This window comes from Danaus plexippus (genome assembly GCF_018135715.1).
Source record: "Danaus plexippus chromosome 9 unlocalized genomic scaffold, MEX_DaPlex mxdp_26, whole genome shotgun sequence".
Classification (NCBI taxonomy): Eukaryota; Metazoa; Arthropoda; class Insecta; order Lepidoptera; family Nymphalidae; genus Danaus; species Danaus plexippus.
Window position 1 is genome coordinate 4,176,474 of NW_026869848.1, and position 232,970 is coordinate 4,409,443.

Here is a 232,970-nt window from a genome sequence, read left to right on the forward strand (position 1 = left end):
TAAGTTTCTTTGGATTTATATTTTTATTTCTCTAAACACACTATTTAAATTATTGATATTTGAATTTGAAATAATAAAAAGAAAACCTTTTTAAAAAAGAAAGCAATAGAGATAAGTATACTTTAAAAGTAAATAACAAAATTTTATTTCTGCCACACTTTTAACTGACACCCAAAAGATGATTGGAACAACGTTGGCTCTTTTTTGTGGCTCTAACATGTAAGGATCATACGCAAAAAATAACGCTCAGACGATCACGACTTCATCGAAACTTTTCCACCAAACAATTTATTACATTAGGCACATGACACAATGTTCGCAAAAAATTTGTCTGTTTGTTTTTAAATATTCTGACTTTTATAATTTCTCTAAAATACTCTCCGTCGTTTTTACGTCGAAAGTTATAAACCTTGCATGTATTCATTATACTGTCGATTATACAAAAAAAAATTAAGTGTAACCATAAGTAATCAAAAGTAGGGAGCAGTTTCTATTCGAAAAATAGAATGAAGGTACATAAAATATCTCGTAATAACCAACTTGACTTGTTTAGTTGTACTATTTGCAAAAATTAACTTTGAAATTACTAAGAACTTAAACTATATTTAGAAAATAATACTTTATTACTTAGTTCGAGAAAGTTAAAGGTTGAACTAGAATTATGTCCAGAAATAATCTGATTAAGTAATAGTAACATCGCGTACATTGAAATGAAAAAGTTGAAATTAAAAATTTATTAATTAATAAGCAAAAATTTATTCCCGCACTGTTAAACTCGTATAAATAAAGAGAAGTTAACTGGTTAATAGGTAGCTAAATAACAAAATCGTAAACATTTTTGCTAGCAATTACGAAACAGTTTCTTGGTAAATTTGCATGTTTCACGTCTAAAGATCTGGCTATAAAATATAATATTCTTTGTTGCGTTAATATAAAGACATGTTTAAGTAACAGTTATCGCCAGGCATTATTAGTGCTCCGTTAGAGTCATTTTATTGTGCCATAAACTAAAACATAAATCTAAGGTAGGCATATTTTATGATAGATATTTCTCAGCTTTCCTATTATACATATTTACAAATACGTGCGATGAATACAATTATAAAGAGCCCGCTAATCTATTATAGGTCCTCCATATTGTAGTGCATTATATGAGATATTTTACCGAGTGTACATTAAGTAGAGGTATTCCGAAAATTATAAGAAATGTTTAATAAGTAAATGTGTTATTTTTATATGTATTTAGGTATCCGTGATAAATAATTGTTTTTAGAAATTGAAAAAAAAGCCTATATAAGGGAAAAGTGAAGTTGTCAGTCTCAAATATTTTCTTTGCCTAAAAAGCAAGGCCAGTTTAATGTATTTGTAGGCTCGTCTAAAATTTTGTGAAAATTGATAGCTATTTCAGTTTACTCACTTTTCGTAGTTTAAAGAATTTGATTTGGTCATAAAAGTTATGACTTGACTGACCAAATCTGAAGAAAGTGACGATGAGATAATATGAGATGGGATAAAAATATATCTTGAGTATTGTAAAATTATGTTAATCTACTTTTTGGGCTCATAATAAATATGACACATTTATCTTCTAATAAAGTAAGTCAGTTAGTTAAAAAATGTGTTAAATTTTCTATTAAGACAAAACGAAACAGACAATAAATCCATACAAGACATACATATCACAAATTTATTTTTATTCTATTTCTCAGTAAAGAAATCAAGTAATTGGACTCTTCTATTATCTGCTTCGTAATATCTTCCAAGATATGCCACTCGACACGGATTATTTAAATTAAAAGACTACTGAAATTATCTTAGATGAGTTGCTTATACTATTCGTATATAAAAGTCAACCTTGGCAATAACGATGTCAAAATGTATATGACAGGAATGTATCTTACATTTATTAAATATAATAGTGTACAATATATGTTTACTTATAATTTAATTAGGAAATGGTTTCTTTTAATATATTTGTGCGTAAACGTATGTATTAATGATTTTGTTTTAAAAGTATAAAAAGCGAGACTCTCGTATTTCTCCGACCTATAATCAAGTGTGATTTAAGGCTTCCGTAGTTTGCGTCACATTCAGTAAACATTTCTATCAAACAAAATTATTTGCAAACTAAAATTATCTGGGACTATTAAATTCCCAGTTGTTATTGATATTATATATTTAATTACGTCACAATGCATGGTAACGAAGGCATACATTAATCATGACATGTGGCATTGGGATCAAATGCATGCCTGTTTGCTATAGAGCTAAAGTTTTCAAGTTTCCAAAGGAGTGGCGAAGCGGACGGTCGTGTGCAACTGGCTCTTTCGCTCTAATAACCTAGCTTCGCCCGTGATTGTGAAGTCGGGGCCGAGAGTTCACTGGCACTCGAGACTCTACCCGGGGTCATTGCCGCCAATGGTAAGGTGCTCTACCCGTTAGAGTGACACTCTGATGTCTTATATATACTATTATTTTATTCAAGAAAAAAAATATTCGCTGTCGTTAGCCACATATTGCATAGTGTACATAGATGATATTTAAAAGATTGCAATTCTGATTACTGTTGTTTTCCTAAAAAATATTATTCACAAGATAACTTTACAAAAGGTGAAACACAAATATTTAATTAGAAGTACATATATATACATATTAATTGCATTGTTGTTCATAATAATATTAATTTTAAAAAATTGTGTAGAATAAATACATTAATTACGAATTTAAAGTTTTTCAAACTATATATAGGACATTAATTAATTAAGCAAATGGAGTAAATTAGTTCAAAGTCACACTAATTACCACAAATTAAAAACGTGTCTATAAAGATGTTTTGTGGGCGTTTGTTATTCCCAGGCTTTTTTAATAAAGAGATGGAGCAGCAATATCATCAGTTGAATATAAATAATTGAAAATAGGTTTAAATATAATAAGTACAATTCTTTAAACCTTAGCCACAGATTAAAAAATAGGTATATCGAGTGTTTTATTTATGGAAAAATTCCAATTTATTAACCTCTCTATTGTTTCTTTGACAAATTAACTAAAATAAAAACCATAAATACACTTCTATGTTTTGGAAGTGCGTTAAAGTTTATGTAACATAATTTAGTGACTATTCAATGTATAAATTATAAACAAACTTTTTAATAATAATTTCTCACACCTGTCAGGGTTGTCAGTTATGTTGAGAAGGTGAAAGTTATAAATCTTCACATTTTGATGTCTAACTTTCGAGCAATAAAAATATTACATGAACACAAAATATGCATCTCACACATATTAACAATATTAAGTTTAAATATGCATAGATACACTTTTTTTATCCTTGTTAATAATTCTTTAAAACTAAAATTCACATGTTATAAACGTTAGGAATATCTATGAATTAAATGTACTAAATGTATTAAAATTTATTTCAATATTCAAACAAGTTCTCGAGATTTAATATATGCATAAAAAAGTTTTTATAAAGTAATTAAAGTCCAAGACAAAAATAATAATGTGGCGTCTAAAAGTCCATTTACTTTTATATCAAAGCATATTAACAATAAGTTTATTCAGTAGTAATTTTTTTTGCCATAACACTTCAATGATTTATAACTTAATTGCTTAAGTGTTTAAAAGAATATTAGACTATAAAAAACTACATGTTGTCCTTCTTAGTGATAATTACACAACGAATTTACATATTTCAGAAATATTTACCAAACATGTTGGCAACATTGCGATTTCTATCCGTATCAATATGTGTGATGCAATTGATTTTGGCACAACCGACGACCATCCAAGAAACAGATCCAATAGTGTTACAGATAACAGACAACAACCAAGGAGGTCAGCTATCGCAAAAAGACTTTCAGGTAACATATTCATTCTTATATTACGAAATAATAAAAAAATATATATTATTATTATTCATTTGGTTATTACCTTACCAACAATATAAATGCAACTTCCTCACTTTGTCTTATTATAATCAAAGCTAGTACAAAAAGTATTGTATAAGATTATCCATTTTTATAATTAAATTTTAATTGAAGAGTATATAAAGTCAATACAACATGGCTATGAAAAATGGCGGGCGATAAATTATTAACAGTTGATATAATAGTTTACTGTTGGCATATAATAGTCCAAAAGCAGCATTTTTAAATATAATATAAATCAAATCCTTAAACAATTTTAATCATATCATTACATAAATAAACCCTCTTCAAAATTTTTGTTGATCAATAAAATGAGAAAATATTCAACGTTTACTTTAGAACAACATAGACGAACTTAATCGTGTTGTCTGATAAAAAATTCGTGAGCGTGTTTTTACCTGCAAAATACCCTCTTTTGTATAACCGGTCCATATTCTGAGGGTGTAAGGATAAAGTCTACGCAAACAATGAATACCATCAAATCAACACCAGATTCTGCTTGTAAGAGATCAAATTAAAATTAAGGTTTTAATGAACTTGTAATTAATGTTTATATATGTCGGCGCAACGAGATTTAAAGCCATTATAGGGGATAGTTGTTTGAAAAGTACATTACGTTAGCGGATAGAGGGTAGATGTGACATAAACAATGTCATGGCGTTAGTAATTTCTTTGACAAAATTATTTGTTCTATAGATCTTTATGTGATTTTTATTAAAGAACAGTCAATGTTAATTCGTATCGTGAATTGTAATATGTGAAGGTAAGTTATTCTGTAAGTTTTAGTAAAACAAAAACTTAAACAGTTACCATTTTGTAATCAACGTTATTCAATTATGTTTTCTATAAAATATCAAGTTATATAAAAAGTTTAGATGGTTTAATTAATTACGTTAAACTTATTTAATGATTTCTGATCATTTGAATTACTATGATTATTATTATTAAAATTAAAAGAGTAAGTGAAATGACTCCACAAAAACCATTTTATTTTCGAAAACATTGGTTAATGGTGGTGGAGTTATAATAGTGAGAGCTATCAAGGAGGAAGTTTATTAAATTACTAAGTGTTAGTTATAATTGAAAATAGAGCAGTGCGAGTAAGTGAGTGCTTTATTTGTGAAAATGGATAACCCGACTGTTGGAAATAGGATTAGTGACGGCAGCATTGCTGACGCGTGTCATATATTTTATGTTTTAATATTTTAAAATTAATCCTAAAATAATTTAACAGACGGTAATTAATTTTTATAATTGGAATTCAATTGGTAATTTTTTTTTCATGATTTCAATATACTCCTAGCAATTGTTTCTTTTGTTTTTAACAGTGAATTATTGTCCAAAAAACGTATTTCTGTCAGAAGCTGTTATTATATAGTGTAATAGAAGCAAGGTCAGTCTCAAACCAATCTTAAAATTAAAATTTGTTGAAGTAACGACGCACAATATAAAGTATAATATATTTAACCGTTATATCGTATGATTTTATTTATTTGAATGTTGTATGTAAAAAAGTGTTACCAATTAATCAATAATATTAAAATACACAGATGTTGTCTCAAATGTAATGTCAGTTTTCATACATAAAAATTAGTACAAAATCGAATCGAAAATCGAAATCGAAACGAATCAAATTTAAACATATCGTAAATTTGTTCATACTATTATATATTTCTGTGGAGAGTATAATTGTCTTGCTTTCTTTTAATCACTGTCTCTTTGTTTGTTGGCGACGCAAAACTTTTATTTAATAAATACTATGAAGTAGGTACGATATAAAATCCGTGTATTGGAAAAACATTATTACGAGTAAAAGTTTAATGAAGCCATGACAGCATCGAAAATATGTCAAATTGAAGGGAAGACAATATATTGACTTAATCTTTATCACATCTTTCATTTAATCCTACTAATGCTGGAGATTTGACGCTTCAACATCGTTCGCGCTTTAAAGTTATAAGGGAAGCAGTAGAAAAACAACCTTGTAACCAACACTCGCCGATTAGATTGTCTTAATATTCTAAAGATACCTTACATAAAGATTTAAAATCATTGGATACGATCTCTTAAAGTTGTCAAAAAGTGCCACATTATTTAAACGAGATTCAAGAGAAACGTTGCTTGGAAGTTTGTAAATAGCTCTTTTTGCCTTGAGAAGAAAATTGCATTTATTAAAATAAAACCGGAAATGGAAAATCAGTGGTTACACAAAAAGCAATTATCAAAACCCGTCACGAAGAAAAGTGTATTTGTAAGGAAAAGCCTGCTGCGTTTTTGGTGCAATTATGGAGGTTTAATGAACTTCAAAATCACTCCAGATTAAATACTATCTATGCTGAGATATAAATTGTACAGAAGAAGCGAATGTGTGATGTTGTTGAATACATATCCAAGTTGAGTTAATCACAAACGATTTCTCTTACAAGAAGACACTGCAAAACCTTTACATTCCAATTCATTTCTAATTACATTTAGTCCTTACCTCGCGCCGCCAGATTGCTATAAATTTAAATCCATGGCAAATTAATAAATAATTATTTAAAAACAAAGGTGATCATTGGAAACCGAGAATGTCTATGAGTTACCCTCGGTAAACAAATAACAAGTTGCCTAGGTATATAAAGTTTGTTGAAAAATATTTGTTCTGTACATTTTACGTGCTGCTTTGATAGTAGAAGGGTTTTATAGAATTGATTTTCCTATACTTTTTAAATATTTATTTTAACTTTATAAAATGTGCTATATGTTGTTTATTGGGAAATGGTTTTTTTTTTATATTTAATAACATAAAAGAATCAAAATCTCAAGCCCATGATTTTGTTATACAGAAAAATAATAAAAAAAATATATGTTACCTAGTTTTTCAAAAACTTAATACAAGTTGATTATGGTATAATAGTAACGGAGATATCAAACGTTATTGCTATATTTTAATGTGTTATGTTAATATTTAGACACTTTGTACTATGCGCTGGTGCAAAAGCGAATCCAGTTACTTAATTTAGAACTAGGAATGATTACCCATTGGTTAATTGCGGATGTCCATGGGCATCGGTGACCACTACCCAAGTAGGCCATCTCCTCGTTTGTCACCTCTCTCATAAAAAAACCATTGTTGTTACTTTTATATTATATTGTTACTTTTATATTACGACTTAAAATTATCTTATCTGTAAATATATTCAAATTTGAGATTAAGGTTATTTATGATAGGTACTTTAAAAAGCAACTACAGGTAAAAATTTCGAATTGTATTCAAACGTAACCCCTTATTTTGTTATGAAATGACGTCCCACCGCATTCTAAACCAACACTTGTACTCAATAATAACTTTTATCAGCAGGTAAATGTAAAAACAATAATTTTTACCGCACAAACCTTAAAATAATATCTTGTTGGATCCTTTGATAATGTATTTGGGACGCTTTATCATGTTGTGTGTATTGTTAAAACCGAGAAAAAAAACAACACAAAAGTCTGTGGGACTGTCTGGTAGACACTTGATAAAATATACGTATAGAATATAATAGAATTTACCATTTAGTTTTGTTAAGAATATTGTAGAATTTTAGTTTAGAATAAAAAAAGCAAACATTTCATGTTTATTTATTCATTATTTTAGTTCTGAAAACATTAATTTCAACTAACACGACAAAGAACTTTGAATTTGGTATTGTCTTTTCTTATTTTATATAATCAAACTGTATAGACCTACAAATTAGGAGTGTTATAGTTATACCAAATTATTTTTCATCGAACAATTGGTTCAATTTATCAGGAACCACATGAAAATTATAAAGAATAATAGTATATATATTGATTATCTAAGCATAAAGAACAGTTTAATTTATAAAATCATTGTAAATTTATGTTATTAGAAATTTTAATGACCAATTAAAATTGAAATACCATTGAGGATGTACGTTCTTACATTCTACCACCTTACTATGCTGTTCAGGCCATTTAAATGTAGTAAAAGTATGATGATGTGTTACACTTTCTGTTTCTCTTATAGAACGCACGTAATATAAGCATTGTAGGTGATGACTTTATGCTCGATGGCAAACCGCTCCGTATTGTGTCAGGATCTCTGCACTACTACAGGCTACCGGCAGAATATTGGAGAGATAGGTTACGGAAAATTAGAGCCGCCGGTTTAAACGCTGTTTCCACGTAAGGATAGAAGAATATTAAAAAACTGGAATTATGCTACGAAGGATGACCTTAAAGTAATTATTATTATCTTATTTCTAGATATGTGGAGTGGAGCAGTCATGAAGAAGAAGAAGGTGCCTATTCTTTTGAAGGTGACAAGGATATTGCCAGATTTCTAAAGATTGCCGCAGAAGAGAATTTGTATGTGCTACTTCGACCTGGGCCGTACATTTGTGCTGAAAGAGATCTAGTAAATAAATCATTTAATCTTATTTTTTTATCTAATACGTCTATCATTTTGCTAGCTTAGGACTCGATATTACATACTATATAATTTAAAGTATAATAATTGCTATTACAGGGAGGACTACCGTATTGGCTTTTGAGCAAATACCCTGATATCAAATTGCGAACTACAGACGGAAGTAAAAACCTTGTAGGATTTTGTGAGATTGTTAAAAGTTAATAAACGCTTTAATTAATAATTAATAATTGTCTCATTTTAGATTTCATAGCAGAAACCAAAAAGTGGATGGCTAAACTCTTTGAAGAAGTTAAACCTTTTCTATTAGGCAACGGAGGCCCTATCATATTGGTGCAGGTAAGAATTTTTATTATAGAAAAAGCAAGTTAAAATATTGTGCTCTAACTGTGTTAATTAATAAAAATATTGAATACTGGTAGGTAGAAAATGAGTATGGCAGTTACGGAGCTGCAAAGGAGTATATGAAGCAAATTCGGGACATAATAAAATCTCACGTAGAAGACGCAGCACTACTTTACACCACCGATGGTCCCTACAGATCATACTTCATCGACGGATCTATATCCGGTGCACTTACAACTATAGATTTCGGACCAAGTGAGCATCGTTCAATCTATAAATTAAAAATACAACTCGTTCAACCATCGTAAACTAGTATAAAACTTTTCGTACGGCATATAGTATGCGCGCATATGCACAGAAAATTCTATCACAGTTGCTTGCTATTTAAAGCATCGTACTATATTTTACAATTTGGCAGTTGCATAAGTGGATAATATGTTTTACATATATGTATATTGTTAATTCTTTTCAGCGACTAGTGTTATTAACACTTTTAAAGAGCTGAGAGCATATATGCCTGTTGGTCCTTTGATGAATTCCGAATTCTATCCTGGATGGCTAACACATTGGAGTGAACACATTCAGCAGGTGTCCACTGACCGTGTAACTTTTACTCTTCGAGACATGTTGGAAAACAAGATTAATTTAAATTTTTACGTTTTCTTTGGAGGAACTAACTTCGAATTTACATCTGGTATGTTTAGTCCTTAGCTATACATATATTTTTAATATATTGCCAATTATTAAAAAGACAATCAAAAGTTATTTAATTTTGTTGACAGGTGCTAACTATGGAAAATTTTATCAACCCGATATAACATCTTATGATTATGATGCTCCATTATCCGAAGCTGGCGATCCTACGGAGAAGTATTACGCTATACGAGACGTACTGTCCAATGTAAGGAAATCTACTTTATAACTAAGAAATATATAATACATAGATTATAAAACAAATAAGCTTAAAATTAACTTTTTCTTAAACCTACATTTAAATATAGATTTATTTTCATAGTACGATTTAGTGCCAGATGATATACCCGTTCCAGTACCATCAAAAAAAGGAGCCTATGGACGAATTGAAGTAGCAAACAAAATTAATCTGCTATCAACAGAAGGACGTTCTAGTTTAGGAATTAAATACAAAGATGTGGAAGGTGCGAAATTACCAACGTTTGAGGAATTGAAACAAAGAAGCGGTCTCATGCTTTATGAAATGACACTTAATGGAACCGGTGGAGTTTTGAATATAAAAAAACCACGAGATTTCATATTTGTTTACGTTGACAAGGTATTTATATATCATAGCTTGCTTAAATATTTGCTATAAAATATAGATTTTGAGTTAAAAAAAAATACAATGGTATGTTTAAGAAACTGCAAGGAGTTATAAGCAGAATGATGATGTTATATTCGCTCAGTATAAACTCAAAACCAGGCTCTACTTTGTCTTTGCTCGTTGAGAACCAAGGTCGTATAAATTTTGGAAACAGAATTCACGACTTCAAGGTAGGTATTGAAACCATAAATGTAGTACACTACCAATAACTACATAACTTCTTACAGTTTTTACTCTGACACTCTTTTCAGGGCATACTTGGCTCTGTGTTATTAAACAATAAAACCTTAGAAGGTCCCTGGTCTGTAACTGGTTACCCATTAGATGTTAAGAAGAGTAAATTGTTGAGTGATGACAATATCTCTGCCTTCACTGAGGATGCTTTATCAGACGGTCCCATGATGTTCGAAGGACAGTTCGTGATTCCTGAAGGAGAAGAGCCATTGGACACTTTCATTGATACAACCAATTGGGGGAAGGTAAATTTGAGTATCGTTAACAATTGACTGTTCCTATGATAAAGTTTCTAACTGTCATAATTCTTGTTGATAGGGTTACATATTCGTCAACGGATACAACTTAGGAAGATATTGGCCAAAGGTTGGACCCCAAGTTACTCTTTATGTACCAGGTGTATGGCTGAAACCAGCACCAGCGGTTAATTCAATAAAAGTAATTGAACTCCATCAAGGACCTGTTAATCCAGCCATCACCTTTATTGACTATCCCATATTAAATCGGACTGGCACTCTTAACGATTACATATGGTTAAATTAAAGTGTCTATAAGTCGTCGTAGAAAGATGCTCATGTGATTCTTATGAAAAAAAAAACAAATGTTTTTATCTAGATTCAAACGCTAAGATTTGTTAAATTGACGCAGCATTGAGAATATATTTTTATACACTGATGTAATGTTTTATTGACCCTCGAGATTTTTGACAAACACAGAAGTAAAAAAGCGTTCATAATAATTATTATTATATTAAATAATTTTTCGTATCTAATGAAAACTGTAGCAAATTGCTTACAAAAATAAACGTGCCAGAGAACAGTACATATGATTTCAATTAAGTCGTACATGGAACTTGTATTGCGAATCTGTCCTCGATTTAATATACTATGATTTAATACAGTTGTTTTATCTAGAAAAAATAAATAAATGATAGAACATTCTACTATGTTCTATAATTAATTTATTTTTTCTATTTTAAGTTATTCTGAATAGTAAAATGAATACATCCATACAATTAACTTTAATAGGCAAAATTTTTCCCAAAATGTCTTACACAACCTGAGTACCCAGCGACAGCAATTTGCCATGGGAATTTGAATTGACTTACTATAACATATTAAAAAAAGATTGGTCCCATCCACATCAATCAAACAAATCTAAACATATGTAAGCGCGCTAACTTCGTATTATACAGTCAGTTGTGGCACACACCATGAAACAAAGAGTGAGCGAGAGGGAGATATATACTTATAAAACGTTGGTAAGAGACAGAGTATGTAAACTGGTTAGAAAAATAGTCTCGTCTGATAAGATGCTATGGGTCGAGCAAGAGGCTAGCAACATGCCTGTCGTAGCCGAGCAAGCGACAGAACCGGACCGTTTGCCGTCTGAGCAAATCACCACGTGGCCGGTTTGGTTGGAGTAAAAGTTTAGTAAGTAATTCATACTTGTTTTTGTTATGTAGACCATCTATTAAACTCATTTTATTCATTATTAGACACAATTTTGAGCTTAAGTTGTCACTTATTAAACGTGATTTATACTGCGTAGTCGTTAACAAGAATCAGTAAATGTACAGAGTTCTTTTGAAGAGTCATATTCACTTGTAATCAGTTGGTGACTTAAGTGTTAATAGTTTATTTACAAATTGTAATAGATGTATCGGTTTCTTAGTTGATTTTGACTTTTGAACCGATTTACGCACACATACCCCATGAGGATCTGTTGATGTAGAGTTCCCTGGAAATTAACAATAAGGTCCATTTACCGGGAATGACATTTTTTAGTTTAGAATTATATTTTTATTTTATAAAATTGTTCACTTTTTGTTACATCGAGTAGGTCGAACAGTATTAAATATAAATTTTAATTTTGATTGAATTACTAGCTAATTAAAATTAGTTTTAAACCTCCCTTTGGTTTCTTTCTTCCGACTGTAGTTAACGTAATTACCGTATGTTTTGTTTTCGGAGCAAAGGTTGTTGACATACTTCGTCTGTTATCAAATTAATTATTAATGAGAAGCATTCATTTATATTCCGGTTCTATGGATGGCATCTGCTACAAGGGTGGTAAAGACCTCTGTGCTAGCAAATGAATTAAAAGATCATTCGTTCTTATCATTGTCTTTATTCAAAGGTCGCTGAGACAGATCCTTTAACTGCCCACACGCATGCTTACTTACTTTTTAGTATTTAATACACACAAACGTATAAAGATACAAACATAATTTTTTAACAAGATTACACTATTCTATGATTGCAACAAACTTTATATATGTACATCAGATTACAACAGACATAGACGTCATTGTTATTTGAGCAAAGTAATTCTGTATCAAGTTGTTTTAACATTAAGCGTTATTTTGTAAAAACAGTTAAATTATACACACACACACACACACACATATATATATATATATATATATATATATATTGTATACCTTTATCTAAACTGACACTCAATTGCACAATACATAAAACAATTACCGGACATAAATTATATGACTACAGAACTATGTTTTTACATACGGAATAATTAATTTTCCTGTAATATTTAATTATGTTGTACTAGGTATGAGTACATATGATATTCGCTTCAATGGCTCTTTAAATAGGTTTTTAAAATAAAGGTTTAAAACTAGGTTTTACATTTCATTCAAGTATATCTTGTAAATTATTAAAATATGAAAAATTCCTTGAAATGGTTGCTTTTGAGATTGAGGATGCGAATTTAAAAGTCTATCTAATGCAAGCCATAATTGTAATTAATAGTACTTTTATTATATATTTTGAATACGATTTCATCGACGCCTAGCAGTCTTAGACGTAGTAAAAAAAATTTTATTAATATAATTATATATTTTTTAAGGAAATGGTTGAAAGCGAGGAATTAAGTTGCTCAGTCGGAAACCCGTGCAGCCTGGTTTTGGCAGATGGCACAGTCTTTAGTGGAAGAAGTTTCGGGGCCAATGTACCCGTAGAGGGTGAAGTGGGTTAGTATATGTGACAATAACATTGAAATAAAACAATTTAATTAAATAGACCCAAACGAAGATAATAACGATTTAAACATGTGCACATTCAAACATTTCTTTTGTATTTATTAGAAACTATAACATAATTAGTATCATCAAAGCTGACTTTTATAAAACTCTTTGGAACTATTAAGAGAGAATAGATTTAAAATTTCCTTTTAGTTGCAATATTTTTTACGATTTTGTGGAATAGATTTCTAAATATTAAAAAAAATTTCATTGGTTACCCGTTAAATAGAACATGTTTTAGGATTTTAAGCGCCATTTTAGGTTCATATTCGTAATTTTTATAGGGTGTATGATTCCATTGTGTTTACCGCGATTTATAAACACAGCAACATTGTTTATTGAATTGAAAGATTGAAAAGGAGATTCACAATTCAGAAACAGACATATTATGTCTATTCGGTTTTTGCTATCGCATAATACTGTTAAAAGCTACAAATATAATGTGATTATAATTAATATTTACAATATTTTGGAATTGGTAATCAGTTTCAGAGCTTAATACATTCATAATTCGTATTTCCCTACTGCATGAAACTTATCTACATGAACTTTTAATGAATTTTCAGTATTCCAAACTGGTATGGTAGGGTATCCCGAATCATTGACAGACCCTTCCTACCACGCACAGTTGTTGGTACTTACGTACCCATTAATCGGAAACTATGGTGTCCCTGACGATAAGGATAAAGACGAGCATGGGCTGCCAAGGTCAGTTTTAAATAGATATGTTGGAATTATGCTCCTTTATTTGTTTATTAATATTTGCTTACGCTTGTCACTGCATAGCAAAGAATAAATGTCTAAAAAATCTTTCTTAATTTTTAACAGATGGTTTGAATCGAGTCGTATATGGGCTGCTGGGTTAATAGTTGGTCAAATAAGCACTCAAGCCTGCCACTGGCGTGCGAAACGATCTCTTGGTAAGTGGTTGGAGGCCAACGGTATACCTGGCCTCTGTGATATTGATACCCGAGCCCTTACATTCCGTCTCCGGGAAGGAGTAACTCTTGGGAGGATTGTACAAGGTGTTCCCCCTTTTGGACCTCTGCCACCCCTGAAGGATCCAAATTCCCGCAATTTAGTAGCAGAAGTATCTATAAAGGTAGTAATTACTGACTGTTACCGGTCTTGCTTATTTTAATTTTTTTCATGAATTTGACATTTATTAATCTCATTCATTATAATGTATATTCATACTATCAAACAAAACAATATAAGTATACGAACCATTTCATTAATATATACATATTTAATTTTCAGGAACCTAAGATATTTAATGAATCAGGAAAGTAACCATAATGGCTATTGACTGCGGTCTAAAATATAATCAAATAAGATGCTTAATAAAAAGGAACGCTAAGGTCATATTAGTGCCTTGGAATTACAAATTTGAGACAAATTCATATGACGGTCTGTTTATAAGCAACGGTCCTGGTGACCCCGAGGTTTGCAAAAAGGTTGTTGAAAATTTGAATGATGTAATCAGCAGCGAAACTATTACTAAACCAATATTTGGTATATGTCTCGGTCATCAACTGCTTGCGACTGCTGCGGGATGTAAAACCTACAAAACAAAGTAAAGATTATTGACTTCTTATTTTTTTAATGATATTCACACTAGAGTTTTGTTACAACCCATACTTACCTTTCTTAATTGAGGATCACCAACAATATAAAATTTTTGAAAATATGATCAATTCGTCTTGCCGATCATACGGGAATAACGTCATAAAATTTTGAAGTTCTCTCCTTGAAATGAAAAGTGGAAAAAATACACCCATTCAATTTGATACAATTTTCACTGATAACTATTTCCTCTATTTACAAATGTTATAATTATATTTTTTTATTTATAGATATGGAAACCGTGGACATAATTTACCGTGTACACATTCAGGTACCGGCAGATGTTTTATGACATCTCAAAATCACGGCTACGCTGTTGATGCCAATACCCTCCCTAAAAATTGGGAAATATTGTTTACCAACGAAAATGACAAAACCAATGAAGGCATAATACACAAGACACTTCCATATTTTAGTGTTCAATTTCACCCAGAGCATACAGCTGGTCCCACTGATTTAGAATGTCTTTTTGATGTGTTTATTGATACAGTCACAGCATATAAAAACAATGGAACATGTGTTGTGAAAGACTTAATTTGTGAAAAACTTAAATTTACGCCGACAATTTATGAAAGACCGAAGAAAATATTGATTCTTGGTTCTGGTGGTTTATCTATTGGGCAGGCAGGTGAATTTGATTATTCTGGATCTCAAGGTGTTAAAGCGATGCAAGAAGAAAAAATTCAAACTGTTCTTATTAATCCTAATATTGCAACAGTTCAAACATCCAAAGGTCTCGCAGATAAAGTATATTTCTTACCCATTACACCAGAATATGTAGAACAAGTTATTAAGGCCGAAAGACCAACAGGTATTTTACTCACTTTTGGTGGACAAACAGCTTTAAATTGTGGAGTGGAATTACAAAAAAACAAAGTATTTGAAAAATACAATGTAAGCGTTTTGGGAACACCGGTACAATCAATAGTCGACACGGAAGACAGAAAGATATTTGCTGAAAAAATTAATGCCATTGGAGAAAAAGTTGCACCTAGTGCTGCTGTAGCCTCTATTGAAGAAGCTTTAATGCAGCACGTCAAATCGGATATCCGGTTATGACCCGATCGGCGTTTTCGCTTGGAGGTCTTGGATCAGGATTTGCAAATGATGAAGAAGAGTTAAAAAAACTAGCTCACCATGGGTTATCACATTCCGACCAGTTAATTATTGATAAGTCCTTAAAAGGATGGAAAGAAGTTGAATACGAAGTTGTGAGGGATGCATATGATAATTGCATTACAGTATGTAATATGGAAAATGTAGACCCTTTGGGAATACATACCGGAGAGTCCATTGTTGTTGCTCCTAGTCAAACTTTATCAAACAAAGATTATTATATGTTAAGAAATACTGCTATTAAAGTAATCAGACATTTTGGGATTGTTGGTGAATGCAACATTCAATATGCACTAAATCCTAACTCTGAAGAGTTTTATATCATAGAAGTGAACGCACGATTATCTAGAAGTTCAGCTTTAGCTAGTAAAGCTACGGGTTATCCGTTAGCATATGTTGCTGCAAAGCTAGCCCTTGGAATTCCATTACCCGCAATAAAAAACTCTGTAACGGGGGTTACAACAGCATGTTTTGAACCTAGTTTAGACTACTGTGTCGTTAAAATTCCAAGATGGGATTTAGCGAAATTCAATCGAGTTAGTACAAAGATTGGAAGTTCTATGAAAAGTGTTGGTGAAGTTATGGCCATAGGAAGGAATTTTGAGGAAGCTTTCCAAAAAGCTTTAAGAATGGTCGATGAAAACGTTAATGGTTTCGATCCGTACCTTAAAAAAGTTAATGAAAATGAACTGCGAGAGCCAACAGATAAGCGAATGTTTGTTTTAGCAGCAGCTCTTAGACAAAATTACAGTGTTGAAAAATTATACGAGTTAACTAAAATAGACCGATGGTTCCTTGGAAAATTAAAAATATTATAGATTACTATCAAACACTTGAGTCCATAGATTCGGGATCAATTACTCCTGATATATTAAAAACAGCAAAACAAATGGGATTTTCGGATAAACAAATTGCTGTTGCTATTAAAAGTACAGAATTAGCAGTTCGAAAATTACGAGAAGAATTCAAGATTACTCCGTTTGTTAAACAAATAGACACAGTGGCAGCTGAATGGCCCGCATCTACCAATTATTTATATCTTACTTACAATGGTTGTACCCATGATTTAGTTTTCCCTAAAGATTTGACTATGGTACTCGGTTCCGGAGTATATAGAATAGGAAGTTCTGTTGAATTTGATTGGTGTGCTGTTGGCTGCTTAAGAGAATTGAAAAAGCAGGGCAAAAAAACAATTATGGTCAATTACAACCCTGAAACTGTCAGCACAGATTATGACATGAGTGACCGACTATATTTCGAAGAAATTTCCTTTGAAGTTGTTATGGATATATATAACATTGAACAACCTCATGGAGTAATATTATGTATGGGAGGACAGTTACCCAATAATATTGCTATGGATTTACACAGACAGCAGGCTGTTATATTAGGAACCTCCCCTGATATGGTTGATAATGCTGAAAATAGATTTAAATTTTCTCGCATGCTCGACCGTAAGGGTATTCTGCAACCAAGATGGAAAGAATTAACTAATCTTGATTCAGCAGTAAAGTTCTGTGAAGAAGTTGGATATCCATGTTTAGTTCGTCCATCATATGTTTTAAGTGGAGCTGCGATGAATGTAGCATATTCAAACCAAGATTTGGAAACGTATCTGAAATCTGCTAGTGAAGTGAGTAAAGAACATCCAGTAGTGATATCAAAATACATTTCAGACGCAAAAGAAATAGATGTTGATGCCGTTGCCGCAGATGGGGTTATTCTTTGTATGGCTGTATCAGAACACGTAGAAAATGCTGGAGTGCATTCTGGAGATGCTACATTAGTAACACCACCGCAAGACATCAATGATGAAACATTGGACAAAATCAAAGAAATAGCGAGAATTATTGCAGAGACACTTGATGTTACCGGGCCATTCAATATGCAACTTATAGCAAAGGACAATGAATTAAAGGTTATAGAGTGCAATGTGAGGGTTTCAAGATCATTCCCATTTGTTTCAAAAACATTGGATCATGATTTTGTGGCAATGGCAACAAAAGTTATCCTCGGTTTACCGGTTGAACCTGTGAATATAATGGGTGGCTGTGGAAAAGTTGGCGTCAAAGTGCCACAATTCTCATTTTCAAGATTATCAGGAGCCGATGTGACACTTGGGGTAGAAATGGCATCCACCGGTGAAGTTGCTTGTTTTGGTGAAAATCGTTATGAAGCTTATCTAAAATCTTTAATGAGTACTGGCTTTAGAATTCCCAAAAAAGCTATTTTACTTTCTGTGGGAACATTTAAGGTAGAAAAATCAAATTGTTTAATACTAGTATAATATAATAGTTTAAATAAAGAGTAATTCGAGACTTCTCTCAAAAAAAAAAATACAATATATTTTTTTATGTTTTTAGCATAAAATGGAGTTATTGCCAAGTGTTCGAATATTACAAAAATTAGGATATAAATTGTATGCCAGTATGGGTACTGGGGATTTCTATATGGAACATGGAGTTGAGGTAAGAAAATACTGAATTCAATTATTTTATTAACTACTTTTTAAAATATAATAAGAAGATAATAAGAAATAATAAGATTAGTTTAAATAAAAAAAACTAATTATCATTAATATCCCAAAAGTTTGTAATTCAATTTTGAAATTAATTATATTTTTTGTAAACATCCAAAAGATGAAGGGTCTGCTACGTACCAAAAAACTTCAATTTCTTTATTATTTATCAATTTATTATCTTAACAGATTGAAAGTGTGCAATGGACTTTTGACCACATTGGGGATCTAGAGGACGATAGATCAGATGGAGAATTAATGCATTTAGCCGATTTTATGGCTCGAAGAGAATTGGATTTAGTAATCAACTTGCCTATGAGAGGTGGAGCCCGGCGCGTCTCTTCATTTACTACACATGGCTATCGAACCCGCCGTTTGGCAGTAGACTATGCAGTTCCTTTAGTTACTGATGTGAAATGCGCTAAACTTCTAGTTCAGGTTTTTATTTTATTTAATATTTCAAGCTTTCTTATTATTTATTACATATTTTGTCATAAATTATACATTTTTAGGCAATGCTGCGGTGCAGTGGTGCGCCGCCAATGAAAACACATACAGATTGTATGACTTCTCGAAACATACTTAAACTACCAGGGTTTATCGATGTTCATGTTCATGTTCGTGAACCAGGGGCGACATACAAAGAAGATTTTAATTCCTGTACAGCAGCTGCATTGGCTGGAGGTATCACTATGATTTGCGCTATGCCAAACACAAATCCTCCGGTAATCGATCGCGTGTCATATGACTATGTTTCCACACTGGCACGTGTAAGTGCTCGTTGTGACTACGCTTTATTTGTGGGAGCTTCAACGACGAATTGTGATACAGCTGCTGAATTAGCACCTCAAGCGGCAGCATTAAAAATGTATCTCAATCAAACTTTCACTACCTTAAGGTTAGACGATATGACTGTTTGGCAACGACATCTTCAGAACTGGCCCAAAAAAATGCCTATATGTGCTCACGCTGAGCGTGAAAAGACTGGCGCAATCATCTTGATGGCGTCTCTGTTGGACAGACCAATTCATATATGTCATATCGCTAGGAAAGAAGAAATTTTGATCGTGAAAGCGGCCAAAGAAAAAGGACTTAAAGTAACTTGCGAGGTATGTCCACATCATCTATTTTTAAGTACAGATGATGTAAGTAGCATTGGTGAAGGACGTGCTGAAGTCCGTCCTGTCTTATGTAGCCCACAAGACCAAGCTGAGTTGTGGAAAAATATGGATATTATTGACGTATTTGCAACAGACCATGCTCCTCATTCCGTCGAAGAAAAGAATTCTGAAAAGCCTCCCCCGGGCTTCCCTGGTCTTGAAACTATCTTGCCTCTACTTCTAAACGCTGTTCACGAAGGACGTTTAACAATAGATGATTTAATTAATAAATTTCATAAAAATCCAAGAAGAATTTTTAATCTACCTGAACAACAAAATACATATGTTGAGGTGGACATGGATTATGAATGGGTAATTCCTCAGGCATTGGAATTCTCAAAGTCTAAATGGACCCCCTTTGCTGGGAAACGGGTCTGTGGAGCTATTCATCGCGTGACTCTACGAGGCGAAATAGCCTACGTTGAAGGCCAAGTCTTGGTACCGCCTGGATTTGGTCAAAACGTACGTGACTGGCCAGCACCAAAAAAACTTGCTCACCCCAGCATTGTATCTGAGAAACTAGAAAAAGAGACCAGTCGGCCAAACTCTTCATTAGATTTTCACAGTTCTCTGGACTTTATTAAAGTTAACGATCTAGACGTAGACCAAGCTGAAGTCTCTAAGTCAGATCAAAATAAACTGAATGTTCATTTCCACGAAGACTCCGGTTTAAGAAGTGTTTCTCCCTTAATTCCACAAACTACTACTAGACAGAGATTGGACAGTTCGTCTTACCCGTCTCATGCAGCGCCACCTAATCGTCAGAGAAGTGATTTATTTGGAAAGAGCATATTAACAGTGGACACATTCGGAAAAGAAACATTGAATGATATATTCAATTTAGCTCAATTTATGAAAACTAATGTTACAAAAGGGCGAGTATTAGATGACATTTTACGGGGTAAAGTCATGGCATCAATATTCTATGAAGTAAGTACGAGGACGAGTTGTAGTTTCGCCGCTGCTATGCAAAGACTTGGCGGATCTGTGATCCACACGGACGCAACGAGTTCCTCAGCCAAAAAGGTGAAACACTAGAGGACAGTGTGACTGTTATGGCCAGCTACGCAGACGTCGTAGTATTGCGTCATCCAGAACCCGGCGCGGTGACAGTAAGTTTTAAATTAAAATATATTTTTATGTAATGCCTAATAAAAACAAGACACATGCTTAAGGAATGCAAATCAAATTGCTAATAAAATGTTTATGGACATATATTATAATATATAGCAAATATTATACTTCTGTTAGTATTTAAAAAAAAAAATAATGTTTTTGACAAGATACATATATAAAAACGCCTAAAAACATTTCTATAAGTAATAACACTTCTTTCTTCCCCAATTAATAATTTCAGCGTGCCTCAAGACACTGTCGGAAACCAATCATAAATGCTGGGGATGGTGTAGGTGAACATCCCACTCAAGCCCTTCTGGATGTTTTTACAATTCGAGAGGAAATCGGTACCGTTAATGGCTTAACCATAACGATGGTCGGTGATTTGAAAAATGGAAGAACCGTTCACTCTCTAGCCCGACTTCTTACTCTGTATCAAGTACAACTACAATACGTAAGTCCGCCTGGACTTGGAATGCCTAAACATATAATGGATTACGTAGCATACAAAGGCATTCCTCAAAAAGTATATGAACGCTTAGAAGATGTTCTCGGCGAAACTCATGTTCTCTATATGACAAGAATTCAACGTGAACGATTTGAAAGTGAACAGGAATACGAAAAGGTAAATAAAACAAAAGCACAATAATCGGCTCAAAAACATATACTCAAAGATCATTTGGCTCTTACAACTACAGACAAAACTGAATATTGTCAATCAACTCATTCGTTAAATTGATCCTATATATTGATTTTTACAACGACGCGACGTCACCAAGGACTGTCAGCATGACGTCGGTCCATTACATTGCCCATTATATATAATCAATACCGACCATCTTTAATTAATACTTTAATCAAATTCATTACACAATCTCAAATATAAGAAGTATAAGTAAATATTTGATTACGAAATATTAAAAAAACTAACAAATATTCATCTATCTATACTCATGTCATATTATTTCACTAACGCCATTATGTAGGTTTTTCAAGTAAAGAACAAATTCAATACGATTTTCTATAAAATTTTATTACAGATGCGAGGCCTGTTGGTGGTTACACCACAACTTATGACACGAGCCAAACGCCGTATGATAGTTATGCATCCACTTCCTCGTGTCGATGAAATTTCACCAGAGTTTGATACCGATCCACGGGCAGCTTATTTCAGACAAGCGGAATACGGGATGTATGTCCGTATGGCGTTACTTTCCATGGTCGCTGGAGTTAATCCTCTCACGTAAAATATTAATGCTATATTGTCATAACTTATGTATAAACGTAATAAAAGCAAAAATTGTTACAAAATATCTTGTTGGACCCATGTTATGAAAGTTAAAATAAATATATTATCAAAATGTAGGTAGCATTTTATTTTATTATTTTTAATAATATTAACTTAAACACAATATTTAATAACCATATCAATAAACGAGATTCTAAAGTATCAATTGTTTTTAGAAAAACAGTGCAAGGGCAATTAATTATTGGGCATAAAATTGTAACATTGAAAAAATTTTACAATTTTTTAGTCTCCGTTTAAAAAAACTCTACTGTAACAGGAATATAATAAGACGTAATAATTATTAATGTAACTCTGATTTTTCGGATTCAGTTTGCGTATTATTCTTTATTTTACTTGACGTTACGAACACATTAGGCTAATTTAAATACGTACTCGCGAGACTTAGCTATCGTTATAATTTTGATTCCTCCGAACCATCATAGTCTATATATGTTTTAATATCTCTTCGAGATTTATGTTGTTCGTGGACTTCTGCAAATGTTACTGGAGTATTACTTGACCCTTCCATGGGTGACGCCAAATTTAAAATATGTTCGCATCTAGGTCGACGTTTACGGATAATATCAGATGCCATCTTTCGTTCGGCGTTGTTTTTCTCTACTATTGAAAATTTGTAACCTTCTTGATTTACTAATTTTTGTTGACAGTCGGATAACTTGTCACGAATAATATCTAAAAATTCTTTTGCAGAAAGTTCTCCAGATGCTTCTTCCATTAACAGGTAGCACAATCTTTGAGCTTGTTCCAGATATATTACTGCCTGTCTAAGAGCTTCAAACTTTTCACTCGAACGTGCCATTGCAATAAAATGAGGTATGAAAAATTCTAAAACCAATCTTCGACGTTCAAACGGTAATTTGGATGGCAATATTATCTGAAAAAAAAGAAGATTAAGACACACACATCTAATAGATATATAGCAACGGGCAGCAAAAAAACAAGCAATAACGTATTTAAATTTTTAAAACACTTACATTTTTATTAATTTCTGGTTCTGCTTTTCCTGATCCCCTTTGTTTCTTATATACATTATTAGATTGTCTTTTTTCTCTCATTTGTCTTTGTCTCTCTTTTTTCCATTGATAATGTTTGTCATGAGCTTTAGCTCTATCCCAGATATTTTTTATTTGTTCGTCTTCACTATCAGTGGTTTCATTATAAGGTGCGACAATCGGTAAATGTGGATTTAGTATACGTAAAGGATTTTTGCAGGTCAATATCTCATATAATCTTAGGCAGTTAAATTTGGGATAAAAATCTCTTTTTGTGTATTTTAATTTGTGTATCGCATTTAGAACGTGCATTACAGGGCTTTCAAGGATATCTGCTAATTTTCTTTGCAGCTTTAATAACAATGGTTTCGGTATATATTTGAACTCATTGCAACTTTCAATGAAATAATTTGGAAATCGGGACTGACCAAAGTGAGCATAAAAACTTCCTAAAAATAAACGCAATGATTCTCCAAGCCTATCTTCAGGCCACTTTGCATAATTGTCTTCGCATTGCCAAAATAGATGGTTCTTTATGTGACTTTCATTTATGCCGATTTTTGATGTACTATTTTCTAAAAAAGCCCTATATAATGTCAAAGTGAAAAGATAACATCGTGTATGGGAATGGGCTAAACAACTTTCCAAATAACGCTCTGCCGCAGGGAATATAACCTTCCATTGTACTTGTTGCTCCGGGTTTAATCCTCTCTTAGGCCTAAATCCAATAGGTACTAATAAACAACCAAAACCAACAGTTTTGTTAACCATGTATTTTGTAGGCCACTGATAACTAAAATTTGTTCTAGGATTTTGTATAATTTTTCTCTCCCTAATAATCCATCGATTAGCTGAATTTGGCCAAGCTGCTATTAGAGCTGGAAATACTTCATAACCGGTAGTTAAACCATTCTGAATTGCATTGCAGTAAATACTAGCGCCTTGTGTCATAGAATTCTTTATAGTGTCTTGTGAGAAACCTAAACCTGAACCTAAACTTAAAATGAAATTGTTAACAAAATCATCCATAAACGCAATGGAGCCGAGATAGTTATGTGTTTCGTATAGATTTCGATTTAAAGATTCCTTTGAAGCTGTATCACCTTCTTCATCATCACTCCAATCAATAGATTTCACATTAACTGATATCCAGCTTTCATCTGGTAAGACTCCCGATGCCAGTGGGTAATTAGTCCTCTTATTAAGTCCTATTTTTTTAGGTGTTGTAGATTCAGTAATAGTAGCATAACCGTAATCAGATTCAGTTTCACTAGACTCAGCCTGACGACTACTTGCGTTGGAACGATATCCAGATGTTTCAGTATCCTCTGCAGATAATATATTATCTAAGGACGTGTGACGACGATTGTTGCTAAAACTTTTGTTAACGATTTCTTTAGTTGGACCACTGTATCGTCGTGTGTTTTTTAAAATAGATTTTCTAGCTTTAATATCATATTCATCAGACTCATTTTGTTTTGAAAAAGTTACTTCCATAACACTTGAATTCCCATTCGGTAATAAGTGGCTCGTATCGTACAATTTATTTATCATCTCAACATCATTCACTGAAGTTCTTGATCTAGAATCATAAAATTCGACATCATTCTTTTGCTTACTATCAATGTTAGTGTCAGATACTTTATTCTTTGTCTTTTGTAAATTCTTTTCTCTTTTATCAGAATATGGAATATCATCAGAGGCGTTTGACTCTTTTGCCGAATCCGTGTAAATGCTATCATCAGAACTAACACGTTGTTGAATTTTGTATGCAGTTTCTTTGGAGAGACTGCTTTCTAAAATTTCTAGTTTCTTGAGTTTAACATATCCTGTAAAAAATTGATATTATTATACAACCATTATTTAATGCGGTAAAAAAATTTCTTAGTACAAAAAAACTTGCCAGATTCTTTACAGTCTTCGATACGCAGTTTATAGAAGGGAGCATCAAGAACTGCACAATAATCGGAAGTATCACCAGGTTCACTTGCCTCTACGTTATCGTAAATTATAAACAATCTTGGAGCCACCAGCGGTTCTATTTGATCTTTTTTCACTTGGAATAGAACGTGTTCTTGCACACATTCTTGGATTTTATCAGCCAAGAATACATGCTTATGGCATTGTACCATAGCTTCATCCATAGTATGTTGAGACTCGTTTATAGGATTGCTCTTGATATGACTCATTTCCCTAAACAAATAAAGGACGTATATATATAAATTGCATAAAAGAATAACTTGTAAATGTGTGAATTTCATTTCATGTAATCCTTTTAAAATTAAATTAATTTTCCTATAATATAATGTATGATATAATAAAATTGAATATTGTTTATAATAGATAAATTGCCTCGTATGTGATTTAATAAATCATAAAGAAATCACCGCTAACGGAGTGTGTGATAACAATATCTGAATAAATATGTTATTGAAATCTTATCACTACTTAGTGCTTTTATTTCCATATCATATCTAATTATCGTAATTAACAGTCCACTTTTTTTCATTTTAAAGTGTCGAGCTTTAAAGATATCCGGTGGAGCTGATTCCTTTGTTATGTTACCAGATAATTTAATATCATTATGAGAAACATTTTCAAGTTTAAGTACTATATATATAATTGTCGATGGCATAACATATTGCTTTTTCCATTATAGATTTTTGGATGTATTTACTTATTCATTTTTAAATTTAAGTGTATCTAATCTAAAAGTTAGTTTTCTATAGGGACAATAGTGACAGGTCTGACAGGCGATCTTGTTCTATCAAAGTTCGTAGGTAATTTTTATCCGTTCTAATTTTAAAAAACTTATTTCAGCAGTTGGGGTATCGTATTTACGTAGATTATTTTAGGATTTCCCCGTTGAAGTAAAAGATTTAAACAGGGAAGTCCCGCTGCCCGATAACCGATGGAGGGTATTACCAACTTTTGAACTCACGCTTTAAGAAAAAGCAAGATATTGCTTTTTTGTCCTTTATCAATTGTGAAATAAAAAGAAATCAGGTAAATTTTATTACGTTTCGCTCACGCATATCCTAGGACCCCGTGGCCAAGGGTCCCGTATGATTGACACTGCAGATACGGCGGTAGTTACACCTCTGAGTTTAGAACACGTTCTCATTCATTTCTGGGTGTCTAGTTAATGATGTTTATTCTCTGTTCCTAAAGCAATGTATGATATATTTTTGCCAAAGCTATCATGTAATTATAACATTAAGAATATATTTAATAATATATAATATTGTTGTAATCGTATCATCTTAGCTTTAATATTCACCTTTACCGTAACTTAAGGATTCAACCCTTTCTTACGAGAATACAATTTTTATCTTTATGCTTACAATTTTTGTAATTATTTTATTTATTAATCAATTACAATGCATAGACACATATTTCACTGTAAAGAGATCGTTTCGATTCTCATTAGATTTTGCAGCTAATATTATGTAAATTAATACGTTATACGCTAAACAATATTGTACTTTGAAATCTGATAACATTTTATAAATATTTTTTCAAATTTGTCGATGTTTTTATAGTCATATATAAACACAATTTAGAGTTTTTCACTATTTATAAATTTCTTTCACAAGACAGTTAATTATTCATACGAACCAAAGTAGCTTAACCGACGGTTCTGTATCAATCTCGCCTATATTCTAATTAATTCATTTATTGTATTGAATTTTTTTTTTAGATAACTCTGAATATAAAATTCTGAAATGACAATTGAAATGACACTAAGCAAGTCATAGTTCTAATATAAAAAAATATTTATTAATTAAAAAAACATTAAAACAATTATTAAAAAAAAAAACATTTAAAAAACGCATCGTTTAAATTACGATTAAGTAATTATATGATTGGATAGCACTGACATTGTGTAATTAGTTAAAAATATGTAGCTCTAATTTGTACTAATTAGGTTAAAAAAAAATATTTACATATTATATTTTATATACATATACATATATGGTTTAAGTATTATGATTATATTGAAACATAATTTGAATATTTTTCAAAAGAGCCGATATTAAATTGATATATATTTTATATATAACACAATTACTTTATATCATACTCGTAAACTTTGTAATAAACATTGATCTAATCTAATAGCAAAATTATTTGTTGTCAACCTATCACATTCTCAATGTACTGTAATTCTCATTAAGTATTATATCCGAAACGTTAGCACGTAGGTTTGTGTATATGCGTACGTGTGAAAAGTATTCTGACAAAATATACCTAATTTAATATTTTTTTATTTAATAAATGACTTTCTTCACACTAAAATGAAACTTATATCGCTGTTCAACACGAAAATGTAATAATATTTATATAAAAAGTTACACACACTCCGTACAAACAATTTCTTTTATGATTTCATCTACACTTCTTTTACTCGATTAATTAAGTTAGCTGATAAATAGTGTTATGATTACTAGTAAATACATTTACAGGAATACTTTAATGTCACTTACCGTTCATAATTTTCAAAGAACTGCACCGACAACAGGATGTTGTTTAACAAAAATGCGTCACAATCATTGTTGAGTTGATAACGCATGCGGTCGAGCGCCTCGTCGTCGTAGGAAAGGTTTTGGGATGGCGGAGGTCGTGGCATCGCACCCTGACTCGGCGGTAACAACGCCATGGTTGGGTTTATTGGAGGATTTACGACAGCAGTTCTCTTGTTCTGAGGATTCAAGTTCTTTTTCTTCTTTTCCTCCCTTCTCTGTTCCTTCCATCGCTCCCGCTCGAAAAATTTATCCGGCTCCCTCTGAACTTTCTTCGACTTTGAATTTCCCATTTATGTAACTGACTTTTAAAATGACGCGGCTTACAAAATATAACTAAACGATATACATATTAAAGTTAACTGGCTTGTTATTCAGGACAACGATAACTTTGATAGGAGAATTGAGTATCCGGTAGAAAAAACAACAGCACTACCGACGTCTAAAGTTTTCAAACTGAAGTGATGAAATATTTGCTAAATCAATTCATAATTACAATCTTATCAACGACTCAATAATGATTAATTTATTGAACGTCACCGAAGCAATTGATTTCTGCTGCAAGTTTTATGAATAAGGTGGCGTTCTCGGAATACGGAATAAGTATAACATAAAGTATGCCCGGTTTAATTTTCAGTTAGCCCTCCCCACCACTGGTTACGGTACATGAAAAGTGAGTAAAAAACTAACTACAAATGCATCGACGCATATCAATAGCATCAAATACATTTATATTTGTTACATACTGTATTATTTTGTTACTATTAACAAAAAAAATACTAAAACGTTTTGCCTTCAAGTTTCGTATGATTGAACAATCGACGAAAGAGATTGTAAAATAAAATTTCCCCGAGCAAGATTTTATGACGGAATTTTGATATTATTATTGATGTGTTATTAAGATAGCACACGGAAAATATACTTCAAAAAGGCAAATTAAAAAAATCATTACTTAAATATTGATGTGTAGTGAGCTTAAAAATAAAGTTAGTCTCATTATACATGTAAAATAGTGTATATTGAATAGCAATCAACAGTTGCAACATCTAGCTAATCGGTCATGTAACAACTTAGTCGGCTATAGCGTAATAAATAAATTAAACATAGAACGTAATCGTACATGTTTCGTAAATAGTCAATTATGATAAGATCGTATACTGAAAAGGAAATTGTGTCAAACCGACGTGTTAACGCCAAAAGTAATATATAAAAATAGTCTCAGTTTGAAATATTACTAAAACGAATGTCTGTCAATTGCTGCTTTATCTAATTTTACAAAAAAATATTAATAGAGACTGTGACATTTATTTTTTAAATCTTAGTTTTAAAATTATATAACAGTTGGTTGAACTGTTTACAGTCTAAGAACGTAATAGATACAAGTCACACACTTTCACTTCAATGATAATAGAATAAAAAAAGCTAGGATAGATAAAACAGGCGAACGTTGAATATGAGAGTTCTTTATGATTAATTGGAGGTTTGACATGGAAGTTAAAGATGTCATTAAGTATAATATTCATATAAAAATATTAAATATATTGAATCTTGTTATAAAATAAATAAAGGTAAGTTAAATAGTAACTACAAATAACTTTCCATTTTGCAAAACACCGCTATTGGTGTTATTATCTTATTTTCTATATAATAAAAATGAATATCAAATAAAAAGGAATAAGTAACATACAACAATACTAACATTTTATTTATTTTTTGCGTAACACAATGTTGTTATAAGATAAAAAATACATACAATATACACTAATAATAAGTTATAAATTCTAAAAAACATTTAGAATAAGGTCAAGTTTTTGGTACTAGATTATTATTAAAATTTAAACAACTCCAATATACACGTTGATATTTGCCTAATTTCATAAATTATATTTTTATAAGTAAGAAAAGAATTGCTTTACATTGTTAAGTTTTCTGATTATAAATATATGTACAAAATAAATGGAAAAAATGTTAACATAACTATGGTATCTGTCGTAACGCCTCCGCTGGGGGCGTACTCACACCATCTTCCGCCATATTGTTTGCAATGCTGACGTCATCCGCTTCTGGATAAGTATTTATACGACGACTTTTCATACGCTTAACATCAACCATTTTTTTATCTATCAGTCTCCTGAAAAAAAAATAACAAAAATATCTTTTACAAATTATTCACAACACGATATCGTTATTTAATTTATAGATATATGTTTTACATACTGCTGCCTCCAATCGATCAGGACTCCTAATACGAAAACAAAAATAATTGCTACAATGATGACCACTGCTACTCCCAAAATGGTGGCCACAGTGAGGGTAGGCACCTCATCGGACATCGCTGAAATGCTGGGATCCGATGTTGATAACTTATCTAAAACAATTGAAATATTTAATACATCCACTAACAATATTTAAATTACAAACATGTAATAAAATAATTGTTTTGAAAAATAAAACCAAGATATAATGATTAAGGAAAATTTTGTCGAATAGGTGTCATTTACAGTTAAATTAAACACAAAGAAGAATTAATACACTTCGTCAAAAGAATTAATAACTTAATTATTTCGGAGAGTAATTGTTCGTAATGTTGCTTTTGGGAATAGTTAATTTAAGGTATTATGAAATAAAAGAATATCTCATTACTCATAATTCCAGAATATTTAAGTATTTAAAGCTTTAATGAAGCAATGTAGCGTATTCAGGTATATGAAGGTTATAAAGATATATGTAATTTTATTTTAGTGAAAATTTCTTTAAAACTGGAAGTTTACATGGAAGCCACAGCATTAAAAAGAAAGAGCATCACATACTTATTTTTAAATGTAATATAACTTTTTTCTAACACAAAGACCAATATGTATACATTCTTACCTCCCACATTCCAATTGATGCTATTACTCTCAGTTTTTTCCATTTCGTCAAGTCTATGTTCCTTTTCACGTCAGATTATCTGAAACACAGAAATCCGTACGTTTATATTAATACTAATAAATCATTTATAATAGTTTCTAAAGCCTTACGAAACTATTTCATATTGAGCAAATTATAAGGAAGTATTAGTATATAGTGTATACCTAGATTATTATTATTATTATTATTAACGCTCATATAAAAAATATTATAAGGAAGAATATATCTTTTCAATAACCTGTGATGAATAGAATCTCATGTAAAATACGCAAATAGATATTGTATCAAAGCGCAGAGTACGTGCAACAGAAAACATTTCCAAGAACGGCAGAGATTGTGACGTATAATGCCAATTAAGATTGTTTTGATATTTTTTTACAGTATTATCATAGCCAAATTTCTATCATAGATAACAATTTAATCTGATAATCATTTTGATCTTTCAATCTTTTGATTAAAACCAGTTACTTCATGCATGCCGATATGGAATGCAATTTATTGTAGAATTAACATATTATATGTAAAATATATATCAATAATTATATATATACTATTACGCTTTCGTTCGTTCGTTATATACATAATATATTTAATATGTAATATGTTCCTAAACTTAAAATAGTTTTTTTTTAATCTTGAAGGAACTTAAAAAGGTAATATTAATATAATATTAATCAGTCAGGGTATAAATAGATATAAGGAGAAAAAAACGGGTTTTTGTACAAAAATATTAGGTAACTATCAAAAGTACATCATTAATACAATATATATATATATATATATATATATATCCATATCCAATGTCTATATATATATATATATATATATATATAGACATTGGAGTGACAATGTTGGACTATTTCAAGGATGTTTTCTATCTCCAATAACATTTAATATTGTAATCAATATGTTAGTAGATTAACTAATAAGTAAAGAAAAAACTGTGGATATCTTTTCAAAATAAATAATAATAAATAAACAGAAACCATTGCAGCCCACGCTGACGATGTCGCACTACTGACACTCTAACCCAAACTCTGTCAGGTACTATTGTATAACGTAGAAAAATTCTGTGAGTGAACCGAGATATTGAGGACAAAAACAAATAAATGTCACTGTCTGTATGTCGGAAAGCGGAATACAAGATACACCTCATACGATCCGCTATAATAGTTTGGCGGTCAATGCGCTTCTACGGTTACGGAAAATGCTGCATTTAAATTTCTTAGTCGTGAGACAGATAATACAGGTCGTACTCTATCCCTAGAACGAATAGTAGATAGTTTTTTTAAACGATCTTAACAAGGTCGATAACCAACCGATTAGTAACATCAAAAAGGCTTGGATTTTCGATAATTACCTAATATCACATTTGAATTGGCCTTTCCTCGTCTATGATTTTAATAAAACCCTATTGTCAAAATTAGATGCAAGCGTCATAAAGGTATTATTTGGGCTCGCCATACCGGCGGATTCGTCAGTTTTATTCAGGGATTGCAATAGTTTTGGGATGAATCTTAATAACCTATCGGAACTCTATAAACAACTTATCGATTCCAAGAGACATATCGTGGGGAAACCTCATATTAAGGTCATTACATCACTTCCAAAAGACAAAAATGCCCCAAAGCTAGAGTTAAGACTTTAATTCCATAAACAGTTTCTGATAGAATCTTAAAATAACAGAGTAGGGTTAGAATCAAGTAAGAAGGTCCAAGATACGTATATATTAAAGTCTTTTATCCGGCAAGACGAGAATGCTAAATATAAGATCTATGCAATGAGTTTAGAAAGGCAGAACGAATCGTTAGACACAGGAGACTTATCCCCTTAGCACTAAAATCTTGCACCTTAATTCATGATTAGTATCCAGCACTCCTTGGTCTCTTATTCCACGTGATAATGCCATAAGATCAGTAAATATGTATTTATTAGTATAAATATCTTTATAATTTAGTACTTTAAACGAAGAACTTACATTTAAGAAAATTAAACGTCAATTAAATTATAAATATAAACTACATATATAATTATTTATTATTAATAAAGTATATTATTTACATGTATACATGCACAAATATTAAAAAGCAAAATTTTCCTTTGGCAAAATTGTGTTTAATGATGTTTTATCAAGTTGGTACAATTCAAATCAGTTGTTACCTGGACTTTGTCTTTACAATGTTTATAAGGAAATATAACTTATACATAAATCAACAGATAAGAAATCAAAAATTTGTTGTTTTGTATTCTGTTTTTTTTAATACGACCTTTCATTTTTATTTTTATTGGTTAATAAATTTTTTGGTTAAAAATAGTTAGTACTTCATATGAAAGCACGAATTTTTTGGGATATTTTATTTAAAGCGATCAAATTTTAATTTCAATTGAAACTAAGTTTCCTCGAATAAGTTCCGTAAACCAGACAGTCAAAATACAATAACTTTTTCTGCTTTATCGTCAAAGGTGATTACGACCAAATAAACGTTCTTTATAACTATGATTTTTCTAACTTTTGATGATAAAACAGAAAATATTTCATTACTTTTTCTAAAACTTAACTTATTTATTTCAAAATGATGCGTATGCATTAAAAAACTGGAGTCTAACACGTGCCTTTGAAATCGAGGACTAAGCAGCAAAACTATTATACTTCTAATGTACTATCGCATGTAAACTATACTGAAATCATTATTTTCGACAGTTTAATATATGTATTAAATTATTGAGAAAATTCATCAAAATTAATCGTTCATGGTGGACGTTGTTGGAGTTCAGTTGTTAGTGATAGTAAATACATTTTTTATAGTCGAGGAAAATATTTACTATTCGAACTTAGCTATTTTTATAAGTAGCACGAAGTTTTTTCACATAATTTAATATTATTATTCAGGGCAATGTAATTAACAAATTATCATTAACTGAAATGTATTTTTAAAATAACTTTTTATTGACGAATAAAAAGAGGAATAATTTGTCCAATCCTTAGAATTACTTTGTGTTATTATTTATTTACTGTGAGCTCAAGCTATTAAACTAGATAAGAACATTTCTCACATTAGGTACAGAGAGGATAAAATATCTTTTTAGATCCAAATCGATAAAATAAATCCATTCTCAGTATTTATCGATTTAATAACCAATAATCATAACATTATACACGGTTAGAGAAATTTTAATAATAGCACAGATGAAGCATAAATTGGAATAACTTTTCCAAGAATTCAGAAAATTGTATCCAAGATCCGATTTATAGAGATAATAGTAACAATATAAAACAATGAATAAACGTCGAAAAAACTCAACAAAACTTAAGTGTATAGCAACCTGAATGTATTTCAATATTCAAGATTGTTCTATTAAAAAAATTTAATAAGTTCTTCTAATACAGTAAGTACGTGACACAATATTCAATACAATAAGATATAACACTTAACATTGTCGGAAGAGTTAATAATCTCTGAGTGTCAATTGATATTATAGTCAATGTTATTAAAACACGGTGCAAGTTGATACTGAATATGTGTGCATACGATCACGTAGTCTAACGATGATTGTTAGAGCCACTGCTCATTCCTTTGTTTGTAATCTTTTGACTTCCGACTAGTTTTTACTGAAGCTTCGATTCCGTTCCTGCTCGTTTCTTATTACAAGTATTAGCTTAGAAATATTTATATGTATACATTTTGTGGAAATCAGTAATGTAATTGAAAAAGACACAAAAATATACAAAGTAATGGTATAATTCTGTTCCGTTAACCACATCTATTATTAATAAAAATATATAATTGAAATTACAAACAGACATAAAAGAGTTTCTCTACTAACGGAATATTATTGGTAAACGAGACTCCGTCTTACGAAATTAACACAGATGCAAAACGCTGAAGAATTTTTTTAACATATCAATAAATTTTTAAATCAACTAGATGACGGAAATTAGGTGAATTCAAACATTTTTCTTGTATCATCGAAGTGTTTTATTTGTAAAGATGTGTCTTTCCTCATAAATCTCGTTATAGTTTAATTATAAAAGGTAATTTTAAGTTACAGCGAGATCCGAAATTAAATTGAATAAATATGAGAAATTAATGACTCAGAATGATTATGAAGTTTAAAAACCTTTTATAGTTTTTATCATATCTATAATAAATATCTGATAAGATTTTTGTCTATCCTATACATATATATTTTCATGATAAAATGAAGTAAACGACTTGTACGTCAAGGACCTCTAGGAGTCACTGTCTACTGGGATGTTGTTCGAGATGATACTTTCATAAAAATATCAAAGGTACAATATAATTTACAATATATTAAGTAAAAAATATATGTCTAAGCATGTTTTTAGCGAATGATAAATGTGTAACCTTTTTTAAGTAAAGGAACAATATATTTATCTGCATAAAATATTGGTATATTTTAATTATAAATTAGTAATAAATGTAACTTTGACTTCATCCTTGTTACTGTTTACATTTTAAACACGGTAAACGTAAAGAAGAATTCGTTAAAGAACCTTTAGTTGTATTGAAAACCAGGGTCATTTACAAGTAATACATGTTAATATAAGTGTTAAGTGCCTTCCTTCCTTCTCTAAATTTTTTTCATAAAAATACACACAAAAACTTGTGCATCCTCAAGCCACATTTGTTATATGTATAAATTATAACAAGTGACAACTTTTTATATACCAATATATTAGAAGAAATAGATTTTTTTTTGTTTCTTGAAGAGTCAATTCAATTCCGATAATGTTAATAATAATATGAACGTAAGGAAAATCACCAGCAAACCTTGAAACTATTGCGTTTGTTTTTTAACAACTACCAAAACCATTGTGAGAAACAGCCTTAGATTCCGCTTGTAACGAAACATTAAATTAGAAAGCCTAAAGCCGAGTAAGACGTTGAAAGATATGAAATAAATACCACATATATAACGGGGTGAGTGTACACTTTATATTTTTAATTAAGTATAATGTTTTATTTAAAAATGATTCTATTTAAATGAAACTAGTATTATTCGGATTTACTACGCGGATTTTATTATTTAAAAAACTACATAATCCCGACGTTTCGGTTACTTTGCAGCAACCGTGATCACGGTTATTATGTAGTTTTTTAAATAATAAAATCCGCGTAGTAAATCCGAATAATACTAGTTTCATTTAAATGAATACTCGCGAAAATCTTAGATCTCATTATGATTCTATTTATATGATCCAAAGAAGGGATCATTATCATTGCAGAATGTTTCTAAATTGTTTACATACACACACACACACACACATATATGTATATATATATATATATATAATATGTGTGTGTGTGTGCGTGTCTACTTATACGTACATAATATTAATATAAAATAATGAAATATACAATTCCTACAATATCCACAGACGTGCAAAACGTATTATTACACTGTTGTTTTAAATGATGTTTTGTTACATTAACGGTGAAAGAAAGATGCCATTAAAAGCGATAAAGAAACAATAAAAACCTAATTGTATTCAATTGTGCATGTGTGTATTCGACACGCGTTTTTCAAGTATATATTCACTATAAATCCGGTAATAAATTAAGTATGAACAATACTAGGTTAACCTGGCAAAGAAAATATTATGTTATTATATCTCTGTCCTCTTTTACATGTTATAAAATTGTCATAAAGTGCTATTAACACCATCCAAACTGTTTAGCTTCTAATGTTAATCTTACACTCAGACCAAGTTACAGATATCAGTTATAAATTAAATCCTTTAAAATAGTAGGTCAATAACAGACGCTGCGTGTACGTACTAGTGTAGATACTTGATGTAGATTTCTATAAGACCTCAGTCTATGCTTTCATATAATTATCCAGGTAAGTTTGACAACACATAAGCATGTATTTTTTTGTAGCTGCTTAAAAAGTATGTTTAAAATGTAACGAAGGCAGTATAATAGTTATCTTTACAACAAAAGCCTTGAATACAAAATGGAATAACGACTGATTAAATATTAATATGTTATTATTTGCACGTCAATAATTGCGAAACGTTCTGCTGTTTACGCTTTGTTATTGTTATTTGATAATACAAAAAAAAAATACGTTTTAAGTTGTCGAATTAAATGTATGAATGCGAAAAATCAATTAGTTACAACGAACAGGTATGTCGGTACGTTTCCAAGAACTTACATAAACGAGACGAACGCCTTTGGTACTGGTCAATCCTTTCACCAAAACGAACTAGTTTTAGAAACGGTATATTTTGTTTACACTAAATTTTCCACCAAATCTATGTATCACAGGTAAATATTAAATTTTTCTAAGTCGTCCGTGAGTACGCCTCTCGCAGGCGCATGCGCAGCGCACCAATGCGAGTCTCTTACTGCTGTCGTTTACCACAAGATCACCTACAGTAAGAACTAAACTCGTTAGCGTAGAGTGAACACAAATTTTTGTCAACTGACACGCATCAGCCGAACGGATAACATTTTTTGTGGGTAGACCGACAATAGAGCGATAAGGAATTCGTAACGGTACTGAGGATGTGCGTGTGCATTATATCGTAATGTCCTATGAGTCACAAAACAATGTTGGCCCGTATACGCCTCCCGTTTACTATTACGATAGATAAACCTTGATTATTATTATTTATTTAATACAATCGGTTTATAAAACTGAAATGATGCGTTGATCTATGTCTTATGTTATGTTTTTTTCGTATGATAAAAAAGGGTCGATTGGAATATAACACATGACTCATCGTTAAAATATTTAAAATTTTGTATCGAGCTGTTTAAGAGGAAGTTTTGTAATTTAAATTTTTAATGTGTATAGAAGTGGACTAATATATGTGAAGCTGTTTGCTGGGATGTCTGATATTTTCCTTCTAACAGGTTATGTATACTGCGGTAAATTACTAAACTTCGCAAAAATTCATGTTTGTGTCTCAAGCAGTGTAAAGTGTGTAGCAAAACAAAAATTAGGATTTAGATCGCTCATTATTTGTGTGCAATGTTTAAATCATTTTTTTATTTTTGTGTCAAACATTAATTGCGGTAAATATCTTTCATATTTATTTCTTATTAAATGGAAATCACAGCTCATAATTACAATAAGTTATTTCGTAAGATTAAAACAAACTGCCAGTTAAAAATCTATTGCTCACTAGTTTATGCAATATTTTATGCAAGCTAATCACAGAAAGAGATTTTAAAAGTAATGTATACAATATAAACGTAGCTAGCTACACTCAATAATTTTGTTACGTAACACCGATTCTTCACAAAGATGTTATAAAAACTTTCGATCGGGAAGTCTTACGGAGCAATGACGAAACACCAATAACCTTGTTTACATTATTTGAATGACGACAGTTTATTAATTTAAAACATAAAAAATTAAAAATTACAACAAAAATATAAATTATGTAACATGTTACAATAATTATTTAATTTTAATAACTTTGTATATTTCAATTTTAGAATTTAACGGCTTAAGATTATAACTGTTGCGCTTTTTTATTTTATTTCTTGTCAAATTTCTTTAATTAGCTGAAGTTGGGTGTTATCACAGATAACATATTTAGAGATGTTTTAATTTTTAAATCCACTATTCTATTTAGAGACGGCTCTAATAATACTCATTAACAAGGACAATTAAATGAAAGTTATGCTGAAAAATATTAAATGTACTAATAATTTCGTATTAATTAAAAAACAATTAGGTTGCAAATGATCACAAAGAATGACTCAATTAAAAAACTGGAATATCAAAGCTACTTAAATGATAAATTTCTAATTAAATAACGCTTCATGTGTTTACAAAATTTACAAATTTACTAAATTTGTTACATCATTAAACGTTGATAAGATAAAAATATGTAAAATTTTATGTGGAAAATAATTGAGACACGTTTGCTGAGAATGTAATTCTTTTAAAACAAACTGTACGGAGGTGGATGTGGAACACTTCTAGAACCTTCTTAAAACGTGGATAACTTTTAGAATATTCAAAAAAATTCTAGAACATATATAAAATAACTCGTCGTGTTTATTTAAAAGTTTCGTTATATATTCTAATCAGATTAATTATATGTAGATTAAAAACATGATCCTTCCATTTTTGATTTGCACGAGACAAGTTAAAAGGAAATCATGTGTATGTAACATTTTCAACAGCGCTCCGGAGACTAAATGTTTTCTATTCAATAAAGTTGTGATAACTTTAAGTTAAAGAAATAATAAATCTCTAGGCTCTTTATTATCACGATATTTCGGAGTCATTATAAATAGATTATAAACCGTCGTGAGATGAAGAAGATAAGAAGCTTATCTTATATTATCTTAAAAATTGTTGCCGTTATCTTTGCTATTATTTTGTATTTCCTTTAAATTAATTTTCAAAAATTCTACAATGTTCTAGCACACCATCAAATGTTTTTCCGAAATTCATTTACAATGAGCTTATTTACATTATTAGAAATATATTTTTTGTAACCAAACAATTAATGTATGTCAAATTCATGTATCATCAAAGTTTCTTAAAAGAAATCGAATGTCAAAATGTGTATGTACATTTTAAAAAGACATAGTATTTTTTTGATCTACTCTTCATTTACGAGTAGATACGCTAAATAAAAATTGAGACTGACAATTCGTAACTAATGTAATTTTTAATCGATAAATAATACTTATAAAAAGTAGTTATATAAATTTACACTGAAATGGAATAAATCTTATTAACTAGTACGCTTTACTCCGTGCCTTTTAAGGCGTCCTGGTTTCGTTAACCAATAACGGATTGGTCGAGCACTGTAGAAACTAATGATGACATAAAAAAATATCGTTTCTCCTTTAACCTAACAAAGTGGTGAATATATTTTTAGTCTTGATGAATTACAAAAGTAAAATTACGGTTAATTTAAACCTACCCAATATAAAATTATGAATTTATAAAAAACTCAATAATGAGGGAGGGGTGAGGGGGTTTATTGACACTTGTCAAATGAGATATACAGATTATAACATTTTTATTGATATACATTTTCATTAATAATTCTAGCATCAATGTCGAGCGATCATTCGTGCCAGTTACCAACAGGTACGAAAATCGGCCTCCGATGAAGGAAAATTGATACGACTATTTATATATAAAAATACTTTACCACAGACTATTCAATAAAAAAAAATGTATTGCTAAAAAATTAATAAGAGGATAATAGTAAAATTAATGAGTTCAAACTTTTTCATAGTTTAAAATAAGAACACAAGGCAAGACTAAATACAAGTAGGTACAAGTAATAAATTAAAAATATCTCAAATATTATATTGTACCATGTATAAAAATAATATGTACTATTTATAATTACTTTACAATATTCAAGAAACAATTCAAGTTGTTATAATATTTTGATATTATATTTATTTCGCTAACTCTACCTTTTTCTTAAAAGTATCTTGAGATACGCAATCTAAATAAGATTTAGTATATTCATCGATTCATGGTACTAAAAGTGAAAAACTTCGTTGCTGTCATTACTTGATTAAACAATATTCAAAGAAGTCGTTTCTTTATCGTTATCATAATTTCCTATAAATGTTTTGTCCTCAAAAGATTACTTGCTTATCTAAATTCTTAGCATACCTATTATTAATAATTATTAATAGGCTAATTGTCAATAATAAAATTATTAAAGGGGTTGAATATAAATAGTCAATTTTATTTTTTATTAATTGTATTAAAAAAAATTTAAACAAAATTCAAATTGTTTCATGTAATGACATTTAAATGACGTGGAATGAAATCTGTTCGATATTCAAATAATGAGTCCTGCGTATGCATTTATCGTATTCCTTTGTGGTATTTGTATGAAATGTAAGCGTCCACGCCGTGCACGATGCCCACAACGACGCCGATGTACTGAAAAATAAAACAATCGATTGCACATTGCTTTATCGCTTAAAACGTAATATTTTCAGGAATTATATTTCATATTGGTCATTGCCAATGTAAGTTCGTTTATCAAAATCAAAAAGCCGACTAATCTGATTCATAGTCTATTGACTGCGAAAAAGGGGAGTTGAAGAAAATTAAATAAAACCTTTATTAGCTTCCGATTGGTCCAAATTCTGATAAGGTTGGTTTGACCGTTATATAGGTTATTTTAATACAACAGTTCCTATGATAATTAGGTTAGAGACACTTGAAACAAATTTATAATATTATCGAGAAATGTTCCGCCAAAAATATTTGCTCAATTAAGAAGCAAATGATAATTTAAAAAATATATAAGCTTAATGTCGGAATTGCTTATAAAGTTGACTCATTCTTTGTGATTTTAAGCTGTCGTAACTTCAAATTAATTGCAATGAAGATTTACTAGGTCATGTCAAAAAATATAACTTACGTAGACAGCTGTCATGGCGGGATATGCAGCGTACATATTAACGAGGGCATACCGAGGATAAAGGTAGAGGTTCACTGCCACGCCCATGTACGAGGACGCAGACAGATACATGAAGCAGGCCACAGCATTGAATACCCACTCCTGTGAAGTAGGAACCTTAATAGTCTAGTTTTACAACCATGGACTTTCATATGCGGGGTTTAAGCAAACGAAAATTACTACTTGGTTGGTTTCATGTCTTTTTCATACAGATGATAATAGTTATTAACTGATTAGTTTTGCAAACATTCCATTACCGAGAATGATCAAGTTTCTTTTAAATAAGAAATCAATATGATAGCAACCAAGGTAAGTGAAAGTTGGGGCTAATTAAAATTTAATAATCCTAAAGACGCTGTGATAAAGCAACACAAAATAATGTACTTCACAATTTATAATCTGTAATCTTAGTAAGGCTATTGAGGTTATCATTATGCATACTCTATGGTAAGTCTCTGGATAAAATGTCTCAACTGTTGACACAATTAGAATCAGTATACTTAACCTAAGTTTGCATCGTGACTACAAACGGAGCGTTAAAAGTTTCTTACTCTAAAACCTTTGCACATTATAATTTATAGTGCTAATGTATGTATCTATTAAATGAGTAACGGGAAATACTTCGTATATGTTACGATGCAAACTAGTGTTTTGAATACAAAGATAAAATTAAAAATCATTTACTTATTTAAGGTTTAGTTCTTGTGTGTGCTAAATTGAAAGATCTAAGATTTACTTCACATACATATAAAAATATTCGAAACATTTTCAAGGTATTTCACTGTTTTCTTTTATAAACTCTAAAATTATGAGGCAGAGCTAAATTTTAAACAAAAACCTCATGCGATGAAAAACTTAATAAAATGGAGGACTATTAGTAATAATAAATATAATTATACAGATTGTTGTTTGGAAGAAAAATACTGTCCAAAAACAAAACAAAATGATTTGTTTTCTTTCATTGTACTTAATAATTTCGTCTTATATGTTCATAACTTCCCCTTAAATTAAAATTTACAGTCAGTATGTCTTTACCTTTCCCGTTTAAAAAAAAACCTAAAATAAAATTATATCACCCATAAAATTAATTTATATCAATAAATTATTATTTTTTATGAAACCAAATGATTTATGATATTACTTCTCCTAACAAAATACAATGTACATTTAACAAAGTATTGTTTCGTCAAGAGTACCCACCACTGGTAATTATAATTACTATTATCATTAAAATAAAGAGCTATTGTTTATCACGGGATATTTTTTAAGAAAACCTGCACTAAGTAATCGTATACACAAACAAGATATTACGATTTCGTAATGTGATATATTTGAGTAACTTACAAATACGGATTGTCGTATCAGATGTTGGGAATTCGAAGACAGGACATAGCAGGCGATAAGTAATGAGGTAGTCAGCAGGCACGCGGAGGCCGTGGTCAAAAAGCCATGGAAAGCGGAGCCCATACTGCTCGCCTCGGATAAACCGTACTTAACCAGAAGACTCTGACATAAACCACCCAACATCTGAATGATAAATAAAAAAAGTATTATTTAACGGACATATATAATTTTTACTAAATCCTAATGAAATTTCATTATTTAAAAAACAATTTCAACATCTTCTACTTGTCATTTTATTGTGTTTATTGTGTGATATGAAAATATAAGTGTATTTGATTTCAGAGTTATTTCAGCCTTCACCTAATTAAATCAATAACTCCAAGAAACTTGCAGGCAAAGGTATAGAAGCTATACGTTTAGCCACAAATCAAAATGTTTGTGGAAATCAGAACTATTAAAATTGCATAAATTTTCCAGTCGTAGTTTTCGGGTCGACATCTAACAATAACAATAATAAAAACAAAAACTTTCTCTTGTATCCTATCGAATAATTTGTTTTGGGTAAACAATACTTACAGCTTCAGCTAGTTTTATAATTCCATGCTGTGACGTCAAATATCCGAAGTTAAGACATTCACAGCACCGGCAACAACAACACTTAATTCCTCTACCGCTGTTGCCACCCGGCGCGACTCTCACTATAGTTGGTCCGCGTGTCATTGTTTACTAAACAAAACTTCAACTTCAACCAGCCAGAAATTCAAGTCCAATCTGTCGCCAGCCCTCGTTCGGACACAAAAGAATTTAGACTAAACTCACAGGAAATTCATGAGAGATCACCCATTTCACCATTTTACACATCAGCGTTAGTCACAACAATATTTTTAGATGTTTGCAATTTATCCCGTTTAAAGTTCAACGAACCACTTTAACCCAAATACCTTCGCAACAAACAATTTAACTATTAAAGAGTGTCAAAAATCCTTCAATGAATATACTAATACAATAAAGCAGAAAGTAAGTTGCTTGAATGAATTTAATATGAACTTTATGTTAATTTAGAAAGATGAACACGTCCAAACAATGTCTGGATATATTATAAATGTGTCTCGCAGACGCGTGCCCATCGCGCTTTAAATATAGAGTACCGCACAAGCGACGCGGAGGGTGTCTTCTATTTTAGGGTTAATGTTTACTTCTGAAATAACTAAGAGTTAAAATTGAAATTATTTAGTCTACTTTAAATAAAGCATATAAAGGTAGCATAATTTCGTTTAAATTAGGTTTTAATTTTTACTTAAATTATCTTATGAAAGTAAAAAATTAATTACAAAACTAAACAATCTGTGATTTTTCTTTTTTATAAGGATACAAATTGTAAAAATATTAAATAAACTAAAAATGGTAACAAGTATATAGAAACCTACCTAAAACAATAAAAATATTTACGAATAAATTTGTACTGTTTTATATTTATGACTATTACATAAGGGTGCTTACTGTTTTCAAATTGTTTTGAAATATTGATTCCTAGATAACATTATTAGTATGTATGTATTTAAATTATAAATGTTAAAATTAGTTTGAATGTTTTTTGTGATCATATAATAAATACAAAGTATACACATCTATAAACCCTGGGAATTGTACTATTCGTTGGATGTAAGCATTAGCTCTGCGATTACTTGATGGAAATGCGTAAAGATATTCTATTCTTCTTTCGATTAAACCCTTTAGAGACAAAGATTTCTAAATAACGTCACATCTCAGTCAGGGTGGAAAATATTTTATATGAGACTTGACATAATAAATGGCGGGAACCACTTGAATTTTTTAATTTATATGTCACTTTTTGTGATTACGCTTGTTTTTTTTTTTATTAGCACATCAAGGTTATCATTAGATGGAATATAAAGTATTTAATAAATAGAATAAGAACATTCATGTACATTAAAACCCGAATGGTATAATTATTAGTTTTAAAATCGATTACATCTACGAAAATATGGCACTAAAATTTGCAAATTCAATAAAATAAATAAATTTATTAATATGAGATCTACCTATGCTTTAAGATTAAAAAACTAAAAACAAAAAAAAATGTGTTTTCGAACAGCATTTTCTCAACAACAATCATTTGCAATAGGCAATAGTATATATAGGTCTTAGCAATAGTTTTGTTAATGAGTCACTATTTAAAACGATAATTGTCGATCATGAATTTGTATAAGCGTAGATATAAATTTTTGTGCTTTATTTATACATTTTACTAAATGTTTAAGGTATAAAAATAGAGTCACTATCAATAAAAAAAATCTTCTTGTTCGTATTTTTTTATTTTGAAAGTACAAAAAAGCAATTTTGTAAATATAATAGGTCTCATTCAGTATAGGTACTTAATGCTATTGTAGGTGTACATTTTTTAACAAAAATAAGTATGGACGATAACACAATGTTAATGAACAGTTGCTACAGATATTATTATTAACCAATTGTTTCACAATCAAAATGAAAATTATTGCAAATTTCAGCTTTTTTTATTTACCCTATTTCCCTAGAAAATTTTAAACATAGCACCAGTTGGGGCAACTTTTTTATCAAAGATGGCATTGATGGCAAGTAGACACGCCCATGGACACGGACATCTGCAACATAAGGGATGTTGCGGATGCATTGCCGAACTTGATTGTGGAAGACGAGAAGGAAAGGGTGGGTTAAGTGATAGGACAACCGGATCTCACACATCGCACAAAACGCAGCTATTAAAGACTACTTCACGCCGATCTTCTGTTGGAAGGTGTTACGTCCCCTGTCAAGGCAGACCATGTTCGAGTTGCAGTAACCTGACCACAGCTAGGCTCTATCACTTGCAGAATTGCTTTGATTTCTCGTTTGAGAAAAACACGAAAATCATATAAATGAATTTATTTAAAGGTGATGTCAATGGAACGAATTAATTTTGGTAAAACAAAAAACATGTCCGAGATTTGTGTATGATGGGTTACCTGTTTCATTTTTATTTTCATAATCATTCGGTGTCATAGATTTGACTTATTTATTTTAATTTAGATTTAGACTTAATTCAGTAAGATACAATTCAAAAATGATAGAAAATAAGGAAGTGGATGTTGGCTAAAAGTTTAGAATTTTGAAACTTTTGAAAGTCTAAAATGAAATTGATTCATCTCATTCAATTGATAGTCTGTTTCATTTCTTCATCAAAATTAAAATTCATAATAAAACTTGTGTTTTCTGTTATAGAATGTCTATTTATATAAAATCTATATTCCTGATAATATTGTTAGCCTAAACTAAACCCTATTTGATTATAATTTTTTTCTAGGCGGGGAAATGTGGCAGTCTTGGAGTAAACGTTATGAAAAAAATAAATGTTTTTTTTATTTTATTTTAAAATCTTCTCGAATTAATTATGTTATATCTTGCTAGTATCGCTTATTACAATTTTAATTCGCGAATAAATAATTTTTCGTTGGCATGATAACATATGTTTTTTTTTAATAGTTAATTTATTTTCTATGTGTTTTTTAATAAATGTCAAAAGAAATAAGAGAACATGTCATGTCATCCCTCAAGTGCTGCCTCTAGCGGATCTTTTAAAAATCTTTAGAAAAATCTACATGGACTGCAGCATGAGTATAATAATGACGAAAAATATAACGCTGGCTATTTATATGAATAAATAAATTAATTAAATTATTTAAAAGCAACTTTTGTTATCAATTTTATTTTAACAAAGAACTGTAAAACAAGCGTATTGTTTGCAAAAAAACATCTTAATAATAAAAGCGTCCAAATATTTAGTGGTGACAATATATTGAATGAAATAAAAGAAAATTAATTGACTTACACCAGAAAAAAATTAAATAAACATTGAATTTAGAAACAAAAGAAAATATGGTAACAAAACTGCCAGCGGCAAAAACAGTGTTTGGATGCCAAGCTCTTAAAATGTAACTTTTTGATAATTTTTATTTACATATAATAATAATAAATAGTTTTAAATATACTAAATCATACAAAAAATATACCATTGTTTGTCAAATGTTAATAATATTTTTCTACATTAATAACACGGTTAGTACACTATTACGTTACAGATGGCAGGATAATTTGATTAAAATTATACATTTATAATACTCAACGTCAGGCTTGGCAATAAAATTTCCAAAACATTTCCAAACACAATAATTAAAAGGTTACATAAAATACATGGCCTAATTATTGAGTAAATATTATTTATATCGCATCAGTTTTAACGTAAGATCCTCTTTGAATATTAAAAAATATTGTTTTTTAAAACGGTTTCCATTTGAAGGGGAGTTATTTGGAAATTGGAGTACCTCAACAAAGGGAGAGGCAAATAGTTGGATAATTTATTTATGTATTCTATATTTCAATATGCGGATAAAAAGTCTTATTGTTTTATTATTTCTTTATTATATAATATTATATATATATATATAGAAATCTCATAGAAATTTTCTTGGAGCTCTTATAAAAATAAGACACTGAGATTACTAACGTTGGTCGTCGAAAAAAATCCGCATTTATAAAGGTTTGGTTTACTTTTTTTTTTTGTAAATTAAAAAAGCTAATTCATTATAATGTTTGAAATGATATTAAGTTATTGTAAAGTATATGACTAGTGTACAATTGGAAGAAAAATTACTTTAAACAGATGAGAATATATGTTTATTGAAAAACCGAAATCTCCACTGACTCTGATGTCTCCCGCTTATAACTCCGCTAATAGAGAATTCGTATAAAAAATCAGTCTCGCCCATTACATCGGAGACTTGGACGGAGAAGTCTAGACCGATCGTTAATTTATTTAGCCAGAACTCTGTATAAACTAAATTGCGTTGAGAAAGTTACGATCTATACGACAGTCATTTGATATATCTTAGGTTACTATTACCCTTACTTTTATGAATACATAAAAATATTGTAATATCAATCGAACGGTCATACGCAACACATATTTTTTTTAACAGTCGCAATCTTTACGACAGACATATATACCGTAAATGTTTATTCTTGGTAAGATCGATAAACATTTTATTAAATGAGACGTAAAAAACTCTTCACAGAGATAACATTTATTTATAAATAAATAATATGAGATACCTTAATAAAAAAAATACAACTTCATTATTTTACGACTCTTAGACCTTTTAATGTAACTGTTAAGGAAAATAATATAATAAATAATAAACACGTTCATTTTTTATTCCTTCTCGTTGAAACGTCAAATAATTACTTATTTTTTAATTTATTAGTAACCATATAATATAAAAGTAGGCACATTTTGATTATAAATTACTATATATTTTTTTCTTTTACTAGTGTAAAAGCAAAAGCGTATAAAATTCTTAATATAAACACCTCGTAGCTCACATCGAGCCCACGTCACACGTTGAACAGTTCATTCAAGGCATTCTTAAATATAGTTTTGTATAAAACAAAGGTAGGTAATAAATAACTATCACATACATTATTTTAAGTTCAAATGCCGCGGTACGAGCGATTTGCGAGGAACGTACTCAGTAAATATAATCCAGCCATAACTAAACCCATCACCTGTAACACAAATAACATCAGAGAGAATTATTAAAATGTTTTCATAAAAATTAATAAAATGTTTTGTTTATTCATTCTGAGGTAATCGTTTCAAACTCACCGCAGCGGCTAGGTACGGTTCAAAGTCCCTCCGGTAGCTGCTCTTCTGATGATTGACCTCTATCATTAACGTGAGACCGGCTGCTAGATAGAACACGAACGCTATCCCGTGATATATAACCTCCTGGAATATTCATTGTAGTTATTTTAAACTTTAATAAATAAATAATAACATTCCCTCCTATTCTTTACTACGTAGTCGATAAGTATGTACGTGTGTATATATTTTTCAATTATATCATTTCCTAAACAAACAGTTTTATCGTCTTTTACTCATTTAAGGCATTTAATTAACTAACTGTAGTATTATAATTATATACATGATTATTATTATTAAACAAAAATCACATTATTATTTCTTCTACACGTCCGAAGTTAACTGATAGAAAATGATTCCCATCATAAGCGCGCCATATATTCGCTTGCAAGGAGGTTAAATAATTAAAACTTATATTTTTACACTTGTAACACTCACATATAAAGTTTTGGATATCATAGACGCTGTGGAAAACGACAGCAGACAGGAGAGCAACAAGCAGAATGTCCCGATAAGAAATGCAACTGATACCAGGAGATAGAACAGTTCCGGCTTCTGGCCGTTGTATCGACTGTAGCCTGGATCCAAATAGTATCCGACTACACCGACACACGCCGCGCCCAGTAGCTGTAAAGGAAAACATTATTGATTATAAGGGGTTTTCCAATAGGGACGCTTGAACTTTGACAGCTGATTGCGGCCATGTTGTTTGAGTGGCAGCTGTCAAATGCAGTGTGTTATATTCATTCCGTCCTCCCAAACCACCATGGCAGGTTACAGTGTCGAGCAGCACGTGCAAATCATAAAATTGTTTTATGAAAATGGGTCTTCAGTTCGAGCAACGTTCCGCGCACTTCGCCCGTTTTACGGTCGCGATGATCGTCCTGCCGAGTCGACTATCCGTCGATTGGTGGACAAATTCGAGTCAACCGGGTCAGTTAACAATCAGCCGGTTCCCGTGCGTCAACGTAACGCGAGATCTGCCGAGAATATCGCCGCTGTGCGCGACAGTGTCCTCGAAAACCCGCGGCAGTCAATTCCGCGTCGCGCACAGGAACTCGGCTTTTCGCAGACGACAACTTGGCGAATTTTGCGTTGTGACTTGAGCCTGCACCCGTACAAGATCCAGCTGACCCAAGAGCTCAAGGTTAATGACCATAGACAGCGCCGTGTGTTCGCTGACTGGGCATTAGAGCAGTTGGAAGTTGACGCCGATTTTGGCAAAAAAATCATCTTCAGCGACGAGGCGCATTTTTGGATGAATGGCTATGTCAACAAGCAAAATTGCCGTATTTGGGACGAGACCAATCCACACGAGGTTCACCAAGTGGCAATGCACCCGCAGAAAGTGACTGTTTGGTGCGGATTTTGGGCCGGAGGCGTGATTGGTCCGTATTTTTTCGAAAACGATAATGGTGTGGCCGTCACCGTCAATGGTGAGCGATACCGGTCGATGATAACCAACTTCTTTTGGCCTGAAATCGAGAATATGGATCTGGACAACATGTGGTTTCAACAGGACGGCGCTACGTGCCACACAGCACACGCTACGATGGAAGTTCTGCACGAGCAATTTCTGGACATGGTCATCTCGCGCGGAGGCGACGTGAACTGGCCACCGAGATCGTGCGATTTGACCCCGCTGGACTTTTTCTTGTGGGGTTTTCTTAAGTCGCAGGTCTATGCCAACAAGCCGCAAACCACCGATGCCCTCAAAGTCAACATACGCCACGCCATCGATCAAATACAGCCCGATTTGTGCGCCAGAGTCATCGAAAATTGGACCTTTCGTGTGCGCGCCACCAACCGAAGCCGTGGCGGTCATTTGAATGATGTCATATTCCATACATAATGGGGTCGATAGACCTTCCAAATAAAAAAAAAATTTCGCAAATATCTTTCCTACATGTATTTTTTTTTGCATTTCAAAGATCAAGCGCCCTTAATGGAAAACCCTTTACCAATATTATGATTGCGAAAATTTACGTGATTATCATTTATGAATATATGCACGTTACTTTCCAGTTTCCACTGATGTAGATTAGAAATCAGAATAAATTGTAATTTATATGAAAATTAATAATAGTTCCCCAAGGAACACTCGGTGATTGTTGTATATTGTACGAGATCACGTTTCGATTTCTCTGTTGCTGTTAGCAATAATGACTGTTACAGCGTCACCGCGAGGGGTGGGTAGCCTGTCAGGGCCAACCATTACCATAACCACCAAACATTATATGTGGCCCTGCAAATTGGTTACACATGTTTTTGAAGTTAATTATTATTTCATCTCTGAACCAAACTCCAAAGTTCGAAGGCAACATGGATAAAGTCGCGGGCATAAAGTAGTTATATTATAATTAATTTATTGTTGTTTTATTCCTGGTTAAATTTTAAAGAATCAGTTTGATCTGATGTCCCAATCTAAATGGCCTTTCTAATTAATGCTTACCAAAAACGTTACTTTTACTACACTTATCTTATCGATAAAGTTTATTTGTATTAAAGAAAAATTATACATCGTATTTTTTTCTATCGATTGATGTATGTGGAGACACTAGTTACTCTTTAATTCCCAGTGCATACACTAGAATATAGTATAGGCTATAATTAATCCTTAATTCTATGTAATTCCTGTAAGAGCGCTAGATAACATTTGTATTTATGTACTGTAAATTCACACGACGCAACAGGTGGCACTGCTGGTCGGTTAAGCCTTAAGGTATCAATAATATTAATCACGCAATATTAATTTCTCTAAACACAAATCCGAAGTTCACGAAAACGAAATCGCATTCAAATGTTACTCTTATTTATATGATTGCACAATTTCATTATATTATTTTATTGCTCCTCGGGGCCCTTCAAGTTGAAATTCAAGAGTATGTCCAATAATGTGACGTTAAAGCCTCCCACACTTCAACTCACGCCTTAAATGCTAATGAAGCTCTATACATATGAAAAAAAATTACTTTACTTTGTGGACAGTATGATGAATTCTAAATAAAAGTGAACCTTTACTTTTAGAAATTAAAAGAAAATACAGCATTCGTTTTGTTGTAAATATCTCCAGACGATAATCTTAAGTGCCTGTTCAATGTTACGATTAACCAGAAATAGCAAGCGAGTTGCACACGCAAGGTTTGCAGAGTCATTAAACTTCAGATTTTGGTTAAGAAACCAAAATATAAAACAAACAAAAATAAACTGCCACAATTTATGATTTAACGAGAAAAATTCATGAACCACAGAATAAATATTCATATAATTTTTTGCTTTTGAAACTGATAAGGCAGTTATATGAATAAAATGAAATAAATTATTTTTTATAGAAAATTATTCATGTAATTCTAGTTTTTCATGATACAAAGTTATTGTCGACTTTAGTATTATCCGCGTTACAACACTAGCTCTCACTTCTCAGCGTTTACGATAAAATCCAGTGTCGTAACTACGAAACTTTTCGTCGCTTGAAACGACAATGACACGCTTGCTGACATCATCGGGTCGTGTTTCAAGGAAATCGGAAGGATGTTTACATTTTATTCACATACTCTAATTGAATTTGAGTTTGTAAAGCTCATACAATAATCTATTATCGCTGTACAGAGCTTAAAATAAATGTGTGTAAGAGATGCGTCATATAATTCTCGAACAGTTCTGTCAATAGAATACTCGTACGTAATTTATTCCAAAATAAAATACAATAACCTACATAATTGTAAAAATTTTATATAAAAGTAGATTTTCTAGAGGATGAAATTTCTTTCAAATGAAGTTCAGAAATGTTTTTTTAAATTTGACATTTAAAGTGCCTAAAACAATTTTAAATTTATTAAGGAAGTACAGTTTATATGTTGAATAAAAGTAATGCAGTACAGCAAACAGAAAGTTAAATCCACTTTGTTCGTGGAGCTGTAAACCTACCTACTCTATTTATACTATTTGCCATTTAAATTTGTCAATTTTGTTATGATTGCCTCTTATAATCAACAATAGTCCCTATGATGATATTTGAACTTGACTATTTAGTTAATAATATGCAGATTCCATATTAAAGTTTATTTACCAATTCCGCGAGTTTTAATAATCCTGGCAGAGTTCCCAGATAGCCGCTGTTGACGAAAAGCGGACTTCCTGAAGAAGTGGTGGTCGTCCTCGTGATGGTCACCGTATGAGACATGTTACCAAGCTGAAATATTAATAAAAAATCACTAAACACTTTTAAATATATATATATTCTAATATATTTACATCGAAGTTAAAAGTACTGAGTTTTCACTTTCTTACGACGTAATCAAACTAACCAACATACAGAACATGATATACAACATATAGATATTATCATAACATATGTTGAGAATTTATGAATGAAAAATGCACTCGATTGTAATAATCCTTAAAGGCGAGTCATCTCCCGAAACGGCAAGCTGAGGCCGCCGGGCTGACGGCAAGGTTTATGTGCCGAGGTCGTCTACTGGCGCGAATAGTAAATAATTTAAATATAAACTTTCACACTATACAAATACATTATTTTTTTTTCAAATATTGCTTTTCGAATAATAACGAGGATTATAAATATGTTACAATTGGAATTACTCACTTTTTGCCAGCACTTTATTTAGTTTGTTTTTGGACTCTTATTTAGATTTATAAAAATCACTAATGAAAGTATTTTTATTTCATTATAAAAAAAAACATATTAAATAACACAATAATTATATTAACGTATAATACAAGGAAATTGCCTTTGTAAAATTATTTTAATAATACGACATTTTCAATAACAGCAATGTTTCAATGCATCTGTAAGAAAATTTTAAAATAAACATAAATATAATGCCAATTAACAACTTTGTCTAAATGAAGTATAAACATACAACTAGTGAATAAACTGAGTTACGATTAATAATTAATAATTAAAGTATTTACTTACATTTGTGTTATATCTGTTGAAAGTTAGCACGGGAGCGGACGGCGCGTCAACACTATAAGGCATCACCTTAGACTGCAAGAGTCGACTCGATTTAAGAATGACTCACTTGTTGTGACGCGCATGCGCATAACATACTCAGATAAAACAATATATAAACCTTTTAGTCCACGGCCTTTATAATACGGATAAAAGTCTGATAAATTCAAATGTGCTTCACAAACAAAACGAAGTTACTGAAAATAGTTCAGTGTCACCTACTTCCACATAACTTCACACCTTGCTCATAACATTTATTAATGCTACTGCATTAAATCTTCCTTTTTAAATATATTTCGTATCCGTGCAGGTATGAAAAGGGCTTGTTTGATGTCAATGAAATAAAAAGTAAACATAATAATACACAAGCGCTGATCTAATATTAATAATTAATGAATTTCATACATAATCCAAGAAAATTATTATATTGACTATTCTTCAAACACAAGTTACTATAAAAAAGTTCGTTCGTCTGGAGTCTAGACAGGTTTGTCATAAATAAGGGGAGCAGGAACGTCTTTAAAACCAAACTTTAACAAAGAAGTTATATTTTCAATAGATTGTGTGAGTTTTGTAAGAGAAAGGTTAAATAAATCCTAGCTTATTGAAAAAAAATCTCATATTTATTCTAAGAAATAAGTAACTTGACAGTTTTCCTTGTGTTTGTTTTTTATTACTTAACTGCATTTAAATATATTATTATAGGATTAATAATTAACTTAAATGAGATTGAATTTGTGTCTGAATTTATATATTTCAATAATAATTATGAGTATAAAAGATTAACAACAAATTTTCTTTTATTGAGTAGGTACATTCCCATAAAGGGGTCAATTTTGAATAGAGGAGCGCCTTTATTGTTAGTAAAAATCCCCTCGAGTCTCTTAATTATTTTTATTTAGGTGGCTTGCCCATACTGTTAGGTACCAATTAGGTTATTAATATATGACCTTATTGTATTTTCGTAGAATTTTTAGGCGTTTCAGTTGTTTTCTTTGAAAAAAAAATCTATAGCTATATACACAAATTTTGTAAGTAATAAGTTTCTTCGGAGTTATTTGGTTTCTGTTGAAATCAGTCTATAAACCGATAACCATGCTGTAATATAACCATCTTATTGCATATTAGAAAAAAAGATAACGAATAAACTTTAATTATCTTTTTTTAATGATAGTTTTAATAGAAGCCAACCCATTTTGCGAACGTACGCATTTTTCTCTGTGAATTAATATCTCTAAGAAGTGAGTTGCGACATCCACTTTTCACTCATGTATTCGTTTATTGATAACCTTAAATATCTGCCTTACCTCCAAAAATAAGATGCCAAGTAATAAACAGCTAACTGCTGCGTAATTCTCTCTTGCTTTTGTACCAAAAGTACAGATGACAACACTTCCAAAGTTCAGAACTATTTCTCGTATTACTCAAGCCCTTTTCGATTGGTCCATTTCCTTAAGTCTTAAAAACTATACAAACCTTCTAAAATATGATAAGACGTAAAGCTAAATCGATCTTGTCCTCGTGAAATGAAAAACAAGCCAATTCACAGTACTTTATTTAATCTGTATTTATTTGACAATGTACATCTATACAATCATCTTTTTATAGTTTCTTATGATTCATCTATATATAAAATATTTTTGCCCTTCTTGAGTTTTGTGGATACGTATCAAAAATGACATCATTTTCATAATCAGTCATTGCGATGTTTGGGATATCTCCGGCCTTCGAACTCAGTAACAACAAAATAAAAGTAAAAGATAATATAAAATAAAAATACAAAAAGTGTTAACGTGTTTTATTAACTCTTTACATATTAGTTGAATTAAACTATTGTGTACATAATGTAATATCCCTCATACTGTTACATAATAAAGGTAGGTACTTATTTAAGAATAACCTTATATAATCTGTATCTTAACAACAACTGACACACTGTTACCAACAATGGTCATTACTATTATAAAAAAGGTACATGTAATAATTCTAATTTGCACCGTTAACAAAATTATATAAGTATATATTGTGTCGTTTGAACGTGGAACACGTCAAAAAAACATCGAGCGAAATAAAAAACTTCACAACCAGTGACATTTTAGTGTAATTTGTTCTTTATTTAGTAATTTTTTTAAAGTTACATAGTTTAACACGATATCAGACTAGTTAATTGACAATAACGATATAAATGTTCGAATATGAAAAATGTGCCATGTGCTTATATTAATACACTCAGACAGAACCGATGAGAAACATTCAGTATATTAGAAATGATATATAAACATCAAAAATATCAGCCCACAAACATAACCCATATAACGCAATGAATATAAATCTCAGTCACACTGTAAACGGTCACAAAATAAAAAATAAATAAGTCAGAAAATAATCCCACATGAACAGGTACCACCCACTCCGAAAATCCAATATGGCCGTTAATATTAAATTCTGTTAAATATGAAATGCCTTACACTTTATATATTATATTATAATAATTTTGTCGATTCAATAATAAAAATTCGAATATAATTTTATCATTATTAGACTGTACAAAATGAATATAAAGTTTATCTATGAAATAATATTAAAAACAACAAATATTGTTCGAGAGGTGCTCCGGCGCCATACTCACGCCGTTCCCGCCGGCGCGCTGCTTCTGTGTTCCTGGTACAGGAGGTACGAACTGGCGCCGTATGCGAGCGTGTTGAATATACCGAACACCTGAAAAACAAATATAGTAAAAATATAATAAGTTTAAAAAAAAAATATTCAAAATAAGGTTAAGTTATAAGACAAAATAGAAGTTTATAAAATATATAGGAAAAAGATTTATTTATAATTTTTATATTGGCACCTTCCATATTTAAATTAATTAATATTTAAAAAAAAAACAGCAACTGCCAATGTTCTTACAATTCTTATTTTGAAATATACGACTGAACTTCGATTGTAAAAAAATAATAATAATAATCCAACGAAATACATACAGCGGCTGCGATGTTTCGTCCGAAATTGCCATAAACTGAAGTAAACATCACTATGAAGGCAATAAGATAGAAGAACGTTTCCAAACAGGTGCTGATTAATTCCTGAAACAAAAAAAAAGTGATAAATAAAACAAGGTCACAATTTATCATTGATTAATGTTAATTCGTTGTATATTTATTGAGTTAATTTATTTAAGTAGTTGAGACCAATCAACATTTAAAACATTAAAATATTTTTAATAAATAAGACTTCGTTGGTTCTTGTTGCTAGTCACATAATTGAAATTATAATGGTGATGTCATGATTGTTGAAATATATTTTCTTATAAGTTCTCGGACGTATTTAATTATGATTTAATACGTTGCCTTGAAAACCATTTTTTTTTTTTCAGTTATATAAATTTTCATTTTAAAAGACGCTCTAAGTATTGATAAATTAACAACTAGTTTTTATAAATTTAACTATTTAAGCTTTCTGTAGGCATACTATTTTAAGTTTGTAGTGTCATGCTAGCAACGCTTCGAATATAGTCTGACAAAGAGAACTTTGCATATAATACTATTCTTATTTTCTTAATTTTTCTAAACTTACAGATAGTACCCAATTGATGGGTATTTTCAGGGCTTCTCTGATGCTCAGGAAATAGACAAAACTCCAAATGAGGGTGGTGATGAAGGACGTCACTGCTACAAAGACATACCAAGCGGATGCCCACGGTGTGCCCAACGCCATACACAAAATACCCAGAAACTGAAATAAACACCAAAACCTTCAATAAATATAGAAGAATAAATAAAACAATTTATTTATTACATTCTTTAAAACTAGTAAAAATTATAGGATACAATTTTTTTATTTTCTTGTTCGTATATATTTGTGAAGTACTCTTTTTTTCATGACACATGATAATTATTTTTATTTATTAAGTATTGTTATCGAATCCTAGAAGATGCAACATCGAAACGTGTAATATTAATGTACCTTATATCGATAAATGAACGCAAAATAGATGTTTTAGTTTTTGTTGGTTACAAAATGTTTTTTTTTTTGACAAAGATTGTATGAATGAAATGAAAAAAACTCTTTACTCTATTCTCAGTCTTATTCGGTCTTTGTCTTAGACATAATAAATATATATGTGTCTTATTATGGATTTAATCCTCAACTCACTAACTAACTATATCTTACATTTATCTTATCAAGTAAAATTTATGAATAAACTGCTTTAAAACTGTCTGGCTTTAAATATCTCATATAAGTTTCACAAAACAAACAAACAAAATTACACATAATATCATTTCTATATATAATATACTGTTTGATTTAACAATACAAAGTCATTTTCGCGGTCGAAATTTCGAGAAATAACCAATTGATTTTTACAATGATCTATTATTAGTAGACATTAATTGATTGTGACAAATATTTGCATTCATGTAGGTGGTGCATATACATTTTTTATTCGCATCTTGATCTGTTAGTATTGATTGCAAAACTAATATCTTAGTTAACCTTGGACTAAAAATAAAAGGAAAACAGCAAAACAAGTACCATGTTTAGATGCAGGAAGCACATAGTGTAATAATAAATATAATGTCATAATTATAAAACCTTTTTGATTGTTTTATAACGACAGATTTATGTTTTTGTTTTTTTTTTGATGCACCAAACAAAAACTTAACAGAAGTAAGTAACAAGTAAACAATAACTCTGACTGTTATGTCGTAAAGAAATTAATGTAAACTCTGCCATATATCGTTGTATGAAAGAAACTCAATTAAGACGAGCACAAACAAGAGGTAATATAAATGCAACAGTGGGTAAATGTGTTAGGTTAGGACGTACCGCGTTGTATATTTACATGGAAGTTATTAAATACGAAGAGAATCAGTTGCTCGGTACATTTCTTATAATCGGTGTATAACAGAAATAGCTAGCGGTAATATGTTTGTACGATTAGGGCAACGGTGTCCGACGGAGCCTCCGCCCCGCCGCTCGAACCGGTTTCTTATCGCCTGCGCCAACGCCGATACGTCGGACTGGCGCAATACTAGCACACAGGTGTACCACAAGCGAATTACTAACGACCGACAAAACAATAACATATAAATCGTGACTATCGCTAACATTTTCTTATCATTGGGATACTAACGGCAAATGATTTTTACATATTTAAAAAAATTTAACTTACAATCGGATTACTTACTTTCTTCCATAAAAAAAGAGCGAAAAGTCTTCTCACTCTTCTGATACTTAAAAATAAGTGAAATTTGAGGTAACTTATAAAAAAACGAGGACAAAAATCGATGTCACTTGTGACGCCGTGTGCCGTGTGCCGGTGAAAGTGCCTACCTACCATGAATACGTATGGGAGCCGACCGGCATTCGACTTCTATCAATGGGATCACAACCATCAACGCTTTTACTCGTCCAAGTTTCGCTCTACATAACAAAAGTGGCCGGATTTCCGATTCCAGCGCCCTCTAGAATATTAATGTTGAAAGGACAATATGATATACATTTAATTTAGCAAACGAAAAGTGAGAATAGCAGATTTCGAATTCCATTATCTAGGCAATTCAAAAAAGCAATATTGAAGTACTTGTATTTTATTTACAAATAAATATAAAAATAAAGTAAAAATCAATATTCATGTGCGTCTAAGTTATCCAACAAAAGGAATAAAACCTTCGTACAACTGTGCCCTTGAATCGATTGTGGCTCTTTCAAATACGCACTAGAAAATCGATATTCTAATTAACTTTAAAACTAAATTGTATAGTAACATTTATATGGCAGATGGAATTTTAGGTTGTTATTAGAGGTTTACTATACATAGTTTTAAAAGTCATACATTTAGATGAATATTTTTACTCTGGATTAATATATAAAGTATGGAATGTATATTTTTATGATCCCGAAAGCTTTCATGCAAGATTAATTGTTTGTGATATTTTTAATACATTATATGATGTAAAAAAGATAACATCAATTGATTTTAACAAAAACAAATCTATGTTTCATATTAAAAAATATAGACACGTTCATTGGGGATATGTATATTGATTGAAACCTGTAATTTATTTATTTAACTCTTTATACCTGACCACTGCAATCATTTCCGTTTAACATATGTTAAGTGAAAACATTGCGAGTTAACATTTGGGTGACTGGGTAGTGAGTACATCGACCGACCGCGCACTACGACGCACCCGAAAAAAACATCGTCTGTTCACTAACCATACTTCCGTGCATGTAACTACGACCGAATAGAAATAATGCAATTAAAATTTTTATTATATAATAAACAATAAAATAATAGAAATTTTTCCATTTCAACACAACGCAGAAACTTGAAAACAAAAAGATCTACAATCACACTACCATCAATAATTTAATAATAGATCTAACGATTTCTATATAACGAACTGTTCAACGTATTAATGGCTAGAGAAACTGTTACTCTGACGATGGCAAATAGGGTTTTTCATGTCAACGACCGCCGTCACTATTCGCTTCCCGTTACCAAACACCTTATTCCATCCGTACGACTTCCATATAATACGTGTACACAAGAAAAATCATGTTATAAGAAACGTGATCTCAATAAGCGTGGAATATGACCCAATCTTAAAAAAATATAACCGAAAATTTAAACCCAATTTATGAGTTTGCGGGGCGCACGCTCATATCGATATGTGATGCAATACAATCAATCTACAGACATATTTTATTCGAGATCGTGTGTGTACCTAACATGAATGTACTAATTATAGAACCTTGAAATGTCTTGAAGCAATATACAACTTTAACAGCTTATAGACATTATATATTTATAAATATGAATATGTCACGGCTTGTGAAAATCGGTTATTATTTTACGAGTTTAAGAACTACAAACATGTATAGTTAAGGTAAAATTAAGTTTCTCTGTTACGTAACTTGAAGTTAAGAAATAAGTAGGCAGAAAACGAGTTAGACATTACTTAACATCGCATATATTTGGATATTGTCTTTGTTGTGGAAAATCTTTTCAACACACAACGCTCTAAAATAATCTGTTATATTAAGAAATGTCAAATCCGATCTTTTTGAGCATATTTTACTCCCTGGATTTGGATTACAAGTTAATTTTTAACTAATTTAATTTTTAATTATAGTGACGCATTAGTAATATTCACGTGTAGAATGCGATGTTGATAAAATTGTAATTGATAAAGTATAGGGAATAACCAATTATATTAAATGTATCAATAGTTATTTCATAAATATACCTGCTACAAGTTTTTCACAGGTGATAAATACAATACGTGACATTCATCAATCAAAAGTCTTTGAAATATTCTTTAATATACGAATTCATAAAAATAAAAAACCTTGTCACATTCCGTGTTTACGCTGACATTGTGAATTCATACTTATTATAAATCAATAACAAACAAGGCTATTAAAATATGAAGTGTGTGGATAAGGAATGGCAAGAAAAGTGAATGCTGAAATTTATATCATTTAAAATTAGAACCATATAAAAATAATGTTATATACGATAAAGTTCATTTGTCTATAACTTAATATATAGATATCAAATATTTAAACCTTTTTTGTCCCATATTGCTTTAATTCAAGTGTTTCGTTAAAAATACAGACTATGTTTTTGCGTGTAATTAAATAACGTGATATATAAGGGGCTCTTATCTTTAGAACTTTATTGAAATAAAAGGTTTTTGAAATAGGTGTTTTATTATAATAGGTACATGTATAAAAATAAATATATAGAAATTATTACGTCAGAAGTCAGACGTGAAAAAGTTTATTTGGAAAACAGTTGGATGTTAAACAGAACGTAATGTTGTTGATAGTAGATTTAGTATGGCTCCCTATTGTTTTCAGCATTGTGAGGTCACAAGGCATTAAACAACACCGATCTATTTTAAGATCAATAAACAATGAGAGGTATTTATGAAAAAAAAATATGTAAAAACACATTTTAAAATAGTTGGTGCTTTAACGTCATAAACGTTATTAAAACTCGGCGTCCAAATAAAGATCATCTGGAATGACTAACTTAAAAACATCGTGTCTATTAACGGGTTAGAGGTTACATCTTAATGACAATCGTGAGATGCTCCACTTCGCTATCGTTTTTATAAATTAATTTTATTTATAACTTTTTATATTGTTTCATCCGTGACCCGTTTTCTGTCTCCCAACCAGCGAGTCTATACAGGAGGGACGTCGAAAATAACCTGTTGCTATAGCGGATAGTAGGAATAAGCTGTAGTAAACGTTCATAAAAAGACGTGACATAATGGTTGGCAAACGATAAAACCAATGATACTGGCCGCTGCGTGGATTTATAGTTCGTGACTCTGTTATATTGTTTCACTTCTTATTCAATATCAAACCGAAGACGAGGAAATCGCAACAAGAAACCGAACAGGTTTCGAACATGCATCTTTACTAATAGACTAATATAATAATGCGTTTCAATTTAAGTTGTTACGAAGAAAACACAACAAAGAAATGTTAATAGCGTAACAGTTGTTTCGAAATCATCTATACGATTCGATTTCTTGGGACGTGATTAATTAATGTGTATTAGTGTGAAACAATTAAGTAAAGTGTTTATGGTGTTTTGTGAAGCAGAATTATTAATATACACGACAATATTTATCGAGAACGTAGTCGAATGTAATATTTGTTTCTGGATTCTAAGAAAATCAAATGGTGCGACTCGGCCTTATAGGTTGATGACGTCAACATTAAACCAAGGTTTCTGTTACTGAATAATTTAACGTTTATGACTTATATATGGATGTTTTGTTGAATACCCACTGTTTCATGCAATTCTTACATAAACATATATATATATATATATATATATATATATATATATATATTTTGGATTTAGAAAAAATATCATAACATAACTTCAGTTTTCACGTCATAATCTCGTGTCCAACACTTATTAATCTCAACTCGTATAACTTTTCCGGGGCATAATTGTGTCGCAAATACGCAACACAATAGGTGTGTGGTTACTTATGTCTCAACACAGGAACGCTTTCGTAACGTATGAAAACAATACTATCTATACATATCAACTTCATTAGGGATTTGGCAAAACAATGCCGTTTAAACCTATACGATTCCTAAATATTGCGAGATTGCAGTACAGGTTAAAATCTGATCCGCCGATAATGGTTGATTATTGACAGCTAATTCGGCTTATTTATACGGTAATATACATATATGTAGATAGATATCAAATGAGTGAAATGATGAGAAAAGAACAGGTTGTCACACCGGCCTCGTGACATGGCCAGAGCCTCACCGGCCGGACCAATGTGCTAACGACACAACTACTTTCATTTCGAAGTCAGCTTTCTCCCGAGACCGCTCTCGTGTAAAAGCTACGACGGCAAAATTTTAATACCGAGAAAACTTCTTCATACTTTACTTGACTAAATATAAAAAAAAACTATATTAATATTGATGAAGTTTAAATACTAATTATATATAATATATTCATATTTTGTCCTGATATGTATACTTATAAAATTATTTACGTTTGGTTGCGATAAAAGTGGTTGGATTTTTTTATGAAATACAAAATCTCATAGAATATTCGTACCTTATCGGTCAAGCTAGAGGGCAAACGGTTTTTGATTGCGTGACATTAGAAAATAAATTATTTACTCATTTCTGTGTATGGTGATGCAAACTTATATTTATAAAACAGTTTTATTATTTACTTAAGATTTAATGGAGCGATACATACTAACCAGTTAAAATATTACGATTCGTCACAAGAGAATATAAAATAAGGATTCGTTTTATTAAATAATAAATATTAATAAATAAAAAACTTAACTAGAAAAAGAAAAAAATAAGTAAAAAAAAAATAATGTTCTTTTATTTTTTATGCCCTTAAACGTCATTTCGTATAGTTGCGTTACTTTAAAGGAAAGTTATTGAAATCATTGATAAGCATGTTCCGCTGCAGTTGTAGTCGTTATCAGACAATGAAATATTTGTTGCTGTACCGTAGTAATACGAATGTAACAAAAGAAGTATACGTTTTTTATTATCAATTGAAAAAAATGTATTTTTAAATCGTGATGAATTGACGAGGTTAGATTAATACGTGAAGAGATGTAGAACACTTGACAGCAAGAACTAGCTTATTCTCGTAGACATCATAAAATTTGATTTAAATTGTCTGTTATAAATGGAACAGCCGTCTGGTACTGTTTTAGATTGGTCATAAATTAAGAAATAAATATTTAAATTACGATATACATGAAAAATTCTTTATAAACACATGTATCATATATGTCTTTGCTAAATACATCACCAGAAGAAAAGGTGAAGCGAACTTTTACATTCTCATAGAAAATATTATTAAAAATAATAAAAAAAAACTCGCATCGTATGTTTCAAATCAATAATCATGACAAGAACGAATTCGAAAACGAATGATAGTTTTAAAACTAACAATTTTCCTTAACACTGAGTCAAGTACTAAAGATACATGTAGATATAATTTAAACAACAGATTAAGACTTATCGCTAATCGCTTCAACGTTTTGGAAGACGGGCGTTCAGAGCAAGAGATAATACTTTGTAAGCAAATGTCAACTTTTCTATTAAAAATAGTACACCATTATACATGAACGCTTCAAATTATCAATCTATTTGTAATTTTATTATAAGAATTACTTATTTGGATCATTACACAAACAGAAACCAAATAAAAAATTTACTTTCAATGGCACGCAAATACATACTTTACATAATATAATAATAAAAATTTCTAACGAAATATCATTTTACCTTTCAACGTTGACAGATAAGAGATAGTGACGTCGCGGCACGTTGTGGGCTTTTTATAAAAATGATATAAACACAATCTATGACCCCAATAAGAAACATGACGAAGTCTTTGTCATGTATAAAAAAACGTATACTTGCTACAAGTGACGTCATAGTACATTAAAATTTGTAATTAACACATTAGATGTGAAATGATTACTCACAAAACAGCTGTTTCTTAAATTTTCTGTACATTTTTTTTTTTTATTTAGATTAAAGCAAGACAATAATTTATAAGGAAATAAAACAAGGTATTAAAGATTGTAATAGTTTCTATCTGGACCTGTGTGATTAAAATATCCAAGCCTCTGCCTATTTAAAATATTTCATTAGACAAAAAATAAAATGGAGCAAACCTAATTTTAAACTATCGTTTGTTATCTTTTGTAACTGAAAAACATTTCTCGTCACAACAGCTTTTTCACGTGGGCGATTACATGAGGGGAATAAGATAATGTCAAGGGTCAATGGTTTCCGACAATTATGACGGCACGAAGTTAATTGACCAGCCCATTTGATGAGGTGAAAGGTAACTTTTACAGTTAAAAGGTTAAAAATTATAAGAATTATAACTCCGTAACACGTAGCTGTAGGAACGCACTACTCGCATTTAAGGATTATTAACTCACTAATAAATATAATTAAATAAAAGGTTTTAGTAAAATATTCACTATGCATTGATTTATGGACATTGAATCTGCTTCCATAAGTTGTTATTAAAATCATTCAATTTATAAGACTGGTTTAATGACGTGAAAAAAGCATACGTTATATTTTATTTTCTTAACTTCAAACATAAAAAAATAAACTGTCCTTCAAAAATAAAACATTATTAGTTTTTTCACATTGGCAGTAAAGATCATTTTACAAGTAATATTTTTTGACTAAATACTATTTTTGTACCAGTTTAAGTTATAACGAGTATGTAAAACTTCAACATGTGACGTGAAAATTACTTAAATACCTTTTAATTGTTTATCGATTAATATAGAAACCAATAATGATCTTCGTGGTAATTAAACTAAATTCTTCATCTGAGCATATTTTTGGTTCAAAACAATCTAAATCTAATTGGATTTCAAAGATATGGAACACTTTAACATAATTAAGTTTTGTTAACATTTAAAGGTTAATCTCCCAATAGTTTCAAAATGTATTAGTTTGGTAACTGGTTATGGGAAAATTGCATATGCAACTAAATGCAAAACTGCGTTCCCATAAAATATATATATAGATTGCTACATAACATCATTTTGTAGCAATATAATTGCAATGACCAATTTAAATAATATAATATGCCTACAAAGAGTTATAGTCTATATTTTGGTTATTGTTGTTAAATAACGTGACAGATATAACGTACGTGCAACATATTAAAAAATAAATGAACCTCGCTGGGGCAACTTCGTTGTATGGATAAAATATATTACGAGTGACGTTGCTGACTCCGCGGAATAAACACCAAGCCTTGTGAACCAGAAGATTCCTGATAACACGCAAGCCATGGAATGGGATTGCTATCCTAACATATCGGGGCAATCGTGTAGCCTTAAGTATAGGTTATAAGTTTAATTATGTAATTCTTATTATAATATGTGGCAACTTTTATTCTATATATTCCTATTAATTATAAGTTCTTTAGTTTTACCTGGAACCTCTGGTTGCTACCCTATATAATTCAGAAAGTAAAAGATACAAATTACGCGGCTCTATTGACGAGCTTCGTCAGTGACATAAGATATCACAATACCTGTATATACTGTATTCATAAATTATGTACAAATGAAGATTTAATACCTCCACTTCTACTAATCTCCAGCCATCATAACGTAATATAATTCAAGGTTAAAACAAGTTTTTAGACTTTATATCATGAATCATATTATTTTTCAAGAGTTAATATCGTGGAGGTGATTCAATTTATACGTAGGTACAGAAAATACCTACGTAATTATTGCAAGGATACGATTTAAGTCAGCGAATGATATCACGGATTTGGATGCGTAGGCGACAACCACAATAGTATAATCTTGTGTAAACTGAAAATAGATCGATTTATATTTACTATCTAACACATAATAACTAAATAAAATATCCTTTAAAATAAAATATCCTTTATGTAGCCCAGAAGTCCCAAATGTTTATAAAATAAATGATCTAGGTATTCAAAAAATTTAAGTTTATTTAGAATACATATATGCTTTTAAAATCACCACAAAGTGTAAAATAATTTAAGACTGGTATGTGGTGTTATTAATTAAACAACACAATGTCATCATCCTACGTGAGAAGTTTTAAAACAAGAAACAATTATGTAGAACCTTCTTTTCGTTAAGTGCACGTCATTATAAATAAAAATAATTAAAGTAATTTGCCAGTTGATATTTATTTTTAATAGAAAATTATATTAAATAGATACTAACATTTAAAAATTTTAATATTCTTTATTTACAAAATATTCTTTTTAGAATAAAGGAAGGTCATCAAGTTATTACGACTATCGTTGAAATAGTTTCCTATTTAATAGCGTCGGTATATAATATTATATCTAATTGGTTTTATTTTCTCCAAACAAAAGCAATTCGACGCATGTAATTAAAAAGTTGAAAACTATTGACAAAATTTTGAAAGCGTCACTAAATTATATAGCCGTATAAAATAAAGTGTTAAGATACTAAATATTCTTTAAGATGCATTCAAATTACACAGTGGAGGAAAACCACATCAATAAGAACTTTAAACCGGTTAATTTATTGACTATGTGATTTAAACACATGATCAGCAGATGACGGATTACAGTGTAAATAGTCGTCTTGGCTCAGTCGGTAAAATTAGCGGTAATTAACTGTTATGTGCTTCTTACCAATTCGATGATCTTCAGTAAACCGGGCGGCGTTTTGAAATATTCTACATTGATTTTAATCCAATCCAGCGCACGTCCTTGCTGCTGCGGCGGCGCCTGCTGCTGTGCTGGTTTGTTATGATCTACTGTAACCACCGTCTCGGGAGCCATCATCCTCTAAGCTGTTTACTTTGGTTGAAAAAGAATACTCTAATAGTAGTAACACTAGCACTGACACTATAATTTATAAATCTCAATACACTAGGACGCGCAAAACATTTTCTCCCCCAGCGTTTAACGTGGTATGTTTCGTGCGACGCGCGACTGAAGAATGACGGAGAACGACTGACGAAGCAACGAGAATGGCGATTGGCGATTGGCGACTGGCGACCGTCCTCGACTCGCTCGTCGCGCTACGGGCTTGTGGTGTGCGGCTTCGACATACGCTACGGCATGCCCGTTCGCCGGGCGACGGAATGCTATACACAAATATAAATGCCCAACAAACATGACGGCGAAAAATAAATATGTACACGCCTTACCATTTAAAAAAGTAGGTTCACGATCTATCAACTATATTGCGCCAAATTGTGTAATTAACATTCCAAAATACCAGTAATTGTTCAACAAATAGATCTATATCATATATTCACAACTAATACTTCATTATAAGGAATAGATATATGTAATTGGAAAAAACATCTCATACTCATATATACCAAACAAGCATGTTCATAAATAAAATTTGATATCACCAAGGCCGAGGCGTGTACCAAGTTACTTGCCTTCAGTTATTTAGTCGTTAGAAGTTGTGCAACAAATTGTTGGAATAACAATTGCATTTACACTTACCAACAAGTATTAGCTGCAAATGTTAGAATCATAATTTAAGTTAATTATAATGAATTGCGTAATGTAATCTAAATTTTGATTTTTCCACAAAATAGTTTCTGGCCTTTTTAAGTATTTGTATACAATAGAATTGAAGAACAGTTTTGACAAAAAATTTGTTCATCAATATTACTATTGACGAAATTGCAGCAGAAACTTTATTAATATATTTCTACTTACCTTTTAAGGGCATCTTACAACAATGAAATCCCTTCATCCGTTGGGAATAAATCATCTTGGGAATCCACTCTCTTTCTGGATTTTGCTACCGCTTCCCGTGCCCGTACATGAAACACTTTTAAATATATGTATAACCAATAAAACCTTTTTCATACATATTAAACTTTCAAAACAAAACTCTCCTACCACAGACAAAATCTATTTTAAAGAAAAAAGTTAGGAAAAATGATGTTTTGCTTGAAATTAAAATTACATTGATTGTAAAAGCACTCAAGCTAGATTTAATAAATAATTAGTTTTAAGTTTTAACCCCTAAAAGCTAACTGAGTAAAAAAAATTGACAAAATAGGAATATTCACTTGCAAATTAGCATCTCTAGCGCATTTACCAAAGATGTATTTTTTCTACAGTTTTATAAAATATATATATAACTTTTAAGTAAAAAGGAAAATGAAACTAAAGAATCATTGTTATTATTCAGCAGAATTTAAAGGTAATGATGTATGTCATTAATTTACTTTATGATAACCAGAAGTTTGTATTGTCCCACTACATACGAAGCGTTTTACGTTTCTGATATACGAAGATTTATGAACGAAACACGAGCTCCGTACGAAGTTTAACGATGCAAAGAATAAAGCAGACTGCCATTTTATCAAATCTCTTTTTTTTTTAAATTTTAAGTAATTAATAAAATAAAAAATTGAAGTTATAAAAATTTAAGCAATTATTAATAACTTAATTTTTAAAACATCAATTTTCATAGTAATCATGAAGTGGGAATTCCGCGGAATATATGATGTCATAAATAAAGAATTAAATTGAATATGCCAAAGACAATCTGTAAGTAAAATACTTTTACTATTAATTTCATAGAACCTAATTTTGATAATATGAATATTAAAAATAATGACAATGCCAAAATTAATGAATGATTTACTACGCATTTTTATTACAGAATAATTATTACTACTAATTGATTGTAGGAATAATATTTATCATCCGTTTGCATTTCACCAATATTCCTTACACTAATATTCAATGCTTCCTGTTGAAAGGTAACTTTATATCATAAGCAAAAGAAAGTCTAGACATGAAATAGTATATTATTTCGCGCTTTACTTTGCTTTATTCTATACTCGGAGGAGTAATTTCCAAAATTGTATAAAATAAATGTATGCTTAAAAAGTTATAGACATGTTAACTATTAAATGAAACTAGTATTATTCGGATTTACTACGCGGATTTTATTATTTAAAAACTACATAATCCCGACGTTTCGGTTACTTTGCAGCAACCGTGATCACCTCGTCTGCCCGTGATCACTGCTGTTGCTGCAAAGTAACCGAAACGTCGGGATTATGTAGTTTTTAAATAATAAAATCCGCGTAGTAAATCCGAATAATACTAGTTTCATTTAAATGAATACTCGCGAAAATCTTAGATCTCATTATGTTAACTATTAGTATATAGTTAGCCGAGTCGCTAAGTAGTCGAGTGACAGCGCCATCTATGTACTACTATTAATATAAAATGCGAATTGCGATATTACTGCCATGTTTTCGCGGAAGACATACTGAATTTTGGGATAAACTTATTACCTATATGTTACTTTAGTTTCACTTTTAACACATCAGTTTTTAAGTCAAAAGGTCACAAGTGTTTATGAATCAAATCTCACGCGTTTATTATATTTTTCAGGATATGTATACATAATTGACTGTCTCCACGTAGTAACTTATTTTTCAGATAGTAATAAAAAGAATGTTGAAAACAACACCAGTATTGCTTTTAAAAAAATTCAGGGCTCGTTTGAGTCTGCCTCGCGCATTAAGGTTTCGCCGCCTTTAGAAAAAAAAACCGAGACTTATCATATAATAATACGTAACTTGCTAAGTTCCTAGTTTTTGAAAGTACCGTGTATAAAAACTTGCAGTTAATGAATACTGCAAGTTTTTATAACTTCATATTATCTTATAAAGATATTTAAATAAATCCTATGGTTCATAAAGAGTATTTTCTTAAAATTAGTAAACACAACTATAAAACAGTAAATTTGAATGTTATTAACTTGTTATAACTGTTACTAAAACTAAATATTCACATTTGAGTATACCTACAAAATGATTTGTTCTACAAATAATAATTATTTTCCAATATTAAGTAAGTAATGTTGGTAACTTGCAAGTTGCATCTCTATTCAGAAATAATTTTTATAAATCAAGAAGTTTAAATTTAAAACTATTGTTTATTGAAGAGAAATTGTTTTTATACCTTGTAAATATTCTCTCTAATTACATTTAAATGTTTATCAAAACCAGATTGGTCTGATTACAACTAAAAATGATTTAAGATACTAGTGGACTTGTCTTTTAATGTGTTTATGTCTACCAAATTCTATTGTACATGTCTCATCCATCTTTTGCTTATTTTAACAAACATACTCAGTTTAGAAACAACCATAAAGAGTCAAAAATAACTATTTTAGAAATTAGTATCATTCAAAATTCCATAAGCTGATGTGCAAAATCTTTAAACAAGGGTCTTGTACGCAAATATAATTTAATAGTATTAAACTCAAAGAAAAATTAATATTTATAGATTTGGTTGCATATCAATGAACAGAAGATAATTAGTGTGAAATACAGAACTTGAAATTGAAGAATAATTTCAAAAAATTTTCATAACACATAAAAATATTCCCAAACATTTCACACATACATCATAGATCATATTTTCTTTTAACACACAGACAAAGGCACAAGTGACTGAAGTGTATAAAAAGGGTTTATATATAAAGAATTTCATTAATATGAAGAAACAAATCGAATAATAATAAATAAAACAAAAAGTACATTTTCAAATGTATTGCGTAAAGTTAGAAAAAGAATCCTAAAATCTTCCCTCCAAGATGTTTTCGTCTGGCTTCTTCATGGTCCATGATACCTCCGCTGGTGGTGAGTACAAGGTATCTGAAACGACAACAGAGAGGCATAAAAAAACCATAATAATATGAAAGAGGCCTTACATTAGGTGAAACTATAAATGAGATCTAAGATTGAAATGAAACTAATATTTTTCTGATAAACTAAAATTGTGTCAGCAATAGCATTAACAATGTTTACTATAGAGCAACATCAAATGTGTTATTGCATTACAATGTAGCATAACATGTCAAATGACAACCAACAAGAACTATTGGTGATCCGCGGTAGTTATGCACAGCAGAATTAAAACAGCACAAGAATCATTTTAATATATTCAGACTAAATTTTCACTTATATTAATACTTTGAACTAAATGCAGTGTATAAGGTCAAATTTTATCTTTCATATAACTAAATTACTTAAAGAAATATACTGACAAATAAATATTTATAATTTTTGATGTATAGTTAATAAGAAAACAAAAAAAAAGTTCCTGTACAAAGTAAGTATAGTAATGTAGTTTAAAAAGATGCCATATAGAACTTAAAGGAAATCTTGACTATAATGTTCCTATAACAATAGTGGTACATATTAAAAAAGGGAAGTATTCGAATATCAACTATGTTATAAATAAAAATTAACAATATGTAAAGGTCTATTATAAAATGAAAATAAATGTATTTTAAAATTAAATATAAATACGAAAATTTCCACATAATACATAACAATTAAAAGAAAGCTTAACCTCAAAAACAAGTAATGAAAACAATAATGTATTACTATTTAAAAAAGACTTAGCTTCTAATATAAAAAGTTTAAAGAATCAAACGGACTTACCCGAACTGTCGAGATGGAAGTAAGTTGGTCCATCTCTCGATATCATTAATTGGAACATCAAATCGCGGTGAGATAACTCCACATTTGTTTAATCTGCCGGTAAGGTTAACAACGATTTTGCCAGCCCTATGATCATCCACTATTTCAAATTCACCAATATAACCGTGCTTCATCATCACTGTGAGAAACTTGACGATGACTTTAGAGCAAGGCCGGATCAGCACTTGTCTTTTGCCTCGCTTTTCAGCATTGTGAATAGATTTGAGAGCATCACTCAATACGTTCATACGCACCATGGCTGGAATAACACAAATTTTAAGTAAAATAAGATGTTTGAGGTTGTAAACCTTAGGTATACACGAGAGACTGTCAAAACACAAAACATAGGTAATAGTACCTAAATACTGAGGCAATAGCAAAAATAGAATTTTATTACATATATACTATAAACACTTTCACATAAAATTCAAGTTCTTTTTAACGAAACATAGTAAAAATCGAGATTACCTAGGATTTAAAACCCGCCTCGACAATCCGAAATGACAGGTTCACCCAAAAAGAAAGATTATATTTTTACGTCAAGCAGTTGGCTGTATTATTACAGATAATAAAACATCAACTTTAGTGCACAGATCTTATACTAAATAGTCTTTGGTTTGTTAGAAAAGTTAGAAAATTTTATATCGGTGACTACGTAATATAGAAATGTCCTTTTTGTCAAAATTTTACGTTTTATTGTCTTCGGATTCGAAATGAGTACAATAATTATACAGAAACAACTTCAAAAAAAAGAATAACATAATTCTGAACTATCTAATCTCCAATATATATATTTTTTATTTTAAAAGTATTCTTGAATACTTGTATAAATATATATTTTTTAATGAGTGAACCTTTTTTCTTTATATTTCTTTATATCGTGTTTATGTTTAACTTTTAATTTTGTTAATTAAATTTATTCTCGTACATGAAAGAAACTAATATTAATTTAAACAGAATTGATAATATTGAATTATCTCAAAAATAACATATTTAACGGCTGGATACCAGAACTATTGGCCAAAAGTTTCTCCAAAAGAACAAGTGAGTGAATGTTGAACCTTAGGAACGGAATGGTGAATGAAATTCTCTTTGTTTGTATTCGTATTCGTCAGCTCCGCACGCACGCGTTTGGCTCGCATCTTTCAAACGAGTAGTTATTGTGCAATAAAAGTTTTAAAACTTTCGAACTTAACAAAAACTTGATTACGACATCTATCTAAGTCATCTCATTGCAATTTTGGATTTGATTTTTGTTTAATACACAATTTATGTGTTGATAAAGTGAAAAACATACCATGTAACTTAATTTTATAGGGCACATAAAGTTGAGTGAACTTTCGTACCTTGTTCGTTTGGTATCCAGATAATCCCACAGGTGCCATTATAATGTTTTAAGAAACTTTATTTGACTAAAATTCAAAATGTACTTAAACATACACAACTTTTTACGCGCTACAAAAGTTTCATGTAAATTAAACAACTTTAAAACAGTCACTGGTGTCGTAATATTCTAATGCTATACTGTGGAGACTTTTAACTTGTTATGGAAGAATTGGAGCGGTTGATCAAAATGTTTTTCAATAAAACCTGTGCTGTTTTACTTATATTATTGTGTTCCATTCAAAATTCGTCACTAGCTGAACCTGGAAGTAAGTTAATTTTAGTTTTATTACTTAGTCGTAAGACGTTCACATTGTTTTCTAAGAAATGTTTTTAATTTGGGTTTGTTAGGAGTTAAACTTTTATTTCATTAATGAAACTCTTTTATAATCAATTACTTTTGTAATGTATTACTATTGCTCTATATAAATTTAGATTTATTTAACTCATGATGAATTAACAAATTTAAAACTAAATAATTTTATTAGTTAAACATTGAAATATTTATTGACATCATTTAATACTTATATTTACAAACCTCTTTTAAAAATTTCCCCTTTCTACAAATAAAGTAGTATTTACATTTTCATAACATACAAATGTACAAAAAATTTGATAATATTGATAATTTTAATAATATATTATTCAGTATATACCAGTAAGTAACAGTAGTCTTAGGAATACTTGCTAGTATTATAACTTACACAAAAACAAAACTTTTTGTTTCTTTTAATCAGTAAGAAACAGAAAAGTAATTGAAGGTAATGTCAGAGACAAAAGTCAGTAGTACGAAGCAATATTATGCTGTAATGTTCTAAGCAGTAAATATATAATGATAAGATTCTTGATAAATTAAGTGTAATTTTTAATAACAGTAAAAAGTGAAATGTTTTAAAATCATAATTTTTGTCCGTCGATATTCATTATATTTAAAATATTTACTATTGACCAAAAATCTGCAAATTTTTAATAACTATTACATATAATATTTATTTCTATTAATATATATGTTATTTATAATATGCTTCACCCTGTCCTGATACAAAATTTCCTCATGAAAAGTACATAAATTAAAAAAATTACTAAGCAAAATAATATAAAATGATTTAAATTAAATTTATCTGTATAATTATTTTTTTTTTTAAATTAATGATGCTCAAAACTATTAATTACGTATATTTTTCATAATTGCTTAAAACAATGTGTTACACTTCATTAAGCCAAGTGCCCTAATTCTGGCATAACTTCACATATAACTTGCTTGTATGCTATTCTGTCTCATAACTCAATCAAGAGACTTGACAAACTTTGCTAAGTTAGAGTGGTACTAAAATATTCAATACAAATTAACGCCGCCGTCCAAAATATGTATGGAATGTGAGCTCAGGTCGACTTCCTGGTCAATATCGTGAAAATTACAAACTGTACGTTTTATAACATTCGTATCCATTGTTAGATAAAACAAAGCGGTATTAATGAGAGTAAAAGTTCCTTTTCAATATTCAATAGGAATAAAATGTTGCAGCGGTCGAAAAAAATTAAATTTTGGTCTACGACATTAAAAAAAAAAAACGATCTGGAATTTGACAGTTGAATAATATTTTAATACGTCATTATTTGTATATTATTTACAAGAATTATACATATGTAGTAGAATATAATTTGTCCGTTCTTAAATTCAGAACACCATCTGGATAATAACGTTTTCCATATAAACGTTAGATTTAAAACAGTTCAGATAAGACGCAATCAGCAGATAATTATAGTTCGCTGTAAAACTATAATTGAAAGAACCAACGCTGCTTGTAATCGATCAAAATCGGTAAGAAACCTGTAGTAAGTTAAAACTTTATGCATAGATAAAAACAACTCAATCAAAACATTAATATGTAAAATTAAATACAAAGTCTTTTCATTAGATTTTTATCCAACCATTTCATTAAATATTTAATATTTTAGATTTTGTCAAGCCTTAAGGTTTTTATTACACAGCCGATTGCCCTGTTATCTCTTATTAAGGGGTGAATGTACCCGCTATTATAAACATATATCAACAGAATCTTTAATCCTGAAAATCGATGATTTCCGAATAAAAAGGAAATCAAGTGCAACCGAAAAACCGAAAGGATTGAAAGGTGTGATGTTTTATGAAATCCCTTTTTTAATTTAGACTAATTTGTCATGAATACTGTGATTATAATAATAAAGTTGATTTTTAAACCAATTATTCATAAATACTAGTGTGAACGAACCTATGGTATCACGAGAAATGTAGACAGTGGGGGATTTTTAATCACCTACTCTAATTATTAGGGAATAAAAAATGTTACTATTATTTAAATGTGTATTATCTAACTAGCTGTTGTTTACAGCTTTGAACGCATATTAAACCCTTGGGTTTACGTGTTATCATTCTTATGAGGTTACATCTTCATCAGATCGTGACTTGTTGAAAAAGAAACTACATCAGGACAAAGCCCTTTCGCATAAATAAATTATTAGAAAATCGGCCTCATATTGAGGTAGTAATAACGTAACAAACAAATAATCGAATAATAACATCCTCTCCTTTCAAGTCGGTTAAAAAATAGAATAAGTTATTCCTTATGACATGACTTGTCTATGATTGTGATCTGCCCATTTCTAGACATTAGCCGTAACAAATCGACAGAAACTAATAATTAAAATGCCGTTTTCGATGTACAGTATCTCAAAAAGGTCATATACGTTAGGTAAAAACTGTTAATATTTACTTACATAAAACAGTTAAATTCTATGTATTAATATAGATTTACGCGTAAAATAAAAGTCTGTTTATTAAAGACGCGGGAAACAGTTATTAAGCGTTATGCTTCCATATCAGCAAACGAAAACACAATTGTGTTTGGAAACCGTACTTAGCAGAAGTTGTCTGTGTTGAAATACCGTTTTTCGACTCTTTTCTTTCATGCATCATCAGATATCTTCATATTAACGGCAATTCGACGATAAATAACATGTAACTGTCGGTGTTTAGTTAACGATGAAAATTCGTATTAAGGCTTCAATTTTAGTTTACTGATACATCATTAATCACTGATAAGTCCTAAGCTAATTGCGTCCACTATTTCGCTCCGACTTCTAATTATATATTCAAAACAACATTTTTACATAGAATTAGGTTTACGTTTCAGCAATATATCTAAAATAACAGACATGGCAATTAAACTTATATATTATTATTTTTTATTAAAATATACATTTTAAGATACATTCATAATATACATACACTCCAATAATACTGTATTATAGTATGCAATTACGCTGATGGGGCTAATGAAATATTTTTTTATAATTTTTCAATTACATTTAAATTATATGAGGGAATAGGTCAAGTATAACTTTGTATAATATTATGCAATATTTATATTACTCAGCGAAGAATAATATACAAATGTATTGATAGTTTAAATTTTTAAGTATTTTAAATAAGTAAACCCATGAATCCGTTTCTTATAAGCATCGTGGGTAAAATCCGTACCATTCGTTAGTAAAGCGGTGCTAATCCCAATAATAAGCAAGCTTCTTTTCATTAGCGAAAAACTCGTTTCTTTTGGTCATTTAGTTTTCACCTAAATCTCACAATACAATGAGCTCCATAGAAAAATATGCAATTGTTAACCGACTTAAAAAAGGGTATTTAGACATCATTTAAAATTTTACTACGTATTTTATTTGTCATTTCAGCTCGAGAATTTACTATAAAATGTACATGCCCGTTCAGTATATAGACGTCCGTCAATACACTCACACAGATACAATAATATACAATCACACGACACGCACACATTTAACATGTTCAAGAATTAGCGAATTTATATATATTAATAATATAATATGTACTAATGAAATCTCGCACGATCGATATATCTGAAGTCATTATACAGGCCGTACACATTAAGCCCGGTAGACGGTACTAACTAAGCATGTGTGCGGCTCTTTCATTGTATTCATCCAACAATACATTTTTAATGATGTTAGAACCTATACAATACCTATTTAAAATAGAAATTGGCTTGGCATAAAAATTTATATTCAATTAACTTTGCCACGTATGTGAAAATTATTTGAATGTTTTTAACTTCGTTAATTTTGATCCGGTCATTAGGTCCCTTTAATACATGTTTATATTTAAGGTCTTTGACTTTTATGTGTTTTATGATGTACTATCAGCTACCATTATTGATGTCAAATTCGCTTTATTGGGTTTGAATTCAAATAACTAAACTAATTTTACGCGGAAAGTCAGTAAAATCGGTAAACACAAACATACGTCATACATACGTACAAAATGAATCTTTGGTAATCTTTTTATCCAGCAATCTGACGCAGAGTGCAAAATTGTAGTCTAAATTTCGTAAATAACGAATTAAATACCTTAAAATACTCTTTTTCATCTATCTTCTATACAACACAAGCATAAATATTTAGAATAAAACATTTGAAGTTAAAAACATCGATATTTCCTTTTTTCAGAAATACTTTTTTTCACATATAAATAAAATAAGTAACGTATGAATTTGCATTTATATAAAACAAAAAAAAAAACAATCTTAGTCTTATCCAGTAAAAAATATTAAATTATCTCTATGCATTTAGTCTAAATAACGGAGTAATAGGCGGAGCACGGACTCTCAAAGCTGCTTTGTTCCCAGAGGTGGGAATTACGACGTAGCGGAACCGAGTGGCATATTACAGTACCCACTTAACTCGTATAAAATACTACCAACATTGACATAATATTTACGTAATGCAAACATTAGAGTAGCATAAGTTCACAAAACACCGAGATAATTAGGACAGAACTTAAACGCGCCCTAAATCTAATATACTTAGATTATTATAGTGTGAATATTAATTTAACATTTTTTAAATCGAAGATGGTTTATTCTCATACGTAGACTACTTTGTGACTGAATAACTCGTTCAGGATCGTCGAGGACGCGAACGCGGCCCTCACTGAAATGCATTCACAAGCACGCACGCAAAAGTGCAGCAAACCTATATCAGATAAATACTAAGCAGTCTGTATTGTGCCTTAGAGGAAACTTTTATTGTTATATTTATCATTGGAAGAAACTACAACATCAGTAGATCTGCGTATAAAACTTAATATATATAAAAAAGAAATTACACTTTTGTTTGTAATTAAAATAATAAGCTAAATGATTTGTCCACCGCATAATGTAGCCTCTGAATGCAATATTTGTAATGTTCTCAAGCCAAAAAATAGTAATTTTTTCTCCAAATTATATATTTACTCGTGAATTCCTTCTGTTTTCTAAATCTAATTAAAATTCTCCGTCTTACTAATAAACATTAATCATTCTTAATTATCTGTTAAAATTTTGCCTTAAAAATCAAGCGAGCAAGCAAGCTATTCTAATACCGAATGTTAAAAAAGCATAAGCTGATGTCAACTGTGCGGGTGTGGTGGTAAACATCGTTTTAAACGCTAAGGTCTCAGAAGCTGTGAACACACTAGAGCACTAAGAAACAGCTGCATGAGCTCTCTTGTATGGAGTTATTAATATTAAAACGTGTCGGGTCGTGTAAACGGGCTGGATGCCACACAAGGAGCCATGTACACTCTTTGACTCATGAGCTATGAACGTTCGTTTCGGCAGTACTTATCGTTTATTAAGGCGCACCATGTTCTAATTAATTGATAATGTGTTGACCCTACGCGATACACTTTCTTCCGTTATGTATTTTCAATGGAACTTTTTTTCATTATATAACATTAATTACATTGAACTTAATGGACAAGCCATTGCTATATATTTATTTGCTCTGAATATGAAATTGTTACAAATCATGAATATTTCTAGGTCTGTACGCGTCTTTTGTTGTCTTGTTTGAATATTGAACGTGTCATTCAAGGGATAATTTGATCCTTGAGGTCAGGGATCACACTGGTTTCGCGTTTTATAATTCACGTGACCCAAACAAGTGTGTTCTGCTATTTTAGGTGTGATTGAATTAAAGTTGTATGACTAGTGAAGCTTGAGCTGTCTTTAACTTAATACTTAATACGTATATGAATGATATATATATTTTTTGTAATTGGTTACTAGATAAGTAATTGTATACTAAAAATAAACGCCTACCCACAGTTTCTACTCAAAAGTTTTCTTCACAAAACCATAAAATGGTAGACATTTATTTTATCAAAACAATTAAATATATATTTTAAACAATCGAATTCTGATTATTATATAATCATTAATCAATATTATAATATCATAACATCACCTACCTTACTTCATACATAATATAGTCTCAATATTAATAATTATGAAAGAGCACACAAACTGTCGATTTTTTTTATTATTAATACAATAACAACAATTTATTTATTCTGTTATTTAACAGCCGATATAATTTGTTTGTAGGAATTAGGGTATGTTCCATTGAAAAGTCCGTAAGGGAGTAAAAGGATGCACTAAATAACGTTTGTTTTTAGATTTAAAATATATTTCCTTCATAAAGTATATAATACAGAACAGGCTTTAGCTTATATGGATACAGAAAAAAGACATTACTTCGATATCAAATTGAGATGAATCTTAAAAATATGCGTCACAATAAGGCTGAGCTTGCCCTTCGGCGATACATATTTACAATTCATTCTCTACGGTACTTCGTTCGTAATACTTGGAGCAAGAGTAATCACTTGCGTATTTCTGTATGAGAAGGTAAATTTAAAAGTTTTAACAACGTGTTTCGAAAATTCTTGAATATAAAATATAAATAGGAAACGACTTCCATTATGAACTTCCTACATTACGTTGTTTATGGCAGCGACCATTTTAATATGCCGGTGTTTTGTTTTAACTATAAATTAATATTTAAAATGTTTGTAAAGCATATAATAAAGTAAGCTTTATGTACATCTATAGCCTAGTACCCAAAATAGAGTTGAAATATTCAAAGTCTACATTAAGAGATCACAAATAAATAAAATATGAATTGTATAATCAAGAATAGAATAAATAATATACTCGGAATATCAATTAACTTTAAAATATTTTAAAAGTAATGAATAAACTTAAACAAAATTTGTTTTATAGTTTGATAAATCGACTATACAAAGTAGAATATTTTCTTGAAATTAATGTTGCAACATTAAAACTGTCTGAATATATAGAGTGACCTCGTGTTTGAGAAATTGGGTTAGATTAAGTGATTGCCTTTGAAACTCCCTCACCTATTTCATTTAAATTTCTATATCCCATAGCTCTACATCATTAATATTTTATAACACATACAATGATGCGTTCCAATATCAAAACACAGTTTATAATATTACCAAACATTTATAAATATTAAAACTGCCAAAATGTATAATTAATCAACTCAATTAATTATAAATATTAATTTTTATTGGAACAATATCTATATCGGATCGGAGGAAATACATCGGTTTAACATTTAAAAAAAATTCGCAAGGAAATGAAACCTAGTGTCAACTAATAAAAAAGTCATGTTCCATTCTAACTCCTGTCGATACCAAGTGACACGAATAAAAAGAATCGATTAATTTCTATTTTTAGTGTGGTCGGTAGCGCGGCGACCGATGGGCTGGCTCGGATAAACAAAGGACATTCATTAACACGGGATACTCTGAGAGCATTTTTATGTTCTAATCTAATTATTATATTGAATAAGGACAATTAAGAGTCCCCGTTGGATTCGCTTGTTGGGAACAATGTAACGAATGTCGCTATAAGGAATTACGTGTATCGATTTTTAAGTAAGCTGGTATTGCACGCGGGCTGCTTGCGTGCAGCTCGTTGAACGCAATGGTCACATTAGGATTTGAAATATTTAAAATATTTTTTAATTTAGCTACGATTTGCTAGCGGTTTAATTTCAATGTTTGTTTAAGTTTTCTGGTAGTTTGTGTACATATTTATAACTCATTTGAATTAAAATTCACTTAGGAAAAGCAGTGCACTTTAAAAATCGTCTTATGACCATATGTCAAAAAAAATAGTCTTTATTTGGTAAAACAAGTTTTTGGTTTATATTTATAACTAGGTAACATTTGGTTGATTTCAAAACAAAATCTGGCGCTATGATTAAATAAACAATAGAAATTTTTGCATGTCTGGACTCCTTATGTAACTGTCATAAAGTGTCGGGAGAAATCTAATATTTAATAAACCTTAAAACGTAAGTTGATGTACTTAGTTTGTTAAGACTCAACCAGTCTAGTAAAACCGTCAGTCTAGTCCGTTGCTAGGAATACAGCATATTTGCAAAGGGTCAAGTACAATCTAGTACTTAAAAACTTGTCTAGACTGGTTAGCCATCCGTTTTTACAATACCTGATTAAACCTTTCTTGGTATTGTCAAGGTACGGCCAACTGTACTATGGAATATCTCGGAACTAGTCCCCGCAATAACGGTAACATCCTTGGACATTACTACTTTTTTTTATATACAGCGTGTTCATTAACTCTATATGTATGCAATAAATACTCATGATTGTCGTATGAATTACTGGTGTGAATATTCAAATAATAATAAAAAAATATCACATTCAGATAACTTAAATTAAAATGCCAAGATTATACAGCATGTTGTTAATGTATCATATAATGTTGGCTATATTCAATTGTACGGACTACAGACCGGTTGTGGCGTGCGGTCATACTGCATAACGTCGACTCAAATAGCAGCTATTAGAATTATTGTAAAATAATAATAATACAAAATTATATTCAATATAAATATGACGGCTTGGAAATATGCAAATCCATACTAAAATTAATAATTCCATTGGATCAGACGTTCTTATAAATAATGCAACTTTCTGAACATCACTCAGACAAGTACTACACAAAACTGTTATTTACCTGTGGATTTTTTAATTTAAAATAAACATTGACGGACAAACATTAAATCAGCAACTCGTTTATTCTTTATAGAACGAGCTGAATTGTCTTTTTAAAGCTGCAACGAAGCTTTTTCGCTATTATATTAGGTATTCACATTTTAATATGCCGATGAAGCGTCCGAAGGGGGATACTTAAATTCACAGTCAATTTCATGACGTCACTATTTTATACCGTTATATACACGAACAGTTTAGTTTATGATTTCGGTTGAACATCTACGAATTATAGTGATTTTGTACGGCTTCGTAAAATAGTTAAGACGGGTTTAGTAGCGGGGAAAGGTTTCCCTGTGCCTACTGTGTAAGAGCGCGGCGGGTGTGGTTGGGTTCAAGTTACTGCCAGCTGCTAAACCAGTGAACTGAGACCGACAAGTTAAAAACAACTATTGTTAACACAACCATAACTATTAAATATATTACAACCTCTCGCTATCTGAAATCGGCCGATACGTTATCTCATAAGGATTCAAAAGGATGTGAGCTTCTCGGAAATAAAAATGGCCTTTCAAGTCTCTATTAGTATGTTAGTGGTCTACCATCGGCCGAACGTGCCATAGGTGTGAGTCACGTAACGGAAACGATCTCAACTTGAGAACGTTAAGTATTGGATAAATTTTACATGACTTCTAAATAATTACCTTAAAGTTTATTGACTCTACAGTAATAATATTAATATATACATACACGTATATATGGTTTTAAATGTAATGTATTTAAACGCAAGGTTACAAGATCGCTCGCATATTTTGCTAAGCGTAGCGTAAATTTAATGATTGTCATGAATTAAACCATTTATCAGAAAACATCTGCGCACCGAGTCGTTGTTTAAATTAAACTTGGCTGAACGACTGTTTCCCTTTACAAAAACAGGAATAAAATGACATTTTTACATTAAGAAAATGTTAATAAAGTTTTCTTCATTTATTTTTTAAATATTTTATCTTTGGAGATAATTTCATGGATAAAATGTAAGAGAATATTTAATAAATAAATAAAAATTGTTTGTTTGTTATCGTTTTCTGTGGTTTCTGGTTCAGTGATCTTTTCACCGGATCTTTCTCCATGTAATATTCGCTATTTTACGAAGCCTCAAAGCGACGTCTTTGATTGAAACTTAGACAATGGAACTGAGACTTAAATACTTTAACAGTTTGTCGAGAGACTGGACTAAGACATTGGCATTCCGCCAAAGCCTCCACCGTTGTTCAGGTGACTAGCTACCTACAAATTCAATAGATATGGTAACCATATCATTCGTAAACTTCCCTTTATGATATCTATAATAAAATACAGTTAACTTCCATTTATTTAATAAATAATTAAATTAACTAAACAAACCCTGTTACCCTGAATTATTTGAACAGAATGCAATTTATTTTTATGAGACTTGTAAAGGAGTTTAACGCTGGCAAAAATAAGTGCCCGCCGGCACCGAACAATGTTACTTTAAAACACGAAAGCACGCCATGAAGAATGTATAAAAATGAAAATAATATAATACAATCAGTAGTCATTTCTTAAAATGATTTTATATTATATAAATATAAGTAGGTTACTAAATCGTTTGTCGTATGATGCATACTTATCTTATCACGCTTATCAAAGTTGATTGCTTTAACAGGTACTTTGACGGTATGCTCAAATAAATGTAATTTCATTAAAAGATTGTTTCTCTTTTGAAACGTTCTAAGAATTCAACATTGGAGAACTTTCCAATTAGTCAGCCAATGTAACTAACGTCAGGGCCGCATAAATTTTGCTTTATCTTAAAACAGGACGTTGGGTCGATATATTTTTTAATAGAAGCGGATATTTTTAACCACTCAAGTTCCGTCACTGAGAGGTGGTTAACGAAGCCCTTCAAGTGCAATATATTATTAGTTTAAGTACACCATTCACAAGTGAATGTATTTAAAATTATTACAATCTAACTTTAGCTATAGTGCTAAATAAATGTAATAGAGAAAGCCGAGAATACTTAGACGACTATAATAGATAAATAAAAAGTATATCAAACACTTCTCAAGACCTAAAAACACTATCTACCGCATGAAACAGCGATTGGAAAGACGTTTTCATTTTGTCAATCAATACAATACAAAAAAAACGAACTAAGTTTCCCGCGTCAAAGTTCCGATAAGTTCAGAAACAGTTTCATAAGACAATACCTACATCATTCACTACGTAATGTAATAAACAGACCTGGCAGAAAACGGATAGGTATCCATTAGGTATCATTAATGTGTTTTACGACCAGATTACTGAAGAGGATAACGCATTGGGACGATTTCAACTAAATCATTAGACACCCGTAGGACTATAAAAGCTTTACAGCAGAATCCGTGCGTAACATATGGGGAATTAACAATATGTAGCGACGTTAAAATGAATAGAGCAAACAGACATACGCTGTACCTAGCGTGGTGAAAATATAACCCACTTATAAAGTAATACGATTGTAAGAGCTAATACAATTAGAGTGAAATGGGAGTGCATATAACTTAGAACGGGACTGATTGTGGGCTCATGGACATGATCAATCAATTACATTACTTGTGACCATTAAAATGGTTATAAAAATGTATGAGGTATATTTGAATATAAGTTGATTACTTCAGATATAGGGCCATCTAATGTATTAAGTCCTTTGATGAGGCATTTCAATCCATTTCATAAAGGTAAGTTCACGAGGTCAACAGTAGGAATTTCTGAGTCATCATTGTTTATTCAAATCGTTTTTATCTGGACCTTGGAATCATCAAACTATAACGAATTATGTAATTATCTTTTTACAAATATAAAAATACAAAATCATCTGTACTTGAATACATTTAAATTTAAATATTTGAAACGCAACTACAAAGTTATATATTTATAATAAACAACAAAGCTTCTTTTAATCTAAGAAGTTTGTTGTCACGCTATTAAGATACATCTAATAACTGATAATATGAGATCAGTACAACAGTGTCATGGTAATATAACGTTTGATTATGTTGACATTAAATGTTACGACACTAAGGTAAACAAAGTTACAGAAATTAATAGTACATTTTGTAACATTGTAACATGTGTCTACACTATGGCGGAAGCTCGACGTACAACACATTTAAGTTGAGAAAAATCTTAATTTTAAACATTTGCATCAGTTACTTATTATTGAGGTAGCATTATTAAGGTAGTTGAACTTAAGGATGTCGAGATTAAAATTGATAAATGAAAATATTGTATAAATATTATTTGAATGAGAGGAGTAAGAAAATTTGTTGTTAACAACATTCAAATAATAAAAAAATTACGTTCCCCCCTTTATATATTTTATTTTAAATAAATATAAAAAGCCAGTAGTGAAGGACAATAAAAATTTCATACGTATAACTTACATTGCAATCTTTAGAATAGCTCTTGAGCGTGCTAACAAACGTCAAGATAAATTTGTTGAATTAATGCCACTTACTAAAGGCTCTGGTCAACGGAGCGTCTGAATTGAATGCGATGATGCTTAATTGATCGCATTTTATCCTTTTAAAACAAGCAAGATGATTCACACGCAATAATATTAGTTTTAATTAAACATGCGTCGCAATAAAAAAGTTTTTAAGTACTTTAAAAGTTAACATTGTCTGTCTGAATGCAAATACTTGTGTTCATAAAAAATAATTATCGTAGAAGACGTCGAAACTGCAAGTGTTAAGTTTAGATGTTATCTGTTTGAAAGAGTAATTTTTGTAGTTTTTTATGTCAAAATGAATTACTAACAATAATGCTCCCCTAAATAATAAATTAATTGGTAATAAAACATTTGTTTTTATAGTACAAATGCAGCCACCGAGATTCACAATGCAACCCTCGTCTTCAAACAGTATAGTAAGAGAAGGCACTACAAAAATTCTTCAGTGTTCAGCTATTGGTATTAAAAATTAAATAAATAATATGTTATTTGCTATACAAATATCAAGTTATAAATCTTTCTGCGGTTTATTTTAGGCATTCCACAGCCAATGTACAGATGGCTTAAAAATGGTGTTCCGATTGGAGATTATTCATCGGAGTTATTTTTTAAAATACACAACACTCAACGCCAGGACGCTGGAGCTTACCAGTGTATCGCTAAGAACGACGTCGGAGCGATTTTCAGTGAAAAGAACAACATTGTTGTCGCTTGTGAGTAAAACTATTTGTTTATCAATCATACTCTTAGCATGGCTACGTTATACGACACTGAATTTTTCTCTACTTCATTTTCCTCAACAGATATGGGTGTTTTTGAGAACACTTTGGAACAAGTGGTAACAGTTGAGTCAGGTAAGGCTGCGATTCTCGACTTCCCACACATCGAATCAGATCCACCTCCATCAGTTATATGGCAGGACGAGAACGGCGTGAACGGCGTGCTGAGATACGATCAGAAATATGCTATCACGGATAAACATCAACTCGTCATTCTATGCTCTTCAAAGGACGACCAAAGAGCTTATAGGTAACACAATAAACTACTATTTATCGTCTACCTCAATTTTCCGCAATATTTTAATTCATTAAATTTATAACTTTACAGAGCAAGAGCGATTAACACACAGTTAGGTAAGGTAGAAAATAGTCCGTACATTAGGCTGATAGTCGATGGAGACGACAATAAGGAAATAGCCCCAGAAATAATAATTAAACCGCAAGACACTAAGATAATTAAGGGTCAAGAATATACAAACGTTTATTGTATAGCGAATGCGCGGCCGTTGCACGAATTAGAAACATTATGGTTCAAAGACGGCGTATTGATCGATTTGGCGGGCATTACATACGACCTGAATGATCAATGGAACCGAACGTTGAGTCTCATATCGGCCAATTTGAACCACACTGGACAGTACACGTGTCAAGCTAGGTTAAAGTCCGGCGGATTCGCGACAGTAACCGCATCAGCTACGGTCACAGTCTTCGAAAAACCGGTTATGCCGACCAGCTTGAAACCGGAGACTTTCGGAGAGTTCGGGAGCTCCGTTGTGTTAGAGTGCAACGTTCAAGGCATTCCAATCCCGAGTATAACCTGGTACAAAGACGCTAGGAAAATTGCTAGCGTCGGCGCCGATGCTGCGAGCGATAACTCCGATGTAGACGACGGCGGAGGCAGATACAGGGTGGATGTAGATCGATCGCTGGTCATCAGTCACCTGAAGATGGAAGACATGGGCATATATCAATGTATAGCTAACAATGCAGCCGGCGAGTCATCAATCTACTCCTGGTTGAAAATAAAGAGTGAGTACCGTTCACACATACATATCTATGAACTTGTATGAGAAGGACCGTAGCAAAATTTATCGTGTCATTAACATGTTAACTATCGAACAGCGAATGAAAATATTCGGAAACCACGTAGTCATATGAAGTTAATAAGAATGAGGACGGCAGATAAAAAGGCAAAAACTTTCAGATTTGATACCGGCAGTAAGCAATTTATTGGTGTATTCCTGCACTGTTTTTAATATTTGTTTGTCACAGTGTTCGCTTTATTATATTTTGAAACAGAGCCACCGTCGTTACACGACCAATTACTAGAAATTGATTTTGTTTTAGATGTTTTTTATATTCACCGTCATTCTCTTCACTGGGATTTGATATTCGTCTCTTTTGTACGTCAGTTGTAATTTGCATATCTTGTTTAACACGTAGATAGTGCCCATCGTATCTTCTTACTGCATGTGAACATTATATTTTATACTTATTCGCTTGTCATGTGTAATTTGAATTAACTATTATTAATTCAGCCATATTCTTTTTCTAACATTTCAACTGTTTTATTAGAGTATAGTTCTTATTTTATAACTTTTATGCAATCTATATGTAGTCTCATTAGTATTATTCAGACACAATTCTGTATATAATACAAAGCGATCATCCTTGAACTGTGTTTAGAACGGTTGGTGAAAATTTGTATTTCGATGACTTGCATTAATATTGGGTTAAATATATGCGGGTCATTGGGTGGATTATTAACACGTTAACCATTTAAACAGCATGTTAGTAAGGGTTGGGAAAAAAAGTATATTATTTAAATGTAACAATGTTTCCATGTCAAAGTCTTTGCAAGGATGTTATCGTCAAAAACGACAAACATACATTCCGATCCGTCTCATATATTCACCATAACAATGATACTTCGAAGGTACTTGCATGACGTAATTCATTATATATGTTTATATACAACTATTAACAATTATAACTAACAGGCTTTTTTTTAAGTAAAACATTAACATAGATAAAAATTATATACACATAAATATAAAGTAGTGTGTATCGCTTGTAATAAGTGAGTGTGTGGCTTGTAGCGTCCCCGCCAATAATGCAGACAGGCCCCGCAAACCTCACAGTACTGGACGGTAAAGATGCCACCATTAGCTGCAGGGCCATCGGCGCCCCCACCCCCAACGTAACCTGGTACTTCAATGGTATGACATATCGTAATGTATTATAAGTATACAGTACAATAATGTATATACACTATTATGTATACATAATATTGAATATTTATCGTGTTTTCCACACAAAGTGGATTATCCGTAACCTAAGCGTTTCCCTGACGCGGGTTAAAACTAGACGTCATATTTCACTGAACTATATCAACAGACAGGATCATTATCCTAAGGACGTGTAGCTAAATCAAAAATGACCGCCACAAGTTAAATTACTGTGATATTTTGTGAAAATAGTTTCGGTACTTTTTGAGTTCAATTGTAACAAACATTTCACAGACACACTCATTAATTTTATTTGGATATGAATTTTTTTGTTTATATAAATTTAACCGTTAAAAGAAAATATTCTTATTATTTAAACAATGAATACAAATATTTCAAAATGGCAGAAACTTATTAAAAATTTTAAAGTACTCATAAAGATTAAAGTAAACAAAGCCGAGCTGGTTATTACGACTATAAGCGAGTTATTAAAATTTTCGGTGTAAATATCACAGATTCTCTCATAATAAATCTGTCTGGAAGACTGCAAGCTTTAGACGAGGGAGACTTGCTAATTACGAGCGTTGCCACAGCGGATAGCGGGAAATATACTTGCATACGTGCGAATGACGCCGGCAACGTTTCAGGCGAGGCGTATCTTACAGTGCTCGGTGAGATTATAATTAATGTTTGTTCAGTTGAGGGAAGTTATATTATACGTTAATATATTTTGTTGCATTCCAGTGAGAACACAAATTATCGCTCCGCCTGTGGACACGCGCGTTCTTTTAGGGCACACTGCCACGCTGCAATGCAAGGTGTCCAGCGATCCGAACGTGAAGTACAACATCGACTGGTTCCACAACAAACAGTCAGTAACAGTAACAGATCCATCAATGATATATGATCACATCTTCACGCTCATGATTTACACGCACTGTCTATTTTAATAAACAAATAAAAGTAAAAGTTAACAGCTACGTTAGAAAGCAACTGATATACATATATTATATATAAATAGTTTTAAATTTACTTTCGATGAAACTGTTGCGGGTAGTTTTCTACAGCTCCGATCTATTTGCGTTTAATTTACTCGAACAGTATGAAACGTGTATTCCGATACTAAGAATAATAGACTCGAAAAACAATGCTACATTGATAGTGCAATTTTTTTAAATATCTGTTATTCTATCTTGTTCCAAAGAACTGCAATCTGTGCTTATTTTAAATGGATTTTTTAATCTATTTATTGTCCATATAGAGGTTTTAATTATTTTTTTGTACTTTATGTTACATATTGTCTCTGATTCTCTTGTTCTGTCATCCAGACCTATGACAGCCGGTTCCCGTGTGTGGGTGTCCGTGGACGGGTCGCTGCAGGTGCAGGCGGTGCGGGCGGGGGACGCGGGGGAGTACACGTGCGTGGTGACGTCACCGGGTGGCAACCACACTCGGCGCGCGACCCTCTCCGTCATCGAGCTTCCCTTCTCACCGTCCAACGTCCGGGCGGACCGGCTCGCGAGTCCCCAGCGAGCTGTCAACGTGTCATGGACGCCCGGCTTCGACGGAAACTCACCCATACAGAAGTTCATCGTGCAGAGACGCGTCGTACCCGAATTTGGTATGAAACTTACTTGTATCTTTTAGTATACAGATTATATATAGTAGAATAGTTTTGTTACTTGAGCAATTTTTCAGGTCCCATCCCCGATCCTCTCCTGAACTGGGTGACGGAACCAATGAATGTATCGGCGAATCAACGCTGGGTGTTATTGACCAGTCTGAAGGCGGCCACTTCCTACCAGTTCAGAGTGTCGGCGGTAAACACAGTGGGCGAGGGTCCACCTTCCGATCCCACGGATGTGCTAACACTACCCCAAGAAGGTATAATAAAAAAACATAATTTATAATTGTTCTATTACTGTCGTCACACGTATTGAATAAACATCTATCGTTGGAACTAAATGTTTATATTTATTGTCATAATGTCAGATGTAACATATAGTAAAAGGATAAAAGATATTACAATACATTTCTTTTTAAAAGCAGCCAGCGACATAATATGCTGCCAAGGTATGCAGAAATGTGAAGCCGTTTGGCGTCTTATATCATATAAATTTATTCCTTATTTTTGCTTATCTAGAAATTCTAGAACCCAATAGTGTACAATGTGAAAATTCTATGTATTTTTTTAAATATCTTAATTGATGTCTGTATCTTTCTTTATGCACGATATGCCTGTATATTTTATGTGAATGTCATTATGTTTTCACATCAACCGATGGTAACATTTGTGCATCCGAACACGCCCGAAGTAGCCACAGCTTGCATGTACCTCAACTATTTGAACACTAATCATTATGAGAGGAATTAAAAATATGGTCCCTTGCAGCTCCTTCTGGACCGCCGTTAGGATTCATGGGTTCAGCTAGATCTTCATCCGAAATTATAACACAATGGCAGCCACCGCTAGAAGAACATAGGAACGGTCACATACTGGGCTACGTGATAAGATATCGACTGAAAGGCTACGAGAACAGTCCGTGGACCTACCAAAATATAACAAATGAAGCCCAAAGAAACTATCTCATACAAGATCTGATAACGTGGAAAGATTACAACGTACAGATAGCGGCGTACAACGACAAAGGTGTCGGCATGTTCTCCGACAGTTACACCATCAAGACCAAAGAGGGCGTGCCTGAGGCGCCGCCGGACAGCGTCCGATGTGACCCGTACAACTCAACCGCCATACAAGTATGGTGGACGCCGCCCAACCCGCAAAAGATTAACGGAATCAATCAAGTATGTTCATTTATTGAGAAAATTTTATTATTATTGTAAGAAATAATTCAAATAATATTTTTAATTTTAAAGGGCTACAAGATCCAAGCATGGCTTTGGGATGACTCACAGAACGACAGCGTCGAACAGAAGCTGGTTAGCGTACCGCCCAATCTTTTGGATCCCCTCACGGAGCAGACGGCTGTCATTAATGGATTAGAAAAATTCACTGAATACAATATATCAGTTCTGTGTTTCACGGAACCAGGCGATGGTCCTCGCAGTGAGTTTATCAGCGTCAGGACGAAGGAAGATAGTGAGTACATTTTTAATAGTTTTTTTGAATGCTTTACCCCCTCCCCTCCCTCCTTCCCTATTAGCAAGAAACTAGGGGATTATAACAAATCGGAAAACTAGTTTTTAATTAAGTTTTTTTTACATTCTAGTTCCGGATGAAGTAATGAATCTTCAATTCGATGACATATCAGACAGAGCAGTGAGAGTGTCCTGGTCCCCGCCGAAGAAGTCCAACGGCGTCCTAATCGGATATAAACTTAAATATCAGATTAAAGAGAACCCTGAAACTTTTAAGGAAGAAATATTACCGCCCAACGTGACTAGCGTCAGAGTGGAACATTTGCAGGTAAAAATAATACCTACAATTACTGAGTGTCCCATTAAGAATTATAAGTTCCGTCCTTTTTCGAATCGAGAGATATTGTTGCATTGTATTTGTCGGTATACTGAAGATGACATTATAAAGGAAACATTTAACTTTAAATTATCTCAATGCATCATAAAATAAAGAAATACATATGACCATTTATTTAAAATGTTACTAGAATAAAAAATAGAACATAATAATAGAAGCTGACAAATATGAGCTGCCCTTTTAATTTGCTAATATGTTTTTTTATGATGGACGAGGTCAACCAATCATATAGTACAGAATTCTTTCTGGAGAAAAAGAAGAAAAAAATCAATAAAAGAATATAGTTCCATAACATTTTAACAATATCATTAGAGGTGTACATAAAAACATGATTCAAAAATAGTTTTTATTACTAATAAGTAGGAGCGTCAGTTCATAGGATTTCATATTGATTTTATTAAATTATTCTTCAATCGTGATTGGATTTCTTCAAAGGCATAATATATGTAATAGTAAATATGTATATAGACGTCAATAGTGATTAATATAAATTGTACAATAAATAATCAAATACATAAACGGCTTTCAATAATAAGTGATAACGTGTACGTCCAGGCTAGTACACAGTACCAGTTCTGGGTGAGCGCTCTGACCGGGGTGGGCGAGGGCGGGGCGCGGGCAGCGGCGCTGCAGTCCGGTGTGGAGCCCGTGCTGCCGCGAGCACCCACCAACCTCGCCCTCTCCAACATAGAGGCGCACTCAGTTCTGCTGCAGTTCACGCCCGCCTTCGATGGAAACTCGTCAATATCACTGTGGACCGTTCAGGTACTGGCTGTATATATTATGTTATATATTCCAATCGGCCTTAAAACTATGAAATGTAATAGATTTGCATAGCTATTCTGAAGGAAATTTTTCGACCAAAAGTCCTGCAATATGTTAGCCAGTTCCGAAAATAAAAATAAGAATAATTATTTCTTAAACATTTGGTTTAAATTTATGCTGCATATTAATAACTATTCAAGTTCGATAGCAAAGTTGTAATAGTGTAAAGTAGAAGTAGGAACAAAAAAACATACACAACTTACTTAGATACAAAATAAAATCGATTTACTGAAACCAAAGACATAGACTACATTTAAAGTGCATCAATTATTTGCAGGCACAAACCGCCCGCAACTCGTCCTGGGTGACAATATATGAAGTTAACGCTCCCGATGCTCAGTCGATCCTGGTAACCGGGCTGATACCTTTCACCACCTACAGACTGCGACTCATCGCTACTAACATAGTCGGCTCCTCCCCACCTTCAGAACCCTGCAAAGAGTTCCAAACCATACAAGCACCCCCACAGCATCCGCCGAGAAACGTTACCGTTAGAGCTGTCAGCGCTAATAATTTACGCGTTAGATGGATTGTGAGTATCGGAAAATATGTGATAAATATTCAAATATAAAAATTAAATCGTTACGCTAATAATGTAAAATACCATATTTACAGCCTCTCCAACAAAGTGAATGGTATGGCAACCCCAAAGGTTATAACATCACATACAAACGCAGCGGCAGTAATGATACTCTATATAGTATTATAGACGATCACACGGCCAACTCACACGTATTATCAAATCTCGAGGAGTGGTCCGTGTACGAAATTACTATGACGGCTATTAATGAAGTTGGCACTTCTGCTGTCAGTCCTACGGCCACTGAAAGAACTAGAGAAGCAGGTGAGAGGAAGAATTACAACATAAATTAATCTTACGCTATGCTTAAATTCATATAAGAAATAAATTTGAATTAAAAAAATTTTTTGTTTTAGTGCCATCTAGCGGTCCAATAAACGTATCTGCTAATGCGACGTCATCCACCACCGTAGTGGTGGTGTGGGGTGATATACCCTTACAAGATCAAAACGGTCTCATCGAGGGATACAAGGTGTGCTACGCCGCGGTCGTGCCACCGCCGCGACCAGAACACAAGAAAGTTGAATGCCATCCGATACCATCCAATCAGACACACACTGTGACGCTGACGGAACTAAGGAAATACGTGGTGTATCAAGTACAAGTGTTGGGGTACACGAGGCTAGGAGATGGCGCGCTCAGCGACCCTCCAGTTACTGTCAGAACCTATGAAGACAGTTAGTATTTATGGCATCGAAGTCCATTATACTTATTAACCCATTACTGATGAAAAATGTTTAAAAACATTTTATTAATATCATTCTTATAAAATTGAAGAGTATTGAATATTTTAGAATCATTTGATTACGCTAATATTGGTAACATAGTTAACTATATATATACTACGTCGCATAACCGTATATACGGGCGAAATTTGCTCAGTAGGTCTGTCAGGCAACCGTAACAAAACTGTCAATTGGTAGGAGCTGTTTTGTCCTAAGTACAGGGCAAGTTAAAGTTTTAAAATAATCCTTTTATCTAATTCAAGCTCCCGGTCCACCATCGAACGTATCGTTCCCTGACGTGACGTTCACGACCGCTCGCATCATCTGGGACGTACCTGAGGATCCCAACGGGGAGATCTTAGCCTACAAAGTCACATATCATCTGAACGGCTCAACGCTTCACATGTTCTCCAAAGAGTTTTTACCATCCGACAGAACTTTTAGGTGCTTATTGAGTTTTAAGTAAAGAAAAAGTATTTATTTAATTAATTTTAAAAATATTTTTTTAGGTAATTTTACCACAACCCATAAGAAATAGGATTTTTTTTGTACCTGAATAAGCAATATCTAATTATAATAGTTTTTATAGATATAATAACAGTATTTGATATTTCAAATGTATTTATATATAATTTTTTTTATTATTTTTACTTACAATATTAATTAATACTCATGGACACATAAAAAAAATGCACTTGAAATATAATTAACGTGATTAAGGAACTCAAATATTGACGATACTAGGATAGTTGTATATAAAGGAACACTATATTAATAATATAATCACCAATCTCATGTTCAGGGCGACCGAGCTGGCCTCAGAGCAGTACTACGTGTTCTCGGTGAGAGCTCAGACGCGTGTGGGGTGGGGAGGCACGCTTCGGGCGTTAGTGTTGACGACGGCCAATCGTGCCGCGCCCGCGCCGCCCGTCACGCCCAACGTGGCGCGATCACTGCTACAGCCGCATCACATCACCTTCTCGTGGACGCCCGGCGACGATGGATACGCTCCACTAAGGTCTCATACATTATTCATTATTAACATTACTTCTATATAAAAATGTTAGGAAGAATAACAATTAAGGACAGTTCAAATGCATTTCATAATTTATTCCACTTTTATCTTCATTTATATTATCCTGTTATTGACGGATAATAAATTAATATGAAACCTCTTAAACCTTACAGATATTACACGATACAACAGAAAGAGGAGGGCAGCACGTGGCAGACTCTCCCTGAACGCGTGGATCCGTTCGCTACCTCGTACACTGTGGATGGACTGAAACCGTACACCGCCTACCAGTTCAGGATACGAGCCACCAACGACATCGGACCCAGTAGATATAGTAATGCTACAGAAACCGTTAGGACCTTGCCGGCTGGTTAGTGTGAACATGAGTAACAAAACTCTTAAACTCAAATAATCATTAACTGATTGGTATAAAAATATGCTGTAATTCATAAAGATTATATAACAATATATAATAACTGTAGACTGTACTAATACTTTTGTTACGATATTTACCATGACTTACAAGTGTGCTTAACAAATTAAGAGACTAAATATTTGTCATTCTAACTATTTTTGTTATTAAATGTTTTTTTTTTTTAGAATTAAATTTTACATAAAAATCTTTAAAACATGTTAACTAATATAAGTGCAAACGTATTATGAACGGTATCTAAAAATTCAATCACTCCTTCCATTCCAGCCCCAAGCAAAGCAGTTGAAAAGTTGGTAGTAGTTCCCATAACCCCGAGCAGCGTCCGAGTACAGTGGCGGGCGCTCGGCGAACAACACTGGAGCGGGGACACGCGCACCGGGGGCTACTCAGTGTCGTATCAGCCGCTTACTGACTTCACCTCTCTTCAACGCGCTATGAAGAGAGAAGTCCCCGGGATCAAGGTATGCGTGTCAACATATCTTGAATACATTTCAGTTGTATTGGAACTGTCTATTGATTACAAAATGAAACTGGTATAAATGAGTTATTCGTCCATGCTATTCTTATTTAACACTCTAAGCTAATATTTTCAAACCAACAGTCAGAAGAGGTGATTCTCACGGATCTAGCGGTGGATCGTAACTACGAGATCAGCGTTTGTGCGGTGAACTCTCAGGGCGCGGGACCGGTGGGCGCTCCGGCCGTGGTGTGGGTGGGGGAGGCAGTACCTACGGCGCCTCCCCAACAAGTGGAGGCCAGGGCTCTCTCCCCCACAGAAGTAGCGCTCACTTGGCATCCACCGCTGCAGGCCCAACAGAACGGAGACCTGCTCGGTTATAAGGTATAAATATAGAGATAGACATTGATAATATGAAAATTCCACTCTGAGAGTTGTTTCTATCGTATGTTTCAGTTTATGCCTACACACTATGTATGTCCCTACGTCAGAGTATAAAGAATAATGACAGAAACCCCCTTCACTAGTGTTATTTAGTGCTATCAGAGCCAAAGCTTCTGAGTTTCATAATATTTGAGTGTTTTATTTTTATGTTCTAATTACCAATTTTGTAGGAAATAACTAGTTATTAATTGTAAACCATCTGTGATGTCACACTTTTGACACAAAGCTACAGCTTAGAAATTTTCACAAGAGCTCTAGCTGTTATCTGAGGTAATATTTTATGAAAGTTACGTTTCACTCTTTAGATCTTCTACCTAATGACGGAATCTCCCGAGGAACCTGAACCAGGACGTCGTGCTGAGGAAGAAATTGAAGTAGTTCCTGCCACAGCTACGTCACACTCGCTGGTGTTCCTCGACAAGTTCACACAATACCGAATACAGGTATTCTTATAATATATTTATGTCCGGCTTTTTAATTGACACATCTATTTACATGTCTTATACTTACTTGCCTGAGTTTTACCCGGGGTGTATGTTATAAAAGTTTTCAGCTAACTTCTGTATTTCATATACACATAAGAAAGTCTTCTAAATTTGATTTAGTCCTTAAACTTCCTATATTCACTAAATTATATTTCCATTAAATCTTTTCTATAGGTTCTAGCGTTTAATCCAGCGGGTGACGGTCCTCGGTCGACTGCCATACAAGTGCGGACACACCAGGGCCTCCCTTCAGCTCCTCGTAACATAACATTCACAGACATCACAATGAACAGCCTCGTAGTGTCCTGGGAGCCGCCGCAGAGACGAAACGGACTCATACACTCGTACCTCGTCACTTACGAGACCATAGAGCAGGATGAGCGTATGTACTGGATTTATTGTTATATTTTACATTCCGTATATGTATATAAAGAACACCTACAGATGTCAATGGGTGAGCGATTCACCATGTAGTTCACATATTCTTTAAAATTAAATATAATTTAATGAAAATTTTAATTTCGGTTAAATTCATGCCATCATACCGTTTACATTTGACAATAGTTTTAAAAAGAACTCTTATGTAAAAATCGAATATTTCGCAGGTTTTAGCAAGCAGGTGAAGCAGAAGGTTAACGAGCGACGGCTGGCGGTGGGGACTCTGGAAGAGGAGGTGGAATATCGGTTCAGTGTGAAGGCGGTGACTGTTGGATCCGGGGCTGCGGCGGAGGCGCGTGTCCGGACTGGACCGCAGCCCGGCTCGCCCTCACCACCCGCGGCCCTGCGACTGAGGGCCGATGTAGCCGCTCTTACTATGAAGTGGACCAATGGAGCCTCAGGGCGAGGGCCGCTGCTGGGATACTACTTCGAAGCCAGAAAGAAAGGTTGGTGTTATTAGATAAAATTTCGCTTTATTCTTGTATCACTACAGAGAATATTAAGGTCATATAGTGTAGTCATACACATTATATAAATTAATATTTTGTTTTTGCCACATCCATGCAGCTAAGGAAACATGGCAAGCATGTAAGTGACTACGAAGTTATTTGCAAAACAGTGGATTTTTTACAATAATTCTATATTCAATATGGTAAATTATACCTATATTTTTGTTTTCAGACGACACCAGATGGGAGACTATAACGAGAACGAGTAACGGTATTCTTGAAGAGTTCACGATCTCATATCAGAGTCTGCTTCCTTCCACCGCGTACTCGTTCAGGGTGATCGCATACAACATGTACGGGATCAGCAACCCGGCGTACAGCGACAAGGTCATCGTGACACCGTCCAAGTTGTATCTAGAGTACGGGTACTTACAGTACCGGCCGTTCTATAGACGCACCTGGTTCATGGTCGCCTTAGCCGCGGCCTCCATTATCATCATCATCATGGTGATAGCGATACTATGCGTCAAAAGCAAAAGTTACAAATATAAAAGTCAGTATATTTACATGAGAGCATTAACTACTCAGAAAAATATCTCGATATCTAATTATATACACTGTCACAGAGGAAGCACAGAAGACGTTAGAGGAATCACTCGCCGGGGAGACGGACGAGCGCGGCTCGCTGGCGTTGGACATGTACCGATCGCGGCAGAATTCCGTAGCGAGTGTGGGAGCACTTGGAGGGACGCTGCGCCGCAAGCCGGTCCACGGACCAGCGCTGGGCAAGTCTCCGCCGCGGCCATCCCCCGCCTCCGTCAACTACCGCAGCGACGAGGAAAGCCTCCGCGCCTTCGACGACCACCCCGACGACTCGTCCCTCACCGAGAAGCCCTCCGAGATGAGCTCCTCGGACTCCCAGGTGATCACCATCAAAATATCCGTCGTCTGAGCCTATGCCTAACTAAACGTACTGTTTCTTTTCCCCCTTACCGTCGATCGGATCTCCGGTAAATATTTTTAATGATATCGCATCTGTTTAGTTTATCACGCTTCTTTAAAGCTAGCACTCTACGGCTTATAGGATTTATTGGTTGCATGAAGGTAAAACTTTGTTAATTGAATCCCGCTGTTGTGAGTAACTCCGCGTGTGTGATGTATATAAAAATATTTATGGTTACAATTAAACATAAATGTTTCACGTGCGCTGTCATCACGATTATTCGTACTATATGTAATATAAAACTAAATATCTTTGATATATATATTTATTCCAGTATCTTATTATCGTGGACTGTATATTTCCTTTTAAACAATGCTTTACTTACATACAACTATATCTAATAGAGTAAGTTAGTTTTTGCTCTCTTTCCCTAGTGTTTAACAGTCGCTATATTTGTTACATATCCGTAGTTTCACATAATGTTTTGATTAAATCGCTACAGTTAAAAAAATACAATCTAAGTAGATCCATCGCTTCCTTTGAAATAGAAAAAATAAATAAATTGGAAACATTAAACTTTACAACCCCGTCCCGTTTTAAGACGACCTAATTAGTAGTACACCCGATACGAGAAATCACCGGCCTGATACGTATTATTTTTACATCCAGAACTCTGAGAGCGACAACGAGAGCGTTCGATCCGAACCCATTCGTTCGTGAATCACTACGCAAACGTGAACGACACGCTGCGTCAGTCCTGGAAGAGACAGCGGCCGGTGAGGAACTACTCCAGCTACACGGACTCGGAGCCCGAGGGCAGCGCGGTCGTCAGTCTGAACGGCGGCCAGATAGTTATGAACAACATGGCGCGCTCCAGGGCTCCGCTGCCGGGATTCTCGTCGTTCGTATGACAGGAACCGATCGACGCAGCGCCCTCTACCGCTGTGCACATATAACATACAGTACACTGCCCGCTCACTCCCAATGAATTGTGTAAATATCGTAAGTCGAGTCTTAAATACCGAGCTGACCTCCAGGACGTACTCCGGTCGTCCGATGGTTCACATTCGAAATTCGAATATTGTATGGACATAATATTTTATACAATGTATAAAAATATATTTTAAATTAAAAAGTTTTATAGTGTTAATGAATAATGAGATGTAGTCTATAAGGATCGTGTATGATTGCTTTAACTAGAAGATCTCGCTGGATCGTAATAATGATATATATATAATAAATTGCGTTTTATATGACGACGGCTCTGCGAGTTTAAATGTTGAAATATTGACTACTTAAATTGTTACTGAGTAATATTACTATTATTATTCATATCATGAGATAACTTGAGAAGTAATAGCTGAATATAATTGTTAGTTGTTTAAAAGCAATAAAAACTAGCTATAATTTTTTACTGTTGTATGTTATCGATTGTAGCAATCATTCCAATTTAGGCGTTTGACTTATAAAGAGAAGATATTTATTGTGTTTGTGGATAGGACTTTAAGAAACATTCTGGCAGAGATGTACTTAATTCCCAATTCAGTGCGTGGAATACAATAAGACTACGTATTTGTCACACGAAGGAAACATTGGTTTTGTATAATAACCTATCCGGAATTTTCATCACAAAGTTGACAGACATGTGCTTTATTTTAGATTTTATCATTTGTCGATAAGAGTGTTCACTGTTTCAACTAGTACATAGCTTCATTATTGAGGTATTTTTTATTTAAGTATACTGATATTGAGAAATATTTAAATGATTTCTGTGATCCTGACTTACAATAGAAATTTTTCTGGACATGATGTCTTTCCATCTCACGGTGAATCTTGTGTTCAAATATATTTTGCTTGTTAGTTTCTGTGATTGTACACAATGAACCGAAAATAAAACTTTAAAACATTGCATCTTATGCAGAAAGTAAGAAACCTTTGAGTGAACTTAGATTTTTATCAACATTATGAGCAGAGTAAAGTATTCATATTGTCCATACTTGAGATTGTTATAATGAGTTGATTTCTTGTTAGTCCTGATCACAATCACCCTTGGTGTTTGTTGTAAACTTTTACAGCTACTTTCAGGAGTCCTTTATTGTTTAAAACTGGTATATCACTATTCAACACTTGTAATATTTTGATAATTTTTGTCAGTTGTTCCTCTAGATCCAGGACAGAACAATCTATTCTTATAAAGTAATTAAAATTTATCAGAAATAAGATAAAAATACTTATTCTTACTTGTATTTCAGATACTTTTGTATAAATATGTGACATCTCTGCATTCTAGTAACTACAATTTTGAAATAACTTAGCTTAAGGGACATACATACATAAATTTAGAATAACTTTTTAAAGCAAATCATATTTATATACATTAACTAATTACCTTGTCAAAGAAAGCACTTCGATGTCAAGTGCAAATAATTGTATCCTTAGACTTCGTACAATTTGTACAACAATTTATGAATTTAATATTTGAGCACCCTCGCTTGTTTTGGAATAGTTTACTATTAGAGTTGTATGTTTTATACAAACGCAACATTAATTGCATTTTTATCTATGTAATAGGATAATTATATTGCTTACATTCATAACAAGCATATTGTATAATTGATGCCGAACCGAACGTAAAATGAGCGTGAGCCACATAGTCAGATCAATTTTGTTCAAACAGTTATTAGTCTAATTTCATAATATTTGTGTAAGAACTTGCAAATGACTGATAGTTTTAGATAATCATTCATGAATTGGTGTAAATATTAATCCTATGGCACAATTATTTTAAAACTGTGATCTATATTTTATTTTCAATAAAATCATTAAGTTACATAATATAGCAATAAGTTGGGCAGCTATGAGTAGATTTCAATTGTATGTTGTGTAGGAATATTCCTAACATTTTAAGCACCAATGGATTGTTAAGTATTTATCTCATACGATAAGACTACATTTGAATACCACCAACTGTTGTTAAAAATTTACAGAACACTGGTGCCATTTTACTAGCAACCTAAGCTAATTTTGTATTATCCTTGTATAAATTATTTTATTACACGGTATTTTTAATTTTTTTTTCTAATATACAAAGATTAGTATTCAATTAAATTATGTTAATTGCTTTAGACGTTTTATTACAACCCTATTATATATTTTTTGCACTTGACAAAACTAAAAAATTATGTTTTCTTAGGTATGAGAAAGCTACGTTGTACTATGTTGATACTTGATAGTTTCTTGAATTAAAAAGGTAAAACGGTAGACCGTATAGAGAACTATTGATATAAAAAAAAACAAATAACAATCGAGTCATGAAAATTGAAAACATTAATGGCTTGTCAACAATCTGCTATGCATCTAATACATCTAATACGTGTAATGTTTCCTTGACATGAAAACTTGGTGTAAAGTGATTGTTGCGTGTTGATGATTCTTTTTATAAGCTATGCTATCAATAGCCTTTGTTTATTGCTAATTTAACTCATGTTTGTTTTTATAACATTAATAAAGGAAACCAATGTCAGATAATTGAGTGATCAGTCGTTCCCTTTGAAAGGTACGACGACACACATCGACCCCAATTTTATAACACCCGTCTTATTGTGTCAAGGGTTTAAAAGGAATGCCCTAACTAAATATGAAGTTACAAAATGTTATATGAAATTTCTTTAAATATTAAAAACGGTTATATTATTACAAATTTATTTCTTACATACAATAATGTTTACTTAAACTATATACTAAGTTTTAACTAGAGAACTATGTCATATCAGCTAATACAATATTTTTTTCACAAAACTATGTATATAATTTATAATATTCTTCTGCGAAGATTTTCTTTTTGTGTCAGTGTCAGCTTTAAAGTAGATTAAAAATGTAAAGCATTAATAAATATAATAAATACTTAACATGAAATTGAAGCTGACTGACTTAACTGATACTTCAACCCAAACTTAATCACAATGTATACAATTTACAAGTGTTACCAGATGGGAAATGTAACTTATTTCGTTTCGAAGTCTCTATCTTGTATGTCTTTCACTTTTTCGAACACTGGCACTACTATTATTATTATTGTGTAGATTCAAATAGCTTTTCACGAAAAAATTTTATTTTTTGCGCAAAGAATGCTTCTAAACCATCAGCACACCGATAAAACTCTGAGTCTTTTGGATTAAAATAACGACAGTTATCAAATATTTTAGTCATATCACCAATGAATTCACTTAATGTACTATAAGTTTTTTCATTCACTTTTCTTTCCACTGTTTGTAAATCTGAAAAGGGAATTTTATTTATAATCAAATCACAGCCAAGATAGATTTAATATTTCTTTCTTTATGGCCAAAGCCGCTTACCCATTGGTTCTTTTATAACTTTATAATATGTAGGAGCCTCCCTGGGATCTACCGGCTCCATAAAAGGCCAAGCATTTTTATGTAATTGTATCTGCTTCACAAGTCTTTTGAGATGCTCAAAATCTTTAGGAGTCAGTTCCTTCATATTTGCGAAATTAACAGAATTATTTTTCTGACAGTTTGGACATATGTACTCATCGATATTATCGGCCTCCGATTGCAATATACCAACACATCGACCGTGGAACCAGTCTTGACATCGGTCACAACAAATATAAAACCTGAAAAAGTAAAGCATATTAATGTTAAAAATATATCGTCATATTTGTTTATAATAAACGTTCTTTAGAATTATTAAACTAAGTGATCATTATTTTTGACATACTGAGAATTATCGTAGGGTTGACGGCAGAGACAGTATAACTCCTGAGTCTCTTCAGCCCTCCGACATTCAGTGCATACATATTCCTCCATAGTTTTACTCATCTCCTCAGTTACACCAACACAATCTCCATGGAACCAGTTACTGCAGTGCTCGCAACCGACGTAAAATCTGATCGAAATAGTTTGAAATTCGTGAATATAACAAGGGCTAATTATAATATATTTTTTATATTGACTTGACAATACAAATACATACTTAGTGTTGTCATAAGGAGTGCGACATATACACAACAGCTTCTCTTTCTTGGCGGTCTTCTTGTGCGCGCGAGGCGAGGGCCCAGCCGTCCGTCTCTTGCCGCGCACCTCTTCCTGTTTGCTACGCTCCGCACGTGTTCGCAGCGCCAACTCCGCAGATAGTTCTTTCTATCATTTTTAAGATTTATGACTTTTATAATTTCAACCAAATGTAAACAATTCAATATTATAGTAACTTGTGTGGTAATGTTAATCCTTCACCTGTATCTCGACACCCAGCTCCTTCTCGAGCAGACCTCGTTTCTTGATGATTTCCTTCTTGAGCATCTCCTTATGCTTGAACAATAGTAACAGTCTTGAATGTGTGGACGCTACGCGGCGTCTCTCGTCGACGGCTGGCGAGGGTGGCGCAGCGGGCGCGGGCGCCGTGCTAGCTGCAGGCGGAGCGGCGGGACGCGGCGCGGCGGGGCGTGGCGCGACGCGTGGCGGTGGCGTGGGCGGCGGCGGGGCGGTGATGACTTGCGGTGCCGGTGAAGGCACGACGGCGGAAGGAGGCGTGGGCGGGCGGGCGCGGGACCTTTTCCGCGGACTGGTTTCGATCCACTCGTCGTCCGTGTCATCATGCCTGGACAGGCCTCTCCTCCTGGCTGGCGGTGAGGGTGAGCGAGGCGACGCAGGCCGCACTTCCCGCTCCACGGGCGCGTCCGGCTTCATCTGCTTCTCTTGATAACGTTGAAGCTGTAGCAGCTTCTCCTCTATCTCCGGATTGAGATTTTCTTGTTTTAAGGCACTTTTTATAGCTAAAAGACACGTATAAATTATTTGACTTTGAATCTACTTTAAATATTATTTCAGAGTTAACAAGAATTAGTAACTCTTTTGTTATGGATCGATAAAGTAGTTTAAAATTAATTTCGTATCGGTAAAATTTCTCACCCTAATCTATGTAATCTTTAATTTGAAATTATGTACGTATATATGAAATATTCAAATGAACTAAATCTATCTTTTGCAGTATCTGTTGTTTGGTAGCAACTTACTTTGTTGTATGTAGTCAGGAGTGAGAATGAATTTATTACTTTGATTAACATCATTAGTTTGGTTAACGATATCAGTTTTGGTGTTATTCTGCGATATGTCCTCGGGCTTGGACGGTATAGCCTCTTTATGGCTCACGGCTTCTGCCACATGATCTTCGCCGTTCAGTAACTGTCGTTTCACTTTATCATCTGCCTTACTATCCTAAAAGGAAAAATTAATGCGTCACATAAAAATTAACAAAACCAAAAAAAAAAAGGGTTAAAGTAACAAAAATAGTAATAATAGTTTCTTTTTTGTGGGAATATATCAGTACAATATGTTACATCATAGTAAAAAGTTATGATTCTATTTACATTTATGTTGTAAAATATATCAAATTTATAATTAACGATAACGGATCATACACTTAGGTGAATAATTGCCCATACACCCCCACAAAACTTCATCGAAAACCAATAGGTAAACAAAGAGAAAATAAATTTACATAAACAATAAGAGGTCTTGATTAAATGAAAGTCAAATCTATTTTAATAATTTATTTGAGTTATTATATATTGCACTAGCCATTTATAATAAAATGCATAAACTGTTAAGTCTATTCATACATAAAACAGGTGGTGTATGAGCAATTCTTGTTACCGAATGTTATAAATCTCCATTCATATGCAGCTTAACATTATCTGATGCTAGAAAACTCAATACTATACATTCAGAACCGTCTCATTCGCTTCATCAATGTATATAGCAAAGAAGTTGAGGTCCCTTTTACAAAGAATGAACTCGAAACGCGGATATTCGTTTCGTCAAATCGTTAACTGCAAGACTTCTAGGTATTGTAATGTTCATTCATTGTAAAATCGTTGTAACAATCCATACACATACTGTGAACAATTTTTGTGTCAATAAATAATCGAGTCATAATGATCACCTTCAATCTATTAACAAAAGCTAAACAATATCAAAACATGTATAATGGGTCTGGCAACTTAATATTCATATTCAAATAATGATTTCAAACAAGAAAAATCTAAAGGATTATTATGGAATATAAAATAGTATTTTTATAACAATAAGTGATAACTAATTACATAACAAACACGATAAATTTAACTAAATTATCTACATAATAAATTCAATATTCGCATGAAGCAAAACATTTAAATAATACCATCACTGACAACACTTTCTTTTCGTCACTGTGACATCGCTTGTTACCTCAGATATCCTCAGATATAGGTATTATAAGATTATTTAATGAATTACTACTTATTATTAATAATTGAATGTATTCTTCACGTGTGTTCTTGTCAAGTAATTCGTGCTTAGATTTCTCCTAGACGATCATTTAATCGACCCCACACTAATGTCTACAGTTAAGAATGCTATATAGTAGTTTAAAAAATAATTTTGGTATGTCAATTCTTACAGATTATCTGACGTATAAAACTATGGCATACAAACTTGACATAAAAATGTACAAAGTTCAATTAGAAGGAAATTTTATTTATTTATATCTAAATACATGGCATTACTATATCGTATACCCTATAGATACGAATTTACATGAAGTCTTTGGTTATAATAGTCAACTATGCCTATTTTAAAAAATATTAGAATATTACCAGTCTTATCCATAATAGTAATATATATTCATCAATGTAACAGGCTACGAGGAACAAAAACCTCTTTAATGAATTATGTTTTGCAACCATCTGAACGTTTGATCCAAGTATTACTATTAGGAATATAAGAAATATATATTGGATATATAGTTTGGTTATTACATAACTAATGTACGACACTACAGCTACGAGCTAGATGCTGATTGAAGAAGTCTATGCATTATTATGAACGACATAAAGTTTCGTGCAACTTTCTGCAGTTAATAATAAAATGTCATATTTATTAACGCCAAGAATCTATTCCTTTATCATTAAATGTGAAACCACAATAATGGAGTTCAATCAACATTATCATAATAATTACAATGTTCTTATAAATTTCGACTATAACATTAGCTAGACATACATACATTGACGAAGATGTCGAGAGCCTAACCAGAACACGTTGACCTTACTATGTATTTCCAAGTAATAATGACTTCAAATATATAATGGGCAATAAATTTACTACTAATGGAAACATATGCTATACGTATGATGGTTTCTCATTTCACTCAACAAAAATAATCAACGAATGTTCGTGTGAATTACAGTAATATAGCAAATATGTTTATTTAATGCATACACTGGAATTTATAATAATATTATTTTATTTGACAGAGTATCTGGATGTGAGCACAACTGCCATGTGCGGCTGATATTGTACAGAAGCATTGTGCATGATAGGTGGATCCCCTAATAGTAATATATTACCTGCGCGGGGGGGAGGGCGGCGGGGGCCACGACGGGCGCCAGCGGGGGCGGAGCGCTCGGCGTCGGCTGCACCACCAGGTACATCTTACGAGGACCCAACATACCTTGATTACCCGTCGACTCTTGGGCTGTAAAGAAATAATAACGGAATTAAAAGATTTCAATCTTTAATCATTAAAAACCTTAAGGTAGTTATAAAACTTTTAAATTACCTTTGAGAAGTTGTTGTTTTACTTGGTGTTGTACAAGATCCAGTTGCTGCGGTGTCAGGGAATATCCGTGGAGACCGTGCAAAACGATACTAGGACCGGTACTTGTCTGCATGACCTAAAATTAAAATAAGGATCACGTGTACTCTCCACTACACTATTAAACTATCTAGGTAAAATTACTCCAGAGTGTAATTAATGGATAAACAGCTAAAACAGGGTTTTAATGTGAGGAAGGAACAAAAGAAAACCCTTCTAAATTGTTGCATGCAAAAATGATTATTAATTACCCGTGCGGTGACAGTTTTAATGACAGTTCCCGGTGGTTGTCCCGCCAGTAGTCGCTTCTCCATGATCTGGTCTTCCATGAGAGGCTGCGATGGAGGCGCAGCGGGGGCTGGGGGAGGGCGCACCACCGGCGCGGGGGTTGTCACCGGCGTCGCCGTCGGCGAGGGCGCGGGAGCCGCCACTACACTAGTCGTTATGCCCGTCCCTGGACTCTGACCGATGTGAGCTACTATTTGTCCCTGGTCGACGCCGGTGAGACGAACCAATACTTGTTGTCCGTTAACTGTAGCGAGTTGTATCTTGCCAGCGGCTATCTGTTGTACGAGCGCCGGGTTATTGACGACGATCTGTTGAGTGGTGGCGCGAGGGCGTGGGGTGAGGGCACGGGGTGCGGGCGGGCGAGGAGGGGGGGCCGGTCGCTGTAGGATTTGTCCTTGCACGAGTACGGTCTGCAGCGGTGTCCTCGCTCCAGCCTGCACCACCACCTGCTGCGGTGACTGTAATACCATCTGCTGCGTAGGTTGCACCATCACCTGCTGCCCACCCTGCATCACGATGTGTCGCCCTGCTGGTAAGATAGCTTGAGGCGTAGTCTGAGTTGAATTTCTAGGTGACTGCGTGGCGCCTGTACTTTCAACGTTGGATTTATTTTGCGCGGTGGTTTTGTCCGTATTATCTGAGAACGTTTCAGTTTCTGTAGGTTTGGGACCAGCGGAAGCTGCGACGAGCTGTCCAGCTATTCCTTGCTGACCAGCCACCACAACGTGCAATTTTCCATCCGGCATCTGTATTAGTTGCTGTCCCGCTAGGAGACCTCTCACTGTGATTTTACCATCTGGTGCTCTGATGATTTGAACCTTTTGAGGGCCCTCTTTTTGCGGTGTTGCCGTCTTAGTAGCATCGGATGATAAAATGGACTTGTTCGAGTTTCCGATCTGTTGACTGATAACCCTAGTAGTCCCATCCGCACCTTTGGTCATTATTATTCTCCTTGTACCAATTACGGTTTTCTGTCCGGTTGGTGTAGATGTGTTTGTAGTTAGCAGTGAAGTCAAGGTACTTTTTCCAGATCCTTGATTTGAATTGGCTTTTGATTTGTCTGAAAAATTAATTTTATGTTATATATTAGTTGACAAATAAAATATACCATTTAACAAGGGGTGTATGAATGTTAATGTAGATTCGTATAAACAGCGATTTTCGGCAATTATTGAATGCAATAATTTCCGGTCTAATTGAATTCTTTATTAACCTTGTGACATTTCAAGTGCTCTTTTTTGTTGGTGAGCAGCTCGTTGCTCTCGCAGCTGCTGCTCCATCTTATCTTTAATATCAGACGCGTTTTGTGGCGTGGGAGCCGTACTACGTTGTGGCAATTTACCAGTTGACGTACGTGTTACTGGCGTTATCCGCTCCGTGCGCTCGCCGTACTGACGGACTTCCCATAACTCCAGTTTATCTTCATCCACCCACTCCTCAGATACCTAAAATAGAATTATAGGTAAATACTAGTTGGACTTAGAAAACGACATATGACCAAGTAAAAAAAGTGTAAAATATAATCAATCACCTGGGGTTCAGTATTTTGTGGAGATTCTGCTCGTTTCCTTTTTCTCAAACCGCTTCGTATTGAAGTCACTTCACGCACCGTCTTCGGTAATTCTAATGGAATGACAACTTTTCTCCGAAGATATTGAGTGCGTTCCGAAAATTGACCGATGTGACGATGTTTCAGTAGCTCGAGCGAAACGATTTCTGTGTCAGTCGTAAGTTGATGTTTTCCATCCGCAGTGGCTGGTTTAGCGGCCATGTCGTCCCAACGTAAGCAGGCCCACATTATACGCAGTTGTAACGCCGCACTGGCCAACCATTGTAGATTTACGGTGCGATAAAGCCAACAAGTTTTAAACAGAGGCCTAGCACAAGGGTAAGGCCATATGAGTTGATTTGGTTTTGCGCTATGACTGAAACCGGAAACAGTACTATGTCCGGCCTGTCTACATAACTTTTTTAATTCATGGTGGGGTAACACCATAATAGTTTTGGCCTTGCTCTTTGTATGAAAAGATGAACAAAGTGGGTACTTCACAGGTGTCCTCTTCTTTTTCTTTTCAACTGCAGCTGTTTGAACTCTTTTTAGATAAACCTTGCCGCAAGGATTGTCTGTTGAGTATATTCTTACAACACCCCCCTCACCTTTCTCTGTCTTTATCTTTTCCTCCTTTTTAATGCTTCTCGTTAATCCGAAGCGCCTGTTTATGGAGGCACGATATGCTGGCTTATCTAAAGATTTATTTTGTTTTACAGAACATTCGTATGAAGAATCTTTGTTCTTCTCATTAGCATTATTGGCTCTGGAAGATCTTCCACGAGTTATTTTTAATTTCGGTATGGGAGGTCGCTCTTTGCTATTTTCTTCTGGATTCTCTTTAACTTCGTTTTGTTCGTGTTCAGTCAACTCTTTCAATGGACCTATCTCAACATCAACATCTTCATTGCCGGTGCTTGTTATATCTATGTCCATTTCATTTCCTACTGCAGGAACAGCAGACTCTTCAAGAGTGCTCTCAGACTTAATATTGCACACAGAACTGTTCTCATTGCCATCTTTTTCAATCTTTAAGCTAGTATCGCTATCACTAGACTTTCTTTTTACGAAACTGTCAGTAGTTCTATTATCACATTCTTGGGCGCAAGCAACTGCTGATAATAAATCAGACAAAATATTTTCATTTGAATTTGTAGTTTTGCCAAGCAAATATTGTTCTAATATTGACATCTTATTGTCTTTTGAATTCGTGAGTAAATATGAACTGTAATGATTGGAATTGTCTTTTAACATTGAAATTAACTTATTTAAAAGCTTCCCTTTTTCGATGCAAGAAGGTGAATAACACTCGACTTTAACTTCTGCTAGAGATGTGTTGGTTTCCAATTTATTACAACTTTTTGAATAGCATTTGTAATGTCGTGTGAGATTATTTAATTGAAGATAATTTTCTTTAACTATCTCTATGGTGTTTGGTAGAGTATTTAAATTTTTCTTATTATTATGACTGCCTTCTGCTGTTCCCTCAATATCAGGTTCCTCATTTTCAATGTCAATGTTTTTGTCCTCCTCATTTTTTAAGTCTATTTCTTCCTTTTTTATATTATTCAGCAAATTGCCTAATTTTTTTTCCTCCATAAACTTGAGATAAGTGCGGCGAGCTAAAAAATCATCTAGCTTTGATTTTCTTGCTATTTTAGGATAATATCTCCTTGTGGAAGAACTTAATGCTTTTTCAACATCTATCTCCTCAAAGTCTTCAGTCTCTTTTTCTAATTTCATATTCCGCATTGATGCTGGCACTGGAAATATAAAAATAAATCAATAAACTACGAGATTTATTACGATATATTCATACAAGAGCTATGGAAATAAAACACACATTTTGTCATGACATCCTTATCTGCAGATTCGTTAGTAAGATATTCGTAGGTTTTGGGTTCAACAGCTAAAACTTTAATGATGCTTCCTTCTCTCACTCTTACTGCGATTTTAGCAGGACCATTGTACAAATTTAATTTAAAACTGGTGTGTTTTTTGAATTTCCTTGTTGCGGAATTCCATAACCACCCCCATTGACCATGAATTCTATATTCTTCGCCTTTTTGCTTCCAAACCTGTACAAAAAAGATTTCTCATGTGGCATAATAATTTGACAATTTCAATTAAATGTTAAGAAAAAGGTTACCTGATGACGAAGACCCAATGAATACTTAACAAAATTATAAGCAGTTCTATATCTCTCTTCTTCTTCATCGCGCTCTTTTTTCTCTCTTTTGTCAATTTTTTTCCGTTCTTCTCTTTCGGCAGCTGTAGTGCGAATAAGACGCACGTGACCGAGCTGTTCATGCCAAGCTGGTACCCAAACCACACTTTTAATGCATGCCTGCAATTATTTGATCATTCATTGAAATGTACATTTTTTTTTAATAATGTGAAGGTATCAATAACAATATTTTTATATCTCATTACCTGCAGGACACATAGAGCCCTGGCAAAGTCTCTTGGAGCCTGACAAAGTTGCACTGCTTGGACCCAGGGCTTTCTCAATAGTGTCCAATTTGGATGCATAAATTGCAGTACAATATTGGATTCTAATTGTAATAATGTCTGTCGTAATGTGGCCACAAGTAAGGGTTTTGTTGCTAAAAATATATTAAAGTATTAGGATAAATTATATTAAATACAAAAATCATCTATTATTTACAAGTAATATATACCATTGAGCAATCCAACCCATTTAAATTCTTGTCCAGATGAGAGTGAAAATTTATGGGAGATGTAACGCTTCTTATCCCTTTCTTCATTCCTTTGAGGTTTATTCAGTGCAAGAGGATTGCTAGTATATTGGTTAACATATGTCTTAAATGAGTTCTCATTGCCCAATTTAAAAAGATATGTTCCATTTGAAATTTGATTTGATTTCAATCTTGTCACACGTTCTGTAACTTAAGAAATATATAATCATAAATATATATAAATACAATTATGTGAAACAGGGGTGTCAGTATTATTTACAATTACACTTTGAACTTACTTTCATCACTTTTTTTTAAAGTGGGTGATTTAATTTTGGAATTGCAATGTTTTATTTTTCTTGATTCTTCATCATCATCAGAGTTTTCTTCTTTTCCAAGGTCATCACTTGTGACAGTGACCTCATTAACAATATCAGAATCCTGATCTAAAGGAACTTCTGAATCAAGTTTATCTCCTACTTTTAAATCACTACTGTTCTCATGATGTTTTTGATCTTGCTTTAACATTTTCTGCTTCATTAGGTTTCCATTTTCAACCTCTAAGTATGATTTCCTATTGCCTTTCAATTGATTTGTCAGTCTCTCTGTTATGTTCATTTGTCTCATTATTTCTTGTTGCATTTCAGAAAGCTCTCGAACTAAAGGTGCTTCCATCTCAGCAGCATCCAATACATCAAGAAGTTCTTGAAACTGATTCACAGTTGTATAATACCAAACTTCACCATTCTCAGCCTCTCTAGAATTAAATAAAGAAGTATTTTACAAAAATTGATTTTCTAAATAAATTGTTCATTTAATTAAACTTACATGAAAATTCTTCTTGCAATAAACCAGTATTTTCTTCCATGCCTATCAAAACCAAGATGTTCATGCCGACATAATAATCCCTGTGTTTCAGCATCAGATAGGCAATCAGTTACACCTGTTGTTTTGTGTTGCTTACAAAGGGCACATTGCCAATCCTCAGAAGGTACATTAACTAAAGGTGGGTCAACACATTCAAGATGAAAGACTGCTGGACAAGTTTCACAACAAAGTAGATCTCCCAAACGATGACATACTCTGCAGTGGTCATCATAACTAATACGAGCTGAAATAAATAAATCACTATATTAATATAAGACATATAAAACTGCTGTTAATGTGAAAGTTTTACTTATATGTAAATTGTTATGTAGAAAATAACATACATTTGTCAATAACTCATTCATGATATATGTTATACAATATTTGTTTTAAGTCAAGAAGTAAATTTAAAAATTAGGTTATTTGTAAAATCAATTAGGAAAAAGCAATAGAAGTATAAGCTCACATTATTCCTATGTTAAAATAAGAAATTATGATATCCTTCTTTATCATGGTCATATATCATGATCAAATGTTACTATTTCTTTTTTCTTTACTAATAACAACAATAAATAAACCATAACCTTCATTACCCTTTAAAAGATGAAAAATAGTCTTACCTTCACTTATGAGATCGTCTCTCACTGGATTCGTAATCAGAAATTGATTAGACAAAAACTGTAGCACTGCCAAACGGTTCTCTACAGATGTAAAAGGATATTCACAAGAATTTAATATTTTGGCTATGTTTTTATCAAAAGACTTATCACTTTCAACATAAATTTTCAAAACCTCCGGCCATGTCATGACATCCAGCAAAAACAAAGTAATATTTACACTGTCCTTATGATCCAATGGACCAAAATGAGTTTGCTGAGCATCCTCTTCCCTTAACAAAGCTTTAAGCAACATTATATGTACTTCTATTAGTAAATTACTCTGATCCTCACAACTCACGGCTGCACAAAGGTCTTCCAACCTGAATGGTGATAGCCTCACCAAATGTCTAAAGTGACGTAACACCTCATATATGCCTACAATTTGTAAAACTAAATTATGGGGTATTATTAAATCCTCAGATGAGGGTGGTAATTCCAGTCTAGGAATTTGCCTTTCTTGTTGCAACCAGAGGGGATCAGGACTAGGTGGTCTAAGATTATTGTTTGTTTTTCTTGGAACTCCACCTGTAGAGCTAAAACTACTGGTGGAAAAGTCACTGTCACTAGCTCCACCGTCACCAATGGAGCCTTCAGAGCTTTCACTAGCCCGGTCTTCATCAGGTTCAGATCTATCACTATAATCATCACCAAAGTCAGATCCATAATGGTATTCAGATTCATGGTAATCTGCTGCTTGAGGATTATATCCTCTTCGAGAATAAGCATTTGATAGCCCACCTCTTTTGCTCTTATGTGATTTTCCGCCTCTTTGTTTTCTTGTACTTCGACGACTTATATCACTTCCTTGAGGCGATGATGCTCTGGAGGCAGATGGAGTACTAGCGAGAGAACCGGATCCAACATTTTGTGCTTGTAAATATTTTGGTTTCTTCAATAAATGATATTGAAATTTCCTGTTCTTTTCAAAACTTCCCGATTTTGGGGGCCTCCCGCGTTTTTTCGCCCCCCTACCCGTCATCGTTATAAACAACTGTCAATTTTGTAATATTTCGCACGTGTATCTCAAACACATTATTGTTTACAAAAACAAATCAATGTATATAACAGTATTTAGGTTCATCCTAAATCTAAAGCATTCATGATCCTAGCCTTTAAAGATGCTTCATCGTAGTTAAATAGCACAACACACAAAAACTTATTTTTAGCACTAACTTTATTCAAAACGGATTAGTTCATTATTTTATAGGTAATAATTTTTGATTATTATCTAAGGAACAAGGCACCAAAACGTAATGACGCGAAATGTGAATAGGTACATGCAATTCTGAAACGCTTAATGCTTGCTTCTCATTGGTCGATTATCGGTCCGCCATGTCGTTTTTATAACTTATGGGATATTGAGTTTTCTATCAATCTTCAAACTTGACTTATCTACCACTACACAGCATTAAATTCCCTTGATAAGGAATAAAATAATTGTTGAAACTTAATCTTAAGCATACTTTACTTTCTAGTTCGTATTTATGCATAGCAATACTACACAACACTTATCACGTCTTAATCAGCCAGGCTAGGAATAGGGCAGCCATTTTTCATATCTTCTGCTGACAATTTAAAGTCAATGTTTTACTCTTTTTTATTTTTTTGTTCCTAAAACAAGACTTGATGTAAGAAAAATGTTCAAAAATGAGTTTTCTAAAAATATCAAACTTTCTTTTATTTTGTTTAGACTAAAATCGCAGTTATTATACATAAAGACTTATAAAAGATATTAATTGAAGCGGATGCTGAAAATGCATACATAACAAAATGAAATTTAAAAATTCTAAATTGTCTGACACACATATATATATATTTACATTTTTTTAATAAATATCCTTTGTAATTCTGGCTGTTAATAATACTTTTTGCCTAGTGATATTTTAATAATCAGATATTTCTTTCTATATATATATATATATATATAGATATATGTTACAATTTCTACACCAGTTGTCATGTTATGAAATTTAAAATGATTCCGTATTACTATTTTTGTTTTGTTTTTGTTTTATGTTTTGGTGACTTTTAAAGCTACTTATTAAGGAACTAATAATTTTAATTACATTTAAATATTTATAATTAGTACGTTATATAGGTATCATGATATATATTTTTGTTTTATTAAAACCAGCATGATTAATTACATATTGATCTTTACTGTAACTCTTGAATTATAACAAAACCGAATGTTACAAGTATTATAGTGAATTTTGTTTAGATTGAAATAATACATTTATATAATTATTAAACAAAAGAAGATGTTTTATCAATAATTTGATTCCTTTTTTATTTTTAAGTACTATTTTCGAATTTTTTAACAATAATTGTTAAATTTTAAAAGTTTATTATATTTAATTTAAAAATAAATAGTAACGTTAAATTAGCTAAGTCAATAACTATCCTCGAAAACATACAGAGATATGTCATTTGTCATTGATGACTACTTATTAGCGCGATTTGAAGACTTGGAAGTTGGATGTGAAGTTATTGCTGAAATCGATATCCACGTTGTAGTCTGTAGAATAGATCAATGAATTGTAGAGGTCTCAGGTGCTAAAAGTTTTTTGTTATAAGACTTTGTTGTTTAAGCCATGTATCATATGAAAAACATTGTCTCCTTTCAAGAGGAGATAGAGCTACCTAAATGCATGTATCGATTGAAGAATCCGATCGAAGTTGACGAAAACGATGAAGCCGAACTAAATATTCGGGACCAGGTTACCAAGTTTCTTAAGGTTTATTTAAGAAATTCGTTTGTTTTAATTAACACATGATTCTGGAATTGATTTTTTAACACATTTCATTGAATTGTGTATTTCGGTTGCTACTTCTGAACAATATATATTTAACCTTATTATGATTATTTAATATTATTTGCTTTTTCAAAACATTTTTATTTTCATGACTGATCATTTATATGCAACATGATAGATTTTAATTATATGAAAAAAAAATGAGGCAATTCTGATAAGAGTGATAAAACTTAACAGATTTTTTTATGTTTTAAATTTAGAAAACATTTATAAGTGAATGTTATGTTCATTGATTGATTGAAAAATTTTGTCGGAATAAATTAAAACTTAGTCTTTTATGATATATTTATATAGATTTTTTTTTTAACAATTGTTACTTTATTAATAATGAAACTATCACTTTAATTTTGGTTATTGTTAAAAGTTGTTTGGAATTTGTTCTATTTAAATCTTTTTAATATAAAAGTAATTTATAATTATTTTAGTCAGAGAAAGAATATTTTATAAAGTATGATTATCTAATACAAAGTAATATATAATTGCATTAATTAATTAATTAAAAAGAGCTTCATGTTAAAGTATAACTTGCTATTAAAAAGTAAATAATATCATAATAAAAAAAAATAGTATAGTTTAAAACAGTTTTTTCTCATACACTAATGTTCAAGACAATATGTTCAGATATTATTATTTATATGGCTCATCTTAGGGTTTGAGTGGTATTCTCACTCACTTTAGGTAAATTTTACTTAAAATTGTGATTTTATATTTTTAATTCTTAAAACAACTAGTGATTACGAGTGGTTGAATGGATTTGAAGTGTGCTTTGTGTAAGTTGTTTTTTTTTTTTATAACAATTAAGGTGAGCTCCCACTTTTATTACTATTTATATCTCCTGTTACATGGACTTTCCTTTTTATTTACAGTTTTACTTTTAATTTCCATAATCAATCGTTGTTGTAGGATTTCAGGTTGTAAAGAATAAACCTTATGTTATTTGGAGTATCTTAATAAAGTAAAACATTACCTGATCAGGTAACCTCTTAATAGCTAAGAAAGCAAGGACAAGAGCAAAAATTTGCTTATCACTTTGCTTTTCATCAATAGGAATTATAAAAAAGTTCTCCAAGAAAGTTTTTAAAAACAAGCACAGTGTATGATGACACCAAACAATCCAGTAGGAATAGGAATTTGTACAGTTTTCTTCTGAATGAGAAAAAAAAATTACTTTAATAAAGCATTTGCTGCCTACTCAAATATGGTCAAAGTGCATACAGGCAGAGGTATAACCAAAGTAAATATTTGTGAAGCTAAATGAAGACAACCCGAATTATCATGGTGGAACTGATATACAAATTTTGAACTCTAGTTAAATGTAACTATCAATGAAATAGAACCCAGCATGATGATAGATGCAGCAAATCTACCATTAGATTAATAGATTATCCGTGGACAGAGAAATACTTTGTAATGAAGAGGGGATGTCATAACACCTTGGATAACACAAGAAAACTTTTTTAATTCAAAGTCAGATTAGTTTTAAAACTCATAGAACAAAATATTTATAAATTTGACCTTATTGTAATGACAATGTAATTGTAGTGTTATGGTTTTCTTTCAAAGAGAATTGAGTCCCAGATTTGAGAATTTTTTGATGTTGCTTAACCTAGTCAATACATTAATTAGAATTGTTTGAAAAATGTTTTTTTTTTATGCTATGACGTTATTTGCACTTGAATCATGAAATATTTAACCAATGTTTAATATTTTTTTCAAAAGGACACTAGTTAAATTTTACCAGCGTCTAGAAGAACATAAAATATATATAAAAAATAATACAAACATAAAAATAATAGTTATTTTAATCTTAAATGAAATATTATTTGTAATTGTTACATTGTTTCTGTGGCAGTGTCTGCATACAGCATTTTACTTTCATGAGGTTGTCACTTAATATATATATATATATATATATATATATATATATATATATACTTTAAATGACCATAGTGTTTAGTAGCTATTATTTTATTTTGATATTATTCTTAGTTTTTATTTTGTAATAGGTTGAAATTAATTTTAAGAGAGTTGAACCCATAGATATTTAAGGTTACTGGTATGTTGTAGTGATACTAAATATTAAAACTTATTTTCAACTTTATATAGTTAAATAAGTTATTTAATTTGTTATCAGAATTTTTATTTACGTCAGACTCGTTTATTTACTTTGTAAAGTAATATCCACCCAGTACTATTTGTATACCAAAATTTATTTTAAATGAATTTCGTTATACAAATAATATTACATTTTTTGCATCTTGATTAAAATAATCATACACATGTGTGTTTTTTCTGTTTATATATTTTTTTAATGTTTATTGTAATTTGTAGAAAATGTCTAACAATGGGCTAGTTGAATTAGAAAATCGTCAAGAAAAACTCTTGACAAAATTGGATGACCTGTATGAAAGGATTAAAACTATTAGTTCTCTCTGCAAAAATAGTCAACAAGATGTGAAGACTTCGGTAAAGCCTGAAAAGGAATTCGTACGTATAATTTATTCAATGACTTGATACAAATATATTACGTATTCTTAACGTTTTCATAATCATTTATTCAGATGAACATATCCTTTATATTTTTGTATAAAGTCATCTTAATATTTTAAAATTTTTATAATTTTTATTTCTATTCCAGATAAAACCCAATGAAGTGGTGATGTTCCTTCATCCTGATAAACTGCCATGGTTTATGAATATGTTCTTAAAAACCATCAATGGTATCAATGTTTCCTGGCACATACATTCAAGTGTGCCTAGCGTTAAAATTGCTAAGGTTGAATCCTTTTTTAAGAAATTTCAAGCATTATACTCATCACAGTTAGACGGAAAAGTTAACTTTAGGCTGATATTTAAATGTGGTAAGTTTAGAAAAATATATATTTATGTTAAAGTCAATAAAAAAATTCAAGCTTATATATGCATACGTATATTTTACAATTACATGCAAAAACATATTCGTATTGATCATCTGTTTAAGAAAGTAATTACGAATGTGTAACAGATATTATTGTAGTGTCCAATTATTGGACACTAGACACTAAGGTTCATCGCAACCCGGCACCGGAACGGTGAATCCATGGAATGCTCAGGTTTCGTCTCTAGTGTCCAGTTATAGTTAAGATTCAAAAACCAAATCATCAAAATAAAATATCCACTACATCTGTTACACTCTCTTACTCTTGAACAAAATTCCAACATAAAAAAAAATAAATTAATTTGTAATGTGATGTATTAAGACCATATTTAAATTGAAAGTATTGAAGATTTTTCTTTATCATTTGATTGCAGTGAAACATTCCCATTAATACTTTAAATATATTTGTTACAGAATCAGCTGCACCTGAATTGAAGATTTCATCTCTGAGTAGTCCAATCATTGGAAGTGTCAATATTTTAAGATATCTGTGCTTAGTATTTCCTAACATAGTGAACTATGATTATGATGATTACCAGATAGATGGTTTGCTTGATATCTGTCATCAGCTTGAAATGGACTCCGTAAAAAATAAAGAAGTCTTAATAACAGAAATGTTCACAGATAAAACTGGTTTCATATACAAGAACATGTTTTCTATTGTTGATCTAGCTCTATTTAATGTAACCAAACAAATGCAGATGGGTACTAAACTGGTCCCCAAAAAATGGTATAATGATTGTGAAAAAATAATTTTGTAAATAAAATCTTTACTATGTATATTTTCTATTTTCTTTCCTTTGCTAATAATATTGTGTCCTATTAAAGCCTATGAGAACAATTTCGTTTAAATATTTAATGTTAATATTAAATTATGAAATAGTCTACTAATGACAAATTAAAATGAAGTAAGCATCTATAAAAAAGAATAAGTAGAATATCATTATGCTGTAGAGGCCTATTGTTCACCTTGGTATTTTTATTCAATAGTGATTAAGTCTTGTGTAATAAAAAGTGTTGCATAACATTAATAAATAATATAATGGAATTCCTGTATTTTTTTCAGAAACATACTTTACAATTTAAAGTTAAAATATATTTACGAAATCAAGATATGTACATGTACATATCGGATAGGATATTGTTTATTGCGTTTAAAATTTTTCAAATGTATTTTTATATTTATAAGTATTGAAATATAGATATTGATTTATCGTATATTTCAATGTTACTTGTATCATATTATATTTTGCAAAAATGCATTAATTTTCAAACCTTATATATCCTTAACATCTTACACTAAAACTCTATTAGTTAAGATAGATACATATATTTTAATTAAAAAGGTAGTGAAATATAATTTCAAGTTTCTTTTAGACATATTTAATGTTTTTTTTTATTTTAGTAAAAACAACTACTAACTCGAACTTTTAACATTTATTTAGTAGTTTGAGGCAGTAAGTGTATTCGAACGTTGATGACATTTAAAAAAAGTGAGTTTCCTAACGAGGTTATGTTTACTGGATGATTTTGTCGAGTCAGATCAGAATTTTGCGAAGTTCAGAATCATTACATACTATACACAACAAAAAGCAAGATGTTACTGACTTTAAAAACTCTTCAACAACAAACTTTTCAGATAGAAATAGACCCTCAAGAGACTGTCAAAGCGCTGAAGCTTAAAATTGAAGTGGAAAAAGGTAAAGATTATGCGGCAGACAATCAAAGACTTATTTATGCGGGTAAGATTCTTCTCGATGATAATAAACTGCATACGTATAATATAGATGAAAAGAAATTCATCGTTATCATGGTGACAAAACCGAAAACTTCCGATAATCAACAAGCGTCGTCGACCTCGGCGCCAGAAGCCGGGGAAAGTGCGTCAACTGAAAGCGGCGACGGCAAAAGTAAAGTGGTCGAAGAAAAACCAAAACCTCAGCCTGCAGCGGAACCTGAGCGTGCATCTGAACCACCAGTAACATCAAATGAGCCAGATTTTGAATCAACAGTGCAAAGCATTATGGATATGGGCTATAATAGACAACAAGTAGAACAAGCTCTCCGTGCTTCATTTAATAATCGTGAAAGAGCTGTAGAATATCTCATAACAGGAATCCCTGAAGAGCTACTTCAAGAACAGGAAGCTGAAGAAAGTGCTGATGAAGACCCCTTGGGCTTTCTTCGGGATCAACCACAGTTTCAACAAATGCGTGCAGTGATTCAACAGAATCCTAATTTACTGAATACTGTGTTGCAGCAAATTGGTCAAACAAACCCAGCTTTACTTCAAGCTATTAGTCAGCATCAACAGGCTTTTGTGAGAATGTTGAATGAGCCTGTGAACCCATCTGCAGCTGGAGCCGTAGCCGAGGAGGCAGTGCCTGACAATCCAGTGCCCCAACAGCCTCAAAATGTTATTCAAGTATCTCCTCAAGACAAAGAGGCTATTGAAAGATTAAAAGCCTTAGGTTTTCCAGAACATATGGTTATTCAAGCGTATTTTGCGTGTGAGAAAAACGAAAATCTTGCTGCAAATTTCTTGTTGTCGCAAAATTTTGATGATTAACATATGTTTTGTTTTATCCATTATGATAAATAGCAGTATATTAAGTTGTATACTGTATCTCTAACAATTATAACAACAGACAGCCTAATAGATTTAACCTTATGCTTTGTACATTTCCCTCTGGTGTATTTTTGCACATAAATTTACAAGATTTCATGATAAAACATACTACAAATTCTTCACTATATTATGCAAATAAAACAGTTGTTATTTCATTTTTAATTTCACTTTATAGTTTACAAAGAATTTGTTTCCATACTATTACGATAATAGTGAAATTCTATTTGAAGTTCCATTGATGTAGTAAATTAATAAAACCTTTATTGTAAAAGCTTTTATCAATCGAGAATTTAATGCGATGTTTTACTTTCTTTGTCATGATTTATATGAGTGTAAAATGGATATGTTTCTGATATTGATGCACAAGAATTAATTATCAATTCAAATTGGAATTATACATAAATTTTATTATTTATTAATAATAAGGGACAAACCAAAAATAACACTATTTTAGTTTTGGTTATAACAGGACCCAACAAACTGTTTCCACAAATATGTAGTGTGTTCTTTTCTACAGTCCGTAATTTTTCCTATAGCCAGTTCTGAATAGAAATTTAAGAAATTGTTTTTCTGGTCCTAAAATCAGTACTTGAATCTGGCTTAATTTAGTACTTTAATCAAACTTAATTGATTTTTTTCTTGAAATAATCCCGGAATTAAATTGCCGCCAAAATTATTCAATTTGGTTTGACCGTTCTGTTTATCTTTTCATAGCCTGTTATTTTTAGGTTTACTCAAGACATCGCTGTTTGTTGAGAAATAAAAAGCGTTCTATCAAGATGATTCGAATCCTAATTCCCAGCGTTCCCATTTTCATCTTTTACTACACTAAGGATTTTTTTTAATATTTTTATCATAACATTTCTGACTAATATTTCCTATGTAAAAAGTAGACAGCACATCCACAAACGATATTGCAGTAATGACAATTTAAAAAGCTTAAGGAACTCGAGCCATCACGCACCAGATAAATATACTTATTATGCATTATCATTGTTGTTTGTTCGGCCGAGCACCGAAAAACTGTCGTAGGTATTTCAATTTGTTGTATATATATATTTTTAATCTCAGTCCTTATCTTCGTTTTCAACTTTAGTGAAATAACAAATGATAAGAATTAATAAATTAAAATTCCACATACAACCCCTGACGGATGTTAATATCAAATGTTTTCTATTTATCTAACACGTTTGCCTACCAATAAATAATGTATGTAAAAATTTATGAAGTAACACGTTAGTATCGAAATAGCTAAAATTTGTATGCTATCAAAGATCTCTACTCGGAAAACATCGGAGTGAAATAGTTTACAACTAGTTCCGTGCGTTGAGTGAAAGTCGGAAATATGTCGCTTTTTTTCAATAAGCTATCCTCTTTCTGTGCTCCTTCTTATATATAACGGAAAACTATTTTTACCAGAGATGCTGATCTGTTAAAAAAATATTATAAATTCAATAAAATCGTTTGCACAACACTTTCTACAAATCTGTATTTGTAATGATAACCAAAAACTGTTCTTTAGTATTATTTTTTCTATCATGAAAAAAAATTTTTTTTGACAACTTGTAATTTGCTGATTAAAAAAAGAATAATGATCATATTTATTGCGTGGCGTTTAGTGAAACGTAAAATTAGGTTTAAAATAAATAAATTTCTTCCTGCTATATCAGTATAAGATTGATAAAAGCAGGATTTTTCAGTTTCTATGTAAATAACAAGTGTTTAATGACCATGAAGAACAATAAGTGATAGAAAATATACTAACGGTCGTTACTGTTAAAGGGAGTGGCAACGCCTGTCTGATTCACCTTATATTAATATTCTACTTCAGCTGTCTCTCTAGTTAAGCACATTTGAATTTAAGAATAAAATACAATTTACTCACTTATACTTCTTAGTTATTAACAAATATATAAGCACTTAAAAAAAAAACATTTTCTATCATCCTTTGATATATCTAACCTTGTTTCGGATCACCTGTTAATTTCAAGATTATCATTAGTAAAAGGTTTATTTATAAAAAAAAATTATCAGCTTTATTAGAAAAAAATTAAATTTTTTGGACGAAACTGTATTTTAACGTATTATTAATACAAAACACTAAAATTAATAAAGTTATCAGAAATCCGAATTTTATGAAATTGTTCCTTTAAGTGACTGAAATGCCACGGAATATATTACCTAAATTAAAAAAAAGTATTGATTTACCGACTCAGATATCTAAACCAATATATGAATGTTTCGAAAAAACAAAAATTAAACAATAGGTAAAGGTTGCGACACCGATCAAAAAGAATTGTCAGCTACAGGGCGGAGTATACAAATTACGATTAAGTATGTGATGCAAACATAATTTTTAAAAAATTAAGAACTATTTAGTTATAATACATATACATAAGAATAATATATACATACAATACAATAAGAATATATACAAAGAACTATTTAGTTATAATATTATGCAGGATTTCTTAAAATAAGTGTGGGGAACCCTGAAGGAGGATCTAACTTATTACATTTGAAAAGGACAAGATTATTAATATTAAAATATTTATATCGTTTCGTGGTATTTGAAGGTTATTTCTACTAAGCTTCAATTTGTAACATAAAATGATATTTTGAACTAATATGTGAAAGATTGGTGCACTTATATTTCTTGACTGTAATTAACCATATATAGCTAAGAACCAAAGCAAGGAAACATGCTTTCAAATAGAAAAAACCGCGGCGGTATCGGCTCATCAAGATGAGAGACGTCTTTTCATGTTCGTAGTTAAATAGATGTTGTCCTGTATAACCCAGCAGGATGATAAAAAAATTATATACAAATTTCGTTATTATATCCTTACTAAGTATGAGAAACCAAAAATATCAGTACCGTCAAGAACAACATCCGTCAACACCCAAATAGTGTAATTTTAAATATTTTAGAGAGATTGTTATTGAATGGTTGATATGGAACAGAAAATTCTAGGATACAGTGGAAAGAGCATGTCACATAAAAATTAATTTGTGTTTGCCAAATTCTTGATATGTTAGTATCGATTTTAGAGAAGTTGTCCTGATTTTAATTTGTAAAGCTGCTTGACTGTATCAAAAATCAATAATCTTCAATAAAGCCTAGAACAAACATTTTGATTTATATTTACATGAACATATAACTGTTATTTTGCTTAACTGTGTATCAATATGCAAAACATATTTTGCCAAAGCAAACAGAATGAAAGAAATCCTCACAAGCTGGTAAATGTAAACAAAAAATAAACACAATCATTTTACATCAAAACAGTTAATATTATTAATATTTATAAATAGCATAAGTTAACATAAAAAGCTATGTTGGTATAAACTTTATTCATTTTAAATTTAAAGGCACTTTGCACAATGTCTTACATTTAATCTTATATCACTTGCCATGGTAGACATGTTTAACATAATAAACTATTATGTCACCTCACAACAATAACGTTGAAATAAGAGAAAATAAAACATTTTAATAAAACTATTATAACACTATAATTATTATACATATCAATCATGGCAAATGAGTACTTATAAAATTCTTATCCTTAACTCTCAAAGTTTCACCCCTCCACATAAAATACATATATTTTTACATATCCATGAACCAAAGTGACGTGTGAAATACATAGTCGTATGAAAATGGTTTTAATATTTATCAACATAATTAAGTATTACATCTGTTTGATATGCAACATTGGCGTCTGTTCACAAATGCATATACTATGCGTATATATGTACAAAATAATTGAAATTTTAAAATCTATACATATTTTTTTAAAAATCTAATCTATCTATACATAATGTACATAATATTTTCATTACATCGTATATTTTTCTTTTTGTAGAGGACTGAAAAATGGTACTTTGCTAAGACTGTACATTGCAATAAAATTATTGCACAAAAAACTAAATATTAACTTTGGCTTATCCATAACAAACACCATATTATGATGTCAAGAAGACCTAAGCAAAAACTACAATAGTTATGTTTTATCATTACAATGGGTAAATTCTATCACTTCGCTCGCTTTTCCCATCACAGTATATATAAAATAGTGAAATAAAATTTTACTAGTAGAATAGTATTTCTTATCTGACAGCTTTAAAAGGAGGGTTATTTTACAGTGTTAATGAGAATAGTATAACAGAAAAATATTACAGCAAAAGTAAATTACATAATAATCTATTAGAACATGGTAATACTTTACTTTTGATATTATAATGGCACTCAGTCCAGTTTAAATACCATTAATGTATCAAACAAGAAACAACTTAAAAATATATAGTTATATACTGAAAAAAAGAAAAAAAAACTATTATCCACATGTAGAAGTCAAAAAACTGTGCAATTAGCATCCAATAAATTTTATGTTGAACATTTTTGCACATAAAGAAATTAAATTTCTGCAATGTTTTGCATGTTTGCATGTCTTGCAAGTGTTTATATATCTTAAAAAAAAACATTTAAAAACTGCTACAGCTGTAACTTTTTCTAGTCAATTTAAACACAGTAACCATACTGGTAACCCTATCAATAAACAAGAACAATCATTGTAAAAAATGTCTTATGTAACTCCAGGCTTGATTAAAATTATAATCAGTTTGAATTCAATACATAATATAAAACAACATTTGTAATTAACATTATATCTAATACATCAACTTTTAACATTAAAGAGAATGCAGAAAAGAAGAATATAAAAATACTATTTTTTTTTCATCCAGAGACTTGTAGCAGTTACTGTTAGAACCAAGTCATTTAAAACCTTTCAAAATAAATTCTCATGAGACATCACTTATATCAGTCCGCTTAGGCATTCTCTGGCCTGGACGTTCACCCAGTACTGTTAAAGTACATGTTACAAGTCATGTGTGCCTCAAGGCTTATCATTGCTTCCAGCTGGCAGCGGCACACCTGGTTAGCCGGCCGGACCTCATTCAGTTTTCTGCTGGCAATATAGTTCCTTCAGAGATTTGAGCTCCTCTATTAGAGCTTTGTTTTGATTTTCTAGTACAGCAACCCTGTTCTCAAGGCATTTAATATACTCCTTCTTCTTTCGCCGGCATTCCCTGGCGGCTTCACGATTTTTTAACAGCCTTAATTCACGTTTTCTTGTTTGGTCCTCTAATATTGGCCCTGTAAACATAGTACGATTTGCTCGTTTCTTCTAAAGGTATTAAGTATTATAGAAATGCCTTTATAGCTTTAACATTTACAATAACTACGCTTACCCGGTACATAGAATTGACCATCTTGATTAGTTGCATATTGGACTAAGGTCCCACCGCCTGTGGTGCCTGACACTGCTAACGTGTGTAATCCACTTTCAGTCTGAAGTGAACTCGCTGGAATAACTAATGATACGCAATGTTTAATAAAAGTAAAATGAATATAAATTAATCATTCACCTTAAAGTGGTACTAATAGTCAACATTTTATTAAAATTCATATGATATTGGCAACTTAGTGAAATGAACAAGGGCTGTGCTTTTATCCATTGTTTAGATGTTACGATGTTTTGATATAATCATATAGTATATAAGAGATAATTTAAAACTTGCTAGTTTTTTAATGTTAGTATAAATCTTAACGAATTAGATATACTAACAGCATTAAATAAAATATTGAGGTATAAGTATTTTCTATTTCTAAAAATAAAGTCAATAAACAATAAACTATTGTTTTTCACGTTCATTCGGAACATTTTTAAAAAATAACAATTATATTATAATAACTTCAACTTTTATACTTAATATTTAAAAGTTACAATAATTTTTCAATTGATTAATTCATACATATAAATTATGTAGACACATCCCGTTGGGTACGTAAAAATATCTTTTAACATATTAATGTGTTTTAATTTACCTACCAAAGGACTGAACCCGGTTTTATATTTACTCTAGTTATACAAGTTTTTCTCAAACTTGTTCATTATTACGAAAGAAAAAGAAATGAATTTTTACTAAAATCGCGAAATATATATATTTTTTTAATTTTAAAAATAATAACAGGCCGATAAGATTAAGAAATATGTTTCTAAATATATAATCGTCTGAATGGTACGAAGCTAACGAGTTCATAATTCATACAACATTCACACAGGCATGACGTCATCACGTGTTTTGTTAGCACACAATTACGTCATCCAGCCATCGTTCGATATAATATAAAGTTTTAAAATTCAGAAAAATGTTATAATCATCCAAATTACTGTTTACATGAAAATAGCCTTTGTATGTACCGAAGATAAAGTCAGGATACATCTATTATATTGAGTTGCATGAAATATACCATGTAAAAGACTATTGTATACCCAAGGCAAAACAAACAAATTAGACCTACTTAGCATATTATAACTAGTTGATATAAACCAATACAAATTCTAGTAGAAGGAAGTGCTGTGGATCAGAAAGAACTTAAATCTTCAATATTTCTCAGCATTGAAGATATTGTATGAAACAATGAAGTATGGAGCCACAGTTATAGTGGCAAGTAATAATGATGATTCAAACAGGTTAGTGACACATGTTGCACACAAAAACAAAGAGTGTCAGCTGCACATATAACTAACCTGGCGCAAACGATAAAGAAGGTGACAGCGACACTTCACTTTCCAATACTGCTTTAGTTCCCATGCGATTTTCTGTAATTTTTATCATGTCCTTATACTCAAGTGTACTTTGGATTTGATGTTATTTGTTAGATAATAAATTTAAACTCCTGTGACCCGCATCATGTCACATACAATGTTAATAGTAAATAAACAGTGTGGTTATAATAATGTATATTATCAGTTGTATTATTTTTAAACCAACTCTTAATATGTTATAATGGTGTATGTAACTACAAAATAAGTCAACAATGAAAATAAAGGCACATCTTGTAGTTTTTCATCAAAATAGTATGTATGTCAACATTAAAAGTAACACTTTAAGCCTAAAATCTAAATAATTAGTTCATACCAGCAATTTCGGTTCCTCCAAGGTCATTAAGTATTTTCCTATATGATGGACGTCTCGTTAACATTTCTCTGTATTTCCTCTTGGGACTCTCTTCATCACTACAACTGTCATCACTGCAAGATTGTCCTTGGGTACTTAATATTGTGTTAGGTTCCGGTTTAATCTAAAAATATGTAAACTTTGTATCTTTATCTATGTCTTCACATAATTGATGATAATTGTCACCATCAAACCTGTAATGTTTGGAGAGTTCCTTGAGTAGTATGTATGACAGAACTGGGTTTGCTGACCAATATCACATTGCCTTTTTGTAGTTGTACTGATTGTATATTGGATGCCGTTTGAATGACAGATTGTTGATTTGGTTGTATAACTGATTGGACCTGCAAAATAAAAAAATCCCATTCATTCATTCCCATTAAACAAACAATGTTTTGATGGCTTTTGTTTTTTTACACTGGACACTTTATCACTATTCACATTCACTTATATGTTATCTGTTGTGACAGACAAAACTTCATGTTAAGTTGCGAGTGTTAATAAACAAAATAAACACCTGTGCGGATGGTGCTTGACTTGGTAATGTGAGCTGCACTATACTCGTGACCACCACATGAGGGGTGGCGTTCGCTGCGGATCCTCCGCTCGCCAGGGGATCCGCTACTCCTGCTGCGCTAGAAGTTCCGTTCTCCTCCACCATTCCGTCCATGCCCACTTCACTTACCTAAAATATTCAAGGTCACTATTCTGTGTATTATTTTTACATCACATACACAATAACTTGCAATGGTTTGTTTATACTAAACCTTCGCGGTTATGAACACACGATATGCATTCTAAAAGGGAATCATCGCGTCATTGCTAGGGTATTTTCCTATTGCGTCTAATGGATCATACGCAACATATTTATCTAGATTAAGTCTTTTAAACATTTCACATGATAAAGTGATAACGCATGGAATATCCATATTTGAAAACCCAAATGTAAGCGACCGTGACAGACCGCAAGATGTCTTCAGTGCGAGCACTCACCAGTTACGTATTCCTCGTCACCGTATATGCTGCGTCCGGAGTGGGCGAACGGGACGGTACGTAGTAGCCACGTCAACTGCGAGAAGACTCGTCACTGGCGGAGACCTATGATCTTGTATGCGTCATAACAATATGGCCGAAAGGCGAAAATTGTCAGACGCATGCGCTCTTTACATTCTCTATGCAAAAAAGGACATTTGACAACAGGAAATAAAAATGTCAAAAAATCATTCTGAAATTGTGTTGAAGACTGTAAAAAGTTACAACGTTACTTCTATACATATAATATAAGACAATCCTCTGATTGAGAATATGTAAAGACTAATATACATGTCATTGATGAATATTATAGTTTTACGAGAATATCTACTGAAACATTTGAAAATTCCAAAAAACTTGTTGTATAGGTTTCTAAATGAGAAAAATAATTTAAATATCATAAAATAAAATTTGTAGATTAAAATTAAAAAAAAAAAAAACAAAATATCAAAATATTTTTCTATCGGAAGTGTACCAGTACTGACTCACTATTCTCTTTAGCCTGATAATTAGCAATTGACATTTGACAATGACTTCAAAGAGTTAATAAAATGACAAATAACTCAATAACAAGTTTTTGTTTTTTATGCCTTTATTAAATAATGGTATATCTATTGTTCTAATAGAAATAATAGGTTTCCTTTATTTCTCTTATGATATTAAACAAATGTGATAGTAAAATATATAAATGTAAAAAAATCTTCTATGTCCAAGAACGAAAACAATGTCTTCTAGTATTTATGATAAAATAATTAATAAAGAGGGCTCAAGGCCTTATAAATGTTGCGAATATGCAAGCAAAGTTTCTTTAAACCTTAATCACTTCAGACGAGATGGAAGATTCTGTGACATAGACCTTATATCCGGAAAAACAATAATTAGGGTAAGGTTTCTAAAATAAATATGACGTGAATATCCTTAATTACCTTTTTGAAAATACACTCATATTCGCAGGCCCATCGAGTTGTATTAGCAGCGAGTTGCGAGTACTTTGATGCTATGTTTAATGAAGGCTTTGAAGAAAGTCAGAAAGGTAGAGTTGTGCTGCCTACTGTACCTCCAGGAATACTTCCCATGATTATTGACTTTATTTATACTGGTAAGATTTTGATAATAAAATATGAGTATATTTAGTTTCCATTTATTCTATCACAAAATTTAATTTTTTAGGAGAGATTTCTATAGATAAAGCTAGTGTGCAGCACTTACTTATCGCAGCTGACATGTTTCAATTACGAGAATTAGTTAGAGGATGTGGAGACTTTTTGAAAAGGGAACTACATCCATCAAACGCTCTTGGTATATTTAGGTATTTATATGGTCTCATTGTAATTTTAATAACTAAAAAATTTGCATTTTATTTAAAAAAAATGTGGTAATATTAATATTGTGATTAAATAAACAGGTTTGCAGAGACACACAATTGCACTGAATTAGCTGAAGAAGCATTGGGCCATGCACAGGCCAATTGGAATCTTGTTGCAAATGGGGATGAGTTACTGGAGTTACCTCTGCAACAACTGATTACTTTATTATCATCGGAGCAGCTTGAAGTCCATAATGAAGCTCAGGTAATAAACAAAGTGGGAAATTGCATATTATATTAATGAAAATATCTTTATTTTTTCTTTTTATTTTTTTCTTTGTTATCTATATAATAAAGAAAAACAGATATACATAATATTCTTCTCATTGCTTACTATATTATGTTAATAATTTTATTGTTACTTTTGAACACATAGAGCCCACCATAGAGTTTCAGCCTCAGACAAATAGTCTTATTGAAAACAAAAATACATGACCCCAGAGCATGTCATATTTATTTGTACTATTATCTATTAAGTGAAGTTTCCTAAATATAAAATAATGTCAGCAGTTTTACAATTTAGGTTCTCCATCCTGCATTGAAATGGCTTGAACATGATCCCGCAACACGCAGAAGGCACTGTTTTGAAGTTCTCAGACATGTTAGACTGCCACTTATATCACCACAAATCTTGGATGATGTCATTAAGAATGTGCAAGATCCATCCATAGCAGTGGCTTTAAAAAACGTTAGAGTTGATATGGTAAAATGTTTTTAATTATTATCTCTGTAATAAAAATATATAAGAAGGTACCATGAAGGCGTACATTGCTGCTTAAAAAAATCTAACGAAAGTAACTTAAATTTTATGTCATGTTTCATATATCTTTTATTAGACGCAATGTAATAATAATCACAATTTGTATTAACTTGATGATTGTTTGCTTATATTTAGTACTTAATTCAGATCATTGTAAATCGTTTTGTGTCAAAAATATTATTTTTACCTATTTTTTTTTTATTTAATAAAGAGGACTTAATGTATAAATTCTAATCATATTAATGGACTTGCAAAAATTAAAGTTTAGTTCTCTACGGGTTATTTTATCTATATAGAGTATTTCGGACAGCATTTATGACTATGACTAAAAATTCAACCTGATCAACTGTTCAAGATTCGAAGCTGCTTCCTCTTGTATAGTGTGTACCACTTATTTGCTAACTAAGCTATTTTTTATATGAAATTTAACTCAAGTGTTTAGATAAATCAACACCACTCGTTATATGATATTTTATCCATACAACGATGTTGCCCCGGCGATGTTCATTTATTTTTTAATATGTTGCGCGTACGTAACATGTATAATATTGTTTGTAGAAATCAGGTCGTGGTGCTCTGGTATGTTTATCAGCTGAACCCCGTGCTCGGGCTCGTCGTATGCTGGTGGTGGCCGGCGGGTCCTGTCACGACGCGGCCCCACATCCACCACATTCAACTGACAATATACTGTCATCAGCGCTCAAGTTTGATCTCCATAAGAGGTAGCTATTGTTTGTGTTTAACAGAATTAGTCGTAAAATTAATGAGTGAATGAATGAATGAATTTAAATCACCCATTCAAATCGTGTAATGATTTTTAGGGATCACATCTATTATGTAACTAATTGACACGTAATGAAAATATGTACAAATTTATTTTTATTCTTCAAAGAAATTCTGAATAATACAAAAAAAAAAGAAAGCTATTAGAAAAAAGTGGAAATATTCTTACTTATTATCTATGAAATGGTCAAAATCTGTATAAAGTAGGATGTCGTAATTTAAAGACTAAACGTACCATAACTATTTCCTATAAAAATATCGTTGTATTATCGATGCACATCGACTCGAATTTTAATGACGTTTCTATTATTTTTAAATTTTTCTGTTAAAAGAACCTAAAGAATAAACGAATACTCACTTCATTGGACAAAACCTTTAAACATTAAATTATACAATTATAATAAAACTGGCTGACTTAATAATACAGTAAAGCACCTTTGTTTGAAGGGAGTGGGAGGAACTATCTCCTATGGGAATAGCTCGTATACAACCGGGAGTAGCGAGCCTGGGTGGAAGGGTGTACGCCGTTGGCGGAGAACAAGGCAGCCAGATATTAGCCAACGGAGAGGTGTACGATCCACAGGTTTGTTTGCAATAACAAACATAGCACTTAAATATATAATAAATATATTACAAACTTCAATAAAGGATGGCAATAGCATAAATTTGTCAATTTTATTATTTTTATTGTAATATTTCAGTTCGTTTTTAAACTAACATAATGTTGATTTTGAATTGAAATAGATGACGTAATATAAGAATTTCATCATCGTAAAGTCGATTTACCTATACAATAGATGCATCCCCGTCCTGTGACGCTAGTTATAGACATATAAAATTTCATTTACGGATTTAAATCAGGGCACGTTACCTTAATAAAATTGGTGAAGTAATTGGCACTGGCAACTTTTTTGAAGTGAAACTTCTTATGCGACCTTCAACAAGGTTGCGTTAAACGTTTTACGTTGAGGGAGAAAGAAAGAAAGATACACAAATGTAGAATGTGGGAAAGAGAATGAGAGAGTTGGTAGAGCACATGCACATGTGAGCGTTATGAAATACGTACTTGTCGGTCTATATTAATTTATTTATAATTTTCATTATTTTTTTAGTTTAATTTGATACACATATATTTTATTTTCATTTCCACATTAGGAAGTTTCACTTCCTCAGCGCGGAGGGACTCCACGCACTTATTTTTTTTTTACGGAGCCCTTGGTATTGTACGGCTCTTGTTATTCTTCATTTATAGACTTGGTGTTAAAGAAATATCTAATGTTATAAATTGAACTGTTTTGTTTTGTCTCGTTATTTTTTTTTTATATATTTCAAATATATTTCAGACTGACAAATGGTCATACATTGCATGTATGAAAGAGGCTCGCTGTGAGTTCGGTCTAACAGCTTGGAAAGGCAACTTGTACGCTTTCGGTGGCTGGGTGGGATCAGAAATGGGTGCATCCGTCGAGGTCTATGATCCCGTATCTGACGAATGGACACTCATAGACAGGATGCCTGAACCGAGATTTGGGATGGGCGTTGTTAATTTTGAAGGTATTTGAAATGTAAAATCTATGTACTATTTCGTTTATGAAATATTTTTTACTACTTTGTTTGTGATTTTATAGACAATTAACTTCCTATATTGATACTCTACTTTCTTTTTTAATCTATATTGTTTAAAAAAAAATTTACGGTATTTGTGGTTCCTTAGACATGTTTTTAATTTGTATTTGTCCAATTTAAATAACATATTGGTAACTAAGTAGCATTAAAGAAATAATGTATTTTTTATTGTTTAGGGTTAATCTATGTAGTGGGTGGTTGTACCCACACATGGCGTCACACCCGGGATCTTCTCTGCTATCATCCTGCGTCTCGCAAGTGGCGCCCCCTGGCTCCCATGCGTCACGCCCGCTCGCAGGCTGCGGCCGTTGTACTGGGGGCGCATCTTTACGTCATAGGAGGAAACGCACCGAGACGGACAGTACTATCATCAGTGGAAAGATACAGCTTCGACGACGTATGTACATACTATGTACATCTACTGATAATATTTATACGAATACATAATAATCGTTATTTTAAAAATCAACAAATTCTAACGCTTTTCCGTTTAGAATTTTAGATATAAATAAAATGGTTACTTTTGTCGCTTCAATCAATAAAAGTACTAATTCGTAGTTATTGTTTACTGTTTTATTTAAATAATAAATATTATTTTCTATTTAATGTGTAATTTGTGCTTCTGGCCATTCCAAATGGTTCCTGTATGTGATGTGCTCTGATATTTTAAAAATATTTTATAGGATTCATGGGAAGAAGTTGGTAGCCTGGTGGAGGCGAGGGCAGGGTGTGCGGCGGGCGCGGCGGACGGGCTGCTCGTGGCGGCCGGCGGGGACAGCGAGTGCGGCGGCAAGAGGGACTTCTACCGCGCCCGCACTACGCTCGCCTCCGTAGAAATATACGACCCGACACGAGATACGTGGACGTCCACGACATCTCTGCCTCATTCACGAGCTGAAGCTGGTGCCGCCTTACTCTGACGGACCACATCTCTCACTCGTACAATCACACCCTCTCACTCGCACCATCACACCCTCTCACTCGCACCATCACATCCTCTCACTCGCACAATCATAGCCTCTCACTCGCAAATAAATATCTTGTTTTTTCCTTTGTATTCGCACTTAAGGTATTTATCTTACACGTACATTTCTTCAACCAAGCACCCATTTATTACGTCCAAACGTCTTATTAATATAAATTGTACTATGAATGGTTTTGAATGTTGTGTTTGTACCGATATTGAGAGGCCAAATGTAAGATAGGGTTTATTAAGTTAAAAGATACATTGAGACTATAAAATTAATATATTTTAATTGATTTTTTTCACATCAGTAATTTAGCATTATTTTGTTGTATTGTCTTCCAGATTGTCTCATGAGAATCGTTATGATAGTTTTAGCCTAAACTCATTACTTGCAGAATTTCGAATAAATAAAAAAATCATATGAAATATATATTAAAAGGAAGACAGATACCAACGTAATAGCATTATTATATAATGTTTGTACGGAAATACATGTCACGGTATATGAATAATAAAATAAGCTAATACTTACTCACAAGATCATGTTACGGTGTATTATTTTATGTATTCTTCGACATCACTATTGGTTATCGTGAAATGATTTCTATGATGCTATATATGAACTGTAACATAATGATAACTTTATAAGCAGAACGACTGCCAGCATTTATGTATAGTGGATTAAGGTGTAGTGTATATTGCGATGCGTTTCTCATATATTTCTATATACATTTTTCGACAGCATGAAATGTGCGTTTATAGTGATAATCACTATAAAAAATTTGTCATTGAACGCAAACAACGCAGCATACGCTACATCGAAATATGTTTAGAGTATTATAACTTGTTACGGTGTGACGTAAGTATACATATGTATGTACAAAGATATAAAACAATGTTATGGTTATCCTAGTGTTTTTATTTTAAAACAGAATTAAAACTAACATGGTATTGCATAGAGAAGAAAATGCCAGTATCATCTTTAATTTGTGTGATAATGTATAATAGATTTAACAAAAAACCTTAACGAACCTTCTGTTCTATATTCAACTTCGGTTTATTCTACAAATATATTCCATTTTATTTTTATAGCTTTTAATTATAATGTTATCCCAGACCAAATCTCAATATTGTCTACTTTATTAATTTTATATAAATAGAATAAGTTAAAATGTACAAAAAAATAAATAAATAAATATTACTACATTAAAATAAATTTCAAAAACATGTTAATGTTTTGTTGTTGACGACCTTCGAGGTTATAATATTAGTTTGTTATTCGAATAGTTTTTTTTTTTCAGTCATTGTAATATTTTATTGTCAAAAATAAACATTGATCTTATGGAGTTTATTGACCAAAACTTTTATAACGTTTTGTATTACTCAAGACGACATGTGAAATAAAAAAAAAATGTGTATGTATAATTGTTATCTTTCATTGTATGCCTAATTTATATGAATGAAATATGTCATTTAAAATTTTGCTAGTTATCATTTTGGGAAGTGCTGCTGATAAATTTAAATAGTTATTTGAAGTAACTTATAAGCATAGTCCAGGGAATAAAGCCGTCTGTGGGTTAATAATGTCTTCGACCAAGTATATTCTGCCGAGTAAACCTTCGAAGAGCGAGGCCGGCCGATCAGGTCGGTGTAGCTCAGTGCCTTGTCTCTCCACCGCGCACCACTCCATGAAGCACCCAGCGCGGTGAAGATAGACAGGTTTCTGAAAAGATAGTTCTAACACAGTTAAAGAGTAAAAATAAACCGCTGACAAGACACTTCATGTCTGGGTAAATATGAAAGTTAGTTCCGATAGGACTTGTGTACTTGTGTTGTTATTGCAGTACAAAGTGCAAAGTGTTACGGCCAAAGTCAACTAAGGAGTATACTTAGAACATGATCTACAGCACGAAATATGTATGGAGTATTCGTGCTCTTGCGATACTACTGATTGTATGAACTTGGGTTCCTAATCTCTTGACAATTGAAAGTCTTCAAAAAGGCAACAGACTTTTAGGATACAACTATACGACTGTATAAGCATCCGTGGATACAAATTGAACTATAATTTATAAGAATAGAATCAAATATCCGTTATGACAAATACAAAAAGATATTTTTTTTAGCCAAATTTTATATATGTACCCAAATAATGTGTCTATACTCAATAAAATAAATACCTTTAATACTTGATACAGCTGAAGAAATGCATAAGCATTGCCACTAACACCATGACATAAACTATAGCCTTTAGCACACAATCCTCTCTGCCATATCAAATCTCCACATTGAATAGCTATTTTTAAATATCTCTCTTCTTCAAAGACCTAGAATAATAAAGGTATGTAATCATTTCGTCCTGATGAGACCTTTTATTTCTTATAATAAAAATACTGTTACCTGATAAGCCAATATGCATAAAGGTATAAAACCTGGTGCACCATGACACCACTGTACCAATCTATCACCGGAGCTACTGTGTAATGAGGAAGGGAAATTCCCACTAGGAAATTGTTGTTTCATTAACCAATCTATGGTAGGCCTAACAAAACCTCTGATGTCATGGGACTTTATGTAAGCACGAGCCTGCAATATGGTTAACATTTAACAATATTTACTGTCAATGAATAGCTACATATGTTATGGGCCAAGTGATTAATCGGGCATTATTCATCATGCCCAGTGCCTATTGGGCAGAGTTATGTAAAGTATGTTTAATATGTACTTTCAAATGAATACTTAGTTAGATTAGACAAACTTTTTTTTTGTTAACGCGATGAAAGTTTTTATATATCCGTCTAGGGGAGTCAGAGGCGGTTATGTGGGATTCAAGACCAGAGGGGCACATGCTAACCATTAAAACACCAGCGGTCACTCACTCCCCGCTTTGTGGATCAACAAGGGAATCGCGCGAGGCATACGTCCGCGACGATCCGGCGGCAGGCCGCGCACGGCCACCTCCTCCCCGAGGGCTCACTTCAAGTGACTAGGAGCGTCCCCCGCCTAGCGGGCTTGCTTAATCGCGAGAGGCTTAACCCCTTACCTTTCCCGCCCAAACACACGCGGCCAGTCGCCAACCAACCACCGCCGAGCGCAAAGCGTCCGACGGCAGACAGAGCGGAAACCGGCCATCAAGCGACCCAGACCTCCGAAGAGGCCCAAGCTTCTCATCACCGCATTCAGCGGTGAGCCCCTCCCCCCAAGACAGCCAGCGATATTAGATACCTGAGGCGGCCCCATGAACTATCCCCAGTGTTCAACCGCACCCGCCGACCTGTATCGACTTGGGGATGACCCGGCGTTACTACGCCGCCAGTGGCCGGAAACCACCAGACGAAGTATAGGGTCGAACATGGCAAGGCGGTGGATTACCGGCCTAATCCAGGGGACTGACGTGGCGTGTGGAGGCGCCCGCCGTATGTCAGCTCAGGTTAGTCCGCCGAGCCTTGTCCAACCCTCCTCTCAGGGCTGTCTCCCAGCCCGAACCAAGACCCAACAAGGAGGTCAATAAAGCCATGTTATACCGTTTAATAATTTAAGAAATGTTTTCTCCAATTTTATTTAGTTAAGAGCTGTATTTGTTTTAGTTTTTTAATTGTATATTTTAAAGATAATTTTAAGATACCTCACGTTCTTCTTTATTTTAGATTTTTCTGTGTCTAAATTTTACTGTTTCGTCTTTATTATTTTATATGTTGTACTTGTTACTTTATATGTCGGCTAAGACTCAATAAATGAAACTAGTATTTTTCGGATTTACTACGCGGATTTTATTATTTAAAAACTACATAATCCCGACGTTTCGGTTACTTTGCAGCAACCGTGATCACGGGCAGACGAGGTGTGAATGTCTGTCAGTTGGTCCTTGTTATTTATCATCTACCGCCATCGATTTCTTAATTTTCTGGCGTACCGCTCTGGATGCCGGCAGAATGCGCTCACGGTGTCTTGAGGTCCTGCGGTGTGGTTTCGGACATGGGATTTTATATTTTTAAGAACGGGGTCCCAGGTGTTTGATAGATTCCAGCCATCTTCTCTATTGAAATTGGGATGTTTTTTAATTTCAATAGCCTCGCGAATTAATCTCGGTATATACTTGTCTTCCCGAGCGAGGATTTGAGGTTTATCAAAACGAATGTAGTGGCCTGGTTTGTCCATTGTGTGTTCACACACTGCTGACTTCGACGCGCGCCTGTTTTTGATGTCTGAGATGTGTTCCTTAACCCTTGTACCGATGCTCCTCTTCGTCTGTCCAATGTATGACAAGCCACAGTCACAGTCGAGTTTGTATACACCCGCTTGTTGTAAAGGAATGTTACTCTTGATTGGTCTCAAGAATTGGCTCACTTTCTTATGTGGTTTGTAAATAGTTTTAATGGAAACCTTCTTCAAGATGTTGCCTATTCTGTCAGTAACTCCCTTCACATATGGTAGTATCGCAGGTTGTCGTTCAACTGTGGGTGGCTTCAGGTGGTTCTTGCGATGCTGGCGAGGCACGGGCAGGTTGTTGATGGTGAGAGCATGTTTTACATGCTGCAGCTCGGCCTCTAGGTGGTCAGCATCACAAAGGTGTTGGGCTCTCTGTAACAAAGATTTGCCAACGGTAGCTAACTGTATAGGGTGGTGGTGCGAGTTACCAGAGAATTAAGGAAGGGAGAGTTAAGGAAGGGAGTTACTGACAGAATAGGCAACATCTTGAAGAAGGTTTCCATTAAAACTATTTACAAACCACATAAGAAAGTGAGCCAATTCTTGAGACCAATCAAGAGTAACATTCCTTTACAACAAGCGGGTGTATACAAACTCGACTGTGACTGTGGCTTGTCATACATTGGACAGACGAAGAGGAGCATCGGTACAAGGGTTAAGGAACACATCTCAGACATCAAAAACAGGCGCGCGTCGAAGTCAGCAGTGTGTGAACACACAATGGACAAACCAGGCCACTACATTCGTTTTGATAAACCTCAAATCCTCGCTCGGGAAGACAAGTATATACCGAGATTAATTCGCGAGGCTATTGAAATTAAAAAACATCCCAATTTCAATAGAGAAGATGGCTGGAATCTATCAAACACCTGGGACCCCGTTCTTAAAAATATAAAATCCCATGTCCGAAACCACACCGCAGGACCTCAAGACACCGTGAGCGCATTCTGCCGGCATCCAGAGCGGTACGCCAGAAAATTAAGAAATCGATGGCGGTAGATGATAAATAACAAGGACCAACTGACAGACATTCACACCTCGTCTGCCCGTGATCACGGTTGCTGCAAAGTAACCGAAACGTCGGGATTATGTAGTTTTTAAATAATAAAATCCGCGTAGTAAATCCGAAAAATACTAGTTTCATTTAAATGAATACTCGCGAAAATCTTAGATCTCATTATAAGACTCAATAGTTAGAAGTTTATATGAAAAAAAAAAGACATGTCATCGTTCACATCATTTACATCCCACCATCACCCTATGCATGCGGGGACTGGAGGACCATCGTATCCAATCGCAAAGACTCTAGCCCCCCTGCATTTCATATAGTTTTATTTACCAAATATTATATACAACTTTTACAAATTCTTACCTAGTACTATACATTATAGCCATTAAGCTCGGAGGCCGTTGGTGCTTATCAGTTGGCAGACCAGTCAAATATAAGCACCGATCGCCAAAGCCATAAATCACTGTATTTAGATTAAAAAACAAAAAAAATCCTAACGTGTTTGTTTACGGCCCGGAGTAAAAATTTACCTATTAATCACATTGCCAAATCATCACATAGCCATAAAGCCCGGGCAATGTGATAAATAGGTGAGTTTAGATTGTAATTAATCACTTGGCCCAATATGGCTGGCCATTATCCATACTGCTCAGGCATTATTAATACTGCCTGCATTAATCACTTGGTCCATAACATATACACTATAAATCTTTATATGAATGCGTTCATCAAACCTGCAATAATATATACAAAATTCCGGCCATTCCATGAGCTGCTCCTAAATATACTTTGTCATGCCATTGCCACAGAAGTGGACTCTCCGATTTTGTATGCTGCGAAAACTCTTTACCCGACTTCAAGATTAAAGAAGCCACCTATATAAGTGAAAAATATTAATTATAATTCCTATACAGAATTTTCTTAAATCACTTGAACTTCACCTTTTCAATATGATCATCGGAAATAACATTTCTGCCATGGACATATTTATTAACAAACAGCAATGAATACAAATATCCTGCTTTCCCATACAGCAGTTCATCTGGTGAGTCATTTAAAAGTGATCCAAGGTTTAACAGCCTATAAACATTTGTATTTGAAAAGAATAAACCAAATTATATATATATATCTCACACAATCTATTATTAGCATTAATAATTATTACGATACTTCAAAATACCTTACTGATAGTTCCCTGTAATCAGGCAAATAATTTGGCCGTCTTGTACCTAACTTGTGTGAAATAACAGTTGCAATTGCAAGTGGACCAGCATCACCACACAAAAAACTTATCCTCCTTCCTTTTAATTTATCCAGATCTAAATAGTCCAGGGCTTTCTAAAAAAAATAAAGGTACATCTTATTGATGTCAATATATATTTCTATCGATATATAACATTCAATAATTGGATAAAATTAATAAAGATTTATATAAATAAAATTAAAAAAACCTGCAGATTATCTTGTAGAGAATCATGGTTCCCGAGACCTAACATTAAATAATATAATGCTAGTCCCGTAGAGCCGGTGTACACAGTTCCATCGCAAAATAATTCCTTTTCTAGTTTTGTTGTTAAAAACGCAAATTTTGCCGTTTTATAATTCTGTAGCTTTGCTTGAAATTTTTCTGATATCTATTATGTAAAATAATGACATATTATTAGCGGTTAAACATAAACAATACGATTATACATTAAAATATTGACTCTCACTCCATCTCTATTTTCATTGAGTAAAGGAGTTAAATTAGTTGGGGAGTAATCATCGAAATCATTTTCAAATGAGCCTTTTGTAGTCATAGTGAATGTATAAATAATTATAGCACAAAATTTTGTTAAGACTCACTACCACTTAATGTTTTTATTTTGATATTTTTAAAATGACATTTGTCAAATGTATATGTTAACCTTGATATACACTACAGTAGTTGTGTCATATGAGTATAAAAGTAATTTTGTATTGTAAGTATAGCCGATTCCTAGCTATTTCAAAATTTATATTAATAAACATAATGAGAATATATTTCTTTTTTCCCTGAATTTACCCGATATTGAAAAAGACATTTAATGTAATTAAAATTGGTTATAGAATGCTTCTTTATGGCGCTGAAGCAATAATACAGTTTTTAGATTTCTTTTTTCAATTATCAAAATTCACAAATTACTACTCCAGTGTCTAAAAATCTTCCTTTTCTCAATGTTATACAAATAATATTATACAAATATAAGTGTTCACATCATAACTCATCCCTGTTAAAAAGGTGGCTAATCCATTAGTAGGAAACACTCCGTAAAATCTTCAGATTTTGCAATTATCATGAATAGACACTTCTTGCCTTTTCTAAAAAAATGGCAGGTTAATGCACATCCTGTAAATGCTGAAAGTGCCACGCTCAACTCTAAACCCCAAAATTTCATAAAGTTAGGTCACATTAATAAACCTCATATGTTTTTCAACACCGACTTCTATAAAAACTCCCAAATCAAGCATACTGGCGAATAACTTAAGCATCGTTATTTCCTCCCGGCTGAAACTTAATAAGAGGATTGTTAAAATACTCTAGTAAATAAAAATCAGCCAGCTGTAATTCAGAAGAAAAGTCGTTAGCAAATAAGATTCAGTAGGTTATAGATGATGTTACGTTACACTTTTCAAGATTCCAGCTGACAAACTTTCTACTGAGATACAGCAAGCTGACATGAATTTTCATTCATAGAAGCTTATAAACGATCACCTCTTAAATTATTTTTAGTTGAGAGGAAATAATTGAAAATATAATTTAAAATATCATGTTCAAGCAGCCAGCTGACTTTATTTTTCTTTCAAAATTATATATACTGACGAATTTTGAAATGACTGACATATTTTTTTTTCTCCGTGCGTGGGAAACTGCCACCGCCCACTCCACTCACGAAGTCGCAGCTGCCGGTCGCGAGTAAGAAATAATTGACCGAAAATGTACTAGGCTCCTGGATTATAATTTGCAACTCTGCCTGTTGGTAAATGTAGGAACAGCTGTAAATGATTCTTCAATTGGGTTACCTAATTAGTTGGCTAACCATTTATTTGGACCGATTTGATGGCATGTCTCCCATAGAAAGTAATTTAGTCCCCTGCAGTTATCCTCTCCATGATTAATATCGTCGCAATACAGTGAGATATGGTGTCTAGTTTGTTTACACTTCTAAAGATTATTCTCCGTTATGACTCTACGAGTATAAAAAAACTGATGCTTTAAGTTCGTTTTAAAATTTATTTTTTAGAGGTTGGGTCATGAGATTTTTTCCACCCTTGAATGATTGTTTTTACGTTGACGAATATGGAAGTAAATAATTCGTTTCTTTTTAGACATATTTAGAGTTAGCCTCAAATATCTCCGAACACACCCAAGAAATTATGAAACAAAACAGTTTTTACCTCACTCTAAGCAGTCATCTTACATTAGGCAGAAAATTTAAAAAGTTTTAGTTTATAATTAAAGTTTTGTTTGCTCGTAGTATATGGAGGCTCGTAGTATCTGGAGGATTGTTGTAATTTTTTTATATTATTGTAGAAAAGGCAGATTGTTCTAAAATTTTTGTAAAATCATAATGTATGTGTTTAGCTATATGTTTACTTCAAATTTAATTTTATATTAAAAATAATAATATTTTATTGTTTGAATTTTTATTTTCCTCTGTTGAAAGATATATATTTTTATTGTATTTTATATTTTAAAATTTGTAGGCCATCAAATTTACTATAAATCAACAATGCAGATATTTCATAGAAAAAAATGCAGCTGTTTTTTGTCAGTATGACATTGTCAAATGTCTTATTACTTGAGTGAATTACAAAATATACAAAACCTAAATAATTTAGAAGCGAAAATCAAGTGTAACAATGTTAGCTTCTTTGAAATCTTTTTTTAAGTGGAATATAATTAAAAGTAACGATAGCAATAATGAATCGCCGTCATTAATACTTTTAATTTGCATTAATTTTTTTGAAGATGTATTATTTTGGAAAAAAATATGGCTCTCGCTTTTGTGTTTTTTTATATTTAATATATTATTTTTGTAAGTAATGGCCTTAAAATTGTAGATTTTTTCGAATTTCAATATTTAATGTCATATAACTTTCAGTTCCTGTGTATATCGACAGTTAAATTTGCTTCAATTTATTTTTGGATTCTCAATTTTTACAATCAGCTTGGATGCATTTGAAACGTGGTTGAAGTTTAAACATCGCACAACATGTCTGAAACGATTAGCATCTCATGAAGATGAGAAATTGGTGCCTCTTATTTCGAAAATTATAAATTTGGTACAATCGAAATTTGCAGAGTTTATTTATTTACGCGATAAAAATCATACCAAGGTAAATAAACACATTTAATTATTTTTTCTACAAGATCATACAATATCATTCATGACTTAACAATCTTTCAGGCTTTTGTGATCCTCCAATTAATACTAAGCATTGTTTTTATCATCGGAAGGTATAGCAGTGGTTACACTATAATATATTTTTTAAGCACCCTTGTGTTGTTTGCACGTAAAATTCTACCACCTATAGTGAAGGTTTATAAAAAAATACAGCATTGTGCAGGTATTGTTTTAATTTTTAAGATTAAAATTGTGTTTTATATTACAAATTCTTTTTTTTATTTAATTACATGGACCCCTTTTTTTTTCTAGAATCTGATTTTGAATTGGAGGGTCTTGTGCCAGAAGAATCTGATGCCAACTTAGATCTGCTCTCTATTGAACCAGACAGAAAATTATTACTGGATGAAAAGCAAAGCCTAGGTATAAGTATTCCTATTAATTTTAACAATGATCATGTTTTTAACTGTAACTAAGTTATAATTTTAAAACAAAGATTATAAATTTATGATGAGATAGCTGTGATTCAATTAAAAAAAATAATCTTATAACTCTGCAACATATTGATACAGTTTATTTGGTAAAAGAAACAAATCTTGTTTATACCCGGCTGTATGAAAGTATCATAATTTTTGTAATCTTTGATGGTTAATTCTATACCTTATATTTCTCTATTTCAGACTATTGGAAACCAGATGATTTGCCAATAGAAGAAGCCAGTGATAGTGATAACAGCAGTTCTGTTATAACAAATTTATCCATTGAAAAAATGCAAACTCTTGTAAAGGATGTTGAAAACACTGACTCCAGTGAAGATGAATATATACCACAAGGTAAGTTGATTTCAAGAAACAAGGAATAGAAAACTTTAGGTTTTAGGTTAGTAATATTTTTTAAATTATCTATAAAATTTCATACAATGTGTACTTTAAATAAAATGTTCAAGTCTTAATGGTTTAAGTAAAAATCTTGTCTGTTTATTGTGAACTTTACATATTTTATCTTGCTATTTAAAAATATCCAATTTCTTTTGACAAGACTTAAGTAAAGAGAAGTGATTATATATTTTTCTAATCTTTTCATCTCTACAGTCTCAACACGGATTTAATGATTTCTTTGGACAAGAGGTTTATTAAACCAAAGTAATAGAATAAGCAAAAATTAGAAAAAAAATCATTTTTAAAGCCTTTGATAGGCCATAAAAAATTTTTCATGTCTATCAATCGCAACTGTACAATGACATGACAATTTCAGAACACCAATCAGAACACTATCAATCTTCTTTAGAAGTACAGCCCATTGATACATGGAGTAGTGCAGCCTATAATGCTTTATCAAATCTTGGCGGAGCAGTTTCAAATTTAGTCTACAGCTCTCAAGATATTAATAGGAGGAAGAGGGTTTCTAGTTTTGATTCATCAGATGGCTTTGAAATGATTGATAAAAATGATTTGTAATTATTTCTGGTGGACTAGATTTATTTAAAAATAACTTGATTTTATTGACTTCTATGTATGGTTTTTTATTTTATAACTGAAATGTCATGTACTTAATCTAAACATTACAAGACATCTTATCTAATTTAGCCATAAGCTCCTGATGTTGTTTCTTTAAAGCTTTAAGACGGACAGTGTTTAATGCGTTTCTAGCAACAAGAGCTTCCAACATTGGTCGTGATATCTGAAAGAAAAGGGATTGAATTAGACACCATTAGAAAAAGCTGATGTAGTATATTTTAAAATATAAATTTTTGAAAACAAAATACTTAAAAATCCACAGGGCTTATAATATATAGTCACCTTTTCAACTATATGTCCAATAGCTATAGTTCTTACAGCTGAATTATGTTGTTTATTTAGAATATCTTCACAATCACTTCCCTCCGCTTCATTTTTATAAGATTCATCCTCTTCTTCCTTTAGAATAGCAGGTAACTGTGTCAAGATCTATGACAAATATTTTTATTGTAAATTAAAACTAAAATAATAAATTTTTAGTATATATGGCTACATTATGTTACCTCAAAATTATTTAATGTTAGAGAGTCATTGCTGTTAGTAATTTCCAGTTCAATTTCTCGTCTGCTTTGATTTGTACCTTCATTAACTGATTGGAAGCATGTGATTTGTATCTAAAAATAAATATAAAGTTGAAATAATTTGCAGCTAATGTTCAGAGAGTTAATGTAGAAGAGCTTACTGAAGGTGCCTTTGCTGTTTGATCTTGAATATACACAGCAAATATTATTCCAACAAAACTTGAGTCCATTCTTTGATACATGGATTGAGTTGCAAGATCTGTTATGGTATAAAGGTGATATATTATGTGATTTTTAAATATAATACTGTGTCATGTTTGTTTTTTGATTTTATCATTTTAAAATTTAAATATTGTAAATAATTATGTACATACTGTCATATTTAAACATTATATTTTGGTATTAGCATAAATGTTTGTTTTATTATTCCAAAATGATAATGCTGACACACAAGCTGTATGTTAATGTAAAAATACTAACCAACATGAGATGGCCAAACTGTGATATGTGGATGGGAATGGTACCAGCCAACAACTCTTAATGGCCTACCAACTGCAGCAGCTAGCTCTTCAGCTCTTAATGTTGCCTGTACTAATTGTTCTTCTGATATCTCAACTCTGTCTGGTTTTTTATCGAGACGTCTCAAAATAACAGAAGACACAATTGAAACCAATGTGTTATTATTGTGTACCTGTCAATATATATTGTTTGGTTATTATGGTTTTAACTAATATCACGATAATAATATAGGTTAATCTTATATAAAGATTGTTTACTTCTCCTATTAGTAGTCCCATAATTTCTTCTTTTTCTGTTGAAAGAGCATGTTGAACACAAATCAATGCTACATCCGTCGATAATAATACTTTATTCAACATTTTTAACTGAAACTTGAAATTGTGATGGAATAATCGTATAAACGTTTATAAAGGATGATTAAACAAAATATAAATCGTATATTTCGAGAAGTTGACGGTCAGTTTTTCTTAATACTTAGATATAGGTTTTTATGATTTGACATTTGTGAACTTGACAGTTAATCTAAATTTTGAAACATTACATTTGACATTGACATAATGTATACTGAATAGTGAATATTATACTATTATATTATTTCGCCAACGAAATCTATAAGGGAAGGCTAATATCTATAAGAGAGACAGAAAATTAGTAGAAAGTTTATTAAGTTTCCTTAAAAAAATTACATACATATAAGTTCATAAAAATATCCCAGTTGGAGTTGTTTTGTTTGATACAACATTATTCATTGATGATATACAAGACAAGTTGACAAGACAACTATGTATTATTGTGGATCACACTTTTGATTGTGTCGAAAGTGTCATCTACAAGTCAGTCATTGTCAGTACATTGACAATTATTTTAAGAAATATTTAATTGTAATCAATTGATCACTCTTCGAAATGTATTTAAAAACTACTAATATACTTGGGCAAATATGGCAATATCAAGATGATCTAGATATTTAGGAATTTGGATAAGTTCTGGCTATGTTTAATTAGAATTCAGTCTAGAAAAAATTGTATCTAACATAAATAAGCCAGAATCGAATCTGATAATTTAAAAAATAATTGAAACTTAGTTGACTCTTGGTGAAAATTTTAAAATGAACCATTAAAAAATTTAGAATCTTGTTAAAAGTATAATTTGGAGTTCAGTCTATCGATAAATGAAAAAATATATTTACATAAAATCTATTTTTGTCCTGTCTTTAGTAAAACAAAATTGCGTTAATATCGTTGTTTTCGAATGTTTGTCTCGGTGGTTAAGAAAAAGATAAGGGTGAGCTCATATAACGCCTTAATACCGTCTTTAACATTTATTTCTTATCTTTTAAAGAAAAAAATGATATGTTAATAAATATGCGACGAAAGAAATACTTAACAATTAATAACATGGAAGTGTCGTGAAATATAATCAATTCTTAAGATTAAAGATACCTTATTAGTACATTTCCATTCTGAGTCTCCCCTTCTAACCATGGTCCATAAACGGTACAGTTTCCTCAATTTAATCAATCAAATACGGAGAGACGTATCGGTATTACGGCAGTTACATAAAAGATATTTACTATTTCTAATCTCTTTTTAGGGTTAAACGAAAATATAATTATCTTATTATTCATGTAATAGCAGAATAAAATATATTCTCTATTTTTAAGTGTACGAGTAATAACCTTGAAATAAATAAAAAAGTACTAATAAATATTATTATTTGATAAATAAACTCGTATTATGCTTACTTTACAAATAAAGTTTTCTAATATGTAATTTTTATGGAATTGTTATATATTTTTTAAACAATTTCAAAGTAAAACGAAGTGAACAATAACGTCAATATCAAATTTGTATTTGGTTAAGTTTATGACTAATAGTCTTTTTCATACGTTTTTCTTTTTTATTTGTTGTACCATAATATCAGATTAAAGTTATAATAAAATAAAGATAACAATCTACAACATTGTATGTACCTACCTTTATTTAATCAATTCGGTTTGGATGACAGAATAATCATTATTCAGTATTCACTATTCACTAGTTATAGTTAGACTGACGTTGGGTGTTGTGTAATATAATCGGTACCAGTTAAAATCATATATTTTTTAAATGAAGATACACAATATTTAGAAGTTAATATCCTCTTAATATTTTTGACCGTCATTCAATAATGTAGGGATTCCACTTACATATTTGATCATTGATAAAATAGTGGCGTTATAACTTAAAATACACTCAGCCGTACACCGTCTTTTAATTTTATTTGGTTTTAAAATAATATTGAATAGAAAAATAATAATATTTACAAAGAATTGAAAAACTAAACAAAAATGTTGAATTTGCGAAGGCCGTTATTAACCAAAGGATTGAAGATATCTGCAATAAAATGTAAGAACTATGAAATTATATTTAAAATTGAAAACATACAATAATCGGAACGTATATACTGATTTGAATTTAACAATATTTTCTAAAATGATTTTTTTTGTGGTTTTTATATATATGTTTTATTGTTTTTAAAATCTATGTTTTACAATTGAAGACTGTTTATTATCTTTGTTAATAGTGAATTGTTTTTCTTATATAGAAATATATCTGTTATGCATAACTTGAATAAGTTATTAGACCTTTGTACGAATGATGAACAGGTATGCATATAATTTATTAGAATACTACTTTATTTTACATTTATGCTTTATTTTTCATTTTATTTCAAGGTTTTTGATATAGTTGTGTGATAATTTTTTAGTTCAAAGTAAGATGAATTTGATAAAAAAAAACCCAGTTAATATATTTATGTAAAAGTGTAGTGAAATATATAGGTTTCATCAAATAAAAGGAAGTTCCTATCCCGCTACATGCCTGTTATGGTTATTCCATATAAAAAATAATGTTTTAATTTTAACAACTAAAATATATCTTCCAAATCTAAACAGGGTTAAAATACTGTGATAGTTGCAAAAATTTTCTATTATTTCCATTCATTTTACCACCATTTACATTCCTTAGTATCTTTGCAATAGAAAATGTGGATAAAAGCAGAGTAGAAATGCTTTTTTTGAAAATAAAAGCCTTGAAGTTTATTTATTCATAATATAACTAAAGCACACATCTCACTTGCACTTTTAAAGAAGTGTCTGTGATATTCCTGGAAATATTAGCATAATCTATTTTTAGTATGATTTAAGACTTTCCTCAGATTCTCATAATATTTGTCACAATATTTGTCATTCACATTGTATTGATGATCTAAGTTTTCTGTAGATATATAAATTTGCTATATATATTGTTAGTAACAATGTATTTTTTCATACAATTTGAAAATTGTAGCAGTATAATAATGTTTTAAATATATTGCAAAAATTATTTGCAGTATAAACCATTCCAAATTTTAATTTTTAATAAATTGTGATAGGAGCAATGTCATAAAAGGATGAAGGTCAGCATGAACAGTATAAGGATTCTTATTTTGGTACTTTTCTGCAGAAAGTGACAAATATGAAGTGTTAGCAGATCAAAAAGTGGCATTTAGGCATGTAGCTGAGGAAACAACCATCTCATATATGGCACAGTTTTAACATTGTTTCTTGATCATGTATAAAACCCGAATTCACTATTAGTTAGTTAGTTAGTAGGTTAGGAAACCAAACTTCGAAATAAGACTCTTTTGCGACATTGAAGAAATTCAAATTGCTTGATGGGAAATGTTTTGCTCAGAATTGTTTTGAAACAATGATTAAGATTAAGTACTTCAAAAAACAAGAACGCTATCACGGGATTTGACTACACATATCAGATAAAAGGATTGCGGGAGGCCATAAAGAAAAAAAGTTGTTTTATCAATAAAACGCATCGGCTTACAACGCCGCCTTCGCTTTTGATGCCGTTTAAGGAACGAGATTCCTATTACTCGAACAACCAATTAAGTGGCCAGACCAAGCTTCCAGTAGCTTTCATCTTGTTCAATCAAGTTGATATCTGTTCGGATGGAACAAAAAAACCACTGATGTGGAGACGTTTTTGGGTGTCGAAACTGAAAAAAATTTAGTTGACTAAATGTATTGATTTGCTAGGAACACCGGACTATATGGACAAATATTTTTCTAAGTAAAAGGAGCTGACTTCATTTATTTCATTATAATTACTTTTGTGTCACTTCTCGTATATAGTTGTATCGTAACACATACCAGGCTATTTTTTGTCATATATAACTCTTATAAATCTATAAAAAAAAAACAATAAAATCCGATATCTGGTATTTGCAATTAATTTCGTTTGTGTAACTTAACTTTTTTTTCGCTGTAATCGGTATAAAGCAATAATAAATGAAGTGCAAATTTAGTTTTCTAAATCTTTAAAATTTTATTTTAGATAAATTTTGGCTAGAGTTATTGCTTTTTTTTAGATTTGAGCTATTTTATTATTACAACTAAGAAACTTGTCATGAAAAATACGATCATCAAAATTTTTTTTTAGGTCCTCTTATTTAATTAGTGTTATCCGGGCACAACTAAATTCAGATATTTTAACGGAATTGAAATTAAGATGATATGATTAATACAATGGGTTTAAATAAAATAGTAAAATAGTTTTTTTATTAAAAATTCCACCAATCTTTTTTTAGGTAAGTATTTTAGCATGAACATTATGTCAGATCAGGAATAGTACTTTATTTTAAAATAATCTCCTGTGATCATACACTTAAAATCTTGTGACATAAAGGATAAGTATTTTTTGCAAAAGGACCACACGGAGGTATGGTGTTTATAGAGTCACCTATCAAATGTTATACTTCAGATGTATATCGTCTTAAGGACTATATAAGATGGAATTAAAAAGAAATTATTGAAAAGGAAAATGGGATTAGATTATTGGCATTCTCACTCATCGAATGAAACGAAGTTTTGTAAGCCGTTTTAAATTGATCTTCAATGAGAGTAAGGCCTTGATTTAAACAGCCCACAAAAGAGATGCTGCCCTATGATTCATTTAGCTGCAATAGTTTTAACCGAACACAAATATTATTTCAAAATTATTATTTTCCTTAAGGTTTTGCAAAAGAAGTTAGGACATTGCTGTATTTATAGAAGCCTATCACAAGCTTATCACACTGTATAAACATTTGTTATCTGATATCAATAAGTAAATAGGACTGTTTTTCTATAAATATTTTTGTTCATTTCATCATGTCATAAATAAATAGTTTTTGCTACATGTACAAATGTTATAGGTTAACATCATTGGTTATAGTCAAAATAGTTACAACGAATAATACGATCATAATATTTTCGAACAAAAATTACAAAAATGAAACTGGTTTCCATATTCCCTATTCTGTCGTCCACGATAATAAGTCTTTTAAAGAAATGATAAGCTCTAGCATTAAACGGACTTTCGTTTGGATTGAATCTCAACAACGTTCGTAATTATTATTAAATTCACTCTTTCCAACAAAAAAAAATGTAATACAAAAATGGTAAATATTTAACAGTCTTTTAGAAGTTAGTACGAGAATGCTACAAAGGACATACAGTCAGGAAAAGGATAGACTTGAATTTAATGAAATTTATGAAATTGTTTTAGATACCAGGGGTTTGTCTGGAGTAGCACAAAGTGAACCAGCGCAACCAGAGATCAAGACATCTGTACCAGGACCGAAAACAAAGGCTTTACTCAAAGATCTATCATCACTACAGGTAACTATACTGTTGATGGAATTTGGTATTAATAGACAGAGTTTTTTTTATTTAGGCAACAAAATAAAAATTTAATTTAGATGAATAATATTTAAGTCTCGAAACCAAACACTAACTTAATTCTTACTTACCTGTCATCAAAATTATTCTAAATGATGTCAATATAATCCCGGTTTTGTAGATATTATAAATAGAGAAATGTTTTTAGCAAGCCGATTCAGTCCAGTTGTTTGCTGACTATGACAAGTGTTTTGGTAACTACTTCGTGGACGCGGATGGGAATACGTTTTTGGATGCATTTACTCAGATCTCGTCGATACCCATCGGTTACAACCATCCGGAGCTGTTGAAGGCCTTTAATGAAGAACATGCTCTGGTTCGTGATGTGTATAGCAATTTTCGTTTTGTATTTTACTTTTTTTTGTTATAATTTCTATTAATATCATATTTTATTAGGGTGTATAGGAAAATTTTGCAAAAGTATTTTAACAATATTATTATTTAACAGCGTTCTCTCATAAATCGGCCAGCCCTTGGCGTTTTTCCGGGGTCCGATTGGCCTCAGAAGTTACGGAGCGTGTTGATGGAGGTAGCGCCCTCTGGTTTGAATGGTGTCGCCACCATGATGTGCGGTTCGTGTTCAAACGAGAACGCCTTCAAGACGGTGTTCATGTGGTATCGGAAGAAGGAAAGGTGCGGGAAGATTGACTTCACCGAAGAGGAGATGACTTCTTGCATGGACAACCGACCGCCCGGTGCTCCTAAACTATCTATTCTATCATTTAAGGTATTTATTGTCATTGACTATGACATACTCTCATATAAATGTTTCTGATTATTAAAAACTATATACGTATATATATAATTGGAAGTTCTATTTCTCCAAATAAGACTATTTGACCTAATCACAAAAAAAAATATTTTTTTTATATTGATCTTAATATTAATTTAGTCTACGTAATAACAAATAAAAGTCCGAGAATAAACACAATCAAAACTTAATATTTCTATAAGATAAGTGTTAAACGCTCTCATCAACTCAGCTTTGATTCTTAGCACAGACCATATACTGATATTTTAATATTTGTTATATCTTTAGGGTGCTTTTCACGGTCGTACATTCGGTGCTCTGAGCACAACTCGTTCAAAACCCATCCACAAGTTGGATTGCCCCGCTTTCGACTGGCCCGTGGCGCCATTTCCCAGATACAAGTATCCGTTAGAAGAAAATCAGAGGGAAAACGATAAAGAGGATGAGAGGTAAGTATTCCATAGTCCATAGAGCTAAATAGCTAGAATAAATATTCTTTGCCATTGTATTGTCCATATTTTTTATCCCACTTTAATCGACAATCATATTTTTTTAATTCAGATAATAAAATATACCTGTTTATAATTTAGAGGAATAGGAATTTTACTCTGTTACTCTTTTTTTTAACGAGCAACAGTAGTGATTTGAGATTTCAGTACTGGTAACTTAGCAATTATGTGCTACCGGTTTATGTTGATGTTTATAAATAAAAAAAGCAAGCCATTATTGAATTGTTTTAACTAAGGTTTATAAGTTCCAACTCTAAATGTTTGTATAAATAGTTATGTGTATGTTTTTGTTTCTGCTCTTTGGGATTATTTCACATATGGCCATCTAGAATACTTTATATACCGGTTATGAGAAAAAATAGCTAATACAATGGTAAATAGTAATTGTCGCTTGTTTTGCTCGAGACCAGAGTCCTAAAAAAAGTTTTTTCTTATGTATCCATGTATTATAATTAGACGTGAATATAATCTTATTAATATTTAAAAAAAAACTAAAATAAATTTCGTTTATATCAACGTAAATAAAAAAACTGGCGCTAGAATAACTCCTCGTAGTCGCGCTGACGGGTGGTTAGGTACTAAAATATGCTCTAATGTTATATAAAAAGAGCACAAAATACTCAAAAACACGATACGTCTCAGTCACCGTTGAATGTGACTTTGGAAACGCCTTTTCCCTCAAAGGTCGACTTATTTATCATAGCATAGTATATTTATCTTAGCATATCATAGTTATAGTGTATTGATCTTAGTGTCACTTATCTTAAATAGTTATAGATAGGTAGATTTTATATCTGTTATCCTATCACAGGTGACGTTATCCTTCATCAATGTCAGTAGTAACAGTTGACATTGACTAAAAATAGATTGTTACCAATGTATTTAAATGTAGTCAATTGGTGACTCGTTTTGTATAAAATAAACCTTATCGTGTTTATTCATTGTGAAATAAATGAAGCCCTAGGCTCCGTCATCAAAATGTCTTAGTTAAATTAAATAGTTATTTGATTCTGCTGTTACATTCAATATTAAATAATTTCATAAAAAAATCTGTATTGATTATTACTTGTTTTATCGAATATACAATAAAAATTCTTAGGAATTACTTTCTGTACTCCAACCACCCTCTTTTTAATGTCGTAGATAGTTGGTACGTATGTATATTCTTATGCTTACTGTGCTATATACGATAAATGAATTATTTTATATTATATCCACCATATAGAAATGTTAAATATAAAGATTAAAAAATATTCATAAACTTGTCGGTTAAACCAAACTTACAAACAAAAAACTTGGTGATAATCATATTGGGAATATTATGATTTTTGTGATCGACCAAAATAATAGTTTTTACTCAGCTATCTTTAAAATAGTAATAACTTACGAAAGCGTCCTTAGTACTTACTTACTTACTTGATATAGAACAAGATCCCAGGGCTGCAAGATGTCACGTATTTTCTGACGGATGAAATGTGGACTATTGAGTAGCGTTAGTATGTACTACGATCATATGCCTACCTGCTTGGTCAAACGGTTAATTTCCAGATGTCAGGTGATCAAGGTAGTGCTTAAAGGTTCCTCGTTAACATCCTATATATAAGTAACCATGTGTACAATAACCACACTGAAAAGAACGAGTAATGCAGGAATTTAATTCCAAAATTTTTCTTTTTCATTTCATTCATTTGAATATGTGAAATTTTTTACTACAGGTTGACAAAATAACACCTTAATAATAAAATTACGTTAGTTCCAACAATGTTTGTTACATCAAGTCATTTTGTTAGAAAACCATTAAGAATACATTTTCTCCTGATTGTATAACAAAATAACTATAACAGCAGCCACCTAGAAAGATATTAATTATCTTAATTATAAAGGAAACCATATCATTCCTAGATGCCTGGAGCAAGTAGCCGATGTTATTGAGAATTATAAGAAGAAAGCGAACCCAGTGGCGGGCGTCATAGTGGAACCGATACAATCTGAGGGCGGAGATCATGAAGCGTCTCCAGCATTCTTCCAGAAGTTACAGAAAATTTGTAACCAGGTTAATATTCGAATCTACATTATTAATAAATATGTTTTGTATGTGATTTTTTCCGGCTGTACTGAATTTAACATTCAAATTCAGATTTTTTTTTTTTGTTATACATTATTAATATTTTTTACACTACTCATTAGGAATATAATCTATCTTGAGACTATAATATTATACAATTTGTACAAACTATGTGTTATAGCAGTGGTTAAATTAATCTAAAAAAAATATTCATTAAGAATATTTCTTGGGATGTTTTTAATTAGAAACTTTTAACTAATAATAACATAACTACAAAAAAACTTTTTCATGTCATTACAATTTTGTTTTAAAACAACAAAAGTTTTATTTTATGACTTTTTGACAAAAATATAGACCAAAAGTTGTGAAATAAAACTATCTCACCATATCTTTTATATAAAGATAGAACCTCTAATAACCTTTAATAACAAAATGTATTTCAATGAGTAAGTTTAAAAATTATTGTACATGTATTTTAGAACAGTAGCCCTAGAAAGTCTTAAAACTAGTGGATTTTGAGTGTTTGTATATAGAGATGAATTGTATTTGAATAATCGGAGTTATCTATCCATGTTCCAGAATGGGGTAGCCTTGATAGTGGACGAAGTTCAGACGGGCTGTGGTCCGACAGGTCGTATGTGGTGCTACCAACACTTCGATCTGCCGTCACCGCCTGATGTAGTCACATTCAGTAAGAAGATGCTAACCGGAGGATTCTATTTTAATGTTGAAACCAAGTTAGTAAAATTATTTCATGTAACGAAATATCGCATATAAAGGGCAGGCTTTCCGTAATTGTACTTATTTTTCAAAATTTTTTAAAAATATTTTGGATCTAATAATTCGCAAAACTGATGAAAATTCTCGTAATAAATTGGTTCTTACATGACAACATTTCCACATAAATAGTGTCTAAACAAGTATATTTTACAGTTTTTAAAATTTTTCTTTCCAAAAACGTAACCAGTCACAATAAAATTAAAATTAGTCTTGCAAGCCATTAAATTTAAGGTTCTATTCTCTTCGTCCCTACCTACGGATGAGACGTATTTCGTATTGCCAGTTTTTCATACTTGATCTATAATATATTCTCCACGAGTGTTGTACCATACTTGTGAGTACTCATGCTTGTGAGTGCCGTAATTTTCGTTTATAATCTTATTAAAGCGTTAACATACTAAGTTATAATGTTACATGTTAGTGATTTCTTAAGGAATATAAATACATTAAACGAATCCTCTAATCATAAAGTCACTTTATATTTTAGACCATCGCATCCATACAGAGTGTTTAATACTTGGATGGGAGATCCTGGCAAGTTGATATTGTTGGAGAAGGTGTTGAATGTTATCAAAAATGAAAAATTACTTGAAAATGTAAATGAAACCGGAACTGTTCTCAAGTGTGGTTTACACGAATTGGAGAAAGAATTCCCTAATCTGGTGAATAGTGTGCGAGGGCGAGGCACTTTCCTGGCATTTAATTCTTGCACTACTGAATGTAGAGACAAAATTAACGCCGACCTCAAGAAGAATGGTAAGAATTTTATACAAAGTCGTTTGGGTTCAACAGATTATTATTATTTATTTTGTAGAACGGCCAAAAGAGAACCCATTCAGTCAAAAACAACGTATTGGAAATAGTAGGTATAAGTGGTTAAATGAAACAAGATAATTTTGGTAAATACAAACAAAAAATATCTATCTCCAGCTAACTTTTAAGATCAGATCAAAAACTTTTAAATAGCTTATTATTGTGAAAACTTTACAAGCCATAAAATATTTCTATGGATCCAGCAGGCCTATTCTTCTTAAGTCATTGGTAGAAGCATATCTTTTTGTTTATATTATTTATACTTTTGAAAAATACTCTCAAAATAAACCTATTTTTGACTCACAAAACTGTTATAGGCCCATTATTTTATTCCCATTTCTCAGAGAAATTATATCAAAGAGCATATATTTTATTTCTAGGTGTGTTGGGAGGTGTTTGTGGCGAATTTGCCATTCGTCTAAGACCAGCTCTAGTGTTCCGGAAGAAACACGCTGAAATTTATTTGGACATCCTCCGGAAAACTTTGAAAGCTATATAAATTAATTTAAAATATCTTCCATACTCACTTTTGTGTAACAGTGGATAACAGTATTATACATTGTAAGATTTAATTATTCATATTTTTATTGCGAAGCTCATTATATTTTATTTTTTATATATTTTCTTATTTTGAATGTGCATTTTTTACAAATTTTCCATCTAAATTGATATCAGTATTAACGTAAGGTGATATTGCATAAAAATATTGCATGCCTCAAATATGTCTTCCAATAGATCTTATAAAGTATACGTAGAGGAATACCAGTAATGCATTCCAATATATCTTGTTATACATAAATGTTTTTTTATTAAATCCATCCCAATTTGAATTTCGAATTTTAGTATCGGTTTTTAAGAATGGTAACAATTGTTTTGAATGAAAACAAAAACAATTCATTTGGTAAAAGTATCCAAAAACGCTATTTTGTTTTTATTAAACTACCAAATAAAAATTTATAGAGAACCCATCTTTTATTCCTAATTATCAGTAGTATATTCAAATTAATGTCAAAATCGAATTATTTAGTCATAACAGCCTCTCAAACCAAAATAAAATGTTTTATTTAGCTTTAAACCTTAATCTTCTCTTTCTTGTCTTATCTCTCATAATTCAAAAATACAATATGTTTTAGTATTCATCACTTAATTAAATGTGATATAATAAGTAAAAACAAAGAAGATTTGAAAAATTTTACCTCTGTAAATTAGACACAATAAAGTATGAAATGGATTGTCGCTGGACAGATATTTTTTGTCATATAAGTTCTTAAAAATAAGACATCTAACTAAGTTTAAAAAAATCATGTTAATTTTTTTTTTATATAATTAACTTATGGGAAACTTTATATGAATGAAAATAGCTTGCACAAAACGTATTTGCAACGGACGAAAATGTAAATTTGTTCAAGCCAATTGGTAAAAGCATAAATCATTTTATTTGGTACTCCGCACTCGGCTTGAAAAAAAACATAATTATTAACAGAATCGTTATAGAGAAGATACAAAATTGATTTGACGTAGTAGAGAAACATTCTATTAAACATTTAAGGTGAAAATTTTCAAAGATTAAAACAGATGAATGACAAAATAAAGTATTAATTACCAAAAAAATAATATAGTAATTGACTCAACAAGGAATGCTTCATACTAGTAAGTACTTTAATTAATCATATCATGTAATACTTGTACTTTTGAAGTGTCGTGTGGGCTGATCCAAAAAAAGATACATAAAAATATACACATGTGACGTTAATATATGCGATGGTCTAAAATAAGAAAACAGCTTGGCTAGATAATTACGGATACTTGTCTATTAATAAGTTTTCTTAACACAGATCTGGTGGCAAATATTTTTCACACCTAACAGTTTCTTATTACCAGTACTAATTTTATCTAGACATAATAACAAAATATTTTTTTTATTACATTGACATTAAAATTGTTTTTCCACTACTCTGAAAATAACATGAAATATTTTGGTCACTAATATACATATAATAGGTACATAGTTTTTTGTTGTGTAGAGTTTATAAACAATTAATATTAAAAAAATATATACACATGAATGAGGAACATAAAATTCCTTCTGTAAAAAGACGTATTAAAATATACTATATTTTGGGTTATAATTTAAATTAGATTTGTTTGCATCGAGGAAGGATAATATATAACAGATAAAGTATTCAAAGAGTATAAAGATGCATCATGTCACCAATTTCTAAAAAGTTGAAATAGCCAAAATATTTAAGACTCGATTGAATACATTATATTTTTCAGTGCACAAATGTCGATTAAAAAATATAAAGATTTGAAGTTAATATAAAACATAGCGTTTAAAATTGTTATTGAAATAACATTTTGTATGTTTTTAAACATATGTATCTTCATATACACAACTTGGAAAAATTTCTGGTTTCTATTTCTGTTCTTCAAAGTCCGTAAATTTTTCGTATGTTTCGTAGATCCAAATTCGAGAAACTATCAAGTCTACAAATTCTGCGAGCTCTTTTAGTGTAAGTGTAAAAAATAATAATAATTCCATGCAGTAAAAAATAAAAGATAACTGTTATATATTACACATTTTAGTAAAAGTATTACTATCAAAGGTTAGAACTAGTACCAAATCTTTATTCCTAAAAACTATACTCTAATTGCCACATTAATCTTCAACAAATCTTAAACACATAAAAAGAAAACTAATCAGGTAAAAGGAAGAGTTAAAAGTGTTTTTTTTATAAATTTTATGTTTTTTAAAGTTTAATACTTAGTTTTCAGTATTTTATAACAGCTTTGAATATATATCAAACATAACGTATTTAGAACAAAAAGCTAGGCCGGTTTTTCAACCTAATTAGTCGACGACACGTTCGCAGTTAAACATAAAGGCCATAAAGGTATAGTTACATACATTACGTCCACTAACTGGTAGATATATGTTAACAGCTATTTGGATTGAATATCTAAAACTCTTCTAAAATTACAGTCAACTTCGACAAAATATGCAAATACCTGTGTCAAATGGATAAGAGAACTGAAATATATATTTTCTCTAAAATAAGACGTGACCATATTTCTATTTTAGGTATTCTAAGTATCCCAAATTAACTGTATATTTAAATCAGTAGTTTTAATTTGTCTTATGGTTGTATCAAGATTGGAGTGTATATCAATCTTACAAGATTATGACTTTGTGTTACATAATACTATCAATCTAGATAATATGATTGGGAGATAGTTTTTAAACATTCTACCTGTAAAAGAACTTAAAATATAAATATTTAAAAATGGAGTAAATTAATTATTTTACACTTATAAAAAATTATATCCAAATCGCAACATAATTTAGAAATATGTTTTGTCTAGTTAATTGTCAGAAACCTTTTCCTTTTTTGTTTGGCAAGCAATATATTTTTAACAATAAAATCATATATAGGGGTATAAATAAAGAATACTTAAAATAGATAATGTTTCGAAGTATGGCCTAAAAATTAAGATCCCTTTAAGAGATTGATTCGAAGACATATTTTCCTCACACACTAGCAATAGTCTCTTTATAGATTTTTGTTTCGTTGCCAATCTTTTTTTATTGACATAATAGTATTTTATTGATATTATAATCCAATTTATAAAAATTATGAAACCATAATGCACATAGTATAACCTATGCACAAAACGATGATGTAGATAAGTCTTTATTTTACCACAGACAATATTTCATTTAGGCAGCGTTCACATGTGCGTGGTTCATAACTATGGAATGGATTCATCGGTGTTCTGAGGTTGAGCCAATCAATGGGTGATTAAATATGTGCCGCATAGGTCAGGATTGCTACAAGAGCCTTTGATTATTTTAAATATGTTTAAATTGTAGAAAATTCATGATTGTAGCTTTAATTTTTTTTAACTCTACGTTCTCACAATTAGTCTTGAATACAACCTCTTGATCTAGTCAACTGTTTATTGATTTTGTTTGCGAGAATTTTCCACTTGCTAGTGATTTTTGCCAACAAAGGAGTGATTAGATTACAGTGTTATTATTCCGTACCTTTACTTCTTCGAACGATCATTAGTGTCATTGAATAAGACCAATCATCCGTTTCGTACATGTGCATTTTTAGTTATTGGAATAAGTGTTTTGTGATTATTATTTGAAAAAGGAACGACGAGTAGCAAAATATAACAAGATAACCGTTGTGACATTTGGATATTAGCGAAACATAATTCATCTGTTTTCTCCCTCATTGGATACAATTATTGAACAAATGTTATAAAGGTTTGTATTTTTCGTAATAAATCAAGTTCAGATATGTTTTTGTAATAGGGTTATTACGAAACAGCAGGTGTCTTTTACAAAATATGTTGATTTTTGTGTCATATTTTAACTTTTCTGTCTGCATCATACTTGTGTAGGTGTAGAATATTATTTTATAATTTACATCTATAGATCTACGTGATAATATATGACGATTTAGTCTATTTTTAAATATACCTTTAGATGGAAATATCAGTTAGGTAAAACTACTTATGTTCAATGCTATGGAAATAGTATTTGAAATCTTAACACATTTCATTTTTCTTGATTATTCTTTCAAACTTATTTCAATAAGCTTAAATCACGATAGCTTGTTAAAATGTAGGAGGAGAAAAATATTAAGGCTGTGCATATTATATCAACTTTTCCAATAGTGTCAGTGTGATTCATCTGTGATCATTATGAATAATTTAATGTTAAATAAATATTTAATAAGCAGGTAGAAGAGGTGAGCATTATGCATCAATAACCAACAAAAAATCTAATTTCTTTTAATTATTTTCACATAAACATACTTTTTTTAAATAGATATTTATTTTTAATATATAGCAATTAGGAAAATAAATTTATAAATGTTATTGAAATATTTTTTCTGATTGACCTTAAGCACTCTAATGATATCATCTATTTAAAACCTTAAAAAAAAAAGATTTTATTTTGCTAAATCCCAATGTCTATTAATTTAAAATATGACTATTTCTTATTGTTAATGATTTTTTTAAAATTTTAGAACTTAAAAACATTTGAAGCGTCTATTATGTTTTAGTTTTATTTTCACAGATTTCTAAACTAGATTTATAATTCTGAGTATGTTTACTGTGACCTAATACTTCCAAGTTTTCCTGGAAACATTAATGGGGCAATAATTAAGCAATTTGTAATAAATTTTCTTAGAGTTCTTAATAAACAACCACATAGTCTCAGATTCTTTAATAAGTAGTTAAAACTCTTATATATTTAACATTTAAATGGACACATTTGTAACTTCTGTTGCAACATGTAAAAATATCATAAATATTTTCAATGCCTTCAAATTAAGCTTCAAAACATTTTCTGTATGCAGTTCCATATTGACAGAATGAGTTCTTATATGTAAACAAATAAACATACTAAATAATTCCAGTTTGACGATGTAATAATCAATGTCATCTGAAAATTTCAATTTTAATATTTTAGGTAGGTTTTTTGGGAAATACAATAATATGTCATAAAGCTATATTTTCATAGACTTTCCACATATATGGAATGTCTGCTACATATAAACATAATATAAAATGCTAAGATATAAAAAGAAATATTGAAATACAAAAAACATTTGATGCATGTATCCAACATTTTAGATTAAATATTGTTACAACAAAAATATAGTTCATGGAAAAGTTTTATGTTAAAGCGATCTTCAGTATTTTGTTTATATTTCAGAATATATAAAACCCCTTGAGGGAACATAGAGATGGTGGACTACTATAGAATACTTGGTGTTTCAAGATCTTCTACGGATGCGGAGATAAAAAAAGCGTAGGTTCATCTCTGTTTTTTGTAGTATCAATATGCAATAGAACAATGAACAATTATTTTTTTAGATATCATGTTCATATGGCATTATTTCAAAAACATTTAAAATTTTCAGTTACAGAAAATTAGCATTAAAATGGCATCCAGACAAGAATCCAGATAATGCAGATGAAGCTAACAGGCGTTTCAAAGAAATATCTGAGGCTTACGAGGTGCTGTCCGATGGTAATTTTCCTTTATTTTTCTTTTTTCCAAACTCTATAAGTGTATTCTATCTTTTAATGTAGGTACTTTTAGATTTAATGAGATATCTGAAACATAGAAAGTAAATTACTCGCATGTTATTTTAAAATTGAATATGTTACCAATGCATATATGAAATGGATTGTTACAATTGTGATTTTGTTGCAATTTAGCAGATGGACTCCCACTATTGACATAACTATGCACTTTTATTATACTTTATAACATTGTATTGAACATTCAATTGTTACAATAGTGTCATAGAGTCACATTTGGAAAGTAATGGGTCACTGGGCTATTAATTGTCTGAATATAAAGTAACACCTCTTTATAAATCCTACTTATTTATGTTCTTATGCAATAAATAAAGTATATTATGCTTATTATTCCACACATTCCAGTGAAATTGCTTATCTATGTCGTCTAATGCTAAATTCATATGAAGTTGCCGCACCATAGGTAAAAACCCAATTAAGGTATAAACATGACTTCTTCATAGCATCAAAAACATATATGGAATTAATAAATTCTATGACGTGAAAGTCGTCTGTATGCCAGTTAACGTTAGTGAAAACACTTTCTACACAACCAGTTGTTTGTTTGTAATTGAATGATGTTTTTGCTTCATGCATTCATGTTGTTGTATGGACTTAGTAAAACGTTTATATTTGTTGAAGTAGAAATGTAAGTACATATTATGTGTATGTATTTATAATTGTTCATTAGCGGTTATGTTTTTTAACTGTATAATTTTAGTTAATCTTATCCCGTTAAGTTTATTACCCTTTTAGCTACGCTTTGCGTCACGTGCGGCCATGATGGGATCACAGTGAACCGTGACAGTTGACCAACCTGTCACAATGAACTTTGAATTGGTTAATTTTTTAGGCGGCTATTTGTAAATTGTAGTCGTAATTGAATATTTTATGTACGTTTTATTTAGCTTTGTCAATATGTGATTCGTTTGAATAGAGAATCTCCGGCCTCTAGTTGATTGTACATCGGCTTGAATTCACAACTATTGCTACTTTTACATTACAAAAACAAACAAATGTCACATATTTCTTTTCATGCTTAAACTTGCATTAAGATTTTTGAACGTTAGAGATGATAAGTTGTTTAGATCACTTTTATGAAAGTATTAATTATAGAATTAATAGAAAGTGGCATCGATTTATAATTCTATGATCTTATTAGTATTGAGTTGGTTTCTAAATCATTAGTTTAACGTTTCGGGTGCGGCAATTTCATAGGTAATAAACTTCACGTTTGACGCTCAAAAAACTTGTAATGGAAATAGATATATTAGTAATTTTTTATGATTTGAATTTGTAGCGACTTTCTAAAACCTTAGCATAACGTAAATATACCTACAATATTTTTACATAGATGAAAAGAAATATATATTTTTTGATTTTCAAGTTGAGAAGTGTAATCTGTTACGCCTATGCAGTGTTTCAACATACACAGCACGTTATTAGGTATAACAATAGTTAGAAGTGTACAAAAATAATTTTATTGTTGGGTAGAAAACAAGCGGAAATTATACGATGCACGGGGTTCCGGTCACCACAGTCACAGATATCAAAGCAAGAACGGAGTTAATGGCCATCGGCACTTTAGCTTCAAAGGTTTTTTCGGAGACACGCCATTCCACCGTTTTTTTGGTAGTTTTTCACTTACATCAGGGTTATATCCTAGTTTGAATATTGTCGATACAACCTTTCCTCGGTACGTTTTAGTGTTTGTAACAAAATATAATGTTTATATAACACATTTTTATTTTTATATATACATATATATCACTATAACGGACCCGGTAAAGGAGAATGTATTTTGAGTTAAAAGTAGCATGTAACGCACCGATAATATTCAAATGACTAATGTCTAATACCTAAGCATTATATTAAAGGAGTTATTTGGCAGCTACCCACTTAAACAGCTATTAACAAAACAGAGTGTGGAAATTATTAATACTAATCACAGTTTTGTTCCTTATGGGACGTAATTGTTTTCGTTTTATGCAAATATAAAAACGTATCGTTTTATCACGTTTCAACCAAAGCGTTATTGCCATAGATAAATTGTATATAGTTAAAACATCTTTAATAATCAATTATACATCTACATCATAACATACGGAGACATAGAACACGCTTAATAAATATTCATTATATTAAATGTTTTAACTTGCAAAACAAAATTTTTGCTTTAACGCCTTATCAAAGTAACCCAAGGATAAACGAGAGATTTTCACGTTTCGTAACGACTTATGTAGGTAATGCTTACGTATGTTATATATTGCATTCATTACAGATGTAACGAAATATTATTTTTTATATCGCCCTGCTTATTTTGCTACATTAATAATGTTTAAATTGTTATTGAATTGTTTTAATTGAATTCAGAAAGGAAACGTCGGGTGTACGATCAGTATGGGAAGGAGGGGCTGAACAATAGTAGGGGACGGCATTCAGCCTCCGACGAGGACTACGACTTCGGCTACCATGGCTTCCCCTTCACATTCCGAGACCCCGAGGAGGTGTTCAGAGAATTCTTTGGCGGATCCCCCTTCGGCGAACTATTCCCCGGTATATATTAATATTACGTTGCATAGTATTCAATTATTAACGTGCAGAGGGTAACTTGAGTAAAATGTGATAAAACATTTTAACGGATTTAATTTGCGATGAAACTAATACATGACCTTGACCTTGATTAATAAAATAATGACTTCAATAACTTTTTAACTTAGTTTCTATTAACTCTAAGTCGTATTATTTTTTAAAAATTTGTGCAAAAGCAAAGAAAAACTTGACGGCTTTATCTTCATCTAGAATCCAATTAGTAGTAGTTAGCCCCGATGCAAATGTTGGCAACGTTCCAAATTTAAAAAACCAATTGATAATTGAAGTGCTGAAAGCTGATCTGACGATCGCAGATGTTAGAGGCTAAGACAAGTTGGTAGTTGTATGTAATTTCATAACTAATTGTTATTTTTCAGAGCTGAACGGTCACGGTCGTCACGGGCGGCGTGGTCCTAGCACGTCTCTGACGTCATCGCTGTTCAGCCCCTTCGGCTTCGGTATGCAGGGTCTGGATGATATCTTCGCGCACACAAATGGGAACACCTTCACGTCATTCTCGACCTTCAACAGCGCCATGGCTGGACCCGGGAGCGCCAACATGAGGAGCACCACGACCACCACGAGGATCGTCAATGGAAAGAAGATTACTACTAAGAAGTTAGTTGTTATATAATTTAAATTTTATTCCATTAAGCATCAAGAAACAGCTAAAATTTACTAGAATTTGAACGGATATAGTGCTATAAGCGTAACTAGCAATGGATAATTTCGCGTATCCGCATCAGAAGCAGATTTTCAGAGGAAGTTTAAAACATAATATTTTTCTAAATTAAATGACTATTAAGGTAATTTTTTCACAATGACTAATTATTTGTTGCTGCAAAGTAATTGAACCATTGGAATTGTGTTATGTAAAAATATTAAAAAACGCGTAGTTGATCCGAAAATATTAGTTTTATTTAAATGTATCATAACAAATTAAAAATCTTAACAATTTTTTCAATTTGTGAGAAGCCAAAAGAATGTATTGTTTCTTAGATTTCTTTTAGTTCTTATACACTAAAAGCGGTTTTATTCGAATGAGTGAAGTAACTTCTGTCCGTTGAATACAAAAGATGATAAAAATGTGTCTTATCATTACAGAGTCACAGAGAATGGTCGTGAGATTGTGATGTCCTACGAGAACGGGGTCCTGAAATCAAAGACTGTGAATGGTGTACCTCAATCTTTAACATATAGTTAAACTGATAGCATCCTAATACACTTAACAAGAACCCAAATGAAAACTGTACTCAATGATATGTACGAGTAATATGTTCCAACTTATAATTTAGTTTGCTTTATTTAATTATAATTTCTGGCACTGTAAATTTTTAGTAATGAATATATCTAAAACATACTTAATTTAGTGATAAGTTTTGCTTTTTATTATTATAATAATTCTAATTTCACATTTAATACAAGCTGATTGGTCATTTATAATATTATAATCTACCAAGTAATGTTTGTCCGGTTATGATCTCAATGGATATCGTATTGACAGTGTGTAACGAGATTCAGTCATTGTTGATACATGTGAATCAATGCTTGAAATTAACATGTAAAACACATAATCCATTTAAAGGATAAATGTGTTATTAAAACAACATCCCCATACACGCACCCCCACAGGTCTGTCGATAATATTTTTACTATTCATGTTACTTGTTAGGCTTTAAGTTTATAAAATAGTCCATGCTTTGATTGTTGTACCGCAGAATAATCACTGCAGTATGAAAAGTGAGCAAGTAATAACTTTATGAAGCTTTTATGTGCTTCCTAATTAATGTGGTTTAATAGTTTAAATTTTTTACACAAATATGCCAAAAAGGTATGCAAATTAATGTTTAGTATAAATTTAGTCTATAACGACTTAAAGAGGAACTACAATAAGGTGTTAAATGCTCAGGGATGTAGGCCCATGCTGTAGCTAAGAACTAAGCGATCACAATGTTATCAATTACTGTTTGAACACAAATAATTTTTGTGTATAAACAACAACATATCGGAATTAATTAGATTGTTATAAAGTGAAATTAAAATATCCATTCAGCTGTTTTATTAATACAAGGCTATTAAAATTGATAGCTGGCATAAACCATAGTTTGTTTAGCATTTTTTTTTTATTAATGATATCTATGGGTAATATATGTAAAAATTATTATATAGTTGAACATTTGCCATGTTAAATCCACTCGAGACACCATTGACAACTGATAGCGAATTCATCTTAATATTTAGTATATTTTTGTAGATTTGATAAATTATATAAAAAAAAGCAACATAACCAATTTACAAGCGTGATTATATAAAAAAAAAAAATTTAGTCAAATTAATAATTTGCTATGTTATTACAGTAGGTACTTAATTCTTATTTATGTTGCATTTTTTACTTCATTTTGTTTGTAATTAAATGTTTTATAATAATTGCTTTTATTGATAACTACAGTTAGAACATGTTTCGATTTCTTGTTGATCTAGTATCAGCTCAACACACAATACTTGTATATCACCGGAGTGCCATTACTGTTCTAGATGCTTCTCTAAAGCAAGTTTGGATTAATGTAAATAAATTTATGATTTGTTCTCAATGTTTTGTGCCCTACAAAATTATTGTCAGCAAGTAATGAGCACTGCGAGAGAAATAAACAAAATTTAATCGTACCCATTGTTTCTATTATTTACGTCCTTTATTTAATTTTAATAAGTTAAAAGTGAGTCTAGATATAGAGATGTTTTCAATTAATTGTATGTGATACTAGTTGATCCTGCTCCTTAATCCACGATTAGTAGTTACTTTTTAGTAAAGCGGATATGTAACAGCGAAAGTTCTATTGAACTAAATCCACACGATTCACAGATAACCCGGATCAAGCAGACAAGCGGACGAAAAAATATGCTATTTTAATAAATATATATTAAGTAAAAAGTTATTCTTTTTATAAAAAGAACGGTAATTTTATTTATTTGTATGGACATATTTCAAGGGATTTGTTAACTAAAATAACATATAAAGACGTATCCACTTATAGTTCCTTCGTGATTTGTTACAAATGGTTACTCCTGATTATCATAATCAAATAAAAAGCGCCGAGAAGCCGTTACGGAACGCCCATGCAATTACGATCCAAATTTCTATCAGATATTTATGAGCGTGTTTATCGAGCGTCATCTATAATTATGTTTAATGGATCAATTTTCGAACAATGAGGCCAGATCAATAACATTAACACGCGAATGAAAATGTTAACGGTGATTTTGATTTAGTAAAGCAGAATGTCATGTGGCATGCATTACATTCGACAAAAATTTTGAACTAAAGCGCTGTCATGGCGCTTGTATATAGTTGTTGCTTTTGGTTTTCACTCCGGCTCGCCGGAATTCTTATCGGGCTTTGGTCGATTGTACGTAATATTTTATTATTATATTTATTCGCGACTACTTACTGTATTTTTTTATGATATTGACCTTATTTTTAGATGCATGCGACAATTGTTTTGATTTTATCGATTATAGCTTACAAACAGCCACAGAATGTAAAGCAACAAATAGAGCACTGGATGAAAACTTTTGATTTAACGTATATCGTGGGTTTTCTTGAAACCTTTAAGGAAGGTATAATAAGAAACCAAAAACTTTATTAGGGAGATGTATTTATAAAAATATAAATTTTTACTTATTATTTTTCAGATCCTCAAAAGTTTTTGACATTTTTGATGATTATTAACATTTTTTATATTATGCTTTGTCTTGTGTATATTTATGGGGCATTGAAGGTAAGTAAATTAGTAAGTGCTATAATATTTTTTTACTTCTATAACACTTACTAACACATGATATTATACCTACGTTATTACTTGGCATTCCTAATTTTACTGTTAAAGAAAATAAAATATTTAAGATAAATATTGATTATATTGCATTAACTTTAACATGTAGGTAGGTATGTCATGTTCCCATTAAACTATTTAGTCTAAATATGTTTATCTTATTACAGTGTAATAATGCATTAATGGTTGTTTTCATTTTGGTGGAGTTGGCACGTCTTTTTATATTGACTAACTTGGTAACAGTGGGTCTACTGATTCTTAAAAACAACACAATGGACATTGGTCTCTTAATAGGGGCGAGTGTAGCATGTAGCTTTATACTGTGTGAGTTAAATTTTGTAACATCGATCTAAAAAGATAATCAAGTGATAGCAATTTAATTACTTTATAGAACAGTGAATATTAAAAAAAATGTGTCTAAATCGTGATAATGAATTGGAATTATGATATTTACCGTATTATAATTTGTATAATTAAGAGGACATAAAATTTTAATATACATCATATACATGTATGTTTATGCATAATAATGAATTTTTTCTAACTAAGAAATTTAGATGGATTCAGATCTCGATTTTTCCCTGTTATATTATATTTATTATTTCGTTATTAAAAACCAAACGTTACTCGTATTAGTAGCTCCTTTTATATATTTTTAAATATTTAAAACAGGCTTTTTAAAATTATGTAACAAATTTTAGCTCTGTTCAACCTTTTACTCTACTCTTAGATAGGTCTTACATAGCTGAAATATGGGCTTGTTACTATTTATATATTAAAGATAAAAATACTTAAAATATTTATTTTTAGTGGGTTTGTACTATCTATGGCTCTGTGCTGCAAATTTGCCTATACTTATCAATGAAATGGAACGTGACGAACATATAGCCACAATAAACAGGTTACAGAAACTTCTGGAAAGTAAAAATACAAGCTTTCAAGAACTTGGATATGAGGATGATTTCTACAGGAGAGATATGTTTTCAATAACTCGCAACAAACTAAACAACCCCATAAGGAATTCTTGGAATTTTTTAAAATAATCTTTATATTTTACATCTGTTACAGTAACGTTCGATACCTTGCAAATTGTACTTATTAATTGATTAAGAGAATATTTTGCAGTCACTTAATTTAATAAGAATAACTGTGTCTATGTGACTTTTATGCTCTGAGTCATACAATAAATAGTGATTCACAACTTGCTATGATTGACCAAATTTTGTGTACGGCCACCATATTATCTACCCACGTGACCTTAATCGACATTGTTGTATCATTAAACGCCTACTTTTTCCGTACGAAATTTGTCATAACATATCGTCAACTAAGTGATTCATCTGTTGCCGTTATCAATAAGTGTTTTCAACACCTCATTGAGATAATGCTTTTCTGTTTAACTATTTCATTTGTTCGTGGCACTGATAGTCTGATTACTATTAACCAAGAATTACAAAGTGCTTACATAAATAATATCAAAGTAAGCAAGTAGGAATGAGGACATTGATGAGGTGTAAAATAATTAGCTATGTTTTTAAATTATGATGAGATTCTTGATTTACTTTCTTAAGCGAACCAATTACGTGTATAAATGTTTTATTAAACGATTTTTAAGTGTTATAGACCAACTACTTAGATAACTTCTTTCAACCTAATTCCTACACGGTACACCATCTATAAGATTCCTTTCGCGAGAATAAATTTTATTATTATTTGAATAATTGTTTTTTTCTACAATCACTTTCTTAGGATCACAACTTCTACAACGAATTGTTTATTCGAAATAACACTACGTACGTCTAACGTTTCTTACCATAATTAGTTTGTTGTTTATTACGCTAAAAATTATGTTTAATATTAAATACTTAATATACATTGGTTTGAAAAAAAACTTATAAATTATTCCCCACCAATTTCCTAAAAGATCGTAACAACTTCGGATTTGTATTCTGCTAGAACTACGAAAAGCGTGTTTTGCTAAATGAAAATTAAGCATTAATTAATTTATATTGTTGCGCGACTCGCCAAGTTTTCCTTTATTTATCCCCGATTGTACTCTGGGTAAGTTAAAAAGTACGTTTACAGTAAAATCACAATCCATTTATTTCTCTTGCTACGACAAAACAGTGGGTATGTCAACACTGATTGTCCTGCTATTGTCTTCGGCATTTTGTTTTGACAATAGGTGACAGTGAGTCAAATACACATTATGTAGGTATGTGGTTATGTTTATTGTTTGGGGAACTGTAAAACTTAGTTTGTTGTACACTACTAACAATGTTTTAGGTACGACGAACGATAAATCTATAAAGTTCTATATAAGTTACTTAGTTAATAATTCCAAAACTAACCAATTTATAAGTATTAATTACATAATAATTTTGTATAAAATTATCATCATTAATTCCCTCCTCTGAGGGAATACTCGTCTTTCTTTAGCCTCATATTATAAAATTAATTAATAATGTAAGCGACAAATTATAAAAGGAATAGGTGTAATAAAAAGTAAATGTAGTCACAATTTCATTTCTTGAATATGTATTTGGAAAATAATATTTGATAAATTTTACTTTTCAAATCGTTTAAATAGAAAAATAATATAAAATTAGTAGGAATTGATCTGTATTATTTCATGTAGGAATTGAAATCAAATTGGAGGCGAATCAAACATAAATTTCTATTTGATAATTAAGTCCGCTGCCGCGTTCGCTCTTTAGCCTGATGTTGGCGAAGGTGGAGCCCACCCCGCCAGCAGTTATAGTAGCTGATGCCTTCGTATGATCCAGATCTCTGGCTATTATACCCTGGGGAGTGTTAAAGTTAAACGAGTTAGTTAGTCTTGATACATAAATGTTCAGAAAATAAGACGCTGAAAGAAATTTATTAATCCGCAGGACAAAGAAAAGTGCCGTAAACTATAATATATTAAATACTTTAAGTACTACTTTTCATTCCAATTGAATTGTATGAAATGAGAATTCTTAAATATAAAAAAAAATCACTGAAAAAAAAAACTTACTGTAGAGAACAGATATGTTATTAAATCGCCATTAATATTTTAAACATATGAAGCAACCCTCATTTTTTTATTAAATAAATATTTGCAGCAAACCAAGCTTAGGTTATATTTGTTATTAGTATAGGTTACATTCGATAAAATTTTAAAAATTTACCTTGATCATTTGCTGTCCTGGATCAGAGTAGAAAACCTCCTTGACCCTTTTAATAAAGGGCACAGCGTTAAAATTAGCCTTGTGTGTCCATGCCAACCTAGCATTGAAACTGGTACCAACTATTAAATCGGAGCCATAACATGTAGATGCGCATAAAACTACCGCCAAAATAAAAAATACCTTCAATTTCATTATAACGAATGTACGTAATATTCTATATTCAAATAATGATCTCGTTAGTAATGCTGTTGATAAACTGATGAAGCGGGTAATTACTTTAGCTATAAATGGCGGTATGACTGATTGCGGCCACGCAACTAGTAACTTTATACTCAACCTTACCTCCTTAAGAAAACACTGATATCGATAAAGACGCTCGTGATAACAGATATTGTGATTGTATGCTGTCACGAATATTGACTCTAAAGCCTTAACAATACACTCTACGTTTCAAAACAACACTTACGGTATTAAAACGAAAAAATAATAACGCTTTAATATGAAAAGATTAATTCAATATATTCGCATATGTTTGTTAAGAAATATTTAAAAAGATTGATATTTAAATTTCTCAATAAAATTAAAAACTTAACAAATAAAATAAATCATTCTAAAAATCTTCCTTACATATTTGTGCTAAAAGCAAAGAGGATTTAGCATAAAAAAATATTACAGACAACTTTTTAAGAATATATTAATTTAGAATCATATCATCCATACAACGGATAGGACTACATTAACTATTTTTACATCTATCACAAGTCAAACCAACACGTGTACAAGCTATTGTAATGTTAATTAGCTGAACGCTAAACTTGCAACCAAACACCGTAACATGGTAAGAGCTAATAGGTACGTATGATGACGTCACACTTCACACAGAGCTAACTTGCATCGCGGCAAACCGCGGCGTCTCCATGTCCAAAGAATCCGTGGTCACCTGGGATCGCGAGTCCGAATTTTCTGAACTATTCTGAACTGACGTCATCGAAATTTCGTCCTTAACGCTTCCGTTGGCTTCGAAGCCGTCAGCGTTCGCGTCGACCATGTCTCCACCACCACTCAGGCTGTTCCAGATCCCCTTTTGTGTTGGTGTTTTCTTATCATTCGTCTTGTCTTTGATATCTTTCTTCTTGCTGAGCAGCCCGCCGTGTCGTGGTTTGGAGCTCCTCACAGCGCCGCGTTGCATGGGAGTATCTTCGCCTTCTTCTGTTATGGATGTCAGCATTTCGGCTGAATCCGTCGAAACGGCTTGACCGGCCTGGATTGGAATGTCATCTGTAAAAGAAAATACTCTTAAACTTTCCTTAGAATATTTTTATTATGGAACTGAATTTTGGAAAATGTTGTTGTTGCACATCAATCTATAAGGTACTCTTACACTTAAAGACAATATAAATATACAATTTCATAATGACTATATATAATAATTATTATATAAATTACTTAGGGCATACCTTTAAAAAATAAACAAAAAATGGAGGGATACAAGTGGATATATTGCAGGGGTTAATTAAACTTTTTTTTATATTTATCGTCATAAAAATTTATCATGTTTTTAATCTGCAAGTAAAATGTTATAGATGATGTTTTTTATAAATCAATTTTACAACTCTAATCTCATAGTTGTTTTTGTTTTTCAATTATTAGATAAAAGTTACAAAGAGAAGATATTTTTGTATTTCCAAATTCCCTTATAAATGTTATTTATATTAAAGGATTGGGAAGGATTACATAGGAGAAATTTAAGTTTATTCTATGAAATTATAAAGAAATAGGAATTTCAAGTTTAGCCTCATTAAATGATATTAATATCTTATGTAAGTCTTTCAACTATTGAACTGAATTGATTTCGTGAATATACAAAACAGAAAGCTAAAATAAATATTAAAATACATAAATTTATGATGTCACGCACCATAGAATACCCATTTATTTAAATTTCTCTCACCTGGTAATTTTTTCGTACGGAATGATGCATTTGTTATCATAGATTTAGACATAGTAACTGTAGTTGTAGCTGGGGATAGCGCCACACTTATACCCATAGGTCCATCGCAGGGTTGACCTAGAGAAAATATTTAATTCCTTATATTTTATTTAACAACAACATAATAATTTTTTTCCATTATAAACCAGTATATTGAGAAACTTTAGATACCTAATTTATTTTAAAACTTACCCGTTGGGTTATTCATTAATGAATTAATAACAGCGCTAGTGACTAACATCACATCTGGCAGCAGTTCATACTGGGCCCTCTGATCTATGTCCTTAACAGCTTGAAGAGCAAATGTGTAAAATTCATTGAACATAGCATAATATGCACCCTCAATCATCTCCAACATGAAATTTGAGGACACGGGTATCCTTTGAATAGATTTGGTGCCAGGTTTCTTATTAAAACCTTGTGTTACTATTCTAAAAATAAACAGATTTTTTTTATTTTTCATTTCGTTACATATTATTAATTTTTCATAATAAAATTTATTCTACGACATATAACACATCATATTACCGAGATGCAGCAATACAGAAATGGCGTAAAGAGAGTTTAGGCAGTAAGCTCAGTTGACCATTATAAATAAATAATAGAGCAGCCATGACTTTAAGGCGGTTTTGTGCATTTATTGTCTCCACTTGAGCATGTGGTCCCCATCTTACAAGTTTAGTATTACACTCTTCCCATCGTCGGAGAGCACTTTCTGTTAGGAACTGAGATCCAAGGGATAATGGCTAAAACATAATAAGTAATGTTAAGGGGTAGAGTAACAGTTTTATAAAGTATAATTAAGAATAAAGTATTTTTATAACATTTTACCTCATGATATATAGAGGCCTGCGCCAATGAAGGCAACCTAAATGACACAACTTTTGGTTTACCATTTTCATCAACCACTTCAAAGTTATAAAGACCTAAAATAAAAGAAATTTTCATTTCATTTTAAACATATATTACATAACATAACAATAAATTTATTTATACTTTAAGAAATCTTTTCTTGCTGTTTTAGTTCTATTGGCTTTTGAATTTCTTTAGACATATCTGCTAAGATCTATGCGACCCAAATTTTAGTCAAATTGATCTTGTCTTATTATCTGTCTAGTCTTGATAATTCAGAGATAAAAACTAACATCACAGACATATATTATACATATTATATAACTACAAGTTTGATAAAAAGAATAAACGACGTGAATAAATGGGCTGTTTTTAAAAAAAATATACTAATTTCTCTCATTCCCAAAATAATTTGAAAACTCGAATATTTGTTTTGAACTATAAATTATATGTAAACAATAACATACCAATGAGTAATGTTTCTATACACCGGCATGCTTTACTATTGCCTTGGGCAACATTACTGAGGTATGTGTAAATTAAAGTGGGAACAAACTGTAATGTAAATCTTTGCAATTCAACCTCTTTAGATCTGTAGAAACTGAATAGTTGTATGCAAACATTTTCAAGCATCTGAAAATAATGTATCCTGTTACTATTCTTTAAACTTATGTTTTAAATAAAGTGAAGTTAATCAGTAAATCTAAAAGGATTATGTACAATGTAAAAGTAGCATAAACTACTTTGTAATCCTTACCTGTTGATCTACTTCATTTCTTTGACCTTTCACTTGGTTCTCACTTTCGTCTTCACTGTAGAGTAAATTGAAAATTGCTGTTGCAATTTCATGGTTATGCTCATGTTCAGCAGCAAAGCTTTTGATCTCATTTTCTCTTAAAACAGCATATTCATTGAACCATTCTGTTATTAAATGCTTCCATTCCGCCATTTTCAAAGCCTTTTAGACTTATAAATTACAAAGTAACTGTAAAATCAATGTGTGACTTATAAAGTTATATCCAGGATTTATGAATTCTTGGCACAATTATTAGTAATTTAATTTTGGCACATAAAAAAATGTATCTTCAATATTTGATTATTACATACCAACGATTTATGTTGCTGTACTTGTTAATTGTAAAAAAGTATTTAAACTTATTAACTGTGCCTTCAAAAACCAATTGTTTTTATTTATTTCAATCTGTATTTTTATGACGATAAAAAATATATTTAAAATTAATTTGGGTCAAGTAAATACATTGATCGTAGAAAGCTAGTCATTTGGAAAAATAAGATCAGTATTTCATATTGAATTTTATTGATCAGCACCAAATTATAAAATTTATATTAACAAAATGACAAGTGACTTGCAAGGTTGTCAACAATAAATATAGAAAATTAGAAACGTTTTTAACAGTATATATATTTATCTTAGCATGACTGCTTTATACGCTTTTTTAGATATTTTATTATAATTTCTAGATATTGTAGATAATGGGCATAATAAACTTGAATTGACCGAAAACCATTATTTTTTTTAATTTCCAAAGGAATTTAAGGATTTATAATAACTATATCTTTATCAAATTTGACTAAAATAATTATGTTATATTTGGAATCATAGTTTCTAATAAAGATTAAGTTGTCATTTTTATTAAGGAAAAGAAAGAATCTTATATTGCAACCTTTGATGAACTGCCACGTAGATTTAATAATTAAACGTCAACGTCAAACCTGTAGTTGTCATAGTTTTAGTAAATTTTCAAAATATCTTGGCGTTTTTATTAGTTATCTTGTATTTACTTACATAAATGGGTTCTTCGCAAAGTTCTGAAGTTCCAGGAGGGGGTTCAGAGGGGTATCATATCTTAAGGGTAAGTGTTATCCATACTTAAAGCCACCTCTGTTATTATTGTTAAATACAAAAGTAACACGTCAATGTTTTCCAGGTCCAGGACGGCTCCCCGGGGCAAAAAGTTAATCTCGAACCGTTTTTTGATTTTATAGTAGCTATAGAAAATACTAGATTGGATCAAGATAATGACACTCTTAAAACGCTCTTAAAACAGAATATTGATAAGACAATAAAGATGCTCATTTACAGCACAAAAACCCAATCGGTAAGGGAGGTGATGATAACACCCAGTGCGAACTGGGGTGGACAAGGTTTACTGGGCGTTAGCATTCGTTTTTGTTCCTTTGAAGGTGCAAATGAAAATGTTTGGCATGTGTTGGTTGGTATCAATTTCTTGTCAATAAATGGATTTGCAAAGATGTTCTTTCATTAATTTATTCCGTTAATTTCAGGAAGTGCATCCTTCGTCACCAGCAGAACTGGCTGGTTTACGACCCTTCTCAGATTATATAATAGGAGCTGATTCTATAATGCATGAAAGTGAAGATCTGTTTACATTAATTGAAGCACATGAAGGAAGACCATTAAAGCTCTATGTTTATAATATTAATGATGACACCTGTCGTGAAGTTGTGATAACTCCTAATCATGCCTGGGGAGGTGAAGGTAGTCTTGGTTGTGGTATTGGCTATGGCTACCTTCACAGGATTCCTATTAGAAATGCAAACATTACTCAAAACCAAATACAATATAATGTTTCAACACCAATGGTAAGTAGATATTGTCAGCAGAACTCAATTTTCGTAGAATAACTTAATAATTCATTTTTGACTACATTTCCATAATGGTATATATATATATATATATATATATATATATCTTAAATATATTTTTTTGTTTGTTATCATTAATATGATTTTAAAAGAGAGGCTTCCAATATGTAACAAAAAGTAAATGAAACTAATAAACATGTATGAAGTAAAAAGAAAAAGTTAAATTTAGAAAATTAAATAGATATGATTAACAAAAGTAAATAAACAAGTGTGAATAGGAAAGTGGCAACAGGTAGATAATTTGAAATTATTGTGAATATTTGAATGGAAAGTTAGAAGATATAAGATTCTCAAAATGAAAGCTTTATTTGAATTTCTTTTTTTATTTTATAAAAAAAAAAAAAATATAATAAGATCCATGAATTAATTAATATGTGCATTAATAGTTTGATTATGATATTAACTTTATAATCATGTTGATTTTGAGTTCACTCAATAATTTAATAGCAATTGCACAACTCACATTCCCAGCCCTAAAGAGTATGTGACTCAATTCCTAGAATTCCTAGAATAGAGCACTTGGTGTACAACTTAGATAAGGCTTTTATAAAGTAATGAGTTCATAACAAATGTAATTATTTCGGGTATAAGAAACCCACAAAACTACTATCATACAGATTATTTCCATAGATAGAATCTGTAGAGTATAATTATTTGTAAAGGAAGTTTCTTTAAGAATTAAGAAAGTGATTAAAATCAGTAACAGTTTTTCTACAAAAAAATGGATACAATACTAGAACATTAAAATTGTTTGCACTGTCCACCTCTAATTAATAAAGTTTTTCTTAATTAGAAAAAATAAGTTAATAACATATCATTTTATTTAATTGACTTCCAAATATTATTTCCATATTATAAATATTGATATTCTATATAAAATTTATTTTATAATTTTTCAACATGGGATGGAACAATTTTTATAAATGTATTTATGTTTGTTTTATATTTTTGTCATTACACAAAATCATATAATTAAAATTACATAAATTGTTTAAATTATTTAATACATTAATATATTTATAATAAATTACAGGTGTCAGAACAAAATATACAGCAGGCTATGGTGTCGGGGGTACAAAGCTTAAGTGTCAACGATGAGACGGCACCACTTGTTGCACAGTCTCAGGTATCTCAGCCACAGTTCCTGTCAGGTGTGCCAATGGTAAATCCTGGAGCATATAACCCAGGAATCCCTGTCAGTAGTGCCCCAAAAGCCTTAGAAGCAACTGCCATACCACAAGAAAGCCAACCTCCAATGTCACAACCCCAGTCAATGGTCTCCAATATGGCGGCCTATTCCAGCAGTGAGTAGTTAATAATTTCTCAGCTATTCATATTCTCATATTCACACTAGTATTTTAACTTTTTTTATTCAAGTGTATCAGTTTGACATTTTAGAATAAAGTTTAATATTATACAATAAATTTATATTTTGATGTACAAAGCAAGTAAGGTCTTATTTAAAATAGATCAATTGTTTCAAAAAAATTGTCTTATATGGGGTAAGGTTTTTTAGAAACAGTTGATGTTAAATTTAATTTTTAAAAAAAATTATATTGATTATATAGAATAAGTTAAGTCCTATTGAATATTCAAGAACCTAAATAAAGCAAAATAAGTTAATCTTATGCCATTTTACATTTTTGTAATTGAATGAGCCGATGTGCTCTTCTCAAATGCAGAAATTGTTGATAGTCTTTTAGACTTAACAGAAGAGTCATAAATAATTTTATCTCATTTTCAGATTTGGCTGAAACAACATTAACCAATTTAGGTAGCATTCCTTCCGTGTCAAATATGCAACCACCGGCTCCACTTCCTAATCTGCCCGGCATCCCAATGAACCAACCGCAGCCATATATACCTATAATGCAAAATTACTCTCAGCCTCAGGCAACCGTTCCGATTCAAACGATGCAACAGGCTCCAAACTTAGTTCCAACTTTTGATATGAGTAGTTTTGCACCAATTCAAGCGCCGTCTTTAGGAGGACTGCCCGTAGTGACGCCAGTTTCTCTCCCAGGAATGCCATCAATAACAGTTAGCGCTACTTTACCCGTATCGACGATGCAAGAAATACACCAACAGCAGGTCCAACAGCAGCAAGATTTACTATCGTAAATATTTTATAGTATTTAGGTTCAAAAATTGACATTTAGCACAGATTATAATTTAGTTGCCAATATATTTTATTTCGTTTATCCATGTTATATTTCTGTATAAATATAATTTTTGTTCTTGTCTATTACATTCATGTATAACATAAATAAATGGCATTTACTATTTAAATGTGAATAATGAGTTCGTTTAGTGTACGTCCAAAATCGAATAGAATTTATAGGTACAACAATAATTCAATCCTATGAATTATCTGCCGTTTAAAAGTTGATGTATAATTTGGCATTAAAATATATGTATACAATTAAAGTTTTTTTATATCTTTTTTTTTATTTCCTTTGAACTTAAGAATATTATACAATCAAATGTGTTTATAGTTTAGTCCTTAGACCCTGGAATACATATTATTATTATTATTATATATAAATATATTGAAATAAGTTAATTCATTACCTAAGTTAATTATCTCCTATTTACAAAAAGGCAATGTCTTTGGGCAATTGTTTTGCATTAATATTACACATTTTATTGATACATTTATATTATAACTTTGGTGTTAATAAAAATTCTTTCATATAGTTAACTTCAATACATTTCTCAAGACTATAGCTTATGTTAATATGAATTGAACTAAGACTATGAAATGTAAAATAGGATTAATATTCATTTTTAAAAATGTATACAACTGATAAGGAAATGATGGTCTCTATATAGTGACTGACTATGGAGAATTGTAAAAAAATATTTCTAACCATAAAAACAATTGAAATTCATTATTGTCGATTTTGCAATTCGCTTCATAGTTCCAGATAATGTGAAAAATATATATGTTTTGTTCAATGTGAAATACTGATACAGATCATAAATCAGCATGTCGATGGAGGAAATAATTTAGTACACAGTTAATTAATGATGTATAAATCAGCATGAGGATGTTTGGGGAGAATTAGGATTTAAGGGTGCATCGAATTTGAAACTCGTTCGCTTGGGTTCCTGAGGTGGCGGTTTTTCTGAGTCAAGGCCGAGTGCGAGGTTATCGTGGCCGCGAGTGAGTGTGGGTGCATCGCTGTAGAACACGCCGCCCGCCAACTCGGACAACCGCCGGCGACGTCTCGTGTCCTTATCGTCGGACAGACTCGGCGGTCGGACGCTCGAGCTTCTACGACGCTCCGAACCGAGACGAGTCGGAACACGCAACGCTTTCTATTTTATTTAATATTTTAATTATAATGCATGTAGTCTACGCACTTTTTATGCTATGACGGTCTATTATAACTGTATGTAATATAAATTAAATAAGACAAATAAAGTTTTAAAATAATAAACAGGTGATATGGTTTCAAATTTACCTTAAACTTATTCGGCAATGAGTTTAGGAAGCTGACTACTGGAGGCGATATAAGGTCAATGGGAACATCAGCGGGGTTAGTCATACCAGTGATCAGGGAAACCGTTAACCCAATAATCAGAGTGCCAACACAACCCAGTCCAGAATACCAGAGATATGACACTTTGAATAACCAAAATACTGCCTTGTCATGATTTTCTCTGAAATATAATACCAAACTCTTAAGTTGTGTTTTTTAAGCCCCGTACAGATTTATGGTTTCAAATTCTACATCTTTTATACGTAAAAAAATATAATATTTTTGATTTAATGACAAATAACTCTATAACATTAAAAACATTTATAAAATCGTAATAATTAAATATTTTATAAAAACAAACAAAGTTCTTACGTATGGTCATAATTAGATGTCATATTTAAGGTGGTGGGGCAGGTATCGGTTGAGGCAGGTAGCCTGGGTAATGGCACTGAGGCGTACTGCGCGCCGCCACCCGCCGCTACCACCAGCAGCAACCCGCAAACGCCGCCCGCAACCGCACCCTGACGACATATTTAATTATTTGTAATAATAACACACTTACAAAATATGATTAGAGTACAGAGAATTTGTCTTTGTTCCTTAGAAAGAACATTAACATTGTCAAAAGAATCCCATCATTACTATCTTAAATATTAGTTGGTACCTTGGCGTTTGCCCACGGGAACAACATTCCGAGGCTGAAGAGTCCTAAGGTGACACCTCCCGTCATTCCATTAAACGAGAGGGCCAGTTGCAGCACAGGACCCAATCTCTCCACCACGAACACAAGCGCGAAAGACAACGCACCACATGCCAAGCACACCCATCTTGCAATCTTAAAGACGGGATGAGTTTTAAAACACAGGAAACAAAGTAAAATTTAAACAGATTTCAGTTTTTTGTTTTGGATATTATCTGTATAAAAAAATCAATATTAGGTACATATTTTTAATTAATTCAATTCAAACACATGTAGATTATTTATCTATAGTTTTTGTCTATGTCAAATGTAACGAACAAATATTAGGTACCTGTGTCATTTAATATATATAAAAAACTATTACCACAATTAAAGTTATTCAAGTTCCGTATTGTGATTTTCATTACTTCGAAAACATTAAATTTGCTTACCTTCAAAATTATTTTGTACAGAAAAAAGCAAAACGTTCGACAACTAAAAATGCGATGGATTGGTTTACGTACCTATGTGTATTTGTTGGTAAATAATAATAACAACTAAGTGTTTTTCATAGAAACCACATTCGCTGAGGGAATAATCTCTCCGAAACTCTCCGAAATTTATAATGAAATTGCAAAGGTCAGATAAGAGATATAAGAATTGGCTTCGTAAATAGATTGCCTTTGTTGTGAATTAATTTATAGGTATGGGATGTCTGTTGTGTACATAATCATGGATAGTTTTGAGTAGTTTTTCTATAGAAATTATATTACTTACTGCTGCGCCCTTATTCTCTGGCAGAGTGATACCAAACAAACCGGACGCCAAGTCTTGACATGCAATAGCTGCCAAGGAATTTAGTGCTGATGCTACTGTTCTGTAAACGATTCCATATTAAATGAACTTTGTGGCAACAATGTTAGTATATCTAACCCTGTGGAAACGGTCTCATAAATTCTTATAACTGATAGATTCTTATAGAAATCTGTATCAAAAAATTTTTTCAATCTTATAAATATTTTTTTAACTGATAAATTCTGATACCCAGCTAGCTGTTTTGTATCAGAATTTATATAACTTTTTTCACAGGGAAACATGTCCATAAAACTGTACAAGTTAACATCAATTAACAATTGGAAATTTCAAATGCCAACTTTAGGTTCATACACGTTTAAGTATTACTGATATTAACCGGTACGTAAGCTGGTCATATCTGGAATAGAGTTGGTGAGTATGACTCTAATTCAGTTCTTTACGTGATATCGTTGGCAACGGTTTCTGCAATCTTAGTCCGTGAAGATAATATTGTTAGTAGTGACTATGTTTAGAGTGATAGTTAGTGGGAATAAAAATTAGGACAACCGATTTACCCAAGACTAGCCGCGAAAATGCCAGCCACAAAGAATCCTGGTACGCCGCGATATACACCCAGCTGTTTAACGACATACAGTGGCAGGAGTCGGTCAGAAGCATTTATTTGTCCAGACTGTGGTAATAAAGTTTTTTTTATAGGTTTTAAAGGTTCTCATATAAGTGTTACACAATAAATAAGAATAAATAATGTAATTTTTACTTCAATGGGATCGCATCCCGCGTAGTGCGCTGCAAGAAGGGCGCCGGTAGCGAAGTTAACAGAGTACACAGATACTAGGCCAATAGCTGATACCCATAACGCGACACGAGCTTGAGATATGCGCTCTACTGATAAGTATTTCTGCACTGAAGCTTGGTTAGCGCAGAACATGCTGACCCAGTACATGGTACCACCCACAACCACCGACCAAAAGGAGTGCCGTACTGTAGGGTCGGGGTTCATGCTAAAACAGTAAACCATCCGTTGTAAATCCGTGGAAACAATAAAACTTTTACAATATTACGAGGATTCCCATTGCGGAAACCTTCAATGGTATAGGATTATTTCTGTGCATTAATACGAAACAGCGTGTGAATTTCGCTATCATTTCCTATCGGGTAAATTTACTAGCTTGCGTCGTATTCTGGGACATTATTATTACAGCGTTCGTTAAGGTGATAGGGCAAACCGTCCATCACGGAAGATCTTTCCTCTCACATTGCCCAATAACGTTAGTGGTGTAACGGTGAGGTATGCATTTTTGCTTTTAAGATGGTTAACTCGTGATCATGTGTAGGTATTATGCTCTTAATAGATTATGACAAGATATAAAATGCGGTCAAATATTATAACACTGCTGTTAGATTTAATTAAAATAATATATATGTACGTTGATAATCTATGACTATATATGAGTTTGAAATTTAAAATTTTAATTATATAAGACATTACTCAAAAAAGTGCAATCTTTCGGTGCGTTGTGCGTAGTCCCAAATATAATTGAAGCCACCGGTTTGTGCTGAGCCGAGAGCTAGAATGGCAGCTAAAGAGCCGATGAGTACGGCTGATTGAAATGTATCAGTCATTATAACAGCTTTCATGCCGCCCTGAAATGTTTAAATTTAACGTGAAACCAATGCTTAATTAATGAAATGTGATGGCTTATCATTTATTGTCACTACGTTTAGTTAGCTCACCTGGGAAGCGTAAAATATACACACTATGTATACCACAGAAACCGCTAAATACGTATTAAGTCCTGTCACTGAAACGGATATTATTTTCAAATTAAAAATAAGAGTACATTTGCAGAAGAGAAAATTGTGTTTGTTAATGTTATAATATAAATTTTACGGACGAGTCTCGCAATTTCATAGAGGTGAAGGTACCTATGTAAGAATAGATTGCGGAGCAATACCTATACATTTTAATAATGCAACGGCATCTAATGCAAGGCAAAGAAATAATTTGATAGGATCATTATTTGGTTGTGACATAATAAGCCATAAAACACTCACCACTTATGGAACAATGGGTCTTCGGAATTATAATAAGATTATGCAAGGTTCATAAAATTTGTATGCTCTATATCGATGAGGTTTCGAAAAAATATCCGTTATGAATAATATTATTAATAGATTTCTATTTTAATATAGTTTTGTATTTTGTTTTATTGACAATAACTTTAAACCGTTAGTAATTATCAGCTTGTAAAGTGCTTCAATGATGAATAATTGTTGTTTCAACCACATAAAGTATAAATTAACACTCCTGTGTATTATTATGGCAAAACATAAATATATACTATGATAATAAATAGAAAATAATTATGATAATATTAAAATTAAATAGTCATAAAGAGACGTCATTTGTGACGAACAGTTACGAAATTCTAAAATAACAATGTGAATGGTGAATTAATTTTATGGCGCTTTTGTTATCCCTTGTTGCAATAATAGCTATGATGACACTTTATAACCCTAACGCATAAATAAACTTTCTTTTGTCGTCTGTGCCTTGTGTATAAAAATTTTAGCAGATTAAAAAAAATATTTTTATATCGGTGATTTATAAAAACCATTATGAATTTTACGAAAAGAATGGTCGCCATAATTAACATTATTAGTCTTTGGATATTTCAAATTGTTTTACATTTTTATTTTTTAATCTACGACCTTGACTGTTCGTTCGGTAAGGATTATTGAGTAATGCGATATTACCCTACGTGTGGCATTCATCGTGATTAGAATTTCTTTAAGGTTTGTTTTTCGACAGATATTGCGTAGAAGTGTAATCGTGATAAAATTTTAAAAAGTAGGTATGTATTAGGCATTACAAAATCCTTTCAATCAGTCTGTAAATTAACTTAATGGAGAAAAATAATCTATTGACCTGTTAGCAAATTTTTGGATTAATGGTAACGAAATATTTAGCAATTATCAGTGATTATTCTACTAGGATTTACGAAGTGTGTCAAATGTTACGTGTGTACGAAATTATTTTTGTTGAAACGGCTTACATAATTTTGATCTTAAAATACTTGGCTATTTTAATATAATTGCATCGCTTATTCGCTAATTACGTGATACACTATTATCGTTACATCATACATAAATTTTTATTTGTTTCGTCGTAGATGTTCTTATAAATGTTGTTCATATAAACAACACCTTTAACAGAATTTTATGTAGATAACTGTTTTATGAAATTACTCTGCTTTAATACTTGTAATACAGATTATATTAATATACATTTACATTTTGACTTGAACATTATAAGTTCTATGTTTATTATGAGATGCTGGAGTTATTTCAGGTCTCTTTTTAGTAAAAAAAATTTAAGTATTTTACAAAATTTCTCGTTTCACGGATTGTGGACAGATAAAATTTGTGATTATTAACGTTTAAAATGTTATGTTTCAAAAAATATGGTAAAGTAGAAATATAATTAGACAATTTTATTTTTTTATGAAATGTTAAATTATAAATATGAACCAAAAAAAATATTAGAACATTTCGAACACGCCAACAAAACCTCCAAAAAAAAAACACAGAGAAATATCTTTATACTTCTTATACGTTGTTTTGTTTTTGTTGCGATAACTTAGAGGTTATACTTTCTATCGCGATTAGATTCTAAACATTTAAATCTATAATAATTTACGTAATCTCTAAAAAGTTTCAATAGTTATTGCCGGTTGATATTACAATGCAATGAATGTAAATGTTATGTGTAAAAAAGACTGATAAAAGTTTTCTTTAGGTTACCGTCTGAAAGTGCCAACGCCGGCGCATACACTGCAACTGCAGTGTACAATATCATTTGCAACATGTATAGAACGCTTGCATACACACGCATTGACTTGCAAAATCGTACCTCCTGAAATAATTTTACATTTTATTTTATATAATCTTCTTACTGCTAATTATATTTATGTAAATACTCGGTTATTATTAGGTATATATTTTAAAGACCACCACTCCTTACCAAATATTCGTAACATGATGTCAGTCGAAGCCTCATAAACACTGGTAGGTATAATTGACTTGCAACGGGCACTGTAAGGACGAAGGCTATACAGATCATCCAAAATTGACCACCGGCTATAAACATCTCTGCCGGATTCCCTAACAACTCAATGGCTGTAATAAAGCTGCAAATAAAGGCATGCTGTAACTATTCATATGAAAAAAATATATTGAAAATAACTAAATATTTTTACATAACAGAATTAACACATAGCACATTACATTTTAATATTGTGAAAATTAAACACTTAAAGAAAATATCGAAGTGCTTATGTAATTTTCTATGCTAATCTACAGCTATTGTTTATTTAAATTATATTTCTGATTTTATATTCATTTAGCGTGTAGCATATATAATATGTATGTATTCTTTGCATATTTTTGCAATGACGGTACCAACCTCGCCGCTAAACTGAGTGCCATCGGAAACGTTCCCATAGACGATCCACCAAGAAGAAAGTCGTCTCCTGTCAATTGTTTTTCTCCGAAATATCCGTAAAATACCCCAATACCACAAGATATGATGAGCATAGCAGCGAGAACAGTGTAGTCTTCCCAATGAAATAGTTCGATATTTGTATCATTTTGTATCTGTTCGAAGTTGTCAATTTGACTTGTGTTTAATACAAGTAATTTGGCCGCTGCGTTTGTAAAAGATGTGGAGAAAATTGTATATAAAAATACAACCTGAAAAAAAAGTGGAATTCAAGACTTAATTAAATAATTGACAAATGAGTGTTTTTCATTAATTACTATGAAAAACGCACTAGCCTCTTCTCAATTACGACGGATAAATAAAACCATTAGAGGAACAGCTGGCATTTAATTTGTTAATTTTTTTTTTATCGGTTAATTAAATAGTTAACCCGCGATCAAAATGAAAACCGGACAAGTGCAAGTTTGACCGAAACCCAAGTCAGCTGTACTAATAAATAAATACAAAATTATTAAAAAATAGGGGTGAATGAAAAGACGAAATTTAAAAACAAAGTTATCATTAAAATGTAGGTCCTAAATATTATTATCTAGTAATAAATTATCCCTTAACAAACTTTTGCTTCCCAACATCCACATGGATCGCGGTTAGTTTATTCATTGCAATAAAGTTAGTAATTCCAAAAATATATGTACCTAGCTTTTGAGATATATCCAGAGATTAATTTTACTGTAAGATGTTAGACTTTAACTCATCAGAAATATAGTTTTAGGTTTTTTGAAAGCTTAATATGTTGAACACGATATTAGCTAAGTATAAACCGGCACCTTTAAGTATTTAGGTATGCATCTATAATTTCTCGACAATTAAACCAACGAACAACAAAATAAGGACAAGAACCCCGTTTTTGTGGCTTTAGGTATGAAACCTTAACACTATTTTGCAGTTTTTGTTTACATTTATTTTCAAACACTGGAAATTTACTGAATGAACTATAGGTAAAATGAAATCAGTTTTGTTACATTTACGGTAATAAAATAAAGATAAAATACTTCTAATTCGATTTGAATATTAAATATAAAATTAATATGAATAACTTAGTGCTTTGATAAATTGCTTAAAGCGTGAAGGTTTTAAAAATCTAAGTATGTATATGAAACACAAAGACCGCCCTTTAGTTATTCATCATTGCGTTTGCTTGTTGTTTCAGACACGGTGATAACAAACGATTAAGTCGGAAAAAACCGGTTCCATTCTCGTTGCAACTTCCTTAAGGCGGTAAATTCCGGTACGAGCCATCTCATGATTCCCCTTAAAGTGCGTGGAACTCGCCATGGGAGAATATGTACTATTACATTCCAAGCAATTAAGAATAACCGTTGTTTTAAATTTCAATATGAGTCACAAATTAAGGGCTATGAGGTTTAACGATGTAAAAAGACACAAGAAATAAATTTATGACTTTATAGTATTATGTAACCATAAAACCATTAATTATATTTGTAACTGTAAGTCCAATGTATATTAAAAAATACGTTTAAAATGACTCAAATGCATTATTTCTCAATCATGCAATAATTATTTTGTGTACATTAAACATAAATCCAGTTAGTGTTTATTAAATATAGATTTTTTTTAATGAGGATAACTTATTTTAGGCGGAAATTATTAATAAAAGTTCAAAATAAAAGAAAGTATTTCACATATATTTTTAAAATTGCATATGAATGAATCTAAGTGTTTGGTCTTTAGAAAAAGTGCCAGGTCATTGTATAAAATTAATAAATTTTTTTTTAATGTCAACCTTGAAAATATTTGCTGTAACATCTTTTGAAAAAACAAGAATAGTTATCTTGAAAGCGACAATACAATGACGTTAAAAATTACCAATAAAAATAATTTGCATTACTAATTATCTTAAGAAGGGACTGATAATAATATTTTTTTAAAACAGGTGAATTATATTTAGGTATTTAAAAAATAAGCACCTAAAAACGATATACATATATCCAATCATTTGTCTCCAATTATTTATAACAAAAACATTAAAAACTCCGTGTTTTAAAACTCTTTATCAAAACCTTGATAAATTGCAAAATGATTCAAAGTCGAAGCGTTCCATTATAACTTCACATTTGTAAACATTGCACACTTAGATTTTTACTTTTAACAAATACATTTTAACACTGATATAAATTTATATATTTATTTATATATCTTAAACAATTTCATGAAAATTAAATAATTTGAAATCAGTACTTATTGATGTCACAGGTACATAAGAGTAACAAAAAACAGTAGGTTATGTCCTTATGTGTTGTTTGTGATTCTCTCATAGACAGATTTTTAATTATATCAGAGATTTAACAGTGATTTTAAAATTCTTCTATTTTTAGTGCAATAAAGCACCCGTCCAAAAAAAATGATAATTAGGATGGCGAGCTAAAATATCTGGTATGGATTTTCTAAAGTACTTTAAAAATTTATATTATAAAAAAGTTTCCTGACCTAACTTTTTAATTTAAGGGCTTGATTCCGTTGCAAGTTTCACATTTAATCTAGGAGTACTCTAAAAAATGTCAAGATATAAAAAAAAATCATATATTGCAAAAGACAATTACTTAATACATAAAAATTATTATCATCGGTATTATCGAGTGATTTTGTTCCATATTATCTTTCCGATATTTTGTCCGATATGAGGAATAAAAGAAGGCTTACACAGCCTGTTAAAGATCTGCTATATTCAGCCAGAACTATAAATAAATAGGATTGATGTTTCGCGGTGGGATAGCAAACTTAAAAAACAGACGACGGCTTTTTATTAAAGGTAATTTAGAATAAAAAAAATATTTTAATTTAAGAATTTAAAAATGGATGTGCTGCGATTAAATAAAAATATATAGGGGTTACCTTAACAAAACGAATAAATGTAAGTACAAACCTTGTAAACACTGAAAAACCTGAATTTCGACAGATAATCCATTATGCACTTTGCAATAAAAAGCAAGATCTTAAGCCGTCTACTTCCGATGTTTACATGTCCTTAGTGTAACAGAGGATGTTTGATTGTGATTGATTCCCGACTCCACTCTGAGATGCTGTGACACACCAATCAATGGTAATTAAGTCTCTAACAATACAGACTAGTTAACAAACTGTGGTTTGACTCACACGATCGACCTGTTTTGTTTTGTTTTTTTCTTTACAGAGTTATGTTAGTTTAAACTTTAAAATCTTAAGTCATATTGACATAAAAAATACCCACAAGCTACCTACATCGTCAACTTATAGAATATTATTGTTATAAGTATTCAACGAATCGCTTTTGTAAACACCGATAAGCTTTGTTTTGAATCTTTCTGGTTGATTAAAAAACAGTAAAATTCACTACATGTATAAATAAAATTTGTATAACAACTTTCAATTATGCATTTAATTACACACCGCTTATCACAACTAAATTTAACAGTTCACGAGTTACGTTCAGACTCACCATGCACGTTTTTTTTTTATCCACTGGCTATAAAAACTATTACTTTTGTTCAAAAACACTTCTTTGAAGTTTTTATCATGCCTACTCTTAATATTCACATACCGATGCTCTCGGTAATCACTGGGCTAATAATCATTGCATTAGGTTGTTTAAAAAAGATTTTAAATTGCATTTCATGCGATTGGTCGACGTTGAACCGTGGAATCAATCAAGACTACAAACGCATAAGGCTATCGCTGAATGCATGTTAAGCCTCTGATTAGAAACAGTTTTGTAAATAAATGTTAATATATAATAAATAATACTACAGCAACTTTAATATAGACCAAACACTTTTCTATTAGAAGTATCTATTCGCTAGTATGGTAGGAATCTGATTTTAATTGAAGGTAGGACTTGAAGAAGTATATATATTTTACAATTTTCATAATATCATCATAGTTTTCTGTAAAGATATATCAGAAAATAAAAGAAATAAATGTATGTTCTTGTAAGGTATAAGTAGAAATACGTTAGAGAGTGTCATGTCAAAACAATTATTTAAAATTTTTGTAAAGCAGTATTTTCGTTAGCAAAATTAAACGGAATACTTTCATCGAGTTAAATAATAAAATAATCAGTATTCACTGTCCAAATATTTGAGTGAATACACTTCAAGCAGACATATTTATATATGGACTATTTAAACAGTTTAGGTACGTATAAAATTGTCACTATAAAAAAATGTGCCAGTATATTCGTAAACTGTAAAAACGGTAAATCACTGATAAAAGAATATCCATAAAAAAATTCCATCCGTATTTTGACATTAAAGTACTGATGTAAGTAGGTACTTAATTGATGGTAAGCTAACTGCTAAGTATCTCCAAATATATTGAAACTTTAATTAATATTTGTTTTCATAATAGAATAATAATATATCTGTCTTATTAAAACTATATTATTTATAATAATAGTATTTAAAAGCTGGATTAAGGATTAAACCCACAAGTACCTTGTATTACTACTTATTATATAAAATCTAAGAATGCTTAAGGTAAAAATTCTGCAAACTTTTGCTTTTATACGCCTCTTAACCTCTACCATCTTTAACATGTGAACTTTGCGTACATTCACTTATTTTTTTTAAATCTCTAATGTTTTATTTTTATTTAATACTCAACTGATAAACATTGACCTAGTAGAATGAGATATTCGATATATGAATGTTTCAAAAACAAAAAATCTAATGAGTTTGATAAAAAATATATAAAAACGTGCATTATAGTTTTATCAGCTTTTTAGGTTCTATTTTATGTCCATAGTAAATTATAATATGAGATGAATGATGTCCTCTATCAATGCAAAAGAAATATGTATATTTTTCTAAACCAAAATAATTAATTAAATTTGTTTATCTTTTATTAGTTTAAACGTGTGAAGTCGCCACTATGTCGGCTGTAAGGCGACGTGGACCCCATCGCATTGCGTAAACTATGAGAACCATCGAAAGTGCCCCCTCCCCGGACATGGAACATACATCTCATATAAACGGTGGTGCATCAGGTATCTGCACATTACACCTTCTCAGACTCTGTGACAGGATGTGTGACAAGATGGTAGGTACTGGGTAGAGCCATAGCCACTTAAACTTCTTGACCCAGTGGCGACATTAAATCTTGAAAATAAAATAAGTGTTATTGAATTTGATTATAATAGCGATGTTACATATTGCCCAATATTAATGACCTCTATTGCTTAAAATGGAATAGTAAGAGGAATATGTTTATGTAATGAACATTTTTTACACAGGTATTGAGGTCATTAATTTTCGCTGCGGTGACGGCCTGCGTGCTTGCCCGGCCGGAACCACCGTCATCGTACGGGCCACCTTCAACTTCCTATGGAGTCCCAGCTCCTCAGTATGGGCCACCTCAGCAGCCGATTGTTCACAAGCATGTGTACGTACATGTGCCACCCCCTGACAACGAACGCCCACCACCAGCGAAACAAATTTACGTGCCACCACCGCAGAAGCATTATAAGATAGTGTTCATCAAGGCACCAGCTCCTCCGGCACCAACCGCGCCAGTCATCCCTGTGCAACCCCAGAACGAGGAAAAGACCCTCGTATACGTGCTGGTTAAGAAACCAGAAGATCAACCTGACATTGTCATTCCTACTCCAGCACCCACTCAACCATCCAAGCCGGAGGTCTACTTCATCAGATACAAGACACAGGTAGAGTACAACAATATTTAATTTGAAAATATTTCAGGTATCTTATTTATTATTTAAAATAGGTTACATACATCGATTTTAGATATAAATAATAGTTCATTTAGAAAGGTACAATATTGCTTATGTCCGTACGTTATATTTTTAGTACGTAATTGAACAAATATCATTTTCAATTCGAATACGGTTTCAAAATAACAATATTTAGTTACATCACTTTTCTTCTTCCTTTCTTTTATAGGTACGATAAACAATTATATGAACTTGTTTTCTATGAATCAAGATTAATTACACAAAATTACTTAATTGAAATTGTAAAATTCATGCAATATAGGCATCTAAATTATCCGTGTATTTAAGCATCTGTATCACGCTTTCCAGATTGTATGATTTGATTTCCATGCTTACATTACAAATAGTAGTTTATTTCTAGAAACTTGTTTTCAAATTTTTGTTTTGCTACCGCCTTTCGTCCCTGATGATTCTGTATTTCCACTACACCTTGCAAAGTTCTAAATGGGCTACAGTATTTTGAAGCCCACATATCTTTTTCTTTTTATCATATAGGGAAAAAAATTATAGTATTCCCATATTTTTTTTTTGCTCGCCGTACCTCACACGTTTCTGATCCAAGGGCACCCAAATTAGAATATTGTAATTCATGTTACACGGTTCAATTCAACTTCATTGTGATGGTTTATCTGTCAAATAGCGTTTTAATTGCGGGATGATTAGAAACTTCGGAGAGAAACTAACAGTTATATGTGATTGCATAACTGTTCAAAAAATCGTTACAAAAAAATGGTGTAGAAAGTTAATATTGTCGAATTAATCGCAATGCTTGTAATAACACATAATTCTATAATATAAATTCATTATAGTTATTGTTTCTTATATATTTTATTTTTACTTATTTCATTTCGATTTATAGTTTAATTAATCATAAGCAACATTTTAAGATCAAAGTAAGGATGTACACATGTATTAAAAATATATATATATTTTTTCTTAGAAACAAGAAGGATACCCTGACGCCTCACCACCAGCACCTTCATACGGTCCACCTGCATCTGAACCGTCATCCGAATACGGCGCCCCTTAAACGATTTATTAATTTTATTGATCCCGCGTGGCACAATTATTACAAAATAATTTACCAAATACCTTAATACTTTAATTGGTGTAGTATAGCAACAAATGCAATAGCCGCAATGTTCTCGTTAGATTAAATTAAAATTGTCAAAATATATTTTGGGATTGTATTGTGACAGACGTAAGGTTATATTTGCCAACTTGAACTATACTGCATCTTTTTGTCTTGCATCAAATTGATGTGTGCTTGTAAATATTATTTTATACTTTGTACGTATTATTAAATGTTTTAAAAAATATGCATTGTGTTTTCTGAGATGATAATCAATAATAGTTGATTGCCGTAAGAACGATTACAATCCTGGTTTACAAATGAGCACATGCGTAATCTTCATGGTATTATTTAAGTAAATAACATAAATAAGCTTGAGGTCATCTAGGTTCTTTTATGCAACCATAATTTTCAGTCGGTAGGTAAGTATTACGTTAAGTGTTAATAAATTTACAGAAGGGGTTTGTTAGTTATGCGCTAAAAATGAAAACCTGTCAAATAGCTAGGATATTTGTTGAGTAATTTATTTTTACTGTTATAAATATAATAGCTTTATTTGAAAGTTATACACTGAAATGTTATGGTAATATATTTTATAATTCATAAAAGTCCCGAGAAGTTTTTATTAAATTTAAAATATTATCAACAAATTAAATAATTTCTTTTTGAAAGGTTCTTAGACAATTTTAATAAAAAGTCAAAAATTTTGTAATATGATTTTTACAAAATAAAATGACTTATTTAATTATTAATGAAATTTATAGGTACGACAAGTATTTGTAATAATAAATTTGTAGATGTAGGTAATAGGTAGGTATGTAATGCTTACTCGACTAATAAGTATTTCTTGCCACAACAAAAATAGACGTTATTTAGAATAATTATACATCCTATTATTATATGTAACGTGTAATTTCTTATTTTCGTATAATACCTTAAAAATAAAAAAATGTGATTTTTTTCAAACTGTCAAGTAGTAAGTTACCTACTTTTTAATTGGTTTGTAAAATATAGACTCTGAGTACTACTAGTAATACGTTGCAGTTTCTAAAGATGAGTATTTCTGTTTTCATCCTATTCAAAACGGCGATAAGCTAGAACAAAAAGTGTCGGAATTGTTTTTAGTTTCCGTTATTACGCAAGTCGACCACCGTCGTACTTCAATATGGAGTTAATGAGAAGTGTCTCACGGTGCTATTATGTCGAAGTAATTCAGCATTTTCACTTTCACGTAGTGTATGGCAACGTTATTTCGACTGTTTCCGCACCAGATAGTCTATTCTCGTATAGTTTTCATTAATTGTAGGTATAAGGTTGAGACGCAGGTTTTAATTAATAAAATTTCATTGTGTATCTAAATATTTAGGAAGAATAAATAAAGCTGTGGTATTTTAATTAAATATCAAATTACAGTTTTTATTTAACTCTAAGGGGAAATTATTATCTTATGTTATAAACAAGAATACTTTGTAGTCTAATTTTTGTACCTAAATACTAGCGTTGTCATAGAACTTTTGGAAGCAAATTTCCATTAAGATCTAGAAGAGATACACAAATATGTATGTGTACAAATAGTAACAAATCTAAAGTTAGCTGTTCCATCTATTTTAGTCCCATCGAAAGGACGTCTTGCATCAGACAGTTTCAAATCTCAATAACAGTTTTGTCATTACTTTCTTAATAATTGTTTATAATTTTATTTATTCTTAATTCGAAATGACTCTTCTAGTTAAAACGGAAAGGAAAATCGACTCGGAACCTTGCTTAGCCACATGGAGCGAAAAATTAATTGTTGGTACTGATAACGGTTTTATTAATGTAAGTTTAATAAATTGAGATTTTATTTTATAAGACTAAATATTTTTAGTTTAACCAAATGATTAATCCCTCGAAGACTGCAACGAGCATTTTTAATTTTAATTGAAACTAATAAACTCATCGTTATCACTCACTCAATTTCAATTTTTTTTTACGTTTTATTTCATTTATTTAGACCTATGATGAACATCTGAATCCCAGTTCTTCATGGATGGCTCACGGGGTTCAGTTATTTGCATTAGCAGCTAGTGAAGGAAAAGTTTATTCAGCTTCCAACGATGGCGGAGTAAGGGTATGGACATCAGCAGGTGACAAAATTTCGGAATTGCCACCTCCTGACGGTGATATAGGATCCCTGTGTGTGTTCGGTAAATTATTATATGCTGGCGATGAATTAGGGAATGTAAGTTTAAAAATCGTAACTTTTTAGTTTAACTGTAATCTACCGAATGTCATTCGTAAAGTTGTTAGTTTTCTTGCCATTTGAATTTTTGTTACAGGTGTATGTTTTTGAGGACACTAACTTAAAAGCTAAATATAATGTTCTGGAGGAAGTAAAAGATCTCGAAATAAGTCCACCTTTTATGTTTACGGCCCGTGATCTCTATGTGACGGTTACTGAAATTAAACCTGGTACTTAAATACTTTTACAATAGAAAAATTCGTAAATATAGTTGTACTCTGTGTAAGGATTTAGTAATTTTTTTTACAATTTCTGTTCAGATGTATCAAAAGACCGATTTGTCACCCAACATGTTATGGAGGGACGTGCTCCCTTGAGGATAAGTGGATCGAAACTTGTTGTAACAGGACGAGGTGGTAATAACATTCAACTCCACGAGTTATCTTTAGAGAAAAAGTTTAACAAGCTACATGAGGTCAAGGTAACTGAACAGAATTTAAAAAATGACCTACTATTTTTCAGTATCAGTTCTAGAAAACCAAAATAAATTTTAATATAGACTTTAAACTAATTACTTATCTAAAATTTTTTACTTGTCACTTCAACAACTTACTAAATGCACCAAAATCTAATGATTTTAACTATTCACATAGGTCAGTGACATGATATTAACGAGTTTGGCAGTAGTTGGAAATATGGTGTGGACTGGAGGATGGGATGGCTGTATGCGCAGGTGGAAAATAGACCAAGATAAATTGCATCCTGACGGGGAAATAAACCTTGGTACATGTATTAATTCCTTAGTTGCAACTACTGAAGCTAATGCCTATGCACTTTTGAGCGACAAGAGAATTGTTAATGTTGTAGCAAAATAAACAGAAACTTATTTTATTTGTTTTATTTGCCCAGTAATTTTTATATATACGAAATAAATATTATAGTAAAACATGCCAACCCAATAACCTCTAAAAAAACTAGAACAATTAATCTTTTAAGATCATTTTATTTATTTAAACAACGTCAACAAAATAGGAAGAATTCTATAATAGTAATAGTCGGTAATTTATTGTAATTTACAGATATTATATATATAGTATAAGGAGATGAATAAATAAGGAGGTAAATTACTTGATTTACTAATTCACTGCTACTACATTTTATCACTTTTTATACAAACTATATAATTAGATAATAATTTCAACATCACACAATTCATCTTCAGATGGTAGTTTCACTGTTTTAGGATTTACATAGTTGGGATCAATTGGAGGCAGGCCGGCTTTCTCTCTACGATGCAATTCTATATAAGCTTCTCTTTGTGCCCAGTCTCTCATATGGACATCTGGTGCATATGCCCAACAAAATCCACCAAAAACTAGACAAAGCGAAACTGAGAAAAAGAATGCTGCGTGGTGGGCATTAGTATCCTCTTCCTTACTATCGTAGTCAAAACCATAACTAACCCAATTTTTTTCTTCAGCTTTACATTCTGTTGTTGCGCTATCACTATTTTTTTTAGAAGTAGATATACAGCGACTGTTTTTGGTTAGATGACTCCAAACAGACTTTTGAATAATAGGCATGTGGCGAAGTTTTATCAACGCAGCCATTGTACTACGGAGTATTATTCAAAACACGATTTCTAACTTAATATGAACAATTATTAGAATAACAAGATTAGGTAGGTACTGTATTCCAAGTTTTTCTAAATTTTAGACAAGAACGATTATGAAACCTACTCACAGATAATATATACTAACTTCTATATACAGACATGATTATGTAAAAAAATGTAAAGTTGCATCTATTACATAAAAAAATATATATTTTTTCATTGTATTTTTTTTTATCTTAATGTAAATTTGAAAATATTGCATTATTAGCACCAAAATTTCAAATTTTTAAGTTTAATTCTTGGCTGTGAAGTGTCAATTATAAATAGTCAAAGAATCAGTTATTATGACATTTAAGTTTTTCAACATGCTTGTCAAGTCGCTTTCACAATAATTAGTAATAATTGTAGTATTCTGCTTGTAGTATAAAATCGGTTTTTTTCTTAACGGTAAGAATTGTTAGTTTTGTATACAAAAACAATTGACAGTCTACTTGCATAGGTTGGGTGTTAAAGAAGATATAAAAGAAGGAAATATGGTCGTGCGGCAATATAACGAGGAGTTGAAATATTTAGAGAAGGTGAATCCACACTGTTGGAAGATTAAGAAAGGTTTCCAACCTAATATGAATGTTGAAGGTGTATTCTATGTTAATAATACACTTGAAAGACTAATGCTGGAAGAATTGAAAAACTCCTGCCGGCCGGGTATGACAGGTGGATTTCTTCCTGGTGTAAAACAAATTGCGAATGTGGCAGCTCTTCCTGGGATCGTTGGTCGATCTGTCGGTCTTCCAGACATTCACTCTGGTTATGGATTTGCTATTGGTATGGAAAACTAAATTGTTATGTTTCTATATTTTACATAAGTAGGTATTTATAATTCGTATTCCTATTAGACACCTGTAAGAACTTTTTTGGGGATAGAAATCACAAGATGTCTTTAAAATTAATTGTTTTGTGTGTCTTAAGTAAGATTTGTCGCCTATTGCAAAAACTTAAGTAATATTTTTTTTTTTTTTTGAAAATATGCTGTAAATTCAAAAAGGAAATAATTATTCAAAAATTATTAGGTAATATGGCAGCATTTGACATGTCTAATCCAAAGTCTATTGTGTCTCCTGGTGGAGTGGGCTTTGACATAAATTGTGGTGTTAGACTTTTAAGAACTAACCTACATGAGAAGGATGTTCAACCCATAAAGGTATGTGAAGGTTTATAAAACTAACCAGAATTTTAAAAATCTGTTCCTAGGTTTTTGAACAATATGTTTTAACTATCATTATATAATTCTTAGGAACAATTGGCACAGAGTTTATTTGATCACATACCTGTAGGAGTGGGGTCTAAAGGAATAATACCAATGAATGCAAGGGATATGGAAGAGGCCTTAGAAATGGGAATGGATTGGTCATTAAGAGAGGGCTATGTTTGGGCTGAAGACAAAGAACATTGTGAAGAGTATGGAAGAATGCTAAATGCAGATCCATCTAAAGTAAGTCTAAGGGCAAAAAAGAGAGGTCTGCCACAACTAGGAACTCTAGGAGCTGGCAATCATTATGCAGAAATCCAAGTGGTTGATGAAATTTATGATAAATTTGGTGCGGGAAAGATGGGGCTAGAAAGAATTGGTCAAGTTTGTGTTATGATCCATTCAGGAAGTAGAGGCTTTGGACATCAAGTTGCTACTGATGCCTTAGTACAGATGGAGAAAGCCATGAAAAGAGATCAAATAGAAGTGAATGACAGACAGTTAGCCTGTGCTAGGATAAACTCAGTTGAAGGTCAGGACTACTTAAAAGCAATGGCAGCTGCTGCTAATTTTGCTTGGGTTAACAGAAGTTCAATGACATTCTTAACCAGACAGGCATTTGCAAAACAGTTCAAAATGTCTCCTGATGACTTAGACATGCATGTTATTTATGATGTTTCTCACAATATAGCTAAGATGGAGGAGCATATTGTTGATGGGAAAATAAAAACTCTTCTTGTGCATAGAAAGGTAAGATTACTTACAAACTGACAGTTATTTATTAAATTTATTTGTTTGTTTTATTGCAAGTATCTACAGCAATTGCAAATACATATTATATTTTTATATTCTAGGGTTCCACCAGAGCTTTCCCTCCACATCATCCATTAATACCTGTAGACTACCAGTTGACCGGCCAGCCTGTTTTGATCGGAGGATCTATGGGTACTTGCAGCTATGTCCTCACTGGAACCCCACAAGGGATGACTGAAACTTTTGGATCCACTTGTCATGGAGCAGTAAGTATAGAGGCAATGTACCATATATTATTTAAATAAATTTGCATTAAAATATCTCTGATTGGTTCCTTATAGTAGATTTTTAAATTAAACTTTTTTATTTAGTCACAATATTTTTGAGAATGTTTGTTGTTATTGTATTTGTATATAAAATATTATTTCATTATTTTTAGGGACGAGCACTGTCTCGAGCCAAATCTCGGCGGAATATAGATTATAAGGAAGTTTTAGGAAAGTTAGAGAGTTTAGGAATATCTATAAGAGTTGCATCTCCAAAGCTTGTCATGGAGGAGGCACCAGAATCTTATAAAAATGTGACTGATGTAGTCGACACCTGCCATGCTGCTGGAATCAGCAAAAAGACTGTCAAATTACGACCCATTGCTGTCATAAAAGGATAGAACCTCATTATCTGTAAAATTTCACTAATATAAACATATAAATTGTGCATTTTATATTATTGTTTAGTATAATTATTGGGTGTCATTATATATCAAAGAAAGTACAATGTGTATAATATTTAATTTTATTTATTTATTTCATTTAACAATATTTTAATACTGTATTTAAGCAGACTAACACTGGAGGTATTTAACTACTAGTAACTACTGTTTTGACTGATAATTATTCTACATCTACATAATTCTCAATTTATCAGCTATTATTACTAGAAGTGCGGTTCCTAGGAAGAACAAACCAGAAGGTAACACAGCTGTAGTGTAATCAACTTCATCTGCAACAAATACTTTGATTGTATATTTGATTATCAAATCGTGTTATTTGAAAATTTGTACTCTAAAAGCATTAATTAAAACTGCTTGATGTATCTACTATGGATCTTGGTCATTTATTTACACTAAGCTTGAAACAATGTAAATTATTATAGGAACTAATCTTACCAGCATCTTGATTAATTTCCGTATTATTATCGTCAGAAGCCCACCCAAAACATCGTTCCAAAGCCGCTTCGAAACGAACTCGGCGAATTTCTCGTTCTGTAACAGTTTAAATATTGAAGTGGACACAAATATAAATCATTCATTCTACTGATAGGAAGTATTTAAGTCGAAACCTAAATGCTTATTTTGCAGTAATAATATTATGGGGTACTTTATAATAATTAGGTAACAATAATTAAATACCTTCACACGTCGTTGATGGCAAAAAAGTATCAACAGGAGGACTAGGTGTAGTGGCGGGCCATACGGCCAACGCTCGCCCTGCAACTATGGCGGCACCCAAGGCTGTGCTCTCAGTCATCAATGGTCTGATCTTAAAGAAATATTAAAACAGGAATCAGTATATATATATTTTTTATAATTGCATAAACACCTACATATGTTTCTTTTTAATAGTCGAACGATTAACATTAACTTATACTTAATTGATATTTTTCAATAGGTATAACTAATTACGAGGACATATAATTGTATGGATTTTTGCAAAAGGTGCTTAGATAGCTGCTGTGGGCATACGATCATTAAACCTTGAAGTATCGAGATGGAAACTTAAAGAAATCAATTAATATAACGTTTTTTTTTCACCATGTATTTTTTTGGTTTGAAAATATTACATGAAAATATTAGTAATCTAAAATTGTGACAAGCTCTAACCACTGGTACTCCAACGACGTCAGCCTGCATCTGCATAAGCGTATCATTCTGAGCGGCCGACCCGTCAGCTAGCAGATGTGTTACCGGCATGTTACAAGCGGTGACAACAGCACGCGCCTGTTGTACGATTCCTTCTAGAGCACCACGCGTCAAATGCGCGGGACGCGTGCTACTACTTAAGCCGCAGATTATACTAAAATAATATTTTAATTTTTATAATTTTTTTAAGCAGAATTATGGTTCTATCATTTTAAGAAGTGAATTAGAAAAGAATCATTATTTTTTGTTTTTAAATTTATGTTAAACAGGGCATACATTAGGTAAACTATGTCATCAAAAGTATGCCGTATTAGTTAATGTAGTAATAGTTATATGATTATTTATTACCCTCTGGCGTCTTTTCTCCAATATGGAGAATATAAGCCATTAAATGCAGGTACAAAACAAACACTTCCTTCTTCATTATCACTCACTTGTGATACATGTAATTCTGCTTCAGAGACATTTTTCAATATCCCCAGGCTATCCTTCAGCCACTGTAATGTGTCGCCTAGATAAAGACATTTGTCTTATTATTACTTGGTTATTTTCTATTCCATAGCAACAACAAAAGAACTGATAGAAGCTGTAAATCTTCTTGATAAGAGGCTTTATAAAATATTAAAAAGCCTTCTTCACTTTTTAATGTCAAGTAAAAGTTAATGCATTAAGTTTAAAAAGTATTTTTTTATCCTGAAAAAAATTAAATTTCAAAAGCTATAATTTTCCCCTAGCAATTAGCTCTCATAAATTTAATTTAATATTTATTTTTTATAATGTTTATATTTATTGAATTAAAATTTTACCTGCAACTGCAACTGATCCTTCTAAAGCATAAATTGTGGGAGCGTTAGGCCCAAGCTTGTAAGCCACTGTTGTAAGAAGACCATTTTCAGAATGTACTATTGACTCCCCTAGAATATTGATAAGGCATATGGTCAAATGTTGGAAAGGCACAATATAGGTATAAAACAGCTAAACGATTTGAAGATACTGTCTATTTACATAGAAAAGTATACCAATAAATAATACTTATTTGTATAAATGATTATTAATTACTTGATAACAAAAATTACCAGTGTTATATAACAGAAAACAACCAGTTCCATATGAACATTTAACTTGTCCAAAGTTCAGACAATTTTGTCCAATTAATGCAGCCTGTTGGTCTCCAAGACACTGTAAATAGAAGTTTGTTATTTAAAAATGTTTATATATCCATGGTGATAAGTATTTAAATCTAGTGTAGTACCTAAATTCAGGTTAACTGTAAATTAGATAAACCAAAAAGATAAGAGACTTCCATTACCCCAGCAATTGGTGTCCCTAGCAGTGATCCTGTAGATATATATCCATATATTTCTGAACAGCTTTTAATCTTTGGTAATATTTGTATGGGTACATCAAAGAAGCGTAGAAGTCCCCTGTCCCATTGCAAAGTAGTTAAAGACATTAATTGAGTGCGAGAGGCATTTGTTACATCTGTAGCATGAACCCCACCTCTACTACCACCAGTTAAGTTCTACAAAATGTAAACATTTTATTAAATAACTGTCTTAACCTTTTAATACAGGTAAAATATTTTTTTGTTATATTTGAGAAATATTACCCATATCAACCAGGAATCTACAGTGCCTGCCATGCATTCCCCATTGTTAACAGCTTGTTTCACACTACCAACATTGTTTAAAAGCCACTTTAATTTCACTGATGAGAAATAAGTAGACAATGGCAACCCACTTGTCTGTACCACAGCATTAATAGTTTGTGGTGCTTTTGTTTTCATGAGGTTATCCACAATTTGAGAGGTTCTTACGTCTAACCATACTGAAATATTAAAAATAACCATTAAGTTACATTGATCATTAATTCATATGATATTCTAATTAGACATTAAGTAAATAACATACTTATGGCACTGTATAGGGGTTCTCCTGTAGTTGAATTCCAGATTATTGTTGTTTCTCTTTGGTTTGTAATTCCAACACCTACAACATCTTCAGGATTTATGTCAAGTTTTTTCAAATTGTCTACAGTGACCTGCCAAGAAATCAGAATGTTTTATTATTAATTGATATACAACATGGACAACTATCGGAGTAATGTGATAAAAATTACTTACTTCGATACATTCTAGAACGGCACAAAGTATTTCTAAGGCGTCTTGTTCGACCCATCCTTCTTGGGGACTAAAACGTTTTAAAGATACTTGGTGGTATGTAAGGACTTCTGAAGTGTTTGCTGCAAAAACCTACAAGTACTTTGACTATTGAATAGCAGATTTAATTTAAAAAATCTGTAATAACAATATTTACCAGAAATTTAACGTTTGATATTCCTGCATCGATAGCTCCAACTAAGGGTCCGAATTTACCAAATACCCGCATATTCCCTAAGAGAAATGCTACATAGCGAAAATTATTATTTATTGATCTTCATTAAGATAATTATAGAAAAACTATTAAAAACCTAATAGGTAGGTAAAACTATAAGATGTCAAAACGGTCAAAACTAGACTAAATGTCAAAATCATCTGATACATATAGGACTGTTAAACTAGACATGTACCTACATATATACCACTAAGGCAATTTCACATTGGGTCAATAGTTTAAGGTGTGAAAAAAACTGTAATCATTATATTTGAAGTCCTTTAAATATTACATTTATATAAATGTACATTTTTGTTTTCTAAGCTACTTGACATTCAACAAAATGAATATGAGTGCTTATACTTTATATAAAATAGTTTTCATACAGTGGATACAGTATTTTTAATTTTTTTTTTGAAAATTGATTTATTTCTTTTAAATATATTGTAATTATAGTTATAATATATTACAACTGAAAATTATTGTTACATATGATGATACAATAAATACGTATGTTTCGCTGAGTAAGAAAAAGTAGTGTTACTAATTACTTTGGCGTGATTTTAGAATTATGGGTGTTTCAATATCAATATCGGAAGACCCGCTTACTTTGGAAACCAATTCGAGAAAGAATTTAAAGAAGCAATTTTTCGGTATTCAGAGCAAAAAAAGAAAAACTTCACCATTCTGATTTCTTTAATTTTGACATTCAAAGTTGATGAATTATGCTATCATATCATGTATGTTTACTGTTTTGAACTTTGAGAATTTTTAGAGTGAAGAGAATTAAAAATTCTGTAAAAAGTAGGAAAATTAAAATGATAACAAATTAGTAGATTTATTGTTACGGTATAACACTTAAAGAATTTTACATTGTAGGTAACGAAAGAGGAAGAAATAATGGCAGAACTAAAATTGGTTATATACGAGAACGATAAAATAATTGGTACAATTCAAAAAGAAACCATTACAGATTCACAGAACTTAATAAAATCATTGGAGGAATTTAGAAATTTGGTTAATGAGAAGTTTACAATGATAATTGAGGATGATGGCCATATAGGTAAACATATATCTAAAACGTCTTACTTACTACAATTAAAAATGTTGATTTTAGGGATAATAGTTTCTTAAAAAAGGGCCATACTTTTTCTATATTTAAGGTGAAATCTGTTTTAATGAATGACATGACTTGACTAATCTGTTAGTAGGTTGTCAAAGAAAAGTATATTATGTAAATATGGGAAAAAGCTAACATTTCACTGAAATTATGACATCTATATATTTAAAAAAAACACAAATGACGATTTGGACCACAAACAACAACAACTGTTTCATAATTTTATGTAAACATTTATAGAATTTTAATACATTGTTGATAAAATTCAAATAAGAGTTCTTGAAGTAAAGTGTTTGTTCTTAACAGCTATAATTAATAAGATATAGAAACGATTGAAGGATATTTCTACATTTATCACAGTATCACAATACATAGAAAATATTAAAAAGATTTGTTTTTTATGATTATTTTACTAAGAGCTTGTTTCAAATAAACTTTGTGATCAGTTTTTTGATTAAATTGTCAATAAGCTTTCTTAGCAAATAATTCTCATTGAGATTTGTTCATAATTACTTGAATTTTAAAAAATCCTGACACTTTTGAATGGAACAAACTTTTATCAATATAGGAATTTGTGTAAATTATTAATAATATATACATACATAAAATAATGAACGTCCGGTTTTGTTAGTTTTAGTGAGTTGTTATTTTTGAATCTTGATTTACTTTGTGGTAAATTCATTAATTACCATATCAGATATAGTTTTGAAATTGTGGTGGCCTGGAGGTTTAACGCCCGCCTCTCATAAGTGAGGGTGCGGGTTCGAATCCTGGCAAGTACCAATGTGATCTTTTTCGAGTCATATGTATTTTCTAAGACTATTTAGACACCACTGACGTATGGTGAAGGAAAACATCATGAGGAAACCTGGACTTATAATCAAACTATAAGTTTGAAATCGCCAACCCGTCTTGAGTGAGTGTGGTGATTAATGCTCTAACCTTCTCCGTGTGAGAAGAGGCCTTTGCTTAGCAGTGGGCTCTGATAGGCTGATGATGATGATGATATAGTTTTGATAAAAACGAATTTTTAGATGACTTAATTGAAGAGGATGTCGGCAGTAGTGATGGTGAAATTGAGACAAATCAGCACACTAGTCCTAAGAAGAGAAAAATGTGATGCAAAATATTAAAGTGAAACATAAAAATGTGTAAATTAAAAATACTGATTTTATGTATATTTATTTATTTATCTAAAAGAACCTCTGTACATATTCAAAAATCATAAGTTAATTACATACTGATCAAATGACTTATTTGACTTTATTTTGTACTTTAGTGGTAGTAGTACTTATTGTCTGACTAAGATGTATGTATTGTAAGAGAGTATTCTCTCGGTTGCTCTGGTGTCGTTTTTCATATAATTAAAAATTTATTATTAAATCTTAAATCTATTTACTAATGTTAATTTTTATAGTTTCTTTTGGAATGTTTTAATCACAGTATAACTATAAGCATTTCAAATCATTGATTAAAATATGAGAATAAAATTTATAAAAACAATGGAATGTTTTCGAGTAAATGAACTTATAAAATAGATAATTCTCTTGGACCTCTATAATTAATTTATTCATTTTAATTTATATATATATTATCATAAAGAACAAAACAAACTAATAAATACAATATATTATCTAATAAAGTATTTCATATTGAATTTAGCCACTAGCCACTCGTTTATCTCATTTAATCAACAGATCTGTTTGTAGTCAACTGAAGTACCTATACACTTCTTGATGTTGAGTGTTGGAAACTGTGTCACTATTATAATATACACCTACATTTAAGTAGTTTGAGGTCGGGCATGGCGCATGCGTAAACATTAATTTCTTGATAATTCTTAAGATGGAAGTCATATTTTATCATTTTTGGTAGTGTTTGTTCTTGATAACTAAGTAGATAGACACTCGAATAATAGGTACAAGAGACAAATTATTGTATAAAGCTAAAACAAAAATTGAGGACTAGTTCATGGTTATTTTGTCTTCGGGTGGTTCAGAATCCGAGCAACATATATCACAACCTGCAACCCCACAGTCGCACATGGACGTCGGACGAATTGAATTCCGCAATTTCTGAAATAAAACAATATTCACTATCCAAATATCAATATGTCGAACTTGTTCTCATTATACACGATTAGTTTAACCATGTTAGTAGATATACTTATCAGGAATACAAAACTTCTAAGTTATGTTGTAGATGGATGTATACATTTATATGTAAAGTAGATTTAAATTAAGAATAATGCAAGAATTACCCACCTCTCTAAGGCAACTGCCAGGAGATCTGACAATGACGACTACTGCATAGACTGGAATGCATAATAAAGAAAGTGAGGCGATAGTCCAGCCTAATACTTGTGCCCAAGCCGGATACTGATATTGACGGTAACTCGGCGGTGTGTAGTCGACCAGGCTAGCTACCCAAAGCGCTAGCAATAGCGCCGGGGCAGCTATCAACCAACAAAATCTGAAGTACAGCGATGGAGCCTGACCTGAAAATTTATTATATTATGATGAGTTTGAATCGCTATAAAATTCTTTTAATACAGAACGGAAATATGGTACAATGCGCGAATTATCATAGTATGTAATCTTTTTTTTTTTGTTCATGAATAAAACAAATGGTTTGCGATAGTTACAGATTTCATTATAATGTGGTTTGGAAATTTTTTTACCTGTCATCTGTTTAATGTTTTGAGACAGACGATCCACTCCATAGAACCAGGCTATGCCCACAACTTCAAAGAAAGCTAAATACGTTATACTCAGTGACGCTGCATAGTAATCCATAAGTTGGAATATGTAAATGCCACTATGTATAATATGTGGCAATCCAAACACTAAAGAAACAGCACAAACGCAAAGAACTAGAAGTTCATGATACACTAGCCGTTTCCGTATCATATCGGGAAATCCGTCTTGAATAGAAGTCACCACAACTTCAACTATGGCGAACTGCAATGTATACAAAGCAAAGTTATATATATATATATATATATATATATATATATATATATACCAAAGTCGTGAGGTATTCAATATGAATTATGATATTTTCTCATAATGTTATCATTACCTGACTGTTTAAACCGAGGCAGAGGAACATGAAGAAAAATAAAACTGCCCAAAGTTGTGATGCTGGCATTTTAGCTATAGCTTGAGGATATACTACAAACAATAGCCCAGGACCTGTAAATGTAATTTAAAATTATTAGTTTTAAATTTATAAGGATTCATATTTTTTCTATTTTTTTGGTTGATTTACTTACTATCAGCGATGACCACTTTCACTGATGTGTTTTGCTCAAAAGCAATGTTGCCGATTGTAGCAAATGTAAAAATTCCAACAATGAGACTAGTTACTGCATTAACTAAAGATACGGCCAAAGTATCGTGTAGGAAGTTATTGTCAAATCGATTATATGAAGCAAACATTATCATCGACCCAAACGCAATTCCAATAGAATTGAAGATTTGCGAGGCGGCATTTACCCATGGTCGTGATTGTTTTAATAGTTCCCAGTCTGGTTTAAAGAAGAACCTTAAGCCTTTATCAGCACCATCGAGTGTTAAAGATCGGCCAAGAAATACAATGATAAGTAGAAATGGTAAAGTCGTGGTGATATATCGAACTTTTGCCGAGGATTTTATACTTTTCCAAAGTGCAAAGTAAACTAAAACCCAAGCACAAATTAAACAAGCTGCCAACTCCCACCGCATGCCCCCAGGAAATTCTATACCATCACTCATGCTCAAGACCTTTCTCCTGAAAATACATAAAAAATGTCATGTTAAAGTTTAAAAACGTTGCATGAATTTACAGAACATGAACCTGAATGTTTTGATATTCCTACAGCTATTTACATACATATAATGACCCAAAATGAAGTAGAAATGTAAATACTTACTCAAAAAATTGTTCGGTGGGCGTTTGAGAGCCATTAGGTTTGGTTATGTTGTGATTAGGGACCCAGCATTGTGCAGTATTCCATCTGTTAGAACAACTTGCCCACGGAACTTCAGATTTAAATGATGTAAAAAAATAGTATATCGCCCAAGCGATAATCACTGCATAATACGTGGACATAAGGAAGGAGATCACCACGCTCGCTAAACCAGCACCTTTAATAAAATTTAAGTATGACACCATATGCTCAATAAAATCAATAATTTTTGAGCCGATGAACAAAATATCTACGGCTTGTTATTTTTTTAAACCAGCTAAGCAAGCCTGCTTCTAAATATATATTTTTCTCCTCTATTGCGAAGATGACGAGAGATTATACTTAGACAATGGTTACCTTTAAATAGAGGACATATTTGTGAAAGTGCTCCTATAGGGCCATGAGCTGTGTATTGGCCTACAGCAAGTTCCATGAATAACATTGGCACACCGCATATTAGGAGTATTATAAAGTAAGGTATCAGAAACGCCCCTGAAAAAAAAACTTCTGTTAAATATGTCTAAAAACAATACAATAATACTTAGGAACATAACAAATGTATTATTTAATTTAAAGACGCCGCTTAGATAATTTACGTGTGTACCTATTAAGAACTACGGTTATCTTCAAATTTGTAGATAAAGTCTTAAAGTCCAAGCTATTTGTTAAAGTCCTTGAGATCAATAAATTGACCTAGGAAGATTATAATTAACTCAACTCAAACGGCAATTTAGAGGCCGCTCCCTCGACATGCTTTTAAAACCCAGCAATTTGTTATCAAAGTTATAAAAACATTAAAGTAACAGTTATATTATAAATAAACTGACCTGTACTAAATAAAGAAATAATAACACTCCCTTATAAAAAAATATTTTATACTAATAATGGTTTCAAAATTTTGAGCGTTAATAAAAAGAAAAAATATAAAAACAAAACAACTCCTTTTTAAATGTCCATTCAAATAAGGGCATCGAAAAGGAAGATTTTTTTTTTTTAAATGGTTGCAATAAAATTGCACAAGCTTTTTGTCTCAATGTTCTGGTCCATTGATCACCACTTAGTTGCATATAAAACACAGATTTTAGTTCAATAGTTGCTATTATCTTAAAACCATCAATTTGCTGATGTTAAGATAAAATTCTGTAAAGGTTATAATATATATAATTTTCGGAACCTACTATGGTTATGGCTTCTAATACGCAATTTATTGTATTAGATTACAATTTACTCGTTGTTTCGATGACTTGACACTACAGAAACCGTGATCATGTGCAGACGAGATAAAAAAGGTTTGCAAAGGTTGATTATAAATGGAAGAATTTAGTTATAGTAAATATAGAAATAAACATTCCTGTTTTTGATCGATTATGTGGTTGTTTCGGGTATTTTTTTTTATCTTCTTACAAAATTACAACTTCTAATCTCTCAACTGTAGTGGTAAGTCATTATAATTAGTAATATTAATTTTATTAATTTGCAATGTTTAATATAAGTTTAATAAATAAAGTTTACCTATTCATTGTCAACATTTCCGTGATTGTAAGAATGGATAATTTTAATTTGTTATTATAAAACAATCCGTCAGGTTTTATTGCTGCGATTGGATTTCGTCAACCAACCCATTTTTCGTCAGCGTGGTTTTTGTCTCTTTGATTATGAAGTGTATAGATAAGGCTTATCTGTTGTATTTTATTATTTAATATAATTAAAGGATAATAAAAACTCTTTATTGACCAGACTTCAGTATACGGAAATATAAAATTATTTCTATCGATATGTTATTAGGTAATATTTAAAATTTGTATCAGATTTAACAAAATTTTTGTTGAACTGCTATGAATATTAAGGAACGCAAGTTTCCTGTTTCAGAATTCTTTTGTTTTATTTATAACTTCATACATATTATTAAACTAAAGTAATGCATATAGAAATGGTTCATAACATTTAACAAGCGTTTTTATAGTGTTACAGTAATTTTTACAGACAATCCTTGAGTTAAAGAAATTAATATTTTATTCTTTTAAAGGGTTGGTACTATATTCATATTAACAAACTTGCAAACTAATTTTACGATTCCATTTAATTTGTGACGAGCAAGTATAATAAATTGTTTAAGTAGCAAAGGTACTGGACTTACAATAACTACTTCACACATAACTTAAGACTGAGGTATATATAAGACTATTTGCCACTAGTTACGCTACGATGACGAAGGTTTTGGTCTGTGTAATAATTATAGCTGGGAGCCTAACCTACCATATTGCACCGACAAGGAGATCTATCATTATGTATAGACATATCAAGGGGTTTTCTGAATATTTCGGATATGTTTTAATAAATAAAATCACCGTCAAGACCCGGGATAATGTAATTATGAATAACTTATAAAGTAAACGATGTTTTTTTCAATTTGGTTCATATACGTATGTAGTTTAGTCCATAACCCGAATAATTTTTAGTCGTTAGAGTCTAGTACAATCCTATAATATTATTCAAGAAGATTTTCTATTACAAATATCCGCAAGCATCATTATTTGAATAGTTTCTAAAGATAGAAATCGCTTTTATCTGTAATTATAAATTATATTTAAGAATATTAAACTAAGAAATAGTACGTTATATCACGACACCCCTTAATGATAAGACTGTTTATTAATAGTATTTGTATGCATTTGTGTTCATAATTTTCATCACAATAATACATTATTTTCATCACTTTAGTATAATATTTATAAACTATGATGTGGATTATAATATTTCTTTGTTGTTATTTGTATAAAATTTATTTTTATTATAATCAATTATAGTTTGAATAGGTAATTAATTATTCACCACTTAAGTAAAAAATAATTACGAATTTAATTTTATTTAATTTTATTTTTTAGGTTATCTTTTGTATCATTGTTAGATTCTTTAGTAGTAGTTAGAACCTTTTTGTAGTTATGTTATAAAATAGTTTATATGAAACACGTTATCAATGGACTTTCAGGAACGAGTATATGTATTATTATATATGTATAATGACATGGACATATCACATCGATATATCATATGATATCTCAAGAGGACGTGTATTCCGTGACGTATCAATTTGCAGAAATCATCAACTGTAATTTACGCTGCACGACTAACAAGTGTTTTGGTCACAACAAGCACAGGACGAATTGCATATTATTTTAAGTTAAATATTTTAAAAAGATTAAAAAAAATCTATATTGAGTTTATAAAAATTATCAGGAGAATAATCAGTTTGTTTTTAAAATATGACAACTTTATTGTATTTGTTTCTTTCTTTCTTAAAGTTGCCATTAAAAGTAAACGTCAAGTTATTTATCCCTGGAGGTGTGGTGCCAATGCTACGTAAATCACGATCTGTTATTCATATAAATAGAATAATTTATTTAACACTTATTTCCTTCTGTTAGAACATGTACCTATATCAATATTTATATATATAAAAATATCCAAAACAAATAAGGGTCAACCACGAAATATTGTCACGTTTATGGAAAAAAATGGGCGTTTATTAAATTAAATGTGTTAATGTGGGTGTGTTATGTTTGTCAATAGTATAAATATGTCTACGTAATATATATTTTTAAGCTGAACCTGGGAAAAGAGTTTTAATTTTTAAATTTAATCTTAAATAGATATCACCGAATAGTCGATACTTCATTATAATTGATAGATTATTTTTAAATTTAATAGTTAAGTAGATTTTCATTTTATGAGAATAGTATAATAGAGAATAAGTGTAATTTTTTTAACGTATTTTATAAATTTCTAATGTAATTTATATTAAGAAAAATGCATTATACATTTAATCTTCATATTCATTCGTCTTTTTTAAACTCCACGTTAATTTGTTCACGCATTCCCTTAAGAAGTGGTTCAGACTTCGTTTTCCGTTTTTATATATAGATTGTTGGAAAGTTCATAGTTAAAATCGGTAATAAAAATTATCGAGGTGGTAAACTTGTTATAAATGGCAATTTTTCTTTTATTTGTGCGAAAGGCATTTAGCCTTTGATTGAAATTAAAATGAACTCGTTTATGGCGTTCACTTTGAGTTTTACGTTTAATTTTACACTATTCCAGGCGGAAGACGAGAACTTCCCTGTGGAAACGGTCTCATAAATTCTCATAACTGATAGATTCTTATAGAAATCTGTATCAGAAATTTTTTTCAATCTTATAAATATTTTTTTAACTGATAAATTCTGATACCCAGTAAGCTGTTTTGTATCAGAATTTATAAGACTTTTTCCACAGGGTTAGATTTAGATATTCCTTTGGCGTGATTGGTCCAAACTATGGTAGGAAACGTGTTCTCACGCACAGACGTATCTTTATATCTTTAATTAGTGAACTAAAAATATAAAAGAGGGGTATTTTTTGTATGCAATCTTGATTTCTATTAACTTGCCTCTTATGTATTATTTATGACCTTAAATATTGTTTTATACCGAGAGTTTTACCAAAAATATAACTTATGTTTGTAACTTTTAGGTATGTCTAAATCTTAGAACCTCTGTACCATTTGAGGTGTTTGTAAGAAAAATAAATTTGTTGAACCCTTGACTGGGACTTGTGACCTCTTTTAAATATAATTGCAATTGGCACCAGTTCTATAGTTATAAGGAAAGTGAGAAAACATTTAAGTGATTATGCAGGCCATAAGAATTATATGTGAAGCAAATGTAAATTTACAGTTGGTGAAATAAAGAAAGTGAATTTTAATTCTATTCTTGCTAAAAAGTAAGTTTATTAAATGCTGTAGCTGATTACTAAATTTAGGATTCTAAGATTATTATAAAATAACTGTAGACTATGTTTTTGAACAACAAATATATCCAATATCTATTAAAGTATTCCGAGTTATCCGACATTAGGGTGTGACATTTAAAATGACGATTTGGTAAAATTCTCTATACAAAAGGAAGTGCTATAATGTCAATGATGGCTGATGTATAATTAACTTTTGATATTTAATTTTTTTTCTGACTATAATACGATATAGCCTGGAAGTGACGTCTGTATCTTCTTTAGTATGATAAGCTAATGTTTGTTTATCATTATGTATTTGAAATATTCATATAGATAAGCGCTGTATTGACAAGAAGATTTCAAATCAAATGTAAATTTAATAAACACAAAGAATGTTTTTTACCTCCGCCGCTTTTGTAGCACAGATATGGAAATCGCCAAACATTTCCCAGACCAACCGAGTATCCGACGCAGGCTAGCACAAATTGTATTTTGTTTGCCCAAAATGGTCTTCTAGGTTTTAAGTGTACCGTGTCAGCGTCTTCTTCCTCTTCTCCGCAATTACTTTCTTGTGACGCCGTGTCTTCATCTGGTGGTCTGCCAAATATTATATGAATGTGAAAAGACAGAAATAGTACAGTCCTTGATGTAAAAAAGACCAATGGCATACGAAATATGTATTCTGTCTGATTTAAAATGAAAAAGATTTGATTTAACATAATTAGTAGTTTTAAAAAAACAAGAAACTAACAAAAAGTTACAGCTGATGTAAGTCGTATTTGTTGCTTAGCTATACAATTTTTACAGGGAATTGATTAAGTGCAAATGAAAAATATTATGTTGTGAATTTAATCAGATTTTGTAATGGAAATAATCCCGAACACATTATAAATAATGACATAATGGATTTAAACGAAAAATACCTTAAAAATTATGAATATTAATATTATTGAAAAGACGTATTATACGTCTTTTTAAGGTTGTTTAAATATTTGAAAATGAATTAAATCACATTAGTTTGCTAAATATGGAATTTTAATCTTTGATATAAAAATATACGTCTCTGTTTACTCTTCTCTTCTCACAATAAGAATAAATAAATTTGCTATCACACAAAGACCTTTTGAAGCCTATTTTAATTATTTAATTATTCTTATTTCATAGCAACGATGAAACTTTGGTATATTGAAAAGATTTTGGAAAAGTCTTTTGAAAATTTATAATTTACGACAAAAAGCTATTAAGTAAAATCCAGATTGAATAGTATAATTTTAAGTTATTTTATAGGAAATTGCAGATTAATCGCTTTTATTATGAAATAATAGTAATTATATAGTTACAAACAAGTTGAGGTAGACGTAACAGCGTCTATAGGTACTTTCAGCTACACCTACATCCATCAAAATTCCGTTTTACGTCTGTTTACTCTCCATTGATAAACGTTTAAGTTGTTTGGTTTAAAGATGGATGTCCTAAAGCGATTAAAGTGAGGTCGCAGAGCTCAAAGGATTTGATCTAACTACGTCGGCTTATTGCTCTGACGAAAATCTTAGATAAAATGATGATTTAAAAATTTTATTAATATGATAAGCTACTTAATCCGTACTTCATTTTTTACATTTAAAACTAATCCTGTGCAATAGTTGTAAATTTTCATGACGTAAAAATTTTAAATGAAAAGTTTTAGGCAACCAAATTATGAATTATGCATATGCGCATATAATCGGACTTTTAAGCATTAGTTCTTCTGACTGTAATTTAATTCAATTACGAACTCGAAAGTTTTTATTGCTCTTGTTTTTCAGTTCAGAACGGCAAAAATTTAATTACGCAAATAATTTGTGCTATATAAAGATAGTATTGATATAACCGCGTATAACTAAAAAATTGTTGCGTAGCACTTTAGAAAAATATTAACGGATTTTTTTATTATAATTATGTATTTTTGTTAAAATATATATTATTTAGTGTTTTGCTTCATTGTCTAGTAGCAAATTTTACATCCTCGTCTTAGTTTGCTTAGAACTAAAAACCGATTTTCATCATCTTTGTAGCCGTTTAATATTTTGAACATAAAATGTATAATTTTTTTTAACAGATATGAGAAAAATAGTTTAAGAAGAGTTTATTTAACCACAAAATATAAAAGCATTGTTTCTTTACTGTTTACAATAGAAAAACAAAATACAAATAAATAAAAGTTTTCTATACAAAAACCATTACACGTTCTTTGAAAATAGGTTTTTCAAATATTTTAATATGAAATTAACTTCTGACTTGTTTAAGTGAAACGGGACCTCAACATAATCGTACCAAATGAAAATAGTGGTTTACCAGATCAAGAACTTTCTAAGTCGGTTCACAAATAATTAGAATACATACATATACAACAAAACTGTTAAGAATTATCAAATACTAAATGATTGTTTAAACAAAGCATTTACATCAAAAATTGGTATTTTACGATTTATACTTGTGTATAATACTTTTTTACTTTTACTAAAAAAGTAAAAAGTATTTGGGCTTTTTAGGTAACATCAACTAAATCATACGTCATTATTGGTATTATTAATATTCTTCATTATTCAAGTATTTTTTTTTCAATGTTTCATCGAGTTTTTACTCGCTAACATACAGATACATATTAAAAACGTGAAAAATCAACTTCCTATGTGCCGTCTTCACAAAAAGAAAACGTTTTATAAAATAATTAGTGATTTTCATATGCGTTATTCGACAAATTATTTTTGAATATTCTCTTAACTATTCTCCTCATATAGACACCACTGACAGGCTGCGAAGGAAAACTTCGTGAAGAAACCTGAATTTATAATTTCAAATCATAAGTTTGAAATCGCAAATCCATCTTGAGCAAATGTGATGGTTAATACTCTAACTTTCTCCATGTGAGAAAGGGGCTTTGATCAGCAGTGGACACCAATAGGCTGATGAAGTATGTATGTATTATCTTTATAATTTGTGAACAATATTAATCATCTGTTCACCTAATAATGTGTATGTTATAATAGAATTTTAATAGAAGAATATCTCTATCTTTTAAAATTAATTTATGTATCTTAATAAAAATCATTTTGTCTCTGTAACTATTTACCACATCTGTATCACGTTATCAATAACTGTAGCTACCTTATTAAACGTTAATTTTTAATTGATGGAATAGTATTTAATTTGTTTGTGTTATAACTTTTAAATAAAGTTGTTTCCATTTCCGTGAAATTTTTGTTATATTCTATTTTAAGGCTATAAATTTTTTCATTATATAACTAATGAAATACTAATAATCATCTTATTTTGTTAGTGTATGTACAAAATAGGAACGTTTCACATATAAATGTCGTCTCAATTTGAAACAAGTATTAAGAAGACATAAAGGCGGTCTATCTTTAAAGGCTTTTTTATGTTCAGATGCGATATTATCAGGATTACAGTAATATGCTGTTGGATTTGTATTTGTCTGCATTTGACATCCTCATAAAATACATTATCAGATGGTAGGACTTAAGTTGTCACAATTACCTACTGCATATGAGTTATTATTTTCAATTGAGACAAGGGTGTTTATTTTTAATATACTATTATAATAATAATAAAAATAAGTAAGAATTTTATTTTTTTATTTATTTAAAAATCTTTTGAAAATTAAAAAAATAATATCTTATTTAAATTTACCACTGACAAAAATTTAATTAAAATTAATTATATACGATTAAATTATTTACATTTGTTTAAATAGCCTTTTGTAATTTTGAGATGTTTTATGGATTCAGTATCATATGTTATCATCGCCAATGATTTAGTTTTAAAAGTATAGATAAATCAGTTTATTGAAACTTCGGGTAAAATATAAATAAAAAATAAATAGTATATATATATATATATATATATATATATATGAAAATCAAAATAGTGTGTACTTGCGAAAATCTTGGGCATCATTAACTCGCGACATGATTTATCTATACTTTTAAAACGTTTCTATTGAGAAACGTACTCATTTTTCATCACTTTATGAGATGAAAGTATCTCCCGTTGTGTGCCCGGAAACACTGTTGCTGTAAAGTAATTTGAAACGTCGTCGGGTAAAATTAAAAACAAAATACTAAATACGAGTAGTATGTTCGAACATATACTTTTATTAAAATAATATATATTATTATTTATATAAATACATATTTTCGTGCCGGCATAATGTTATATTTCTGTCTTTTAGACTTTTTCACAGAGTAAACCTAATAAAAAATATGTGACATGTATCATGTTGTATTTAATCCTCAGATGACAACTTCTAAATGTGTAAACGAATTTTAAAGTCATTATCAAGAAAAAGAATGATAAGAGAGCTCACGATCAATCGTATCCAAGTTTAGTACGAGATAGGCGGTAACAGATAACAGTGCAGCCTTATCAGTGCCAAGTTTGAAGGTCAAGTCGCCTTAAATTTCATAATAAACATTTGAGACCCCAATATACAACAGAAATACTACAAAAGTATTAAAAATAAGGCCAATAAATAGAAGCAACAGTTTATTTCAGAGATAAACTTTACTTATCTGTTTATTAACGAGTTATCAAAACTTTATCGTTAATAATTTATTTATTAATTTTCAAAAAATGTTAGTATCGGTTCAATGGCATTAATTATAAAAGTTAATACCACTTGTTCTATAATGTTTGTTTAAAGAATTTCTATACTATGATTAAGGATTGTTATTGGTGAAAAACACTATGAACTCTTTGTTTAGACATTTTTGTAATGTTTGATTATTTTTTGGGTTTCACCATAAGATATGACATAAAAATAGAATCTTATTCAAAAGAATTGAAGGTATTTTTCTTTTCGAGTAAAGATATATATATTTCTACGTTAACATTTTAACAAACGACGTCTTTGGTTTTATGGAAATTAATTAATGGCCTACTTGTTTTTTTTTAAAGAATTTATGTACCAACGTGTGTGGCTGGCGGCTGCCTGTTTAGCTATTTGTTATTATTTTCTATAAAAAACTATTGGACAAATTTCTATGAAGGAACGATACTTAATACCTATAACAAGAAATGAAATTAATACGCCAGAATGAAAACAATATTAATTTGTAAGCATTTTGTTTGATATAAACATACCATCGGAGACTAGATGAAGACGCGAGAAAACGCTTGTAGCCTAGCTCTTTTAAATGTCTGTTGAATTAGTTTACAGATAAAATAATATAATATCGTATAAGATTACTTTAAACAAGTGGCGAATAACAGTTAGTAGATAATTATAGTATTCATAGGTGAAATAGGAGTCATAACTGATAGCAGTAGGAATCTCAATCGCTGTAGGTGCATTGTATGTGCTTTTGTATTACCAAAAAATATTAAATTTAACCTGGTTTTTCGATTACGGAATTTATAACGGTGTATAACGATGCAACAACCAGAAGTAGTTTGAAAGCAAATATTTAAAAACATTTTATTCCCATATTGTTTTTATAATAAAATAAATCCCCATGTAATTGTAAATAATTAGGTAAAGAACATATATTTATGTACTATTGATAATGTATTAACAACGTAAGATAAGTTATTCAAAAGAGTACATAAACTTGTATCGCCGGTCAGTTATAACAATTGAATAATTTTGTCTTACAGAGGATGTTACATCCGTAAAATACTCACGTAGGAGGGCGAACTAGATGAAACAGTTCCGTGGGCGACGTAGGAACTCGTCTAATAACCATTTTTCGACCATCAGTACAGCCCATACCAATGGAGGCAAGGGAACGAACGGACGGAGCATAGTGGTTAGTGCCACTGTCTGAACCTTCGGGGTTATAAGTAGCAACCTGATCATACGGACGCAGGCTTCTTGCTGAAGCTGCACCAGACGCGGCATTCACATCTCGAATTCTGTGTGTATCTGTGAAGCTCTTGACTTTGCGAATTTGTCCAGAGGGCGTAACGATCGGCGTTGCCGAGTTTGGGTCTAGCAATTTTAAATGTCCTGATCCTGTTCTTCATAGCCATCCACGTGTATTGCCACGCTTGGCGAGGTGGCTTTCGCCGAGTTGTCGGCTTTAGTCATGATATTGCGTCACAGGGTCATAACTTAGTGATTGGAGTCGCGTTTGCCGCTAGCAACGCGCAACTAGTGAGTAAATCACCAGATAAAGCGCGCGAGGTCGGCTAAACAGGCCGACCGACTAACTCGTCAATCGCGGCAATTGGTAAACAGTAAAGTGTGATTCTGCTAATGCAGAGTGGGGAGTGTACAGGAAGGGGAGGAGAGGGGGGGAATATAGGAGGCCGCGCATGCGCAGAGGTGACCGTGATAGGTAGAGCTGCGCTTGCGACTGATTGCGATTAGGATGTATTCAATCATATATATATGCACAGGTAATCACAAACGTAATCAAAATAAAAGCAGAATTTAATGTTCTGTTTATTTTTTTCATATACACTCAATTTAAACTGTAATGAGCAAACATAATATACAAAAAATTAGATATACAACTCAAATTAGGTGAATTTTGTGTGTAAAATTATTATTTATCAACCTCGACATGAGCATTAGTATAAGGTGTGGCGTGATTTGACGTAGATATGATTTAAATTTAACATTATGATATACTATGATTATGTTCTGACGTATTATTGTTATATTACTTTGGTTCTATCTGTACATTATTGTGGTGTAGTAATTTTTTTTGCAAAACAATCGCCAAAACTACGAACCTCAGAAAAACTTTATTATTTAAAACATTGTTGTGCTTCACATTATGTAATATTAATTGTTTAGGATCCATGCGTTCACGTGTTTACGTTTAGGCTCACGCGTTGAACTTATATATCGGGAGTTAGTATAAACCAATTTCCATAATATTTTAAACCTTAGGATTAAATTGTTAGTTGTTGAAATAGAAATTATATAGCTGTTGTCAAAGAATATGTGGTCTCATATTTTCAACATGTAATATTTTTTTCAAGTCAAATGAAGGTTAATAAGCACTATTTTCACAAAAATGTAGCCCATGAAAAAAAAAAAGAAAATTGATACCTTAATATCAGTTTTGATCTGCGAATTTTGCTTTCTTATTAAAATTTGTTCCAGTTGTATCTTTCTACCAAAGAGAAATAGGTTTTTTAGAGAGGAAGGAAATTTATAAAATTTATATAATCTTTGTGAAAAATATTATTTAATAAAGTCACTCTCCTATGCATCTACATATATTAAAGGATGTATAAGAGAAGTTAAGAGACAAGAAAAGTAAGATTAGAGCTGTAAAGGTCTGCTGCCTAAATTAGGGCTTCCATGCAAAACATCTTACTCAGCAATAAAATATGAAACAGCAGCAATCCGCTGCTGACAATGTTGTAAGTGGCAGTTAACGAAGCCGATAACAATATGGTTAAGTTTGTTTATCGAATGGAAAAGTTATGGATTCCTTACTTTATTCAGAGACAGTAAGATTTTTTTTATTTCTTTCTTTTTTTTCTACCTCTAAGTGGTACCCATCAATAGTTGATTGGTAAATACTTTTACGAAATGGCAATGCTCACATAAAAAGTTCTTATTGTAAATCCAAAATGGATTGGAGTGACCCCTATTAATTGAACGTGCAAAGCAACATTTCAACCTCAACTAATGACTAGTAAAATGTCATGTAAGTGTGTTGATACTCATAAAAAAAAAAACTATATTGGCGCATATTAAATATTCCCTATTATTTTTAACTAATAGTTAATAATTTTATATTCGTAAGTTTAATGTCACATTTACAATGAACTAACTGAATATTCTTTAATTTTGGTTTGTAAGAAATCAATGTCTGTTTATATTGGATTTATATTAAATATGTACAGATTTTTTCCTGTGTTCCAACATCGAATGGCCTTAAATAAAATAATAATTTTATTATGAGGAGTTTTGTTAAATTTTAGCAAATGTATTGCTTTAATGATTGTATCTTGTTAAAAAATACAACACCTCAGTTAATAGATAATAACTGTTCTTAATATTTTGCGTCATTTATTATTATTGTACAGATGTCTATGGCTCTTCCTTCAGTTTTCCTTTTTAAGATATAGAATATACTCCTAATTTTCGGAAAACACAGTCAACCATAATGGACATATGTATTATATATTATACAAATATATGTACAATACATATTATTATTATTACAATATTCTTATTCTTATAAATGAAAATGTGTTTTTTTTATCGTCTTGTTTTTTTCTTTATTTATACTAGCCTAGTCTAATATTACCGACTAATAATAATAATAATTTGTTTATTTCAGATCTTTTACAGTCCATTTGTTAGTTACAAAAAAAGATCCCTTACAACTACGTTAGTATAATAAATAATGATAATAAGACAAAAAAATAACATAAGAAAGGAAAAAAAACAAAAAAAGATTATTTGCTTAGCCTAACCTGCCTCACCAGCACGTTGACAAAGTGCTGAAGCGCAGCCTCGGCCAGTTTGGCACTGAACATTTTCAGAATCCTGTTGGGACTATGGCATTCTGTTAAGTAGAGATGCGGTTCTTTTTCTTATTATAGACAAGAAGTCATCATCATGTTAAGGGGGGAATTCTAAAAATGTCGAGTTAATGCCTTTTTGACTAAAGAAGAATCTCGGCATAGAAATGATTTAACAGCTAAAATTTCGACTTAAAAAGGCACGTTTTCTAAGTATATTTTTCGACTTGTAGAGTGAATTTAATTGCTATGAGTTCGGAGAAATCGCGACTTACGAAGTCTGCATTCTGAAATTCGAGTTATAAAGTTTAAATATGTACTATCAATATCTCGCAGGGAAGTAGCATTTTGTTTGAGTTATAAAGTCTGAATAATTCGAGATACCGGCTATTTAGGGGTTCAGAAAAAGGGAAAAGGGTATTTATTCGATTTACTGTGGATTTCGACTTGACGATGTTCGCTTTATAAAGATTCCACTGTATATAGTTTAATTTAATTGAAAGAACTATGATGGTACATTATCATAAGATAGTGGACTAATTATGATTCATCCTTTGAATATTAATATATAGTTTACATTGGAGATAAAACCGCAGTTTTTAAGGTTTGCTAGAATTTATTTTTTAGCACCTGGCAATAGCGTTTACAGCCAAAGGCTCTTTTCTGAAGCGGGTCTGTTATATGAAGCCTAGCGGAGTCGATAAAGGCTTTGTTCGACCTTTTTTTTTATTATTACAAAGATTTTTTTATTGTGGCGTTTTTCTTAAAGAAAAAATTAAACTAATTAAATAGAACAAAAAAGTGTATCAGAATCAATAAATTAGGCTTAAAGATAAATAATAATTATGAAAAAAAATGTTAACTTTTGAAATTGTTTGAGAACGAGTGAAATATATTTTTAATTGAAACAATATATTTAACTAACAATTAATAAAATGTCATTATAATGAAATGCCTTTTATTTGATGATATTAAAACATACATGTGATTGATTTTGGTTTTACGGGAGAAATATATATATATATATATATATATATATATATATATATAAACTATAAGGTTTTGTATGTTATGTTTGTCTTGCAAGCAAATAAAAAAAAATCAAATCACTAGCCCATTAATTAAATATAATTTCAAGAGAAAAATATCTTATAAGCAGAACTTGTTATAACATAAAACATTATAGAATAGCAATGGGCTTAAGGATAATAATATTTGTTAAGTTTCTTTGACTTATTCGAGTTCTTAAATAGCATTGGGATGTGGAAATATATAAAGTTTGCTTCATTCGTGTCTTGGATTCCAATTATTTTTGAGCCTGGAATTGTCCAGTCACCAAACTATATATCCTATAACTACTATATATATAAATCATATACTATTTAAAGCTTATTTATTAATAAGTATTTAATTTGTTTGATCTGTTTAACTGCCAGCTCAAAAAATTTTTTTTATCACAATAATGTATGACGAATAAGTGTCATTCGGAATTTAGTCATTGTTAAAGATAGTGACGTCACTTTTTTTAGTTTTTTTTATTAAATACATACTTCGGTCATAACACCATAATTACAAACTAGCCTTTAAATACTTAATCAGTCGTATTGATACTGAGATATAGAGGAGCACGTTCATGGATGAATACCTTCATAATATAATAATTATTTTCATTCTATGCTTTGTTACATTTACTTTATTTATGTGAATAATTAGTAAGTAATAACTTTATTGCTTATCTCTATCTTTACATACCTACTATTTATGTTGTTACGCCGATTTAAATAATTACAGCTAGTTTAAAGTGATTATATTTTATAACTTTGGTTTTGTTTACTTATTTTCGTTTATACGTTTCGTTTTTATTTCTTTTATATATTTAATCACTAATAAAACAAACAACTTTATTATTATTGTTTTTATTAATAAATGCTTACGAACTACGTCATTGATTATTTTACACAACATTAAGCTGATTTCGAATATTTATTATTTATCACATAGTTCAGAGGAGGCGACGATTCTAAGTACATTATGACAACTAATATCATGTAGTATATATTCTAAACAGGACGCCACAAGTGCACGCGAGGGACGGCGCTTGGGGTGTCCTCGCCCGACGGTCCTCCGACGGCGAACAAAATACCGAGAGAAAAGAAGACCGACACCGCTGGCGCCGGCGGAGGAGCGGAGCGAACGACTAGCTGGGACCCGCGACTAACGCTGGAATAATGGGTTCGGGAAGTCGGGCGGGTGAGGCAGTGGGGCTGGCAGAGGACGTGCGCGTCTCCACGCTACCAACCAGCACGCAACAGCTGCTGCTACCGCTACGAGAGCCAAGAGTGCCGTCAATGCAAGCGCCACGGCCAGCCCAGCCGCTGAAACACACACATCGCCGGCGCCACCTGTCGTATTTGTGTCTCCTGAACCATCGCGTTGTCGAGCTGCCCTAGATGGATCACGTCTTTCAAGCGTCAGAATCTGGTTAGATTCGACAGTCACCTCCTCTCGAAGTTGACCCGCCAAAGGGCTATCTCCGTCGATCGCTTCTCGCTTTCGACGCTTGCCGAAAGCGTCAGAACCGCGACAATTAACCTGTCGATGATATACATGTTTTTATTTTCATAAATATTAATAAATATAGAGTGATTTACATAGTAACAAAACATACCGGTTGACATTTTCCAAAGCATACTCGTATATTACATTGGAATCGAATATTGTCGCTGCTAGGGAACTTGAAGGCGTTAAAGGCGGCGCGTAATGCACTGCCGTCTTCGCTTCGCTCCCATTCGCCGAATATCGCTGCGTCTGTAGCGCATCCATCTTCGTCTGTTACAGTGTACTCGTTTTCTATGTTCGTCGCAACTTCGCTAGTTTTTGCGATACAGCTACGCGCAAAACCACCATAGATACCTGAAAATGTACATAATCATTATTTTCATTATTCATTCACTGGCAAAAACAAATAATAATTTATTTTATATGTATGTACATATAGTTTTAATCATTCTACACTTACTCGAAGGTTGGACATCAACTTGGAGTACTAAGTTCTCTCCGATTTCAGCTGAGCTAACTTCATCGCCCGTTCGCGAAACGATTCTCATCGAACAAGTTGGCGGAGGGCCAGTGTTAGCTATAGTACCGGCAGTTGTTAACATAGACACATTGAAGGCAAGTGTCACATTTTGTTCACCAGTTTGGTAGATACATTTTATATGGAAAGCTTTAGCATTTGATGTGACAAGTTTAGGATGTTTCTGCATAACTAGCACGAAGCTTGCAAGACCCTGTAAAATTTTATATATGACATTTTCCGTTTTTATATGATAATGTAGGTAAAAATAGTTTTGTGGTAGAATAATATCATGCCATGAAAACTATTGCCAAGTTCCTCGGCAGACTAGTCAATAAATTACTGTAATATATACTTACGTTGACGTGAACTAATCCACAATCCCCAAAATACACGGTGAAATCAACTGGTCTTTCTTGGTTTTCACTGTATGCACAACCAGGCGACATCTTTCGTCTTTACTATATCCTTTTACATATAGGACTCCGTTGAAATCCTTTATTTTCAAACTTACGCTTACACCATTGCTAGACAATGAACCTGGATAAATGGAATTGTTATTAATTATATTGTTATTTTGTTTGTAATAATGTAAGTTTTCAAAATTGATTATATAATATAAACCTGCATATCTGGTAGTGGAAAGTCAGTACGGTAATTGATGTTGGATTGATTACAATGAACTCTTGGATTTCCTACATAACCAGTGATACAAGTGCAGCGCGAGCGGTGTCCTATGGCTTCGCATGTTGCATGTAAACCGCAAGGTTCAGCCTCACATGCAGGTATACATTTGCCGTTAATACATCGCGAGGTGTCATCGCATTGGTCGTCAGCACGGCAGCCAGCGGGTTCGCATTTTTCCCCACGGGCAATGAATCCTCGTTCTTCATTACATACACATCTCCCACGAGCGTCTACTATATGACCGTCACTCGCCTGGCAAGGTACGCACTCACCAAACTCATTTACTCCTTCACCATCTTCACATTTTGTAGTAGGCTCTAAAATATAAAAGTTTATTATTATTTCATTCAATGTTTTAATTAAAAATTAATCATATGTAAAAAAAACTTACGTTTGTATGGTGTACAATTTACAAGCGCATTTCCTTTGTAACCAGGTTTACATTCACATATCACTGTTTTTACTGGTAAAGTCTCTAAGACGTTACAATCTGCATTGCTCCCACAGGGATTTCCTTCCAAACAAGGATTGACACATTTCTTATTCGAACAAGTCATAGCTGGTGGACAATCAAAGTCACTTCTACAGATTGACTCGGTTTTGTTACAGCCATCTATGGTACTTTCGAATCCAGGAGGACAAACACAATAAGCTTCATGAAGATGTACTCGACATTCCGCTGGTTTGTTACAATTTGTAATATTACAAGGTTGAACACATTTTAAGTTAATACAAGATTTTTCATCTGGACAGTCTGAGTTGGAGCGACATCCAATGGGTGTACATGCTACAGTTGGATTACCGACTGTCCCAATTAGGCAACGGCACGATGCTCGGTGATCAATTCCGTAACATTCTGCAGATTTACCACACATATCTACTTCCAGTGAGCAAGCTGGTACGCATCTACTGTTAACACAAGTTTCGTCATTGGCGCATTGGTTATCAGACTGACACAAGATGTTATAGCAGCCAGTGTGAGGTTCACCCATAAAACCTGGTTTGCAGGCGCAGACAGGCTTGTGATCTTTTATTAAACAATCGGTATTAGGACCACAATCACATGGGTTTCTGCAAACTGATGATATACAAGCATGATTTGTGGAACAATCCGTATCAAGTTCACAGGCTACTTCTTCTATTGGTGAAGCGGGGCGGCATACACCTCCTCCGCTACTTATATATCCAGGTGGACAAGAACAAATCATTGTACGAACTGGTAGCGTATTTGATACTTCACACTGTGCAGGATTTTTACATGGCTGGAGTTCTGTACAGGGATTTACACATTTACCTGATAAACAAGCTAATTTAGTTGGACAATCGGCATCCACGTAGCAGTCTGCAGTGAATTGGGGTCTGCATTGAATATATGGACTACCAGAGAATCCCTGCTTACATTTACATATAGCAATATAATTACGAACCAAGCAATCAGCATTACTTCCGCATGGGTTTGCAGATAAGCAGGGGTTTATGCATTTATGAGCCTTGCATTGTTTATCTTCAGGGCAATCGCCATTTGATCTACATTCAATAACATTGCAGCCAGAGTAGGCGTCACCTTCAAATCCAGATCGACAACGGCAAAGTGGTTGAGATCTTTCAACAAAACATTCTGCGTTTGGTCCACAAGTACTATTTAACAGACACGGACTCACACAGTTGCCGTTAATACACGCTTGATGAGATTCACATTCTGAATTCGAACGGCATCCAACTATGCGACATTCTTGATATGGATTGCCGTCAAAACCATTTCGGCAAGAACAAACAGGTCTATGATTACTAATAAAACATTCTGCATTTTCACCACAATTGCATGGATTTCTACATTTTCTGTTAATACAAGAATCCTGATCGCCGCAATCATTGTCTGAAGAGCAACTTAAAGGTGGCAATTGCGCTGGTTTACATGAGCCTTTTCATCCGGTATATAGCCTTCTGGGCAACGACAAATCAGTGTTCGGAAGGGAACGCTATCAGAAACTGTGCAACGAGCATTACTAGCACATGGGTTGAGTTCTTTACAAGCATCTCGACATTCATCTCTCAGGCAAGCTTGACCACTAGGACAGTCGCTGTCATATCGACATTCTGGTTCACCAAGCACTAAGGTCTTTTCACAGAATGATAACGGGTCACCATTAGGGAGAGCAGATGGACATTTACACGCTGCAACATGATTTCTGGCAAAACAATTAGCATTGTTAGCACACGGGTTATGACCGTCTGCAGAACAAGCATGTTGGCAAATTCCTTTAAGGCACACACTGTCATCATTGCAATCTGAATTAAATTCACAGTCAGGTGCTTGGCATTTGTTGTAAGGGTACCAATCGTTCCAACAGGACAGCGACATTGAGATCGATGGTTTTCGCCATAACACTCCGCGCTTATTGCACATGGAGCTTCTACTATACAAGGACTGACACAGGCCCCGTTTAAAGCACATATCACTATCACGACATTCGGAGTCAGATGCACATTCAACTGCAAAATAACATTTTTTTTATCAATTAAAACATTTATAAATTAATAATTTTATAAAAAAATATTTTGTATATTTAATTATATTTGCTGTAGATAACATATCCTTTATTTAGATAAGCGAAAATAAAGAAGAAAAATCGATTAAAATATATGTTTAAGCAATAATTAAAATATTTACACTTTAACAGCACACGATAACCAAACTTTCAATAAATTATTTAACGTTGCCATTAAGCTTCTAACATTACCTTTAGTACAGCCTTGATAAGGATTTCCGGAATAGTCACGTTCACAGTAGCAAACAGGATGGTGTCTCACTACTGTACATTCAGCGTTAGATCCACAGACGCAAGGATTAGCACACACACTATTTATGCACGCCTGCGTTAATGGGCAGTCCGAATTTGATTTGCAACGACTGGCAATACAGATTATCTTCTGTCGCTTTAAATTATGTTATTTATATAAAAAAATGTATATGTTACTGAATAAAGTTTATTATATTCGAATAAAACATGTAACTTACGAGGTGTACATTTTACATTTGCATCCCCTGTGTGGCCATTTGGACAAGAACATTGATGTTTGTGGTTAATAACGCGGCACAACGCACCCGGACCACAAGAATTTAAGCATGGGTTGATACAAGCACGCTTATTGCAAGCTTGTTCTGGTCCACATTCGTCATCTTTGTAACATTCAAAAATAGATGGTTGTCTCGCTTCTATAAACATCAATTTAAAAAGTTATTATAACGAAACCATTCATGATTTACTAGATGTATTATATATCACAATTGTTTTACCTGTATTGCACTCGATTCTTGGATTTCCAAGATATCCCGGTGGACAACTACAGCGTGATACATGATCAACAGCTTCGCACAAAGCGTTGTGGCCACATGGTGCAGCTTTGCAGGCTTCTATACATTTTCCTCTACGGCAAGTTTCAATACCAGAACAGTCTAGATCAGCAGAGCATTCTGCTTCGGGAGGAGGTCGACAACCTTTATCAGGAGCAATGCGACCTTCTTCCGGACAAACACAAGCGACAGCGCGTAGTGGTAATATATCTACTGTCTTACAAATAAGGCCTGTATCACAAGGATTATACTGGCATAGGTCTATACATTTTGCGTTGACGCAGCCAAGTGGTCGAGGACAGTCGGAATCATTTACGCACTCATCTGTTAATTGTACGGTCATACAACCACGTAAATAAGGATCTCCACTGTATCCTGGTGGACAGCTGCATATTGGTTGGTGAAGCTTAGCAGTGCAAATCGCTCCGGGTGCACAGCTTGTATCGGAACAGGCCGGTTGACAGACACGGTTAAGACGGTCACATATTTGGTTATCATTGCAATCATCATTGTATTGACAAACTGCAGAGACGCAAGCACGACGAGGGTCACCCTGAGTGCCAGGTGGACAGCGGCATGAGGCAACATGGGCAACTACTTCACAAATGGCACCTCGTCCACAAGGACCGTTATAAGAGCACGCGTCCCGACAGTATCCATTACGGCAAGCCTTATCAAAGGGACAGTTTTCATCCGAACTACATTCCGCTGCAAAAGATATGATTCTTATAGCCATGTCTTACATGTAAATAATACACGTGTAATAATAGACTTTTCATTAAAGACTTACGTGTGTAGCATGCTATCGCTGGGTCACCAGCCGTAGAAGGTGGACAGCGGCAGAAGGCACGATGGTTGATGGCTTCACAAAGCGCTCCGGATCCGCAGGCACCTGCACAAGCAGGTACACAGCGCTGCTGCATACATGCCTCTGCAGCTCCACAGCTGTCGTCTGATAAGCAGATTTCTCCCGATGTTCCTATTTACAGCATCATGTATAGTTATTATGGCGGTTGTGAAGTAATTTAAACGAAAAGTGTATTATGGGCAATTTACATTTTCCTAAGCCATGAACAACTAAGATATCTTAAAAATTTAAATCGGTTACAGTCTAATTTCTATCAAAACGATTGAAGGAAAGTGATCAATTTATTTACTTGGTGTACAAGCAACACTAGGATCTCCTTGAAGTGGTGGCACGCATACGCAGGAGGCTTGTCGACCGTTGACACGACACTCAGCGCCTGCTCCACAAGTATCTGGTGTACACAATTACGGCATATGCCTGCTATACACCGTTCCTCGTCACCGCATTCAGTGTCTGCACTACATTGGCCTTCTAGGAAAAAAACTTTGATATGTATATGTGGTAAAATTAAGCCTCAAGAAAAGGCTGACTTTCACAGTAATGAACCAGCACCCCTCGGACTTTACAGGTAGAGTAATATATTATATACAATATATAATATAATTTGTAATATACATTTTTTTTAAAAAACATTGCATAATATTTATGTACAGATGTTTTGATCGGTACATTTAAAAAACTATAATTGTTTAAATGTATAAAATATGTGGTATACATGCTAGAATTTCTTGATTTCTTCGCTGTCAATATTTCTGATGTAAATAGTCTGTAAAAATGCGA

The 232,970-nt window shown here is 31.6% G+C and overlaps 32 protein-coding genes and 3 long non-coding RNA genes across 50 annotated transcripts; 16 read left to right on the forward strand and 19 right to left on the reverse strand.

Annotated features, from left to right (window-relative positions):
* Nucleotides 1-2,290: 2,290 nt before the first annotated feature.
* On the forward strand, nucleotides 2,291-10,939 carry LOC116767203 (beta-galactosidase-like). Its single transcript, XM_032657416.2, has 13 exons — nucleotides 2,291-2,421; nucleotides 3,699-3,863; nucleotides 7,945-8,102; nucleotides 8,184-8,334; nucleotides 8,446-8,509; nucleotides 8,591-8,685; nucleotides 8,769-8,946; nucleotides 9,164-9,385; nucleotides 9,474-9,592; nucleotides 9,707-9,982; nucleotides 10,066-10,200; nucleotides 10,282-10,509; nucleotides 10,583-10,939. The coding sequence occupies exons 1-13, from the start codon at nucleotides 2,419-2,421 to the stop codon at nucleotides 10,805-10,807; spliced, it is 2,019 nt and encodes a 672-aa protein (XP_032513307.2). The 5' UTR covers nucleotides 2,291-2,418; the 3' UTR covers nucleotides 10,808-10,939.
* Nucleotides 10,940-11,585: 646 nt separating this feature from the next.
* On the forward strand, nucleotides 11,586-22,211 carry LOC116767200 (CAD protein). Its single transcript, XM_032657411.2, is given in 15 exon segments — nucleotides 11,586-11,697; nucleotides 13,136-13,259; nucleotides 13,877-14,018; nucleotides 14,139-14,412; nucleotides 14,571-14,598; nucleotides 14,601-14,886; nucleotides 15,167-15,960; nucleotides 15,963-16,861; nucleotides 16,864-18,306; nucleotides 18,416-18,520; nucleotides 18,760-19,008; nucleotides 19,083-20,745; nucleotides 20,748-20,842; nucleotides 21,088-21,471; nucleotides 21,887-22,211. Coding segments are annotated over 14 exon segments (6,690 nt in total). The 5' UTR covers nucleotides 11,586-11,697; nucleotides 13,136-13,138; the 3' UTR covers nucleotides 22,094-22,211.
* Nucleotides 22,212-22,472: 261 nt separating this feature from the next.
* LOC116767201 (uncharacterized) lies at nucleotides 22,473-28,142 on the reverse strand. The gene is made up of 4 exons (XM_032657412.2): nucleotides 27,635-28,142; nucleotides 25,051-25,340; nucleotides 23,130-24,976; nucleotides 22,473-23,029 (listed from the first exon to the last, which is right to left on the reverse strand). The coding sequence occupies exons 1-4, from the start codon at nucleotides 27,961-27,963 to the stop codon at nucleotides 22,547-22,549; spliced, it is 2,949 nt and encodes a 982-aa protein (XP_032513303.1). The 5' UTR covers nucleotides 27,964-28,142; the 3' UTR covers nucleotides 22,473-22,546.
* A 1,207-nt stretch (nucleotides 28,143-29,349) lies between these two features.
* Nucleotides 29,350-37,080, reverse strand: LOC116767746 (uncharacterized). Its single transcript, XM_061527543.1, has 4 exons — nucleotides 36,761-37,080; nucleotides 30,542-30,620; nucleotides 29,888-30,038; nucleotides 29,350-29,801 (listed from the first exon to the last, which is right to left on the reverse strand). The coding sequence occupies exons 2-4, from the start codon at nucleotides 30,582-30,584 to the stop codon at nucleotides 29,648-29,650; spliced, it is 348 nt and encodes a 115-aa protein (XP_061383527.1). The 5' UTR covers nucleotides 30,585-30,620; nucleotides 36,761-37,080; the 3' UTR covers nucleotides 29,350-29,647.
* A 2,495-nt stretch (nucleotides 37,081-39,575) lies between these two features.
* On the reverse strand, nucleotides 39,576-43,480 carry LOC116767777 (protein singles bar). The gene is made up of 4 exons (XM_032658255.2): nucleotides 42,936-43,480; nucleotides 42,360-42,542; nucleotides 40,977-41,117; nucleotides 39,576-40,489 (listed from the first exon to the last, which is right to left on the reverse strand). Exons 1-4 carry the CDS (start codon nucleotides 43,077-43,079, stop codon nucleotides 40,412-40,414), a joined length of 546 nt encoding a protein of 181 aa, XP_032514146.2. The 5' UTR covers nucleotides 43,080-43,480; the 3' UTR covers nucleotides 39,576-40,411.
* A 1,196-nt stretch (nucleotides 43,481-44,676) lies between these two features.
* LOC116767723 (CKLF-like MARVEL transmembrane domain-containing protein 8) lies at nucleotides 44,677-53,181 on the reverse strand. The gene is made up of 5 exons (XM_032658177.2): nucleotides 53,033-53,181; nucleotides 52,166-52,288; nucleotides 48,535-48,723; nucleotides 48,061-48,183; nucleotides 44,677-47,960 (listed from the first exon to the last, which is right to left on the reverse strand). The coding sequence occupies exons 1-5, from the start codon at nucleotides 53,093-53,095 to the stop codon at nucleotides 47,886-47,888; spliced, it is 573 nt and encodes a 190-aa protein (XP_032514068.1). The 5' UTR covers nucleotides 53,096-53,181; the 3' UTR covers nucleotides 44,677-47,885.
* A 1,670-nt stretch (nucleotides 53,182-54,851) lies between these two features.
* Nucleotides 54,852-67,165, reverse strand: LOC116767551 (CKLF-like MARVEL transmembrane domain-containing protein 4). The gene is made up of 4 exons (XM_032657924.2): nucleotides 66,792-67,165; nucleotides 56,645-56,803; nucleotides 56,053-56,154; nucleotides 54,852-55,786 (listed from the first exon to the last, which is right to left on the reverse strand). Exons 1-4 carry the CDS (start codon nucleotides 66,942-66,944, stop codon nucleotides 55,694-55,696), a joined length of 507 nt encoding a protein of 168 aa, XP_032513815.1. The 5' UTR covers nucleotides 66,945-67,165; the 3' UTR covers nucleotides 54,852-55,693.
* A 3,528-nt stretch (nucleotides 67,166-70,693) lies between these two features.
* On the reverse strand, nucleotides 70,694-72,250 carry LOC116767708 (small ribosomal subunit protein uS8A). Its single transcript, XM_032658161.2, has 3 exons — nucleotides 72,113-72,250; nucleotides 71,606-71,903; nucleotides 70,694-70,813 (listed from the first exon to the last, which is right to left on the reverse strand). The coding sequence occupies exons 2-3, from the start codon at nucleotides 71,899-71,901 to the stop codon at nucleotides 70,720-70,722; spliced, it is 390 nt and encodes a 129-aa protein (XP_032514052.1). The 5' UTR covers nucleotides 71,902-71,903; nucleotides 72,113-72,250; the 3' UTR covers nucleotides 70,694-70,719.
* Nucleotides 72,251-72,751: 501 nt separating this feature from the next.
* LOC116767180 (protein sidekick) lies at nucleotides 72,752-101,840 on the forward strand. The gene is given in 30 exon segments (XM_061527448.1): nucleotides 72,752-73,296; nucleotides 85,786-85,881; nucleotides 85,959-86,135; nucleotides 86,226-86,451; nucleotides 86,530-87,230; nucleotides 88,301-88,420; nucleotides 88,945-89,100; nucleotides 89,174-89,300; nucleotides 89,758-90,050; nucleotides 90,128-90,313; nucleotides 90,822-91,234; nucleotides 91,307-91,529; nucleotides 91,660-91,856; nucleotides 92,481-92,690; nucleotides 93,028-93,282; nucleotides 93,366-93,594; nucleotides 93,687-94,007; nucleotides 94,319-94,499; nucleotides 94,858-95,073; nucleotides 95,244-95,440; nucleotides 95,771-95,964; nucleotides 96,105-96,344; nucleotides 96,710-96,847; nucleotides 97,064-97,271; nucleotides 97,495-97,773; nucleotides 97,895-97,915; nucleotides 98,009-98,329; nucleotides 98,403-98,698; nucleotides 99,389-99,422; nucleotides 99,425-101,840. Coding segments are annotated over 30 exon segments (6,567 nt in total). The 5' UTR covers nucleotides 72,752-73,190; the 3' UTR covers nucleotides 99,631-101,840.
* LOC133320159 (uncharacterized) lies at nucleotides 74,630-75,251 on the forward strand. The gene is made up of 2 exons (XR_009753604.1): nucleotides 74,630-74,849; nucleotides 74,987-75,251. It is a non-coding gene; the product is annotated as an uncharacterized LOC133320159 (long non-coding RNA).
* A 564-nt stretch (nucleotides 101,841-102,404) lies between the features above and the next one.
* LOC116767695 (nucleosome-remodeling factor subunit NURF301) lies at nucleotides 102,405-114,981 on the reverse strand. Of its 4 annotated transcripts, none has more exons than XM_061527445.1 (18): nucleotides 113,404-114,981; nucleotides 112,745-113,027; nucleotides 112,216-112,673; nucleotides 111,899-112,120; nucleotides 111,651-111,823; nucleotides 111,367-111,564; nucleotides 111,061-111,295; nucleotides 109,200-110,980; nucleotides 108,882-109,113; nucleotides 107,632-108,728; nucleotides 107,345-107,459; nucleotides 107,133-107,260; nucleotides 104,757-104,958; nucleotides 103,978-104,516; nucleotides 103,718-103,884; nucleotides 103,463-103,630; nucleotides 103,078-103,358; nucleotides 102,405-102,996 (listed from the first exon to the last, which is right to left on the reverse strand). In XM_061527445.1, exons 1-18 carry the CDS (start codon nucleotides 114,419-114,421, stop codon nucleotides 102,791-102,793), a joined length of 7,503 nt encoding a protein of 2,500 aa, XP_061383429.1. In that variant the 5' UTR covers nucleotides 114,422-114,981; the 3' UTR covers nucleotides 102,405-102,790. The 4 variants fall into 4 exon arrangements, with proteins under 4 accessions (XP_061383429.1, XP_061383431.1, XP_061383430.1 ...); XM_061527447.1 differs by having other exon boundaries at nucleotides 109,023-109,113; nucleotides 111,899-112,126; XM_061527446.1 differs by having other exon boundaries at nucleotides 109,011-109,113; nucleotides 111,899-112,126.
* Nucleotides 114,982-115,843: 862 nt separating this feature from the next.
* On the forward strand, nucleotides 115,844-119,955 carry LOC116767628 (uncharacterized). 3 transcript variants are annotated; one of them, XM_032658043.2, is made up of 4 exons: nucleotides 115,844-115,995; nucleotides 118,590-118,745; nucleotides 118,897-119,119; nucleotides 119,590-119,955. In XM_032658043.2, the coding sequence occupies exons 2-4, from the start codon at nucleotides 118,593-118,595 to the stop codon at nucleotides 119,934-119,936; spliced, it is 723 nt and encodes a 240-aa protein (XP_032513934.2). In that variant the 5' UTR covers nucleotides 115,844-115,995; nucleotides 118,590-118,592; the 3' UTR covers nucleotides 119,937-119,955. The 3 variants fall into 3 exon arrangements, with proteins under 3 accessions (XP_032513934.2, XP_032513932.2, XP_032513933.2); XM_032658041.2 differs by having other exon boundaries at nucleotides 115,889-116,180; XM_032658042.2 differs by having other exon boundaries at nucleotides 115,889-116,162.
* A 698-nt stretch (nucleotides 119,956-120,653) lies between these two features.
* LOC116767511 (UV excision repair protein RAD23 homolog A) lies at nucleotides 120,654-122,582 on the forward strand. Its single transcript, XM_032657852.2, has one exon. It carries the CDS (start codon nucleotides 120,773-120,775, stop codon nucleotides 121,742-121,744), a length of 972 nt encoding a protein of 323 aa, XP_032513743.1. The 5' UTR covers nucleotides 120,654-120,772; the 3' UTR covers nucleotides 121,745-122,582.
* A 2,495-nt stretch (nucleotides 122,583-125,077) lies between these two features.
* On the reverse strand, nucleotides 125,078-129,981 carry LOC116767208 (cyclic AMP response element-binding protein B). 6 transcript variants are annotated; one of them, XM_032657421.2, is made up of 7 exons: nucleotides 129,827-129,981; nucleotides 129,351-129,518; nucleotides 129,028-129,177; nucleotides 128,795-128,957; nucleotides 128,404-128,475; nucleotides 127,061-127,183; nucleotides 125,078-126,965 (listed from the first exon to the last, which is right to left on the reverse strand). In XM_032657421.2, the coding sequence occupies exons 2-7, from the start codon at nucleotides 129,501-129,503 to the stop codon at nucleotides 126,763-126,765; spliced, it is 864 nt and encodes a 287-aa protein (XP_032513312.1). In that variant the 5' UTR covers nucleotides 129,504-129,518; nucleotides 129,827-129,981; the 3' UTR covers nucleotides 125,078-126,762. The 6 variants fall into 6 exon arrangements, with proteins under 6 accessions (XP_032513312.1, XP_032513314.1, XP_032513315.1 ...); XM_032657423.2 differs by lacking the exon at nucleotides 129,827-129,981 and adding an exon at nucleotides 129,601-129,820; XM_032657424.2 differs by lacking the exon at nucleotides 129,827-129,981 and having other exon boundaries at nucleotides 125,078-126,953; nucleotides 129,351-129,820.
* A 422-nt stretch (nucleotides 129,982-130,403) lies between these two features.
* LOC116767207 (actin-binding protein IPP) lies at nucleotides 130,404-136,123 on the forward strand. The gene is made up of 10 exons (XM_032657419.2): nucleotides 130,404-130,748; nucleotides 130,820-130,964; nucleotides 131,036-131,174; nucleotides 131,271-131,436; nucleotides 131,755-131,934; nucleotides 132,550-132,713; nucleotides 133,222-133,357; nucleotides 134,118-134,328; nucleotides 134,577-134,797; nucleotides 135,084-136,123. The coding sequence occupies exons 1-10, from the start codon at nucleotides 130,590-130,592 to the stop codon at nucleotides 135,318-135,320; spliced, it is 1,758 nt and encodes a 585-aa protein (XP_032513310.1). The 5' UTR covers nucleotides 130,404-130,589; the 3' UTR covers nucleotides 135,321-136,123.
* On the reverse strand, nucleotides 135,596-142,472 carry LOC116767634 (lanC-like protein 2). 2 transcript variants are annotated; one of them, XM_061527467.1, is made up of 8 exons: nucleotides 142,298-142,472; nucleotides 142,037-142,219; nucleotides 141,766-141,923; nucleotides 141,527-141,665; nucleotides 141,320-141,460; nucleotides 137,768-137,953; nucleotides 137,548-137,694; nucleotides 135,596-137,104 (listed from the first exon to the last, which is right to left on the reverse strand). In XM_061527467.1, exons 1-8 carry the CDS (start codon nucleotides 142,382-142,384, stop codon nucleotides 136,886-136,888), a joined length of 1,260 nt encoding a protein of 419 aa, XP_061383451.1. In that variant the 5' UTR covers nucleotides 142,385-142,472; the 3' UTR covers nucleotides 135,596-136,885. The 2 variants fall into 2 exon arrangements, with proteins under 2 accessions (XP_061383451.1, XP_032513938.2); XM_032658047.2 differs by having other exon boundaries at nucleotides 135,596-137,090; nucleotides 142,298-142,471.
* A 1,933-nt stretch (nucleotides 142,473-144,405) lies between these two features.
* Nucleotides 144,406-147,402, forward strand: LOC116767477 (uncharacterized). Its single transcript, XM_032657811.2, has 6 exons — nucleotides 144,406-144,643; nucleotides 144,710-144,944; nucleotides 145,016-145,175; nucleotides 145,265-145,375; nucleotides 145,633-145,785; nucleotides 146,207-147,402. Exons 1-6 carry the CDS (start codon nucleotides 144,468-144,470, stop codon nucleotides 146,407-146,409), a joined length of 1,038 nt encoding a protein of 345 aa, XP_032513702.2. The 5' UTR covers nucleotides 144,406-144,467; the 3' UTR covers nucleotides 146,410-147,402.
* LOC116767478 (lys-63-specific deubiquitinase BRCC36-like) lies at nucleotides 146,403-148,010 on the reverse strand. Its single transcript, XM_032657812.2, has 6 exons — nucleotides 147,767-148,010; nucleotides 147,471-147,681; nucleotides 147,152-147,249; nucleotides 146,973-147,083; nucleotides 146,752-146,898; nucleotides 146,403-146,632 (listed from the first exon to the last, which is right to left on the reverse strand). Exons 1-6 carry the CDS (start codon nucleotides 147,866-147,868, stop codon nucleotides 146,507-146,509), a joined length of 795 nt encoding a protein of 264 aa, XP_032513703.2. The 5' UTR covers nucleotides 147,869-148,010; the 3' UTR covers nucleotides 146,403-146,506.
* Nucleotides 148,011-149,528: 1,518 nt separating this feature from the next.
* LOC116767378 (4-aminobutyrate aminotransferase, mitochondrial) lies at nucleotides 149,529-158,981 on the forward strand. The gene is made up of 9 exons (XM_032657668.2): nucleotides 149,529-149,896; nucleotides 153,092-153,204; nucleotides 153,413-153,580; nucleotides 153,713-153,991; nucleotides 154,304-154,464; nucleotides 156,427-156,577; nucleotides 157,169-157,326; nucleotides 157,857-158,125; nucleotides 158,563-158,981. The coding sequence occupies exons 1-9, from the start codon at nucleotides 149,839-149,841 to the stop codon at nucleotides 158,679-158,681; spliced, it is 1,476 nt and encodes a 491-aa protein (XP_032513559.2). The 5' UTR covers nucleotides 149,529-149,838; the 3' UTR covers nucleotides 158,682-158,981.
* A 3,014-nt stretch (nucleotides 158,982-161,995) lies between these two features.
* LOC116767388 (dnaJ homolog subfamily B member 6) lies at nucleotides 161,996-169,543 on the forward strand. 3 transcript variants are annotated; one of them, XM_032657683.2, is made up of 7 exons: nucleotides 162,410-162,455; nucleotides 163,917-164,012; nucleotides 164,125-164,234; nucleotides 165,782-165,919; nucleotides 166,661-166,843; nucleotides 167,257-167,497; nucleotides 167,984-169,543. In XM_032657683.2, the coding sequence occupies exons 2-7, from the start codon at nucleotides 163,948-163,950 to the stop codon at nucleotides 168,081-168,083; spliced, it is 837 nt and encodes a 278-aa protein (XP_032513574.2). In that variant the 5' UTR covers nucleotides 162,410-162,455; nucleotides 163,917-163,947; the 3' UTR covers nucleotides 168,084-169,543. The 3 variants fall into 3 exon arrangements, with proteins under 3 accessions (XP_032513578.2, XP_032513574.2, XP_032513577.2); XM_032657686.2 differs by having other exon boundaries at nucleotides 165,782-165,883; XM_032657687.2 differs by lacking the exon at nucleotides 165,782-165,919 and having other exon boundaries at nucleotides 161,996-162,455.
* LOC133320177 (uncharacterized) lies at nucleotides 163,410-166,170 on the reverse strand. The gene is made up of 2 exons (XR_009753620.1): nucleotides 165,936-166,170; nucleotides 163,410-164,320 (listed from the first exon to the last, which is right to left on the reverse strand). It is a non-coding gene; the product is annotated as an uncharacterized LOC133320177 (long non-coding RNA).
* A 548-nt stretch (nucleotides 169,544-170,091) lies between the features above and the next one.
* Nucleotides 170,092-171,910, forward strand: LOC116767797 (lysosomal-associated transmembrane protein 4B-like). The gene is made up of 5 exons (XM_032658295.2): nucleotides 170,092-170,283; nucleotides 170,359-170,494; nucleotides 170,570-170,655; nucleotides 170,877-171,033; nucleotides 171,520-171,910. Exons 1-5 carry the CDS (start codon nucleotides 170,209-170,211, stop codon nucleotides 171,750-171,752), a joined length of 687 nt encoding a protein of 228 aa, XP_032514186.1. The 5' UTR covers nucleotides 170,092-170,208; the 3' UTR covers nucleotides 171,753-171,910.
* A 1,311-nt stretch (nucleotides 171,911-173,221) lies between these two features.
* Nucleotides 173,222-174,219, reverse strand: LOC116767506 (uncharacterized). Its single transcript, XM_032657844.2, has 2 exons — nucleotides 173,883-174,219; nucleotides 173,222-173,513 (listed from the first exon to the last, which is right to left on the reverse strand). Exons 1-2 carry the CDS (start codon nucleotides 174,072-174,074, stop codon nucleotides 173,373-173,375), a joined length of 333 nt encoding a protein of 110 aa, XP_032513735.1. The 5' UTR covers nucleotides 174,075-174,219; the 3' UTR covers nucleotides 173,222-173,372.
* A 340-nt stretch (nucleotides 174,220-174,559) lies between these two features.
* Nucleotides 174,560-178,064, reverse strand: LOC116767505 (hyccin). The gene is made up of 8 exons (XM_032657843.2): nucleotides 177,832-178,064; nucleotides 177,482-177,709; nucleotides 177,192-177,357; nucleotides 176,704-176,798; nucleotides 176,401-176,618; nucleotides 176,065-176,303; nucleotides 175,834-175,950; nucleotides 174,560-175,160 (listed from the first exon to the last, which is right to left on the reverse strand). The coding sequence occupies exons 2-8, from the start codon at nucleotides 177,671-177,673 to the stop codon at nucleotides 174,757-174,759; spliced, it is 1,431 nt and encodes a 476-aa protein (XP_032513734.1). The 5' UTR covers nucleotides 177,674-177,709; nucleotides 177,832-178,064; the 3' UTR covers nucleotides 174,560-174,756.
* A 374-nt stretch (nucleotides 178,065-178,438) lies between these two features.
* On the forward strand, nucleotides 178,439-181,855 carry LOC116767248 (Golgi reassembly-stacking protein 2). Its single transcript, XM_032657498.2, has 5 exons — nucleotides 178,439-178,598; nucleotides 178,674-178,958; nucleotides 179,032-179,349; nucleotides 180,446-180,716; nucleotides 181,157-181,855. The coding sequence occupies exons 1-5, from the start codon at nucleotides 178,536-178,538 to the stop codon at nucleotides 181,531-181,533; spliced, it is 1,314 nt and encodes a 437-aa protein (XP_032513389.1). The 5' UTR covers nucleotides 178,439-178,535; the 3' UTR covers nucleotides 181,534-181,855.
* LOC116767247 (sodium-coupled monocarboxylate transporter 2) lies at nucleotides 181,578-192,515 on the reverse strand. Of its 3 annotated transcripts, none has more exons than XM_061527384.1 (14): nucleotides 192,390-192,515; nucleotides 191,838-191,994; nucleotides 188,858-189,144; nucleotides 188,417-188,582; nucleotides 188,197-188,308; nucleotides 186,127-186,194; nucleotides 185,882-186,036; nucleotides 185,150-185,393; nucleotides 184,947-185,062; nucleotides 184,354-184,453; nucleotides 183,562-183,732; nucleotides 183,270-183,418; nucleotides 182,880-183,078; nucleotides 181,578-182,733 (listed from the first exon to the last, which is right to left on the reverse strand). In XM_061527384.1, exons 2-14 carry the CDS (start codon nucleotides 191,877-191,879, stop codon nucleotides 182,452-182,454), a joined length of 2,091 nt encoding a protein of 696 aa, XP_061383368.1. In that variant the 5' UTR covers nucleotides 191,880-191,994; nucleotides 192,390-192,515; the 3' UTR covers nucleotides 181,578-182,451. The 3 variants fall into 3 exon arrangements, with proteins under 3 accessions (XP_061383368.1, XP_061383369.1, XP_061383367.1); XM_061527385.1 differs by lacking the exon at nucleotides 192,390-192,515 and adding an exon at nucleotides 192,070-192,172; XM_061527383.1 differs by lacking the exon at nucleotides 192,390-192,515 and having other exon boundaries at nucleotides 191,838-192,170.
* On the forward strand, nucleotides 184,927-195,997 carry LOC133320138 (uncharacterized). Its single transcript, XM_061527386.1, has 4 exons — nucleotides 184,927-185,067; nucleotides 193,797-193,987; nucleotides 194,181-194,609; nucleotides 195,619-195,997. The coding sequence occupies exons 2-4, from the start codon at nucleotides 193,865-193,867 to the stop codon at nucleotides 195,706-195,708; spliced, it is 642 nt and encodes a 213-aa protein (XP_061383370.1). The 5' UTR covers nucleotides 184,927-185,067; nucleotides 193,797-193,864; the 3' UTR covers nucleotides 195,709-195,997.
* Nucleotides 195,998-197,350: 1,353 nt separating this feature from the next.
* On the forward strand, nucleotides 197,351-198,858 carry LOC116767596 (uncharacterized). The gene is made up of 5 exons (XM_032657994.2): nucleotides 197,351-197,568; nucleotides 197,744-197,971; nucleotides 198,069-198,201; nucleotides 198,292-198,452; nucleotides 198,625-198,858. The coding sequence occupies exons 1-5, from the start codon at nucleotides 197,467-197,469 to the stop codon at nucleotides 198,844-198,846; spliced, it is 846 nt and encodes a 281-aa protein (XP_032513885.1). The 5' UTR covers nucleotides 197,351-197,466; the 3' UTR covers nucleotides 198,847-198,858.
* A 96-nt stretch (nucleotides 198,859-198,954) lies between these two features.
* On the reverse strand, nucleotides 198,955-199,716 carry LOC116767598 (NADH dehydrogenase [ubiquinone] 1 beta subcomplex subunit 11, mitochondrial). The gene has a single exon (XM_032657996.2). The coding sequence runs from the start codon at nucleotides 199,579-199,581 to the stop codon at nucleotides 199,156-199,158; it is 426 nt and encodes a 141-aa protein (XP_032513887.1). The 5' UTR covers nucleotides 199,582-199,716; the 3' UTR covers nucleotides 198,955-199,155.
* Nucleotides 199,717-199,971: 255 nt separating this feature from the next.
* On the forward strand, nucleotides 199,972-202,685 carry LOC133320145 (RNA-splicing ligase RtcB homolog). Its single transcript, XM_061527455.1, has 5 exons — nucleotides 199,972-200,411; nucleotides 200,657-200,787; nucleotides 200,881-201,585; nucleotides 201,690-201,854; nucleotides 202,028-202,685. The coding sequence occupies exons 1-5, from the start codon at nucleotides 200,120-200,122 to the stop codon at nucleotides 202,253-202,255; spliced, it is 1,521 nt and encodes a 506-aa protein (XP_061383439.1). The 5' UTR covers nucleotides 199,972-200,119; the 3' UTR covers nucleotides 202,256-202,685.
* LOC116767368 (glycerol kinase-like) lies at nucleotides 202,363-206,018 on the reverse strand. The gene is made up of 12 exons (XM_061527454.1): nucleotides 205,822-206,018; nucleotides 205,629-205,757; nucleotides 205,417-205,546; nucleotides 205,116-205,333; nucleotides 204,816-205,028; nucleotides 204,583-204,685; nucleotides 204,313-204,420; nucleotides 203,855-204,017; nucleotides 203,468-203,660; nucleotides 202,997-203,126; nucleotides 202,754-202,849; nucleotides 202,363-202,587 (listed from the first exon to the last, which is right to left on the reverse strand). The coding sequence occupies exons 1-12, from the start codon at nucleotides 205,891-205,893 to the stop codon at nucleotides 202,490-202,492; spliced, it is 1,653 nt and encodes a 550-aa protein (XP_061383438.1). The 5' UTR covers nucleotides 205,894-206,018; the 3' UTR covers nucleotides 202,363-202,489.
* A 559-nt stretch (nucleotides 206,019-206,577) lies between these two features.
* Nucleotides 206,578-208,172, forward strand: LOC133320167 (uncharacterized). The gene is made up of 3 exons (XR_009753611.1): nucleotides 206,578-206,682; nucleotides 206,758-206,941; nucleotides 208,033-208,172. It is a non-coding gene; the product is annotated as an uncharacterized LOC133320167 (long non-coding RNA).
* LOC133320165 (sodium- and chloride-dependent GABA transporter ine-like) lies at nucleotides 208,168-221,952 on the reverse strand. The gene is given in 10 exon segments (XM_061527556.1): nucleotides 208,168-209,073; nucleotides 209,263-209,495; nucleotides 209,679-209,958; nucleotides 210,080-210,192; nucleotides 210,273-210,769; nucleotides 210,912-211,125; nucleotides 211,305-211,439; nucleotides 216,118-216,311; nucleotides 221,397-221,718; nucleotides 221,721-221,952. Coding segments are annotated over 10 exon segments (2,181 nt in total). The 5' UTR covers nucleotides 221,803-221,952; the 3' UTR covers nucleotides 208,168-208,962.
* Nucleotides 221,953-226,104: 4,152 nt separating this feature from the next.
* On the reverse strand, nucleotides 226,105-230,843 carry LOC133320164 (neurogenic locus notch homolog protein 1-like). The gene is given in 10 exon segments (XM_061527555.1): nucleotides 226,105-226,796; nucleotides 226,873-227,117; nucleotides 227,224-227,494; nucleotides 227,640-227,701; nucleotides 227,704-227,805; nucleotides 227,808-227,820; nucleotides 227,905-228,284; nucleotides 228,359-229,891; nucleotides 229,894-230,460; nucleotides 230,709-230,843. Coding segments are annotated over 9 exon segments (3,513 nt in total). The 5' UTR covers nucleotides 230,423-230,460; nucleotides 230,709-230,843; the 3' UTR covers nucleotides 226,105-226,418.
* LOC133320166 (fibropellin-1-like) lies at nucleotides 230,818-232,645 on the reverse strand. The gene is made up of 5 exons (XM_061527557.1): nucleotides 232,480-232,645; nucleotides 232,113-232,301; nucleotides 231,266-232,030; nucleotides 230,987-231,184; nucleotides 230,818-230,904 (listed from the first exon to the last, which is right to left on the reverse strand). The coding sequence occupies exons 2-5, from the start codon at nucleotides 232,243-232,245 to the stop codon at nucleotides 230,828-230,830; spliced, it is 1,173 nt and encodes a 390-aa protein (XP_061383541.1). The 5' UTR covers nucleotides 232,246-232,301; nucleotides 232,480-232,645; the 3' UTR covers nucleotides 230,818-230,827.
* Nucleotides 232,646-232,970: the final 325 nt, after the last annotated feature.

Bases quoted from the DNA above. Each gene is read 5' to 3' on its own strand.
- LOC116767203 (XM_032657416.2), top strand. The intron at 8,103-8,183 runs GTAAGGATAGAA...TCTTATTTCTAG, and splicing joins GGTTTAAACGCTGTTTCCAC to ATATGTGGAGTGGAGCAGTC. The intron at 8,510-8,590 runs GTAAAAACCTTG...GTCTCATTTTAG, and splicing joins ATTGCGAACTACAGACGGAA to ATTTCATAGCAGAAACCAAA.
- LOC116767201 (XM_032657412.2), bottom strand. From the start codon at position 27,963: ATGGGAAATTCAAAGTCGAAGAAAGTTCAGAGGGAGCCGGATAAATTT. The intron at 25,341-27,634 runs GTAAGTGACATT...TTATTTGTTTAG, and splicing joins TTCTTTGAAAATTATGAACG to GGAAATGAGTCATATCAAGA. The intron at 24,977-25,050 runs GCAAGTTTTTTT...AATTTTTTACAG, and splicing joins CGAAGACTGTAAAGAATCTG to GATATGTTAAACTCAAGAAA.
- LOC116767746 (XM_061527543.1), bottom strand. From the start codon at position 30,584: ATGGAAAAAACTGAGAGTAATAGCATCAATTGGAATGTGGGAG. The intron at 30,039-30,541 runs GTAAGAATGTAT...CAATTGTTTTAG, and splicing joins CATCAATTGGAATGTGGGAG to ATAAGTTATCAACATCGGAT. The intron at 29,802-29,887 runs GTATGTAAAACA...TTTTTTTTTCAG, and splicing joins CTGATCGATTGGAGGCAGCA to GAGACTGATAGATAAAAAAA.
- LOC116767777 (XM_032658255.2), bottom strand. From the start codon at position 43,079: ATGACACGCGGACCAACTATAGTGAGAGTCGCGCCGGGTGGCAACAGC. The intron at 42,543-42,935 runs GTAAGTATTGTT...TTTATCATTCAG, and splicing joins TTATAAAACTAGCTGAAGCT to ATGTTGGGTGGTTTATGTCA. The intron at 40,490-40,976 runs GTAAGTTATATT...TTTATTTTTCAG, and splicing joins CCGCCATGACAGCTGTCTAC to TACATCGGCGTCGTTGTGGG.
- LOC116767723 (XM_032658177.2), bottom strand. From the start codon at position 53,095: ATGCCTTATAGTGTTGACGCGCCGTCCGCTCCCGTGCTAACTTTCAAC. The intron at 48,184-48,534 runs GTGAGTGTTACA...TGAATATTCCAG, and splicing joins TGATATCCAAAACTTTATAT to GAGGTTATATATCACGGGAT. The intron at 47,961-48,060 runs GTGAGTTTGAAA...TTTGTGTTACAG, and splicing joins AACCGTACCTAGCCGCTGCG to GTGATGGGTTTAGTTATGGC.
- LOC116767551 (XM_032657924.2), bottom strand. From the start codon at position 66,944: ATGATGGCTCCCGAGACGGTGGTTACAGTAGATCATAACAAACCAGCA. The intron at 56,804-66,791 runs GTAAGAAGCACA...TGTTTATTTCAG, and splicing joins TACTGAAGATCATCGAATTG to TTTCTGGGTATTTTGTGTAT. The intron at 56,155-56,644 runs GTAAGTTTAGAA...TTTTTGTTTCAG, and splicing joins CCATCAATTGGGTACTATCT to GAATTAATCAGCACCTGTTT.
- LOC116767708 (XM_032658161.2), bottom strand. From the start codon at position 71,901: ATGGTGCGTATGAACGTATTGAGTGATGCTCTCAAATCTATTCACAAT. The intron at 70,814-71,605 runs GTAAGTCCGTTT...TTGTCGTTTCAG, and splicing joins CTTCCATCTCGACAGTTCGG to ATACCTTGTACTCACCACCA.
- LOC116767695 (XM_061527444.1), bottom strand. From the start codon at position 114,421: ATGACGGGTAGGGGGGCGAAAAAACGCGGGAGGCCCCCAAAATCGGGA. The intron at 111,824-111,898 runs GTATATATTACT...ATATATTTTTAG, and splicing joins ATGGGTTGGATTGCTCAATG to CAACAAAACCCTTACTTGTG. The intron at 104,517-104,756 runs GTAAGTTGCTAC...CGTGTCTTTTAG, and splicing joins TCCTGACTACATACAACAAA to CTATAAAAAGTGCCTTAAAA.
- LOC116767628 (XM_032658041.2), top strand. From the start codon at position 116,037: ATGTATCATATGAAAAACATTGTCTCCTTTCAAGAGGAGATAGAGCTA. The intron at 116,181-118,589 runs GTTTATTTAAGA...TGTAATTTGTAG, and splicing joins AGGTTACCAAGTTTCTTAAG to AAAATGTCTAACAATGGGCT. The intron at 118,746-118,896 runs GTACGTATAATT...TTTCTATTCCAG, and splicing joins TAAAGCCTGAAAAGGAATTC to ATAAAACCCAATGAAGTGGT.
- LOC116767511 (XM_032657852.2), top strand. From the start codon at position 120,773: ATGTTACTGACTTTAAAAACTCTTCAACAACAAACTTTTCAGATAGAA.
- LOC116767208 (XM_032657421.2), bottom strand. From the start codon at position 129,503: ATGGACGGAATGGTGGAGGAGAACGGAACTTCTAGCGCAGCAGGAGTA. The intron at 128,958-129,027 runs GTTTGATGGTGA...ACATATTTTTAG, and splicing joins GAACTCTCCAAACATTACAG to ATTAAACCGGAACCTAACAC. The intron at 127,184-128,403 runs GTTAGTTATATG...GCGTATCATTAG, and splicing joins TTCTTTATCGTTTGCGCCAG to TTATTCCAGCGAGTTCACTT.
- LOC116767207 (XM_032657419.2), top strand. From the start codon at position 130,590: ATGTCTTCTAGTATTTATGATAAAATAATTAATAAAGAGGGCTCAAGG. The intron at 131,175-131,270 runs GTATTTATATGG...TTAAATAAACAG, and splicing joins AACGCTCTTGGTATATTTAG to GTTTGCAGAGACACACAATT. The intron at 134,329-134,576 runs GTATTTGAAATG...TTTATTGTTTAG, and splicing joins GGGCGTTGTTAATTTTGAAG to GGTTAATCTATGTAGTGGGT.
- LOC116767634 (XM_061527467.1), bottom strand. From the start codon at position 142,384: ATGACTACAAAAGGCTCATTTGAAAATGATTTCGATGATTACTCCCCA. The intron at 141,666-141,765 runs GTATTTTGAAGT...AAATGTTTATAG, and splicing joins TACAGGGAACTATCAGTAAG to GCTGTTAAACCTTGGATCAC. The intron at 137,105-137,547 runs GTATTTATTTTA...TAACTGTGTTAG, and splicing joins AGCTGTATCAAGTATTAAAG to AACTATCTTTTCAGAAACCT.
- LOC116767477 (XM_032657811.2), top strand. From the start codon at position 144,468: ATGTTAGCTTCTTTGAAATCTTTTTTTAAGTGGAATATAATTAAAAGT. The intron at 144,644-144,709 runs GTAAGTAATGGC...TATAACTTTCAG, and splicing joins ATATTTAATATATTATTTTT to TTCCTGTGTATATCGACAGT. The intron at 144,945-145,015 runs GTAAATAAACAC...ACAATCTTTCAG, and splicing joins GCGATAAAAATCATACCAAG to GCTTTTGTGATCCTCCAATT.
- LOC116767478 (XM_032657812.2), bottom strand. From the start codon at position 147,868: ATGTTGAATAAAGTATTATTATCGACGGATGTAGCATTGATTTGTGTT. The intron at 147,250-147,470 runs GTTAGTATTTTT...ATACCATAACAG, and splicing joins AGTTTGGCCATCTCATGTTG to ATCTTGCAACTCAATCCATG. The intron at 146,899-146,972 runs GTAACATAATGT...TATTTGTCATAG, and splicing joins TAACATTAAATAATTTTGAG to ATCTTGACACAGTTACCTGC.
- LOC116767378 (XM_032657668.2), top strand. From the start codon at position 149,839: ATGTTGAATTTGCGAAGGCCGTTATTAACCAAAGGATTGAAGATATCT. The intron at 153,992-154,303 runs GTATTTATTGTC...TTATATCTTTAG, and splicing joins TATCTATTCTATCATTTAAG to GGTGCTTTTCACGGTCGTAC. The intron at 154,465-156,426 runs GTAAGTATTCCA...TATCATTCCTAG, and splicing joins AACGATAAAGAGGATGAGAG to ATGCCTGGAGCAAGTAGCCG.
- LOC116767388 (XM_032657683.2), top strand. From the start codon at position 163,948: ATGGTGGACTACTATAGAATACTTGGTGTTTCAAGATCTTCTACGGAT. The intron at 165,920-166,660 runs GTAGTTTTTCAC...AATTGAATTCAG, and splicing joins GCCATTCCACCGTTTTTTTG to AAAGGAAACGTCGGGTGTAC. The intron at 167,498-167,983 runs GTTAGTTGTTAT...TTATCATTACAG, and splicing joins AAGAAGATTACTACTAAGAA to AGTCACAGAGAATGGTCGTG.
- LOC116767797 (XM_032658295.2), top strand. From the start codon at position 170,209: ATGGCGCTTGTATATAGTTGTTGCTTTTGGTTTTCACTCCGGCTCGCC. The intron at 170,495-170,569 runs GTATAATAAGAA...ATTATTTTTCAG, and splicing joins TCTTGAAACCTTTAAGGAAG to ATCCTCAAAAGTTTTTGACA. The intron at 170,656-170,876 runs GTAAGTAAATTA...ATCTTATTACAG, and splicing joins ATATTTATGGGGCATTGAAG to TGTAATAATGCATTAATGGT.
- LOC116767506 (XM_032657844.2), bottom strand. From the start codon at position 174,074: ATGAAATTGAAGGTATTTTTTATTTTGGCGGTAGTTTTATGCGCATCT. The intron at 173,514-173,882 runs GTAAATTTTTAA...AACACTCCCCAG, and splicing joins CAGGACAGCAAATGATCAAG to GGTATAATAGCCAGAGATCT.
- LOC116767505 (XM_032657843.2), bottom strand. From the start codon at position 177,673: ATGGCGGAATGGAAGCATTTAATAACAGAATGGTTCAATGAATATGCT. The intron at 176,619-176,703 runs GTAAAATGTTAT...ATTATGTTTTAG, and splicing joins AGGCCTCTATATATCATGAG to CCATTATCCCTTGGATCTCA. The intron at 175,161-175,833 runs GTGAGAGAAATT...TTTCTTTTACAG, and splicing joins CCGTACGAAAAAATTACCAG to ATGACATTCCAATCCAGGCC.
- LOC116767248 (XM_032657498.2), top strand. From the start codon at position 178,536: ATGGGTTCTTCGCAAAGTTCTGAAGTTCCAGGAGGGGGTTCAGAGGGG. The intron at 178,959-179,031 runs GTTGGTATCAAT...CGTTAATTTCAG, and splicing joins AAAATGTTTGGCATGTGTTG to GAAGTGCATCCTTCGTCACC. The intron at 180,717-181,156 runs GTGAGTAGTTAA...TCTCATTTTCAG, and splicing joins TATGGCGGCCTATTCCAGCA to ATTTGGCTGAAACAACATTA.
- LOC116767247 (XM_061527384.1), bottom strand. From the start codon at position 191,879: ATGGATTATCTGTCGAAATTCAGGTTTTTCAGTGTTTACAAG. The intron at 188,309-188,416 runs GTAAGGAGTGGT...AAATTATTTCAG, and splicing joins CATCATGTTACGAATATTTG to GAGGTACGATTTTGCAAGTC. The intron at 183,079-183,269 runs GTAAGAACTTTG...ATTATATTTCAG, and splicing joins ACATCTAATTATGACCATAC to AGAAAATCATGACAAGGCAG.
- LOC133320138 (XM_061527386.1), top strand. From the start codon at position 193,865: ATGAGAACCATCGAAAGTGCCCCCTCCCCGGACATGGAACATACATCT. The intron at 193,988-194,180 runs GTAGGTACTGGG...TTTTTTACACAG, and splicing joins ACAGGATGTGTGACAAGATG to GTATTGAGGTCATTAATTTT. The intron at 194,610-195,618 runs GTAGAGTACAAC...ATTTTTTCTTAG, and splicing joins TCATCAGATACAAGACACAG to AAACAAGAAGGATACCCTGA.
- LOC116767596 (XM_032657994.2), top strand. From the start codon at position 197,467: ATGACTCTTCTAGTTAAAACGGAAAGGAAAATCGACTCGGAACCTTGC. The intron at 197,569-197,743 runs GTAAGTTTAATA...TCATTTATTTAG, and splicing joins CTGATAACGGTTTTATTAAT to ACCTATGATGAACATCTGAA. The intron at 198,453-198,624 runs GTAACTGAACAG...CTATTCACATAG, and splicing joins ACAAGCTACATGAGGTCAAG to GTCAGTGACATGATATTAAC.
- LOC116767598 (XM_032657996.2), bottom strand. From the start codon at position 199,581: ATGGCTGCGTTGATAAAACTTCGCCACATGCCTATTATTCAAAAGTCT.
- LOC133320145 (XM_061527455.1), top strand. From the start codon at position 200,120: ATGGTCGTGCGGCAATATAACGAGGAGTTGAAATATTTAGAGAAGGTG. The intron at 200,412-200,656 runs GTATGGAAAACT...AAAAATTATTAG, and splicing joins TGGTTATGGATTTGCTATTG to GTAATATGGCAGCATTTGAC. The intron at 201,855-202,027 runs GTAAGTATAGAG...CATTATTTTTAG, and splicing joins GATCCACTTGTCATGGAGCA to GGACGAGCACTGTCTCGAGC.
- LOC116767368 (XM_061527454.1), bottom strand. From the start codon at position 205,893: ATGCGGGTATTTGGTAAATTCGGACCCTTAGTTGGAGCTATCGATGCA. The intron at 203,127-203,467 runs GTTAGAGCTTGT...TATTTCTTTAAG, and splicing joins ACGTCGTTGGAGTACCAGTG to ATCAGACCATTGATGACTGA. The intron at 202,850-202,996 runs GTATTTAATTAT...AAACTGTTACAG, and splicing joins GCCATCAACGACGTGTGAAG to AACGAGAAATTCGCCGAGTT.
- LOC133320166 (XM_061527557.1), bottom strand. From the start codon at position 232,245: ATGCAGCAGCGCTGTGTACCTGCTTGTGCAGGTGCCTGCGGATCCGGA. The intron at 231,185-231,265 runs GTAAAACAATTG...TGATGTTTATAG, and splicing joins AAGAATCGAGTGCAATACAG to AAGCGAGACAACCATCTATT. The intron at 230,905-230,986 runs GTAAGTTACATG...CATAATTTAAAG, and splicing joins AAATGTAAAATGTACACCTC to CGACAGAAGATAATCTGTAT.